General features: G+C 51.8%; 17 protein-coding genes, 5 long non-coding RNA genes, 1 other non-coding gene and 4 pseudogenes across 111 annotated transcripts in view, besides 33 other annotated features; 18 read left to right on the top strand and 9 right to left on the bottom strand.

Annotated features, from left to right (window-relative positions):
- The window catches only part of LILRA4 (leukocyte immunoglobulin like receptor A4), a 5,978-nt gene extending 4,955 nt beyond the window's left edge, over positions 1-1,023 (top strand). Inside the window, exons 7-8 of the mRNA NM_012276.5 lie at positions 243-293; positions 443-1,023. Of these exons, the coding sequence (NP_036408.4) occupies positions 243-293; positions 443-636 (245 nt within the window). The 3' untranslated portion in view covers positions 637-1,023. The remainder of the gene's footprint in view (positions 1-242; positions 294-442) is intronic.
- Positions 8,737-9,031: a silencer, noted in NCBI's record as "tiled region #7396; HepG2 Repressive non-DNase unmatched - State 13:Ctcf". NCBI's record gives its function as "represses a minimal TATA promoter and a strong SV40 promoter by Sharpr-MPRA in HepG2 cells {active_cell/tissue: HepG2}" and the evidence as "EXISTENCE:reporter gene assay evidence [ECO:0000049][PMID:27701403]".
- On the top strand, positions 13,057-13,974 carry VN1R104P (vomeronasal 1 receptor 104 pseudogene; annotated as a pseudogene).
- On the top strand, positions 21,042-27,138 carry LILRA5 (leukocyte immunoglobulin like receptor A5). 4 transcript variants are annotated; one of them, NM_021250.4, is made up of 7 exons: positions 21,042-21,191; positions 21,587-21,671; positions 21,838-21,873; positions 22,060-22,344; positions 22,492-22,794; positions 26,460-26,510; positions 26,659-27,138. In NM_021250.4, the coding sequence occupies exons 1-7, from the start codon at positions 21,189-21,191 to the stop codon at positions 26,793-26,795; spliced, it is 900 nt and encodes a 299-aa protein (NP_067073.1). In that variant the 5' UTR covers positions 21,042-21,188; the 3' UTR covers positions 26,796-27,138. The 4 variants fall into 4 exon arrangements, with proteins under 4 accessions (NP_067073.1, NP_871714.1, NP_870994.1 ...); NM_181985.4 differs by lacking the exon at positions 21,838-21,873; NM_181879.3 differs by lacking the exons at positions 26,460-26,510; positions 26,659-27,138 and having other exon boundaries at positions 22,492-23,043.
- Positions 29,457-29,657: a silencer, noted in NCBI's record as "peak3552 fragment used in MPRA reporter construct". NCBI's record gives its function as "represses an SCP1 promoter by STARR-seq MPRAs in K562 erythroleukemia cells {active_cell/tissue: K562}" and the evidence as "EXISTENCE:reporter gene assay evidence [ECO:0000049][PMID:32103011]".
- Positions 48,252-48,753: an enhancer, noted in NCBI's record as "H3K4me1 hESC enhancer chr19:54789309-54789810 (GRCh37/hg19 assembly coordinates)". NCBI's record gives its function as "activates a minimal SCP1, AML or CMV promoter by ChIP-STARR-seq in primed H9 embryonic stem cells {active_cell/tissue: H9 hESC(primed)}" and the evidence as "EXISTENCE:reporter gene assay evidence [ECO:0000049][PMID:30033119]".
- MIR4752 (microRNA 4752) lies at positions 52,028-52,099 on the bottom strand. Its single transcript, NR_039907.1, has one exon. It is a non-coding gene; the product is annotated as a microRNA 4752 (primary transcript).
- A 998-nt stretch (positions 52,100-53,097) lies between these two features.
- On the top strand, positions 53,098-60,396 carry LILRB2 (leukocyte immunoglobulin like receptor B2). 7 transcript variants are annotated; one of them, NM_001080978.4, is made up of 14 exons: positions 53,098-53,247; positions 53,664-53,745; positions 53,909-53,944; positions 54,133-54,417; positions 54,561-54,863; positions 55,100-55,396; positions 55,646-55,948; positions 56,269-56,319; positions 56,611-56,658; positions 57,279-57,401; positions 57,752-57,827; positions 57,907-57,944; positions 58,205-58,257; positions 59,379-60,396. In NM_001080978.4, the coding sequence occupies exons 2-14, from the start codon at positions 53,712-53,714 to the stop codon at positions 59,523-59,525; spliced, it is 1,794 nt and encodes a 597-aa protein (NP_001074447.2). In that variant the 5' UTR covers positions 53,098-53,247; positions 53,664-53,711; the 3' UTR covers positions 59,526-60,396. The 7 variants fall into 7 exon arrangements, 6 of the variants coding, with proteins under 6 accessions (NP_001074447.2, NP_005865.3, NP_001265333.2 ...); NM_005874.5 differs by having other exon boundaries at positions 56,608-56,658; NM_001278403.3 differs by lacking the exon at positions 53,098-53,247 and adding an exon at positions 53,325-53,404.
- Positions 53,985-55,184: an enhancer, noted in NCBI's record as "CDK7 strongly-dependent group 2 enhancer chr19:54782879-54784078 (GRCh37/hg19 assembly coordinates)". NCBI's record gives its function as "activates an origin of replication core promoter dependent on BRD2, BRD4, P300/CBP, MED14 and CDK7 cofactors, with strong dependence on CDK7, by STARR-seq in HCT116 cells {active_cell/tissue: HCT116}" and the evidence as "EXISTENCE:reporter gene assay evidence [ECO:0000049][PMID:35650434]".
- Positions 58,688-59,652: an enhancer, noted in NCBI's record as "H3K4me1 hESC enhancer chr19:54778410-54779374 (GRCh37/hg19 assembly coordinates)". NCBI's record gives its function as "activates a minimal SCP1, AML or CMV promoter by ChIP-STARR-seq in naive H9 embryonic stem cells {active_cell/tissue: H9 hESC(naive)}" and the evidence as "EXISTENCE:reporter gene assay evidence [ECO:0000049][PMID:30033119]".
- A 4,570-nt stretch (positions 60,397-64,966) lies between the features above and the next one.
- Positions 64,967-66,204, bottom strand: LOC100420187 (YME1 like 1 ATPase pseudogene; annotated as a pseudogene).
- Positions 67,799-68,093: a silencer, noted in NCBI's record as "tiled region #15373; HepG2 Repressive DNase unmatched - State 12:CtcfO, and K562 Repressive DNase unmatched - State 12:CtcfO". NCBI's record gives its function as "represses a minimal TATA promoter and a strong SV40 promoter by Sharpr-MPRA in HepG2 and K562 cells {active_cell/tissue: HepG2 | K562}" and the evidence as "EXISTENCE:reporter gene assay evidence [ECO:0000049][PMID:27701403]".
- RNU6-1307P (RNA, U6 small nuclear 1307, pseudogene) lies at positions 70,155-70,257 on the top strand (annotated as a pseudogene).
- Positions 76,935-84,787, top strand: LILRB5 (leukocyte immunoglobulin like receptor B5). 4 transcript variants are annotated; one of them, NM_006840.5, is made up of 13 exons: positions 76,935-77,048; positions 77,212-77,247; positions 77,435-77,719; positions 77,866-78,165; positions 78,626-78,922; positions 79,171-79,473; positions 79,793-79,843; positions 80,143-80,190; positions 81,221-81,337; positions 81,659-81,722; positions 81,805-81,842; positions 82,102-82,154; positions 83,276-84,787. In NM_006840.5, the coding sequence occupies exons 1-13, from the start codon at positions 77,015-77,017 to the stop codon at positions 83,420-83,422; spliced, it is 1,773 nt and encodes a 590-aa protein (NP_006831.2). In that variant the 5' UTR covers positions 76,935-77,014; the 3' UTR covers positions 83,423-84,787. The 4 variants fall into 4 exon arrangements, with proteins under 4 accessions (NP_006831.2, NP_001074911.2, NP_001291386.2 ...); NM_001081442.3 differs by having other exon boundaries at positions 80,140-80,190; NM_001304457.3 differs by having other exon boundaries at positions 77,893-78,165; positions 80,140-80,190; positions 83,039-83,740.
- Positions 82,097-82,714: an enhancer, noted in NCBI's record as "H3K4me1 hESC enhancer chr19:54755357-54755974 (GRCh37/hg19 assembly coordinates)". NCBI's record gives its function as "activates a minimal SCP1, AML or CMV promoter by ChIP-STARR-seq in naive H9 embryonic stem cells {active_cell/tissue: H9 hESC(naive)}" and the evidence as "EXISTENCE:reporter gene assay evidence [ECO:0000049][PMID:30033119]".
- Positions 84,788-86,261: 1,474 nt separating the features above from the next.
- On the top strand, positions 86,262-90,815 carry LOC107987463 (uncharacterized). Its single transcript, XR_007067341.1, has 3 exons — positions 86,262-86,990; positions 87,928-88,107; positions 90,747-90,815. It is a non-coding gene; the product is annotated as an uncharacterized LOC107987463 (long non-coding RNA).
- Positions 89,845-90,343: an enhancer, noted in NCBI's record as "H3K4me1 hESC enhancer chr19:54747703-54748204 (GRCh37/hg19 assembly coordinates)". NCBI's record gives its function as "activates a minimal SCP1, AML or CMV promoter by ChIP-STARR-seq in naive H9 embryonic stem cells {active_cell/tissue: H9 hESC(naive)}" and the evidence as "EXISTENCE:reporter gene assay evidence [ECO:0000049][PMID:30033119]".
- A 602-nt stretch (positions 90,816-91,417) lies between the features above and the next one.
- Positions 91,418-97,618, top strand: LILRA6 (leukocyte immunoglobulin like receptor A6). 2 transcript variants are annotated; one of them, NR_104098.2, is made up of 10 exons: positions 91,418-91,490; positions 91,654-91,689; positions 91,898-92,182; positions 92,330-92,546; positions 93,081-93,377; positions 93,632-93,934; positions 94,257-94,307; positions 95,119-95,386; positions 95,595-95,722; positions 97,015-97,618. NR_104098.2 is itself a non-coding variant. In NM_024318.5 (8 exons), exons 1-8 carry the CDS (start codon positions 91,457-91,459, stop codon positions 95,253-95,255), a joined length of 1,446 nt encoding a protein of 481 aa, NP_077294.3. In that variant the 5' UTR covers positions 91,418-91,456; the 3' UTR covers positions 95,256-97,618. The 2 variants fall into 2 exon arrangements, 1 of the variants encoding a protein (NP_077294.3); NM_024318.5 differs by having other exon boundaries at positions 92,330-92,632; positions 95,119-97,618.
- On the bottom strand, positions 97,588-115,313 carry LOC124904768 (uncharacterized). Its single transcript, XR_007067339.1, has 3 exons — positions 114,604-115,313; positions 102,272-102,467; positions 97,588-98,629 (listed from the first exon to the last, which is right to left on the bottom strand). It is a non-coding gene; the product is annotated as an uncharacterized LOC124904768 (long non-coding RNA).
- On the top strand, positions 100,231-107,398 carry LOC107985279 (uncharacterized). 2 transcript variants are annotated; one of them, XR_001754003.2, is made up of 4 exons: positions 100,237-100,321; positions 101,345-101,420; positions 102,865-102,977; positions 107,342-107,398. It is a non-coding gene; the product is annotated as an uncharacterized LOC107985279 (long non-coding RNA). The 2 variants fall into 2 exon arrangements; XR_001754004.2 differs by lacking the exon at positions 101,345-101,420 and having other exon boundaries at positions 100,231-100,321.
- Positions 101,369-102,122: an enhancer, noted in NCBI's record as "H3K4me1 hESC enhancer chr19:54735962-54736715 (GRCh37/hg19 assembly coordinates)". NCBI's record gives its function as "activates a minimal SCP1, AML or CMV promoter by ChIP-STARR-seq in naive H9 embryonic stem cells {active_cell/tissue: H9 hESC(naive)}" and the evidence as "EXISTENCE:reporter gene assay evidence [ECO:0000049][PMID:30033119]".
- On the bottom strand, positions 103,665-105,219 carry LOC100421130 (LSM14A, SCD6 homolog A (S. cerevisiae) pseudogene; annotated as a pseudogene).
- Positions 111,201-117,930, top strand: LILRB3 (leukocyte immunoglobulin like receptor B3). 13 transcript variants are annotated; one of them, NR_135496.2, is made up of 14 exons: positions 111,201-111,265; positions 111,426-111,461; positions 111,646-111,930; positions 112,078-112,294; positions 112,422-112,590; positions 112,829-113,125; positions 113,378-113,680; positions 114,003-114,053; positions 114,963-115,079; positions 115,370-115,445; positions 115,526-115,563; positions 115,795-115,847; positions 116,734-116,889; positions 116,969-117,930. NR_135496.2 is itself a non-coding variant. In NM_001320960.2 (14 exons), exons 1-14 carry the CDS (start codon positions 111,232-111,234, stop codon positions 117,113-117,115), a joined length of 1,947 nt encoding a protein of 648 aa, NP_001307889.1. In that variant the 5' UTR covers positions 111,201-111,231; the 3' UTR covers positions 117,116-117,930. The 13 variants fall into 13 exon arrangements, 9 of the variants coding, with proteins under 9 accessions (NP_001307889.1, XP_011524683.1, XP_011524684.1 ...); NM_001320960.2 differs by lacking the exon at positions 112,422-112,590 and adding an exon at positions 114,289-114,339 and having other exon boundaries at positions 112,078-112,380; XM_011526381.3 differs by lacking the exon at positions 112,422-112,590 and adding an exon at positions 114,289-114,339 and having other exon boundaries at positions 112,078-112,380; positions 116,731-116,889.
- Positions 115,651-116,486: an enhancer, noted in NCBI's record as "H3K4me1 hESC enhancer chr19:54721591-54722426 (GRCh37/hg19 assembly coordinates)". NCBI's record gives its function as "activates a minimal SCP1, AML or CMV promoter by ChIP-STARR-seq in naive H9 embryonic stem cells {active_cell/tissue: H9 hESC(naive)}" and the evidence as "EXISTENCE:reporter gene assay evidence [ECO:0000049][PMID:30033119]".
- Positions 116,487-117,323: an enhancer, noted in NCBI's record as "H3K4me1 hESC enhancer chr19:54720754-54721590 (GRCh37/hg19 assembly coordinates)". NCBI's record gives its function as "activates a minimal SCP1, AML or CMV promoter by ChIP-STARR-seq in primed H9 embryonic stem cells {active_cell/tissue: H9 hESC(primed)}" and the evidence as "EXISTENCE:reporter gene assay evidence [ECO:0000049][PMID:30033119]".
- Positions 125,427-125,687: a transcriptional cis regulatory region, noted in NCBI's record as "silencer region targeted for CRISPR/Cas9 deletion". NCBI's record gives its function as "negatively regulates PRPF31 gene expression in K562 erythroleukemia cells {active_cell/tissue: K562}" and the evidence as "EXISTENCE:knockout evidence [ECO:0001091][PMID:32094911]".
- Positions 125,451-125,626: a silencer, noted in NCBI's record as "fragment chr19:54712450-54712625 (GRCh37/hg19 assembly coordinates)". NCBI's record gives its function as "represses an EF-1alpha promoter that drives an FKBP-Casp9 reporter gene in an ReSE screen in K562 erythroleukemia cells {active_cell/tissue: K562}" and the evidence as "EXISTENCE:reporter gene assay evidence [ECO:0000049][PMID:32094911]".
- Positions 126,073-126,256: a silencer, noted in NCBI's record as "fragment chr19:54711820-54712003 (GRCh37/hg19 assembly coordinates)". NCBI's record gives its function as "represses an EF-1alpha promoter that drives an FKBP-Casp9 reporter gene in an ReSE screen in HepG2 liver carcinoma cells {active_cell/tissue: HepG2}" and the evidence as "EXISTENCE:reporter gene assay evidence [ECO:0000049][PMID:32094911]".
- Positions 126,352-126,858: an enhancer, noted in NCBI's record as "H3K4me1 hESC enhancer chr19:54711218-54711724 (GRCh37/hg19 assembly coordinates)". NCBI's record gives its function as "activates a minimal SCP1, AML or CMV promoter by ChIP-STARR-seq in naive H9 embryonic stem cells {active_cell/tissue: H9 hESC(naive)}" and the evidence as "EXISTENCE:reporter gene assay evidence [ECO:0000049][PMID:30033119]".
- Positions 126,561-133,350, bottom strand: RPS9 (ribosomal protein S9). Of its 9 annotated transcripts, none has more exons than NR_135762.2 (6): positions 133,315-133,350; positions 132,927-133,048; positions 132,599-132,721; positions 127,746-127,932; positions 127,484-127,655; positions 126,561-126,810 (listed from the first exon to the last, which is right to left on the bottom strand). NR_135762.2 is itself a non-coding variant. In NM_001321702.2 (5 exons), exons 2-5 carry the CDS (start codon positions 133,021-133,023, stop codon positions 126,633-126,635), a joined length of 585 nt encoding a protein of 194 aa, NP_001308631.1. In that variant the 5' UTR covers positions 133,024-133,048; positions 133,247-133,350; the 3' UTR covers positions 126,561-126,632. The 9 variants fall into 9 exon arrangements, 7 of the variants coding, with proteins under 7 accessions (NP_001308631.1, NP_001308630.1, NP_001004.2 ...); NR_135763.2 differs by having other exon boundaries at positions 133,320-133,350; NM_001321702.2 differs by lacking the exon at positions 127,484-127,655 and having other exon boundaries at positions 133,247-133,350.
- Positions 126,859-127,366: an enhancer, noted in NCBI's record as "H3K4me1 hESC enhancer chr19:54710710-54711217 (GRCh37/hg19 assembly coordinates)". NCBI's record gives its function as "activates a minimal SCP1, AML or CMV promoter by ChIP-STARR-seq in naive H9 embryonic stem cells {active_cell/tissue: H9 hESC(naive)}" and the evidence as "EXISTENCE:reporter gene assay evidence [ECO:0000049][PMID:30033119]".
- Positions 127,874-128,382: an enhancer, noted in NCBI's record as "H3K4me1 hESC enhancer chr19:54709694-54710202 (GRCh37/hg19 assembly coordinates)". NCBI's record gives its function as "activates a minimal SCP1, AML or CMV promoter by ChIP-STARR-seq in primed H9 embryonic stem cells {active_cell/tissue: H9 hESC(primed)}" and the evidence as "EXISTENCE:reporter gene assay evidence [ECO:0000049][PMID:30033119]".
- Positions 133,037-133,530: a silencer, noted in NCBI's record as "fragment chr19:54704546-54705039 (GRCh37/hg19 assembly coordinates)". NCBI's record gives its function as "represses an EF-1alpha promoter that drives an FKBP-Casp9 reporter gene in an ReSE screen in phorbol 12-myristate 13-acetate-treated (for megakaryocytic differentiation) K562 erythroleukemia cells {active_cell/tissue: K562(+PMA)}" and the evidence as "EXISTENCE:reporter gene assay evidence [ECO:0000049][PMID:32094911]".
- Positions 133,037-133,962: a biological region, named in NCBI's record as "NANOG-H3K27ac-H3K4me1 hESC enhancer GRCh37_chr19:54704113-54704783".
- Positions 133,293-133,962: an enhancer, noted in NCBI's record as "NANOG-H3K27ac-H3K4me1 hESC enhancer chr19:54704113-54704783 (GRCh37/hg19 assembly coordinates)". NCBI's record gives its function as "activates a minimal SCP1, AML or CMV promoter by ChIP-STARR-seq in primed H9 embryonic stem cells {active_cell/tissue: H9 hESC(primed)}" and the evidence as "EXISTENCE:reporter gene assay evidence [ECO:0000049][PMID:30033119]".
- TSEN34 (tRNA splicing endonuclease subunit 34) lies at positions 139,676-144,767 on the bottom strand. Of its 7 annotated transcripts, NM_001282333.2 has the most exons (6): positions 143,837-143,864; positions 142,601-142,847; positions 142,244-142,487; positions 141,835-142,092; positions 140,890-141,033; positions 139,676-140,586 (listed from the first exon to the last, which is right to left on the bottom strand). In NM_001282333.2, the coding sequence occupies exons 2-6, from the start codon at positions 142,841-142,843 to the stop codon at positions 140,537-140,539; spliced, it is 939 nt and encodes a 312-aa protein (NP_001269262.2). In that variant the 5' UTR covers positions 142,844-142,847; positions 143,837-143,864; the 3' UTR covers positions 139,676-140,536. The 7 variants fall into 7 exon arrangements, with proteins under 7 accessions (NP_001269262.2, XP_047295347.1, XP_011525596.1 ...); XM_047439391.1 differs by lacking the exon at positions 143,837-143,864 and adding an exon at positions 144,612-144,767 and having other exon boundaries at positions 139,676-141,033; XM_011527294.4 differs by lacking the exon at positions 143,837-143,864 and adding an exon at positions 144,046-144,107 and having other exon boundaries at positions 139,676-141,033.
- Positions 141,448-141,964: an enhancer, noted in NCBI's record as "H3K4me1 hESC enhancer chr19:54696095-54696610 (GRCh37/hg19 assembly coordinates)". NCBI's record gives its function as "activates a minimal SCP1, AML or CMV promoter by ChIP-STARR-seq in primed H9 embryonic stem cells {active_cell/tissue: H9 hESC(primed)}" and the evidence as "EXISTENCE:reporter gene assay evidence [ECO:0000049][PMID:30033119]".
- Positions 142,809-143,010: a silencer, noted in NCBI's record as "fragment chr19:54695049-54695250 (GRCh37/hg19 assembly coordinates)". NCBI's record gives its function as "represses an EF-1alpha promoter that drives an FKBP-Casp9 reporter gene in an ReSE screen in K562 erythroleukemia cells {active_cell/tissue: K562}" and the evidence as "EXISTENCE:reporter gene assay evidence [ECO:0000049][PMID:32094911]".
- Positions 143,933-144,614: an enhancer, noted in NCBI's record as "H3K27ac hESC enhancer chr19:54693445-54694126 (GRCh37/hg19 assembly coordinates)". NCBI's record gives its function as "activates a minimal SCP1, AML or CMV promoter by ChIP-STARR-seq in naive H9 embryonic stem cells {active_cell/tissue: H9 hESC(naive)}" and the evidence as "EXISTENCE:reporter gene assay evidence [ECO:0000049][PMID:30033119]".
- Positions 144,615-145,300: an enhancer, noted in NCBI's record as "H3K27ac hESC enhancer chr19:54692762-54693444 (GRCh37/hg19 assembly coordinates)". NCBI's record gives its function as "activates a minimal SCP1, AML or CMV promoter by ChIP-STARR-seq in naive H9 embryonic stem cells {active_cell/tissue: H9 hESC(naive)}" and the evidence as "EXISTENCE:reporter gene assay evidence [ECO:0000049][PMID:30033119]".
- Positions 144,628-160,793, top strand: MBOAT7 (membrane bound acylglycerophosphatidylinositol O-acyltransferase MBOAT7). Of its 6 annotated transcripts, none has more exons than NM_024298.5 (8): positions 144,628-144,870; positions 145,697-145,775; positions 145,862-145,991; positions 146,921-147,047; positions 150,528-150,687; positions 153,075-153,435; positions 155,267-155,443; positions 159,777-160,793. In NM_024298.5, the coding sequence occupies exons 2-8, from the start codon at positions 145,700-145,702 to the stop codon at positions 160,162-160,164; spliced, it is 1,419 nt and encodes a 472-aa protein (NP_077274.3). In that variant the 5' UTR covers positions 144,628-144,870; positions 145,697-145,699; the 3' UTR covers positions 160,165-160,793. The 6 variants fall into 6 exon arrangements, with proteins under 6 accessions (NP_077274.3, XP_011525601.1, XP_011525602.1 ...); XM_011527299.4 differs by having other exon boundaries at positions 144,628-144,906; XM_011527300.3 differs by having other exon boundaries at positions 144,628-145,017.
- Positions 150,083-150,582: an enhancer, noted in NCBI's record as "H3K4me1 hESC enhancer chr19:54687509-54688008 (GRCh37/hg19 assembly coordinates)". NCBI's record gives its function as "activates a minimal SCP1, AML or CMV promoter by ChIP-STARR-seq in naive H9 embryonic stem cells {active_cell/tissue: H9 hESC(naive)}" and the evidence as "EXISTENCE:reporter gene assay evidence [ECO:0000049][PMID:30033119]".
- Positions 152,696-153,210: an enhancer, noted in NCBI's record as "H3K27ac-H3K4me1 hESC enhancer chr19:54684715-54685229 (GRCh37/hg19 assembly coordinates)". NCBI's record gives its function as "activates a minimal SCP1, AML or CMV promoter by ChIP-STARR-seq in naive H9 embryonic stem cells {active_cell/tissue: H9 hESC(naive)}" and the evidence as "EXISTENCE:reporter gene assay evidence [ECO:0000049][PMID:30033119]".
- Positions 153,211-153,726: an enhancer, noted in NCBI's record as "H3K27ac-H3K4me1 hESC enhancer chr19:54684199-54684714 (GRCh37/hg19 assembly coordinates)". NCBI's record gives its function as "activates a minimal SCP1, AML or CMV promoter by ChIP-STARR-seq in naive H9 embryonic stem cells {active_cell/tissue: H9 hESC(naive)}" and the evidence as "EXISTENCE:reporter gene assay evidence [ECO:0000049][PMID:30033119]".
- Positions 153,727-154,242: an enhancer, noted in NCBI's record as "H3K4me1 hESC enhancer chr19:54683683-54684198 (GRCh37/hg19 assembly coordinates)". NCBI's record gives its function as "activates a minimal SCP1, AML or CMV promoter by ChIP-STARR-seq in primed H9 embryonic stem cells {active_cell/tissue: H9 hESC(primed)}" and the evidence as "EXISTENCE:reporter gene assay evidence [ECO:0000049][PMID:30033119]".
- Positions 159,293-160,108: an enhancer, noted in NCBI's record as "H3K27ac-H3K4me1 hESC enhancer chr19:54677794-54678609 (GRCh37/hg19 assembly coordinates)". NCBI's record gives its function as "activates a minimal SCP1, AML or CMV promoter by ChIP-STARR-seq in primed H9 embryonic stem cells {active_cell/tissue: H9 hESC(primed)}" and the evidence as "EXISTENCE:reporter gene assay evidence [ECO:0000049][PMID:30033119]".
- Positions 160,109-160,925: an enhancer, noted in NCBI's record as "H3K27ac-H3K4me1 hESC enhancer chr19:54676977-54677793 (GRCh37/hg19 assembly coordinates)". NCBI's record gives its function as "activates a minimal SCP1, AML or CMV promoter by ChIP-STARR-seq in primed H9 embryonic stem cells {active_cell/tissue: H9 hESC(primed)}" and the evidence as "EXISTENCE:reporter gene assay evidence [ECO:0000049][PMID:30033119]".
- TMC4 (transmembrane channel like 4) lies at positions 161,048-174,100 on the top strand. 4 transcript variants are annotated; one of them, XR_935741.3, is made up of 15 exons: positions 161,048-161,169; positions 162,107-162,338; positions 164,548-164,696; positions 165,528-165,760; positions 165,916-166,037; positions 168,642-168,789; positions 169,607-169,774; positions 170,321-170,484; positions 171,049-171,175; positions 171,438-171,535; positions 171,923-172,106; positions 172,948-173,078; positions 173,175-173,330; positions 173,598-173,741; positions 173,834-174,100. XR_935741.3 is itself a non-coding variant. In NM_144686.4 (15 exons), the coding sequence occupies exons 1-15, from the start codon at positions 161,091-161,093 to the stop codon at positions 173,900-173,902; spliced, it is 2,121 nt and encodes a 706-aa protein (NP_653287.2). In that variant the 5' UTR covers positions 161,048-161,090; the 3' UTR covers positions 173,903-174,100. The 4 variants fall into 4 exon arrangements, 3 of the variants coding, with proteins under 3 accessions (NP_653287.2, NP_001138775.2, XP_011524788.1); NM_144686.4 differs by having other exon boundaries at positions 162,125-162,338; positions 173,663-173,741; NM_001145303.3 differs by having other exon boundaries at positions 173,663-173,741.
- Positions 174,485-175,154: an enhancer, noted in NCBI's record as "H3K27ac hESC enhancer chr19:54662792-54663461 (GRCh37/hg19 assembly coordinates)". NCBI's record gives its function as "activates a minimal SCP1, AML or CMV promoter by ChIP-STARR-seq in primed H9 embryonic stem cells {active_cell/tissue: H9 hESC(primed)}" and the evidence as "EXISTENCE:reporter gene assay evidence [ECO:0000049][PMID:30033119]".
- Positions 174,487-179,047, top strand: LENG1 (leukocyte receptor cluster member 1). Its single transcript, NM_024316.3, has 4 exons — positions 174,487-174,644; positions 175,747-175,926; positions 177,183-177,445; positions 178,268-179,047. Exons 1-4 carry the CDS (start codon positions 174,513-174,515, stop codon positions 178,485-178,487), a joined length of 795 nt encoding a protein of 264 aa, NP_077292.2. The 5' UTR covers positions 174,487-174,512; the 3' UTR covers positions 178,488-179,047.
- On the bottom strand, positions 178,527-196,446 carry CNOT3 (CCR4-NOT transcription complex subunit 3). 30 transcript variants are annotated; one of them, NM_001440662.1, is made up of 19 exons: positions 196,215-196,446; positions 194,695-194,932; positions 191,205-191,279; positions 191,022-191,089; positions 190,692-190,766; positions 190,459-190,548; positions 190,074-190,202; positions 189,876-189,971; positions 188,391-188,613; positions 188,165-188,298; positions 187,551-187,607; positions 185,673-186,060; positions 185,465-185,588; positions 184,450-184,648; positions 181,883-181,982; positions 181,582-181,780; positions 181,209-181,341; positions 180,368-180,493; positions 178,527-178,899 (listed from the first exon to the last, which is right to left on the bottom strand). In NM_001440662.1, the coding sequence occupies exons 3-19, from the start codon at positions 191,227-191,229 to the stop codon at positions 178,801-178,803; spliced, it is 2,265 nt and encodes a 754-aa protein (NP_001427591.1). In that variant the 5' UTR covers positions 191,230-191,279; positions 194,695-194,932; positions 196,215-196,446; the 3' UTR covers positions 178,527-178,800. The 30 variants fall into 30 exon arrangements, 28 of the variants coding, with proteins under 28 accessions (NP_001427591.1, XP_047294833.1, XP_047294834.1 ...); NR_199730.1 differs by lacking the exon at positions 194,695-194,932 and having other exon boundaries at positions 181,126-181,341; positions 188,391-188,666; NR_199731.1 differs by lacking the exon at positions 194,695-194,932 and having other exon boundaries at positions 180,368-180,711; positions 188,391-188,610.
- On the top strand, positions 181,981-187,629 carry LOC102724273 (uncharacterized). 2 transcript variants are annotated; one of them, XR_001754001.3, is made up of 4 exons: positions 181,981-182,494; positions 183,530-184,251; positions 185,034-185,180; positions 187,457-187,629. It is a non-coding gene; the product is annotated as an uncharacterized LOC102724273 (long non-coding RNA). The 2 variants fall into 2 exon arrangements; XR_001754002.2 differs by lacking the exon at positions 187,457-187,629 and having other exon boundaries at positions 184,090-184,251; positions 185,034-185,447.
- PRPF31 (pre-mRNA processing factor 31) lies at positions 202,495-218,454 on the bottom strand. 3 transcript variants are annotated; one of them, XM_006723137.5, is made up of 14 exons: positions 218,411-218,454; positions 215,753-215,967; positions 215,575-215,635; positions 212,265-212,348; positions 211,614-211,711; positions 210,648-210,754; positions 210,290-210,459; positions 209,552-209,709; positions 207,591-207,680; positions 206,008-206,135; positions 205,831-205,903; positions 205,023-205,151; positions 204,838-204,936; positions 202,495-202,901 (listed from the first exon to the last, which is right to left on the bottom strand). In XM_006723137.5, the coding sequence occupies exons 2-14, from the start codon at positions 215,927-215,929 to the stop codon at positions 202,776-202,778; spliced, it is 1,500 nt and encodes a 499-aa protein (XP_006723200.1). In that variant the 5' UTR covers positions 215,930-215,967; positions 218,411-218,454; the 3' UTR covers positions 202,495-202,775. The 3 variants fall into 3 exon arrangements, with proteins under 3 accessions (XP_006723200.1, NP_056444.3, XP_047294543.1); NM_015629.4 differs by having other exon boundaries at positions 215,753-215,937; XM_047438587.1 differs by lacking the exons at positions 202,495-202,901; positions 204,838-204,936; positions 205,023-205,151; positions 205,831-205,903 and having other exon boundaries at positions 206,013-206,135; positions 207,591-207,708; positions 215,753-215,937.
- Positions 211,566-214,698, top strand: PRPF31-AS1 (PRPF31 antisense RNA 1). The gene is made up of 4 exons (NR_186329.1): positions 211,566-211,716; positions 211,802-212,145; positions 212,293-212,372; positions 213,816-214,698. It is a non-coding gene; the product is annotated as a PRPF31 antisense RNA 1 (long non-coding RNA).
- On the top strand, positions 218,551-227,188 carry TFPT (TCF3 fusion partner). 3 transcript variants are annotated; one of them, NM_013342.4, is made up of 6 exons: positions 218,551-218,961; positions 219,508-219,766; positions 224,087-224,157; positions 225,813-225,882; positions 225,964-226,182; positions 227,039-227,188. In NM_013342.4, the coding sequence occupies exons 1-6, from the start codon at positions 218,939-218,941 to the stop codon at positions 227,156-227,158; spliced, it is 762 nt and encodes a 253-aa protein (NP_037474.1). In that variant the 5' UTR covers positions 218,551-218,938; the 3' UTR covers positions 227,159-227,188. The 3 variants fall into 3 exon arrangements, with proteins under 3 accessions (NP_037474.1, NP_001308721.1, XP_005278318.1); NM_001321792.2 differs by lacking the exon at positions 218,551-218,961 and adding an exon at positions 219,134-219,168; XM_005278261.2 differs by lacking the exon at positions 218,551-218,961 and having other exon boundaries at positions 219,628-219,770.
- Positions 219,392-220,265: an enhancer, noted in NCBI's record as "H3K4me1 hESC enhancer chr19:54617323-54618196 (GRCh37/hg19 assembly coordinates)". NCBI's record gives its function as "activates a minimal SCP1, AML or CMV promoter by ChIP-STARR-seq in naive H9 embryonic stem cells {active_cell/tissue: H9 hESC(naive)}" and the evidence as "EXISTENCE:reporter gene assay evidence [ECO:0000049][PMID:30033119]".
- On the bottom strand, positions 226,640-231,353 carry NDUFA3 (NADH:ubiquinone oxidoreductase subunit A3). Its single transcript, NM_004542.4, has 4 exons — positions 231,320-231,353; positions 231,020-231,094; positions 228,197-228,274; positions 226,640-227,397 (listed from the first exon to the last, which is right to left on the bottom strand). The coding sequence occupies exons 1-4, from the start codon at positions 231,327-231,329 to the stop codon at positions 227,306-227,308; spliced, it is 255 nt and encodes an 84-aa protein (NP_004533.1). The 5' UTR covers positions 231,330-231,353; the 3' UTR covers positions 226,640-227,305.
- Positions 230,588-231,564: an enhancer, noted in NCBI's record as "H3K27ac-H3K4me1 hESC enhancer chr19:54605952-54606928 (GRCh37/hg19 assembly coordinates)". NCBI's record gives its function as "activates a minimal SCP1, AML or CMV promoter by ChIP-STARR-seq in primed H9 embryonic stem cells {active_cell/tissue: H9 hESC(primed)}" and the evidence as "EXISTENCE:reporter gene assay evidence [ECO:0000049][PMID:30033119]".
- OSCAR (osteoclast associated Ig-like receptor) lies at positions 233,405-239,540 on the top strand. 6 transcript variants are annotated; one of them, NM_130771.6, is made up of 6 exons: positions 233,405-233,452; positions 234,428-234,460; positions 234,607-234,618; positions 237,044-237,346; positions 238,055-238,336; positions 238,851-239,540. In NM_130771.6, exons 1-6 carry the CDS (start codon positions 233,416-233,418, stop codon positions 238,985-238,987), a joined length of 804 nt encoding a protein of 267 aa, NP_570127.3. In that variant the 5' UTR covers positions 233,405-233,415; the 3' UTR covers positions 238,988-239,540. The 6 variants fall into 6 exon arrangements, with proteins under 6 accessions (NP_570127.3, NP_573399.2, NP_996554.2 ...); NM_133169.6 differs by lacking the exon at positions 234,607-234,618; NM_206818.4 differs by having other exon boundaries at positions 238,055-239,540.
- A 13,302-nt stretch (positions 239,541-252,842) lies between these two features.
- On the top strand, positions 252,843-264,313 carry TARM1 (T cell-interacting, activating receptor on myeloid cells 1). Of its 2 annotated transcripts, none has more exons than NM_001135686.3 (5): positions 252,843-252,901; positions 258,290-258,325; positions 259,094-259,384; positions 259,992-260,288; positions 264,048-264,313. In NM_001135686.3, the coding sequence occupies exons 1-5, from the start codon at positions 252,868-252,870 to the stop codon at positions 264,203-264,205; spliced, it is 816 nt and encodes a 271-aa protein (NP_001129158.2). In that variant the 5' UTR covers positions 252,843-252,867; the 3' UTR covers positions 264,206-264,313. The 2 variants fall into 2 exon arrangements, with proteins under 2 accessions (NP_001129158.2, NP_001317579.1); NM_001330650.1 differs by lacking the exon at positions 252,843-252,901 and adding an exon at positions 257,663-257,990.
- The last annotated feature ends 501 nt before the right edge of the window (positions 264,314-264,814 follow it).

Below are 264,814 nucleotides of genomic sequence, written 5' to 3'. Positions count from 1 at the left end.
TGAGCTCCTGGGCTCAAGTAAACTTTGTTTCAAAGTGACTCAGGCACAAGATCTGAATTCCCAGAGCACAGAGAGGTTGAAAAACCCAATGACGTACCAGGGGAGGCCTGTGAGAGCAGAGAATGTGTTCACTAAGGATCTACATAAAGTCACACCATGAGAGGTGGAGGAATATAAGAATGCATTGCCCAGGGGAGAGGCTCTTCAGCTTCTCACCAACATCCTTATTCTTTGATTCTTAGGAGCAACTGAGACCCTCAATCCAGCACAAAAGAAGTCAGATTCCAAGACTGGTGAGTGAGGAGATTCTCCCAGTTATGGGGCTGGGCACAGAGGGTCAGGTCCTGTCAAGGGGAGGTGGGTACCCTGGGTGGACATCCAGGGGTCTTTGGTAATTGTGATCTGCCCTGACCTCTGTGACCTCTTTGTCCACCATCCCTAGCCCCACACCTCCAGGATTACACAGTGGAGAATCTCATCCGCATGGGTGTGGCTGGCTTGGTCCTGCTGTTCCTCGGGATTCTGTTATTTGAGGCTCAGCACAGCCAGAGAAGCCCCCCAAGGTGCAGCCAGGAGGCAAACAGCAGAAAGGACAATGCACCCTTCAGAGTGGTGGAGCCTTGGGAACAGATCTGATGATCTGAGGAGGTTCTGGAAGACTGGGGCAGCAGTTGGGGAAGTGTCTGCTGAGAATATCAAGGGGAAGAAGCATGGGTCAGGTGCAGGAAGATGTCTGGGTGTCTGTAGAAGATGCTTCCTCCATTAAACTGTGGTGCTTTCCTCCTCATTGTCGACTCTCCTTGACTGCCCCTTCCTTCGTTTTTCTTCCCTATGATGTAAGGCTTCACCCCTATGGTGGGTTTGGGTCCGCCCCTCTGTGACCTCATGCTCTGCTCCACTTTCAGGTAATACACCTTTCTTTATTTCTAACTACTGCATTTTCTAATGTGTATTACTGGGACTATCTCTTCAGCTCATAACATGGAATTTGCTTTTGATAATTAAATCCATGGGCAAAAATCAGATTCGTGTTTGGAAAATTTAAGTTCAAAGTGATGCTGTACCACCTGTCACTCTTCATCTGTAGTTTCTCCAGAGATACAGTCACTAGGAATCAAAAGAGAAGTGTTTGATGGAAAAGCCTGCTGTTGTGCGCATAGACTGGCTTCCTGAACAACAACAAAAAAGTTTTCTAAAAAGCATTTATTTGTGGAATTTGTTGATGACTGTGGTATAAACACTCCCTTCATGGGCACCTTCAAGATTCTCACATGACTGCACCTCCCCCTACCTGCTATCACACCGCAGTCGGAGCTGGTGGTCTTGGGTGAAAGGCCCTGACCCTGTCCTCTCTAAGTTCAAAGACTCAGCTCAGGCCCTGCCCCCAGGAGAGCTCTGGGCAGAGATGGAGTGAAGGGGGCTCTGAGGGAGACTCAGCCACAGAGGAATTCACCCCTCAGAGGAGAAGAAGCCAACAGGAGTTCTCCCTCTTCTCCTTCACCTGGAGTCCAGAAGGTGCTAGGTGGGAAGAGGGAGGGTCTTGGAGAGGCCACTGGGCAGATGGAGAGGAGAGCTTTGAGTGGAGGTGGGGACTCCAGGATAGCTCCAATTCCTCACTCCCTTTCTGTGCTCCTTCCCAGGACCCTCCAGGGGCCCCAGCCCTCCACCCATAGGCTCCTTCTCCATACCTGGTGAGTCATTGAGGCCTCTGGGCTCAGAGGGAGGGTGGCCTCCCCCAGGGCAGTCCTGAGTCTCCCAGATGATCCCATTCCCCTCAAGGACTCAAGCACGAGCTTCCCTCCAGGGAGCTGAGGCAGAGCCAGAGGAGGGGCCACAGGCTCCCCGGGGCTCTGAGGCTGGGCTGGTGAGGGGCGGGGGTCGAGGCAGAGGGAGATGTTGGGGCCCAGCCTGGGGGAGGAGCAGCCGGGCTGACGTGGGGAGCAGGGCAGCCCCAGCCCTCACCTCCCCATCCTGACCCAGCAGGCCCTAAGGACCAGCCCCTCACCCCCACAACGTCAGGCCCCCACAGTGCTAAGTGAGGGGCTTTGAGTGGGAGGTGGGCGGGGTCCAGGGGAGGCAGGGGTGGGTTCTGTCATCGGTTTGAGGCTCCTCTGGAGGTGGTGATGTGGACAGGCCCCTCCTCTGCCTGGGCCTCAGTTTCTCCAAGTGTAAAGGAGAGAGGCCTGCGGGTGGGAAAGTTCCTTTCAGCTCTGACTCCCAGCTGTGACCTCCTGGGAGAGGAGGCCTCCCAGGGAAACTCCCAGACCCGATTCCACAGGGGCCTGTCCTGTCCCACCTGCAGCAGAGACGGTGACCTGGGGCAGGGGAGGGGAGCAGAGGCTCATGTGTCCAGAGAGTCTGGGGTCCTCCTGAGCTCCCCCACCCAGGGAAAACCAGAGCCAGGCCCAGGGAAAAGCAGTTTCCCTTCCTGTGGGTCCACAGCTGTGGGTACCTGGACGGGCAGCAGCAGGCTCTGAGTGACCACATCCGTGTGTCTGTCTGTCCTGGAGGGCCCTGTGGTCTCCTCTCCCACAGCTGGAGCCCCCAGAGCAGGCATCACGGTGTTCGTGCTTCTCTGCCTCAGTCAGTGATGGAGGGAGAAGGGGCTACCAGGTTCTCCACGAGCCTCCCTCTTACTCCAGCCCCTGGGCTCTCAGGTTGGGGGGCACAGTTGTTCTGGGCTGAGGGTGATAAAACAGAGAGGGGTTTTGGACTAAACTAGAGAACCAGGAGTGAAAGAGATCTTGGGACCCAGCCTCTGGTTCCATTTCAGGGCCCTTCCCCAAACCCTCCCCATGGGCTGAGACAGGCTCTGTGATCACCTGGGAGAGGCCTGTGACCCTCTGGTGTCAGGGGAACCTGGAGGCCCAGGAGTACCGATTGGATAAAGAGGGAAGCCCAGGGCCGGTCGCGGTGGCTCATGCCTGTAATCCCAGCACTTTGAGAGGCCAAGGCAGGCAGATCATGAGGTCAAGAGATCGAGACCATCCTGGCCAACATGGTGAAACCCCGTCTCTACTAAAAATACAAAAATTAGCTGGGCGTGGTGGTGTGCACCTGTAGTCCCAGCTACTTGGGAGGCTGAGGTGGGAGAATCACTTGAACCCGGGAGGCGGAGCTTGCAGTGAGCTGAGACTGTGCCACTACACTCCAGCCTGGTGACAGAGCAAGACTCCAACTAAAAAAAAAAGAGGGGGCTGGGCGTGGTGGCTCATGCCTGTAATCCCAGCACTTTGGGAGGCTGAGACGGGCAGATCATGAGGTCAGGAGATCGAGACCATCCTGGCTAACATGGTGAAACCCTGTCTCTACTAAAAATACAAAAAATTAGGTGGGTGTGGTGGTGGGCGCCTGTAGTCCCAGCTACTCGGGAGGCTGTGGCAGGAGAATGGCGTGAACCCAGGAGGCGGAGCTTGCAGTGAGCCCAGATCACGCCGCTGCACTGCAGCCTGGGTGACAGAGCAAGACTCCGTCTCAAAAAAAAAAAGAAAAAAAAAAAAAAAAGAGGGAAGCTCAGTGTCCTGGGACAGACAGAGCCCACTGCAGCCTGGAGACAAGGCCGAGTTCCCCCATCATATCCATGACAAATGAATATGTAGGATGATATTACTGTCACTATTTCAGCCCCAGAGCTCACTGACTCCCTGGAGCTGGTGGTGATAGGTGGGAGGACACCTTGGGGTCCCAGCCCCAGGCTCTGCCCTCAGGAAAGGGGTCTGCTCTCAGGGGTGTCTCTCCCTCACAGCCCAGCCCTAAGGGATAAGGTGGGAGGCTTGAGCCTCAAGGATCACACTACCTCCTTCTCTCCTAGGATTCTACAGAAAATCTACCTTCTCAGCCCCCCTGAGCCTGTTGCAACTTTAGGAGAGGACTCTCCAGCGTGGCTCATGGCTGCAACTGGACAGATTCATTCTGACCGAGGAAGGAGAACTCAGTCTCTCCTGCACCCTAGACTCTCAGCAACACCCTAGTGGACAGTCCCAAGCTCTGTTTCCTGTGGGCCCCAAGACCCTCAGCCACAGATGGATGTTCAGATGTCATGGCAATAACAGGAACACCCTTCAGGTGTGGTCGGAACTCAGCGACTCCCTGAAGCTCCTGTTCTCAGGTGAGGAAGTCAGAACACCCTTCAGGTGTGGTCGGACCTCAGCAACTCCCTGAAGCTCCTGTTCTCAGGTGAGGAAGTCCCATCTTTACCCCAAACATTCTTTGAAGCATCAGACAGGTTGCTGTGGATCTTGCTCCCAGGCAAGTCCCAAGCGTGAGGGTGGAATGAGGGGAACGAGGGCTTCTGGGGCCAGAGACACAGAGTATAAGTGATGGTGAGATCTGCAGAGCCAGGAGGACAAGGGATGTATTTGAGGGGAGTCAGCCCCCAAAGTCCTGACTTGTCTTTCCCTCTAGGTGTGTCTAGGACTCCCTGCACGGGACCAAACAGGGGCCCCTCCTAATCTCTGGAGAGAGTCTGACCTTCCAGTGTTGCTCTGATGTTGGCCACCAAGGACTTTTCCTGTCTGAGGAGAGGCGACATGACCACCCTGGCACCATGGCTGGCAGCCCCAGGCTGGGCTCCGTCAGGCTGACGTTTCCTTGGAGTGGCTCCCATGGGAGCCAGGACAGATGCTGTGCTAAACGCAACGTCTTTTCTTTTCTTTTCTTGTTTTGTTTTGTTTTTGTTTTTTTGAGATGGAGTTTCGCTCTTGTTGCCCAGGCTGGAGTGCGTGGTACGATCTCAGCTCACTGCAACCTTCACCTCCTGGGTTCAAGTAATTCTCCTGCCTCAGCCTCTCAAGTACCTGGGATTACAGGCATACACTACCATGCCTGGCTAAATTTTTTTTTTTTTTTTTGTATTTTTAGTAGAGACTGGGTTTTGCCATGTTGGCCAGCCTGGTGTTGAACTCTTGACCTCAGGTGATCCACCCACCTCGGCCTCCCAAAGTGCTGGGATTACAGGCGTGAGTCACCGCACCGAGCCCACAATGTCTTTTCTGATTGTTTGGTCCCCTGAATCCCCTGGATATGCTATTGCAGGTGAGGGGTCCAGCAGGTTCACTCAGGGACCCAGATTCTGCACAGGGCCTGCTGGGGATCTGCAGGCGGTGATGACCAGCATGATGAGTGTATTAGTCTGTTTTCTTGCTGCTGATAAAGACATCCCCAAGACTGGGTGATTTATAAAGAAAAAGAGGTTTAATGGACTCACAGTTCCATGTGGCTGGGGAGACCTCATAAGCATGGTGGAAGGTGAAAGGCACATGGTGGCAGACAAGAAAGAAATGAGAGCCAAGTGAAAGGGGTTTCCCCTTATAAAACCATCAGATCTCGTGAGACTTACTACCAGGAGAACAGTATGGGGGAAACCACCCACCGCCTCCACGATTCAATTATCTCCCACCAGGTTCCTCCCACAACACGTGGGAATTATGGGAGCTACAATTCAAGATGAGATTTGGGTGGGGACACAATCAAACCATGTCAATGGATAAGGTTCTTTAGAGAGGGAAAGAGACAGAGGGGCAAGGTGGATGGGAGGGAGAGGAAGAGACTCAGAGGAAACAGTGAATGACAGAGAGACTGAGGGTCCTAGAGAGAAGCCCTGGGAAGGTCTCTGCTCAGAACAAGGTGGGGGCAGCCCCTCACCCATCCTGCCTCTCTCTAGGACAGCTGCCTGAGGGATATTCCCTGTTGGTGCAGCCGGGCTCCATGGTGGCCTCAGGAAAGAACATGGTCCTGCTACATCAGTGACACTTTTCTTATTTCCAAGAAGGGAGCAGCAGATCCCTACCTTTGTGTCTAATATCAAAGTACCAAGCTCAGCAGTACAGGCTGAATTCTCCATGAATGCTGGGAGGACCTACAGGTGCTATGTCTTATAGAGTACCTCCCCCTACCTGTTTTCACACCCCAGGGACCCCCAGGGTTTGTGGTCTCAGGTAAGGAGATCCTACCCCATGAGCACTGAGGCTGGAATGAGACATGTGTGAACATATGAGAAAATGTGTTTAGAACTTCATGTTCATAACACAGCTTTGGATCACAAGGTCAGGAGATCGAGACCATCCTGGCCAACATGGTGAAACCCCATCTCTACTAAAATACAAAAAATTAGCCGGGCGTGGTGGTGCACGCCTGTAGTCCCAGCTACTCGGGAGGCTGAGGCAGGGGAATCGCTTGAACCCAGGAGGCGGAGATTGCAGTGAGCCGAGATCGCACCAGTGCACTCCAGCTTGGTGACAGAGTGAGACTCCATCAAAAAAAAAAAGAAAAAAGAAAAATTCCTAAATTGTATATACTTATTGTGTAAAGTATGTAGTTTTGAAATATATATACTTGTCTGTTGGGCAAATCAATCTAATTAACATATACATTACTTTCCATATTTCTAATTTTTGTGTGGTAAGAACCCTTAAAATCTACTTTTATAGTGATTTTTAAGGATATAATACACTGTTATGTCTTCCGAGATGGTGAAAATACCAAAATGGTGTGTAGAGATTCATTCTGCATTCTTGTATCCAAGAAAGAACATGGGAGGTGATATGGTTTGGCTGTGTCCCCACCCAAATCTCATCTTGAATTGTAGCTCCCATAATTCCCACGTGCTGTGGGAGCCGGTGGGAGATAACTGAATCATGGAGGCAGTTTCTCCCATTCTGTTCTTGTGGTCGTGAATAAGTCTCAGAAGAGCTGATGATTTTATAAGGGGTTTCCCCTTTTGCTTGGCTCTCATTTCCTCTGTACCTGCCACCACGTGAGATGTTGCTTTCACCTTCCACCATGATTGTGAGGCCTCTGCAGCCATGTGGAACTGTGAGTCAATTAAATCTCTTTTTCTTATAAATTACCTGGTCTCGGGTATGTCTTTATCAGCAGCCTGAAAATGGACTAATACAGGAGTTGAATATGAAAGTGAAGGAAATCTCAGATACTGCTAAAAAGAAGGCAGGCAGCAGCTCATGCAGCAAGACCTGGCAGAAAACCATGAGTGAACTTCCAGTGCCTGAGAGGGAAGTTATGAGACCACATGATACCCATTCTCAGTGGGGAGCCAGGCAATCCAGGCCACTGGGGAGCTCTTTGACCGACCTAAGCCCTGGATCTGACTTAGGGAACAGCGGGAGGACTGTGAAAAGGAAGGGCCCAGGGAAGTGCTCCATGTGTGCTCCCAGACCTGGATGCTGATAGAAAGAGGCCATTCCTGATCCTAACCCTTAGTGGGCAGTGCAAGAACTTGACATCGGCCCGGCGCGGTGGCTCACGCCTGTAATCCCAGCACTTTGGGAGGCCGAGGCAGGCGGATCACGAGGTCAGGAGATCGAGACCATCCTGACTAACACGGTGAAACCCCGTCTCTACTAAAAATACAAAAAATTAGCTGGGCGTGGTGGCTCATGCTTGTAATCCCAGCACTTTGGGAGGCCGAGGCAGGCGGATCACGAGGTCAGGAGTTCAAGACCATCCTGGCTAACACGGTGAAACCCCGTCTCTACTAAAAATACAAAAAATTAGCCGGGCACGGTGGTGGGTGCCTGTAGTCCCAGCTACTCGGGAGGCTGAGGCAGGAGAATGGCACGAACCTGGGAGGCGAAGCTTGCAGTGAGCTGAGATCACGCCACTGCACTCCAGCCTGGGCGACAGAGCGAGACTCCGTCTCAAAAAAAAAAAAAAGAACTTGACATCAAACATGGGTGAGGGTCACTACTTCGGAGAGTCTTGGGCCAGAGATTGACAATCTGGGCTCAAGTAGAAGACAGGTCCCCATGGACAGAACTGAGAGGCAATTGTGGCATGGGCTCCAGACACCAAGCACTGGCGTTGGACACCTCTCTTTGACAGAACCGAGGGGGAAAAGTTGTAGCCTGAGAGGCATGGATTTTACCCAGGAGGCAAGATCTGTGGCCTGGGGTAGTTGAGTGGTCTGACATCAAACCGCATGTGATTTGACGGTCTGAAATTGCTTCCAGCATTGGGCCACAGGGAGGAGCTCTGCTGGGTTGGGAGCATTAGATTAAAGTGAGTCCCACTGTCATTTTCTAGGCTTGGAACCCAACGTGCCCCTCTGGGGAACTCTGCTGTAACTTTGGCATAATAGTCATTGCCCTACTCAGTGCTTGAGTGTCTCTCCAGGGACCTGAGAACCACACATGTAGCCTCTGTGGGGACGGAGCCTGTGCCTAGCATTGGGCCTGAGTACAGGCTTGCCTGGACCAGCCACACTTACCTTCATTTCCCTGCGTTGGAGGCAGAGTACTGATCAAGACCACTGAGTTTTCCACAACCCAACCCATCACTTAGGATACCTGAATGCTTCTGGTTAACAAAGGTCAAGCATAAAGCCCACTGCCAGCGCTACAACTGGCTCTCACCAGCAATTGCCACCTACTGGCCTGGAGGTCAAACCATACAGCACATTACAACGTCTCCTGAAACAAGTGACAGTGATTGGGGAAGAGACAAGTTTCACACAAACTCTGCCACCACCATTGCCCACGCCACCCCAGCTACACCTCTCCTTTGCAGAACCGCTTGAGGAAAGGCTAAACCTTTCTGCAAAGGAGAGGTGTCTAATTCCAGTGCTCGGGGTCTGGAGCCCATGCCACACTTGCCCCTCAGTTCTGTCTGTGGGGACCTGTCCCCTACTTGAGACCAGATTGCCAAGGAGGAGGCCTTAAGTTAACTTGCCTGCTCTGTCACCTACCTGAGCCTGGGAAGGTTGAGGCTGCAGTGATCCAAGATCGTGCCACTGCACTCCACCCTGGGTGACAAAGTGAGACCCTGTCTCAAAAAACAAAAACAAAAAAACTGCTCTGACCTTTTCAAAAGTATCAAGGTCAAGAACAAAGATAAACAAAGGCACCACGCAGTGGAGTAAGAGCCTGTCTATTGCCTATTGCTCTCAAGCGCCATCTACTGGATTACAGCCACACTACAACACCAAAAATCACTTTACTAAATTCTACCGCCTGGAAAACCAAGAGCAAGAATTCAGCAAAGACCCTGTACAGAGCCTTAGTCCCCTGAAAACTTCCAGAAATAAAGCCAACAGACTATACTCAATTTATACCCTTGCAATGAAAGGAATAGCAACCCTCCCAGATGAGAAAAAAAATCAGGGAAATAACTCCTATTATCTCCAAACCAGTCCACGAGCTCCCCAGAAATTGTTCTTAATCAGTATGAATTGTCTGAAATGACAAACGTAGAATTTGGAATCTGGATGGCAAGGAAGGTCATTCAAATCAAGAGCAAAGTTGAAATTCAATCCAAGGAAGCCAAGCAATCCAGTAAAATGATTAATGACATGAACGATTAAATTTTAAGAAACACCCAAACTGAACTTCTCGAGCTGAAAAATTCATGACACGAATTTCATAATACGATGAGAAGCATTAACAGCAGAATAGACCAAGCTGAGGAAAAGAATTTCAAAGCTTGAAGACTTGTTTGAATCAAATCAGTCAAATATAAGGAAAAAATATTTTTAAAAGTGAACAAAATCTCTGAGAAATATGATATTATCTAAAGACACCAAATGTATGACTTGTCAGCATTCCTGAAAGGGGAAGAGAGAATAAGCAACTTGGAAAATATATTTGAGGATATAGTCCATGAATATTTTCCTAAACTCGCTAGAGAGTTTGACACACAAATCCAAGAAACATAGAGACGCCCAGCCAGATAACGGTCTAGATTTGAGGGTATGGTGAAAAAGATGCTTAGAAAATGTCAGAAGTGAGACACAATGGCTCATTTGCTTGTGTCTTGCATTCTCCACCTTGCAATTCTGTACTGATGGCTGTACTATCAGCAGGATCCACTCGTTATTATATTCACTATCAACCTTCAGCCTAAGGGTTTTGGCAGCCATTGATGTTTATTGCTTGTATACTCAACGCACAGGTTATCCAAGCTTTGCAGGGTTAACTATTATTATGCAAAAACTCTACAGCTATTCTTAGGCAAAAACATTACTATAGCTATTACTATACTTATTATTATGTAGAAACATTCTACAGAAAAGAATGTTTCCTGTGTAACACTTCAGATAAACAAAAGAGATCTTGCTTCTTGCCTTCATTTCCACGTTTTTGATGTGGAGATTTTGTTCTTTTCCCATTCCTCATATTTGAGGGGTTTTTTGTTTTTTAATTTTGTTTTTAACAGTAGTAAACTGATAGGCTTTGAACATATTCATTAGTTTTAATACACTACCTATATTATTTGATTCTATAAATATTCCACATTTTGCCATTGGGAACTTTTCATGATAGACTTTATGTTCAGGTAACATGAATCTGATGGTATGTGGTGATGTCTTTGCTTTCTTGCATGATAAGAAGTTCTGACTTCATCTCCTGTATTTTCTCTCCGAATGTGGAGTCAGCTATTTCTCTAGGATGAAATTTAGAATTTTTGACCATACATATTTTAAGAATTAAACATTTTTGAGGGTGTATTCACTTATGTTTTACTATATATAGTCAAAATTATATAATAATATTAACTATATGTCACTACATAATATATAATTTGATTTAAAAGTATACATTTATTATATAATATGATAAATAATATATGCATTATAAAATATATGGTCAAGTAATTTTGCTTACATTCTAGTACAAATAATTCTTCCTTGTTTAGTAATGCCCTAATTTGATAGGAACTCAATTCTATTTCCTTTTTTAAGGTATTATCTTTAGATTTATAAGTTATATTTAAAAATATTTTATAGTATAGACATTCAGGAATATGTTTATATATGTATATATATATATTTTTAAACGGAGTCTTGCTCGTCGCCCAGGCTAGAATGCTGTGGGTGGCAAGCCACCCAGGTGCCGAGGCAAGAGACAGAGGACACGAGCTGTTCCAGTATAATAAAATATAAAACAAGAATAGTTATACCAGATATAGATCTTAGTTATGATTATATATGAATATCATTAATCATTTGTTTGTAGCAGTTACCCTTTATCCCAATATTATAATAATCCTCCCTCTGTAATCATAACCTAGGAAAAGCCAGGCCATACAGAGATAGGAGCTGAGGGGACACAGTGAGAAGTGACCAGAAGACAAGAGTGCGAGCCCTCTGTCATGCCCGGACAGGGCCACCAGAGGGCTCCTTGGTCTAGCGGTGACGCCAGCGTCTGGGAAGACGTCCGTTGCCAAGCGGACCGTGGTCTAGCGGTAGCGTAAGTGGCAAGGAACAACACCCGCTACTTAGCAGACTGGGGAAGGGAGTCTCCCTTTCCCCGGGGGAGTTTAGAGAAGACTCTGCTCCTCCACCTCTTGTGGAGGGCCTGACATCAGTCAGGCTCGCCCGCAGTTATCCGGAGGCCTAACCGTCTCCCTGTGATGCTGTGCTTCGGTGGTCACGCTCCTAGTCCGCCTTCATGTTCCATCCTGTACACCTGGCTCTGCCTTCTAGATAGCAGTAGTAAATTAGTGAAAGTACTAATAGTCCCTGATATGCAGAAATAATGGCGTAAGCTGTCTTTCTCTCTGTCTCCTCTCCCTCTCTGCCTCGGCTGCCAGGCAGGGAAGGGCCCCCTGTCCAGTGGACACGTGACCCACGTGACCTTACCTATCATTGGAGGTGACTCACACTCTTTACCCTGCCCCTTCTGCCTTGTATCCAATAAATAACAGCGCAGCCCAACATTCGGGGCCACTACCGGTCTCCGCGCATTGGTGGTAGTGGTCCCCCGGGCGCAGCTGCCTTTTCTTTTATCTCTTTGTCTTGTGTCTTTATTTCTACACTCTATCGTCACCACACACAGGGAGAGACCCACCGACCCTGTGGGGCTGGTCCCTACAAATGCAGTGGCACAGTCTCAGCTCACTGCAATCTCCACCTCCCAGGTTCAAGCAATTCTCCTGTCAGAGCCTCCCGAGTAGCTGGGATGACAGGAGTGTGCCACCATGCCCAGCTAATCTTTTTATTTTCAGTAGAGGTGGGGTTTCACCATGTTGGCCAGGCTGGTCTTGAACTCCTGATCTTGCGATTCGCCCACCTCAGCCTCCCAAAGGTATGTTTATATTTCTATACCAAAACAAGAAACAAGACACAATGATGTCAGTCTAGCTTTATTCTGTCTCCTCTGCACTGTTTTCTCTCTCTCTCTCAACTACCCACTTTTAAAGGTATTGATTAATCTTTCATTTTAAAAAATAGATTACAAAATACACACACAATGACATAACACTATACCATTTTTCTCTGGTTCTGAGTAAAATAAAGTTAACTGTTGATAACGTCCTGAATCTTTCTTTTTCTTTTCTCCCTGCCACCCCAACTACACAACTACACGTCTTGGAAGGTCAGCCTTCAAGATAACTCATTCATCTCACCCACAGCTGCCCAGGACTCCACTGTGGGGAGGCCCAGGAATTTATTGAGTCTTTCTTTGATTGAAATTAAGTGGGTTCAAGTCATTGTAGTTTTACAAATCATAATTTTGGAATAAATAGCTTTGTAATTGTACAAGTTTGTTCTTAATGTTTGTATTCACCTGGAATAATGAGTTTCGTGAGAAAAAGGCATTTTCTGGGTGTCAGGCCTCTGAGCCCAAGCTAAGCCATCATATCCCCTGTGACCTGCACATACACATCCAGATGGCTGGTTCCTGCCTTAACTGATGACATTCCACCACAAAAGAAGTGAAAATGGCTTGTTCCTGCCTTAACTGATGACATTATCTTGTGAAATTCCTTCTCCTGGCTCATCCTGGCTCAAAAGCTCCTCTACGGAGCACCTTGTGACCCCCACACCTGCCCACCAGAGAACAACCCCTCTTTTTCCTTTACCTACCCAAATCCTATAAAATGGCCCCACCCCTATCTCCCTTCGATGACTCTCTTTTTGGACTCAGCCCACCTGCACCCAGGTGATTAAAAGCTTTACTGCTCACACAAAGCCTGTTTAGTGGTCTCTTCACACGGAAGCGCATGAAACCGGGTACAGTGAAAACACTCAATTGTATTTTTCAGTCTACAGATTCCTCTGATGAAAATAGAATCAAACTCCAACATCTCCTCTAAATGGAGATGGTTTCTGTTAACTTAAATTGGAGTATTACCTTTCTCATTCAGACCGCTGCTGGAATCCTTGGAAATTCTCTACTCCTTTACTTTTATAGCTTTACTTTTGTCCCCACACAAATAGTGAGACCCAGAGACCTGATTCTCAGCCAGCTGGTCTTAGCCAACAACCCGGTTCTTTTCTCTAAAGGGATCCCTCAGACAGTGGCGGCTTTTGGATTGAAACCTTTCCTGGATGAGGCTGGATGTAAACTTGTCTTCTACCTACACAGAGTGGCCAGAGGGGTTTCCCTCAGCACCACCTGCCTCTTCAGTGGCTTCCAGGCCATGAAGCTTCACCCCAGTATCTCTGGGAAGATGGAACTCTGAATTAGATCCCCAAAGTTTATAGTTTTCTGCTGTTTCCTCTGTTGGATCTTGAATCTTGTTGTAAATATTTATACTGCAAAGTAAATAACTGACCCAATAAAGAGCAAAAACATGAGTATGGAAAAAATGTATAGATACTGCTCCTCACCCTATCCAGGAAGATCGCTGTATGTAATAGTTGCAGTCATTTACTGCTGCACAGATGGTATATGTGTCTCCCGTATATGTGTCTCCCTCATGATCTGCACCAGCAGCTCCATGGTCCTCGTCCTGCATAGATACAAGCAGAGAGTCCAACATGTTCGCAGCCGCAACCTCTCCCGCAGAACATCTCATGAAACCACAACCACACACACCATCCTCATCCTGGTGAGCATGTTTGTCTCCTCTCATGCTCTAGCTGATATTTTGTCATTGTGCGTAACCCAGATTCAGAATCCAAGCCAATGGCTGAGAAGTACCTCTTTCCTGGCGTCTGCAGGATTCCCGACATTCAGCCCCTTTGTGTTCATTGTCAGTGACGCCCGAGTGTCACGGTTCTACTTTGTGTGCTAGATAAGGAAGAGAAATGCCCCAGGTATGGTCTCTGGGCTATAAATTGCCTCCAGACCATTGCATCCTCTATTTAATCACTTCCTCCACCCCGGTGTTTGAAGGCTCACACATCAGGCCTGTGAAGGTACACCCACACGCTGCCCTGGCCATTCAGAATCCCCAAACCTCCCACTCTGGGGTATGCAAGTGCACAGCAAAGACTCCACTTGGGAGCAATTATGCAACAGCTTGTATTCAAGTAATCTCACATGAAATAACATTAAAATGAAATTAAGTATAATAAAACCCAACATCTGGACAGAGTTTATTTTTGGAAGAAGTTTAATCAAAGGCAGCCATAAGCATGTAAATAAATTCCAACTCATTTACTCATTGTAAATTATTTTTATTTGTAACATTTATTTGTAAAAATTATTTGTAAACTCATTGTAAATTAAAATATTAAATTTACAATGGACATGCAAAAAAAGACTTGTAAATAAATGCATTATGTAGTAATACTAATTTCTTTATTGGGTCTCAAAGGAAACTTTTAACTTAAGACACTTTTATTTTACCAACAAATAACAATATTTCTCTCAGAATTATTCTTTGTAACACCACAACGGCTGTAACCCATCCAACTTCACTCAAAGAAAGTGAAGTAAGTGCTCTAAAGAAAAAAATATCCTGGCCGGGCACGGTGGCTCACACCTGTAATCCCAGCACTTTGGGAGGCCAAAGCAGGTGGATCACCTGAGGTGAGGAATTCGAGACCAGCCTGACCAACAGGGTGAAATCCTGTCTCTACTAAAAATACAAAAATTAACTGGGCGTGGTGGCTCATGCCTGTCATCCAGCTACTTGGGAGACTGAGACAGGAGAATCACTTGAACATGGGTAGCAGAGGTTGCAGTGAGCTGAGGTCAGGCTGTTGCACTCCAGCCTGGGTGACAGAGCGAGACTCCATCTCAAAGTAAAAGAAAAGAAAAAGATGAGAGAAGCTCATACCTTCAGAACTGAAACATAGGGAAAGAGGAAGCAGAAATTAAAGCAAATCGAAATTTCATTGCGTCATACGGTCAGGAAGGCAACGAAACAAAAGTTTGCAGAAGGGCTAAAAGTCACTGTCAGGAACTGCATTAACGTCATTACATTTAGGGTTTTTTGTGGGTTTTCTTTTTAGATTTTAGCAAAAAATTCATGAAGCAACTCTAAAATACTTATACTTCAATATGGTAAATTAAATTTATATTAGGACTTCAAATATAATCTTTTCCTCTCTGTTCTGAGTGTCATGCTTGTGACATTGATAGAAGGTGGACTCTAGGCAATAAAAGAAAAAATTCAATTTTTTACTGATAAATTCAGGTACAATAACCGCCTGTTATTTTATTGTGGACCATTTTTTCTCTTTTTTTTTTTTTTGAGACGAAGCTTCTCTCTGTCGCCTAGGCTGGAATGCAGTGGCACCATCTCGGCTCACTGCAACCTTCACCTCCTGGGTTCAAGTGATTCTCCTGCCTCAGACTCCCCAGTAGCTGGGATTACAGGTGCCCACCATCATGCCCGGCTAATTTTTAATTTTTAATAGAGATGGGGTTTCACCATGTTGGCCAGGCTTGTCTCGAACTCCTGACCGCAGGTGATCTGTCCGCCTTGGCCTCACAAAGTGCTAGGATTACAGGCGTGAGTCACCGCACCTGGCCCATTTTCTCTTCATGATAATTCATGAGTAGCTGGGATTACAGGCACCCACCACCATGCCCAGCTAAGTTTTTGTATTTTCAGTAGAGACGGTGTTTCACCATGTTGGCCAGGCTGGTCTCAAACTCCTGACCTCAGGTGATCCACCCGCTTCGGCCTCCCAAAGTTCTGAGATTACAGGCGTGAGCCACCTCACACGGCTTTATTGTTGTTGTTGTTTTTAATGTTACTCTATTTTTTTAGATTCAGGCGCTACACGCGCAGGTTCCTTACATGGATGCATTGCGTTCTGGTGGGGTTTAGGTGTCTAGTGCTCGCATTACCCATACGGCTCACCAGATATTACGGGGGAGGCAGAGGGGACACTCCCCCATCCCCAAAAGCCTAAATAACATCAAAAATCTTCCACATGGGGCCCAGGTGAAGGTCTCTGCAGGATCCCCCAGCTTGGGTGGGCTCAGCTGTCACCCAGGGGTCCGGTGCGGGGACTGGTAACCCATGGGCCTGTCGGTTGGAGCGGGGGTCTCACCTGCTTGCCCATCGCTGAGCTCCACCACTATCCAAGGAAAGATGAAGGCGCCAAAAGCAAAGCCTTTGGTTAGTGTGACAGCTCTGCAGTATTAGCAGCTGTTTACTGTTACAGCCTGTGTGACCGCTCTTGGAGCCCTGATCACAGACTGCCCCGCCCCGCTGTCTCTCCGACTGTCTCAGCAACCTCTCGCTGTCTAGCCCAGTGCCACCTCTCCGTGTCTTTCACCCATTGCCACCCCTCCGCTGATCACTGTCACCATCTCTGCTGTCTAGCCATCTCGCCTCTCTCCTAATTGTCCCTGCCTCTGCGGAAAGTCTCTCTGCCTCTCACTCGCTGTCTCCGTCATCCCTTCCTGGTAACTAGATGATGCGGGGAAGGGGAGCTCCCAAATCGGGGCATAGCCCAGAAGAGTTCTTGGCTTTGCCTAAGAAAGAATTTAGGCCGGTCGCGGTGGTCCACACCTGTCATCCCAGCACCTTGGAAGGCTGAGGCGGGCAGATCATTTGAGGTCAGGAGTCTGAGACCAACCTGGCCAACACGGTGAAACCCCGTCTCTACTAAAGACTACAAAAATTAGCAGGGTGTGGTGGCTGGTGCCTGTAATTCCAGCTACTTCGGAACCGAGGCAGGAGAATCGCTTGAACTCCGGAGGCAGAGATTGCAGCGAGCCGAGATGGCGCCATTGCACTTCAACCTGGGTGACAGAGTAAAACTCTATCTCAAAAACAAAAAAAAAAGGAATTTAAGGGTGAGCTGGTGTTACACAACCCCTTAAGGGTTACGGCAACCTCTAGTCAAGTGGCCGAGCACAGCAGCAGCAGAGGTACTGCTCCTAGGGTGGCAGGGCTGCCCCACAGGCGGTGTGCCCAGAATAGCAGCTCAGAAACACACCTGCAGCCACTCTTGTACCTGCTTTTAATTATATGCAAATTAAAGGTCAGGTATGCAGAAATTCCTAGAAAAAGGGCGGTAACTTCCGGTCAGTGGGTCTTTGCCGTGGAAAAGGGCGGTACCTTCCGGGGGTTGCCATGGCAACGGTAAACCGGGATGCCACACTGGTGGGCGTGTCTTAAGAAGAGCTGCTTCCACCCTCTGCCCTGTTTTAGCTAGTTCTCAATCTGGTGTGGTGTCTGAGTCCCCGCCTCCAAAGTCCCACATCCTACCTCAGAACTTCTGAGAAAGCCTTTTCCCCTTCCGCCCTGGCCTTTCCCATCCGAATAAGAAGGAGCTGCCTGGAAGTGACCCCCAAAGCCCTTTCATTTCTGACCTTCTGGGGCATCTGGGTTGCGGCTCATCCTAGACCTGCTGCCGTCCCCCAGCCCTCCCTTGGCCTGGTCAGCTCCTACCAATAACTGTGTGTTGCAAGGGTTAGAAAGCCAGGAGAGGCAGCTGCAGGTACATGTAATTGTAATTGTATCCATCAATGTTGGGGTCTGAGATTCGTGAGATGAAGCCACAGTATTAGGAGAAAGCAAAGATTTGTAAAAACCCCACTGTTTAGAATCTCCCCTCTCTCACACATCACACACTGTTTCAGATTTTCTACTAAAAGCAACACCCAGCACAGCTGTGCATGACTCCCAGGCCCCTACCCTGTCCTGCAGGATATGTGATGAGCAGAGGAAGGAGAGCAGGCTGGATCAGGAGGATTTGGGGTCCAGCCAGACTCAGACATGGGGAAGACGCTGGGGCTGATGGAGGAGGAAGAGAGGCAAGCAAGTTGGAGAGAGGACAGATGGACGCTCCCTTGGGAGCTCTTATTTCTCATTTCCAAGAGCCCCTGAGGATGAAGCCCCTCACCCACACATGCGGGGTCCCTGGGTCCTCTTATGACAGGACAGGAGGCTGCTCGGGCCTCGGTGGGATCTGACTGGGATGAGGCTGGGGTCCGCCCCAGACCTGCTCCTTTAGAGAGAAGCACCCCACTTGTGGGTGCACCTCACACCGCCCCTCCTGTGCTCACCTGAAGGCCTCTGTGCTCAGGGAACCCCTGAGAGTAAGGAGGGGCCACGCACCTGCTCCCTGGATGAGTTAGGGAGTTATTCACAGCGCGGCTTGTGTGTCATTCATTTCTACCCTGCCTTTTCTGTGCACACTTGTCTATTGTTACTCTCTGTTCTTCTGAAACATTTAAAGCAATACATGAATATATAAACTTATCATTTTAATTTGGGACATGATTTCATTTATATATTTGCTTTAGAAAATAGTTTCTTATTTATGTTAAGTTTTCCTATCCTAAACTTTTAAAATTGAGGTTTATTGATGAACTTAAGAAGTGTCTTGAAATTTTATTTATAAGAATTTTATATATTTATTTCAATTTAAACAATTATTCAATCACTTGAATAATCTGTAAATGAGGTCTTTGATTCCTTATAAATAAAAGCTAGGTATACATGATACAGTAATTGGTTTGAGTTCATTTACTTTATTTTATACCAACTTACTACAGAATTTCTTAATTCCAATTATTTTCAATTGATCCCCTCTAATTTACTAATAAAATGTACATAACTCACACAAAAGTTGAAATTTCACTTTATTTCTAAATTGCATTCCAATTGCTGTCTCCCAGGCTGGAGTGCAGTGGCGTGATCTCGGCTCACTGCAAGCTCCACCTCCCGGGTTCACGCCATTCTCCTGCCTCAGCCTCCCGAGTAGCTGGGACTACAGGTGCCCGCCACCACGCCTGGCTAATTTTTTGTGTTTTCAGTAGAGACAGGGTTTCACCATGTTAGCCAGGATGGTCTCGATCTCCTGACCTTGTGATCCACCCGCCTCAGCCTCCCAAAGTGCTGGAATTACAGGCGTGAGCCACCGCGCCGGGCGGATTATTCTCTAGTTCTTTTAGTTGTGATGTTAGGTTGTTAATTTGAGATCACCCATCACCACACCTGGCTAATTCTTTTGTATTTTTAGCAGAGACGGGGTTTCACCATGTTGGCCAAGCTGGTCTTGAACTCCTGACCTCGTAATCCACCTGCCTCAGCCTCCCAAAGTGCTGGGATTAGAGGCGTGAGCCACTGCAACTGGCCTATATGTCTATTTTTATACCAGTGTCATGCTCTTTTGGTTACTATAGCCTTGTAAACTTTGAGTCAGTTAATGTGATGTCTCTAGCTTTGCTCTTTTTGCTTAGGATTGCTATGGCTGTTTGGGCTCTTTTTTTGGCTCAATATAACTTTTAAGGTTTCTTTTTCTAAGTCTGTGAAAAATGAAGGTATTTTTGTAAGGACTGCATTAAATCTGTAGATTGCTTTGGGCAATGTGGTCATTTTAATCATAGTAATTATTCTGATTTATGAGAATGGGATGTTTTTCCATCTGTTTGTGTCTTCTACAATTTCTTTCATCACTGGTTTGAAGTTTTCCTTGTAGAAATCTTTCACCTCCTTGGTTAAATATATTCCCAGGTGTTTTATTTTTGTGCACCCACTGTCCATGGGATTGCCTCCTTGACTTGGTTCTCAGCTTCGTCATTATTGGAGTACAGAAATGCTACTGATTTCTGTACTTTGATTCTATATCCTGAAACTTTACTGCATTTCTTTATCAAATCTAAGAGTGTTTTGGCTGAGTCTTTAGGGTTTTTGAGGTATAAGATAATATCATCAGCGAACAGAAATAATTTCACTTTTTTTTTTTCCAATTTAGATGTGTTTTATTTCTTTGTCTTGCCTGATTGCTCTGGCAAGGACCTCCAGTACTACGTTGAAGAGTGGTGACAGTGCACATCTTTGTCATGCTCCAGTTCTTAGGGGGAATGCTTTCTATTTTTCCCTGTTTGCGATATTGGCTGGGATTTCGTCACCTATCGCCTTTAGTATTTTGAGGTATGTCCCTCTGTACCTTGTTTGTTGGGAATTTTTATCATGAAGGGATGCAGGATTTTATCAAATGCTTTTTCTGCACCTCTGTGACATAATCATAGAGACTGAAACCAGAATCCTCTCATGTCCCAACCCCTCATGTCTTAATCTAGTCTAGACATTAACCGTGATTGAGCCTCTCCCATGACCCAAGCACGGCTGACCCCCACATCCGCTGTGATGAGTGAGGTTCATGACAACAGGCTCCACACAGGGAAACTGAGGCTCAGAGATGAGACAGTACTGCCCAAGATCACACAAGCCGTAGATAATAATCGGGAATTACATAGAAATCAACTCCCCACCAGCCGGGCGCAGTGGCTCACGCCTGTAATCCCAGCACTTTGGGAGGCCGAGGTAGGCGGATCATGAGGTCAGGAGATCGAGACCATCCTGGCTAACATGGTGAAACCCTGTCTCTAATAAAAATACAAAAAAATTAGCCGGGCGTGGTGGCGGACGCCTGTAGTCCCAGCTACTCGGGAGGCTGAGGCAGGAGAATGGTATGAACCCGGGAGGTGGAGCTTGCAGTGAGCCGAGATAGCGCCATTGCACTCCAGCCTGGGCGACAGAGCGAGACTCGGTCTCAAAAAAAAAAAAAAGGAAAGAAAGAAAGAAAGAAAGAAATCAACTCCCCACTCAGCAAACCAGAGCCCAAACCTAAGTAATGTACCCACAAAAATTAAAAAATAAATAGATACATAAGAATGAAAATTTTAAAACAAAGCCTAAGTAATTACTCCGAAAATGTTGAACATGGATTGAGGTATAGAGGGAAGCCCAAAGAAACAGAAGGCACAGTGGAGGCAGAAAAGATTCAGAGGTTTGTTACTGGAGGTGGGGTGGAGGTGGACGCTGTTGCAAAAAAAAAAAAAAAAAAAAAAAATTAAGGGAAGTACAAGAAAGAGAGTACTATTGGTTAGAAAGAAAACACTCCAGGGCCACTAAAGGGTCATGATTTCCTCCCCTATTTCCCTGCATTTCTCCTCTGTGCTCATTGCCACATGCAGCTCAGCCTGGGCTACACAGCCAGGTGTCAGATGTGTCTCTGCTGATCTGAGTCTGCCTGTGGCATGGACCTGCATCTTCCCTGAAGCATCTCCAGGGCTGAAAAATCACTGACCATGGTAAGGACCCCGCAACGCTGAGCTCATGGACGGGCTGAAGGAGGGAGGGAGACCCCATGGGGAGGCTCTGAGAGGGAGGAGGTCACCCTCGCCTGAAAGGGGCTGACTCAGGAAGGCACCGGGTCTATTTGCTGCTGTGTCCCGGCTCTCAGTGAGATAAAGATAAATCAGGCAGACAGTGGCCCGGGGAAGGGAGACCCCACTTCTGTCTGAAATGTCTGCAGAGAGCCTGGTGCCTGTAGTCTCAACTACTTCACTTCAGCCCTGGGGAAATGAGAGCCAGGCTCCTGGGGAGAGCAGTTCCCCTTTCTGTGGGCTGAGAATGAGAAAATCCTATGACAAGAAGGACCCAGCCTCCGAGCTGCCACACCCTGTGTGTCTCTCTGTCCTGCCAGGCACCATGGTCTCATCCATCTGCACAGCTGCAGCCAGTGGGAGGAGACGCCGTGAGCCCTGCCCTCATGGTTCTGCTCTGCCTCGGTGAGATTGGAAGCCTCAGGGAAGGGGCACCCTAGTCTGGGAGGGACCCCACCCCATAACGAGGCCCTTGTCTATCAGGAAACTCCAGGGTTTTAGGAGGTTCCCAGGCAGGGGAGGACCTGCTCAGGCTTCAGAGGCAAATCTCTCACAGGGAACTCTCTTCCAGGGCTGAGTCTGGGCCCCAGGACCCACGTGCAGGCAGGTGAGTCTGTCCCCAGCTGTCCCAGGTCCCTCCTCCTCAATGGGGACAAAGGGCCACCCATGGGCAGCTGGGGGTGAAGACCGCAGTTCTGGGTGATTGATGGGGACGTCTGGAGGGTCCTGGGGCTGAGAGCTGGGATCTGAGGGGTGGGGAGGTCTTGGAGCCCAGACTCTGATTTCCTTCCAGGGAACCTCTCCAAAGCCACCCTCTGGGCTGAGCCAGGCTCTGTGATCAGCCGGGGGAACTCTGTGACCATCCGGTGTCAGGGGACCCTGGAGGCCCAGGAATACCGTCTGGTTAAAGAGGGAAGCCCAGAACCCTGGGACACACAGAACCCACTGGAGCCCAAGAACAAGGCCAGATTCTCCATCCCATCCATGACAGAGCACCATGCAGGGAGATACCGCTGTTACTACTACAGCCCTGCAGGCTGGTCAGAGCCCAGCGACCCCCTGGAGCTGGTGGTGACAGGTGAGAGGACACTCTGGGGTCCCAGCTCCAGGCTCTGCCCTCAGGAAGGGGGTCGGCTCTCAGGGGTGTCTCCCTTTCACAGCCCAGCCCTGGGGATGATGTGGGAGGTGGGAGCCCCATTTAACACGGTGCCTCCTTCTCTCCTAGGATTCTACAACAAACCCACCCTCTCAGCCCTGCCCAGTCCTGTGGTGACCTCAGGAGAGAACGTGACCCTCCAGTGTGGCTCACGGCTGAGATTCGACAGGTTCATTCTGACTGAGGAAGGAGACCACAAGCTCTCCTGGACCTTGGACTCACAGCTGACCCCCAGTGGGCAGTTCCAGGCCCTGTTCCCTGTGGGCCCTGTGACCCCCAGCCACAGGTGGATGCTCAGATGCTATGGCTCTCGCAGGCATATCCTGCAGGTATGGTCAGAACCCAGTGACCTCCTGGAGATTCCGGTCTCAGGTGAGGAAGCCACAGTCTTCTCTAGTACAATTCAGGGAAGCCAGACAGGTTGTGGAGAGCTTTACAGGCAGGGCAGCCCCTGCTAAGAAAGACAAAAAGGGGAAGGAGAACACAGAAATCCTAGGGACACAAATTCAGGGTGAGGAAAACAAAGCAAGGGCTGGGCACAGTGGCTCACACGTGTAATCTCAGCACTTTGGGAGGCCGAGGCAGGTGGATCACCTGATGTCAGGAGTTCAAGACCAGCCTGGCCAACATGGTGAAACCCCATTTCTACTAAAAATACAAAAATTAGCTGGGCGTGGCGGCACACACCTGTAATCCCAGCTACTTGGGAGGCTGAGGCAGGAGAATCGCTCGAACCCGGGAGGCGGAGGTTGCAGTGAGCCGAGACTGTGTCATTGCACTCCAGCCTGGGTGACAGAGCGAGACTCTGTCTCAAAAAAAAAAAAAAAGAAAAAGAAAAACAGAGCAAGGGAGACTCCAGAAGGAGGTTTATAGGAGGAACCAGCCCCTGCAGTCCCGGCTCCTTTATCCTTCCAGGTGTGTCTAGAAAGCCCTCCCTCCTGACCCCGCAGGGCCCTGTTGTGGTCCCTGGAGAGAACCTGACCCTCCAGTATCACTCTGATGTTGGCTATGACAGGTTTGCTCTCTACAAGGAGGACAGACGTGACCTCCTCCACTGGCCGGCAGCCCCAGGCTGGGCTCTCCCAGGCTGACTTCCCCCTGAGCTTGGAAGTGACCCCCAAAGCCCCCTCATTTCTGACCTTGTGGGGCATCTGAGATGTGGCTCATCCTAGACCTAGAAAAGCAGCTCCCATCACTCACCCTAAGACCTGGTCTGCTCTTGCCAATAGCTATGCCTCGCAAGGGTTAGAAAGCCAAGAGGGGCAGCTGCAGGTACATGTAATCATATCCATCAGTGCTGGGGTCTGAGGTTCGTGAGACGAAGCCACAATATTATGAGAAAGCAAAGATGTGTAAAAACCCCACTGTTTAGAATCTCCTCTCTCTCACATGTCACACGAAGCGTTTCAGATTTTCTACTAAAAACCATGCAGCTTTACAAGACTCCCAGGCCCCTACCCTATCCTGCGGGATGAGTGATGAGTAGAGGAAGGAGAACAGACCTGGTCAGCAGGATTTGGGGTCCAGGCCTGACTTGGAACATGGGGAAGATGCTGGGGCTGATGGAGGAGGAAGAGAGGCAGGCGAGTTGGAGAGAGGACAGACGGACGCTCCCTTGGCAGCTCTCACTTCTCATTTCCAAGAGCCCCTGAGGATGGAGCCCCTCACCCACACCTGCGGGGTCCCTGAGCCCACTCAGGACAGGGGAGGAGGCTGCTCAGGCCTCGGTGGGATCTGACGGTGATGAGGCTGGAGTCCACGCCAGACCTGCTCCTTTAGAGAGAAGCGCCCCAGCTGTGGGTACCACTCACACCGCCCCTCCTGTGCTCACCTGGAGGCCTCTGTGCTCAGGGCACCCCTGAGACAAAGGAGGGGCCGCGCACCTGCTCCCTGGAGGAAGTTAGGAACTTATTCACAGCACGTCTTGTCTGCTGTTCATTGCTGCTCTGCATTTTCTGGGCATACTTGTTTATTTTTTCTCTCTTCTTCTGAATCTTTTAAAACAATATTTGAATATTTAAATTTGTCTCTTTAAGATATATGGATTTATGATTTAAAAACAAGTAATTCCACTCCCATTGTCCTGGGGGCATAATTCAATATTTACATTTGCTGTATAAAATTAGTTGTTAATAGCAAGTATTTCTATTATTAATATATAAAATTGAAGTTTATTAATGAAGTTAATAAGTGTTTTCAAGTTCCGTTCATAAGAATGTGTACATTTAGTCTAATTTAAAAAATTCTTCAACTACTTTATTCTTAAGTGAAGTATTTGATTCATGTATATTTCTTTTGTTTGTTTGTTTGTTTTTGTTTTTGAGATGGAGTCTTGCTCTGTCGCCCAGCCTGGAGTGCAGTGGCGCGATCTCGGCTCACTGCAAGCTCCGCCTCCTGGGTTCACGCCATTGTCCTGCCTCAGCCTCCCGAGTAGCTGGGACTACAGGCACCCACCACCATGCCGGGCTAATTTTTTTGTATTTTTAGTAGAGATGGGGTTTCACTGTGTTAGCCAGGATGGTCTCGATCTCCTGACCTCGTGATCCACCCACCTAGGCCTCCCAAAGTGCTGGGATTACAGGCGTGAGCCACCATGCCCAGCCTGATTCATTTATATTTCTAAGTAAGATATACACATGAGAAAGCTTTTAGTTTGAGTATATTCATTTAATTTCATTTTAGCTTGCTATAACATTTTTCCCTTTCAATTATCTTTCAACTGATCTCCCCAAATTTACTGATAAAATTTATATTAACTATAAGAAAATTGAAATTTTATTTTTTATTTCTAAACCGCATATCAATTTTTGTCACTTCAAGTATTAATATGCATGTAACTGCATCTTAAATAAATATCTAAAGTTTTACATATATACATATTTATGTATGGTTATATAAGTTACATCTGAATATAAGTGTAGGTATATCTGCATATATTTTTTATACGTATATCTACATGCTTAATGTATTTGACATGGAGGGCTTTTACATGTTTGTTATTGGTCTTCTCACCTAGACTCACACTTTATAAAAGCAGAAATTTTTGTTTGTTTGTTTGAGATGGAGTCTCTTGCCCTGTTGCCCAAGCTGGAGTGCAATGGCATGACCTGGGCTCACTGCAACCTCTGCCTCCCAGGTTCAAGTGATTCTCCTGTCTCAGCCTCCCAAGTAGCTGGGATTACAGGCAGGTGCCACCATGCCCGGCTCATTTTTTTATTTTTAGTAGAGACGGGGTTTCACCATGTTGGCCAGGCTGGTCTCGAACTCCTAACCTCGTGATCTGCCCGCCTTGGCCTCCCAAAGTGCTGGGATTACAGGCATGAGCCACCACGCCTGGCCCTAAAAGCAGAAATTGTTTTATGAGCCTCTGTAACACCATATATATATATATATATATATATATATATATATATATATATATATATATATATTTATATATACATATATATACACACACACACACACACACACATTTATATACATACGTATATATATATGACTGACTATATGAATAGTTAGCTGACTAGAGACTTATTGTATGATGAAACACCAGGTGAGGTGGTTGAGGTGGCGTCAAGGGGAGGCAGCTGTTTGTGATTCTGACTTTCAGGAGCCCCTGAGGACCAACCCGTCATCCATGGAGCCTGGGTCCTCAGCTGGTGGATCCGTGAAACTCTCATCTCTGGGGGAATTGGCTTATGTGCTCCTGTGTCCCAGGCTGCACAGAGAGCACAAAGGGCTCAGTGACTTCTGGGGGCCACTTTCCTTGCAGATCCTGAGCTTTCACGGTGCAGGAAAGCTCTTTCCCAAATGACTCAGGAGCAAAGTTTAAATTCAAAGAACAAAGGAAAGCTGAAATAATTCAGTGAGGAGACTGGAGGGAACCCTGCTCCAGCAGAGGGAGGGTTTATGGAGGAACTCCATAAAAGTCATGTTGAGAGGCACAGGGAACTAGGAGAATGCAGAGCTCAGGGGAGAGGCTGGGCTCAGATTGCTTCAAGAACTTCTCCTTCCCCTTCCCCTGTTTTGATTTTCAGGAGCAGCTGATAACCTCAGTCCGTCACAAAACAAGTCTGACTCTGGGACTGGTGAGTGAGGAGATGCTCTCAGTTATGGAACTGGCACAGAGGGTCAGGTCCTGTCAAGATGATATGGGTGCCCTGGGGAGACATCCAGGGGTCCTGGGTGATACTGATCTGCCCTGACCTCTGTGACCTCTTTGTCCACCATCCCCAGCCTCACACCTTCAGGATTACGCAGTAGAGAATCTCATCCGCATGGGCATGGCCGGCTTGATCCTGGTGGTCCTTGGGATTCTGATATTTCAGGATTGGCACAGCCAGAGAAGCCCCCAAGCTGCAGCTGGAAGGTGAACAGAAGAGAGAACAATGCACCATTGAATGCTGGAGCCTTGGAAGCGAATCTGATGGTCCTAGGAGGTTCGGGAAGACCATCTGAGGCCTATGCCATCTGGACTGTCTGCTGGCAATTTCTTTTTTTCTTTCTTTTCTTTTCTTTCTTTTTTTTTTTTTTTTTTTTTTTTGAGATGGAGTCTTGCTCTGTCACCAGGCTGGAATGCAGTGGCGCAATCTGGGCTCACTGCAACCTCCGCCTCTCGGGTTCAAGTGATTCTCCTGCCTCAGCCTCTGGCAATTTCTAGAGGGAGGAATGGGTGTTTGAGTGCAGAGACACTGGTCTGGGGTGATCCATGGAGGACCATTAAAATGTGACACCTTTCCTTTCTATTAATGTTGACTTCCCTTGGTTGGATTCCCTTCTCTTCCCAGCCCGAGACATGAGGCTACATCCCACATGGCAGGCAGCGTTGGGTCCACATCTCTGCACACCTGCATGCTCTGGTCCTTGGCGTGTCACACAGTCCACTTCAATTCTCATTATCACACTCCCTGTGTGCTTTACTGAGCCTCCATCTCTTCAGTTCAGAGTTCCACACCTGAACCAGTAACTAAATCCATGGGAGAAGATCAGATGCCCTCCAGGAAAAGATAAATCCAAAATGGCGTCCTAACCTCTTGTCTGTAGCCTTCAAGCCCCATTCGCTCTTTTTTTTTTTTTGAGACGGAGTCTCGCTTTGTCACCCAGGCTGGAGTGTAGTGGCACTATGTCGGCTCACTGCAACCTCCACCTCCCGAGTTCAAGCAATTCTTCTTCCTCAGCCTCCCAAGTAGCTGGGACTACAGGCGCATGCCACCATGCCAAGCTAATTTTTGTATTTTTAGTAGTGACAGGGTTTCACCATGTTGGCCAGGATAGTCTCGATCTCCTGACCTCGTGATCTGCCCGCCACAGCCTCCCAAAGTGCTGGGATTAAAGGTGTGAGCCACCGCACCTGGCCTGTAGTGACTGGGTTTCACCATGTTGGCCAGGATAGTCTCGATCTCCTGACCTCGTGATCTGCCCACCTCGGCCTCCCAAAGTGCTGGGATTACAGGGGTGAGCCACTGCGCCTGGCCTAGCCCCCTGTCTTGATTATATGCTCAGGGTCCTGGGACCAGGGTCATCCCTGGGTTGAGGGTCCAGGGAGAGGGTCCTAGAGTAGAGGATGCGATGAGGCAGTGGTCCAAGGAGAGCAACTTAGAAAAGGAGAGTGAGAGGCCTGGAGATTACAAAGACCCACACCAAGAGTCTAACAGGAGCTGAGAGAGAGGAGGCCAGTCCCTCAGTTCGGGGTCCAGGACATGTGGGAAGGGGCTGCTTTGTACACACTGCAACCTTCATATTTCCTAGAAATGTACAAGAAACCCTCCATTTGTCTGAGCCAGGGCCCTTAGTGTCCTCGGGAGAGAACTTGACCTTGCAGTGCTACTCAGAGATCTGGTTGGGTACCTTCTGTCTGTCCAAGGACCGGTCACTTGTGCCTCCCCAAAACCATCGATTGAAAGACATGGCCTTACTCTCTCAGGCCAAGTTTACTCCAAGCCCTCTGACTTCAGCCCACAGGGGGACCTACTAGTGCTGTGGTCCACATAGTTCCTCCTTACCCCTATTGTCACACCCCAGTGACCCCTAAAGATTTTGGTCTCAGTACAGGAGCTCCAAGCACCACATCCGTTAAGATTCTAAACCTTAGCATGCATCCCTGTGCTAGGAGAGCCCCGGCCTGGGATAGAAGGAAGGAAAAACAGCAGGGACCAGTCATAGGGCAATCCCATCTCAGAAAGGGATGAAGAAATTCATGAAAGTGGGGGTCATTCTCACTCTCCATGCCTTACCCTACTCGGGGGTCACAGAAGGTGCTGGGTGAGTGGAATGAGAAGATTTGAAAAGGTAGGGGGCCAACCTTTGAGCAAAAGAGATGAAGCTGAGGAACAGAGCAAGAGGCACCACAACCCCACCTACTCCTTCTGTCCCTGCCCCAAACAGTCTGTGGGATCTGCAGCTCCTCACCCTCATGGACTCACTTCATGTTGGCTGAGCAACAAGGTCCTCACAGACTACAGGAGTCACAGTCTCCGGCAGCTCTGGGCTGAGTTTCTCAGCTTATTCTTCTGCCCTTGAAGTCTTTACAGAAGAGGTTGTTTCCAGAGAGCCTGGGAAGAAAGGTAGAGATGAAGGGAGGGAGCCTTATTTTCCAAGCAGCATTGAGGTATTTTGTTCCTGCTGGGTGGTCAGTATGAGGTGAAATGTGTAAAGAAAAAGATGAGCATAAGGATAGGAAAAATAGACACTGTGGATTACTAGAGGGTGGAAGAGGGTTAAAAACTACTTATTGGGTATTATGCTCACTAGTTGGGGGATGTGATCCGTACTCCAAACCTCAGCATCAAGCAATATTCCCATGTAAGAAATTTGTACTTGTACTCCCTGTGTCTGAAATAAAAGTTGGAAGGAAGGAAGAGAAAGAAAGAAAGAAAGAAAGAAAGAAGGGAAGAAGGAGAGAAAGAAAGAGAAAGAAAGAAAGAAAGAAAAGAAGAGGAGAGAGAGAAAAGAAAGAAAAAGAGAGAAAGAGAGAAAAGAAAGAAAGAAAGAAAGAAAGAAAGAAAGAAAGAAAGAAAGAAAGAAAGAAAGAAAGAAAGAAAGAAAACGAACAAGAGGTCCAGCTGAAGTGGAGAGAGGAGTGGACCCTATTCCTTGCCCCTGTCCATGGTGCTGATTCCTAGGGATTGCAAAGATGCCCCAGGCACCTGTGGAATCAGGTCCGCAATCAGAAGAGCAGACTAAAAGGTCCCTCTTATTCTGTAGGACAAGTGGGTGGGTAAGCTCTTATTGTGAAGGACAAGTGGGTGGGTAATTCACAGAAAGTCATAGCTTGAAGTGGAGATGGCTCAGCCACTCTAAGATAGACGCCTTTAGCAAACTCTATCTAAATCTGGGATAGTACTCTTCCATCCATCAAAGGCAGAATGCCATCCTTGTTTCCAAAAGGTATCTCAGTTCTAAACTTCTGTACCAGTAACTTCCTGGGAAAGAACGTATCAGAATTCACTTTTTCTGTGACTCCTGTCTACTCTGGACATATTTTGTCTCTACCATTAACTGTTTTCATCCTGTGGAGGTAGGAATAAAAGCAAGATAGCAGTTTTCTGATTAGATTTCCATAATCATCAGGTTGTCACCCTGGCAGGAGAAACCACAACACTGAGTACTTGAAAGATAACCTCTCCTGGGTTTGAAACTTCCTGTACAGTGGCGTGATCTCTGCTCACTGCAACCTCCGCCTCCCAGGCTCAAGCGATTCTCCTGCCTCAGCCTCTTGAGTAGCTGGGATTACAGGCATGCACCACCATTTCCGGCTAATTTTGTATTTTTAGTAGAGACGGGGTTTCACCATGTTGGTCAGGCTGGTCTTGAACTCCTGACCTCAAGTGATCCACCCACCTCGACCTCCCAAAGTGCTGGGATTACAGGTGTGAGCCACTGCACCCGGCCACATATCTCCTTATTCTAGTTATTCTCAGAGAGTATTCTGTATATGTATATTTCTCTCCATCCAATGATTTGAGATTGATGGTTTTATTGTAGATAGGTTTTTTTCTCATTTTATGTCTTTATTGATTTTTACTTAATTTATTGCACATCTGTGAATACAGATCTATGTTACTTCACAGCACTTATTAAATTTCCTCATAATCAAATAAGTCTTGTCCACACTAGGAAACTTTCTGCATATTTGTTGAATACTTCAATCAGCTGATCCTATATTGAATAATATTATTTTTCTGGATCTTCATATAATGACCACTTTGTCATTTTTTCATTTTTCCAAACCTGTCACATCCTCAAAGACATTTTCCATGACAAAGTGGGTTAAGTGATTCTTGCCCACCTGTATTCTCTAATAGTCCTTGTATTAGGTTGACACACATTCGAGATCTCTAGGTAGCTTAATTTTTTTGTCCATGTATCCATCTGCACATGTTGTTTTCTAATTTATCTCCTTAAAATTTTTTGCTTTTTTCTCATGAGTTTCTACATTGAATTAACAATGGGAGATTTTTTTCACTGTAGTATTTCTTGCTCCTGGAAAAGAGGCTTGGATGCGGCCCGGCATGGTGGCTCACACCTGTAATCCTAGCACTTTGGGAGGCCGAGGTGGGTGGATCACCTGAGGTCAAGAGTTCGAGACCAGCCTGACCAACATAGAGAAACACTGTCTCTACTAAAAATACAGTATTAGCCAGGTGTAGTTGTGCATGCCTGTAATCCCAGCTACTCAGGAGGCTGAGGGAGGAGAATCGCTTGAATCGGAGGCAGAGGTTGCGGTGAGCCGAGATTGCACCATTGCACTCCAGCCTGGACAACAAGAGCAAAACTCTGTCTCAAAAAAAAAAAAAAGGCTTGGATTCTAAAATCATTCTCTCATTCATCGCAAAACAGGACAGATGAGTGGACCCAATCATTAAAAGTGAGGCAGTGATTATTACTTTTAATAGTAGTAGTATTAAGCTACACTGGACCACAGAGATAATTAGATGAGGCAGAACAATAGAAAAGGCAGTGACAGCCTTTAGCTCTGTTGTACCCTGGACTCTGGTACAATCTAGAGTCCCACATACGCATCTCTGAATTCTGTATTGACAGATGAAGAGTTACTAGAGGTATTTACCTTAAGGGGTTAAGCACGGGTTTACCTAATATGGGAACAAATTGAAGATGAGAAAGGAGCACAGTTAAGTATTCCTGTATCTTTGAATTCCTTTTTTCTGTCACTGAGTTGTGGTTGCAAAACTAAACTCTTAATATCCCCCAAACCGAGAGGTTGGTGGTGACCTCAATGAGGCCCAAGAACTTGAACAAATTTGAGGAAGGAAATCATACAGTGCTCCATCTGAGGTGGGAGTTGAGGTTAGCAAGGATGGTTACACAATTCTCCCATGAGAAGGGAAGAGAGGTCCAGGCGCGGTGGCCCCAGCACTTTGGGAGTCCAAGGCAGGTGGATCATCTGAGGTCAGGAGTTCGAGACCAGCTTGACCAACAAGGTGAAACACTGTCTCTACTAAAAATACAAAAATTAGCCAGGCATGGTGGCAGGCCCCTGTAGTCCCAACTACTCTGGAGGCTGAGACAGAAGAATTGCTTGAACCTGGGAGGCAGATGTTGCAGTGAGCTGAGATTGCACCACTGCACTCCAGCCTGGGCAATGGAGCAAGACTCCATCTCAAAAAAAAAAAAAAAAAAAAAAAAAAAAGAGGGAAGAGAGTTGTTATGAAGGAGCCAAGACAGGGGAGCAGGAGTAGAATGGCCCCAGCTGCTCTAATCCTCCCATGCTCTTATTCGTAGGAGTCCTTGATCCTCTCAACCAGCATCCACCAAGTATAGTTTCAAAGTCAGGAGTAACTACGACTTCTCTTTCAGGAGTGTGAATGTGTAAACACCCATCCAGGCTCCCAATGTGGGTGCAGCCTGTCTAGCCCCCAGTGAATGCCCTGTTCTGTCTACTGACCATGCCCCTTCAGACTATGCAATGGAGAATCTCATTCCAATGACCATGCTGGCTTGATCCTGGCGGTCTCTAGGGGATGATCTTTCAGGCTCAGCACAGCCAGAGAAGGCCCCCAAAGGCCGCCAACATGGAAAGTCAAGATGATTTTGGATTGACTCTTCAGTTTGGAGAACTTTGAAAAATCTGCATCAGAAAAGCTGTGCTGGCCCTAGAAGAATCTGGGAGAGCTGGAGGCACGTGCTGTGTGAACGCTGTGCTGAAGGATTGAAGATGACTACTATTTCTTTTAGGTGAAGGATATGCAAGAAGAAGTTAACCTAACAGTGATGAGGATGCTAACTTTAGAAGGACTTGTTTGTGAGCTTGATTCTTGGTTGGCATCTAGGAACTTGCTTCTAGCATGTCCCCTGTGTTACTAAGAGACAACGTGAGGTTGTGTGCCTGCGGCACTGAATTCTGCTGTTATGTCTTCACTAGGCTGTTTCTGTAAACAGTGTAATTCATGGCGAACACCCGGTTTCCTCTGGTTTCTCTGTAGCTGCTCATTATGCCTATGTGGTCCCCACCTAATAACAATCTTGAACATTGAGTCTCAAGCAGATTTGCCTGGGGCCAACACTGCACATGTGTTGCTGCATTTTATGCTGGTGGAATGAACAAGTTAAGACACAGGTTTGCACAACTTATAACCAACATCATTTTTCTTTTATTTTCTTTCTTATTTCCATAGGTTTTTGGGGAACGTGGTGTTTGGTTACTTGCAGAAGTTCTTTAGTGATGATTTCTGAGATTTTTGTGCACCCATCACCCTAGTAGTATACATTAAACCCGATTTATAGTCTTTTATCCCTCACCTCCTCCCTCCCTTTCCCCCGAGTCCCCAAAGTCCATTGTAGCATTCTTATGCCTTTGCATCCTCATAGCTTAGCTCCCACTTAGGAATGAGAACATAAAATATTTGGTTTTTCATTCCTGAATTTCTTCACTTAGAATAATAGTCTCCAATTTCATCCAGGTCACTATGAATGCCATTATTTTGTTCCCTCTTATGGCTGAGTAGTATTCCACAGTGTATATATATTTGTGTGTGTGCGTGTATACATATATATATGTATATATGTGTGTGTATATATGTATATATGCGTATATATGTGTGTATATGTATATATATGTGTATATGTATAGATGTATATATGTGTGTGTGTATGTGTGTATATATATATGACAATTGCTTTATCCGCTTGTATAATCAACATTATTTTTCTCAAATGTATTTTGGCAAATAAAATATTTTCCAAAAAGTGAAAAAAAAGTTACTCTTATATAACGATGGCCTAAGATACCACCTACTGATGAAAGTGAGGTGGCAATTTTGGATTAACGGGCATCACAGGCAACTACATAGATCCTCTCAGCAAACATACATGAGGAAAACCAAAACCAACCAGACAGCCAGAACCGGAATTAAAAACTAGTCCTTCGACTGGGCGTGGTTGCTCACGCCTGTAATCCTAGCACTTTGGGAGGGCGAGGCGGGCGGATTGCCTGAGCTCAGGAGTTCAAGACCAACCTGGGCAACATGGAGAAACCCCATCTCTACTAAAATACAAAAGAAATTAGCCAGGTGCGGTGGCATGCCCCTGTAGTCCCAGCTACTCAGGAAGCTGAGGCAGGAGAATCACTTGAACCCAGGAGATGGTGGTTGCAGTGAGCCAAGATTGTGCCACTGCACTCCAGCCTGGGCAACAGAGTGAGACTCTGTCAAAAAAAAAAAAAAAAGGAAAGAAGAAAGAAAGAAAGAAAGAAAGAAAGGGGGGGGGAGTGAGGGAGGGAGGGAGGGAGGGAGGAAGGAAGGAAGGAAGGAAGGAAGGAAGGAAGGAAGGAAGGAAGGAAGAAGGAAGGAAGGAAGGAAGGAAGGAAGGAAGGAAGGAAGGAAGGAAGAAGGAAGGAAGGATTTCTACTCATGACTGTGATAATCTGTGTATTTAAGCAATATTATATGTACAATTTCTTAGTGCTCAGGGTAGATGAGGATTCTTGGGTGGGAGCGTCAATTGTCCAACACCCTGATTTTCTCAAATTTACAACCCTATGTCTTACTCTGTCCTGGGAATTAACCATCATTGAGCTCCTTCGAAGTCCCAGTCACCGCCGACCCCCACGACCCCTCTGATGAGTGGGGTGTGTAACAACTTGCTCCACACAAGGAAACTGAGGCTCAGAGAAGGGGTTGTGAAGGCTCAAGGTCACATGGGCAGCAGATAATGAGCAATCATTAAGTAAAAATCAGCTCCCCATCCCAACAGGTGAGTTCCCCTCAGGGAAACAAAGGACACTGAAGACTCAGGAGTGGATCACAAGTCTGTTTCCAAGGAGACGAAGGTGGATACTGCTGCTAAGAGAAAGGGAAAGTCCATGGAGGGCACGGGTTGATAGAGCAAACTGGCAGTGTTGGATACAGGTCGTGTTCTCTACCCATATTTCCTGTGTTTCTCCATTGCGCTCATTGCCACAGTGCAGCTCAACTTGAACTACACAGCCTGATGTCAGATGCGTCTCTGCTGACCTGAGTCTGCCCTGCACCATGGACCTGCATTTTCCCTGAAGCATCTCCACGACGGATGAGATGACTGGCCATGGTAAGGACCCCACAACCCCGTGCTGATAGACAGGATGAAGGAGTAAAGGAGACCCCATGTGGAGGCTCTGAGAGGGGAAGAGAAGCCCTCAGTTACCCTCACCTGGAAGAGGCTCACTCAGGGAGGCCCTGGGCCCATTTTTCTACTACATCCTAGCCCTCAATAAGATGAGGAAAGATCCTGCAGCCAGTAGCCAAGGATCAGGGGGAGCCCATTTCTGTCTGAAATGTCTTCAGGAAACCTGGTGCTCACTCCCACCTCAGCCCTGGGGAAATGAGAGCCAGGCTTCTGCAGTTCCCCTTCCTGTGGGGCTGCTGATGGGACAACCCCATGACAGGGAGAACCCAGCCTTTGAGTGTGTCTGTCTGTCCTCCTGGACACCATGGTTTCATCCATCTGTACAGCTGGGGCCAGTGGGAGGAGATGCCGTGACTCCCACCCTCACAACCCTACTCTGACTTGGTGAGATTTCAAGAGGAGAAGGGGCACCCTAGTCTTGAAGGGACTTCACTCCACAGCCAAGCCCTGGTCTATCAGGAAATCTCAGGGGTCAGGATGCTCCCAGGCAGGGGAGGACCTGCTCAGGCTTCAGGGGCAAATCTCTCACAGGGAACTCTCTTCCAGGGCTGAGTCTGAGCTTCAGGACCCATGTGCAGGCAGGTGAGTCTGTCCCCAGCAGTCCCAGGTCGCTCCTGCTCACTGGGGACAACGGGCCACCCCCAGCCACCTGGGGATGGAGAACAGCATCTCTGAGCTGACTGATGGGGACATCTGGGCGGGTCTTGGGACTGACAGCTGGGATTTGAGGAATGCATTAGTATCTTGGGACCCAACCTGTGATTTCATTTCAAGGCTCCTCACTAAACCCACCACCTGGACTGAGCCAGACTGTGTGATCCCTGGGAGGAGGCCTGTGACCACCTGGTGTCAGGGTACCCTGGAGCCCCAAGAGCACCAGCTGGATAAAGAGGGAAGCTCAGTGTCACAGAACATTAAGGAAACCACTGGGGCCTGGGAACAAGACCAGGACCCATATCTCACACAAGCCAGAGCACAATGCAGAGAACTGTCACTGTTATTATCAAAGTGCCACAGGCCGGTCAGGGCACAGTGACCCCCCTGGTGCTGGTGGTGACAGGTGAGAGGACACTCAAGGCGCCCAGCCGCAGGCTCTGTCCTCAGGAAGGGGGTCACTTGCGCCCTGACTTTACTGTCTTTTAGGGATGTCCCATAAAGGGGCAGAAGTGCTGAAGCTCTCAACCTCTGGGTGGCGTCTGCATATCGTGCAGAACCATCTGCAAACCAGGCTTGAGTCTTCACTTTCTCTGTCAACGGAGCATAGAGAAATCCCCATGAGATTATAGGTGCAGGCTGGAAGGCAGAAGGTTGTGTAGCAGGGACAGGAACCATGGGCATTTGGCCCCCTGCTTTGTGTAAATTGCTCACACTTTCAGGGCCTGAGTGGACATGATCTTATTATACAGCTTGCATCGGCTAACACACACTTCACATTTCATGGTACCTTGGTGACCTGTGCCCAAGCATCCAGTCTCTCCTAAGGCTCAATAATGGAAAAAAATATAATATTTTCCTTTTTTTTTTTTTTTTGAGATGGAGTCTCACCCTTCTTGCACAGGCTAGAGTGCAGTGGCATGATCTCGGCTCACTGCAATCTCCGCCTCCTGGGTTCAAGCGACTCTCCTGCCTCAGCCTCCCAAGTAGCTGGGATTACAGGCAGGTGCCACCATGCCCGGCTAATTTTTTTATTTTTAGTGGAGACAGGGTTTCACCATGTTGGCCGGGCTGGTCTCGAACTCCTGACCTCAGGTGATCTGCCCACCTTGGTCTCCCAAAGTGCTGGGATTACAGGCATGAGCCACTGTGCCCGGCAAAAAAAAATATATGTTTTTCAAAAGGAGACTAGCTATCTGTGAATGATGATAGGATTTTGCTCCACAATCCTAAGTGTCTAAGCCCCAATTCACCTATAGGAAGGAGCTTGTCAAAACCTCCAAACAGCATCTCGATCTGCCACTGACACTTCAAGCACCATCTGTTCCACTGGATCATATGGCCCAGGTGGCAGAAGAGCTTGTGCAGGACCTGGATCTGTTGCAGAGCCTTCCCCTATTCCACACCCCACTCAAAACTTTTTTTTTTTTTTTGAGATGGAGTCTCACAGTGTTGTCCAGGCTGGAATGCAATGGGACAATCTCGGTTCACTGCAACCTCCATCTCCACTGTTTTAGAATCTGCTGTCTTTCTTTTTTTTTGTTTTTTTTTTGAGACGGAGTCTCGCTCTGTCTCCCAGGCTGGAGTGCAGTGGCGCGATCTCGGCTCACTGCAACCTCCATCTCCCGGGTTCACGCCATTCTCCTGCCTCAGCCTCCCGAGTAGCTGGGACTACAGGCGCCCGCCACCACGCCCGGCTAATTTTTTATATTTTTAGTAGAGACAGGGTTTCACTGTGTTAACCATGATGGTCTCGATCTCCTGACCTTGTGATGTGCCCGCCTCAGCCTCCCAAAGTGCTGAGATTATAGGCGTGAGCCACCGCGCCCGGCTGTGTTTGGATGTTTTAAAGCACAGTGGCCCGAGGGAAACTGACTGGGCGGCTCCCTGTGGCATGGGAAACCCGGGGGAGGTCAGCGGGGGCTACAGTGCAGCCCAGCTCTGGGCCTGGGGGGTTCATGTCCAATGTTGTCCAATCACTGGATAATTCTGACATCTAACTAAACCTCTTTTATAGGAAAAAGAGATGCTTTAAAATTGTTAATTTAAATTTAAATCAGAAGAGGGCAATTTGGTAATAAGTTAATATGAAATACAATGAATATACCCAAACCAGTAGCTTTCTCATGGGTACTTACCTCTTGTTTAAAAAATATAAAGGAATCAAATACTTCACTTATAAGTTGTCAAAGGTGTTGAATAATTTGTCATATGAGTTACCTCTGAATATGTCTCTTCTCCTCTGTTTTGATTCTCAGGAGCAGCTGAGACCCTCAGCCCACCACAAAACAAGTCCGACTCCAAGGCTGGTGAGTGAGGAGATGCTTGCCGTGATGACGCTGGGCACAGAGGGTCAGGTCCTGTCAAGAGGAGCTGGGTGTCCTGGGTGGACATTTGAAGAATTATATTCATTCCAACTTGAAGAATTATTCAACACCTTTAACAATGTATATGTGAAGTACTTTATTCTTTCATATTTTAAAAATAAAAGATAATTATCCATGAGAAAGCTACTCGTTTGAGTATATTCATTGTATTTCATGCTAACTCACTACCAAATTACCCCATTCTAATTGCTTTTCTATGGATCTCCTCTAATTTCCTGATGAAATGTATACAAACCATGAGACAATGGAGATTTTACTTATTTCTATATTGCTTGCCAATATTTCTCACTTCAAATATCAATATGTATGTAACTACATCTTAAATATCTAAAGTTTTACATCTATACATATTTATGTGTGGTTATATAAGTTACATTTGAATATGTGTGTAAGTATTTCCAAGTTCACTTGATAAATATATCCATATTCTTAATATATTTGATGGCCAGGCGCAGTGACTCATGCCTGTAATCCCAGCACTTTGGGAGGCCAAGGCGGGCAGATCACCTGAGGTCAGGAGTTTGATACCAGCCTGGCCAACATGGTAAAAGCCCATCTCTACTAAAAATACAAAAAAAAATTAGCCAGGCATGGTGGTGCGGCCCTGTAGTCCCAGATACTAGGGAGGCTGAAGCACAAGAATCACTTGAACCCGGGCGGCAGAGGTTGCAATGAACCGAGATAGTGCCACTGCACTCCAACCTGTGCGACAGAGTGAGACTCCATCTCAATAAAAATAAAAATAGGCCGGGCACAGTGGCTCATGCCTACAATCTCAGCACTTTGGGAGGCCGAGGTGGGAGGATCATGAGGTCAGGAGTTCGACACCAGCCTGGCCAACATGGTGAAACCGCCATCTCTACTAAAGATACAAAAAAAGTAGCTGGGCGTGGCGGCGTGCACCTGTAATCCCAGCTACTCGGGATGCTGGGGCAGGAGAATTGCTTGAACCCAGGAGACGGAGCTTGCAGTGAGCCGAGATCACACCACTGCACTCCAGCCTGAGCAACAGAGCAAGACTCTGCCTCAATAAATAAATAAATAAATAATAAAAATAATAAATAAATAAATAAGACATTTGATGTGGTAGGAGTTTACATGTTTGTTACTGGTCTAGATTCACCTAGATTCACACTTTGTAAAAGCAGAAATACTGATTTATGAACCTCTAATAGCACCACTATTTAGCAGACAGATATTTTTGGATGGGGGCCGGGGGGAAGGTATCACATCATTCTAGGTTTTCCTGATTATATGAAGAATTAGTTAATTAGATTAATTGGACAATGAAAACCCAGGTGAAGGGGAGGCAGCCCCAGACTTTCACCGCTTTGTGCTTCTGACATTCGGGAGCCCCTGAGGACCAACCCCTCATCCAGGGAGCCTGGGTCCTCAGCTGGTGGATCCGTGAAACTCTCATCTCCGGGGGAATTGGCTCATGTGCTCCCGTGTCCCAGGCTGCACAGACAGCACACAGGGCTCAGTGACCTCTGTACTGGGGACCACTTTCCTTGCAGATCCTGAGCCCTCAGGGTGAAGGAAAACTCTCCCCCAAATGACTCAAGAGCAACATTTGGATTTGTAGAAAGCAGGAAAGCTGAAATAATTCATTAAGAAGAACGGAACGAACACTGCTACAGAGGAAGAGTTTACTAAGGAACTCCTTAGAACTCATGTCAGGAGACAGGGGAAGATAAGAATGCCGAGCCCATGGGAGAGGCTGGCTCAGGGTACTTCTCCTTTGCTTTGATTCTCAGGAGCAGCTGATACCCTCAGCCCATCACAAAACAATTCAGACCCCAAGACTGGTGCGTGAGGAGATGCTTTCAGTTATGGGGCTGGCACAGAGGGTCAGGTCCTGTGAAGGGGAGGTGGGTGCCCTGGGTGGACATCCAGAGGTCCTGGGTGATGTTGATCTGCCCTGACCTCTGTGGTCTCTTTGCCCACCATCCCCAACCTCACACCCCCAGGATTACACAGTGGAGAATCTCATCCACATGGGCAAGGCTGGCTTGATCCTGGTGGTCCTCAGGATTCTGTTATTTGAGGCTCAGCACAGCCAGAGAAGCCCCTAAGATGCAGCTAGGAGGTGAACAGCAGAGAGGACAATGCATCTCTCAGAGTGGTGAAACCTTGGGAATAGATATGGTGATCCCAGGAGGTTCCGGGAGACAATTTAGGGCCAATGCTATCTGGACTGTCTGCTGATAATTTCTAGAAGGAGGAATCAGTGTTGGATTGCAGAGATATTTTGCAGGGTGATCCATGGAGGACCATTAACATGTGATACCTTTCCTCTCTATTAATGTTGACTTCCCTTGGTTGGATCCCCTTCTTTTCCCACCCCTAGACATGAGGCTACATCCCACATGGCAGGGCTGGATCCACACCTCTGCACATCTGTGTGCTCTGGTCCATGGTGTGTAACACAGTCTTCTTTATTCCTCATTGCCATACTCCCTGGTGTGCTTTATTGAGCCTCCATCTCTTCAGTTCAGAGTTCCAAACGTGCTTCAGTAACTAAATCAATGGGAGAGTATCAGATTTCAACCAGGAAAAGATAAATCCACCCTGATGCCCTGACACCCTCTCCAAACCCTACAAGCCCTTCCCTCCTTCTCAGATGCTACCTGTGTATCTTCTCCTCAGATCACTGTGTAACCATCACTGCCATCCTGTTCCACACATTGTCATCATCCTACACCCATTCAGCAGCCACTCCCCATTCCCTCTTCCCTCCAGCACCTGCTAACCACAAGTGTGCTTTCTGTCTCTACGGATTTGCCTATTCTGTCTGAAAACATTTCAATCTCCTTTGACCTGTGAGCTCCTCACTTCGAGACTTCCTGCCTTTCCAGGCAGAACCAAAGTACACCACGTCAAAAGCAATGATAGGCATTTGCAGTGTGTTGGTGATCCACGAAAGGAAAATCACGGAAGTAGGATAGAAATCCAGCTGCAGACAAGACCTCAGGTCGATGAATCTTGTCAAGCAGTTGAGCTGTTTCTTTCTACTCACCTATGACAGTCAGACAGAAGTATGCAAAATGACTGGGGCTGATTCTTTTCTGAATTGTCCCAAACAGCAAGAGGACTTGAGTCCTAGCATTAAAGAGTTCAACATATCTAGGTCCAAGACGACTGTTGTGTTTGAAGGATGTAAAGCTTTGCTGTATAGGATAGAATGTTTGGAGGGAGGATCCTGAGAAAACATGAAGGACCAAATATTCACAATCTACTCTCTAGAATAAAGAAATCTTATCATTCACCATCTACCCTCTAGAGTAAACAAATCTTATCATTTGCCGTCTACCCTCTAGAGTAAAGAAATCTTATCGTTCGCCAGTTACCCTCTAGAATAAAGACATCTTATCATTCACCATCTACCCTCTAGAATAGAGAAATGTTATCATTCACCATCTACCCTCTAGAATAAAGAAATCATATCATTCACCATCTAACCTCTAGAATAAAGAAATCTTATCGTTTGCCATCTACCCTCTAGAATAAAGAAATGTTATCATTTGCCATCTACCTTCCAGGATAAAGAAATCTTATTAAGGACATTTTCAAAGCCTTAACAGAATATGAATGATTACAATATTATGTTTTACCTATACAGCGTCTTCCAAGTTCTAGTTTGGTTGTGCCAGGCCAAACATTTGAGCCAGATTTCGGCAAGATCAAGCAGGAGACTCTGGCATCTGTCGCTGATTACCTTCCCACCATACCCGGCCACCAGCCTTTCCCATGGACCCCCACATGTGTCTCCAGACTCTCGGGTACGAATCCTGTGAACACACTGACCTCCGCCTTCTGCATGACTGATCAGCAATATGAAATTTGCATAAACACAAATAGAAAATATACTGTCCCCACATTCCCTAAAATAAAACTGGGTCCTCGCCCATGGGCTTTTGCTGGATTATACTAACAAAAGGCAGGTCTTATAACACACATTCCATAGACTCACATCTCAGAGAATGTTGGTTCCACAGGCTCAGGATCCTGAACACACTGCTCCACTCTCAGGGCTCAGAGACATTCTGCATGTGGGTCTTCACCCCATTCGGGAGCCCTAATTCCTTCTTCCTCGGTTTTTCATACAGTGATTTTTCCCAGTCATCTTTAATACCTTCTTTTTTTAAAAAAATAAATAAAGATGAGTCTCACTATTTGCCCTGGCTGGTCTTGAACTCCTGGGCTCAAGTGATCCTCCCCGCTCAGCCTGCAAATCCCTTCATGCCCAGCCCTTACAACTTCATTAAAACACAAAATTTTAGTTTTTATTTCTAAAACTTTTTGGATTATGTTACATTTTGTTGAATATTAATATTTCCAATAGATATTTTACTAGTATACCTTTCTTCACTTACTGATTGTAAATTATCATTTCATTTTAGATGGTACTATTGTGTTTCATGCCTAGGTGTGATTGGGGTACTGGGCTATTTAACTTATCCTTCAGTGGATGAATTACTCTTTTACATACAGGATTAAAAAAAAAGAAAAATTTGGAATAACTTCACCTATTTAGTTAAGTATTCACTCAATTATATATTTTCGAATGAGGATTCATTTATCCTTGCCTTTAGAGAAGACACGTTCTAATTCCACTGTAGCTGAACTCTGAGTACTCACATGTGTACATGCACACTGACTCATACATGTGTGCCCGTGTGTGGTTGCATTCATGTGGGCATGTCTGTGTGTGATTTTCAAATACTTGCCTGTTTCTCACTTACATCACTGTGGCATCTCATATTCTACATTTTGGATTCATTGATTCTTTTTTTTTTTTTTTTTTGAGACGGAGTCTTGCTCTGTCGCCCAGGCTGGAGTGCAGTGGCACAATCTGCGCTCACTGCAAGCTCCGCCTCCCAGGTTCACACCATTCTCCTGCCTCAGCCTCCCGAGTAGCTGGGACTATAGGCGCCCACCACCACGCCCAGCTAATTTTTTTGTATTTTTAGTAGAGACGGGGGTTTCACCGTGTTAGCCAGGATGGTCTCGATCTCCTGACCTCGTGATCCGCCCTCCTCGGCCTCCCAAAGTGCTGGGATTACAGGCGTGAGCCACCGCGCCCGGCCGGATTCATTGATCTTCCAACTGGATGATATCATTTAAAATTGCCTTCACTGAGCATGAAAACAGTAATATCTAGTAACTTGCAGCTCAGAAAATGCCTTCTTTTTCCTCCCACTCTCTCTATCAAAATAGATGAAAACATTTCTGTATTAGTTAAAGGGTAAGTATAACACCTGGAAGAGAAAGCACATCTGATGATTTGAGAGATCCACCCTCCAATCCCTCCTCAGCCCTCACGAAGGGGAAGCCCAACCAGACAGCTTCACAGGTCCGTCTTGCCCTGAGCCTTCTTCTGTTTAGGAATTGGTCCCCTGCTGACCCCTTTACCTTTCAGGTATTAACCTGAGTAAGTATAGAATTCCTCACTTGCAGTTAGTCCCCTGAGAGTACTCTCTTAGCATCTCCTTCCCTTATCTTTTTACTATCGGGAAGTCCAGTCCCACTGAGAAGCAATGCTATTGACATGTTGAGTTGAAAATCACAAAACACAAAAATGCATTTTAAATTACATAATTCAGTCTAGCATATGTATTTTTTAATTTACTCCTATTTTTCAGTTTATCATGAGAGGTCAAGATTTGCATTTTGGCCAGGCGCGGTGGCCCACCCCTGTAATCCCAGCACTTTGGGAGGCGGAGGCAGGCGGATCAGGTGAGGGCAGGAGTTTGAGACCAGCCTGGCCAACGTGGTGAAGCCCCATCTTTACTAAAAATACAAAAATTAGCCGGGTGTGGTGGTGCGTGCTTGTAGTGCCAGCTACTCGGGAGGCTGAGACAGGAGAATCGTTTGAACGCGGGAGGTGGAGGTTGCGGTGAGCTGAGATTGTGCCACTGCACTCCAGCCTGGGCGACAGAGTGAGACTCTGTCTCGAAAAAAAAAAAAAAAAGATTTGCATTTCATGCTTAAATGTATGCACACTAGTGACTTAATTACTTCCTCCCTGAAGACCCCAATGGCACCAGACACAAATGCTCTGTCAGTTTTAATTTTCTCTTTAATGCAGGCGCTTCTCCTTCTGACAAGCTTTCATTTCTCATTTTCTGGACATGACTGTGATAACGGGGGTGTTGATGAAATATTATGAGAAGCATCTCTCAAGGGCAGGAACAAAGGGGCTCTCCTTAGTGGAAACATCAATCTCAGGCCTTGATGGTGGGCGCCAGCATCCCTTCATGCCCCCACCCCTCCTGTCTTCACCTGCTCTGGAAATTACCCATGGCTGAGCCCCCTGCAGTCCCCAGGCTCCAATGACCCAGCTCCCCTGTGATAAATGGGGTTCATCACAGGCTCCAAATGAGGAAACCGAGGCTCAGAAATGGGAGGTTACTGCCCAAGGTCACACAGGCAGGGGGTGACACATGAATATTTAAATAAAGACAAGATTTCCCCTCAAAGCAGAGTGCTAACCCCACGTATTGTCCCAGAACCTTGAACTCAGGAGCACAGGATGGGAACAGGAGTGTTTGAAAGAAGACAGGGGCACCAAGAAGGCAGAGTCAGGTCAATGTTGTTTCCAGGGAGACGGGGGCAGATGCTGTTGCGATGAGTGAATGAGAAGTTCGTGAAGGGAACGTTTTTGCATAAAGAAAACCCACACTCCAGTTCTGGGGAAAGAGTCATGATTCCTTCCCTTGTCTCCATGTATTTCCCTTTTCTGTTCATCGCCACAATAAAGCTCAACTGGAACTGCACAGCAAGATGCGAGATGAGTCTCTGCTGATGTGAGTCTGCCCCGCAGCCTGAATTTGCATCTTCCCTGAAGCTTCCCCAGGACTGGTGAGAAGACTGGCCATGGTAGGTTCCCCACAAGGGTGTGTTTATGGGTGAGCTGAAGGAGAGAGGGAAACCCCACGAGGAGTCTCTGAGAGGAAGGAAGAACCCTCCGTTGCCTTCACCTGGAAGGGACCAACTCAGGAAGGCACCACGTCCATTTGCAGCTACGTCCCGGCCCTCAATGAGACGAGGACATGTCAGGCAGACAGTGAAAGGAGATCAGGAGAGATGCCATGCGTGTCTGAAATATCAGCAGAAAGCCTGGTGCCTGTCTCAAAGGATGGTTCAATATATGCAAGTCAATAAAGGTGACTCACGACATAAACTAAGAACAAAAAGCATGTGATAATCTCAAGCGATGCAGATAAAGCATTCGAGAAAGGCCAAGTCCTGGGAAAACATGAGCCAGCGGGGTCCGGGACAGCTCACCACCCATGGAGATGCTGGTGGGAAAATCCTGTAAGTGGGAGTAAGGAAGGAGACCACTACTACTCCTGCTGCCCTCCTCCCCCCACCTTGCCTAGTTCACAAAACAGGAAGAGAGAAAAAGCCAAAAGTTGGAAAAATACAAAAGTAAGATAAATAGCCAGACAACCTTGGCACCACCACCCGGCCGTAGGAGTTAAAAAAAGTAATAATAATAACATCAACCCCTGACCTAAACTACTGGTGTTATCTGTAAATTCCAGACACTGCATGAAAAAAGCACTGTAAAACTTTTTGTTCTGTTAGCTGATGCATATAGCCCCCCACAGTCATGTTTCCCACGCTTGCTTGATGTATCACGACCCTTTCACGTGGACCCCTTAAAGTTATAAGCCTTTAAAAAGGCCAAGAATTTCTTTTTCGGGGAGTTCGGCTCTTAAGACGCGAGTCTGCCCACGCTCCCAGCTGAATAAAAACCTCTTCCTTCTTTAATCCGGTGTCTGAGGAGTTTTGTCTGCGGCTCGTCCTGCTACAGGAGAGCCCTGCCTCTCTGTGCCATGACTGTCACTCCCATGGCCATGGTCCACTTCACTGAGATTTGACGAGGGGAAAGGGAGATTCTAGCATGAGAGGGACCCTGCCCCACAGATAGGCCCTGGTCCAGTAGGAGACCCCAGGGGCTAGGGAGGATCCCATTCTCATTTTCCTGGGAAAATGTTTTCACTTCTCCCCATTCAATTTGATGTTGGCTGTGGGTTTGTCACGCAGGGGGTGTTGGTATTTTGCGGTATGTTTCTTTCATGCCTAGCCTGTTGAGGGATTTTATCACGAAGCGATGTTGGACTTTCTTGAAAGCTTTATCTGCATCTATAGAGATGATCATATGCTTTTTGTTCTTAGTTCATGTCATGAGTCACTTTTATTGACTTGCATATATTGAACCATCCTTTCTTCCCTGGAATCAAGCCAACTTGATCATGATGAATTATGTTTTTGATACACTGTTAGATTCCGTTTGCTAGTATTTTCTTGAGGATTTTTGCATCTGTGTTCCTCAGATTTCTTGGCCTGTAGTTTTATTTTTCTGTTGGATCCTTGTCTGATTTTGCTATCAGGATGATACTGATTTTGTAAAATGAGCTGGCAAAGAATCCCACTTCCTTGATTTTTGGAATACTTTCAGTATGATTGGTACCAGCCCTCCTTCGTACATACAGCTAAGTTCAACTGCGAATCCATCTGTTCCTGGACTTTTTTGCTGGAAGATTTTTAGTACTGATCCTTTTTCATTGGTTGTTATCGGTCTGTTTAGAGTTTCTATTTTTTGCCTGTGCAATCTTGGGAAGTTGTGTGTGTCTAGGAATTCATCTATTTTCTCCAGGTTTTCTAGTTTATGTGCATAAAGGTGTTCATAGTAGTCTCTGATGATCTTTTGTATCTCTGTGGTGTTGGTTGTAATGTCAACTTTATCATTTCTGATTGTGCTTATTTAAATCTCCTTTTTTTGGTTAGTGTAGTCAGCCATCTCTCAATTTTATTTATACTTTCAAAAAACCAACGTTTTCTTTCATTGATTCTTTGTAATGTTTTTGTGTCAGTCTCATTCTTTATCTGTCCTTTCAGAGTTTCCATTGTTTTCAGCATCCATCACTAGCGAGCCAGTGCGATCCTTTGGTGGTGCCACAATATTCAGATTTTTCACGGCGTCAGAATCCTTACACTGATTCCTTCTCATCTGGAGAGGCCTCCACTTACTCTCTTCGAATTTATTTTCGTTTGGATGGGATTTCTTTTGCACATTTTCCCCCAGCCCCGCAGGGAGGGTGACTGTAGAGCATGTTGGGAAGGGTCTTTTGGCTTTTCCCATGGCTTTGGGAGCTTCTGCAGCAGGGTTTGCATTGGGCTGTGCAGCTCAGATTGCAGGCCAGGAGCTGGTGCTTAAGGGTAAGAGCCACGCTCGGCACAAGCAGGTGGATGTGGACCTGGTGTGTTTCCTGTGAGGTGCTGACTCTTGTTTCAGGGGAAGGGCTGGACCGTGGAGTGTCAGGTGCCCTGAGCTTCCTGTTCCACAGGGGCGAGGGAACACCCCTGGGCAGAGCTGGAACCCCCGGCTTGCCCACAGATATCCCAGTGATGAGTGCAGGCACTAGTCCTGATGGACATGGCTGGAGCAGCTCCTAGTGAAATGCCCTGAGGTCTCTGCGGGGAGTGAAGGAGCTACACCGTTTCCAGTCCCATAGGGAGGAACGTTGTCTGTCTCCCTATCACACCCGTGCTCCAGGGCTCATGAGTCTCAGTTCAGACACACACTCTTGTCTCTCCCCAGGCCACAGTGTGGCTGAGGGCAGTGGGAAACACCTGCCTTGCCACTCTCTGCAGGCGTGGTTCCAAGGCAGAGCCTCCTCCCTCAGCCCAGTGCAGACCCTGAGCGGCTGTCTGTTGTCTGACGCGGTAGCTGCTTCATGTAGGTGGGATGTGGGGCTTCTGCCTCTCTGGATGGGAGAGTGGACGTCAGTTGTGGTGGTGTTGCTGGCTGGGTGGGCCCGACCTCAGGCCCTGGGGTGAGTGGTCAGGTGCCAGCAGGTAGGAAAGGGCAGGTAGTTCCCGGATCACAGGCCCCTAGGTGGCCGGCTGGACAGCGTGTGTGAGTCCTGAAGGGGCTGGACTGGGTTTCGGCTGCTCCGGGGTTCAGATGCTGGCTGTGATGGGGAGGGATGGGCTGGTCCCCAGGTCACCGGCAGAACCTTCAGGCGGGGCAGGCAGAAGGCTCAGGTGGTAGAGCCTGCGGCAGATCACAGGCCTGTGGGGACTGGGCTCTCAGAAGGGCTGGGGGCTGCAGCTGAAATGTCCAGGTGGGGGCAGGGTGGCTGTGCTGTGGGCCTGTCACTAGGGAGGGCAGCGCCCCTCGGCTGGGGCACTGGAGACTGGCAGCTGTGAGGCACAGGGCCCGCTCACACTTCCCTCCTGAAGAAGTGTCACTCGGTTTTGCTCTGGGGACACGTGAAAGTGCCAGGCCTCCCCACACCCTCCCTGGGCCTGGGGCAGCAGGGGCAGAGGCAGAGGTGGCAGTGACTGCAAAGGGCTTGTCAGGGGCCTCTGAGCATTGGGCTTTCAGAGGGCACCGAGCCAGGGCCACGGTGTTCGGGTGGGGGCAGGACGGGTGACTGGGGCCCTGCAGCTGGCAAGCCCCATTAGCAGGAAGGAAGCCCCATTTCGCAGGAAGCAACAGAGGTGGGCAGCTGTGTGGTGCTCAGCTTGGCTGCTCCTGTGCCCCAGCTGTCATACTTATTCTGGGGCCCACAGAGGTGCCTGGCCTCCTCCCTCCCTGCTAAGGCAGTGGCAGCTGGACCCAGGCTGCTCAGGGATCAGAAGCCTGTGGGATTCCACGTGGGCTCCAGTGGGGCCTTGGTACAGTCTCCAGGAGCAAACTGTGGGCCTCTGGAGGCCCAGAGGGGACAGGCGCTCTCCTGTGGGCAGGATCCTAAGGGCCCACAGCAGAGGTGTAGATGCCAGGGACCCCTCACTCACTCACCCCTTCCCTGTGTTAGGGAGGCTCTCACTCATTCACCCCTTCCCCGTGTTAGGGATCCTCTCACTCACTCACACCTTCCCCGTGTTAGGGATCCTCTCACTCACTCACCCCTTCCCCGTGTTGGGGAATCTCTCACTCACTCACCCCTTCCCCGTGTTGGTGAATCTCTCACTCACTCACCCCTTCCCCGTGTTAGGAGCCTCTCCTGGCTCCCACCTTTTCTCTTCTCTTCTCTCCATGTCCTCATGTTTCTCAGGTGAACCCCAGCATCCTCTTGGAAGATCCACTTGACCTGTTGGTATTTACTCGCTATTTTGGGTCCTCTTAGTGAGTAGGCAGACTCCAGCCCTTTCCATTCAGCCAACTTGAACCTCAGCCCCCAGTCATTTTCTTGCACTTTTTACTCTTGGGAAATCCAGTCCCAATGTGCTTGTCTTTCATTGGACAATAATTTTCATTTTCTCCAGTAGTTTTAAAATTACTTTGTATCTATTCTAGGTATCTTTTACTCTATCATAGTTAAGACATTGATGTTATTTATGAATTTGTTCACGTTAAACTCATGTTCTTTCTTCATTTCTATAAAAATGTCAACCATTTTCTTTGCAAGTATTTACTGAATAACATACTCCTTATTTCCTTCATTCTGAAAGTGTGATCCAAAGAGAGATATCTGTTTCCTCTTTTCATTCCATTTCTTGTGTGCATTAATTATCTTTTCTATTTTTTTCATTTCTAGTTTTTCTCTGATGACTAATGAAAAATTTTAGTAAATATTCTACACCAATACAATGTTTATCATTTCAGCTGTGTCTTGTTCTGGATGAAATTATTTCTAAATGTGTTAATATAATTTACTATTTTCACATCACAATAGCTTCCTAATTCATTTCTACAATTGCCTGTTTTTTCTCTAACGGACTCTTTGATTTTTATTCCTCTGGGGTGGGTTTTTCTCCCACACACCTGATCTTCCATATAGGGTTTCTCCCCAGGCTGACTCAGGAAGGAAAGCTGATGAGGGCATTGCTGTAGCCGCTCCTGCCCTGCGGTGTCCATGCTCCCAAGCTTAGAATCACCTCTGTGTTATGCCCGGCATGGCGGGGTCCATGTGAGCCTCACACTCCAGGGTCAGAGATGCCCGGTCCAACAATGATAAAGCGCATCTGTGTCATGCACACCCGGGAAGGTGGCTCAGTGCTGAGTGTAGCCCGGGTCACTGAGTCATCCCAGGGTCTGTCCACAAACACAGAAGAGGGGGAGTCACAGTCTCTAAGGTCCCACAGTTTCCTCCACTTTTTTCCTTGTTCTGAGAGTGAGACAAAGGGCCATGACTGTTCTGTGGGTTGGACAGATGCATGTTTCCACCTGCAGGCTGGAACCCAAGCTGAGGTCTTGAGCATCCCCAAGTACTGATAAAGCACTTTAGGTTGTTTCTAGAAAACACTGAAAAATTAACCCTTTTGCTAAAAGTGTAGAAACAAGCCCTCCCCTGAACCAAATTCCTGAAACTCTCAGGTTAAACTTCGTAACCCCATCCCTTCACTGCAGACTCCCAATAGAAAAGTTACAGGTGCAAGGATGAGATGACTTTGGTCAAACTCAGACCCCACAGGGCCAGGAAGGCCTGAAGGAGAGGAGGCCCATGCTTCCACGTCTCAGATAAGAACTGTTTCTAAGGACTTTTAAAAAACCCATAAGAAACTCTTCCATGTCCTTCAGCCCCTTCTGCTTTGACAAGGTTTATCACTAGATGTTCTTTAGGACGTCAGGAATTCAGATAAGATGCTCTCAAGAGAACCATTGACCAGCAACAGCATCTCCTCCAATGGACTGACAGCAACTCTGGCTTTGAACCTGTGGAACCAGGGAACTCTGTTTCCAGGCAGCTCTGTCAGGCTCTCCCTTGTTGCTGATAAGAACTTCCTTTACCTCTCTATGTACAGAGAGCTCTCTCTACGGTGCTTTTCCTCTACTCTCACGTCACAGGAATCATCAACACAGAAAAAGACTTCTAGGACCAGATGTATGGGGTTTTTTTCCCCAGACGCAGTAGCGAACAGCAGCTGGGTGTCCTCTAAGTCAGCTCTGGTGCTGTCTACCCAGAGACAGTCCCGGATCCCACAGATTGAAGGCCCATTCCCCAAAACTGCCCCCAACACCATTCCCAAGTCCAGACCTCCAGAACTTCTGACTGACTGGCTTCAAGTTGGGGATCCCATGCCCCACTCTTTGGGTTTGATTAATTTGCTGTAGCAGCTCACAGAACTCAGGAAACACTGACATTTCCTGGTTGAATACAAAGCACACTGCAGAGGACACAGATGAAGAAACTCATAGGAGGAGGCATGGGGGAAGAGGCCCGGGGCTTCCATACCCTCCCTGGGCGTCGCCCTCCAGGAGCCTTAGCATGCTCAGCCACCCAGAAACTCATGAAACCCAGTCCTCTGGGGCTTTTATGAAAGCTTCATGACATCAGCATTTCCTCCCACAAGGAACAGGGTGAGACTGTCTTCTGGGAGGGTCTTAAGATCCACTATCAGAAAGGCAGGGAACATTCGAGTCTTACTTTGGGTTAGGTGAAGGAAGGGCAGGAGGAGGTCAGAGGCCTCCCCTGAGGCCCAGCACAGCCAATGTTATAACAAAAGACTATAACAAGGGCTATGGGAGTTACAAGCCAGGAACTGCGGGTGAAAACCAGCATATATCACAACATCACACTTCCCTCTCTGGACACACTGTGGCTTGCCATGCCATGCACTCCATATTGTAATCCTTGCTTCTCACTCCCAAATAAACTCAAAATCCAGGCAACCCTGGAGCAATGCAGCCTTGAATTCCAGGGGTCTCTTATATGCACACTTTTTCCAAACAAACGGGGATCAAAACTATAGCATTTGTGAGAAACAAGACTTGCGTATATGAACGGCAGACTTTTCCTATATGCAGACCCAGCAGAGACAACGTCAGGGCTGGAGTACGAGCAAGTGTTGGTACATGTAGGGGGTACTGAAACGAATTGCCTGTGTATCCCAAGAAACAACTGTACTGAGAGATCATATTTTCTAGGGGTTTATTTTTGGTTTTGTTTTTATTTTAGGTTAAAGCTTTGGATAGAATACCCAGTGTCTCCTTGTCCATCTGAAGAACATGCTGCTATGTGGAAGCACATCCTTGAGATCCACAAGGAGACACTGGGCAAGAAGACAAGGATGCCCCACTGTGCAGAGGTCCCCCTAATAAATGCTCTATGAACACCCTGGTGTTTAGTGCTTCTTTCCTTGGAATTCCAGCAGGTCTGGACAGTTTGGTGCACTCCCTTGAGGGAATTCCCCTGGGCTGCTTGGGGTCCACTCCAGCCTCAGGTGTAGCTAGAGGACGCAGCCTCCCACCTTGGTCTGGAGCCCTGAGCCCCTCACTGTCATTGCAGATCCCGGGGTTCCTCTCCCGGCTCCACTCAGTGGTGGAAACCTCCACCCTAATGAGCCCTTGATGGTCCCGGGACCCTGTGGCATCTCACCTCTGGCCTCTGTTCTTTCTTGTGAGTCCGTCTACACTTGGGGTTTCCACATGTCTTTTTCTGCTCATGACCTTGATACTCTGGGTATTTCAGAAATGCTACACATACGTTTCTCCATTACGGTCAGATGTGACATCTTGAGTGGACTCATCAATCACCTACAGAATGTGGAGTCCAACAGCAAGATCCTCTCACGTCCCAAAGCCTCAGGTCTTACCCTGGTCTGGAAATCAAGCACAAATGAGCCCCTCCCAATGTCCCAGGCACCACTGACCCCACAACCACTGTGACGAGTGGGATTCATGACAACAATCTGCAAAGGAAGAAACTGAGGCTCAGTGATGGGACATTACAAACCAAGGTCACGTAGGCAGCGGATGATAACCAGTCATCAAATAAATATCAACTCCCTCCCCCACTCCCCAAATCAAAGCTCAAACATAAGTCATTGTTCCCAAAATGTTGACCAGGAATTGAGGTGCAGAGGGACGGCTAAGGACGCAATGGGCACCGAGGAGGCAGGAAAGACTCAGAGGTTTCTTCCCGGGGGGGAGGGAGTGGACGCTGGAGCAAAAACATTTAAAAAGGGGAAGTTAAGAGGGGACTATTTGGTTGAAAGAAAACCCACAATCCAGTGTCAAGAAAGAAGTCAACTTTTCTTCCCCTACTTCCCTGCATTTCTCCTCTGTGCTCACTGCCACACACAGCTCAACCTGGACAGCACAGCCAGAGGCGAGATGCTTCTCTGCTGATCTGAGTCTGCCTGCAGCATGGACCTGGGTCTTCCCTGAAGCATCTCCAGGGCTGGAGGGACGACTGCCATGGTAAGGACCCCACAACGCTGTGCTGATGGATGGGCTGAAGGAGGGAGGGTGACCATGTGGGAAGCTGTGAGAAGGAAGGGGAAGCCACTGCTACCCTCATCAGGAAGGGCAGACACAAGAAGCACCAGTTCTATTTGCTGCTACATCCCGGCTCTCGGTGAGACGAGGAGAAACCAGACAGACAGTGGCTGGGGGTCAGGAAAGACCCCATTACAGTCTGAAATGTCTGCAGAGGGCCCAGTGCCTGCCCCCACCTCAGCTCTAAAAGAATGAGAGTCAGGCTCCTGGGAGGGCAGTTCCGCTTCTTGTGTGGCTGCAGATGACAACACCCCATGAGAAGGACCCAGCCTCTGAGTGTCCACACAGGGTGGGAAGGAGGGGAGGCTATTTCTCTCTGTGTGTCTCTGTCCCGCCAGCACCGAGGGCTCATCCATCCGCAGAGCAGGGCAGTGGGAGGAGACGCCATGACCCCCATCGTCACAGTCCTGATCTGTCTCGGTGAGATTTGAAGAGAGAGGGGAGCTTCTAACCTAGGAGGGACCTCACCCCACAGCCAAACTCTGGTCCCTAAGGAGACCCCAGGGGCTCACAAAGATCCCAGGGAGGGGAGGACCTGCTCAGGCTTCAGGGGGCAAATCCCTCACAGGGAACTCTCTTCCAGGGCTGAGTCTGGGCCCCAGGACCCGCGTGCAGACAGGTGAGTCTGTCCCCAGCTCTCCCAGGTCCCTCCTCCTCACTGGGGACAAGGGGCCACCTCCGTGCAGCTGGGGATGGGGATTAGAAGTTCTGGACTGACTGATGGGGGCATCTGGAGGGTCCTGGGCTGAGAGCTGAGATCTGTTGGGTGGGAAATGACTTCGAATCTGACCTTTGATTTCCTTCCAGGGACCATCCCCAAGCCCACCCTGTGGGCTGAGCCAGACTCTGTGATCACCCAGGGGAGTCCCGTCACCCTCAGTTGTCAGGGGAGCCTTGAAGCCCAGGAGTACCGTCTATATAGGGAGAAAAAATCAGCATCTTGGATTACACGGATACGACCAGAGCTTGTGAAGAACGGCCAGTTCCACATCCCATCCATCACCTGGGAACACACAGGGCGATATGGCTGTCAGTATTACAGCCGCGCTCGGTGGTCTGAGCTCAGTGACCCCCTGGTGCTGGTGATGACAGGTGAGAGGACACTCAGGGATCCCAGCCCCAGGCTCTGCCCTCAGGAAGGAGGCTCTCAGGGGTGTCTCCCTCTCACAGCCCAGCCCTGGGGATGATGTGGGAGGTGGGAGCCCCATTTAACACGATGCCTCCTTCTCTCCTAGGAGCCTACCCAAAACCCACCCTCTCAGCCCAGCCCAGCCCTGTGGTGACCTCAGGAGGAAGGGTGACCCTCCAGTGTGAGTCACAGGTGGCATTTGGCGGCTTCATTCTGTGTAAGGAAGGAGAAGATGAACACCCACAATGCCTGAACTCCCAGCCCCATGCCCGTGGGTCGTCCCGCGCCATCTTCTCCGTGGGCCCCGTGAGCCCGAATCGCAGGTGGTCGCACAGGTGCTATGGTTATGACTTGAACTCTCCCTATGTGTGGTCTTCACCCAGTGATCTCCTGGAGCTCCTGGTCCCAGGTGAGAAATTCACAGCATTGTCTGGAGTTCCCTGAGTCTCCCTGAGTCTCCAGGCAGGTGGGGAGCAGCCGTGTCTCAGGGCAGTTCCAGGTGGGATGATGTTGGGGCGAGAGGGCTCAGGGGTCCTGGGGCCAGAGACACAGGAAGATCAGCAGTGGTGAGGCACCGGGGGAGAGGGAGGGTTTGTGGGGAAGCCTGAGGGTCGGCTCCTGGAAACCATGAGCACCTTTTCCCAGGTGTTTCTAAGAAGCCATCACTCTCAGTGCAGCCGGGTCCTGTCATGGCCCCTGGGGAAAGCCTGACCCTCCAGTGTGTCTCTGATGTCGGCTATGACAGATTTGTTCTGTACAAGGAGGGGGAACGTGACCTTCGCCAGCTCCCTGGCCGGCAGCCCCAGGCTGGGCTCTCCCAGGCCAACTTCACCCTGGGCCCTGTGAGCCGCTCCTACGGGGGCCAGTACAGATGCTACGGTGCACACAACCTCTCCTCTGAGTGCTCGGCCCCCAGCGACCCCCTGGACATCCTGATCACAGGTGAGGAGCCCAGCGGGTTCAGTCAGGGACCCAGACTCTGCACAGGCCCTGCCGGGGGAATCCAATTAGTGATGGCCAGGATGAGGCGGGGGGTGGTCCCAAGGGAGGGAGAGACAGAGAGAGAGACAGGGGATGGGTGGGGAGGGGAAGACTCAGAGAAAACAGAGACAGAGGCTCCTAGAGAGGCCTGGGGAGGTCTCAGCTCAGAGCAAGGTGGGGCAGCCCCTCACCCATCCTTCTTCTCTCCAGGACAGATCCGTGGCACACCCTTCATCTCAGTGCAGCCAGGCCCCACAGTGGCCTCAGGAGAGAACGTGACCCTGCTGTGTCAGTCATGGCGGCAGTTCCACACTTTCCTTCTGACCAAGGCGGGAGCAGCTGATGCCCCACTCCGTCTAAGATCAATACACGAATATCCTAAGTACCAGGCTGAATTCCCCATGAGTCCTGTGACCTCAGCCCACGCGGGGACCTACAGGTGCTACGGCTCACTCAACTCCGACCCCTACCTGCTGTCTCACCCCAGTGAGCCCCTGGAGCTCGTGGTCTCAGGTGGGGGCCTTGACCCTGTCCTCTCTGAGCTCAAAGGCTCAGCTCAGGCCCTGCCCCCCAGGAGAGCTCTGGGCTGGGATGGAGTGAGCGGGGGTCTGAGCGGGGCTCAGCCAGTGGGAGACTCACCCTCAGAGGGAAGGAGGACAACAGGCCCTCCCAGGCCTGCGCACACTCAGCGGCATCGCCAGCATCATGGACAGGAGAGGCGGGTGGAGGGAGGGGCCTGGGGAGGCCACAGGGCCCATGTAGAGAAATTTGGTTTGAGGTGGAGACTTCAGGAAAGCCCCAGCTCCTCACCCTCCTCTCATTCTTTCACCCAGGACCCTCCATGGGTTCCAGCCCCCCACCCACCGGTCCCATCTCCACACCTGGTGAGTCCCTGAGGCCTCTGGCTCGAAGGGAGCGCAGCGACCCCCAGGGCAGCTTTGAGTGTCCAGGAGGATCCCATTCCCTTCAGGGACTCAATCAAGGGCTTCTGTCCAGGGAGCTGGGCAGAGCCAGAGGAGGGGCCACAGGGTCCCCAGGGCTCTGAGGCTGGGCTGGTGAGGGGTGGGGGGTCAAGGCAGAGAGAAATGTTGGGGCCCAGCCTGGGGGAGGAGCAGCCGGGCTGATGTGGGGAGCAGGGCAGCCCCAGCCCTCACCTCCCCGTCCTGACCCAGCAGGCCCTGAGGACCAGCCCCTCACCCCCACTGGGTCGGATCCCCAAAGTGGTGAGTGAGGGGCTCTGAGTGGGAGGTGGGCGGGGTCCCGGGGAGGCAGGGGTGGGTTCTGTCCTAGGTTCAGGCTCCTCTGGAGGTGGTGATGTAGACAGGCTCCTCCCCTGCCTGGGCCTCAGTTTCTCCAAGTGTAAAGGAGAGAGGCCTGCAGGTGGGAAAGTTCCTTTCAGCTCTCACTCCCAGCTGTGACCTCCTGGGAGAGGAGGCCCCTCAGGGAAGACTCCAAGACTCGATTCCGCGGGGGCCTGTCCCGTCCCACCTGCAGCAGAGACGGTGACCTGGGGCAGGGGAGGGGAGCAGAGTCGTGGTTCAGGACGGTAAGGCTCTTTCCCTGCAGCTCCGGGGCTCGGCTCTGGTGCAGGAACAAGGGCTGCAGGTCAGACTCCCAGGCTCCCTTCCCAGCTCTGCCGCTTCCTGGCTGGGGGCCCGGGGCAGGCGATTCCCCTCTCTGAGCGTCAGTTTTTCATCTGTAGAGTGGGTGGGGTGGATGTTTGTGTGCTGCACGACTGTTGTGGGGGTTGGAGGTGGTGAACAGAAGGTCCAGCAGTCACCTGCACACAGTAGGCGCTCATTTCAATGACATCACCCCCATCCCTGACATCATCGTGCTCAAGGTCTGGGAAGGCACCTGGGGGTTGTGATCGGCATCTTGGTGGCCGTCGTCCTACTGCTCCTCCTCCTCCTCCTCCTCTTCCTCATCCTCCGACATCGACGTCAGGGCAAACACTGGACATCGAGTGAGTAGGGAAGGGGAAACCCTGTGGGCCGACCGAGGGTGGGCTCAGGGCACAGCCAAAGAGAATCCAAACCACTGGGCAAATGCAGCTTTGAGAAACTGTTCCAGCATTTCTCACCAGGTGAATGGAGAAAGCACTTAACGTCAGTCCCATCTACAAATATAAAGTGTCCTCCGGGCTCAGTCCCATCTACAAATGTAAAGTGTCCTTCGGACTCTGTCCATCTCATGAGGCATTTGGAACATGGAGGCAGGAGTGTTTTTAGGTTTCCTTCCTTACCTTCGAGCTGTGTGTGCAGGGCAGGGGGCTCCAATGTTCCCAGGGCTGAGGCTCTGTCCTTCTTCCCCCAGCCCAGAGAAAGGCTGATTTCCAACATCCTGCAGGGGCTGTGGGGCCAGAGCCCACAGACAGAGGCCTGCAGTGGAGGTAATTCTGCCCGAAGACCCCAGACTCCCACCTGCTCGTGGCCCATACACTGCCCCTAAAGCTCCCATTCCTCCCCCAGGTCCAGCCCAGCTGCCGACGCCCAGGAAGAAAACCTCTGTGAGTGAGAGGAAGAGGTGACCAGCCAGGAGGGAGATAGGGGCCCCGAAGTTTCCGTAGCAATGGGGAAAGGGGCACCGGCTGGAAAGGGTCTGGGGCTCAGGGTGAGATCATCTCACCCCACACTGTGGGACCTCAGGGACATTGCAGCCCCTCCCTGCATCTCAGTAGCCCCATCTGGGAGCAGGGCAGGGGCTGGCAGGACTCAGAGGTCCCAGGGAACCTTCCCAAGAGACGAACCCCTTGCTCTGCCCCAGCAGATGCTGCCGTGAAGGACACACAGCCTGAAGATGGGGTGGAGATGGACACTCGGGTGAGACCCCGCCCCTGTCCCAGGCACCAAAGGCCTCCTGGTGCCAGATCTAATCCAGCAGGACTTCTCTGTCCTCCTTCCCCCGGCTCTCAGCATCGTCACGGTGGACCCCTCCTTGTCCAGCACGCTGCCTCCCGCCTGCTGTGACCTCACTCTCTCCTGCTGTCCTGGGACCTCGTGGGCCTCCTCCCGGGTCCCCTTCCTGCTCCTCATCCTCTGTTTGGCCGTCTGGTTGTTAGAGCGCTCCCCAGGCCTCTGGAGGATGAGGAATAAATGAACCACCCCGGTCCCCTGGGCTCCCCTTCATTCATTCAACCAGTGAGTGTTCCCAGGGAGCTCACTGTGGATCAGGCTCCCCATGGGAGCTGCAGACACAGCAGGGAGCAAAGCCGCCCCCGCCTCCTGAGCTCACCTCATGGTGGGAGACAAAATGCAAATAAATGCGCCATGTCCAGGAGTGCAACGTGCTTAAAGGAACATACACCAGGGAAAGGGCAGAGAGTGTGGGGCAGTGGGGCCAGTCTGAATGGAAGGGGAGGGCTGTCTGCTCAGCTGTCATCTGAGAAGCCTGGACAGAGTGGGGCACACGATCCTCTAATGGACGAGCCCCTGCAGGCAGAGGAAACAGCCGTGCAAAGGCCCCGAGGCAGCAGCGAGCTCTTGCGGGAAGGCCCATGAGGCTGCAGCCAAATGGGCAAGGTCAAAGTGAGGAGCAGAGGCCAGAACCACAGGAAGGGAGCGGCCAGACCCTCCACGGCCTTAGGGCGTCCCTGAGATTCCATCGGGAAAGGGATGTAATCGGATCACCCCGGGAACAGTGAGGAAAATTGACTCCAGGAGGTCAGGGGGACTCAAGGACACCCCCCACCACTGTCTCTCTCCAGCAGAGCCCACATGATGAAGACCCCCAGGCAGTGACATATGCCCCGGTGAAACACTCCAGACCTAGGAGAGAAATGGCCTCTCCTCCCTCCCCACTGTCCGGGGAATTCCTGGACACAAAGGACAGACAGGCAGAAGAGGACAGACAGATGGACACTGAGAGAGTCCTTTCCTCTCCAGGCCCCCAGGCCTCCCCCACCCCCACCACGTTCCTTACCTCTCACTCTCCCCCGCTGCAGGCTGCTGCATCTGAAGCCCCCCAGGATGTGACCTACGCCCAGCTGCACAGCTTGACCCTCAGACGGAAGGCAACTGAGCCTCCTCCATCCCAGGAAAGGGAACCTCCAGCTGAGCCCAGCATCTACGCCACCCTGGCCATCCACTAGCCCGGAGGGTACGCAGACTCCACACTCAGTAGAAGGAGACTCAGGACTGCTGAAGGCACGGGAGCTGCCCCCAGTGGACACCAATGAACCCCAGTCAGCCTGGACCCCTAACAAAGACCATGAGGAGATGCTGGGAACTTTGGGACTCACTTGATTCTGCAGTCGAAATAACTAATATCCCTACATTTTTTAATTAAAGCAACAGACTTCTCAATAATCAATGAGTTAACCGAGAAAACTAAAATCAGAAGTAAGAATGTGCTTTAAACTGAATCACAATATAAATATTACACATCACACAATGAAATTGAAAAAGTACAAACCACAAATGAAAAAAGTAGAAACGAAAAAAAAAAACTAGGAAATGAATGACGTTGGCTTTCGTATAAGGAATTTAGAAAAAGAATAACCAATTATTCCAAATGAAGGTGTAAGAAAGGGAATAAGAAGAAGAAGAGTTGCTCATGAGGAAAAACCAAAACTTGAAAATTCAACAAAGCCAATGAAGCTCATTCTTGAAAATATTAATTACAGTCATAAATCCTAACTACATTGAGCAAGAGAAAGAAAGAGCAGGCACGCATTTCCATATGGGAGTGAGCCAGCAGACAGCCCAGCAGATCCTACACACATTTTCACAAACTAACCCCAGAACAGGCTGCAAACCTATACCAATATACTAGAAAATGCAGATTAAATGGATGAAATATTCAAAACTGGAGTTTACATAATGAACGTAAGAGTAATCAGAGAATCTGACTCATTTTAAATGTGTGTGTATGTGTGTGTATATATATGTGTGTGTGTGTGTGTGTGTGTGTGTGTGAAAAACATTGACTGTAATAAAAATGTTCCCATCGTATCAACTCCAGTTCAGGAAGTTTCACTGGTGATTTCTTACAAATATTGACGCACTAATGAAACACACAAACACACCCAGAGCATCACAAATGTTTCTTGAGAATAGAAAAAGAGGCAATGTGCCCGGGTGCGGTGGCTCACGCCTGTAATCTCAACACCTAGGGAGGCAGAGGCCACAGATTACTTGAGGCCGGGAGTTCAAGACCAGCATGGCCAACAAGGCAAAACCCCATCTCTACTAAAAATACAAAAATTAGCTGGACATGGTGGCGCACGCTGCAATCCCAGCTACTTGGGAGGCAGAGGCAGGAGGATCACTTGAATGAACCCGGGAGGTGGAGGTTGAAGTGAGCAAAAACAAACCCCCTACAATTCAGCCTAGGATATGTTTATTAAATTTACATTTGTCTTTTTGCTTAAGATTGCTTTGGTATTCATCCTCTTTTTGGTTCCATATGAATTTTAGGATTTTTTTCTAATTCTGTGAAAAAAATGATGTTGATATTTTGATGGGAATTGCATTGAACCTAAATATTGCTTTGGGAAGTGTGATCATTTTCACAATATTGATTCTGCCAATCCATGAGCATGGGATATATTTCTATTTTGCTGTGTCATCTACGATTTCTTTCTGCAGCATTTTGTTGTTCTTCTTGTAGAGATCTTTCACCTCCTCAGTTAGGTATATTCTTAGATATTTTTAATTTTTTGCAACTGATGTACAAGGGATTGAGTTTTGCAGCAACCTGGATGAGCTGGAGGCCATTATTCATGACACCACATCCAGCTAATTTTTGTATTTCTTGTAGAGATGAGGTTTTGCCATGTTGCCCAGGCTGGTCTTGAACTCCTGGGCCCAAGTGACCCGCCCGCCTTGACCTCCCAAAGTGCTGGGACTGCAGGCATGAGCCACGGTGCCTGGCCCATCATAGCACTTTTGATCATTAGGATAATTCCTTCTCCTTGTCATTTTTGGACACATGCTTCCCACATGCCTCATCTTCCAGAGAGGGTTTCCACCAGGGCTGTGCTGGGAGTTAAGGCTGGAAAAGGGGAGATGGTTCCACCTGCCAGTGCCACATGAGTCTACTCAGGGCTGTAACCAGCAGGGAGGGTCCAGTGTGAGCCTCAGACTCGCATGTGGGACAGACGCCCATGTGTGACAACGCTGCAGTGAATCTGTTTCACACACATGGAGGAGGCGGCTCAGGGCTGACCATGGACCTGAGTCAATGAGCAGAGATATCCCAGTGCCATCCACAAACACAGGGGAGAAGGAGCCACAACTTCCCACTTTCATCCAAAACCCCGACCCCTCCCTGTCTGTGAGGGCCCTGGGGTTCTCCTCTGTCTCATACAGAGGCAGAAACCTCCCCCTTAGTGACCCCCAGCTTTGCAAGTCACCAGCAGCCCCTCGGCGCTGGCATCTTCTGCTTCTTAAGGTTTCCTGCCTATGACAGGAAGTCTCATTTCTCATTTTCTTCATTGGACCATGGCTACATATTTCAGACACATTATAAGTAGGTTTTCCCAGTGTTAGGAGCAGATGTGGGCTGTTGAGCACATAAGTCACTCACCGTGACTGTGCAGTCCAACACCAGGATCCACTCATGTTTCAACCCCCAAGACTTAACCCGGTCTGGAAATGTACCATGACTGAGGCCCTCCCATGACCCAGGCACCACTGGCCCCCAAAACCACTCAGGAGGGGGGTTCATGACAACAGGCTCCAAATGAGGAAACCGAGGCTCAGAGATGGGACTTACTGCCCAAGGTCATGCACGCAGGGATGAAGGTGAGCAATTCAGAAAAAATTAACTCCCTATCCCACCCCCAAATCAGAGCTCAAGACAAGTACTTGTTCCCAAAACCTTGAAGGCAGACTGAGATGCAGGGGAATGCCCAAGGAAGCGGGGCTGGGGGTGGGAGGGACGCCAAGGAGGCAGGAATGACTCAGAGGTTACTTTTAAGGGAGGGGGACCTGAACACTATTAAAAAAAATAGGAAGAAAAAAAAGAAGGGAAGTCTAAGAAGGAAACTGGAAGAAATAAAACCCATACTCCAAAGACAAAAGAAGAGTCAGCATTTCTTTATTTCTCCTTTTTTCTTCTCATTGCCAATTGCAGCTCAACTTGAATTTCACAGCCCGATGTGAGATGCGTCTCTGCTGATCTGAGCCTGTCCTGCAGCATGGACCTGCAACTTTCCTGAAGCATCTCCAGGGCTGGATGCCATGGTAAGGATCCCGCAATGCTGTGTTGATGGACAGGCTGAAGGAGGGAAGAGGACCCCACAGGGAGGCTCTGAGAAGAAGAACAAGCCCCCACTCACCCTCACTTGGACAGGACAGACTCAGAAAGGTGCTGGGTCTATCGGCTCCTACGTCCTGACCCTTGATGAGATGAGGACAGATGAGGCAAATCGCAGAAAAGGGTCAGGGAGATACCATTTCTGTATGAAGTATCTGAAGACAGCCTGGTGCCTGCCCCAGTCCCAGCCTTGGGGAAATGAAAGTCAAGCTCCCGGAGAGGGCAGTTCCCCTTCTTTTGGGGCTGATGACGGGACAACCTCGTGATGGAGAACCCAGGTTCCCAGTAGATTTACTCCATCCAGGAACGGTGGCCTCATCCATCTGCACAGCTGGGGGCTGTGGAGGAGACGCCATGACTCCCTCCCACAAACCTCTGATCTGTCTTGATAAAATTGAAAGAGGGAGAGGGGAGACTGTAGCCTGGAAGGAATCCCACCTCACAACTTGGTCCTGATTGAATAGAAGACCCCAGAGGTTCACAGAGATCCCAAGGTGGGGAGGATCTGCCCAGGGTTCAGGAGGCGAATCTCTCTCAGGAAGCTCCGTGACCCCCTCTCTAGTGTCACTCCTGTGCCTCAGTGGGATTTGGAGAGGATGCCTTAGATTAGAGGGTATTGTTCAGTGGGATTTGGAGAGGATGCCTTAGATTAGAGGGTATTGTGTCTTTCAGCAACAAAACCGTACAAAAAAACACCTGGACATTTCACATCAGTGGATAAAGCATATCTTGTGCCAAATCAGGACCAAACTGCGGTGAAATTTCGGGTTCACACTACAGTTAATCGCCTTTGAGGAAAGCATTCCAGGTTGGTGCCTATCTCTGCGATAAACGTCTCCCTTCCTGGCTACAGGTAATGGATTAAAGCGACACTGGCCGAACAGACACTGTCTTCACCCGATGATTATACTGAAAAATGGCCATAAAATTGTTCCCTCCAAATCCAATTCCCTTTGTGACAACTCTCAAAAGAAGATATACGAACGGTCCACAAACATATGAAAAACATGTATGTGTATGTGTGTATATACACACACACAGCACGGAATACTACTCAGCCACAAAAAGGGACAAAATAATGGCATTCGCAGCAACCTAGATGCAGTTGGAGACCATTATTCCAAGTGAAGTAATTCAGAAATGGAAAACCAAACATCATATGGTCTCATAAGTGGGAGCTAAACTATGAGGATGCAAAGGCATAAGAAGGATATAATGGAATCTGGGGACTCACAGGGAACAATGGGAGGGGGATGAGCGATAAAAGACTACACATTGGGTGCAGTGTACACTGCTCGGGTGATGAATGCACCAAAATCTCAAAAATCACCACTAAAGAGCTTATCCACGTAACCAAACACCACCTGTTCCCCAAAAGCTATTGAATTTTTTTTAAAAAAATAATAAATTAAAATAAATGTACTACATTAAAAACAACAACAAAATGGCAAAAATCCAATTGCACATAGCAAAATGTTTTCGTGGTCTCTGCACGCTAGAGCATGTAATTGGTCTTTGTTCCTTTCTACTGTTGAAGAATATTCCATTCTATGCCTATATCACATTTGGTTTATGCATTCACCAATTGATGGACATTTGGGTTGTTTTCACTATTTAGCTATCATGAATAATGACAAAAAAAGGACATATATTTGTTTGGGTTTTTTTATTTTTAAAAGGTTACAATTATTTATTTATTTATTTATTTACTGAGACAAAGTTTCACTCTGTCGCCCAGGCTAGAGTGGAGTTGTGAGATCTTGGCTCACTGCAACCAGTTCAAGCAAATTTTTGTGCCTCAGCCTTCTGAGTAGCTGGGATTACAGTTGTGCACCACCACAGGAGGCTATTTTTTTTAATTTTAGTAGAGACAGGGTTTCGCCGTGTAGGCCAGGCTGGTCTCGAACTCCTAGACTCAAGCCTTCCACTCGCCTCAGCCTCCCAAAGTGCTGGGATTAGAGGCGTGAGCCATCACACCATGCCAAAAGGTTATAATCATTTAAATTCGGGTTGCAACTGTATGCTTACAATTCTCTACATTTAGATTTAAAAACATTTTATTGATGGTCAATCTGGAACATAATTAATGCATCTTAATTAAGTTTCCACTGATGTATATAGAAGGCTAAAGGCTGAAGTTTTATTCACCTCTAGTAGAGTAACCAACCATAAAATCATTAGTTACTTTCAACTTCATAACTAATTGACATTTCCCAAATGAGCTGTCTTTAATCCTGATAGTTCTTTAGTTTTAAAAATATATTTGCCATGGGATGCTGATTTGCAATGGGTGTCATAATGAGAATAACCAAAATTGGGTAAACGTGACAAAATATTGACAAAATGTTTCACACCCTTAAATTACACAACGTCAATAATGAGGAGAAAGCATTGCAAAAGGAGACTACTGCAATGCTACTTATATTCTTGCAATAAAACCAGCAAAGCATCCACATCAAGAGAGTTCTCATCTCACTTCCAACTTTTTCCCCTGAAGAACAATTTGAATCTCTTTGGCACCTAAAGTCTCATAGGTCAATAAAGCTTCTGCTAGATTCTTATGCTCCTCTGCATGACTTTTCAAGATAAGTTTTGCTCATTTTTTTTAAGGTTTGCATCATTCTTCTTTATTTTTGACTTGATTTTCCATTCAACATCACCAACAAGTTTTTAGCGAAATGTAATAATTATATAATTAAACATCTTTCATGGATCACCCTATCCATCTCTACTATATAAATTTAAGATGCTAAATGTTTTAAAAATACTTCTTGATTATGGTTATTAATTGTTCACAAGTCCACTGGTAAATATTACTTATTCCTAGACTGAAACAGAGCTAAACGTCAATACTATATCTAGTTTTCATTTGTATAGATACAGGACTGAGAAAATTTGTTCATCTAAATAAATACTATGGATGGGGTAGGAAGGTGTTTTGTTATAACCATGTCATACAATTATTTGAATTTTGAATAAGTTTTGCTCATTTATATGAGTCCCTTAGAATGGTTCTTATTTCATGTTCAATAGCAGATTGAGTTTCTGGACTTAGTTTCCCTGTGTCACTGTAGGTCATAACTCCAAGCTTTTCGCTAATTCCAAATTTGATAACCATCTGCTTTGCCATTTTAGTGGCATTAGCAAAATCACTGGAAGCACCTGTTGTAATATGGTCAATTCCAAATATAAGCTCCTCTGCCACTCTTGCTCCCATACTAATGTCCATTTGTGCAAGCAGCTGGGCTCTGGTTTCATTCCATCTGTCATCACCAGGTAATGGGGACACAGGTCCAAATGTTGGCCCCTGTGGCATGATTGTAGCTTTGTTGATAGACATTTCATCTTTTGTGTAATATGCAATAATGGCATGACCAGATTCATGATAAGTTGTGATGGATTTGTTTTTGTTATCAATTTCTGTACTTCTTCTGTCAGGCCACATTATAATTTTGTCTTTGGAAAACTTCAGTTCCTTCATGGTAACCACTTCTTTTCCATCAACAGCTACAAAAGGACGTGTATTTGGTGTGATTTTATGCACATGAAATATCCAGAATAGACAAAGCCATAGAAACTGAGAGTAGACTAGTGATTTCTTAAGGCTGAGGGAAGGGAAGAACTAGGACTGACTACTTGGGGGTTCTTTCTGAGGTGATGGAAATGCTGTGGGATGAGGTAGGGATGGTGATTGCACAGCATAGTGAAGACACTAAAATCCATTTATTTGTACACTAAAAAATGGTGCATTTCATATGGTGTGAGTTATGTCACATAACTCAGTAAGTAAATAAATAATTCATATCCCGGCTTCTGCCCAGGGTTTGGGGAGCTGGAAAGAGTTTCACTAGCTGGGTGCGGTGGCTCACACCTGTAATCCCAGCATTTTGGGAGGCTGAGGTGGGTGGATTGCCTGAGGTCAGGAGTTTGAGACGAGCCTGGAAAACATAGTGAAACCCTCTCTCTACTAAAAATACAAAAAAAAAGCTGGGCATGGTGGCACATGCCCGTAATCCCAGCTACTGGGGAGGCTGAGGCAGGAGAATCACTTGAACCCAGGAGGCAGAGGTTGTAGTGAGCCAAGAACACGCCATTGCACTCCAGCCTGGGCAACAAAAGCGAAACTCCATCCCTCCCCCTCCCTCCCCCACTCCAAAAAAAGAGCTTCTCTGCAATCCTAACCATGAGTAAAACTCAGATCAACTCCATAATGTAGATTTCACCTGAGACCATCAGAAATCCGAGCTCTGGGAGCAACTGAGTAACCTGAATTCCAAGGAGGAGTAGGATGCCATGACAGGCTCTACAAAGGCAGAACACATGAGGGTGGGAGACTGCCATACAAGCTGGGAAGGAGGAATCAGATGATATTGTCATGAATTCCTCAAGAGTTAGTGTTTGCTGGCCTCCAAGAGGCAAGGATCTCTGGGAACTTAAGACAGAGAAGCACTTCACACTCACCCATGAGCTCTTTTCCGTGGGTCTCAACTGGGCATTCACAACATAGATTGGAAGTAAGGTGGAGACCCAAAATTTGTGATCAGACATGATTACCTTCCACAGTGTGTGGCCTGAAATCTCACCCCCTGCCCAGATACTTCTCCCATGTGTAGAAAAAGACTGAAGTCATTGAGAGAGGTTCAGAAAAACCAGCCAATCTCAGGCCCCAGGTAAAAACCCATTGTGGATATAAGAAGGTAGATTTAAAAGTCCCTCTATCCCTAGGAGTACTGCAGAAAATTCCTGAAACCATAATCCCAGATATACAAATGTCAGGGAAGGGACAGGAAATTCCTGCCCAAGTCAACCAAAGCTACCAAGTACAATCCAGCTGCCAAGGGGAAGAAGGACACAAACACTGAGCAAGCTCCACCCTCAAGGCCCACTCATATAGAAATTGTCCAAGACTGAGGCTGGGTGAGGACAGGAGAAATTTATACTCCCTACCATGAGCCTATCCCTGAGAAGCAAGCAAGAGCAGTCCACAGCTGGGGGAGGCACCAGGTGGAGTACAGAATTGATGCAGTGGAATCCATCCAGCTGTGGGGTCAGCAGGCCCAATGCAAGCAGGAGGGGCCCGTGAATGGGATAGCCATGGAGCAAGAAAGGAGGACATGCATGAACCCAACACCAGTGACTCCCTCTCACCAAGGACCACGTAGCCACCACTGTAGCTGAAAGTCTCACCTGTGACCAGCAGAGAGGTCTGGATGTGATGCCTGGTAGTAACTTGATGCCATGGAACACATTCCACCCACGAGGGGGCAGCAAACCTTCCTTAGTCTGAAGGATGCTTGTGCTGAAAATGGGTTTGACGGAGCTCCTCGCAGGGGTCTGTGAGCACTCAGAATGTCTGACTTGTTTAAACGAAATAACCCATGACTTATTCTCAGAATGGGAATCCAGATGCCCACAAAATCCGTGGAGGGAATGAGAACATGGCCACGTGATATTCTGGGAATGACCTGAGATATGTACTATGCAGTGGTTTGGTTTTACTGGGACTGAAAGAACATTGAAATGGCCTCTTGAAATTGGATGTATTGAACAGTTTGTGAATGAGACTCTGCAGTTTGGGGGTTCTGTTACAGTAGCTGTAAATAAGCATACAGAAAGCTGTAGATGATATACATACAGATATAGCTATAAAGACAATAAATGGACCAGGTGCGGTGGCTCACGCCTGTAATCCCAGCATTTTGGGAGGCCAGGGCAGGTGGATCACCTGAGTTCAGGAGTTCGAGACCAGCCCGATCAACATGGTGAAACGCCATCTCTATTAAAAATACAAAAATTAGCCAGGCGTGGTGCTGCTCGCCTGTAATCCCAGCTACTTGGGAGGCTGAGGCAGGAGAATCGCCTGAACCCGGGAGGCGGAGGTTGCAGTGAGCCAAGATTGCACCATTGCACTCCAGCCTGGGCAACAAGGGCAAAACTCCGTCAAAAAAATAAAAAATAATAAAAAATAAATAAAACAATAAATCATGGTATGTCTTTTGACAGGTAGAATGCATGGGCTTGGGAGTAAAGTGAGAGTTTAATGAACAGCATCTATCACTAACTTTACAGATGACACACTTGGGAGATGTGCACATCCTGTGACTGCACTTTTAGGTGACCCTGGGTTAGAAGATCTGCCTGGTAAGAAACCACTACCAGGGAACAACACAAAAATTACTCTGTACCTAAAATGATGATGTAGCTGGTTTTCCTTGGGTTTCCTCATTACAGTACATCAGCAGGTAAGGAGAAAGATATCATACTGGCCTGGGTAATTTTCTTTAACGATGAGGAGGAGGATTTGGTGAAGAGAGGGTGGTTGGGCAGCTTAGATAATTCACTGTGGCAGTGATGAATTCTCCATAGCTGGAGGTAACCATGACTGGGGTTGGGGTTTGCACTGTGTCTCCAAAAAGGTATGTTGACATCCTAACCTCCCGTAGCTGTGAATATGAACTTATTTGGAAATAGGATCTTTGCAGGTATAATTAGTTAAGATGTGGTCATGCTGGCTTCGGGCAGGATCTAAATCCAATATTGCTCACATCTTTATAAGACATGAAGAAGACACACAGAGAAGAATAGGATGCCATGTGAAGATGGAGGCAGAGATTAGAATGAGAAGTCTGTAAACCAAGGAATGCCAAGAAATGCCAGCAAGGACCAAAGTCTAAGAAAAAGGCACAAAAGTGGCCGGGCGTGGTGGCTCATGCCTGTAATCCCAGCACTTTGGGAGGCCGAGGCGGGCAGATCATGAGGTCAGGAGATCGAGACCATCCTGGCTAACATGGTGAAACCCCGTCTCTACTAAAAATACAAAAAAATTATCCGGGTGTGGTGGCGGGCACCTGTAGTCCCAGCTACTGGGGAGGCTGAGGCAGGAGAATGGCATGAACCCGGGAGGCGGAGCTTGCAGTGAGCCGAGATCGCGCTACTGCAGTCCAGCCTGGGAGACAGAGCGAGATTCCATCTAAAAAAAAAAAAAAGAAAGAAAGAAAGAAGGAAAAAGCACAGAAGTTTCTTCTTCAGAGCCTCTAGAAAGAAGAAATTATATGAACATTTTGATTTTTTATTTCTGGCCTGCAGAACTCTGAGAGAATAAGTTTATCTTCTTTTTATTCAATACTTTGTGATAATTTGTTATATCAGCCTCCAAGAAACTAACACAATGGGCAACTCCCACAAGAAAGCCTGAAACAGGCACAATAATCAGGTGCTCAGATGCCTCAAGGTTGAAATTTATGTTTATTTCATTGGGCCGATAGTTGAGACAAGTAGAGTTTCTCATGCGAACTCTGGCAGAAGGTAAGCAGAACCTAGAGAGGGTGATAGACAGCAAAGCTGGTAAATATAAAGGATGACCTCGGGGTCAATTACAACAGAGAACACTGTACTTCTCCCCATTCACACCCATATGCTTTGTTTGCCTCATTTGTAGATAAATGTGTCCAGTGTGTTGTTGCTTTGGCAGCACATATACCAAAATCGGAATGATACAGAGAAGATCAGCATGGCAGCTGCACAAGGATATTAACAAATTTCATGAAGCATTTTATATATATATATATTTTTTTAATGTGTCCAGCAAAGACCTGGAAGAAGTTATAGTGTGAAAAGACATGAACATGAAGTTCATGGGGCTATGAGCAGGGCAAAGTGTGGACTGCAACAGACAGGACAGACCCTGGTGATGCCCCATCGATGTTGCCTGGATCATGTCTTTTTTTTTTTTTTTTTTTTTTTTGAGACAGGCAGAGTTTTGCTCTTGTTGCCCAGGCTAGAGTCCAATTTTTGAGATGGAGTCTCACTCCGTCACCAGGCTGGAGTGCAGTGGCGCAATCTCGGCTCACTGCAACCTCCGTCTGCCGGGTTCAACTGATTCTCCTGCCTCAGCCTCCTGAGTAGCTGGGACTACAGGCGTGCACCACCACACTGGGCTAATTTTTGTATAATAGTGTGAGTTAATACTTAATAAACACTCGTATATATATATATATACACACACACATATATATATGGTGTATATACATATATATGTATGTGTATATATACACACATATATATACACACACATATATATACACACATGCATATATATACACACATATATGATTTTATATATATATATGTATACACACACACACACACCAGGCTAATTTTTGTATAATAGTGTGTTAATACTTAATAAACACCCATATAGATATGGTGTATATACATATATATGTATGGTATATATATGTAGGGTATATATATACACACATATACACACACATATATACACACAAACATATATGTACACACATATATATACACACACATATATATACACACATATATGTACACACACATATATTTTTTGATATGTGTACATATATATACACCAGATACGATTATATATATATACACACAAACATATATATACACACATATATATACACAGAAACATATATATACACACATATATACACACAAACATATATATACACACACATATATATACACACACATATATACACACACATATATACATACACATATATACATACACATATATATACACACAAACATATATACACACACATATATATACACACATATATACACACACATATATACATACACATATATATACACACATATATACATATATATTTTTTGATATGTGTATATATACACACATATATATACCCCAGATATGATTTTATATATATACACACATATATATACACACATATATATAAACAAACATATATATACACACACATATATATACACACAAACATATATACACACACATATATACACACACATATACACACACATATATATACACACAAACATATATGCACACACATATATACACACACATATACACACACATATACACACACATATATACACACACATATATACACACACATATACATATATATTTTTGACATGTGTATATATACACACATATATATACACCAGATACGATTTTACACACACACACACACACATATATACGCCATTAGTTGTGTCCCTCTAGAGAACCCTAATACACAGCGTGTCACACTAGCGCAGGCACAGGCCATCACTCTTGTGAACACCCAAGGCACCGTTTCCACTTCAGCTCGGTCCCTGAGGGTCAGGATGCATCTGCCACTGGGAAAGGTGGATCGAGTGGCTCTAGGCAGCTTGGCACGACAGGGTAGTGTAGAGCAACAGCTCAGCCTGGGGATGGCAGGCCACCAGGCAAGGCTGGCTCAGCAGTGACAATCCCTCAGCAGTGAAAGGATGCTGCGGCTACGTGTCCCCCAGAGATCCAGAAGTAGATCCCATTCCACAATGGCATAGTGCCAGAGCCGTGATGGCCGTGGACAGTGGGGCACAGTGTCAGTCTTTTCTCCTGGGTGAGTGCAGCTGTGTGGAATCTGGGTAGCTCCGTCAGCTGTGCTTAGTGTCTGTGAAAGGGAATCTCCAATGGTGAGATCTACAGGTGTCCAAAGTGTTGATGGAAGCTGCTAGGTCTTTTTCTCAGCTTTTTCCAGCAAGGAGAAGTCCCTCTTTATTCCAAGCTGATCCTGACTGAAGGATGGGGTGATAGAGGTGCAGTGCTACTTTCATTTATTACGTGGCCATCCTGTGATTTTTAATGAAATGGCTAAAATGGCAGACATAGAATTCAGAATCTGGATGCCAAACTAAGATCACTGAGGTTCAGAAGAAAGTTGAAACCCAATCCAAGGGATATAAGGAACCCAGTAAAATGACACCAGAGGTGGAAGATGAAATAGACATTTTAAGAAAGAAAGAAACTGATTTTATAGAGCTGAAAAACTCATTACAAAAATTGCATAATATAATAAAAAGTAGTAACGGCAAAATAGACCAAGGTGAGAAGAAAATCTCAGAGCTCAAAGACTGCTTCTATGGCCAGGCGTGGTGACTCACGCCTGTAATCCCAGCACTTCGGGAAGCTGAGGCGGGCGGATCAACTGAGGTCAGGAGTTCGAGACCAACCTGACCAACATGGTGAAACCCCATCTCTACTAAAAATACAAAATTTGCCGGACGTGGTGGTGCATGCCTGTAATCCCAGTTACTAGGGAGGCTGAGGCAGGAGAATTGCTTGAACCCATGAGGTGGAGGTTGCAGTGAGTCAAGATTGTGCCATTGCACTCCAGCCTGGGCAACAAGAGCGAAACTCCATCTCAGAAAACAAAAATAAAAACAAAATTAAAAAAGACTGCTTCTGTGAATCAACGCAGTCAGACAAAAATAAAAAAAATAGAATTTAAAAGAATGAACAAAACCTCTGAGAATTATGGGATTATGGAAAGAGACAAAACCTATGACCCATTGGCATCCCTGAGTAAGAAAGGAAGCAAGCAACTTGAGAAACATATTTGAGAATATTATCAATAAAAATTTCCCCAACCGCACTAGAGAGCCAACATTCACATTTAGGAAACTCAGAACACCCCAGTGAGATACTATACAACAAAACCATCCACAAACAACATACTCATCAACTTCTCCAAGATCAACGTGAAAGAAAATTATTCATGGCAGCTAGAGAGAATAGGCCAGTCATCCAAAAGACGTACCTCATCAGGCTAACAGTGAACCTTTCAGCATAACCCTAAAAGTCAGAAGATATTAAAGATATTAGGGTATATTTTCAGCATTCTTTTTTTTTTTTTTTTGAGACAGAGTCTCGCTCTGTCACCCAGGCTGGAGTCACCCAAGCAGCGACTGTGTGCTTGGGGAAGGGAGAAGGCAGGACTGAACTCAATGCTGCCCTGTCACACTGGAAAGCCACACTGGGCTGATTGCAACTGATGCCCGTTCATGGAGAAAGCATTTGATGAGCTCTACCCAAAGGGGAACTGCCCAGAAAATCAGTTGGAACTTGAGATTCAGCAAGTCCCACCTGAGACCTCAGGCTAAAGTGCTCTGGGTTTGTTTTTTTGTTTTGTTTTGGTTTTAGATGGAGTCTCGCTCTGTCATCCCAGGCTGGAGTGCAGTGGTGCAATCTCGGCTCACTGCAACCCCTGCCTCCCAGATTCAAGCGATTCTACTGCCTCAGCCTCCCAAGTAGCTGGGACTACAGGCACGTGCCACCATGCCCAGTTAATTTTTGTATTTTTAGTAGAGATGGGATTTGGCCATATTGGCCAGGCTGGTCTCAAACTCCTGACCTCATGATCTGCCCGCCTCAGCCTCCCAAAGTGCTGAGATTACAGGTGTGAGTGACTGCGCCTGGTCTGGGGTCTTAAACAAGCTTGAAAGAGTCTAGGCCACAAGTACTGTGATTCCTGGGAAAATCCTAGTGCTGTGCTGAGTTTGGAGCCAGTGAATTTAGAGAAATCAGCAAACGTAGCTAAGGGTGTACTTGTTTCATCCTTCCCACTACCCAAGGCAGCACAACTTGTAGCAACAAAAGTGATTCCTTCCTTCTGATTGAAGAGAGGAGAGGGAAGAATAAAGAGGACTTTGTCTTTTATCTTGGATACCCACTCAGCCACAGTAAGATAGGGCAACAGGCAGAGTCCTGAGGTCCCCATCCCAGATGCTAGCTCCTGGACAACATTTTTCCACATACCCTAGGCCAGAAGGGAAATTGCTGCCTTGTGGGGAAGGATTTAGTCCTGGCAGAATTCATCACTTGCTAACTGAAGAGCTCTCAGGCCCTGAATAACCAGCAGCAATATACAGGTACTATGTCGTGGGCCTTAGGTGAGACTCTGAGACTTGCTGGCTTCAAGTGAGACTCAGCACCTTCCCAGCCATGTTGACTGTGGGGTGAGAAAAGTGGAAGAAAAAGTAAAAGGGACTTTGTATTGCACCTTAGGTACCAGCTCAACAACAGGGGATAGAGTGCCAAGTAGGCTCTCAGGTCCTCAATTCAAGGACTTTGCTCTTAGAGATCATTTCTGGACCTGCCCTGGGCCTGGGCAGAGCCCAGTGTCATGACGGATGAATAGCAGGCCAGGAAGCCTTCACCACAAGCTGACTGAAGATCCCTTAGGGCTTAAGAGAACACTGGCAGTTCTCCCTGTAAGCCTGTTGTGGCAGTGGTCATGGCATGAGGCTCCTTTGCCTTAAGAAAGGGGAGGGATGAGTAGGAAGGACAGTATCTTGTGGCTTGAGTGCCAGGTCAGCTGCAGTGCAATAGAACGCCGGGTGGACTTCAAGGATTTTATTTATTTATTTATTTATTATTATTATTATTATTATTTTGAGATGGAGTTTCACTCTTGTCACCCAGGCTGGAGTGCAATGGCTTGATCTCGTCTCACCACAACCTCCGCCTCCCGGGTTCAAGCAATTCTCCTGCCTCAGCCTCCTAAGTAGCTGGGATTACAGGCATGCACCACCACGCCCAGCTAATTTTTTTGTATTTTTAGTAGAAACGGGGTTTCTCCATGTTGGTCAGGCTGGTCTCAAACTCCCGACCTCAGGTGATCCGCCCGCCTCAGCCTCCCAAAGTGCTGGGATTACAGGCGTGAGGCACCACGCACGGCGGCGGAATCTGTTAAACACAAAAACGGGAGAGGTGGCCCCATGCTGATCATGGACTTCAGTCAGTGGGCAGAGATATCCCAGCTCCTGTCCACAAGCACGAGCAAGGGTGAACCACAGCTTTTCTTTTCCTTTTTTTTTTTTCTTTTTTTGAGACGGAGTCTCACTCTGTCCCCCAGGCTAGAGTGCAGTGGCGCGATCTCAGCTCACTGCAAGCTCTGCCTCCCAGGTTCACACCATTTTCCTGCCTCAGCCTCCCAAGTAGCCGGGACTACAGGCGCCCGCCACCACGCCCGCTTAATTTTTTCTATTTTTTTTTTTTTAAGTAGAGACGGGTTTTCACCGTGTTAGCCAGGATGGTCTCGATCTCCTGACCTCGTGATCTGCCCATCTCAGCCTCCCAAAGTGCTGGGATTATAGGCGTGAGCCACCGCGCCGGGCCGGGCCACAGCTTTTCATCTTCATCTGGAGCCCCTACCCCCTCCCTTTCCATGAGGACCTGGGGTTCCTCTTCTGTCCCACACAGAAGTGGAAATTTCCTCCCTAATGACCCTGGGACAGTCTTAGACACAAGCAGGCTGTCAGCTTTCAAGTTTGTTCTTTGATGTGCAACCTTCTCAAATTAAAGAACTTTTCATTTCTTTTTCTGCACAAAACTTTCATAATCTACATATTTCGGATGTATAATCTACATATTTCAGATGTGTGTATGTGTGTGTGTGTGTATATATATATATATATATATATATATATATGTATGTTTTGAGACAGGGTCGTGCTCTCTCACCCAGGCTGGAGTGCAGTGCTATGATCATACCTCACTACAGCCTGGACCACCCAGGCTCAAGCAATCTTCCCACCTCAGTGTCCCAAATAGTTGGGACTGCAGTCGTGCACAAACATACCTGATTATTTCTTCTTTGTTATATGCAGAGACGGGGTCTCACTATGTTCCCCAAGCTGGTCTTGAACTTCTGAGCTCAAGGGATCCTCCATCCTCAGCCTCCCTAGGTGCTCAGATTACAGGGGTGGGCCACCGTGCCGGGAACTTCAAACATAAGGAGCATTTCTTGGTATTTGGAGCAGATGTGGGCTCTTGAGTTGGGGCATCAATCATCCTCCTCTACTACGGAGCTCAATGCCAGGATCCTCTCACACCCCAACCACTCCTGTCTTAATCTGGTCTGGAAATTCACCATGGCCAAGCCCCCTCCCATGTCCCAGGCACCACTGAGCCCCACATCCACTCTGAGAAGCTGAGGTCATGACCACAAGTTCCAAAAGAGAAAGGCTCAAGCAAGCCACTTTGCTGTCCAAGGTCACATAATCGGTGGAATTAGGAAGAAAATTCAGCTCCCCACTCCACCCCATGAATCAGATGACAAACCTGAGTAATTGTTCTGAAAACCTTGAACATGGTTGGAGGCACAGAGGGACGGCCAAGGACAAAGGGGCACTGAGGAGGCAGGAACGACTTAGAGGTTCATTCCCAGCGGAGGGGTTTTGTTGCTCTGCCCTAGCCCTTGGTGAGCTGAGTATAGGTCAGGCCGACAGCGGCTAGGGCTCAGGGAGACCCCATTTCTGTCTGAAATGTCTGCAGAGAGCCTGGAGCTCACCCCAGCCCCATCCCTGGGGAAATGAGAGCCAGGCTCTTGGGGAGGGCAGTTCCCCTTCCTGTGGGGCTTCCGATGGGACAGTCTTGTGACAGGGAGAACCCAGCCTCCAGTCCACACTCTGCGTGTTTTTGTGTCCTGCCAGGCACCGTGGTCTCATCCGCCTGCACAGCTGAGTCCAGTGGGAGCTGACGCCATGACCCTCACCCTCTCAGTCCTGATTTGCCTCGGTGAGGTTTGAAGAGGGGGAAGGAAGGTCCCCGTCTTGGAGGGAGCTCACTCTAAAGCGAGGCTCTGGTCTATCAGAGAATCTGGTCTATCAGAGGCTCCGAGGGAGGAGAGGAACTGCTGGGGCTTCCAGGGGCAAATCCCTCACAGGGAACTCTCTTCCAGGGCTGAGTGTGGGCCCCAGGACCTGCGTGCAGGCAGGTGAGTCTGTCCCCAGCTGTCCCAGGTCCCTTCTTCTCACTGGGGACAAGGGCCCAACCCCGGGCAGCTGGGGGTGGAGATAGCTGTTCTGGGCTGACTGATGGGGACGTCTGGAGGGTCCTGGGGCTGAGAGCTGGAATCTGAGGGATGGGGATGTCTTGGGATCCAGCCTCTGATTCCATTCTAGGCACCCTCCCCAAACCCACCCTCTGGGCTGAGCCAGCCTCTGTGATAGCTCGGGGGAAGCCCGTGACCCTCTGGTGTCAGGGGCCCCTGGAGACTGAGGAGTACCGTCTGGATAAGGAGGGACTCCCATGGGCCCGGAAGAGACAGAACCCACTGGAGCCTGGAGCCAAGGCCAAGTTCCACATTCCATCCACGGTGTATGACAGTGCAGGGCGATACCGCTGCTACTATGAGACCCCTGCAGGCTGGTCAGAGCCCAGTGACCCCCTGGAGCTGGTGGCGACAGGTGAGAGGACACTCAGGGGTCCCAGCCCCAGGCTCTGCCCTCAGGAAGAGGGTCGGCTCTTAGGGACGTCTACCTCTCACAGCCCAGCCCTGGGGATGATGTGGGAGGTCGGAGCCCCACTTAAGACGTGCCTCCTTCTCTGCTAGGATTCTATGCAGAACCCACTCTTTTAGCCCTGCCGAGTCCTGTGGTGGCCTCAGGAGGAAATGTGACCCTCCAGTGTGATACACTGGACGGACTTCTCACGTTTGTTCTTGTTGAGGAAGAACAGAAGCTCCCCAGGACCCTGTACTCACAGAAGCTCCCCAAAGGGCCATCCCAGGCCCTGTTCCCTGTGGGTCCCGTGACCCCCAGCTGCAGGTGGAGGTTCAGATGCTATTACTATTACAGGAAAAACCCTCAGGTGTGGTCGAACCCCAGTGACCTCCTGGAGATTCTGGTCCCAGGTGAAAAAGCCACCACACTTCTTTATATAATTTTGGGGAACCAGATAGGTTGTTGGGAGTTTGGTTGATGACTGATCATGGCAAGGACCCCAGAAGGATGTGTTGATGGATGGGCTGAAGGCGTGAGGAAGACCCCACGGGGAGGCTCAGATGGGGAAACAGGAGCCTGAGTCACCCTCACCTGGAAGGGGTCGACTCAGGAAGGCAATGGGTGTATTTGCTGCAATTTCCTGTCCCTCAATGAGGAGAGGACAGACCAGACAGACAGTGGCCAGGAGTCAGAGAGACACTATCGGTCTGGAACTACTCCAAGACAGACCCAGGTGAGAAGGAGGCCCCGGGATCCGAGACACAGAGCGTGAGAGACAGTGAGACCTGCAGGGCCAGGACGCCAGGACGGGAGAAGGAAGGGGCGGGGGAGGAACCAGCCTTCCAAGTCCCAATTCCTCTTTCCCTCCAGGCGTGTCTAGGAAGCCCTCCCTCCTGATCCCGCAGGGCTCTGTCGTGGCCCGCGGAGGCAGCCTGACCCTGCAGTGTCGCTCTGATGTCGGCTATGACATATTCGTTCTGTACAAGGAGGGGGAACATGACCTCGTCCAGGGCTCTGGCCAGCAGCCCCAGGCTGGGCTCTCCCAGGCCAACTTCACCCTGGGCCCTGTGAGCCGCTCCCACGGGGGCCAGTACAGATGCTACGGTGCACACAACCTCTCCCCTAGGTGGTCGGCCCCCAGCGACCCCCTGGACATCCTGATCGCAGGTGAGGAGCCCAGCGGGTTCAGTCAGGGACCCAGGCTCTGCACAGGTCCTGCCGGGGGAATCCAATTAGTGATGGCCGGGATGAGGCGGGGGGGTGGTCCCAAGGGAGGGAGAGACAGACAGAGACAGGGGATGGGTGGGGAGGGGAAGACTCAGAGAAAACAGAGACAGAGGCTCCTAGAGAGGCCTGGGGAGGTCTCAGCTCAGAGCAAGGTGGGGCAGCCCCTCACCCATCCTTCTTCTCTCCAGGACTGATCCCTGACATACCCGCCCTCTCGGTGCAGCCGGGCCCCAAGGTGGCCTCAGGAGAGAACGTGACCCTGCTGTGTCAGTCATGGCATCAGATAGACACTTTCTTTTTGACCAAGGAGGGGGCAGCCCATCCCCCGCTGTGTCTAAAGTCAAAGTACCAGTCTTATAGACACCAGGCTGAATTCTCCATGAGTCCTGTGACCTCAGCCCAGGGTGGAACCTACCGATGCTACAGCGCAATCAGGTCCTACCCCTACCTGCTGTCCAGCCCTAGTTACCCCCAGGAGCTCGTGGTCTCAGGTGAGGGCCCTGACCCTGTCCTGTCCAAGCTCAAAGGCTCAGCTCAGGCCCTGCCCCCAGGAGAGCTCTGGGCTGGGATGGAGTCGCGGTGCGGGGGGGAGGGTTTGAGGGGGGCTCAGCCAGAGGGAGACTCACCCCTCAGAGGGGAGGAGGACAACGGGGGCTCCCCAGGCATGCCCACACTTGGCCCCATCTCCTGGGATGCAAATGGTGAAAGGTGAGCAGAAGAAAGTTTCCAGAGAAGCCACGGGCAGGTGGAGGGACGGGTTTCCTCACTCAGCACCAAAGCGCCTCGCTCCCTTTCTGTGCTTATTCCCAGGACCCTCTGGGGATCCCAGCCTCTCACCTACAGGCTCCACCCCCACACCTGGTGAGTCACTGAGGCCTCTGGGCTCGGAGGGAGCGTGGTCTCCCCCCAGGCAGCCCTGAGTCTCCCCGAGGATCCTATTCCCCTCAAAGACTCAAGCGGGAGCTTCCCTCCAGGGAGCTGGGCAGAGCCAGAGGAGGGGCCACAGGCTCCCCGGGGCTCTGAGGCTGGGCCGGTGAGGGGGCGGGCGTCGAGGCAGAGAGAGATGTTGGGTGTTGGGGCCCAGCCTGGGGGAGGAGCAGCCGGGCTGATGTGGGGAGCAGGGCAGCCCCAGCCCTCACCTCCCCGTCCTGACCCAGCAGGCCCTGAGGACCAGCCCCTCACCCCCACGGGGTTGGATCCCCAGAGTGGTGAGTGAGGGGCTCTGAGTGGGAGGTGGGCGGAGACCAGGGGAGGCAGGGGTGGGTTCTGTCGTAGGTTCAGGCTCCTCTGGAGATGGTGAAGTGCACAAGCCCTTCCCCTGCCTGGGCCTCAGTTTCTCCAAGTGTAAAGGAGAGAGGCCTGCATTGATGGGATTCTTCAGGGGACTGTCCTGTCCCACCGGCAGCAGTGACGGTGACCTGGGGCAGGGGAGGGGAGCAGGGCCGTGGTTTGGGGCATTCAGGCTCTTTCCCTGCAGCTCCGGGGCTCCGCTCAGGTGCAGAGAACAAGGGCTGCGGGTCAGACTCCTGGGTTCACTTCCCAGCTCTGCCGCATCCCACCGTGGGCCCAGGCAGGTCAACTTTCTACTCTGACTCAGTTTCAGCAGCTGTAAACTGGCTCAGTCCCATCCAGCTCACAGAACTGCTGCGAGGCGTAAGCAAAATCATGGGACCTGGCCCTGTACACAGCTCGGCAGGGGCACCGTCCTCCTGCTACCCTCAGCCCTTCCCAGATACACACAGAGCCCCTATCCAGACAGGTTCTGCATGGGAGTATGGGAACTTGGCAGAGTGGGAAACGGACCTGGCTGAGCTGGGAGTGAGAGCAATGCAGGGTCCGTCCTGCACAACCCACTCCCTCTCCCAGGCCCTGCTGTGCTGGGGAAGGGAGGATCCTAAGAAGGACACCAGCCCCAGATGGAGACACTAGGACAGGCCCCTCCTGTCAAATAGGAAACAGGTGTGCACCTGGTGGGGCAGCAGGAGGACAGCTGGGGAAAACACAAAGTCCCTGGTTCCCTTCCCAGACCTGCTTCTTCCAGGCTGAGGAGCCTGGGGCAGGCGATTCCCCTCTCTGAGCCTCAGTTTGCTCCTCTGTGAATTGGGGGGTTGGCAATCCCATGTTGCACAACTGCTGTGAGGGTTGGAGCTCATGAAGGAAAGACCTAGCTCGCGCCTGCACACAGAAGGTGCTCACATCAATGACGTCATCCCCATTCCCAACGTCATCACGCTCAAGGTCTGGGAAGGCACCTGGGGGTTGTGACTGGGGTCTCAGTGGCCTTCGTCCTGCTGCTGTTCCTCCTCCTCTTCCTCCTCCTCCGACATCGGCATCAGAGCAAACACAGGACATCGGGTGAGTAGGGAATGGGGGAACCCGTGGGCCGACCGAGGGTGGGCTCGGGGCACCAGCCAGAGGGAAACCAAACACAAAGGAAAGTCAGCTTAGAAAAACTGCTCCAGAAATTCCCAGGTGAAAAATCGATCGAGAAAGAAGAGAATAAATGTGAGCATGTGTGGAAGTGCTTGATTCTTCTGATTTTACTTTAAACTTACGACGTATTTAAAGCCTCAGTGCCAGTGGGCCTCCAGGTTTCCTTCTTTCCGCTCGAGTTGTGTGTGCAGGGCAGCTGGTTCGAATTCTCCCAGGCCTGACCCTCTGTCCATCTCTGTCCAGCCCATTTCTACCGTCCTGCAGGGGCTGCGGGGCCAGAGCCCAAGGACCAGGGCCTGCAGAAGAGGTAATTCTGCATGAAGACCCAAGACTCCCATCCACCCGCACAGCCCCCTCACTGCCCCTCACACTCCCGTGTCCTCCCCCAGGGCCAGCCCAGTTGCTGACATCCAGGAGGAAATTCTCAGTGAGTGACTAGAAGCGGAGGGCACCTGGGGTGGGCAAGGGAGCACCAAAGTTTCTGTAGCAATGGGGGCAGGAGCACAGGCTGGGGGGGGTCTGGGGCCAAGGGGGAGGCGGTCTGAACCCACACTGTGGGACCTCAGGGACATCACAGTCCCTCCCTGGATCTCAGCCACCCTAGTGGGAACAGGGCAAGGGCTGGCAGGACGGAGAAGTCTCAGAGAACCTTCCCAGGAGATGAACCCCTTGCTCTGGCCCAGCAGATGCTGCCGTGAAGGACACACAGCCCAAGGACGGGGTGGAGATGGATGCTCCGGTGAGGCCCCGCCCCTGTCCCGGGCACCAAAGGCCTCCTGGTGCCAGATCTAATCCAGCAGGACTTCTCTGTCCTCCTTCCCCCGGCTCTCAGCATCGTCACGGTGGACCCCTCCTTGTCCAGCACGCTGCCTCCCGCCTGCTGCGACCTCACTCTCTTCTGCTGTCCTGGGACCTCGTGGGCCTCCTCCCGGGTCCCCTTCCTGCTCCTCATCCTCTGTTTGGCCGTCTGGTTGTTAGAGCTCTCCCCAGGCCTCAGGAGGATGAGGAATAAATGAACCGACCCGGTCCCCCAGGCTCCCCTTCATTCATTCAACCAGCGAGTGTTCCCAGGGAGCTCACTGTGGATGGGGCTCCCCATGGGAGCTGCAGACACAGCAGGGAGCAAAGCCGCCCCCGCCTCCTGAGCTCACCTCATGGTGGGAGACAAAATGCAAATAAATGCATCGTGTCCAGGAGTGCAACGTGCTGTAAGGAACATAAACCAGGGAAAGGGCAGAGAGTGTGGGGCAGTGGGGCCAGTCTGAATGGAAGGGGAGGGCTGTCTGCTCAGCTGTCATCTGAGAAGCCTGGACAGAGTGGGGCACACGATCCTCTGATGGACGAGCCCCTGCAGGCAGAGGAAACAGCCGTGCAAAGGCCCCGAGGCAGCAGCGAGCTCTTGCGGGAAGGCCCGTGAGGCTGCAGCCAAATGGGCAAGGTCAGAGTGAGGAGCAGAGGCCAGAACCACAGGGAGGGAGCGGCCAGACCCTCCACGGCCTTAGGGCGTCCCTGAGATTCCATCAGGAAAGGGATGTAATCGGATCACCCCGGGAACAGTGAGGAAAATTGACTCCAGGAGGTCAGGGGGACTCAAGGACACCCCCCACCACTGTCTCTCTCCAGCAGAGCCCACACGATGAAGACCCCCAGGCAGTGACGTATGCCCCGGTGAAACACTCCAGACCTAGGAGAGAAATGGCCTCTCCTCCTTCCCCACTGTCTGGGGAATTCCTGGACACAAAGGACAGACAGGCAGAAGAGGACAGACAGATGGACACTGAGAGAGTCCTTTCCTCTCCAGGCCCCCAGGCCTCCCCCACCCCCACCACGTTCCTTCCCTCTCACTCTCCCCCGCTGCAGGCTGCTGCATCTGAAGCCCCCCAGGATGTGACCTACGCCCAGCTGCACAGCTTGACCCTCAGACGGGAGGCAACTGAGCCTCCTCCATCCCAGGAAAGGGAACCTCCAGCTGAACCCAGCATCTACGCCCCCCTGGCCATCCACTAGCCCACGGGGGACCCAGATCTCATACTCAACAGAAGGAGACTCAGAGACTCCAGAAGGCACAGGAGCTGCCCCCAGTGGACACCAATGAACCCCAGCCAGCCTGGACCCCTAACAAAGACCACCAGGACATCCTGGGAACTCTGGGACTCACTAGATTCTGCAGTCAAAGATGACTAATATCCTTGCATTTTTGAAATGAAGCCACAGACTTCTCAATAAATCAATGAGCTGAGAAAACTGAAACAGAAATTAGAGCATGGTATAAATTTGGAATGATAATGTAAATATTACACATTAAATGATGAAATCGGAAAACTACAAATGAGCGAATGAATTAGAAAAGAATAAAACCTACGTAATTAATGACCTTGGCAATGACAGAAAGAATTTAGAAAAAGAACAACAAATTATTCCAAATGAAGGTGTGAGGAAGGGGACAAAAATAACAAGAGGAGTTACTAATGAGGGCTACGTGAAAACTCGATGAAGCCAAAAAAGCTCATTCTTGAGAATGTGAATTACATTCACAAATCCTAGCCACAATAAGCAAGGAAAAAAGCGGGGTTCAGGCACACATTTCCATATGGGGGTGAAACAGCAGACACCACCACAAATCTGACACATATTGCCTTTATTTTTTTCACTTTTAAGTTCAGGGATACATGTGCAGGTTTGTTAGACAGATAAACTTGTGTCAAGGGGATTTGTCTTGGTTTTTGTGTGAGGGTTTTTGTTTTGTTTTGTTTTGTTTTTTGAGACGGAGTCTCGCTCTATCACCAGGCTGGAGTACAGTGGAGTGATCTCGGCTCACTGCAACCTCTGCCTCCCGGGTTCAAGCGATTCTCCTGCCTCAGTCTCCCGAGTAACTGGGACTACAGGCACCTGCCACCACGCCCGGCTAATTTTTGTATTTTTAGTAGAGACAGGGTTTCTCCATGTTGGTCAGGCTGGTCTCAAACTCCCGACCTCAGGTGATCCGCCCGCCTCAGCCTCCCAAAGTGCTGGGCTTACAGGCGTGAGCCACCACGTCCAGCCCATACATTTCAATTTTAAAGGGATGCGCCCTAGTCCTTAGTTAGTCTCTCCTCATCTCTATAAAATGTTCAGCTACTCACCTCTTGGGCTATTGCTAGACATCGTTTTCTCTTCCTTCTTTCTGACGCCTACAATAGATAGGACATTCCCCCTCCTCATTCTATTCTCCCAAGTACTTTAAATTGCAATTTATAAAGTTTCTATGCTACACTCTAAAAAAAATTCTGTTTTGTTTTCTAATTTCATAATTGGTGCTTCACTGTGTCTTGTCCTCGAAGGAATGAGTATTTTGATTGTGTTCATTAAATCTGATTTTTCTATGTCTTCTAATTATTTTATATAATATTCATTCTGCTGTAGAAAAAAAAATCATATAATCCTGCCTCAGAAATTCAATGTCCTCTGTATTTCTCAAATATTTAAACATGTTTAACCTAAGATGGGTCTCACACATTCCTAGTACTCCTTTTGACCATGATAATCCTCATTAGTGAGTGTGGATTGTCAACCATAGCACTTTGTGTTTGATTTTTTGGTTTGTTTTTTGTTTTTATTTATTTATTTATTTATTTTTTGAGACGGAGTCTCACTCTGTCACCCAGGCTAGAGTGCAGTGGCGTGATCTCAGCTCACTGCAACCTCTGTCTCCTGAGTTCAAGCAACTCTCCTACCTTAGCCTCCCGAGTAGCTGGGACTACAGGTGCCCGCCACCACAACCAGCTAATCTTTTTTTTTTTTTTTTTTTGTATTTTTAGTAGAGATGGGGTTTCACCGTGTGGCCAGGATGGTCTCGATCTCTTGACCTCATGATCTGCCTGCCTCGGCCTCCCAAAGTGCTGGGATTACAGGCGTGAGCCACCACGCCCAGCCTGTGTTTGTTTTTGAGACAGGTTCTTGCTCTGTCACCCAGGCTAAAGTGCAGTGGCGCACCACCCCAGTTCACTGCAACCTCCGCCTGCCAGACTCAAGCGATCTTCGACCTCAGGCTCCTAAGTAGCTGGAACTACAGGTGTGCACCACCACACCCAGTTCATTTTTGTCTTTTTAGTAGAGATGGGGTTTCACCATGTTGCCCAGGCTGGTCTCGAACTCCTGGGCTCCAGCGATCTGCCCACCTCGGCCTCCCAGAGCGCTGGGAAAATAGGCGTGAGCCATCGCAGGCAGCCAGTCATAGCACTTTTTATCATTAGGATGATTCCTCTTTCTTCTCATTCTTGGACACTCATCTCCCAGTGCCTCATCTGCCAGAGAGGGTTTCTACCAGGGCTGCACTGGGCGTTAGGCTTGAAAAGAGGAGGACGGCACCACCTGCCCGGGTCTTGTGAGTCTGCTCAGGCCTGTAACCAGCAGGGGAGGGTCCAGTGTGAACCTCATGTCTGACAACTCTACAATGAATCTATTTCACACACACAGAGGGGGAGGCTCAGGGCTGACCATAAACCTGAGTCAATGAGCAGAGATACCCCAGTGCCATCCACAAACACAGGGGACGAGGAGCCACAACTTCCCACTTTCACCCAAAACCCCAACCCCTCCCTGACTGTGAGGGCCCTGGGGTTCTCCTCTGTCTCATATAGAGGCGGAAACCTCCCTTTTAGTGATTCCCTGACATTGCAAGTCACCAGAAGCCAACTCAGCTCTGACCTCGCTGCTTCCTGAGGTTTCCTGCCTGTGTCAGGAAGTTTCATTTCTCATTTCCTTCTATGGCTGCGTATTTCAGAAACATGTATTAGTCAGGGTTCTCTAGAGGGGCAGAACTAACAGGATAGATGTATATATAAAGGGGAGTTTATTAAGGAGTATTGATCCACACGATCACAAGGTGAGGTCCCACAATAGACTGTCTGTAAGCTGAGGAGCAAGGAAGCTAGTCCGAGTACCAAAACCTCAGAAGCCGAGAAGCCGACAGTGCAGCCCTTCAGTCTGTGGTCAAAGGCTCTGCATGGGAAGGTCAGGGATTGGCAGAGTAGGAGATGGACCTGGCTGGGCTGGGGGTGAGAGCAATGCAGGGTCCGTCCTGTACAGCCCACTCCCTCCCCCAGGCCCTGCTGTGCTGGGGAAGGGAGGGTTGTAAGGAGGACACAGCCCCAGATGGAGACACTAAGACAGGCCCCTGCTGTCAGATGAGAAGACCCAGAGCAGGAAGCAGGTGTCCACCTGGTGGGGCAGCAGGAGGACAGCTGGGGAAAACACAAGGTCCCAGGTTCCCCTCCCAGACCTGCTTCTTCCAGGCTGGGGGGCCTGGGGCAGGCGATTCCCCCCTCTGAGCCTCAGTTTGTGCATCTGTGAAATGGGTTGGGGGGTTGGCAATCCCACGTTGCACGACTGCTGTGAGGGTTAGAGCTCATGAAGACCCAGCACGCGCCTGCACACAGTAGGTGCTCACATCAGCGATGTCATCCTCATTCCCGACGTCATCACGCGCAAGGTCTGGGAAGATACCTGGGGGTTGTAACCGGGGTCTCAGTGGCCTTTGTCCTGCCGCTCGTCCTCCTCCTCCAATGTCGGCGTCAGAGCAAACACAGGACATTGGGTGAGCAGGGACTGGGGGAACCTGTGGGCCCACCGAGGGTGGGATCAGGGCACCAACCAAAGGGGAACCAAACACACAAGAAAGTCAGCTTAGAAAAACAGCTCCAGAAAGTCCCAGCTGAAAAATCTAGAAAGAAGAGAATAAATATGAGTGTATGTGCAAGTAATTTATTCTTTGAGCTTTTTATTTTATTTTATTTGAGACGTGATCTGGCTCTGTCACCCAGGCTGGAGTGCAGTGGTGTGATCTCGGCTCGCTGCAACCTCCACCTCCCAAGATCCTCAATGATCCTCCTACCTCAGCCTCCTGAGTAGCTGGGACTACAGGCCCCTATCACCACGCCAGGCTAATTATTTTTTTGCGGGGGAGAGATGGGGGGTCTCACTATGTTGCCGAGGCTGGTCTCAAACTCCTGAGTTCAAGCAATCCACCCGCCTCAGCCTTCCAAAGTGCTGGGATTATAGGCATGAGCCATTCGGCCCAACGTCTTCGGGCCTTTTTAAGTGTATCCAGTATTTAAAACAACTATGCCTGTAATCGCAGTACTTTGGAAGGCTGAGGCAGGTGGATGGCTTGAGCCCAGGAGTTTCAGAGGACTCTGGGCAATGTGGTGAGACCCCATCTCTACAAAAAAAATTAAAAATGCAAATAAGCCAGGTTTGGTGGTGTGCACCCGTGGTCCCAGCTACTCAAGACGCTGAGGCAGGAGGATCACTTGACCCTATGAGGTCAAGGCTGCAGTGAGCTGGGATCGCACCACTGTGCTCCAGCCTGGGCGACAGAGCGAGACCTTGTCTCAAAAAAAAAAAAAAATATATATATATATATATATATATATGGGTGTGTTTTCAAGTTTCATTTTTTCCCCTAAAGTCGCATGTACTGGGTGGGTGGTTCTAAGGTTCCCAGGGCTGAGACTTTGTCCTTCTTCACCTAGCCCAGAGAGAGGCTGATTTCCAACACCCTGCAGGGGCCGTGGGACCAGAGCCCAAGAACAGGGGTCTGCTGAGGAGGTAATTCTGCCCAAAGACCCCAGACTCCCACACTCCACCACACCACACTCTCGTGTCCTCCCCCAGGTCCAGCCCAGCTGCTGACATCCAAGAAGAAAACCTCAGTGAGTAAGAGGAAGAGGGGGTGCACCTGGGGTGCAGATGGGGACCCTGCAGTTTCACTAGTAACAGGAAGGGGCTGGGAAGGGTCTGGGGCTCAGGGGAACATGGTTCACTTCATACTGTGGAACCTCAGGGACATCACACCCGCTCCCTAGATCTCAGCAGTCCCACTGGGAGCAGGACAGGGGGAGGTGGTACTGAGAGGTCCCAGGGAAACTTACCAGGAGACGAACCCCTTGCTTTGCCCCAGCAGACCCTGCTGCGAATTTTTTTTTTTTTTTTTTTTTGAGATGGAGTCTCGCTCTGTCACCCAGGCTGGAGTGCAGTGGCGCGATCTCGGCTCACTGCAAGCTCCGCCTCCCGGGTTCATGCCATTCTCCTGCCTCAGCCTCCCGAGCAGCTGGGACTACAGGTGCCCGCCACCACGCCCGGCTAATTTTTTGTATTTTTAGTAGAGACGGTTTTCACCGTGTTAGCCAGGCTGGTCTCGATCTCCTGACCTCGTGATCCGCCCGCCTTGACTCCCAAAGTGCTGGGATTACAGGCGTGAGCCACCATGTCCCGCCTGAAAGTGAGACTTTTAACAGGGTCTTGCAAAATTGGATGTCTGCTAGGTAGGCATAGCCGGGGCAGTCACAGCAGGTAATTTATCTCTTGGCACTCAACTATCCCTTCCCCAGTTCCTCACTGGTCGAGTACTATGAGGTTACAATCTTCCCAGACTTCGCCTGAGTTTCATTATCCCCCTTATAAGGTTGTACCCCGTCCCCTTCCCCGCTTAAGTTGCGATTTCCCAATAACAAAATTTTTTTCCCTTTTATGGGCTGACCGCCTCCTCCCCCACAACCCCCCGCCATTCTGTTCACTTATTGTGATTTGCTAGGAGCATGAGCCGTGCGGTTTGTTACATCCGCAGACTGGCTGCCAATACTTGGATATCATGCCTTGAAAATGGACCCTTTAAAATGTGTTCTCACAAATTCCCTCCTCTTTTTTATTTACTTCCTTTGGTCTCATTTTCATTTGAACCCTTCTGGTGCTTGAATCGCTTTAGAAGTTGTTTACTTTCTTTTTTTCTTTTTCTTTTTCTTTTTTTTTTGAGACAGAGTCTTGCTGTGTGGCCCAGGCTGGAGTGCAGTGGTGCCATCTCAGCTCACTGCAATGTCCGCCTCCTGGGTTCCAGAGATTCTCCTGCCTCAGCCTCCCGAGTAGCTGGGATTACAGGCGTGCACCACCATACCCAGCTAATTGTTTTTGTATTTTTAGGAGAGATAGGGTTTCACCATATTGGCCACGCTGGTCTCAAACTCCTGACCTCAGGTCATCCGCCCACCTCGGCCTCCCAAAGTGCTGGGATTACAGGCATGAGCTACCACGCCCGGTCAAATTTTTCACTTTATGGCTACATAGTAGGTGTATATATTTATTAAATTACTTTTCGATGGTATTAATTCAATTTACTATTTTTCACCTTCACGACGTCTGTCTAATGCATTTCAACAACTGTCTGTGTTTTCCTCACGTATCTTGGTTGTCATTCCTGTGGGACAGCTCCTCCCACGCACCTGGCCTTTCATAAAGGGTTTCTCCCACGGCTGTCCAGGCATCAGCCTGATGAAGGGGATTGTTGCCGCTGCTCCTGCCCCACTCCCCCAAACTCAGTGTCAGCTCAAGATTGTGCCCAGCAGGGATGGGACCAACGCCAGCCTCACACTCACCTGTGGGGCAGACGCCCATGTCTGACCACCGTGGATCGAATCTGTTTCTCACACACAGGGGAGGGGCTGAGCGCTGACCGTGGCCTCCAGTGAGTGAGCAGAGACCCCCCAGCGCCTGTCCACACACACAGGGGAGGGGGAGCCACCGCTTCCAGCCTCACCCAGAGCCCTGACCCCTCCCTGCCTGGGAGGACGTGGGGTTCCTCTTCTGTCCCACATGGAGGTGGGAGCCTCCTCCTCCCTAATGACGCTCGGTGGTCCCAGACACCTGTGGCCACTCAGCATTGAACTCTGCTCATGGAAGGGGATGCGTCTCAATGTGAGGAACTGTTCTTCCTCTTTCTCGGCCTGTGGCTGTGATGATCTGCATATTTCAGACGTATCACAAGAATTTCATGGTATTTGGAGCCAATGTGGGCTCTTGAATGGGGGCGTCAATCATCCTCCTCAACTGTGGAGCCCAGCACCAGGATCCTCTCCCGTCCCCACCCTCCTGTCTGAACTGGTCTGGAAATTCACCATGGCTGAGCCTCCCATGTCCTGGGCACCACTGACCCCCACAGCCACTGTGATGAGTGGGGTTCACGACAGCAGGCTCAGAGGTGACATTCATGTCCAAAGTCTCATAAACCCTAGATGATAATCAGGAATTAAATACAAATCAGCTCACCTTCCCCAGAATCAGATTATAGATTACAATGAAACATATATATATATATATATATATTTCTCTTTATCCCCTCTATTTCTCCTTTTCAGACAGGATCCTGCGCTGTCGCCCAGGCTGGAAGGCCAAGGGGTGATCATATCTCCCTGCAGCCTCCGCCTCCCGGGCCCAGGTGGTCCTCCCACCTCAGCCTCCTGAGTAGCTGGGACCACAGGCATGAGCCTCCATGCCCAGCTCACTTTTTTCTTTTCTGTAGAAACAGGGTCACAGTCTGTTTCCCAGGACTGTCTGAAGCTCCTGGCCTCAAGCCATCACCCGCCACAGCCTCCTGAAGTGCTGGGATTCCAGGCATGAGCCACCACGGTAGACGCTGCATTTCTCCTCTGTGCTCACTGCTACACGCAGCTCAGCCTGGACTACACAGCCAGGTGTCAGGTGCGTCTCTGCTGATCTGAGTCTGCCTGCAGCATGGACCTGGGTCTTCCCTGAAGCATCTCCAGGGCTGGAGAGACGACTGCCATGGTAAGGACCCCGTAACGCTGAGCTGATGGACGGGCTGAAGGAGGGAGGGAGACCCCATGGGGAGGCTCTGAGAGGGAGGATGAGCCCACAGTCACCCTCGCCTCAAAGGGGCTGACTCCAGAAGGCACTGGTTCTATTTGCTGCTGTGTCCTAGCTCTCAGTGAGATAAAGATAAATCAGGCAGACAGTGGCCCGGGGGCAGGGAGACCCCATTTCTCTCTGAAATGCCTGCAGAGAGCCTGGTGCCTGCCCCCACTTCAGCCCTGGGGAAATCAGAGCCAGGTTCCTGGGGTGGCAGTTCCTCTTCCTGTGGGCTGAGGATGAGACAACCCCATGACAAGAAGGACCCAGCCTCCGAGCGGCCACACCCTGTGTGTCTCTCTGTCCTGCCAGCACTGAGGGCTCATCCCTCTGCAGAGCCCGGGGTCACCAGGAGGAGACGCCATGACCCCCACCCTCGCAGCCCTGCTCTGCCTAGGTGAGATTTCAAGATGGGGAGGGGGAGATCTGAGTCTTGGAGGAACCCCACCCCACACACAAGCCCTGGTCCATCAGGAGACCTCAAAAGCTCAGGAGGCACCAGGGCGGGGAGGACCTGCTCAGGCTTCAGGGCAAATGCCTCACAGGGAATTCTCTTCCAGGGCTGAGTCTGGGCCCCAGGACCCACGTGCAGGCAGGTGAGTCTGTCCCCAGCTGTCCCAGGTCCCTCATCCTTACTAGGGACAAGGGCCACACATGGGCAGCTGGGGGAGGAGACAGCAGTTCTGGGTGGGGAGGAGACAGTAGTTCTGGGTGACTGATGGGGATGATGAGGAAGTCCTGGGGCTGGGAGCTGGGATCTGAGCGTGGGGATGTCTTGGGATCCAGCCTCTGATTTCCATCTAGGGCCCTTCCCCAAACCCACCCTCTGGGCTGAGCCAGGCTCTGTGATCAGCTGGGGGAGCCCCGTGACCATCTGGTGTCAGGGGAGCCTGGAGGCCCAGGAGTACCGACTGGATAAAGAGGGAAGCCCAGAGCCCTGGGACAGAAATAACCCACTGGAACCCAAGAACAAGGCCAGATTCTCCATCCCATCCATAACAGAGCACCATGCGGGGAGATACCGCTGCCACTATTACAGCTCTGCAGGCTGGTCAGAGCCCAGCGACCCCCTGGAGCTGGTGATGACAGGTGAGAGGACACTCTGGGGTCCCAGCCCCAGGCTCTGCCCTCAGGAAGGGGGTCGGCTCTCAGGGGTGTCTCCCTCTCACAGCCCAGCCCTGGGGATGATGTGGGAGGTGGGAGCCCCATTTAACATGGTGCCTCTTTCTCTCCTAGGAGCCTATAGCAAACCCACCCTCTCAGCCCTGCCCAGCCCTGTGGTGGCCTCAGGGGGGAATATGACCCTCCAATGTGGCTCACAGAAGGGATATCACCATTTTGTTCTGATGAAGGAAGGAGAACACCAGCTCCCCCGGACCCTGGACTCACAGCAGCTCCACAGTGGGGGGTTCCAGGCCCTGTTCCCTGTGGGCCCCGTGAACCCCAGCCACAGGTGGAGGTTCACATGCTATTACTATTATATGAACACCCCCCGGGTGTGGTCCCACCCCAGTGACCCCCTGGAGATTCTGCCCTCAGGTGAGGGAGCCACGGCCTTGTCTAACACACTTTCGGGGCAGCTGACAGGTTGTGGGGAGTTTGGCTGGTGACTGAATCTGGAAAGGACCCAGAGTGATGTGTTGAAGGACGGGCTGAAGGCATGAGGGAGACCCCATGGGGAGGCTCTGACATGGGAGGAGGAGCCCTCAGCCACGCTCACCTGAACGGGGAGGACTCAGGAAGGCATCGGTGTGTTTGCTGTGAGGTCCCAGCTCTCAGGGAGAGGAGGAAAGATCAGGCACAGTGGCCAGGGCTAGGGAGACCCCACTCCTCTGAAATGACTCCAAGACAGCCCCGGGTGAGAAGGAGGCCCTGGGGTCAGAGACTCAGAGCATGAGAGACAGTGAGACCTGCAGGGCCAGGACGGGAGAAGGAAGGGGCGTGGGAGGAACCAGCCCTCTCAGTCCTGGCTCCTCTTTCCCTCCAGGCGTGTCTAGGAAGCCCTCCCTCCTGACCCTGCAGGGCCCTGTCCTGGCCCCTGGGCAGAGCCTGACCCTCCAGTGTGGCTCTGATGTCGGCTACGACAGATTTGTTCTGTATAAGGAGGGGGAACGTGACTTCCTCCAGCGCCCTGGCCAGCAGCCCCAGGCTGGGCTCTCCCAGGCCAACTTCACCCTGGGCCCTGTGAGCCCCTCCCACGGGGGCCAGTACAGGTGCTATGGTGCACACAACCTCTCCTCCGAGTGGTCGGCCCCCAGCGACCCCCTGAACATCCTGATGGCAGGTGAGGAGCCCAGCGGGTTCAGTCAGGGACCCAGGCTCTGCACAGGCCCTGCCGGGGGAGCCCAGGTGGTGATGGCCGGGATGAGGGGTGGGGGTCCCAAGGGAGGGAGAGACAGACAGAGACAGGGGATGGGCGGGGAGGCGAGACTCAGAGAAAACAGAGACAGAGACACTGAGGGTCCCAGGGAGAGGCCTGGGGAGGTGTCAGCTCAGAGCAAGGTGGGGCAGCCCCTCACCCATCCTTCTTCTCTCCAGGACAGATCTATGACACCGTCTCCCTGTCAGCACAGCCGGGCCCCACAGTGGCCTCAGGAGAGAACGTGACCCTGCTGTGTCAGTCATGGTGGCAGTTTGACACTTTCCTTCTGACCAAAGAAGGGGCAGCCCATCCCCCACTGCGTCTGAGATCAATGTACGGAGCTCATAAGTACCAGGCTGAATTCCCCATGAGTCCTGTGACCTCAGCCCACGCGGGGACCTACAGGTGCTACGGCTCATACAGCTCCAACCCCCACCTGCTGTCTTTCCCCAGTGAGCCCCTGGAACTCATGGTCTCAGGTGAGGGCGCTGACCCCGTCCTCTCTGAGCTCAAAGGCTCAGCTCAGGCCCAGGCCCCCAGGAGAGCTCTCGGCTGGGATGGACCGAGGGAGGCTGTGAGGGAGGCTTAGCCAGAGGGCACCCAGCCCTCAGAGGGGAGGAGGCCAACAGGGGTTCTCCTAGGCGTGGCCACCCGTTCTCCCCTGCCTGGCATGCAGAAGGCACCAGGTGGGCAGAGAGATGGTTCCAGGGAATCCACTGGGCGGAAGCAGGAGAGTGGGAGTGGAAGGGTGCACTCCATGGACGGCCCCCGCCCCTCACCCGCCTCCCGTGCTCCTTCCAGGACACTCTGGAGGCTCCAGCCTCCCACCCACAGGGCCGCCCTCCACACCTGGTGAGTCACTGAGGCCTCGTGGGGAGCGCCGCCTCCCCCAGGGCAGTCTGAGTCTCCCAAAGGATCCCACTCCCCTCCCCTCAAGGACGGGCTTGTGTCCCAGGGGCTCTGAGGCTGGGCTGGTGAAGAGTGGGGGGTTCAAGGCAGAGAGAGATGTTGGGGCCCAGCCAGGAGGAGGAGCCGGGCTGATGTGGGGAGCAAGGTAGCCCCAGGCTTCACCTCCCTGTCCTGACCCAGGAGGTCCTGAGGACCAGCCCCTCAACCCCCCAGGGTCAGGCCAGTGACTCCCTGGAGCTCGTGGTCTCAGGTGAGGGCCCTGACCCTGTCCTCTCTGAGCTCAAATGCTCAGCTCAGGCTCTGCACCCAGGAGAGCTCTGGGACACTAGGAAAGAAGGGAGTGAAGGTGGAGAATCCAGCCCATGGGAGGGAGGAAATGGCTCAGGAGCAGCGTTGAAATTCATAGAACACAGGAAAACTGAAATAGTTTCATGAGGAGACTGGAGGGAGCCCTGCTGCAGGAGAGGGAGGGTTTATTGAGGAACTCCGTAAAAGCCACGTCATGAGGCCTGGAAGAATAAGAACGCAGAGCCCAGGGGAGAGGCTGGCTCAGGGCTCTCCCCTTCTGTTTTGATTCTCAGGAGGAGCTGAGACCCTCACCCCATCACAAAACAAGTCAGACAGTTATGGGGCGGGCACAGAGGGTCAGGTTCTGTCAATGGCGGATGGGGGGTGCCCTGGGTTGGGCATCCAGGGGTCCTGGGTGAAGTTGATCTGCCCGGACCTCTGTGACCTCTTTGCCCACCATCCCCAGCCTCACACGCCAAGGATTACACAGTGGAGAATCTCATCCGCATGGGCATGGCAGGCTTGGTCCTGGTGTTCCTCGGGATTCTGTTATTTGAGGCTCAGCACAGCCAGAGAAACCCCCAAGATGCAGCCGGGAGGTGAACAGCGGAGAGGACAATGCACCCTTCAGCGTGGTGGAGCCTCAGGGACAGATCTGATGATCCCAGAAGGCTCTGGAGGACAATCTAGGACCTCCAGAGGGGGGTGAGATTTCAGGCCACACACTGTGGAAGGTAATCATGTCTGATCACAAATTTTGGGTCTCCACCTTACTTCCAATCTATGTTGTGAATGCCCAGTTGAGACCCACGGAAAAGAGCTCATGGGTGAGTGTGAAGTGCTTCTCTGTCTTAAGTTCCCAGAGATCCTTGCCTCTTGGAGGCCAGCAAACACTAACTCTTGAGGAATTCATGACAATATCATCTGATTCCTCCTTCCCAGCTTGTATGGCAGTCTCCCACCCTCATGTGTTCAATCTGATGATCCCAGGAGGTTCTGGAACAAAATCTACAGCCTATGCTTTCTGGACTATCTGTCGATCATTCCTGAAGAGAGGGATCAATGTTGAGGTATTCATTTCACATGATGAAAATGACAATATCAAATGTCAGAGGTAGTAGGGCTCACGTAGAAATCCAATACATCCATGGTAGGACTGCAAATTACTTGAATCAATTTGGGGAAAATATCAGAAGTACCCAGTGAAAAAGAAGAAACATGGCCGGGCGCGGTGGCTCATGCCTGTAATCCCAGCACTTTGGGAGGCTGAGGCGGGCGGACACGAGTTCAGGAATTCGAGTCCAGCTTGGCCAACATAGTGAAACCCCGTCTCTACTAAAAATACAAAACATTAGCTGGGCGTGGTGGCAGGTGCCTGTAATTTCAGCTACTCAGGAGGCTGAGGCAGGAGAATTGCTTGAACCTGGGAGACGGAAGCAAGTTGGCGCCAGTTGGTGCAGTGAGCCAAGGTGGCGCCATTGCACTCCGGCCCAGGTGACAGTACGAGACTTCATCTAAAAAAAAAAGAAAAAAAAAAAGAAGAGACACACAGCTATGAACACAAAGCACAGAACCTAGAGGAAAATGTGTTCATATGGTGAGGTTTCATTCACAACAACATGGACAGGACTGCTGCTCATATTACACAACAGCCATAAAACCCAAAAATACATCTAAAACAAAGGAAACATATGTGGTTCAATTCCACCAAGGGATACTACGAGGCCGTGCAGAGGCACAGACAAAATCTACAAAGAGCAATGCAAACCAACCTTCCATCATGATGTTGAGTAAAGAAACAAGAGTATAAAAAGAAGGTGTGCACATGAAGCTCAAAAAGAGGCAGCATTTATTTTCTAGGGAGGCAAACTCAAAATAGACCCCATAAATAAAGGAAATAGATTATGTAATCCAAAATAGTGCTTGCACATCAGGAAATACTGGAGGGTTCTGTTCAACATGGAAACTCCAAGGACCACTGGACGCGGGCACTGGAACGCTGACTTTCATTTGGTGACCCTCAATCCACTTCGAGTTATTGGTAAATCACATAATTTTAATTTGATACGGAATAATCATACATGTTTCTTGGGAGCATGTGGTAATCTGATTCATCCATGCAATGTGTAACGATCCAATAAAGGTTCCCAGGACATTCATCACCCTGAACATTTGTTATTATGGTTATTATTTTGAGACAGAGTCTTGCACTGTCGCCCAGCTGGCGTGCAGTGGCAGGATCTTGGCTCACTGCAAACTCTGCCTCCCGGGTTCAAGCAGTTTTCCTGTCTCAGCCTCCTGAGTAGCTAGGATTACAGGCATGCACCATCACACCTCGCTAATTTTTGTATTTTTATTACAGACGGGGTTTCACCATGTTGCTCTGGCTGGTCTCGAACTCCTGACCTAAGGTGATCCACCAGCGTCGGCTTTCCATAGTGCTGGGATTACAGGTGTGAGCCACTATGCCTGGCCAACTTTTATAATTTCTGTGCTGGGAACATTCCAAATCTTCATTTCTCACTCATGTGGAAAATACAATAATCTGTTGCTAACTATGGTCACCCTACTGAGCTCTCAGGCCCTGGAACTTACTCCTTCTCTCCACCTGTATTTCTGCACCCGTCCACCAACCTCTCTCCATCCCTGTCCTCCACACTCCCTTGCCAGCCTCTGTTGACAACCATTCTACTCTCTGCCATCACAAGGCCCACTTTTGTAGCTTCCGCGTGAGTGAGAACATGCTCCTCTTTCTGGGCCTGGCTTATTTCACTGAACATAATGTCTTCCAGATTCATCTGTGTTGCTGAACATGGTACAATTTCCTTCTTTTTATGCCTGAATATTATTTCATTGTGTATATAGACCACATGTTCCTTATCCATTCATCCATTGATGGACATAGGTTGATTCCATATCTTGGCTATTGTGAATACTGCTGCAATAAACATGGCAATGCAGACACCTCTTTGATATACTGATTTTCTTTCTTTTGGAAATATACCCATCTGTGCGATTACTGGATGGTGTGGTTGTTCTACTTTCAGTTTCTTGAGGAACCTCCATGCTGTTTTCCATATTGGCTGCACCAACTTGCGTTCCCACCAAGGTAGAAGGGTTTCTTTTCTCCATATCCTTGACAGCATCTGTTAATTTTTGTCTTAGAGATAACAGCCATTTTAACCAGGGAATAGCATATCTCTGTTTTTGTACCTATCTATCTTTATTTGTCATGCCATTTAGGGAGCTGAGATTGAAGTGTGGTGGTGAATGCCACAGGCTGCACTGGCCACTAAATGGCAAACCAGGTGGTTCTTGACCTGTCAGAGCAATGATCTCACAGGTTGACTTTGTGTTTCATTCACAACATGACACCCACCTGCCTGATCAACCTCACCTGAGTCCACGCAGACAATGAGCCACTTACCCAGGTAAGAATGGGCCTCAGAAAGGGAAACACCTTGTCCAGTACTTCATGACATGCACTTGACATTTTTAAGTGGCCATATAACTTTCTGATTTCATTATGTTGAAACCACCAGAACTGGGATGAAGGACACCAACATGGCCTTGGGGTTATTTCAGACATGAGGTTCAACCCAATCAGGTGGTGGTTTAGGATGATCACACAGGGCTTGGTTATTCCAGAGATGAGGTTCCATCCAATCAGGCGGTGGTTTAGGGATCACACAGGGCTTGGTTATTCCAGAAATGAGGTTCCACCCAATCAGGTGGTGGTTTAGGGATCACACAGGGCTTGGTTATTTCAGAGATGAGGCTCAACCCAATCAGGTGGTGTTTTAGGGATCACACTGGGATTGGTACCAAATGTGACAATGCTCCATGTGCCTGATCACCTCCTGGACCCCTCTGAGGTGGAAATCAGAGAAAGGCATTTGTGTGCAGCTGCTGTTCATTCCGGATTCCTTTCCTACATGGGAACTTACATGATGCTTGACCCTGAAGAACAGAACTGGCTGAAAAAGAATTCAGGAATGAAATCCCATTTATAATAGCCACAAACAATAAAAGACCTGCTAATAAATTTAACTGACAAGGTAAAAACCTCTACAAATAAAATTATAAAGCTCTAAGAAAAATTAAAGAGGACACGAAAAAACTGGAAAGATACCTCATGTTCACACGTTGAAACAATAAATGTTTACAAAAAGGACCATAGGACCCAAAGCTATCTACAGATTCATTGTAATTCCTATCAACATACAAGTGTCTTTCTTCACTGAAATATAAAAAATTCTAAAATTAATATAGAGCCATAAAATACCCAAAATAGCCAACGCAATGTAGAGAAAAAAAAACAAAGCTGGAGACATCACACTACCTGACTTCAAAATACACTACAAAGCTATAGTAACCAAAACAGTAAGGCACTGGCTTAAAAACAAACACATAGACAAATGGAACAGAACAAAGAACCTAGAAATAAATCCACAAATTGACAGCCAACTGATTATCAACAAACATGCCAAGAACATATATTGGGTAAAGGACAGTTTCTTCAATAAATGCTGCTAGCAAAACTGCATATCCATATGCAAAAAAACAAAACTCAACCTCTGTCTCTCACGATATACAAAAATCTACTCAAGACAGAATAAGACCCAAAGTAAGACCTGAAACTATGAAACTATAGAAGAAAACACAGAGGAAACGCTTCAAGACATTGGTCTAAGCAAACATTCTATCAGTAAGACCTCAAAAGCATAGGAAACGAATTCAAAAATAGACAAATGGGTGTATCAAACTAAAAAGCTTCTGCAGAGCTCAGGAAACAACCAACGGTGTTATGACCTACAGAGGCAGGGAGAAACATTTGTTACCTATTCCTCTAACAAGGGTTTGATCATCAGAATATATGAGGAACTCAAACAGCTCAGAGCCTTTGATGGAGAAATGAAGAGGTGCTGCTACGTAGAGAAATAAAGAAGTCAGAGGGAGGAAGTTTGGGAGGAACAAACCATGCTTTCCAGGTATTGGGAGGCTCTGTTTCTCTCTCTGACTTAGTTAACTGTTTTTAATACATCTCCTTCAGTCTGCTTCCCACATGGGGTCATTGCTCCTGTGATGGCCCTATTGGTTCCTCTTGTCAACCAAGTCAGAGAATGGAAGAGCTTTCATTCCCTGAGCATCTTCTTCTTCACACACAATGAACAAATCCACACCATTCTACCACAGAGTCCTTTTTATCAATGTCTCCTGTCCAACGCTACAGTCCAAGCTCAGCTGGTTTCCTCAGCTCAGCACTTCATGGATTATGACAGCATAACTCCAATCCCTGCCTCTATCTCTGGGCTGGTTTCCCATTATTACTGCAGAAGCCCCCATTCTGTGTGAACAGACACAGTGACACACCAGACACCCCCTCCAGCCTGGCCCCTGGAGGATCTGAATGGAGATTGGGACTCCGCAGGGTTGCCCAGGAACATGGTTTCACACATTCTCCTGTAGGAAATCCATAACCACTATCACCACGTGGTCATTTCCAGCATCTTGGGATGTAGAGGATGCCGGCTGGTCCCTGCAGTGGCAGATCCTGTGGCAACTCTGGAAATCCTGTGAAGAACTTACGGAGGCCCTGTGAAGATCCTATGGAGATCCAGTCGAGGTCCTATGAAGATCCACGGAGAACCTATGGATGTCCTGCAAAGGTCCTATGGAGAATCTATTGAGATTCTATGGAGGTCCTGTGGGGGTTCTATTGAGATCCTATGGAGGTCCTGTGGGGGTTCTATTGAGATCCTATGGAGGTCCTGTGAGGGTTCTATTGAGATCCTATGGAGGTCCTGTGGGGGTTCTATTGAGATCCTATGGAGGTCCTGTGGGGGTTCTATTGAGATCCTATGGAGGTCCTGTGGGGGTTCTATTGAGATTCTATGGAGGTCCTGTGGATGTCCTATTGAGATCCTATGGAGGTCCTGTGGGGGTTCTATTGAGATCCTATGGAGGTCCTGTGGGGGTTCTATTGAGATCCTATGGAGGTCCTGTGGGGGTTCTACTGAGATCCTATGGAGGTCCTGTGAGGGTTCTATTGAGATCCTATGGAGGTCCTGTGGGGGTTCTACTGAGATCCTATGGAGGTCCTGTGAGGGTTCTATTGAGATCCTATGGAGGTCCTGTGGGGGTTCTATTGAGATCCTATGGAGGTCCTGTGGGGGTTCTACTGAGATCCTATGGAGGTCCTGTGAGGGTTCTATTGAGATCCTATAGAGGTCTTGTGGGGGTTCTATTGAGATCCTATGGAGGTCCTGTGGAGGTTCTATGGACAACCTATGGAGAACCTGTGGAGAACCTATTGAGATCTTATGGAGGTCCTGTGGAGGGCCCATGGAGATTCTATAGAGATCTTGCTGATCCTATGGAGATTCGAGCACTTTTCCATGCATGAGGTTGGGAAATAGACGTGGGGTTTCAGGATAGGAAGTCTAAGGCCAGCACTATGTTTTCGTAGGAAACTCAAAGTAAATAGTTTCATGTTCCAGAAGAAGCCCAAATTGAGATATATCTGGGGACCTAAGACAGAGGGGTGCTGTGCACTCACCCAAAGGCTCTTTTTCTTGGGTCTCAACCGTGCATTCACAAAACTGATTTGGAGCAAGATGGAGACCCCACATTAGTGATCAGACAGAAAGAGCTTCCACTGTGCATGGCCTGAAATCTCATTTCCCACCCAGGTGTTTCTCTCACATGGAGGAAAAGACATAAGCCATTGGAAGAGGCTCAGATAATTCTGCCCACCTCAGATCCCAGGTAATGACTCATTGTGGCCGGAAGAAGGTGGATCATAAAATCCCTCTACCCTAGGAGGAGTGCAGAGAACAATCCTGGACTGTGATCCTAGACAAATACCATTAGAGATATGCAAATTTGGAATAGGGACAGAAAACCCGTCCCCATCAAACAAACCTACTCAATACAATGCAGCTGCCATGAGGAGCGGGGACAGAAACACGGAGACAAACCCACCCTCAAGGCCCAGGCACACAGAAACTGCCGGAGACTGAGGCTGGAGGAGGACAGGAGAAACGTCTGCTCTCGACCAGGAGCTTCTCCTGAGAAGCTAGCAGGAGCGCCCACAGCTGGGGTTAGGAGATCTAAGGATCCGCTGATGACTGGGTTAATGCCGTGAGCTTCAGCCAGCTCTGTGTCAGCAGCCCCAGTGCGTGCTGGAGGGGCCCGTGAGTGTCGTGGCCATGGAGCAAGAAAAAAAGGACATGCTGCCAGGCGCAGTGACTCACGCCTGTATTCCCAGCACTTTGGGAGGCCGAGTTGGGCAGATTATCTGACGTCAGGAGTTCAAGACCAGCCTGGCCAATATGGCGAAACCCCGTCCCTACTGCAAATACAAAAACTAGCCAGGTGTGGTGGAAGGTGCCTGTAATCCCAGCTACTCGGGAGGCTGAGGCAGGAGAATCAGGGGACAGAGGTTGCAGTGAGCCGAGATCGCGCCACTGCACTCCAGCCTGGGCGACAGAGTGAGACTCCGTCTCTAAATAAAATAAAATAAAAGAATCAAAGAAAAAAGGACATGCATGGAACCAACACCAGCGACTCCCTCTTACCAAGGACCAAGCAGCCACCACTGTCGCTGAGAGTCTCACCTGTGACCAGCAGAGCGCTCTGGATGTGATGCCTTTGAGTGGACCAGCGAGCGAGTCATCTGGTGGCCGCTTGACGACATGGCGCGCATTCCACCAGGAGGGGGCAGCAAATCCTCCTGACCGGGCTGGATGCTGGCGCTCAGATGGGTTCTGCTGGGCTCACTGTGGCTCTCCGCCAGGAATCAGAGGCTCCCGCCTGTTTAAATGGAGCATCTCATGACTTAATCTCAGATCGAGGGACCTGCACGCCCATGAAATCAGTGGGGCAATGAGAACAGGGCCACGTGATATCCTGGGGATGATCTGAGATAGGATGCGTGCCATGTAGTGGTTGGGTGCTGCTGGGGCTGACAGAGCATCGGAATGGCCTCTTACAGTAGATGCAAGAAACAGTTTGTGGATGAGACTCTGCACTTTAGGTGCTCTCTGATGGTGTAACAGACATAGATATAAAACAGAGATATAGATAGCTGTAGACAATATACATATTCATATGAATGAACACTAAATGATGCTATGTCTTTTCCTTCTAATATTTTTGTTCTTATTTTTCTATAATGGGCTCTGCAAATGAAAATGCTATGTCTTTTCAGAGGTAGAACACACGGGCTGGGAAAGGAAAGGAGCGTGTCATCAACAGCCCCCATCACCACCCCTCCAGGTGACTCACTGGGCAGATAAGCACGTCCTGGGCCTGCACTTTTAGGTGATTTGGGGTTAGACGATCTGCCTGGTGGGAAATTACTACCAGGGAAGAAACTAAGGGTTACCCTACGCCAAAAATGATCACTTTGCCCTTTTCTCTTTTTTTTGGCTAACTTTAGGATATCTATTTTGTAAAAAATTAGTTGCTTTTTATACAACTTTACAAAGTTTTTAATGTTTCTTTGGCATTGGAATATAATGGAATTTTACAACTGTATAAAAAAGTTCGTTTGCCTAAGAAACAGTATTTACCGTGTGTACCTAGTTGACTGACAAAATTCTCTACCATCCAGCACCCTAATTAATTGATGAAATAGACTATTTAATATTACAAGATTCCCCAAAAGAAAGGAGGAGAAAGATACACACACACACACACACACACACACACACACACACCCTCCCTTCTTGGCTCAGAACACAGTATCACGGCCCTATCTGCAGGCAACCTGGAATTACCAAATACAATTCAGTGATTAAAAAAAAAAAAAAAAAACCTTTCAGTGATGACACAATACTTATAAGTCCCACTGAAGTACTGCTTTAGTTTAACTATACATAAGAAATTATTTAACCTTCTGCTATTCCAAATATATTTAATCCTCATGTCTTAAGATAAGGCTTCCTCCCCCGAAAACTAACTGCATTTTATCTCTGAAATTAAACAGAAAAACAAACAAAAAACAAAAACCCAGTGCTGATGGCAAACATACAGCCAATTCACTTCTTCGTTCTTCGCAAAGACTGAAATCAGTTTCCAGTACCATGAAGAGCTAGAAATTCACCTGTTTTCAAAGACTTGTTTGTAGACTATGCAGCAGCTTTGTTGTCTTTCTTTCAGAGAGCAGTACTATCAATTCAGACTATTTAGGGGCCAAAGGCTGTGCTTTTCCTATATTCAAAATCTGCAAACTCCCGACCCCTGGAACCTCCTCTGAATCCGCCGCGAAATCCTCAAGGGGTGGTCAAGGTACCACTTCTGCCACCACGCCCTCTGCCACCATGGAAACCAAGACCTCCCTCTGCCTCTGTATCCCCCATGGCCACGGTTTGGACAAAGTGGGATTCCAAATGTTTCAGCATTTAATCTTCTTCCTTCAGCCCAGGTTGGCCTCCGTTCTCTATTGTCATCACCAGAAATATTATCAAAGGAGGATTTAGTTTGGTCATAAAAGCAATTAGGTCCAAGTGCATCTTCTTCATCAGCATGTCCTTCACTGTTTTGGGTATCAACTCCTGAGTCTCCTTTATCTTCACCATTTACAGGCTTCTCCTCTTTCTCAAGTTTATCTTCTTTTAATTTAAGTTTATTATGAAACTCTCTGCCCATCTCTTCCTTGTTGAATTGGGCATTTGCACTTTCAAAGTCAAACTCTTTCTCTCACGCCTGTAATCCCAGCAATTTGGGAGGCCGAGGCGGGCGGATCACGAGGTCAGGAGATCGAGATCACGGTGAAACCCCGTCTCTACTGAAAATACAAAAAAATTAGCCTGACGTGGTGGCGGGCGCCTGTAGTCCCAGCTACTGGGGAGGCTGAGGCAGGAGAATGGCGTGAACCCGGGAGGCGGAGCTTGCAGTGAGCCGAGATCGGGCCACTGCACCCCAGCCTGAGCGACCGAGCGAGAGTCCGTCTCCAAAAAAAAAAAAAAAAATTCTCAAATTTCATTGGCCCATCTCGCCGAATACCAAATCTTCCCCTGCCACCCCATGACCCCCACGCCCTCTCCTTGGCGCTGAAGGAGCACCTGGAGCTGCTTGTCTCTTGTTTCATTTCTGAGTTGCTCATTTTCTGGCCTTGGAACGTTGTGCGCTTCAGCTCACCTCTGCTCCTGATTCTCTATTGCTTTTTGGCTGGTAGATGGCAAAGGCCTGGTTGATACAGGACTCCTTCTCCCAACAGGTGCTGGAGCAGGTCCGTGGGCCCAGGCGGTCTGCACTCCTTGTTCCATGGTTGGGCTTCTTCTCAAAGGGTCGAACTGAGCGCTTGAAGGACCTTGAGATAATTGTGTTTTTAGGGATCTTGTATCCTGTGTAAAGGCAGAATCAACCACTCTACTTTGGGGCAAGCTACCACTGTTTGATATTTCTGTTCCAAAGGAGGTCAAAGAGCTTCCAGCAACACCAACAGCACCAAACTGCTGCCCCACTAAGGAACTTGGACTGAACTGGCTGGATGTGTCCATAAGAACCCATGGACTGGAATGAAGAAGTCGATGAGCCTAGTGAGAACTGAATGATAGCTAGAGTTTCCATGTCATTCTTACTTTCTCAAATATTTGGTAGAAATCAACAGTGTACCCATTTAGGCCAGATTTCCCTATGGAAAGATTTCTGAGTGTAGGTTGAATTTCTTTTCTTTTTTTTTTTTTTTTTTCAGAGTCTCCCTCTGTCGCCTAGGCTGGAATGCAGTGGTGTGATCTCACCTCACTGCAACCTCCGCCTCCTGGGTTCAAACAGATCTCTTGCCTCACCCTCCTGAGTAGCTGGGATTACAGGCATGCGCCACCTCACTTGGCTAATTTTTGTATTGTTAGTAGAGGTGGGATTTCACCATGTCGGCCAGACAGGTCTTGAATTCCTGACCTCAGGTAATCTGCCCGCCTCAGCCTCCCAAGGTGCTGGAATTAAAGGTGTGAGCCACCAATCCCAGCCAGTTGAATTTCTTTAATAAAAATAGGAAATGTTACACTATATATTTGTTCTTGAGTAAATTTTGGTAGTTTGTATACTTCAAGATATTTTCTATTAAATGTGAGTTGTAAAACATCTTAGCATAGATTCCTAGTTTTGCTTCACTAGTCCTTTTATGTCTGTAGGATGGGTAGTGGTGCCTCTTTCCATCTTGATTTGGTAATTGTTGTGCTCCCTCTCTCTCTCTCACTCTCTTACTTTACATCCTACAAACGTTCATATGTTATAATTTCATTGACATTTTTCGTTAATGTTCTATCAATTTAATGTTGTGTGATTCTATAACCCATGAATATTTGTTTTTGCTTTTGCGATGGAGTCTTACTCTCTCACCCAGGCTGGAGTGCAGTGGCACAATCTCGGCTCACTGCAACTTCCACCTCCTGGGTTCAAGTGAATCTCCCGTCTCAGCCTCCCGAGTCATTGAAAATACAGGTGCATGCCACCACACCCAGCTAATTTTTGCATTCTCAGTAGAGACAGCATTTCACCATGTTGGCCAGGCTGGTCTCAAAGTCCTGACCTCAAGTGATCCACCTGCCTCAGCCTCCCAAAGTGCTGGGATTACAGGCATGAGCCACCACATCCAGCCTATAACCCATGAATATTTAGAATGTTATTTGTTTCCAAAGTATTGCTTTTTCTCTAAATGTCTTCTTATTGTTGGCTGCTAATTTAATTGAACTTCTAATCAGGAAACGTTACCTGTAGTAACAGTTTGGATGCTTACTTTGCTGTGTAAAAATGATAGAGACGGCTGGGCACAGTGGCTCTCACCTGTAATCCCACCACTTTGGGAAGCTAAGGCGGGTAGATCAAGAAGTCAGGAGACCGAGACCATCTGGGCCAATATGGTGAAATCCCGTCTCTACTAAAAATACAAAAAAATTAGCTGGGTGTGGCGGCGCACGCCTGTAATTCTAGCTACTCACAAGCCTGAGGCAGGAGAATCGCTTGAACCCGGAAGGTGGAGATTGCCGTGAGCCGAGTTCGTGCCACTGCACTCCAGCCTGGCGACAGAGCTACACTTCGTTTCAAAAAAAAAAAAAAGATAGATATTTCTGATCAATATGTTTTCATAAATAAGTATTCCTGGCCTCGCACAGTGGCTCACACCAGTAATCCCAACACTTTGGAAGGCCAAGGTGGGCAGATCCCGTGAGCCCAGGAGTTTGACACCAGCCTGGGCAACATAGCGAAACCTCGTCTCTACAAAAAAATACATATTAAAAAAATTTAGCCAGGCAAGGTGGCATGATCCTGTAGTCCCAGCTACTCAGGAAATGGTTGTGGCAGAATCACCTAGGCCTCAGGAGGTCGAGGCTGCAGTGAGCTGGGATAGTGCCATTGTACTTCAGATGGAGCAACAGAGAGAGACCTTGTTTCAAAAAAATATATATAAAGAAATATGCATTCCCACTTTGTTGCTATATGTATATTCCAGAAACGTTTCTATACAAATTTACATAATATATAAACAATCGAAACATCATATTTGCGCATGAGATTGAACATTTGTGCCATGCAACCCTCACGAATATTTTGTTCACTTAATCTATCAAAGTCTGATCAATATTTCTTCAAATCCTCCACTGTGTCTCAATTGATGCTTTGTAAATTTTAAGGACATGTGGTTGGTTGAGTGAAAGTGTATAACTTTCTCTTCTTCACAGATTGCTGATTTAAAAGTATGAAATATCCGGGCGTGGTGGCTCACGCCTGTAATCGCAGCACTTTGGGAGGCCGAGGCAGGCGGATCACGAGGTCAGGAGATCGAGACCACGGTGAAACCCCGTCTCTACTAAAAATAGTAAAAAATTAGCCGGGCGTGGTGGCGGACGCCTGTAGTCCCAGCTACTCGGGAGGCTGAGCCAGGAGAATGGTGTGAACCCGGCAGGCGGAGCTTGCAGTGAGCCGAGATCGCGCCACTGCACTCCAGCCTGGGTGACAGAGCGAGGCTCCGTCTCAAAATAAAATAAAATAAATAAATAAATAAATAAAAGTGTGAAATATCATCTATTTTTCTTTTCAAAGGCTGTTTGTGTTAGTATTGGTTTGCTATTGCTGCCATAACAAATTACACGTATTGAGCAGCTTCAGCAACACAAACTCATTATCTCACAGTCTTTTAGGACAAAATCAAGGCCATAACGTGGCTGCATTCCTTTCTGGAGGCTCCAGAGACGCGAATCCATTTCCTTGCTCTTTCAGATTCTTAGTAGAAATGCATATACTTGTATATACACAGATTACAGATAGATCTATGCTTATTCGTTTTTTGTATGTACTGTTGACTTATTCACAGTAGCATCTCATCTTCTCCATTTGGGGTTCATTATTCCACTCCCTGATTTACATTGTTTAGTATTGCTTTCAGAAAGAGCCCAGATGCAAACATGTCTGCAGCCTTGCAGCTCAAGCGATGCCTGCTTCTCTGTCTCTGTCTCTCTCCGTGTGTGTGTGTGTGTGTCTCCCTCTCCCTCTCTCTCTCTGTCTCAATCTCTCTCTGTCTCTCCGTCTCTCTCTGTCTGTCTCAATCTCTCTCTTTCTCTGTTGTTATCATAGTACCTGATAAAAGGACACTGAAAACGCCCTCCTTATTCCTCATAAGGCCACCGCCTGACCTGACGGGTCACGAGTGCCCCGAGTCTCCTTATGTTCTAGGATTTATCCACAGCTGACACTGCAACTCGGTCCTTTAATAATAACTAGGCCAGGTTGCGGTGAGCCGAGATCGCGCCATTGCACTCCAGCCTGGGCAACAAGAGCGAAATTGCATCTCAAAAGATAATAATAATAATAATAATAAATAATTATAATAGTAATAATTAGGCCCAGCACAGGAACTCTCTCCTCACAGTTAAACGCTTGTGGTTGTTTCTCCTGTATCTTCTGGGGCTGCTGTTTGCTCTTTGGAACTCCAGTCCCGATGAACTTGTCATTCATTCAAGGGTAATTTACATTTTCTCTGGTAGTTTTATGATTATTTTAAATTAATGCCTCATGGTTTTCACTTTACCATGATCGAGATATTCAATTTAGTTATAAACTGATGTTTTCTCTTCAGTTCTGTAAAAATTTCAACCATTAGCTCTTCATGCATATCATGAACTAACATCCTTCTTCCTTCTTTCATTCTGAAACCGTGACAGACACGTTCTTTCTTCTCATTCAACTTCGTGTATATATCAATATTTTCTATTGTTCAATTTCTGTTCTTTCCATGATACAGTCTGGAAAATTTCATGAATATTTTATCCCAATGTATATATTTATTATTTCAGCTGTCTTGCCCTGGATTAAATTATGCTTTGATTTTGTTATGTTTGCATAGTAGGTATATATGGTTAGTAAATTGCTTTTTTTTTTGAGACACAGTTTCGCTCCTGTTGTCCCAGCTGAAGTACAGGGGCGCAATCTCAGCACACAGCAGCCTCCATCTTCCAGGTTCAAGAGATTCTCCTGCCTCAGCCTCCCGAGTAGCTGGGATTACAGGCACTCACCACCACGCCCAGATAATTTTTTGTATTTTTAGTAGAGATGGGGTTTCACCATGTCACCCAGGCTGGTCTCGAACTCCTAGCCTCAAGTGATCTGCCCGCCTCCACCTCCCAAAGTGCTGGGATTACAGGCATGAACTACCATGCCCAGACATAAATTCCTTTTTAATGGCGTTAATTTAATATAGTTTTTCACCTTCACGATGTCTGTCTAATGCATTTCAACAACTGTCTATTTTGTCCTCATACGGTTGTCATTCCTGTGGGGCGGCTCCTCCCACGCACCTGGCCTTTCATAAAGGGTTTCTCCCACGGCTGTCCAGGCATCAGCCTGATGAAGGGGATTGTTGCCGCTGCTCCTGCCCCACTCCCCCAAACTCAGTGTCAGCTCAAGATTGTGCCCAGCAGCGATGGGACCAACGCCAGCCTCACACTCACCTGTGGGGCAGACGCCCATGTCTGACCACCGTGGATCGAATCTGTTTCTCACACACAGGGGAGGGGCTGAGCGCTGACCGTGGCCTCCAGTGAGTGAGCAGAGACCCCCCAGCGCCTGTCCACACACACAGGGGAGGGGGAGCCACCGCTTCCAGCCTCACCCAGAGCCCTGACCCCTCCCTGCCTGGGAGGACGTGGGGTTCCTCTTCTGTCCCACATGGAGGTGGGAGCCTCCTCCTCCCTAATGACGCTCGGTGGTCCCAGACACCTGTGGCCACTCAGCATTGAACTCTGCTCATGGAAGGGGATGCGTCTCAATGTGAGGAACTGTTTTTCCTCTTTCTCTGCCTGTGGCTGTGATGATCTGCATATTTCAGACGTATCACAAGGAGAATTTCATGGTATTTGGAGCCGATGTGGGCTCTTGAGTGGGGGCGTCAATCATCCTCCTCGACTGTGGAGCCCAGCACCAGGATCCTCTCCCGTCCCCACCCTCCTGTCTGAACTGGTCTGGAAATTCACCATGGCTGAGCCTCCCATGTCCTGGGCACCACTGACCCCCACAGCCACTGTGATGAGTGGGGTTCATGACAGCAGGCTCAGAGGTGACATTCATGTCCAAAGTCACATAAACCCTAGATGATAATCAGGAATTAAATACAAATCAGCTCACCTTCCCCAGAATCAGATTATAGATTACAATGAAACATATATATATATATTTCTCTTTATCCCCTCTATTTCTCCTTTTTAGACAGGATCTTGCTCTGTCGCCCAGGCTGGAAGGCCAAGGGGTGATCATAGCTCCCTGAAGCCTCCGCCTCCCGGGCCCAAGTGATCCTCCCACCTCAGCCTCCTGAGTAGCTGGGACCACAGGCATGAGCCTCCATGCCCAGCTCACTTTTTTCTTTTCTGTAGAAACAGGGTCACAGTCTGTTTCCCAGGACTGTCTGAAGCTCCTGGCCTCAAGCCATCACCCGCCACAGCCTCCTGAAGTACTGGGATTCCAGGCATGAGCCACCACGGTAGACCCTGCATTTCTCTGTGCTCACTGCCACACGCAGCTCAGCCTGGACTACACAGCCAGGTGTCAGGTGCGTCTCTGCTGATCTGAGTCTGCCTGCAGCATGGACCTGGGTCTTCCCTGAAGCATCTCCAGGGCTGGAGAGACGACTGCCATGGTAAGGACCCCGTAACGCTGAACTGATGGACGAGCTGAAGGAGGGAGGGAGACCCCATGGGGAGGCTCTGAGAGGGAGGAGGAGCCCACGGTCACCCTCGCCTGAAAGGGGCTGACTCAGGAAGGCACCAGGTCTATTTGCGGCTGTGTCCCCGTCCTCAGTGAGATAAAGATAAATCAGGCAGACAGTGGCCCGGGGGCAGGGAGACCCCATTTCTCTCTGAAATGCCTGCAGAGAGCCTGGTGCCTGCCCCCACTTCAGCCCTGGGGAAATCAGAGCCAGGTTCTTGGGGTGGCAGTTCCTCTTCCTGTGGGCTGAGGATGAGACAACCCCATGACAAGAAGGACCCAGCCTCCGAGCGGCCACACCCTGTGTGTCTCTCTGTCCTGCCAGCACTGAGGGCTCATCCCTCTGCAGAGCGCGGGGTCACCGGGAGGAGACGCCATGACGCCCGCCCTCACAGCCCTGCTCTGCCTTGGTGAGATTTCAAGATGGGGAGGGGGAGATCCGAGTCTTGGAGGAACCCCACCCCACACACAAGCCCTGGTCCATCAGGAGACCTCAAAAGCTCAGGAGGCACCCGGGCGGGGACCTGCTCAGGCTTCAGGGCAAATGCCTCACAGGGAACTCTCTTCCAGGGCTGAGTCTGGGCCCCAGGACCCGCATGCAGGCAGGTGAGTCTGTCCCCAGCTGTCCCAGGTCCCTACTCCTCACTGGGACAGGGGGCCACCCATGGGCAGCTGGGGGAGGAGACAGTAGTTCTGGGTGACTGATGGGGATGATGGGGAAGTCCTGGGGCTGGGAGCTGGGATCTGAGCGTGGGGATGTCTTGGGATCCAGCCTCTGATTTCCATCTAGGGCCCTTCCCCAAACCCACCCTCTGGGCTGAGCCAGGCTCTGTGATCAGCTGGGGGAGCCCCGTGACCATCTGGTGTCAGGGGAGCCTGGAGGCCCAGGAGTACCAACTGGATAAAGAGGGAAGCCCAGAGCCCTGGGACAGAAATAACCCACTGGAACCCAAGAACAAGGCCAGATTCTCCATCCCATCCATGACACAGCACCATGCAGGGAGATACCGCTGCCACTATTACAGCTCTGCAGGCTGGTCAGAGCCCAGCGACCCCCTGGAGCTGGTGATGACAGGTGAGAGGACACTCTGGGGTCCCAGCCCCAGGCTCTGCCCTCAGGAAGGGGGTCGGCTCTCAGGGGCGTCTCCCTCTCACAGCCCAGCCCTGGGGATGATGTGGGAGGTGGGAGCCCCATTTAACACGGTGCCTCTTTCTCTCCTAGGATTCTACAACAAACCCACCCTCTCAGCCCTGCCCAGCCCTGTGGTGGCCTCAGGGGGGAATATGACCCTCCGATGTGGCTCACAGAAGGGATATCACCATTTTGTTCTGATGAAGGAAGGAGAACACCAGCTCCCCCGGACCCTGGACTCACAGCAGCTCCACAGTGGGGGGTTCCAGGCCCTGTTCCCTGTGGGCCCCGTGACCCCCAGCCACAGGTGGAGGTTCACATGCTATTACTATTATACAAACACCCCCTGGGTGTGGTCCCACCCCAGTGACCCCCTGGAGATTCTGCCCTCAGGTGAGGGAGCCACGGCCTTGTCTAACACACTTTCGGGGCAGCTGACAGGTTGTGGGGAGTTTGGCTGGTGACTGAATCTGGAAAGGACCCAGAGTGATGTGTTGAAGGACGGGCTGAAGGCATGAGGGAGACCCCATGGGGAGGCTCTGACATGGGAGGAGGAGCCCTTGACCACGTTCACCTGGAAGGGGAGGACTCAGGAAGGCATCGGTGTGTTTGCTGTGAGGTCCCAGCTCTCAGGGAGAGGAGGAAAGATCAGGCACAGTGGCCAGGGCTAGGGAGACCCCACTCCTCTGAAATGACTCCAAGACAGCCCCGGGTGAGAAGGAGGCCCTGGGGTCAGAGACTCAGAGCGTGAGAGACAGTGAGACCTGCAGGGCCAGGACGGGAGAAGGAAGGGGCGTGGGAGGAACCAGCCCTCTCAGTCCTGGCTCCTCTTTCCCTCCAGGCGTGTCTAGGAAGCCCTCCCTCCTGACCCTGCAGGGCCCTGTCCTGGCCCCTGGGCAGAGCCTGACCCTCCAGTGTGGCTCTGATGTCGGCTACGACAGATTTGTTCTGTATAAGGAGGGGGAACGTGACTTCCTCCAGCGCCCTGGCCAGCAGCCCCAGGCTGGGCTCTCCCAGGCCAACTTCACCCTGGGCCCTGTGAGCCGCTCCTACGGGGGCCAGTACAGGTGCTATGGTGCACACAACCTCTCCTCCGAGTGGTCGGCCCCCAGTGACCCCCTGGACATCCTGATCACAGGTGAGGAGCCCAGCGGGTTCAGTCAGGGACCCAGGCTCTGCACAGGCCCTGCCGGGGGAGCCCAGGTGGTGATGGCCGGGATGAGGGGTGGGGGTCCCAAGGGAGGGAGAGACAGACAGAGACAGGGGATGGGGGGAGGGGAGACTCAGAGAAAACAGGGACAGAGACACTGAGGGTCCCAGGGAGAGGCCTGGGGAGGTGTCAGCTCAGAGCAAGGTGGGGCAGCCCCTCACCCATCCTTCTTCTCTCCAGGACAGATCTATGACACCGTCTCCCTGTCAGCACAGCCGGGCCCCACAGTGGCCTCAGGAGAGAACATGACCCTGCTGTGTCAGTCACGGGGGTATTTTGACACTTTCCTTCTGACCAAAGAAGGGGCAGCCCATCCCCCACTGCGTCTGAGATCAATGTACGGAGCTCATAAGTACCAGGCTGAATTCCCCATGAGTCCTGTGACCTCAGCCCACGCGGGGACCTACAGGTGCTACGGCTCACGCAGCTCCAACCCCCACCTGCTGTCTTTCCCCAGTGAGCCCCTGGAACTCATGGTCTCAGGTGAGGGCGCTGACCCCGTCCTCTCTGAGCTCAAAGGCTCAGCTCCGGCCCAGGCCCCCAGGAGAGCTCTCGGCTGGGATGGACCGAGGGAGGCTGTGAGGGAGGCTTAGCCAGAGGGCACCCAGCCCTCAGAGGGGAGGAGGCCAACAGGGGTTCTCCTAGGCGTGGCCACCCGTTCTCCCCTGCCTGGCATGCAGAAGGCACCAGGTGGGCAGAGAGATGGTTCCAGGGAATCCACTGGGCGGAAGCAGGAGAGTGGGAGTGGAAGGGTGCACTCCATGGACGGCCCCCGCCCCTCACCCGCCTCCCGTGCTCCTTCCAGGACACTCTGGAGGCTCCAGCCTCCCACCCACAGGGCCGCCCTCCACACCTGGTGAGTCACTGAGGCCTCTTGGGGAGCGCCGCCTCCCCCAGGGCAGTCTGAGTCTCCCAAAGGATCCCACTCCCCTCCCCTCAAGGACGGGCTTGTGTCCCAGGGGCTCTGAGGCTGGGCTGGTGAGGGGCGGGGGTCGAGGCAGAGGGAGATGTTGGGGCCCAGCCAGGAGGAGGAGCCGGGCTGATGTGGGGGGCAAGACAGCCCCAGCCTTCACCTCCCTGTCCTGACCCAGGAGGTCCTGAGGACCAGCCCCTTAACCCCCCAGGGTCAGGCCCTCAGAATGGTGAGTGAGGGGCTCTGAGTGGGAGATGGGCGGGGTCCAGGGGAGGCAGGGGTGGGTTCTGTCCTAGGTTCAGGCTCCTCTGGAGGTGGTGATGTGGACAGGCCCCTCCCCTGCCTGGGCCTCAGTTTCTCCAAGTGTAAAGGAGAGAGGCCTGTGGGTGGGAAAGTTCCTTTCAGCTCTGACCCCCAGCTGTGACCTCCTGGGAGAGGAGGCCTCCCAGGGAACCTCCCAGACCCGATTCCACAGGGGCCTGTCCCGTCCCACCTGCAGCAGTGACGGTGACCTGGGGCAGGGGAGGGGAGCAGGGCCGTGGTTCAGGACGGTCAGGCTCTTTCCCTGCAGCTCCGGGTCTCGGCTCTGGTGCAGGAACAAGGGCTGCAGGTCAGACTCCCGGGCTCCCTTCCCAGCTCTGCCGCTTCCTCGCTGGAGGCCTGGGGCAGGCGACTCCCTGCTCTGAGCCTCAGTTTGTGCATCTGTGAAATGGGTTGTACGGGTGGCAATTCCATGTTGCACGACTGCTTGTGAGGGTTGGAGGTCACGAAGGAAAGACCTGGCTCGCGCCTGCACACAGTAGGTGCTCACATCAATGACATCATTCCCACTCCTGACGTCCTCATGTCAAGGTCTGGGAAGATACCTGGAGGTTTTGATTGGGGTCTCGGTGGCCTTCGTCCTGCTGCTCTTCCTCCTCCTCTTCCTCCTCCTCCTCCGTCAGCGTCACAGCAAACACAGGACATCTGGTGAGTAGGGAAGCGGGGGACCCATGGGTCGACCGAGGGTGGGCTCAGGGCACCAGCCAGAGGGAACCCAAACACACAGGGGTGTCAGTTTAGAAAACCGGTTCCAGGGGCACGTAATTTCAATACGCATTTACAAACTTCAGTATTCATGGGAGTTTTTTTCTATCTCATAAAATATTTGGAACATCCATGCAGGAATATTTTTAGTTTTCCTTCTTTCCCTCAAGTTGCATGTGTAGAATGGGAGTTCTAATGTTCCCAGGGCTGAGACTCTGTCCATCTTCACCCAGACCAGAGAAAGACTGATTTCCAGCGTCCTGCAGGGGCTGCGGAGACAGAGCCCAAGGACAGGGGCCTGCTGAGGAGGTAATTCTGCCCCAAAGACCACAGACTCCCACCCACCACAGCCCATACACTGCCCCTCACACTCCCATGTCCTCCTCCAGGTCCAGCCCAGCTGCTGACGTCCAGGAAGAAAACCTCTGTAAGAGGAAGAGAGGGGACAAATGGGGGTGCTGGAGAGACAGGAGTCCCAAAATTTCAGTAGCAACAGGGAGGGGCTGGGAAGGGTCTGGGGCTCCGTGGAAGATGGTCTTGCCCCACACTGTGGGACCTCCCTGCATTCGGTGGCCCCATCTGGGAGCAGGGCAGGGGGCCAGCAGGACTGAGAGGTCTCAGAGAACCAGGAGACGAACCCCTTGCTCTGCCCCAGCAGATGCTGCTGTGAAGGACACACAGTCTGAGGACAGGGTGGAGCTGGACAGTCAGGTGAGATCCCGCCCCGTCCCAGGCACCAAAGGCCTCCTGGTGCCAGATCTAATCCTGCAGGACTTCTCTGTCCTCCTTCCCCCGGCTCTCAGCATCGTCACGGTGGACCCCTCCTTGTCCAGCATGCTGCCTCCCGCCTGCTGTGACCTCACTCTCTTCTGCTGTCCTGGGACCTCGTGGGCCTCCTCCCGGGTCCCCTTCCTGCTCCTCATCCTCTGTTTGGCCGTCTGGTTGTTAGAGCTCTCCCCAGGCCTCAGGAGGATGACGAATAAATGAACCACCTCCGTCCCCTGGGCTCCTCTTCATTCATTCATCCAGCGAGTGTTCCCAGGGAGCTCACTGTGGATGGGGCTCCCCATGGGAGCTGCAGACACAGCAGGGAGCAAAGCCGCCCCCGCCTCCTGAGCTCACCTCACGGTGGGAGACAAAATGCAAATAAATGCATCGTGTCCAGGAGTGCAACGTGCTGTAAGGAACATACACCAGGGAAAGGGCAGAGAGTGTGGGGCAGTGGGGCCAGTCTGAATGGAAGGGGAGGGCTGTCTGCTCAGCTGTCATCTGAGAAGCCTGGACAGAGTGGGGCACATGATCCTCTGATGGACGAGCCCCTGCAGGCAGAGGAAACAGCCGTGCAAAGGCCCCCAGGCAGCAGCGAGCTCTTGCAGGAAGGCCTGTGAGGCTGCAGCCAAATGGGCAAGGTCAGAGTGAGGAGCAGAGGCCAGAACCACAGGGAGGGAGCGGCCAGACCCTCCACGGCCTTAGGGCGTCCCTGAGATTCCATCAGGAAAGGGATGTAATCGGATCACCCCGGGAACAGTGAGGAAAATTGACTCCAGGAGGTCAGGGGGACTCAAGGACACCCCCCACCACTGTCTCTCTCCAGCAGAGCCCACACGATGAAGACCCCCAGGCAGTGACGTATGCCCCGGTGAAACACTCCAGTCCTAGGAGAGAAATGGCCTCTCCTCCCTCCTCACTGTCTGGGGAATTCCTGGACACAAAGGACAGACAGGTGGAAGAGGACAGGCAGATGGACACTGAGGTGAGTCCTTTCCTCTCCAGGCCCCCAGGCCTCCCCCACCCCCACCACGTTCCTTACCTCTCACTCTCCCCCGCTGCAGGCTGCTGCATCTGAAGCCTCCCAGGATGTGACCTACGCCCAGCTGCACAGCTTGACCCTTAGACGGAAGGCAACTGAGCCTCCTCCATCCCAGGAAGGGGAACCTCCAGCTGAGCCCAGCATCTACGCCACTCTGGCCATCCACTAGCCCGGGGGGTACGCAGACCCCACACTCAGCAGAAGGAGACTCAGGACTGCTGAAGGCACGGGAGCTGCCCCCAGTGGACACCAGTGAACCCCAGTCAGCCTGGACCCCTAACACAGACCATGAGGAGACGCTGGGAACTTGTGGGACTCACCTGACTCAAAGATGACTAATATCGTCCCATTTTGGAAATAAAGCAACAGACTTCTCAACAATCAATGAGTTAATAACAAAAAAACAAAAAACAAAAACAGACGTAAAGGCCGGGTGTGGTACTCAGGAGGCTGAGTGGGGAGGATTCCTTGAACACAAGAAGTTAAGGCTGCTGAGGCTGCAGTGAGCTATGACTGTGCCACTGCACTCCAGCCTGTGTGACAGAGCGAGACCTTGTCTCTAAAAAAAAAAACAGTGAATGTTTTAAACTGAATGATAATGTAAATATTATACATCGAACTTATGACATGGGAAAATTAAGAAGCATAAATAGGCCGGGCGCGGTGGCTCACGCCTATAATCTCAGCACTTTGGGAGGCTGATGCGGGCGGATCATGAGGTCAGGAGATCGAGACCATCCTGGCTAACACGGTGAAACCCCGTCTCTACTAAAAATACAAAAAAATTAGCCGGGCGTGGTGGCGAGTGCCTATAGTCCCAGCTACTCAGGAGGCTGAGGCAGGAGAATGGCATGAGCCCGGGAGGCAGAGCTTGCAGTGAGCTGAGATCGCACCACTGCACTCCAGCCTGGGCGACAGAGTGAGATTCCGTCTCGAAAAAAAAAAAAAAAGAAAGAAAAAAAATAAAAAAGAAGCATAACCAGGTGCAGTGGCTCACACCTGTAATCCCAATACTTTGGGAGGGCAAGTGGGGAGGATAGCTTGAGCTCAGGAGTTCGAGTCAGTCAGATCAGCATTGTGAGGCCCCATCTCTACAAAAAATAAAACCAGTCCGGCGTGGTGGCACACACCTGTAGTCCCAGCTACTTGAGAGGCTGAGGTGGGAGGATCACTTGGGTACAGGAGGTCGAGGCTGCAATGAGCCGAGATCGCACCACAGCACTTCAGCCTGGACGAGACCCTGTCTCAAAAAAACAAAACAACTAACAAGCCGGTGAAATTATCTGTTGATTAGTGTTTGCATAATACATTTTTCATCCTTCTGCTTTTTTAATGTGATAAAATATAAACAACAGGCCAGGCACGGGGGTTCATGCCTGTAATCCCAGCACTTTGGGAGGCCAAGGCGGGTGGATCACAAGGTCAGGAGTTCAAGACTAGCCTGGCCAAGATGGTGAAACCCCATCTCTACTAAAAATACAAAAACTGGCCAGGTGTGGTGGCAGGCACCTGTAATCCCAGCTACTAGGGAGGCTGAGGCAGAGAACTGCTTGAACCCAGGAGGCAGTGGTTGCAGTGAACCGAGATCACACCACTGCACTACAGCCTGGGCAACAGAGCAAGACTCTGTCTCAAAAAAAAAAAATTCCAATCTTGTAATCTCTTTTTGATCACTTATATTTAATGTAATCACTGATGACATTACAACCGTATGTCACTTAATGACAGGGATATGTTCTGAGAAAGCCATCATTAAAAAATTTTGGCCAGGCGTGGTGGCTCACGCCTGTAATCCCAGAACTTTGGGAGGCCAAGATGGGTGGATCACCAGAGGTCGGGAATTCGAGACCAGCCTGCTCAACATGGTGAAACCCTGTCTCTACTAAAAATACAAAAATTAGCCGGGCATCGTGGTGCATGCCTGTAATCCCAGCTACTTGGGAAGCTGAGGCAGGAGAATCGCTTGAACCTGGGAGGCGGAGGTTGCAGTGAGCCAAAATCGTGCCATTTCACTCCAGCCTGGGAGACAGAATGAGACTCCATCTCAAAAAAAAGAAAAAAAAAAATTCACCGTCGTGTGAACATCATAGAGTCTACTTACACAAACCTACGTGGTATAACCTACTACATACATAGGCTATACCATCACATATGAAATGTGTAGTGGAGCGAAACATCGTTATGCGGTGCATGACTGTGTTCAGGTGTGCCTTTTTGTTTGTCTCCTCTGCTGTGTGTTGTTTCCCCTTTCCTGCCTACTCTAGGTTTTTAGAAATATTTTGATTTGTTAAAAACTTATGATTCCCCCCTCGCCCGGCCAGCCGCCCCGTCCGGGAGGGAGGTGGGGGGGTCAGCCCCCCGCCAGGCCAGCCGCCCCATCCGGGAGGTGAGGGGCGCCTCTGCCCGGCCGCCCCTACTGGGAAGTGAGGAGCCCCTCTGCCCGGCCGCCACCCCGTCTGGGAGGTGTACCCAACAGCTCATTGAGAACGGGCCATGATGACAATGGCGGTTTTGTGGAATAGAAAGGGGGGAAAGGTGGGGAAAAGATTGAGAAATCGGATGGTTGCGGTGTCTGTGTAGAAAGAGGTAGACATGGGAGACTTTTCATTTTGTTCTGTACTAAGAAAAATTCTTCTGCCTTGGGATCCTGTTGATCTGTGACCTTACCCCCAACCCTGTGCTCTCTGAAACATGTGCTGTGTCCACTCAGGGTTAAATGGATTAAGGGCGGTGCAAGATGTGCTTTGTTGAACAGATGCTTGAAGGCAGCATGCTCGTTAAGAGTCATCACCACTCCCTAATCTCAAGTACCCAGTGACACAAACACTGCGGAAGGCTGCAGGGTCCTCTGCCTAGGAAAACCAGAGACCTTTGTTCACTTGTTTATCTGCTGACCTTCCCTCCACCGTTGTCCTATGACCCTGCCAAATCCCCCTCTGCGAGAAACACCCAAGAATGATCAATAAAAAAAAAAAAAAAAAACTTATGATTCCTTAACTTTTCTATTTAATATTTTTGGACCATGGTTGACCACCAGGTAACTGAAAACACAGAAAGAAAATTACAGATAAAGGGGGACTACTGTATTAGAGTTTTTTAAAAATATATTTTAAATTTTTTTGTAGCAATGGGATCTCACGATGTTGCCCAAACTGGCCTCAAACTTGTGGGCTCAAGAGCCTCCCATCTCCGCCTCCCAAAGTGTTGGGATTACAGGCATGAGCCACTGTGCCCAGCTTAAGAGTTTTTAATTGAAAAATAATAATTGTACATATTTATGGAATACAGAATATTTGATTTTATCTACGTGTGTGTGTGTGGTTTTTTTTTTTTTCGAGATGGAGTTTCACTCTTTTTGCCCAGGCAGGAGTGCAATGGTGCAGTCTCGGCTCACTGCAACCTCCGCTTCCCAGGTTCAAGTGGTTCTCCTGCCTCAGCCTCCCAAGTAGCTGGGACTACATGTGTGCACCACTATGCCCAACATATATATATTTACATATATATATATATTTTTTTGAGACGGAGTCTCGCTCCATTCTACCTCAGCCTCCCGAGTAGCTGGGATTACAGACACATGCCACCACGCCTGGCTAAGTTTTATATTTTTAGTAGAGACAGGGTTTTGCCAGGCTGGTCTTGAACTCCTGACCTCTTGATCTGCCTGCCTCCCAAAGTGCTGGGATTATAGGCGTGAGCCACCGCACCCGGCCCAACAAATATATTTTTATTGAGATACAACTCTATTTTGTGGCATTTAGTAAATTCACAATATGGTGTAAGCATCACCTCTATCTCATTCCGAAACATTTTTATCATACCGAGAAGGAAACCGAGTTTACATCAAGCAATCACTCCCACCTAATCCCATGCAACAATTAACCTACTTTCTGCCTCTATCGATTGGCCTTCTTTGAATACCTTTTTTTTTTTTTTTTGAGACAGGGACTCACTCTGTCACCCAGGTTGGAGTGCAGTGGTGTGATCTCGGCTCACTGTAACCTCTGCCTCCCAGGCTCAAGCGATCCTGCCACCTGAGCCTCCCAAGTAGCTGGGATCACAGGCACATGCCACCATGCCGGGTGAATTTTTTGTATTTTTGGTAGAGATGGTATTTCACCATGTTGCCCAGGCTGGTCTCAAACTCCTAAACTCAGGCAATCCACCTGCCTTGGCCTCCCAAAGTGCTGGATTACAGGCAATGAGCCACCACACCCAGGCTGGATACTTCTTATAAATGAAATAACGTCATATGTGACCTTTTTTTCCTGACTGCTTTTATCTAGTATATTATCAAGGTTCACACATGTAGCATGTATGAGTACTTCATTCCTTTCTACGGTTGAATAATATTTTGTTGTAAGGATATACCACACTTTCTCTATTCACCAGCTGATAGACATCGCTACAAAAATAAGTAGTGGCTGTGGAGGTGCACGTCTGTAGTCCCAGCCACTCGGGAGCCTGAGGTGGGAGGATCACCTGAGCCACGATGTCAAGGCTGCAGTGAGCTATGATAGTGCCACTGCACTCCAGCCTGGGCAACAGGCCTCATCTTTTAAGCAAAGAAAAAAGAGGCCGAGCATGGTGGCTCATGCCCGTAATCCCAACACTTTGGGAGGCTGAAGCGGGCGGATCACCTGAGGTCAGGAGTTCAAGACCAGCCTGGCCAACATGGTAAAACTCTGTCTTTACTAAAAAATACAAAATTTAGCTGGATATGGTGGCGCGCATCTGTAATCCCAGCTAACTGGGAGATTGAGGCAGGAGAATCGCTGGCACCTGGGAGGTGGAGGCTGCAGTGAGCTGAGATCACGCCACTGCACTCCAGCCTGGGTGACAGAGCAAGACTCTGTCTCAAAAACAAAAAAAAAAAAAAAGAAAAAGAAAAAAGAGGCCGAGCATGATGGCTCATGCCTGTAATCCTAACACTTTGGGGGGCCAAGGCAAGAGGATGATTTAAGGTCAGGAGTTCGAGAATAGCCTGGCCAACATGGTGAAACTCTGTCTCTACTAAAAATACAAAAATTAGCCAGGCGTGGTTGCACGTGCCTGTAATCCAGCTACTTGGGAGGCTGAAGCAGGACAATCACCTGAACCCAGGAGGTGGAGGTTGTAGTGAGCTGAGGTCACGCCACTGCACTCCAGCCTGGGAAACAGAGCAAGACCATGTCTAAAAAAAAAAAAAAAGGGGGAAAGAAAAGAAAGAAAAAAAGAGTGCTACTCATTAACAGGAAAGTTGGCTGGGCGCGATGGCTCACGCCTGTAATCCCAGCACTTTGGGAGGCCGAGGCGGGTGGATCACGAGGTCAGGAGATCGAGACCATCCTGGCTAGCACGGTGAAACCCCGTCTCTACTAAAAATACAAAAGATTAGCCGGGCGTGGTGGCGGGCGCCTGTAGCCCCAGCTACTCGGGAGGCTGAGGCAGGAGAATGGCGTGAACCCGGGAGGCGGAGCTTGCAGTGAGCCGAGATCGCGCCACTGCACTCCAGCCTGGGCGACAGAGCGAGACTCCGTCTCAAAAAAGAAAGTCAGTGAAGGGACCTGTTTGGGAAAACAAAGCCCAGGCTCGAAGGAAGCTTGTGCTTCCCTCTGTGAGCAAGTTAAGTCTTAGAAACATCTCCCCGAGCCTCCTTCTCCCACGCGGGTCGTCTGTCCTGCGGCAGCCCCACTGGTTCCTCCCATCAACCAAGGCAGAGAGTGGAAAAGCTCCTCACACTCTTCTGCTTCACACACAGTGAACAAATCCAAACCTCTCTGCCCACATCCCTCCTCACCCGGCTCCACCCGTGTCCGCTGGTCCATCCCCACAGTCTAAGCTCAGCTGGGGACCGAGGACGCCCTGTCTGTGCACTGCACCAACCTCCCTCCTGGCCCCCTACTGGCTCCCATCCCTACTCCAGTCCATCCCTCTCATCACTTCCGAGGCCTCTTCTGACCATCTTACCTGGCTGTGACCCTCCACTGCTCAAATTCCCCCAACGGGGCTCCATCTTCCAAAAATAAGATGCACGTTCCTGTACTTCATGTTCAAGCCTGTTGATGACCAAACCTGATACACTTTCCAGCTTCACAGGCTATGGCTCCCCCTCTGCCACACCAAACTCATCACAGTTACCCACCCCCTGCCACACACACACAACCTCAGTTATTAAACACGTGTAAGTCTTCTGACGGCCGCTCCCTGAGCCAATCCGGATGTAGCTGACACCTCTGCAGAGCTGGTAGACTATGACAAAGAGAAGCCCTCCTGCCTCGTTCCACTCCACTGTAAACGTATGTGTGTCATAGGTCATGAGGAGTCCACATAAACCACTTAGAATCCTTATCAGCACATTGCCTAGTGGCTGGGCTCACGCTGGAGTGTGGTTATGGTTAACCATTAGTGAAACCCTCCCATATTGCATTCTGTGCAGTGATGGGCTTGTAAAAACAGACATCTGTTTCCACTGTGCTTTCTAAAGATTCCCCGGTTTTTTTTTTTTTTTTTTGAGATGGAGTCTCACTCTGTCACCTAGGCTGGAGTGCTGTGGCGCGATCTCGGCTCACTGCAACCTCCACCTCCCGGGTTCAAGTGATTCTCCTGCCTCAGCCTCCCGAGTAGCTGGGATTACAGGCGTCCACCACCACACCTGGCTGATTTTTTGTGTCTTTAGTAGAGACGGGGTTTCACCATGTTGGCCAGGCTGGTCTCGAACTCCTGACCTCATAATCCACCCACCTCCGCCTCCCAAAGTGCTGGGATTACAGGTGCAAACCACCGTGCCGGGCCGGATTTTCCATTTTCTTAAACATAGCATCCAATAAATCTTCACGGTGCACAAGTCCCCTGAATGACAAGGTCCCAGCTTCCTTTGGCTCACTCTCAGGTCTGAGAACAGCCCACACTGTTTCTGGTGGAGGACACTCTGCGTGCCACACTCACTGTTCACGTCTTGGTCTCTCCATCCCCCAGAAGGACCCCTCACTCCCATGACAGGTGTACGCTGCTCACCTGCTATGAGCATGTTTTCCTCCTTTCCTACAACTTGTCGAAACCGGAGCAGAATTACCTCCTATCTAAACATGGGTAATGTGTCATTAACCCAGGCTCTGTGAGTCCAGCAGGAATCCTATCAGCTTCACCCACGACTCCCCTCCTCCTGGCAGCATGCCTGGATGTGGTAACCACTGAATAAACATCGCCTGATCGCAAGGCTCATGAAAGAAAAGATGCATTACAGAGCTCAGGACATGGAAGGGGCTTGCCTCTAGAATTAGAACAGTGACTGGGCTGTGTCCTAAGGCCCTGCCCTCTCTGGCCTCAGCCTCATGTGCTAGAACAAGGGTCACCCCTGGATGAGAGTTGGGTGAGGTGGAAGCAGGCAGAGTATGGGGAAGTCAAATTTTGACTCAAATGTGGTCTGAAAGGCCCCCAGAGCCTGCTGTCCCCTCAGCCCCATCCTTCAGGGGGAGCAGAGCGAGGCCCTGGGGAAGGGGCTGTTCCCCTCCTGCAAGGCCACTGGTGAGAACACATGACCTGTAACACAGAGCCCGGGGCTCCTTATACCAGCACACCCATCTGCCCTCCAGGCTCTGTGGCTCAATGGTCTAATTCATCTGCACTGCTGGGGACCGTGACAGGCAGGGCCACAACCCCCACCCTCATTGCCCATCTCCCTGCTGTGTGTCCAGGGAAGCCTTAGGTGGACACGGGGTGGTCAGTGACCCCGACCTCTTGGGCCAGAAGCACAAGGCAGAAGGCATGGAGTTGAGACCGGTGAGAGCTCTCCCTGCAGGCCCCAGCGGGCCCCAGAGAGTACGCATCCCCTAAATACCAGTCGCCTCATCTCAGGGGCGTCCAGGCAGCCCTCAGCCCTCCCTCTCAGCACAGCCGGGATCGCCGGTGCTCTCTGGAGACAGCCTGACCCCTCAGCATCACTCAGAGGCCGGTTTTGACAGCTCTGCATTGACCAGGACAAGGGGCTCCCAGCCCGCCAGCGCCTAGATGGGCAGCACCTCCTGGACGTCCCCCTGGGCCATGCGAGCCACCCCCCTGGGGGCCAGCACAGATGCTGCGGTGGACACAATGCCTCCTGCCCAAGGTCGGTCCCCCGTCGCCCCCACCCAACATCCTGGTTGCAAGTGAGGGGCCCCTACCCAGACCCCATCCCGTTCTCTGCTCTGGACCCTGGGCTCAGGGTCGAGAGAGAGAATGATACAGGGATGTGGTCCAAGGAGATCACCAAGAAAGGGAGAGCAAGAGGCCCGGAGATTAAACAGACCCACGCAGGCCAGGCACTGTGGCTCACACCTGTCATCCTAGCGCTTTGGGAGGCGAGTGGATTGCTTGAGGCCAAGGGTTTTAGATCAGCCGGGGCAACACATTGAGACTCCATCTCTACAAATTCTTGAGATGGAGTCTCCCTCTGTTGCCCCGCTCGCTGCCTCTGTAGACAGAGCCCTGAAGACCCTTTTCCTTTCCAAGCCCGTAGGCTTCTCCCCAGAACCGCATACCTCAACTCCCACTCTCCCCTCCCTCCAGGCTGCCGTGGAGCTCCGCAATTGTGAGCTACACCCAGGTGAGCCACCACCTCTCAGACCAGAGACAACTGCAGTCTCTTCCTCCCAGGGGAGCTCCCAGGAGCCCAGTGAGTACGCTGCCCCGGCCATCCACTAGCCCAGACCCCACGCTCCAAGGAAGGAGACCACAGTGAGCCCAGATGGTGCAGCAGCTGGCCCCATGGACACAAGACCACCGTCATTTCCCAAGTAGCAACGCTGAGGGAAGGAAGGGCCAACCACCTAGCTTGAGTAAGCCGCAATGGACTTCTCCACGTGGTTTACAGTAACTTAGCTGTGTTCCAGAACTGTCCCTGCCCTGACCTCAAACCCTGAAGGCCTCCAGATAAGGACCCAATCAACTACAGCCTGCAGCCTGAGGGGGTTGCACAATTTCAGGTTTCTCACTTCCTCAGAAACCAAACCCCTTCCCAACACAGATGATCAACAAGGCTGAGAAAAGGGAAGCCTGCCAACCTCTTGACCGTGAGTCCACAGAAGCACTGAACGCGGAGAGGAGGAACAGACTTCCCTCAACGCCCCTTCTCCTACGCTAACCCACTTCCCCTACATGTGAAGACAAAACTGGGAACTTGCCCAACATCAACTGCATCACAAGCTTTGAAACTAGCAAGCAAATTCTGTGAAGTGTTCCCCAACAATCACCAACAGTTCACCTTCCCCAGCAACCCGTCAGCCTCTGGTCAGCTCCCGTCCCACCTGTCTCTTGCCTGGCGGGGTCAGGGTCCCAGGGCCAGCAGGCAGGGAAGGCCCCCACCTCCACTCGGCGCCTGCCCTGCCTAGCAATGACCGGCTCCCTCCCACCCCTATATGCAAACACCGGCTTACTTGGAATTTCCTTCTGGTTTTGACACAGTTTTTCCAAAAATACCACTCGTCTCTCCCCTGATGACAGAAGTTTCTGGTAAAGATGTGTGTTCACTACTGTAGAATAGTACTGAGAGGCCAGGGACCACTAGCTGGTAGGCACTCCCAAGTGAGTGAGCCTCCCAGGGAAGGCTGCATGTTTAGAGCAGGGGAAAGAGTCAAGGATGAGAGACCCCCACACACCAATTGTAAAGCGCTGATCCTGTTTATTTGGCAGGAAAACGAGACAATCCAGCAGCCCAGGAGGGACAGGTGGACTTAATCCTCCTCCTCGTCGTCTCCAGCCCCAGCCCCACCCTGGCCCTTCTTGGCATTCTTCCTCTTCACGCGGCCCGGGCGGCCACCCCCGTAGGGAGAGCGCAGAGAGAAGTCGATGTGCTTCTGGGAATCCAGGCGGACAATGAAGGACGGGATGTTCACCACCTGCTTGCGGACCCTGGAAGCAGCGACAAGGTGAGGTGGACTGGAGGAGAAACGGACGCTAACCCCAGCTACCGCACCACTCTTTCCTCTCCACCCACCCCGTGAGGCCGCCACGGCTGCAGACACCAAGGCGCTGCAGGAAGGGTGCACCTGATCCTACGTGCGCCCTCCGGGGTTTTAGGGTATCACCTTAATCCCCAAAAATGCTTCAGATGACTTTCTCAACCCCATTTTATAGGAGAAATCCGAAAGTATCCCACCTAAGACCACAAAGCAAATGAGATGGCCATGTGAGAGCCCCCAAGTTCCGAGTCTGAAATATCGTGAACCCCACACCTGACACTGAGCTGTATTACCACGTGCAGCAGCAATGCCCACAATAACACAGCAACCCGAGGCTACGTCTCCGACGAAAGCATTGACACACAAGGCTCTGCCTACGGCTCACAGGGTTAGTGAAGGGCTGGGGCGAAGATTCTAAACGCAAACATCTTGCCCTCTTTCTGTACAGCTCCTCCCCCTCAATGGTGCCACATTACAGAAAGGGCACACTGAGTACCCAGAACGCAGTCATGGATCGGGGTCTGGAATCAACTTCACAAGCGGGCCAGGAGACAGCTGAACCCACCACCCAAGCGAGGTGAGGCTGGTTCTCTCCCTCCACTGGGGACACCAAGAGCTGTTACCTGTCCAGCTGCCCACATGCCTGGCAGAGGCCTTCACAAGGTGTACGGCTAGAGCCGCAGTGACCCTTGCGCTGGGCTATTGGGGCAAGAGGCTGCCCCAGCTCCCTGGTGAGCTGTGTGCAAGGGTGAATCTGTACCCTCTGGGTGAGTTCACACCCATCACCTCCGAGGGCTGCATAGGAGATAGGGACAGCAGGCTTAGTGAGGGCAACCATCAGAGGGGCAGGTGGAGGAAGATTCAGGTGCCCATCCGAGGTGGTACCTGATATGGCGCTGGCGGATCAGCACGCGAGCGTGGTGGATGGACTTGGCCAAGCCCAGCTTGAAGACCTGGGTCTGCAGGCGTCTCTCTAAGAAATCCTCTATCTTCAGGCCCAGGATGTAATCCAGCTTCATCTTGCCCTCATCCAGCACCCCAATGCGGACCAGCCGCCGCAGCAGGGCGTTGCCTGGGAAGAGTGGGAGGAAACACTGATTCCGCCTTCTGACCTCAGGCTTCTTGGGTTCAAATCCTGGCTCCGCCTCTTGGTAGCTCCATGCCGCGGCGGTGAGGCACAAGTAGTACAGCGCCATCACCGTGACCCATGTCACTGTCAAAACCACCCTACGGGCTGGGAGTGGTGGCTCACACCTGTAATCCCAGCACTTTGGGAGTCCGAGACGGATCACTTGAGGTCAGGAGTTTGAGAGACCAGCCCGGCCAACATGGCGAAAGCCCGTCTCCACTAAGATTACGAAAAATTAGCCAGGCCGTTGGCGCACTGCCTGTAATCCCAGCTATTCAGGAGGCTGAGGAAGGAAAACTGCTTGAACCCAGGAGGCGGAGGTTGCAGTGACCTGAGATGGGGCCACTGCACTCCAGCCTGGGCGACAGAGTGAGGCCCTGTCACAAAACAAAACAATACAAAAAACCAAACTACCCTATGGTTGTCAGGTCATCATTCATAGTAAACTGCAGATGACAGGAGGGCAAAATACACCTGCCTCCTCATCTGAGAGCATACATCCCTCGCTCCACATTCTTAGCAAGAGTAAAGGAAATCACCTCCTTACAAGGACTCAGTCTGCAAAAGACCAAATGCAGCTGCTATTAAGCTACTACCACCGTAACAAAGCACAGTGCTGAAGAGTTCATATCCTCAGCCCAGACAGCTCTTCTGATTAAGCAGATGTGAGATTGAATCACATTCCGTGCCATAAATAGCAGTATCTACATCTTTTAAGGAGAGAAAAGTAATTTCTAACACTAGAATTTTTCCAGCTAGGTACATGTCATTCATTTTACTATTCTGTACAAAATTTTCCACCAAAAATATATCTAGTATGTATATAACCTAACAATGCACTGCATAAAATATCCAACAGATGCCCTACTACACCTTTCTTCCAACCCCAGGCTCAGGACGGCTTGCTCCTTACCCTGTCCAAAGCCATGGCTTCTAGCTAATACTCTGGACTGCCCTTGCCCACAGCCCCAGGGCCCTGGGGGCAAACGCCATCCCCTAGGCTCCCGCTCACTGCTATAATCCCACACGCCTTCAGCAAATCAACTGCCCCTTGACTGGGGTAAACACCTCAACCTTTTTTCCTTATGTGCACTTTTATAAAAAGTGGCTCTTACTAGTTACAGCAAACCATTCAAGCAAGCTTTCATAAATAGATCTACATGCATCAGGCACTTCTGATATTCCTGGCACTGTTACCCTCCAAGCAAAGTTTGAAAGAAAGCTAGCTCACTTTGTGAGGACCCAAAGTTTTCCCAGTAGGGAGCAGTTACAGGTAGGGAGAATCAAAATGGAAACACCAGCTGTGTGCATTTCCAGCATCCTATGTCATACTATGGCTTCAATTTTTGTTCTTTTTTAACTCAACATCAGAGGATATTTAAACACCTGAATATCAAAATACAAAAACATGTCCAAAAGGCAATGAAAATGAGTTTGGGACCATTTACCTCTTTGGACACTTCACGCCTTTTTGTCTTTACATTAGAAAATGGAAACTTAAGCCACGCACAGTCCCTTATGCCTGGCCTATAAACCCAATATTTTGGGAGGCTGAGGCAGGAGGATCAGTTGAGTCCAGAAGTTTGAAACTAGCCTCGGCAACACAGTGAGACCGCATTTGTACCAAAACAAACAAAAAAGTAAAACTAAATTAGCCGGGCATGGTGGTACATGGTGGATTGTGGTCCCAGCTACTAGAGCTGAGGAGGATCACTTAAGCACAGGAGGTCCAGGCTGCAGTGAGCCACGACCATGCCACTGTGCTCCAGCCCGGGAGACAAAGTGAGATCGTCACCATTAGGCAAAACAAAGGCATGATTTTAAAAAAATGTTTCACATTTATTATCATTTTTGAGACAGAGTTTCGCTCTCGTTGCCCAGGCTGGAGTGCAATGGCGTGATCTCGGCTCACTGCAAACTCCGCCTCCTGGGATTCTCCTGCCTCAGCCTGGGATTAAAGGCATGCGCCACCACGCCCCGCTAATTTTGTATTTTTTCAGTAGAGACTAAGGGGTTTCTCCACTTTGGTCAGGCTAGTCTCAAACTCCCGACCTCGGGTGATCCGCCTGCCTCTGCCTCCCAAAGTGCTGGGATTACAGGCATGAGCCACTGCACTCAGGCCCACATTTATTGAACCATCTATCTCCTGAAAAAGAACAGGAGAGTCAGCCACAGGCAAAACCTTTAAGTATGAAGACAATAGTTTTCAACAGCACAATAAACCTTACACCTTCAACAAAAGCATGTCCTACTGCTGAGGCTCCACTGGGCCAATGCACCAAGAGAATTTAAAATGCTTTAAAAATGCAAACCAGGGAGGACCTCAGTGGGAAACAGGTCCTTGTCATCATACAAGGCAGTTAGGTATTACAATGCCTTCATTTCTGATCTGAAAAATGGACATGACTCCTACATTTCTTCACAGTTGTGCTGGGGGGTGGGGGGGGAGTTCGTGTTGTTTTGTGTCTCGCTGTCACCCAGTGCAGTGCCGCGGATCTCGGCTCACTGCAGTCTCTGTCTCCCAGGTTCAATCAATTCTCCTGCCTCAGCCTCCCGAGTAGCTGGGATTATAGGCACACCACCATGCTCGGCTAATTTTTGTATTTTTCGTAGAGATGGAATTTCACCACGTTGGCCAGGCTGGTCTCTGACTTGAGGTCTCCTGACCTCAAGTGATCCGACCACCTCGGTCTCCCAAAGTGCTGGGATTACAGGCATGAGCCACCACGCCTGGCCTCTATCTGTTGATTATTAACTGCCAGCCAAATGTTGGCGGCTGTTCAGTCTTAACAGACGAGACTCAGAATCTCGCTAGTCACACATCTTAGTGGGAAAGGCAGGATCTGAATCAAGGCAGGATTACACCAAAGAGCAAACATCCAAGCTCCTCCTTCCTGTCCCTGACTAGGCTAGATGGCTTCATTTACTAGAAAGTGTACTCACCTGAACAACTGTGTACCCCTTGGGAATTTTCACTTCTGCCTTGGAAAACCACAAATAACCCTCAGACACCTGCACCGCTTTCTCACATGACTGTAAGTTTCATTGCAATTAGGATCTATGTCCAGAAAGTCCTCCCTAAAACCAGAACCAGCTATAGCCCACTCCCCACAGAACCCTGGGATGAATTCCCACCCAGCATCAGTATCTATGGGGGAGGGATCTCCAGCACTTTCATGAGATTATCAACGGGGTCTACAAATTGACGAAAAGAATGAAAGGGTCAGGTGCGGTGGCTTACACCTGTAACCCCAGCACTTTGGAAAGCTGAGGTGGATGGATCACTTGAGGTTAGGAGTTGGAAACCATCCTGGTCAACACTGCAAGATCCTGTGCCTATTTAAAGAAAAAGCTTCTAACATCTGCAAGCCTGGGACAAACTGTGATAATCTGTAGCTAAACATGCGCCAGGACTTTCTCAACGCCTAACATGGATGACCACTCTCATGCCTAACAGTCAGGGCTCAGGTGTAGAGACTGCTTTTCACCATAAATCATGACTACCCAAACTCAGGCAAAAGCAGCGTCTCAGGATATACAAATGCCAATCTTGGTCATGCCAATCTGCTGTAGAAAGCACTCCAATAACACCGCATCTCAGAGTAGATTTTAAAACAAGATGGTTAAGATGGTACATTTTCAATTTAATGTGTATTTCACCACAATTAGTAAAGTAAGCCTAAGTCTATGTGATCTGCATGCCCTCCTAAAGTCATCACCTGAAATGCTGTTCCCTGAGACATTTTACAGGTTCTCTCCTGTTCAGGCCTTTGCTAAATACCACCTAAATGTCCTTGACCAGCTTAAAAAAACAAGCACCAGCCTGGACAACATGGTGAAAACCCATCTCCACTAATAATAGAAAATTAGCCAGGCTTGGTGGCCCATGCCTGTGATTCCAGCTACTTAGGAGGCTAAGACAGGAGAATCGCTTGAACTCTGGAGGCGGAGTTTGCAGTGAGCCAAGATTGCGACAACTACACTCCAGCATGGGCAATGGAGCGAGACTCCGTCTCAAAAGTAAAATTAGCCAGGTGTGGTGGCGTGCGCCTGTCTGTAGTCCCAGCTACTTGGGAGGCTAAGATAGGAGAATTGTTTGAACCCAGGAGGCGGGGGTTGCAGTAAGCCGAAATGGCGCCACGGCACTCCAGCCTGGGCAACAGAGCAAGACTCCGTCTCAAAAGACTAAATAAAACGAGAAAACTTAATTAAAAAAACAATAAACCAAGCAAATGTGCAAACCCTGTTATCACCATCACTTAGCCCAGAAATTCCACTTCATAGTCTACTCTCATCCACTAGCAAACAGGCCACATAAACAGAATATAAAGATATAGACGGGTGCCCAGGTGTGCCAGGCCTATCTTTAGCTCTGGTCATTACTAAACTGAAGGTCCAATAACTGGGCAAAAAAGCCACACACCTAAGAAACAGGGCAAAGACTGATCCAGATACACTTTTCCTACTCCACAAGTGCCACTAAAAGTTAGAAGGCTGGTTCCATTTATCCAATGACACAACTCTCATCACTGGAACAGAGGCAACAGAAGGGAGAATGAACCTCACAAGCCCTGCACCCCATCCCTCTGCTGTGGACTCCCATACGCACCTTCGAACAGACGCCGTGGGTCCTTCTCATCAAGCGTCAGCAGTTCCCGGGCGGCCTTGCGGATCTTGGCCAGGGTAAATTTGACCCTCCAGACCTCACGTTTGTTCCGGAGCCCATACTCGCCTGGTGGGGAGAAGGGGGTGGACAAGTGTAGTCCCACGTACTGGCACAACAACTAGACTGGCAGCTTTGGAATCACAAAACCTTCCTAAACCACGAATAGTACCAAATTTAGGGGACGGACTAGATAGAGTACATGGGCACCTTCATCCACGTGCTAACCGCCTCCCGGAAGCCGAACCACTTCCCGGAAGCCTTGGCCACTCACCGATCAGCTTCAGCTCTTGGTCGAGACGAGATTTCTCGAAGGGTCTCCGCGGGGTCACATAAGTTTTGCGACAAACCCAGCTCCGGGCCACTGGCATGTTGGCTCCGCTTCCCCGTCTGCGCCTGCGCGGGAGAGAAGTGTGAGCGTAAGGGATCCAAACGGCGCCTGCGCAGTCCCACAACTACGCCAAAACCTCGCGGAGCCCAGATCCGATCTCGCGAGAATAACCTCCAACGCTCTCATAGTCAGTATCTGCCCCCACAACCGTGCTGCACTCCCGTTCAACCACCCTGCTCTGTTTCCTAACGTCTTTAGCTTACTCATGGAAACTCGGAAGGCCCGGGCCACCATCCAACCCAAACCCTAGAGAAAAAGCACACCACCGCACCTCACCTAAGCAAACCACCCGGTCACTGAGAAAGAGGCGCGGAAGCGCCACGGCTGCGCTCTTATAGTAACGCCGGCGTCTCGTGACGTTTTCACGCACCACGCACGTCAGAGCCAATCAGAAGAGGCGTTGGCTGGCTGAGAAGCAGTGGAGACGTGAGGCTGGGCTAGAGCGGCGTGCTAACCTGGGAGGACTAGGTTTTTTCCGGCCAGGGAGTGGAAACCTGAGAAGTAGGGAGAACCTTCCTTCTCCGCCCCTGGACGGTGGTTTTTCTTTTTCTTTCTGAGACAGGGTCTCGCTCCGTCGCCCAGGCTGGAGTGCAGTGGCGTGATTTCGGCTCACTGAGGCCCCGACCAACCTCTCGGGCTCGAGCGATCCTCCCACCTCCTCCCCAGTAGCTGGGATTACAGGCACACGCCACGACGCCCGGGTAGCATTTTTTTTTTTTAACAGTCGGCGTCTTGCCATGTTGCCCAGGCTGGTCTTGAACTCCCGGCCTCGAGAGAGCCTCCCGCCGTGGCCCCCCCAAAGTGCTGGGATTACAGGCGTGAGCCACCGCGCCCAGCCGAGATTATTTCTGTCACTAACAATAATGTGGCATTCTGGAACGCTATGTGCCACATACTGTTCTAAGAATTTTAAATGTATTTACTCAATCTTCAATACATACTTACAGAGCACTCTCAGAGAAGTTGCCCCCCCACCCATGGTACTATTATTATCAATAGCCACTTAAGGGGTATTAGTACTATTATCAGTAATTTATTTTATTTTTGAGACGGAGTTTTTCGCTCTCGTCACCCAGGCTGGAGTGCAGTGGTGCGATCTCGGCTCACTGCAACCTCCGCTTCCCGGGTTCAATCGATTCTCGTGCCTCAGCCTCCCGAGAAGCTGGGACTACAGGCGCCCACCACCATGCCCGGCTAATTTTTAAATTTTTAGTAGAGACGGGGTTTTGAACTCCTGGTCTCCAACGCCTGACCTCAAGTGATCCACCCGCCTCAGCCTCCCAAAGTGCTAAGATTACAGGTGTGAGCCACCGCGCCTGACCTAGAGTTCTCTTTTTATATATAGTCTGGTTATTGTCTGTCTGTACACCCATCTCTCCACTCCGAATGCGATGGTCTGTCTCCACAGCTCGTGTTCTTCAGTTGTCTTCCCTACGCTGCTGCCTCGGCAGTCACTATCTCCTCAGGAAGCAGTCCCACCCGCCCCTTTCTCTTCCACGGCATCCACACCATCCGGATGCCTGGATTCAAATGCCACGTCACCACTTGCCAGCTGCAGTGCCTTCGACAAGTTTCTCAATCACTCTGTGCCTCAGCGTCCTCCTCTGTAAAACGGCGAATGATGGTAGCGCCTACCTCATAAGCTTGTGAGGATTAAGTGAGAGTCTATCCAGTGTTGAGGAGAGTGGCATAAATAAAGCGCCTAGTGGTAGCTACCATCGTCATTATTGTCATCTGCATTGTACTTCCATATCTTACAAACTACCTTGTTCAGTTTTATGGGTTTTTTGTTTGTTTGTTTTGTTGTTTTGAGACGGGGTTTTGCCATATTGCCCAGGCTGGTCTTGAACTCCTGGGCTCAAGTGATCCACTCGCCTCAGCCTCCCCAAGTGCTGGGATTACAGGTGTAAGCCACCATGCCTGGCCAAATTTTATGCATTTTTGTATCTTGAACACGCGTATATTATTCATCTGGAAGGGGGAAACGTGGAAGGAAAAAACTTCCATAAGTTTTCACTCCCTTCAGGATGAAGTCCAAGCTCCACAAATTCCGGGTGCCTCGTGATTACAGAGATGGTTTTATAATGGTGGTTGAACCTGTAGGTTCTCAAGTCTTAAAAAAGATCTGCGTTTGAACCTCAGCAGTCACTGACGAGCTCTTGATCTTAGGCAAATTAGCCTCTTCAAGAGTGCTAAATGGGAGAAAGTAACAGGACTTTCCTCATAGGGTTTGATGATTTAGAGTAAAAAAAAAAAAAAAAGAAAAGAAAACCAGCACAGAGTCTTGTGTACTGAAGGTGCTTAATATCTTAACACAGCTGACTCTGTACAGTCTGGGGGCGAGGGGCACTGACCCCCAGCTCAGCCGAAAACCTCCATATAGGCTGGGCGCGGTGCCTCACGCCTGTAATCCCAGCACTATGTGGAAGGCCAAGGCCGGCGGATCAACTGAGGTCAGGAGTTCGAGACCAGCCTGGCCAACATGACAAAACCTGGTCTCTACTAAAAATACAAAAATTAGGCAGGCGTGGTGGCAGGTGCCTGTAATCCCAGCTACTTAGGAGGTTGAGGCAAGAGCATCACTTGAACCCAGGACGTGGAGATTGCAGTGAGCCGAGATCGCACCACTGCACTCCATCCTGGGCGACAGAGCAAGACTGCCTCAAAAAAAAAAAAAAAAATCAAGAAAGAAAATCTGCATATAACTTTTGACTTCCCCAAAACTTAACTACTAGGCCAGGCACCGTGGCTCACACCTGTAACCCCAGGTGGGATTTGGGAAGCTGAGGTGGGCAGAGCACTTGAGCCCAGGAGTTCAAGACCAGCCTGGGCAACACGGCAAAACCCAGACTCTACAGAAAACAGAAAAATTAACTGGGTGTGGTGGTGTGTGCCCGTAGTTCCAGCTACTTGGGAGGCTGTGGTGGGAGGACTGCTTGAGTCAAGGAGGTTGAGGCAGCAGCGAACTAAGATCATGCCCCTGCACCCCAGCCCAGCTGGCAGAGCAAGACACTGTCTCAGGATTTAAAAAAAACATTACTCGTAGTTGACTGGAAGCCTTACCAATAACATAGTCAATTAACACATATTTTATATGCTATATGTATTATATTCTGTATTCCTATGATGAATTAAGCTAGAGAAAAGAAAATATTGGCCGGGCGTGATGGCTCATGCCTGTTACCCCAGCACTTTGGGAGGCTAAGGCGGGCGGATCACCAGGTCAGGAGATCGAGACCATCCTGGCTAACACGGTGAAACCCCATCTCTACTAAAAATACAAAAAATTAGCCGGGCGTGGTGGCAGGCACCTGTAGTCCCAGCTACCGGGGAGGCTGAGGCAGGAGAATGGCGTGAACCCGGGAGGCGGAGCTTGCAGTGAGCTAAGATCGCGCCACTGCACTCCAGCTTGGGTGACAGAGCGAGACTTCGTCTCAAAAAAAAAAAAAAAGAAAATATTAAGAAAATTCTAAAAAAGAGAAAATATATTTACTATTCATTAAGTGGAAGTGGATCATCATAAAGGTCTTCATCCTTGTCTTCATTCTGAGTAGGCAGAGGTGCAGAAAGAAGAGGAGGGTTTGGTCTTGCTGTCTCAGGGTGCCAGAGGTGGAGGAGGTAAAAGGCAAAGCAGGAGAGGCAGGCATGCTCTGTGTAACCTTTACTTTTTTCAATCTGCATAAAAGTGGACCCGAGCAGTTCAGACCCATGTTGCTCAAGGGTCAACTGATGAGATCTGGCCTCACCCTGATCCTCTTCAGAAGCATGGTCCAGTCATATGGCACCAGGCCCTCTTCCACAAACCCCTCATGCTTCCTCCTCTCTCTCTCTCACTCAGGCTGGAGCCCTCTAGCCCTTCCTCTCTGAAAGGAGCACGGGTAATATAAGAGGAACCCTTGGTTTCCATCATGGGTTGCCAAGGACCAGCTGGGCATGCTTGGGGAGCTGAATTCCTTTCCTTTTGTACAAGTGTAATAAAATCTAATTATGCCCCATCCATAGGACGCAAAACCATGTAGCTGTTGGCAAAAATGAGACAAGCCTGGGCATATCCAATAAGCAAGATGCAGAAGTGTGCATAGTATGCTACAATTTTCATTAATAAAAATGACCTTAACGTATGTATATTTATTTAAAATATGCTTAGAAAGTCATGTAGGAGAAATTATAATTTCCAAATTGTCTCAGCCCTGATTTAAAAATTATAGTTTAAGCCACTCATTTATTTAGCAACAATGTATTGACTGCTGTGTGCCAGGAACTGTTCTTGGACCTGGGGATACTGCATGAACAAGGGTAAATAAAAGAAAAACCAAAACCAAAACCTTGTCCTTAACTAGAAACAAATGCCAATCACCTGATGAATGGATAAATAAAATGGGGTTATGTCCATACAATGGAATATCCAGCAGTAAAGAGGAACAAAGCTGGCCGGGCACGGTGGCTCATGTCTATAATCCTAGCACTTTGGGAGGCTGAGGTGGGCGGATTGCCTGAGCTCAGGAGTTCGAGCCTGGGCAATTATGGTGAAACCCTGTCTCTACTAAAATACAAAAAATTAGCCTGACGTGGTGGCAGGCGCCTGTAATCCCAGGTACTTGGGAGGCTGAGGTGGGAGAATCGCTTGAACCCACTTGAACCCAGGAGGCAGAGGCTGCAGTGGGCCGAGATTGTGCCACTGCACTCCAGCCTGGGCAACAGAGCAAGACTCTGTCTCAAAAATAAAAAAAATAAATAATAATAATAATAATAAGCAAGGAAGAGAATGCACATGGCCAGTTCATGAGGAAGCTGCAAAGTAGGACCTTTGAGTTTTACTCTGAGATGGAAAACTCCAGGAAAGTTTTAGACAGAGCTGTGACATGGTCTGACTTATCTTTTAATATGATGATTCTGGCCGGGCGCGGTGGCTCACGCCTGTAACCCCAGCACTTTGGGAGGCCGAGGCGGGTGGATCACAAGGTCAGGAGATCGAGACCATCCTGGCTAACATGGTGAAACCCCGTCTCTACTAAAAATACAAAAAATTAGCCAGGTGAGGTGGCGGGCGCCTGTAGTCCCGGCTACTAGGGAGGCTGAGGCAGGAGAATGGCGTGAACCTGGGAGGCGGAGCTTGCAGTGAGCAGAGATCGCGCCACTGCACTCCAGCCTGGGCGACAGCGAGACTCCGCCTCAAAAAAAAAAAAAAACAAAAAAACAAAAAAAAAACGATGATTCTGGCTGCTCTGTTGAAAACAGACAACAGAGGGGCAAGAATGGAAGGCAGGGGATGAGTTAGGAAGCTATCAATATCAAATGAGCCATGGTTTGGTTTTTCTAAGATACTGGCAGTGAAGGTGGAGGGTGGGGCCTAACTGTGGATCCACAGTGCTTTGAACATGGCACCTATAGAATTTGTTGACTGACAACATGGGGGGACACCAGTCACAAAAGTTTTTTTTTGTTTGTTTGTTTTAAATAGAGATGAGATGAGGTCTCACTATGTTCAGCCAAGGCTGGTCTCAAACTCCTGAGCTCAGCGGCTCAACTGATCTTCCCACCTTGGCCTCCCAAAGTGCTAGGATTACAGGTCTGAGCCACCACATCTGGCCACAGGAGTTTTAAATGAGGAACTTTTCAGAGGAGAGACTCATGACAGAGGGAATGAGACTTCTAAGTACTTTGTTGTAGAGAGGAGAAAGGGTGGAGAATAGACTTACAAAGCCAATTATGAAGCAGGCACAAAGAGAGTATTGGCCAGACAGGGGTTAGCGTCATTTTTTTTCTTTTCATTTTTTTGAGATGGAGTTTAGCTCTTGTTGCCCAGGCTGGAGTGTAGTAGTGCGATCTTGGCTCACTGCAACCTCTGCCTCCCGGATTCAAGTGATTCTCCTGCCTTAGGCTCCTGAGTAGCTAGGAGTACAGGCGCATGCCACCACGCCCGGCTAATTTTTTTTTTTGTATTTTTAGTAGAGATGGGGTTTCACCATATTGGCCAGGCTGATCTCAAACTCATCTGCCCACCTCAGCCTCCCAAAGTGCTGGGATTACAGGTGTGAGCCACCACACCTGGCCCAGTGTCATATTTTAAATTAATCTAAACTTACAGGAAATTGAGATTCTATGAAGTCTGTTTACTGGGAATGGCAAGAAAGAGGGGAGATGGGAGTCTCTCTAAACCTATTCTGGTTCCAGAGGCTGCTCAATTCACACAAAAAAGAGAAAGAATGAAACATGGGGGGAAGAAATGGAAGAACTAGAGGTGGAGACTTTCAGCCCCAGAATTTTACCATGTGGAAGTTTTTGTTTGTTTTTGTTTTTTTGAGACAGTGTCTAGCTCTGTCGCCCAGACTGGAGTGCAGTGGCGTGACCTTGGCTCACTGCAACCTCCACCTCCCAGATTCAAGTGATTCTCCTGCCTCAGCCTCCGGAGTAGCTAGGATTACAGGCGCCCGCCACCACGCCCGGCTAATTTTTGTATTTTTCATAGAGGCGGGCCATGTTGGCCAGGATGCTCTGGAACTCCTGACCTCATGATCCGCCCGCCTTGGTCTCCCAAAGTGCTGGGATTACAAGCATAAGCCACCACGCCCAGACTCACCATGTGAATGTATTACACTGACAAAATAAACGTGACAAAATAAAACTGCACATTGATAAGATAAAGGTGTAATTATTGGAATAGTGGTAGTGTTCTAGTACTTTCTTAAGCAAAAACATGGGTAAATGATTTCATAAGTGCAAATTTTTTACAAATACATGTGTTTTAGCTTTTATAAAAATTGCAGAATATAACACATCCAAAAAAGAGTCTAAAATATAAATATACAGTATCAAAAAAATTCACCACTACCCAGGCCATGAAAAAGCAGAACGCCTTCCAGAGTCCTTCCTTTCTCCCCAGGCTCTGAACTCCTAAAATTACAATACTCATTTCCTTTCATAATATATATATATATACACACACATATATATACATACATGTGTGTATATTTACATATATACACACACACATATATATATTTTTTGAGACAGGTTCTTGCTCTGTCTCCCAGGCTGGAGGGCAGTGGTGCAATCACAGCTCACAGCAGCCTCAACTTCCCAGGCTCAAGGGATCCCTGGCTAATTTTTTTTTAAATTATTTTTTGTAGAGACTGGGTATTACAATGTTGCCAGAGCTGGTCTCAAACTCCTGGGCTCAAGCGATCCCCCTGCCTTGGCCTCCAAAAGTTCTGTGGGATTACAGGTGTGGGTCATCGTGCCCAGCCTATATTTTTATTTATAACGTTTGTATGCATCTGGGAAATTTCATAGAAATCTTTTCAAAAGGAAGTTTAGTGAGGTAGAAAGAGTGCAGATTTAGGAGTCAGAAAAACCAATTTTGAAAGGCCAGGCCTGCTATTTACTAAGTGTGTGACTTTGGGCAAGTCAGTCCCCCTCCTCCAGGCCTTTTTCTCACCTGTACATGCAGATGAGACCATCCACGGGTTCCAGGACTGTCGCAAACATTCAAATCATGAACATTTATATACCAAGTTTATTGAGACCTCCTGAGACTTAAACCCTGTAGAAAACAGATGAATCAAACCCAGGCCCCATTCTCGGGAAGCTCACAGTGTGAAAATAGGTAACTACAAAAACACAGCCAATAAGTGCTTTGAAACAAGGAAGAACATAAAAAAGATGTAGTGTTCGAAAACCTGGAATCAAAAACTAACCGCGGAGAAAGGTAGGAGGATGTTCTAGACTCCCAGAGAAGAGCTGGGGAACATCCAGAAAGGCTCTTGCTGCCGACACAGCCACATCCCCTAGGTCTCTGGAGTTCACTGCAGGCTGGCCCATTGCAGGGAGGTGTAGACCACCTTACCATCAGGCTGCGGAGAACAGAGGAGCAGGGTCTTTCTGACGCTGGTTCCAAGGCGCCCAGCAGCAACCAGGTCTTGGAGTGGGATGGTGTCCTCAGGGGCCCAGCACTGAGCGATATAATGGGCGTGGAAGCGGAGGGGGTCACCTGGGGGAAGGAGAGAGGCACTGAAGCAGTGACCAATGGCAGACGGCTGGACGCCACGGGAACGACCACTGGGAGGAGATCTGAGATCATTTCAGCCATCACTATAGATACTCTAAAACAGATGCTCTTGGACACAACTATTCCACTTCTAGGCTTTTTTTTTTTTTTTGAGACAAAGTCTCGCTCTTGTCCCCCAGGCTGGAGTGCAATGGCACGATCTTGGCTCACTACAACCTCTGCCCCCTGGGTTCACATGATTCTCCTGCTTCAGCCTCCCGAGTAGCTGGAAATACAGGCACCCACCACCACGCCCAGTTAGTTTTAGTATTTTTAGTAGAGATGGGGTTTCACCATGTTGGCCAGACTGGTATCAAACTCCTGACCTCAGGTGATCCACCTGTCTTGGCCTCCCAAAGTGTTGGGATTACAGGCGTGAGCCATTGCGCCCAGCCTGATGTCTAACTACTTCTAAGTGAATCTTCTGGATCACAGTAATCATTTAATAAAAGTCGTTAAACTGCTTGCCCAATGAGTTCGGGAGCTCCCAAATGTTTCCTGTCTGTCTATGAATTTCAGAGGCTAAGAGAAAGTGAGACAAAAAAGAAAAATGCAGCTGGGCCTATAATTCCAGCACTTTGGGGGGCCGAGGTGGAAGGATTGCTTGAGCCCAGGAATAGGGACCAGCCTAAGCAACAAGAGACCCCACCTCTATTAAGACAAAAAAAAAAAAAAAGAAAAACGCAGAATACATTGGGATCGTATGGAAAGGCACAGCAACCAGAGGCCCCAACCCATACTCACCAGGATAGACCAGGAAGTCACCTCCGAACTTGCCAGCCGCACTGAGGAAGAAGCCTCGCTCCCACAGGTCTCTGTAGATACTGTAGCGCAGCTCGTGGGCAGGGCGGCCGGCGTGGGGCCAGTCTTTAGACTGGACACGCCAGTCCAGGGGCCTGGCCTTGACCGGTCGAGGCCTGGCAGTGGCCAGCTGGACAAGGAGAGCAGATCTGGGCAAGGGGGCTACCCCATTTGAGGGTCCTGCTTGGGAAGACGAGGGGCCTGGTGGGGAGTACAGAGAAGAGTTTGGTAAATTCAAGGGGTAAAGTCTTCTCACCCTCAGGGAGACCCAGGCACTGGATTCCCAGCTAAAATTCCTAAAAGATCTCTCCTCTCCTTCCCGTGGTCCCTGGACTCCACCTCCCATGCTCACCAGCTTCCTCCTGCTCTCCCGAAGCCTGGCCATCACTGGTCTCATCCTCTTTGGCAGCCTGGCTCGAGCCGGCCTCCTGGCTTGAGCTGGCCCCTGAAGCCTGTTCTAGTTTCTGCTTCTTAGCAGCCTGGCCCTCCGTAATCTTCTCCAGGAGCTCCTGACGACGGGTCTCCCGGGCCTCAGCTGCCAAGGCGCTCTGCTCCTGGAAGCTCTCCTCTTGCTGGCGCTTGAAGGATGTCAGGGCCTGAGAAGCACACTTCGCTGGAACCTCCAAGCTTATGGTCCCTTCAGAAGCCAGGAAACTTGACTCCCAGGTCCCGCTCCCACCGAACCCGAGTTCGAGCCCCGCCCCCTTACCAGGCTGTGGTGCCGAGAGTCTGGACGCGGGGCGCTGACCAGAGTCACGGCGCCGATCTCGGCCAAGAGCCGCGCCTCTTCGGGCATCAGCAGCAGCGGGAGGCCCAGGCGCGAGTTCTGGCGGGGCCCGCGGGGCAGGGCGCCTACCGTGCGGCCCCCCACACCCAGGCGCTCCCGGAGGGCCTGCACCGCCTCGGCTCCCCACACCAGGGAGCGGCCGTTCGCCACCTCCACCACCAGCATCCTCCTGCGGGAGCCGGGAGGCAAAGCAGTTACCGAAACAGCTGCGCGCCGCGGACCGCTGCAGCGCACCCAAAGCCTCCGGGGTCTCGGCGAAGCCCCGCCCCTAGGCCTCAGGGGGCGGGGCCTCGCTCAGCCGCCGTTCACCACCTGCTGGGCCCGAGCGCCAGGCCCCGCCCCCGGGCGATCCCACCAGGCCTCGCGGCCGCCGGAGACGAGACGCCGGAGACAAGCCCCCGACCCTCTCCCCTCGCCAAGCCCCCAGGGTCCCGCTCTACCCTTGTGACCCTGCGGTCGGCACCCGCTCTGTGCCCGCACTGCCGTACCTACCATTGCGCCTTGGAGCGTGAAAAACAAACCTCCGCAAGCGCGGCGACACGCCCCCTTACAAAGGTCCATTTTGGCACCACCCTCTTGCAAAGTGGGCGTCCCCCTTCGGGTGTTCCCGTCAGCGGTCAGAAGCTCTGGAGGCTAAGGCACCGCCGAGGCCACACCCTCTTCCGGACGCTCGAGCCTTCGCTCCTCCTCTTTCCGAACGACTGTGATTCGGCTTTCGGACCTCCTCGCTCTCAGACTCCCACAGTACAAAACCCTGCCCCCTCCCGAGCACAGGAAGTTCGGCGTTCGGGCGTCCTCGGCTCCACCGAATCCGCAGCCCCGCCCCCTTCTCGAACGCCAGCAATTTGACGTTCGGGTGTTCTCGGCTCGGCCGAATCCGTAGCCCCGCCTCCTCCCGGACGCAATAGGTTCGGCGTTCGGGCGTCATCGGCTCCCGGCAGCCTCGCGGCCTGTGGCCCCGCCCCCTCCGAGCGCCAGCGCACCCCAGTTGGGGAGTTCCCGCCCTACGACCGAACCCCACAGCCGAAAGCCCCGCCCCCTGGACACCCGCCGTCCACTCTCCGCTCGGGCGGGCTCACCCCAATTGGGAGCGCTCAGTCCGCCTCCTTGCCTCCCTTCAGAATGTCCCACTGTCCACCGATAGAACCAGCGAGTCACCTCATAAACAGTAATTCGCAGTCGAGGTGGAGCCACCCACTGCGCACCGCGCCACGCGCTCCTTGCTCCACCCCCTCATGCCGACACCCTCGTCAACTTCGTCATCCCGCCCCATCAGCGCCGCGGGAAGTCAGGTCCCGCCCCTCGCAGGACCGAAGCCCCGCCCTCCTCCCGCGGGGGCCACCTTGGCTCCGCCCCACTGAGCGCACCTCCCTCTGCCGCTTCCTCTCCTCTACTTGGGAACTTGAGGATCGTCATCCTGGCCCGGTCCCGTAGGCGCACGCCGGCCCTCGGGGTTCCGCCCCTTTGAGGGCAAGTCGCTTTCGCCCCGCCCCCTTGTAAATACTCATGGGTGTCTGGCGAACCTGTTGACTCCGCCTATCATCCTAGCGTCACTTGTACCCAACTATCTACGAAGTAAACCGAAGCTTGTGGCCCCACCCACATCCGGCCGAGTCTGTGGCCCCGCCCACATCGGAACAGTGACCCTAAGGACTCGACTACCTCCGAAGAAAGCCGAAACATGTGGCTCCGCCCACAGTGGCCTCAGCTCTCCGTTCTCGACTATTGCCGAAGTGAGCCGAAGTTTGTGGCCCCGCTTCCGGAGAACTCAAGCTCCCGATTGTGCCCGAAGGAACCCGAAGGGAGACCCCGCCTCATTCCTCACGCCGAGCTCCAGACCCCGCCTCCTTTCCAGAGCCCGTCTGTTCCCCTTCGGGTCCAAAGCTTTTGGCTCCTCCTTGTTCCGAGCCCGAAGGCCCGCCCCTTCACGTACTCGGAGCTCGGATCCCAGTGTGGACCTGGACTCGAATCCCGTTGCCGACTCGCGCTCTCGGCTTCTGCTCCGGGGCTTCTTCCCTGCCCGCCCGGGGCCCTGACCGTGGCTTCTTCCCCGGCCTGATCTGCGCAGCCCGGCGGGCGCCCAGAAGGAGCAGGCGGCGCGGGGGCGCGCTGGGCGGGGGAGGCGTGGCCGGAGCTGCGGCGGCAAGCGGGCTGGGACTGCTCGGCCGCCTCCTGCCCGGCGAGCAGCTCAGGTGGGCCAGGGTGGCGGCGCCCAGTGGCGAGGCGAGGTTACACGGCGGCAGGGTCTCTGCGGGCTGGCGGGTGCGGGGCGGCCCCGGAGGCGCGTTGGAACTCGGGGCTGGCGCAACCGCCTGTGGCTCTGCCGGGGATGCGCTGGGGTGCGCGGGACGGGTTGGGGCTGGGCCTGGGCCTGGGCCTGGGGAGGGGAGGGTGTTCGATCCCCGGGTTCTCAGTAGGAGAGGGGTGTGGAGCTCCGAAGGAGGTGCAGGTTGGAGACCCGGGCTCCTCTGGGTGGTCTCGAAGGAGAAGGGCTGGGGGGTCCGGATATCTGGTTTCACAAGGGCCGGGGGATGGGGGATCCAAAGAGGGGGTCTGGGTTCCTGGATCCTCGCTGGAAGAGGGGGCTCGGAGGTCTAGATTCCTGGGCTGTCGAAGAGGAAGGGTCCGGGAGGGGTGCCGTTTCTGGGTTTTTAAAAGAGGGGCGTCTTCAAATCTGGGTCCCCAGTATGGGTGCGGGGAGTAGCTTTGATTTCTGCGTTCGCAAAGGAGGGGCTTGGGTGCTGGGAGATCCCCACACTTTCCTGGGTTCTCCAAGGACAGGAGAGCTGGAGGCCTGTGCGCTCAAAGGAGGGGCTGGGGGTGGATTCCTGTCTCCTCCAAGGAGGAAGGGGCTGGAGTCTGGGTTGCTAGGTTCTCAAAGGAGAGGAGCTGAGGCTCATACTCCATCATCCTCAAAAACTGGGGTCTAGAAGGCTGGGTTCCTGGATCCTCGAAGAGGGAGGAGGCAGGGGGCCTGGATTCCTGGGTTCTCACTGTGAATCTCTGCCCCTCCCCCAGACCATGTCGCCTGAAGAATGGACGTATCTAGTGGTTCTTCTTATCTCCATCCCCATCGGCTTCCTCTTTAAGAAAGCCGGTGAGTCAGGCTCCCTCCCCAGTGGAAAATAAAGGGGGGGGACCCTCTGGAAGGTTCCAGGCTTATGCTGTCCCTTCCCCCTGCAGGTCCTGGGCTGAAGAGATGGGGAGCAGCCGCTGTGGGCCTGGGGCTCACCCTGTTCACCTGTGGCCCCCACACTTTGCATTCTCTGGTCACCATCCTCGGGACCTGGGCCCTCATTCAGGCCCAGCCCTGGTGAGAATTTGGTGGAGGGAGGAGAGGGAGAGGAGGGGAGAGGGGGAAGCAACCTGTTTCCTCTTTGAGTCTTTTTCAGCTTCTGCCTCATGTCTAGCTGTCTCTTGTTGATCAGCTCATTTCTCTGTTTCATGTTTGTTTGTTTGTCTTTCTTTCTTTCTTTCTTTCTTTCTTTCTTTCTTTCTTTCTTTCTTTCTTTCTGAGATGGAGTTTCGCTCCTGTTGCCCAGGCTGCAGTTCAGTGGCACGATCTTGGCTCACTGCAACCTCCACCTCCCGGGTTCAAGCGATTCTCTTGCCTCAGCCTCCCAAGTAGCTGGGATTACAGGCATGCTCCACCATGCCTGGCTAATCTTGAATTTTTAATAGAGCTGGGGTTTCTCCATGTTGGTCAGGCTGATCTCGAACTCCTGACCTTGTGATCTGCCCACCTCAGCCTTCCAAAGTGCTGGGATTACAGGCGTGAGCCACCGCATCCGGCCTTCATCTGCTTTTCTTTCTCCCCTGCCTTCTGCGTCTGGTCCCTGTGTGTTTGTCCCAGTCCGCTACATCCATGTCATGGAGAGAGGTGGACAGTGTGTCTGCTGGCCTGGCCACCGTTCATATTCATTCATATCCACCTCTCTCTTCTTGAGCCCTGGACCTCGGAAATAAAGAAAAAGTGGAGGATTGCAGGGTCTTCACCCGAAGCTTCTCTTAACCTCATTCTCTGTTGGTGTGTGTTTCTATGTGGCTGAGCCTCTTCTCCCACTGTTTCAATCATACTCATTCGGTCCCTACATCCACCCTCCTGTCCTCTCTGCCCTTCTGTGTTTCTGTCTCTAAACGAATGGGGAGAGCTGGGGGAGGATTGGTGGCTGGACTCGTGGAGTGAGTGGCCAAGGCCGAGACTTCTGTGCCCAACACAGTGCGCCTCCTGCTTTTGCCCAGCTCCTGCCACGCCCTGGCTCTGGCCTGGACTTTCTCCTATCTCCTGTTCTTCCGAGCCCTCAGCCTCCTGGGCCTGCCCACTCCCACGCCCTTCACCAATGCCGTCCAGCTGCTGCTGACGCTGAAGGTCAGACTCGGGGCTTGCCACTCCCCTCCAGCCTCCCTGTGGGCCCCTTCACCTCCCACTTTACCTCCCCCTTCAGTGGCTCCCCGGGATTTTACCTCCAACACACCCTGGGGGTGGGACGTCACCTCACTTGCTGCCCTGGGCACAGCATTCCCCATTCACATGCCCTTGGGCAGGTCTTCACCTCCCAGCTCCTCCTGGGGTGAGGAAATAACCCACATAGGGTAACAGTAGGTGCCATTGGGTGCTTGCGGTGTGCCAGAGGCCCAGCTGGGTGGTTTACCAACATGCTGTCCTTGAATCTCTGTAGCCAGCTATTTTGCAAAGGAGAAAAACCAGCTCTGGGGAGAAGGTACTTGGTGAAGGGAACAAAACTAGGGCATCCAGGTCTGGCTCCTAATCACCTGGGAAGAGGGGTAAAAACAGAATCCTAGGGCCCACCCCAGACCCACAGAGTCATGGTTTCCTACTGGCGGCTTATCCGTGAACACAGCAGTCATGCTAGGTAGGGAGTGGCCTTCCCAGCATTCAGTGTGCCCTGTGGGAGCTCAGTGGTGGCAGGAGTAGGTTGGATGAGAGAGGGGTTCGTGGAGGAGCATTTCAGGCCGCAGGATGTGTGGAGGGGAGCAGGCTGGGTTCCACAGGCTACACCAGCCACATCCACTTTCTGGGACGAGCAAAAGGGAACAGGCAGCAGGGCTGACACCGTGCTAGGCCTGGCTGGAGACCGTGAGGACATTGGACTTCTTCCCGTGGAGGATTGAGATCTGCTGGAAGAGGGGATTTTTGGTTTGCTGCCAGAAGAGGCAATGTGACCAGTTTTAAATGTTTAAAAATACTCGTTCTGGCTGGGCACAGTAGCTCACGCCTGTAATGCCAGCACTTTGGGAGGCTGAGGCAGGCGGATCACCTGAGGTCGGGAGTTCAAGACCAGCCTGACCAAAATGGAGAAACCCTGTCTCTACTAAAAATACAAAAGATTAGCTGGGCGTGGTGGCACATACCTGTAATCCCAGCTACTCGGGAGGCTGAGGCAGGAGAATTGCTTGAACCCAGGAGGCGGAGGTTGTGGTGAGCTGAGATCGTACCATTGCACTCCAGCCTGGGCAACAAGAGCAAAACTCCATCTCAAAAATAAATAAACAAATAGAAATACTCATTCTAGGCCAGCTGCGGGTGGCTCACGCCTGTAATCCCAGCACTTTGGGAGGCTGACGCGGGTAGATCACCTGAGGTTAGGAGTTTGAGACCATCCTGGCCAACATGGTAAAACTCCGTCTCTACTAAAAATACAAAAATGAGCCGGGTGTGGTGGCTCACACCTGTAATCCCAGCTACTCAGGAGGCTGAGGCAGGATAATTGCTTGAACCTGGAAGGTGGAGGTTGCAGTGAGCCAAGATCCCGCCATTGCACTCCAGCCTGGGCCTTCCCGGGCAAGATTCCATCTCAAAAAAAAAAGAAAAGAAAAGAAAGAAAACTCGTTCTGGATGCTGAAGGAGAATTGAAGTGGAACAGGGCAAGATGGGATGGACTCAGATAAAGGGATCCTCCTTTGTCCGAGTCCAGGTGACAAACTGTGGTGGCTTGATACAGGCCGTTGGCTGGCTGTGGGTAGGTCTGAGTTGCAGCAGGAAACGCGCATTTAGGATGACTGAAGGAGTGGCCACCAATTGGGCAGGATGTAGAAGAGCAAGAAGGGATGGTGCCTGAACCCCAGCCCGGCAGAAGGAGCCGTTCCCAACCCTAGGCCCAGGGGAAATGGGTCAGGTTGTGGTACCTGGATGGAAAAAGGGTTGTGTAGGCCTGGTGCAGTGGCTCATACTTGTATAATCCCAGCGCTTTGGGAGGTCATAGTGGGAGGACTGCTGGAGGCCAGGAGTTTAAGACCAGCCTGGGCAATATAGTGAGACCCTGTCTCTACAAAAAATTAATTTTTTAAATGTTATTTATTTTTAAAGATGGAGTCTCGCTCTGTTGCCCAGGCTGGAGTGCAGTGGTGTGATCTCACTGCAACCTCTGCCTCTCGGGTTCGAGCGATTCTCCTGCCTCAGCCTCTCGAGTAGCTGGGACTACAGGCGCCCACCACCACGCCTTGCTAATTTTTATATTTTTAGTAGAGATGGGGTTTCACCATGTTGGCCGGGCTGGTCTCAAACCCCTGACATCAAGTGATCTGCCTGCCTAGGCCAACCAAAGTGCTAGTGTTATAGGTGTGAGCCGTCACACCTGGCCCTAAATTTTTTTTTTTTTTTTTTGAGACGGAGTTTCACTCCTGTTGCCCAGGCTGGAGTGCAATGGTACGATCTTGGCTTACCGCAACCTCCGCCTCCCAGGTTCAAGCGATTCTCCTGCCTCAGCCTCCTGAGTAGCTGGAATTACAGGCACTCACCACCATGCCCGGCTAATTTTTTGTATTTTTAGTAGAGACAGGGTTTTTCCATGTTGGTCAGGCTGATCTCGAACTCCCGACCTCAGGTGATCCGCCTGCCTCGGCCTCCCAAAGTGCTGGGATTACAGGCGTGAGCCACCGCGCCCGGCCAAAATTATTTTTTTTAAAGGGTGTGTAGAGCCACCCACCTTGAAATGATCTATCAAGGGTGACAGCCAGCCCAAGGCCATCTTACAAGGGAATAAAAGCCCTACCCTCCCTCTCCTGACTTTGTCTCCAGCCAGGGATTTCTACTGACAACCCAGCCACAAGCTGGAAGAAGGAGATCTATTGATATAGGGTGGACCTTGGGACTGGTGGGAAAGGGTGGAGAGTACAACATATTCAGCTCAGTAGTGGAGATGGAAAGAGGCAACAGACTCAAACTTAAGGGATTTCAAGGCGGGCAGATCACTTGAGGCCAGGAGTTCGAGACCAGCCTGGCCAGCTGAGGCATGAGAATTGCTTGCGCCCCCAGGAGGTGGGGGTTGCAGTGAGCCGAGATCACACCAGTATACTCCAGCCTGGTGACAGAGCAAAACTTGTCTCAAAAAAAAAAAAAAAAAAAAAGAGAGAGAGATTAAAGGATCGGATTTGGGGAGTGAGGGAGATTTTTGGCTTGAACAATTTGGTGGCCTGTTGTTTGAGGGGTGACACTAGAAGAGGGTCTACCTTGTGGGGTGGGTAACATCATGTTCCGTTTCCAGTGCGTTTGGGGTGCCTGGAGACATCCGAGTATAAATGCCAATAAGCCACTTGATTGGATAGGTCTGGGGCTGGGGTAGCGTTTGGGCGTCCTCAGCGTGTGGATAGTATCGAAACCTCCGTGATTGCGTGAGAGCAGGTAAGCACAGAACAGGGAAAGGGGAGGAGGGCCTGGGACTGAGCCCTGGGGAACACCGCCCAGCTAGAGGCGTTACACACAACCTAGATGGGCAGAGCTGCGGGCACCCAGCACCCCTTGGCTGCCGAGGGCAGCCGCGCAAGGGAGATGGGTGTGGGGAAGGGCCCAGAGTCTGACCTGGCCCCTTGCCCACCCCCTTCTGCCCAGCTGGTGAGCCTGGCCAGTGAAGTCCAGGACCTGCATCTGGCCCAGAGGAAGGAAATGGCCTCAGGCTTCAGCAAGGGGCCCACCCTGGGGCTGCTGCCCGACGTGCCCTCCCTGATGGAGACACTCAGCTACAGCTACTGCTACGTGGGAATCATGACAGGTGAGTGGGGCTGCCCTAACAACTCTGCCGCTCTGTCTCCTGTGTCCCCTTCCGCCCTGAGTGCCTGTTCTGTGTTCCCGCCCTGCCCAGGGCAACCTCCATCCTAGCATCTGCTGCTGTGAGGGTGGGCATGTGTCTGGGTCTACGTCTCACACCTCCGCTGGACCAGAGCTGCTTTGGGGTAGAAGCTGGCTGTCTCAACCTAAGCAATTCCTTGCTCTTCTCCTTGTAGCGTATTGGGAGCAAAGAGAAGAGATAAAGGAGGTAAAGATCTATGTCAACCTGATGTTTTTGCTTCCCAGACAACAAATATTCACGGCTTAGGGTCCACTTTCAGCTTAAGGAAATATTTTTCATCTGGGCGTGGGGGCTTATGCCTATAATCCTAGCACTTTCGGAGGCTGAGGCGAGAGGATTGCTTGAGGCCAAAAGTTCAAGATCAACTTGGCCAACATAGCAAGATCCCGTCCCTTTATTTTAAACCTTTATTTTTAAAAAATAAATAAATATAAAATTAAAGGGCCGGGCGCAGTGGCTCACGCCTGTAATCCCAGCACTTTGGGAGGCTGAGACAGGCAGATCACCTGAGGTCAGGAGTTTGAGACCAGCCTGGCCAACATGGTGAAACCCCGTCTCTACTGAAAATACAAAAATTAGCCGGGCATGGTGGTGTGTGCCTGTAATCCCAGCTACTTGGGAGGCTGAAACTGGAGAATCGCTTGAACCCACGAGACGGAGTTTGCAGTGAGCCAAGATCACACCACTGCACTCCATCCTGGGCAACAGAGCAAGACTCCATCTCAAAAAATACATATGTATGTGTGTGTGCATGTGTGTATATATATGTATGTGTGTATGTGTATATATATGTGAAATTTTAAAAAGAAAATATTTTTCATTAATGTTTACCTCATCAAAGGTTTTTTTTCCAATAACAGCTTTAGGGAACTCTAATTCACATACTCATCCACTTAAAACATACAACTCTTGGCTTCTTTAATTTCCTGAAAAAAAACAAAACACAAAACATACAACTCCCTGATTTTTAGTATATTCACCGAGTTGTGCAGACATGACCACTGTGTAGTTATATTCAGAACAGTTTCATACCCTGCAAAGAAACCCCATGTCCATCATCCCACAAACCTCCATCCATCCCTGGTAACCAGTAATTGACTTTCTATCTGTAAAGATTTGCCTGTTCTGGACATTGCGCTTACAAATGGAATCATACAACATGTGGTCTTATTTATTTATTTTAATTTGTTTTTTTTTTCCTTTTATCTTCCCATGCTACATTGACCTAAACATACGGCCTTTGTGAACATATAAAAATTTTAACCCCGGTCCCTTCTGTGAATCACACTGCTTCCTCCCTAGGCCAGACCACCATCATATTGTAGCTAAAGTGCCACAGCTATCTCCTAGTTTCTTTCCTTCCTCCTTCCCTCCGTCCTTCCCTTTTCCCTTCTTCCTTCCTTCCCTCCTTCCTTCCCTCCCTCCTTCCTTCCCTCCTTCCCTCCCTCCCTCCTTCCTTCCCTCCCTCCTTCCTTCCCTCCTTCCCTCCCTCCTTCCTTCCCTCCTTCCCTCCCTCCCTCCCTCCTTCCCTCCTTCCCTCCCTCCCTCCTTCCTTCCCTCCTTCCCTCCCTCCCTCCTTCCTTCCCTCCTTCCCTCCCTCCCTCCTTCCTTCCCTCCTTCCCTCCCTCCTTCCTTCCCTCCTTCCCTCCCTCCCTCCTTCCTTCCCTCCTTCCCTCCCTCCTTCCTTCCCTCCTTCCCTCCCTCCCTCCTTCCTTCCCTCCTTCCCTCCCTTCTTCCTTCCCTCCTTCCCTCCCTCCTTCCTTCCCTCCTTCCCTCCCTTCTTTCTTCCCTTCTTCACTCCTTCCCTCCCTCCCTCCCTCCCTCCCTGGCTGGAATGCAGTAGCTCAGTCACTGCTCACTGCAGCCTGGGCTCAAACGATCCTCCCGCCTCAGCCTCCCCAGTAGCTGGGAATTCAGGTGCCCTCCACACCTGGCTGATTTTTATTTTTTGTAGTGATGGGGTCTTGCCGTTTTGCCCAGGCTGCTGTCCAACTGTTGGGCTCAAGCAGTCCTCCCAGCTAGGCCTCCCAAAGTGCTGGGATTCCAGGTGTGAGCCACCGCACCGGCCCCTCTGTCTGTTTTTCTGTTACTGTCTCTGTCTCTCTGAGTTTCTTGTCCCCCCTGTCTCTCGTTCCTTATCCCCATCTCTCAGGGTCTCAGTCCCTACCCTTGGGGTCTCCCCGGCGCCCAGTCTCTGCCCCTCTCACTCCCTCTTCCCACCTTCCTTCCAAGCTCCCTGTCCTCCTCCTGCAGACTTGAGCTCTGCCCACCTGCCTGTCTGACCGCGGCCCTCCCTCCCCGCCCCACAGGCCCGTTCTTCCGCTACCGCACCTACCTGGACTGGCTGGAGCAGCCCTTCCCCGGGGCAGTGCCCAGCCTGCGGCCCCTGCTGCGCCGCGCCTGGCCGGCCCCGCTCTTCGGCCTGCTGTTCCTGCTCTCCTCTCACCTCTTCCCGCTGGAGGCCGTGCGCGAGGACGCCTTCTACGCCCGCCCGCTGCCCGCCCGCCTCTTCTACATGATCCCCGTCTTCTTCGCCTTCCGCATGCGCTTCTACGTGGCCTGGATTGCCGCCGAGTGCGGCTGCATTGCCGCCGGCTTTGGGGCCTACCCCGTGGCCGCCAAAGCCCGGGCCGGAGGCGGCCCCACCCTCCAATGCCCACCCCCCAGCAGGTCAGGCGGCGCGAGGGAGGCTTCCCAAGACCCAGCAGCCCCCACCTCCAAGGGCTGGCTCTGCCCCTAGCCGGGAGGAGAGCGGGGAGCAAGGGGCCAGGGCCACCACCTTTTTGAGCAGAGTGTCGCCCCCTCGGCAACCATGGCCTGCCAGCCCCTGTCGGTAGGGAAAAGATCCCTGGTACTGACAGATGCCCCTTGTTGCTAGCGCTTGTCACCCCGCAGTGTGGTGAACTGCCCCCTGTCGCTAGGAAAAGGTGGTAACTTAGCAACCCTGTGCCACCCCTCTGTTGCCACAGAAGTGTCACCCCCCAGAACCAGATTGTTCCTGCTTGCTGGGGATGCCATCCTTTGCTAGTGGTGGGTCACCCTCTGTTGCTAGGGAAACGGTTCCCTAGCAACAGAACGCCACTATTTGCTAGGGAAGCAGGATCCCTAGCAACAGTAGCTCACCTCCTTTTTACCAGAAGTTTTGCTCTGTTGCTGCAGATACGGCACTCCCTGCACTGCCCCTTTGTTGCTAGGAGCTAGCACTGCTCCACCCCGTGGGATGTCCTCACATAGCAGCCCTCAGCAGCCCTCTGCAAGGAAATAGCAATTTCCAATCCCTGACCAGTGCTGTTCCCCAGCAGAGGGCACGCCATTCCTACCAACTACAGTTACACTGTTGCTAAGGAAGCCAAACCTCCCCCTGGAAACTATGGGTTGACCCTTGTTGCCAGAGAGGCTCCACCCCCCGGCACCTGCATTGCTAGGCAAGTCGCACGGCCATAGCTGTGGACTCTCTTGTGGCTGAGGAAGTATTGCCCCCGTGTTGCTAGGGAGATGGCACCCCCGGCAACCAGGAGTAGACTGCCCTTGTGTTCCTGACAGCTGCAGTCAGCCTTCCCCCAGGGGCTTGGACTGCGGCTGGGGGAACAGCCTGTTGATGTAAATGATGAACTACTACTCCCTGCTAGGGTTGTCCCCTAGTCGTCACAAACTGCCATTCTGTTGTGGGGGTAGTGACACCCCCACGGGAATTTGTTACCACTGCCCTAATAACCGTGCCCTGACCTCCAGCTGCTAGAGAGAGGATGTCCCCCTAGTAAAGCCAAGCAGGAATTGAAGGTTTTTCTAAATCTGCTCGGTCCTCACTCCTAAAGGATGGCTCCCCTCCTGTCATCAGAGGCCACCAAGGCTTCATATGGGCCAGTGTTTCCCACTGCTGGGGCTGTCGACATGAGTGATGAGGGAGCCACTGTATTGCTAGAGGTGACACTTCTCCAATAATCACTGCGACCAGGAAAAAAGCCCCTTCCTAAAAGCCTTTCTAAACATCCTAGGCATTGTTGCTAAGGAATGCCTTTTCCTTAGCAACAAAGATCATGGGGACCCCACTGGCGCCTGGAACATCTCCCTAGCAACCGTGAAGCACCTTGTTATTAGGGATGATAACCACAACTTCCCTGGCAACTGCAGTGTCCGACAATTTAGAAGGGACCATCCTTGGCGGCTTCTCTGAATATACTGAGCTTGGTTGCTAAAGGACTCATAGCTTAGCAACCATAGCCCTTCAAGGCTTTTCATGGCTGTGGCGGGCCCCATTAGGTACCAAAAGAAGAAGAACCCCATTGTCAGTGGACTGTACCACCCAGCCCACCCACCTTCCTACCCTACAGGCACCCTCTGGGCCACCCTCCCTTGCTGCCCTAGCAAGTCTGACAGCCAGAGGGCCATTGCCTGGCCAGGATCCCTTCCTTAGCATCCGGGGCTGGGACACTAGCAGGCGTCGGGAGGGGGCCTGGCTGAGCTGCATGTCTGTCCCCCACCCTCATCCTCCACCCCCCAGTCCGGAGAAGGCGGCTTCCTTGGAGTATGACTATGAGACCATCCGCAACATCGACTGCTACAGCACAGATTTCTGCGTGCGGGTGCGCGATGGCATGCGGTACTGGAACATGACGGTGCAGTGGTGGCTGGCGCAGTATATCTACAAGAGCGCACCTGCCCGTTCCTATGTCCTGCGGTGAGTGAGCCCGCCCAGTCTCAGGTGACACTGCAGAACTACATCTCCCAGCAGGCCCCAGGGTAGCCTGCAGCGTCCCTGGCTGGGCCCCTGCCCCCGGAGGCTCATGGGAATTGTAGTTTGTTTAGCCTGGTTTTGCCCTGCCTCTAATTATAGTGGCAGCATGCCGGTGTAAAATCGTTCCCCCTCTCGGGGCCTCAGTTGCTACTTCTGTAAAGTCAGCCTCACTCAGCAGAAGCAATGTACTGAGTCCTGTGGACTCAATAGCCAGCCTTCCTGGAATCTTGGCCGTCCAGGTTATGGAGAAACCTTGAGGAGTTAGTTGACCTCTTAGTTGCCTCAAGTGTTGAATGGAGTGAATGCTATTTATTACTGGTTTCATAGGTAGATAGAAGGACTAAATGTGATAAAATGTGAAATGTATTTAATGTGAGGCCTGACAGGTAAGTGCGTGCTGTGTATTCATTTTTATTGTTTTTCATTCTTCCAATATTTCTCGAGTGGAGACTCTGTGCTTGACACTGTTATCTGTGCAGCCTTTAGAAGCAGAAACTCAGCCGGGTGCGGCAGCTCACGCCTGGAATCCCAGCACTTTGGGAGGCCCAAGCAGGTGGATCATGAGGTCAGGAGTTCGAGACCAGCCTGACCAACATGGTGACATGCTGTCTCTACTAAAAATACAAAAAATTACCCTGGTGTGGTGGTGGGCGCCTGTAGTCCCAGCTACTCGGGAGGCTGAGGCAGGAGAATGGCTTGAACCCGGGAGGCAGAGGTTGCAGGGAGCTGGGATCTCGCCACTGCACTCCAGCCTGGGCGACAGCGAGACTCCGTCTCAAAAAAAAAAAAAAAAAAAAAAAAAAAAAACAGAAGTAGAACTCATAGCCAGGCATGGTGGCTCACACTTGTAATCCCAGCAGTTTGGGAGGCCCAGGCAGGTGGATCATCTTGAGGTCAGGGCAATATGGTGAAGACCAGCCTGGGCAATATGGAGAAACCCCTTCTCTACTAAAAATACAAAAAATTAGCTAGGCATGGTGGCGGGCGCCTATAATCCCAGCTACTAGGGAGGCTGAGGCAAGAGAATCACTTGAACCCGGGAGGCGGAGGTTGCGGTGAGCCAAGGTCACCTGGGCAACAGAGAGAGACTTTGTCTCAAAATAAAATAAAATAGGCCGGGCACGGTGGCTCATGCCTATAATCCCAGCAATTTGGGAGGCCAAGGTGGGTGGGTCACAAGGTCAGGAGATCAAGACCATCCTGGCTAACACGGTGAAACCCTGTCTCTACTAAAAATACAAAAAATTAGCCGGGTGTGGCGGCGGGTGCATGTAGTCCCAGCTACTGGGGAGGCTGAGGCAGGAGAATGGTGTGAACCCGGGAGACGGAGCTTGCAGTGAGCCGAGATCGCGCCACTGCACTCCAGCCTGGGCAACAGAGCGAGACTCTGTCTCAAAAACAAACAAACAAAAAAACACAAAAAACAAACAAAAATAATTATTAATTTAATTTAATTTAATTAGATAAATGTGGAAGGGGAAGACCCAGGAAGAGTAAGTTTTGGGAGTAAGAAGGATATTATTATTAGTATTAGTATTAGTATTAGTATTAGTATTTTGATGCTCTGTCACCCAGGATGGAGTGCAGTGTTGTGATCTCAGCTCACTGCAACCTCCATCTCCTGGGTTCAAGTGATTCTCGTGCCAAGAGTAGACGCAGGGTTTCACCATGTTGGCCAGGCTGGTCTCGAACTCTTGGCCTCAAGTGATCCGCGTGCCTCGGCCTCCCAACGTGCTGGGATTACAGGCGTGAGTCACCATGCCCGGCCAAAATTTTTTAAGTATTATTATTATTTTTTTTTTACTTTTTAAAAAATGTATAGAGATGAGGTCTCACTGTGTTGACCAGGCTGGTCTCAAACTCCTGGCCCCAAGCAGTCCTCCCATCTCAGCCTCCCAAAGTGCTGAGATTACAAGCATGAGCCACTGCATCTGGCCAGGTATAGATGACGCTTAAAGCTCTGGGGCTGAGGCCAGGTCAAAGCACCCCAGTGTTTAGACAAGTGCTTCTCAACTGGGGGCAACTGTGCTGCTGCTGCACCCCCAGGAGACACATGGCAATCCCTGGAGACATGTTGTTGTAACTGGAAGGTGCTAGTCGGATGTCGTGGGTGGGGGCCAGGGATGCTCCTAAACACCTTAAAATGCACAGGATCCATCGTTTTTGTTTATTTTACAGCTCAAGTGCAGTGGCGTGATCTCGGCTCACTGCAACCTCTCCCTCCCAGGTTCAAGCAATCCTCCTGTCTCAGCCCCCCTAGTAGCTGGGATTATAGGCACGTGCTACCATGACAGACTAATCTTTGTATTTTTAGCCTCCCAAAGTGCTGGGATTACAGGTGCCAGCCATTGCACCCAGCCTCCGCACTCTTGAAGAACCAGAAAGCCAATGGTCCTCCCTTCTCAAGAAAACAAGAGTTGGCCAGGTGCAATGGCTGACATCTGTAATTCCAGTATTTTGGGAGGCCAAGGTGAGAGGATCACTTAAGCTCAGGAGTTCGAGACCAGCCAGGTCAACATAGCAAGACTCCATCTTTACAAAGAAAAAAAAAGAGGCTGGGCGCGGTGGCTCAGACCTGTAATCCCAGCACTTTGGGAGGCCAAGGTGGGTGGATCACAAGGTCAGGAGATCGAGACCATCCTGGCCAACGTGGTGAAACCCCATCTCTACTAAAAATACAAAAATGGCTGGGTGCAGTGGCTCACGCCTGTAATCCCAGCACTTTGGTAGGCCACGGCGGGTGGATCACAAGGTCAAGAGATTGAGAGCATCCTGGCCAACATGGTGAAACCCCGTCTTTACCAGAAATACAAAAATTAGCCTGGCATGGTGGTGGGCACCTGTAGTCCCAGCTGCTCGGGAGGCTGAGGCAGGAGAATCACTTGAACCCAGGAGGCAGAGGTTGCAGTGAGCCGAGATTGCACCACTGCACTCCAGCATGGGCGGCAGAGCGAGACTCCGTCTGAACAACAACAACAAAAAATACAGAAATTAGCTGAGTTTGGTGGCGCTTGCCTGTAATCCCAGCTACTTGGGAGGCTGAGGCATAAGAATCGCTTGAATCCAAGAGGCAGAGGCTGCAGTGAGCCTTGTCGTGTGGCAACAGAGCGAGACTCTGTCTCCAAAAAAATAAAAAGAGTGAGGAAAGATGGTGCTGGGCCTTGGAGGAAGAGGAACATATCTCCTGGGCCCAGAATAAGGAAGGACCACAGGCCAGGGACTTCTGGATCTTCATGAGCCAGGCAGGAGTTGTCAAATGTTAACAGGCATCAGAGTCACTGGAGGACTTGTTAACTTGGAAGACTTCTCCTGGGCCCCACCCCCAGGGCTTCTGGTGCAAAAGGGGTGGGGACAAGGATTTGTATGTCTCACAAGTTCTCAGGTGATGCTGATGCCAGACCTGGGACCCCAGGTTAAGAACCACCGGGCTGCCCGGGTGTGGTGTCTGACACCTGTGATCCCAGCACTTTGGGAGGCCAAGGCGGGCAGATCACGAGGTCAGGAGATCGAGACCATCCTGGCTAACACGGTGAAACCCCGTCTCTACTAAAAATAGAAAAGAAAATTAGCCGGGCGTGGTGGCAGGCGCCTGTAGTCCCAGCTACTCGGGAGGCTGAGGCAGGAGAATGGCGTGAACCTGGGAGGCGGAGCTTGCAGTGAGCCAAGATCGCGCCACTGCACTCTAGCCTGGGCGACAGAGCGAGACTCTGTCTCAAAAAAAAAAAAAAAAAACCACTGGGCTGAAGAATTAAGACTTGTTGGTCCTGGGAGAGGAAGGGCAGTGGAATATAAAATGTTAAATCTTTAAAGAAGAAGAGGGTCTTGATAGGACTGAGTGTGTATGGAAGGCTGCGAGCTCCTGGATCCCTGAAGGAGACAGAGGCCTGTAGCCTCCTCCGCCTTCCGGAGCTAGGGTCATGGGTCTGAGTGGGGAGGGCCTGGGGCCTGGTCTCCTGGATCTGAGGGAGGAGGGAGGTGGGGTCTGGTCTCCTGGATCTGAGGGAGGAGGGAAGTGGGGTCTGGACTCCTGGATCTGAGGGAGGAGGGAGGTGGGGTCTGGTCTCCTGGGTCTGAGGGAGGAGGGACTGGGGCCTGATCTCCTGGGTCTGAGGGAGGAAGGGGTGGGGTCTGGACTCCTGGGTCTGAGGGAGGAGGGGCTGGGCCTGCACTTCTCGGTCTGAGGGAGGAGGGGCTGGGGTCCTGGACTCCTGGATCTGGGGGCAGTGGGCACTGGGGACCTGGACTCGTAGGTCCTGACTCCCAGCCTCCTCCTCAGGAGCGCCTGGACCATGCTGCTGAGCGCCTACTGGCACGGCCTCCACCCGGGCTACTACCTGAGCTTCCTGACCATCCCGCTGTGCCTGGCTGCCGAGGGCCGGCTGGAGTCAGCCCTGCGGGGGCGGCTGAGCCCAGGGGGCCAGAAGGCCTGGGACTGGGTGCACTGGTTCCTGAAGATGCGCGCCTATGACTACATGTGCATGGGCTTCGTGCTGCTCTCCTTGGCCGACACCCTTCGGTACTGGGCCTCCATCTACTTCTGTATCCACTTCCTGGCCCTGGCAGCCCTGGGGCTGGGGCTGGCTTTAGGTGGGGGCAGCCCCAGCCGGCGGAAGGCAGCATCCCAGCCCACCAGCCTTGCCCCGGAGAAGCTCCGGGAGGAGTAAGCTGTCACGACGCTCCCTCTGCCAGCTGGTCCCGGGAATTCTGTGAACCAGGCTGCTGTCTCCTCCCCAGAAAGAGTCCTTACCTTGGAGAGGGTCCTGGAGAGAATTTCCTCTTCCCCAGCTAAATACCCTGCCTGCAACTGAAGCAGACCCGGGGGTGTCCTCCCTGCCCTCTGCCCAGAGGCCACCTCCACTCCTACAAAATCAAAGTATTGTCCAGACAAGAGTCACTGGCCCCTGCTCCAGCTTCTGGGTATCCAGAGAGCACTGCACTTCCCCAAAACGGAAGGGGCCCCTGGGCAGTGGGTTTTGGGCAAATTCCCTTTCTTTGCATCCACAATGTGGGGTCGGAGCTTGGGGGCAGGTCCTGGGAGTGGGAAGCCTCTTCCTTGTGTCTTTCGCTCCACTTTTAGCTCATCGCACCAATATTGCAGACTTGGAAGGAAGCATAAGCTTCCCATTTCACAAAGGGGAAACTGAGGTGCGGGTGCGCGGGCCTGGGGACGGCCGTCCCATGGCTTCCATCTGAGCCACCTCGGGACCCCAGCACTCCTGGCGCCCTCTTCTCATCGCTTGGCCTATGACAGGTCACCGTGTGTAAATCTTTCCCAATAAAGTGTTGCACAAAGGCATCGTGTCCGTGCAGGTATCTGGGTGATAAACGGTGGGAAGGACTTAGTCCACCAAGTCCCAGGGTGAGGTACAGCCCCCCCGCCCAGCCCAGGAACCAAACTGTGAGGCCCGGGGCACCACGGGGACTTCAGCTCCCAGGAGACCTTTCGCATCAGCGGCCCTGAGAAACCACAGGAAGTGTACCTTACTCCCTCCGGGCCACCTGCTGGCCAGGTACACACCTGCCCCTGGCCCCTCCCTTACCTGGGGCAGTGTCTGCCTGGTGGCCACTAGAGACAGCCCAGCCTGGGGCCATGGAAGAAAACCCGACCTTGGAATCAGAAGCCTGGGGCTCCTCTAGGGAGTGGCTGGCCCCCCGGGAGGCCAGAGGAGGTAGGGAATGCCAGGAGAAGCTCAGATCCATCCGACCTTCAGGCTAGGTGGGAGTCCTGCTGGAGGAGGAAAGGGGAGGCCTGGCCTCCTGAGTCTGAGGGCTAAAGAGAGAAGGTTCCACTTCCTGATATTATGGGGGAGAAGGGAACTGGAGGCTGGAACTCCAGGGTCTGAGGAGGAGGAGCCTGGAGAACCAGGCTAGTCTGGGAGGAGGGGAGGGCTAAGGGCTGGGAGTTTGGGTGTCTTGGGAATAGGAGAGGCTGGGTTCCCACACTCCTGAGCTAGAGGGAAAAGGAAGTTAAAGCCTGGACTCCACTGCCCTGGAGTAGGAGGGTTCCACGCTTGGGGATGGAGTTGAGGGCTGTGGACCCCTGGGTCCAGGGGAAGTAGAGGCTGGCACCCGGACTCCTGGGCCTGAGGGAGGAGGGGCTGGGAACCTGGTTTCCTGGTCTGAGGGAGGAGGGGCTGGGTGCCTGGATTCCTATGTCTGAGGGAGGAGGAGCCGGGGGCCTGGACTCCTGGGTCTGAGGGAGGAGGGGCCGGGGGCCTGTTCTCCTGGGTCTGAGGGAGGAGGAGCCGGGGGCCTGGACTCCTGGGTCTGAGGGAGGAGGCGCCGGGGGCCTGTTCTCCTGGGTCTGAGGGAGGAGGAGCCGGGGGCCTGGACTCCTGGGTCTGAGGGAGGAGGAGCCGGGGGCCTGGACTCCTGGGTCTGAGGGAGGAGGAGCCGGGGGCCTGGACTCCTGGGTCTGAGGGAGGAGGAGCCGGGGGCCTGGACTCCTGGGTCTGAGGGAGGAGGAGCCGGGGGCCTGGACTCCTGGGTCTGAGGGAGGAGGAGCCGGGGGCCTGGACTCCTGGGTCTGAGGGAGGAGGGGCCGGGGACCTGGTTTCCTGGTCTGAGGGAGGAGGAATTAGGGCCCAGACTCCCGGGTCTTCCCAGCCCCCTGCTCCTCCCCAGGCCCATCGCTGTCTTCTGTGCTGAACGAGCTGCCCAGTGCTGCCACCCTTCGGTACCGAGACCCTGGGGTGCTGCCTTGGGGGGCGCTGGAGGAGGAGGAGGAGGATGGAGGAAGGAGCAGAAAGGCCTTCACAGAAGTCACCCAGACAGAGCTGCAGGACCCTCACCCTTCCCGGGAACTGCCCTGGCCCATGCAGGCCAGACGGGCACACAGGTGAGGCCCCACCTCCAGCTGGGACCCGCACAGCCCGGACCGGGCCCTTCTCCCATACCCTGGACTCGGTCTCCTCCCTCTGTCCTCTGCCGCTCCTGGCTTCTGGGGCCTCTCTCTGCCCCGCTCAGAGCTGCCTCTCTTGGTTTCTTTCTTCCCCTCATCTTTGTCTCTACTTCGGACTCCAGGTGAGTGCTGCCTTTCGATGGCTCTGGGGTCTCTTCTCTCTGGGATTTGCCGTCTCCCTGGTCTCCACCAATCCTGTCTCTGCCTCAGTTTCTCTCTGTGTGTGTGTCCAAAATCTGTTAATATTTATTTCTCTCTGCTTTATACCTTCCTTCATCTTTGCCTCCTCTTCCAAGCCTCCCTCTCTTTAACTTCTTTCTTTTCCCATTCTCACTGCATAATTTGCAGGGCCTGGTGAACAATGAAAATGCAGGTGCCCTCCTTCAAAAATGATTATGGGCCCATTGCAGTGGCTCACACCTGTAATCCCAGCACTTTGGGAGGCCCAGGCGAGTGGATCACCTGTGGTCAGGAGTTCGAGACCAGCCTGGCCAACATGGCAAAACCCCAACTCTACTAAAAATACAAACATTAGCTGGGTGTGGTGGCGGGTGCCTGTAATCCCAGCTACTCGGGAGGCTGAAGCAGGAGAATCGCTTGAACCAGGGAGATAGAGGTTGCAGTGAGCCAAGATCGTGCCATTGGACTCCGGCCTGGGTGATAGAGCGGGACTCCATCTCAAATATATATGCGTATATATATGCATATGTGTGTATATATATACACATATATATGTATATATATGTGTATATATATGGAAAAAACAATAAAAAATAACAATGTATCAACACTCCCACACCGATCAGTAGTGGGATCATGCCTGTGAATATAGCCACTATACTGCGGCCTGAGTAACATAGCGAGACCCCCATCTCTATTTTTTAAAAGTAATAATCAAAGTAACAATATGACAAAAAATAATACAAGTTAAAAGAACAGCTATCTATATAACATTTACCTTGTACCGGGTGTTATAAGTAATCTAGAGGTGATTTAAAGTGCATTGGAGGGCTGGGTGTCGTGGCCCATACCTGTAGCCCCAGCGCTTTGGGAGGCTGAGGCGGGAGAATTGCTTGAGCCTGGAAGTTTGAGGCTGCATTGAGCTATGATTGCACCACCGCACTCCAGCCTGGACAACAAAACGAGACATTTGTCTGTAAAAATCAGATAAAAATTAAAATAAAATAAAATAAAACAAACACAGGAGGATGTGTGTAGCCTGTATGCAAATACTATACCGTTTTATATAAGGAATTTGGGCATCTACAGATTTCAGTATTCTTGGGGAGTCCTTGAACCAACCCCCATGGATACTGAGGGATGGCTGTATTCATAAAGTGAGAGCCCAGATAAACTCCAGCTAGGGCAAGTGACACGGCATGACAGCACCCTGTGCGTCCCTCCCCTGACACCCCCTTTTTCCTCACAAATACAAGGTAACCTCTTCTCCCTAACCTTTTTTTTTTTTTTTTTGACAGAGTCTTGCTCTGATGCCCAGGCTGGAGTGCAGTGGTGCAGTCTCAGCTCACTGCAGCCTCCGACACCTGGGCTCAAGCGATCCTCCCACTCCAGCCTCCTGCTTTTCTGTAGAGCTTTGCAAGCTGTGCTCTGCAACGTTGTGCAAATAGAATCATACAGTCTTCAGTCTTTTGTGCTGGCTTCTTCTGCCTAGCATTAGGTTTCTTTCTTTTCTTTCTTTCTTTCCTTTCTTGGAATCTCACTCCGTCACCCAGGCTGGAATGCAATGGCGCCATCTCAGCTCACTGCAACCTCCACCTCCCAGGTTCAAGCAATTTTCCTGCCTCAGCCTCTCGTGTAGCTGGGATTACAGGCACCCGCCACCAGGCCCAGCTAATTTTTTTTTTTTTTTGGTATTTTTAGTAGAGACAGGATTTCACCATGTTGGTCAGGCTGGTCTCGAACTCCTGACCTCAGGTGATTCACCCACCTCGGCCTCCCAAAGTGCTGGGATTACAGGCCTGAGCCACTGTACCCAGCTGGTTTCTTTTTTATTGCTACAGAGTATTCTATCTTATGTATAGGCCACAATTTACTTCTCCATTCTACTGTTGGATTGTGTCTACATTCAGATGGTTCCCAGTCTGGGGCTGCGAAACCCCTCATTTTCTGCCTGTTTCCCTCCCAGGCAAAGAAATGCCAGCAGGGACCAGGTGGTCTATGGCTCTGGAACTAAGACGGACCGATGGGCGCGGCTACTTCGGAGGTCCAAGGAGAAAACAAAGGAAGGCTTGCGAAGCCTGCAGCCCTGGGCGTGGACACTGAAGAGGATCGGGGGTGCGGTGGGGTTTGGGTGGTGTCCTGGGGGCAGGGCCTGGACTCCTGGGTCTGAGGGAGGAGGGGCTGGGGACGGACTCCTGGGTTTGAGGGAGGAGGGGCTTGGGCCTGGATTTTTGGGTCTGAGGGAGGAGGGGCTGGGGGTCTGGACTCTTGGGTCTGAGAAAGGCACGGCTGGGCCTGGCGCGGTGGCTCACGCCTGTAATCCCAACAGTTTGGGAGGCCGAGGTGGGTGGATCACCTGAGGTCAAGAATTCGAGACCAGCCTGACCAACATGGTGAAACCCCCGTCTCTACCAAAAATACAAAAACTAGCTGAGCATGGTGGCGCACGCCTGTAATCCCAGCTACTCGTGAGGCTGAGACAGGAGAATTGCTTGAACCCAGGAGGCGGAGGTTGCAGTGAGCCGAGATCGCGCCACTGCACTCCATGCTGGGCGGCAGAGCGAAACTCCGTCTCAAAAAAAAAAAAGAAAAGAAAAGAAAAGAAAAAAAAAAAAATATATATATATATATAGAGAGAGAGAGAGAGAGAGAGAAAGAAGAAGGAAGGAAGGAAGGAAGGAAGGAAGGAAGGAAGGAAGGAAGGAAGGAAGGAAAGAAAGAAGAAAGAAAGGAAAGAAAGAAAAGAAAAGAAAAGAAAAGAAAAGAAAAGAAAAGAAAAGAAAAGAAAAGAAAAGAAAAGAAAAGAAAAGAAAAGAAAAGAAAAGAAAAGAAAGAAAAGAAAAGAAAGAAAGAAAGGAAGGCGCGGCTGGACCCCAGTCCAGGGGTAGGAGGGGCTGGTCCTGCTCCCGGGAAGGAACCTGAGCCTCTCTCTGCTGCCCCCTGCAGGCCAGTTTGGCGCCGGCACGGAGTCCTACTTCTCCCTGCTGCGCTTCCTGCTCCTTCTTAACGTGCTGGCCTCTGTGCTCATGGCCTGCATGACGCTGCTGCCCACCTGGTTGGGAGGCGCTCCCCCAGGCCCTCCCGGCCCCGACATCTCCTCGCCCTGCGGCTCCTATAACCCCCACTCCCAGGGCCTGGTCACCTTTGCCACCCAGCTCTTCAACTTGCTCTCGGGTGAGGTAGGTGCCTGGGTCCCTGGGGGATTCCCCGCCCACCTGTGACCCCAGTGCCTTCAATGACACGAACCTCAAACCCTGACCCCAGACCCTGACTGTGCAGCTCCAGGAGCCCCGCCTCCTCCCACAGTGGCCCCTGCGCCGCCTTCCCCCCACAGGGTTACCTGGAATGGTCCCCTCTCTTCTATGGCTTCTACCCGCCCCGCCCACGCCTGGCGGTCACCTACCTGTGCTGGGCCTTTGCCGTTGGCCTCATCTGCCTCCTGCTCATCCTGCATCGGTCAGTGGCACCTGCACCCCTGACCCCTGACGGGACGGGTTGGGGTGGGGAAGCAAGTGGTGGTGGCAGAAACCCCCTCCCCAAGAATCCTCAGTCTTTTTTTTTTTGAGACGGAGTTTTGCTCTTATTGCCCAGGCTAGAGTGTAGTGGCGCAATCTCGGCTCACTGCAACCTCCGCCTTCCGGTTTCAAGCGATTCTCCTGCCTCAGCCTCCCAAGTTGCTGGGATTACAGGCGCCCGCCACCACGCCCAGCTAACTTTTTTGTATTTTTAGTAGAGATGGGGTTTCACCATGTTGGTCAGGCTGGTCTTGAACTGCTGACCTCGTGATCCACCCGCCTCGGCCTCCCACAGTGCTGGGATTACAGGCGTGAGCCACCGCGCCCGGCCCCAGAATCCTCGGTCTTGCTGTGTAACCCTTTATTCTGTGTGAGTTAAAATCAAGGTTTTGGGCCAGGAGCGGTGGCCCAGGAGGTGGAGCTTGCAGTGAGCCGAGTTTGCGCCACTGCACTCCAGCCTGGGCGACAGAGAGAAACTCCATCTAAAAAAAAAAAAAAGATCAAGGTTTTGGGATTTGTTTTTGTTTTTCATTTGTTTTGTTTGTTTGTTTTTGAGACAGAGTCTTACTCTGTCGCCCAGGCTGGAGTGCAATGGCACGATCTTGGCTCACTGCAACCTCCACCTCCCGGGTTCAAGCGATTCTACTGCCTCACCCTCCCAAGTAGCTGGGTTTACAGGCTCCGGCCACCACGCCCAGCTAATTTTTTGTATTTTTAGTAGAGACGGGGTATCGCCATGTTGGCCAGGCTGGTCTCGAACTCCTGATCTCAGGTGATCCACCTGCCTCGGCCTCCCAAAGTGCTGGGATTACAGGTGTGAGCCACCGCACCCAGTCTGTTTTGTTTTTTGAGACAGGGTCTCACTCTGTCACCCGGCTAGCGTGCAGTGGTGCAATCATAGCTCACCGGAAGCCTGGGCCTCCGGAACTCAACTGATCCGCCTACCTCAGCCTCGGGAGCAGCTGGGACCACAGGGGTGCACCACCATGTCTTGCTAAAAATTTTTTTTTAATGTTATAGAGACAGGGTCTTGCTATGTTGCCCAGGCTGCGCTCAAACTCCTAGGCTCAAGAGATCTGCTCACCTCAGCCTCCCAAGGTGCTGGAATTACAGGCATGAGCCAATGTGCCTGGCCAAAAGTCAACTTTTTTTTTTTTTTGAGACGGAGTCTCGCTCTGTCACCCAGGCTAGAGTGCAGTAGTGCGATCTCAGCTCACTGCAACCTCCGCCGCCCGGGTTCAAGCAATTTTCCTGCCTCAACCTCCCAAGTAGCTGGGATTACAGGCATGTGCCACCATGCCCGGCTAATTTTGTATTTTTAGTAGAAATGGGGTTTCACCATGTTTGTCAGGCTGGTCTCGAACTCCTGACCTCAGGTGATGCACCCGCCTCGGTCTCCCAAAGTGCTGGGATTACAGGCGTGAGCCACCACGCCCGGCAAAGAGCCTCGATTTTAAGAGAAGGGAAAAGCCCTGGAATAGGTCTTAAACAGGGGAATACGGTCTGAGTTGCATCAAAAGAAGGTCCCACTGGCTCAAGAACTGAGAATGGATTATATGCGGGCACAAGTGGAAGCAAGGAGACCATGTGAGGGCCCTCTGTGGTTGTTCACATGAGAGATGATGGGGGCCGGGGCCAGGGCAGTGAAGGTGCACATGGTCTCTTTGTCCAGTTCTGTTTCTGCCCCTGCTGGGGTTCTCTATCTCCTTCCTGGGTCTTTGCCCCCCTCTCTTGAGTCTCTTTACCTGCCCGTCTTCTCTGGGTCTTTTTTTTTTTTTTTTTTTTTTTGGAGGCGACCTCCACCTCCTGGGTTCAAGTGATCCTCCCACCTCAGCCTCCCAAGTAGTTGGGATTACAGGCATGCACCACCACGCCTGGCTAATTTTTGTATTTTTAGTAGAGACGGGGTTTCACCACATTGGCCAGGCTGGTCTCAAACTCCTGACCTCAGGTGATCCTCCCCCCTCGGCCTCCCAAAGTGCTGGGATTACAGGCGTGAGCCATGGCGCCTGGCCTGCCCCCTCTCTTGAGTCTTTACCTGCCATCTTCTCTGGGTCTCTGTCTTCTTCTCGGCTCTTCCCGCCGCAGCTCCCTTCTCTGTGTGCCTGTACTTCTTATGGGTCTTTGACCCCCATCTTTTGTAGATGTAGTTTCCCCTTTCTCACTGTCTTTTTCTCCCTTTCTCCGAATCTCCCTCTGGGGCCTCTGTCCCTCCTCCACATCTCTGTCTTCCTCAGGGCCTCTGTTTCTCTCACTCTGGGTTTCTGCCCCCTTCGCTCCGAGGCTCTGTCCCTGTCTCCTAGGTTTCTGCCTCTCTTTGGGGTGCCTGCACCCCAGAACTGTCTCTGAATCTCCCTTGGACTTTGCCTTCAATGACTGTGTCTCCGCCTCTTTGACTCTTTCCCCATCTGGTCTGGTGGGAACTCGCCTAGTACCCAAGGCCTTAGGGTTCATCTTCCCCATTTGTCCCAATATGAGGGGTCTCCCCATAACCCCCGTTCCTGGCTGTCCTTTCACTTCCCGTCTCCCGGGTCTCCCCTCTCAGCTCGGTGTCTGGGCTGAAGCAGACACTGCTGGCGGAGTCCGAGGCTCTGACCAGCTACAGCCACCGGGTGTTCTCGGCCTGGGACTTCGGTCTCTGCGGGGACGTCCACGTGCGGCTGCGCCAGCGCATCATCTTGTACGAATTAAAGGTGCGATTAGGGAGCGGGGTCTGCAACTGGGTAGGGACCAGACAGGACCGGGCTGAGATAACGCACAGGGCCTAACTCGGTGATGGGGCCTCCGGAGAGATGCTAAGCAGCTCCTTCTCCAAGAAAGGCAGGTCCTGGGGAATGAGAAGGTTGAGAGGAGGCCGAGATAGGGCTGCCCGAGCTCCAAGCGTGTAGGAAAAGGATGCGCCAGGGCTGGGATCGGTGGCTAATGCTTGTAACCCCAGCACTTTGGGAGACCGAGACAGGTGGATCGCTTCAGTCTAGGAGTTCGAGACCAGCCTGGGCAACATAGGGAGGCTCCCTCTCTACCAAAAAAAAAAAAAAAAAGTTTGTTTTTTTTTAAGTAAGCACAAGAAGCGGGCGGGGCCTAAGGCAATTTGGTTCAAAGTTAAGTGATGGGAGCGGCCAGCAGGGCGTCTTGATACAGCTGAACTGGAACTTCAGGCCAGGAATAAAGCGCAGGGCCACCTGGGGGCGGAGCCTCTGATGGGCAGGGCTGACCAGGGGCGGGTCTTGGGATGCTGGGCGGAGCCTCAGGGGCGGGGCCTGGGGTGCTGAGATTGACCGCGGAGGGATGGGGGCTTGGGTTGCTGGATCCGGCCGCGAAGGGGCGGGGCTGTAAAGGGCCGCTGGTTTCCTGGAGCAGGTGGAACCAGGACTGCAGAGGTTGTTAGCGGGTGGGGAGACGGCTGCATCAGTTCACGTTAAGGAGGATCTCTGGAGAGCCAGACCTGGGGAACCGGGAGGCCCGCGCCTTGGGAAATGGAGTCCAAGCGGGCATCTCTCCTGCCTTCAGGTGGAGCTGGAGGAGACAGTGGTGCGGCGCCAGGCTGCGGTGCGGACGCTGGGCCAGCAAGCCAGGGTTTGGTTGGTGCGGGTGCTGCTCAACCTGCTGGTGGTCGCGCTCCTGGGGGCAGCCTTCTATGGCGTCTACTGGGCTACGGGGTGCACCGTGGAGCTGCAGGTGCGGACGGTCTTGGAAGAGGAAGCCAGGGGGTCCTGGAACCTACATTTCCAACGGTGGAGGGAGGGGACGGAAGTTTGGGATGCCAGAGATCTTAGAGAGGAAGTATGGGAGAGGGTATGTTCGGACCCTGGACTTAGGGATTTTAAAGGAAAAAGAGAGGCTGGGCGCGGTGGCTTACACCTGTAATCCCAGCACTTTGGGAGGCTGAGGCGGGCGGATCACGATGTCAGGAGTTCCAGACCAGCCTGACCAACATGGTGAAAAACAGTCTCTACTAAAAATACAAAAATTAGACGGGCGTGGTGGTGGGCGCCTGTAATCCCAGCTACTCAGGAGGCTGAGGCAGGAGAATCACTTGAACCCGGGAGGCAGAGGTTGCAGCGAGCCGAGATCGCACCGCTGCATTCTAGGCTGGGTAACAGAGCGAGACTCTGTCTCAAAAAAAAAAAAAAAGAAGAAGAAGAAGAAGAGGCCGGGGGGAGGACCTTAAGCTTGGCTCCTCCAGGACCCCAAGCCTCTACTCATGGTCCATCCCGCTCCCAGGAGATGCCCCTTGTCCAGGAGTTGCCACTGCTGAAGCTTGGGGTGAATTACCTTCCGTCCATCTTCATCGCTGGGGTCAATTTTGTGCTGCCGCCCGTGTTCAAGCTCATTGCTCCACTGGAGGGCTACACTCGGAGTCGCCAGATCGTTTTTATCCTGCTCAGGTTCCAGCCTCACGGGGATGGCTGGGAATGATGAAGGGTGGGGGCGGTCAGAGGGATGTTGGCGCTGACAGGTAAGACACGGAAATCCTGCTGATACCGAATCCAGGGATTCAAATCCTGACTCTGTTGGCCAGGTGCAGTGGCTCACACCTGTAATCCCAGCACTTTGGGAGGCCGAGGCTGAGGTCAGGAGTTCGAGACCAGCCTGACAAACATGATGAAACCCCGTCTGTAGTAAAAATACGAATATTAGCCCGGCGGTAGTGGCTTCTGTAGTCCCAGCTACTCGGGAGGCTGAGGCAGGAGAATGGCTCGAGCCTGGGAGGTGGAGGTTGCAGTGAGCTGAGATCGCGCCACTGCACTCCAGTCCGGGTGACAGAGTGAGACCCTGTCTCAAAAAAAAAAAAAAAAAAAAGAAAGAAAGAAAGAAAGAAATCCTGATTCTGTCACTGGGCCTCAGCTTCATCTGTGAGATGGGTTGAATGCGGGCGCGTTCCACTGAGAAGGGAACTGCCACATGGTGGGTACCGGGTCAGGGCCCATTCTCTGCCTTCCCCCCTTCAGGACCGTGTTTCTTCGCCTCGCCTCCCTGGTGGTCCTGCTCTTCTCTCTCTGGAATCAGATCACTTGTGGGGGCGACTCCGAGGCTGAGGACTGCAAAACCTGTGGCTACAATTACAAACAACTTCCGGTGAGAACGGCATGGGTGTGCGTGGGACTCTTGGGTCCCTGAAGGAAAGATGGAGCTGGGTGGGTCCAGACTCTTGGTTTGGGCGGAGAGGGGAGCTTGGGGTGCTGGAACACTCTCCCAAGGGTATGAAAGTTTGAAAAACGAGGACCCCCAGAGAAAGTATTGACAGGGTCTCATAGGCTTGCGATGTGGAGACTCGGACGCGTGGGCCTCCAGGTGCCCGGGTCCCGAGTTCTTTCTGATATATTTCTTCCTTCTTCAGTGCTGGGAGACTGTCCTGGGCCAGGAAATGTACAAACTTCTGCTCTTTGATCTGCTGACTGTCTTGGCAGTCGCGCTGCTCATCCAGTTTCCTAGAAAGTGAGAGCCCCGCCCCTTGCTGTGGCCCCGCCCCTCTAGGACGAGGCCGTGCCCCATCGCGCTGTTCTTTTCACCGCGCACCTTTTTACCATTCCCGCCTCTGCCTGCTCCCTTTGCTTGCCCTAGGTCCGCAGATCTCCCCGCTCCCCGCCCTTGTTTTAGTGGGTTACTTCCCTCTGGCCCCGACGGCGGCGACATCTGGGTCCCTTCTAGTCCTCAGGACCCGCCCTCTGGACACACCCCCTCCACGTGGAGTCCTGAAAGTCCCGCCCCCCCCCCCCCCACCACCAATACGCATGCTTCCTATTGGCGGGCGGGGCGGTGGAGGCGTGGAAACTCCAGGCCGCCACTCCCCTGACTCCGGCCCGGCCCCGCCCCGTCCTTCAGGCTCCTCTGTGGCCTCTGTCCTGGGGCGCTGGGTCGTCTGGCGGGGACCCAAGAGTTCCAGGTGCCCGACGAGGTGCTGGGGCTCATCTACGCGCAGACGGTGGTCTGGGTGGGGAGTTTTTTCTGCCCTTTACTGCCCCTGCTTAACACGGTCAAGTTCCTGCTGCTTTTCTACCTGAAGAAGGTAAGGGGTAGGGGGGACCCTTGGGTCTGAGGCAGGAGGTATTGGGGCCCGCACTCCTGGGTCAAGGGCAAGGAAGATCCTGGGGGCCTGGATTACTCGGTCCTGAGAGAGGAGGGGGTTGGAGGACAGACTACTGCATCTGAGAGGAGGGGTCTAGGGCATTCTGACTTATATGTCTGAGGATCTGGGGACTCAGACTCCGGGGTCCTAGATGAGGAAGGGGCTCAGACTCCTGGTTCGGAAAAAAGGAGAGGCAGGTAGGCCGGGTGCAGTGGCTCACGCCTGTAATCCCAGCACTTCGGGAGACTAAGGCGGGTGGATCACCTGAGGTCAGGAGTTTGAGACCAGCCTGGCTAACATGGCAAAACCCCGTCTCTACTAAAAATACAAAAAAAATTAGCCGGGCTTAGTGGCAGGCGCCTGTAATCCCAGCTACTCAGGAGGCTGAGGCAGGGGAATTGCTTGAACCAGGGAGGTGAAGGTCGAAGTGAGCCAAGATCGTGCCACTGCACTCCAGCCTGGGCGACAGAGCGAGACTCCGTCTCAAAAAGAGAAAACAAACAAACAACAACAACAGCAAAACAAATTAGCCGGGAGTGGTGGTGCACACCTGTAATCCCAGCTACTCGGGAGGCTGAGACACGAGAATAGCTTGAACCCGGGAGGGGAGGCTGCAGTGAGAGCCACTGCACTCCAGCCTGGGCGACAGAGCGAGACTCTGTCTCAAAAAAAAAAGCCTGGGCGACAGAGCGAGACTCTGTCTCAAAAAAAAAAAAAAAAAAAAATGGAGGCACAGACTCTTGTGTTTCAGAGCCCTTTTCTCCGTGCCTTCCCCCACCAGCTTACCCTCTTCTCCACCTGCTCCCCGGCTGCCCGCACCTTCCGGGCCTCCGCGGCGAATTTCTTTTTCCCCTTGGTCCTTCTCCTGGGTCTGGCCATCTCCAGCGTTCCCCTGCTTTACAGCATCTTCCTGTAAGTGCGAGAGGCTCCCGCCTCTCTCCCTCCCTCTCTCCCCATTCAGTGTTCAGACTCCTGGCACTATGTGAGCCCAGCCTGTCTTGACTTCAGGATCCCGCCTTCTAAGCTGTGTGGTCCATTCCGGGGGCAGTCGTCCATCTGGGCCCAGATCCCTGAGTCTATTTCCAGCCTCCCTGAGACCACCCAGAATTTCCTCTTCTTCCTGGGGACCCAGGCTTTTGCTGTGCCCCTTCTGCTGATCTCCAGGTGAGACGGCCCAGACTTCTGGGTCTGGGTTTGAATGCGTGTGATCTGGGGGCCACCACCTGCGTCCAAGAGAGGAGAGGCTTGGGCGTGGGAGCAGGCAACGTACTGAGTCTGAGGGAGGAGGCCTAGGCTCCTGGACTGCTGGGTCCGAAGGAGGAGGTGGGCGGGACGTAGGACTCCTGGATCTGAAGGCGGAGGGGCTGGGAGACTGAACTCCTTGAGCCCAGACGAGGAGGGGCTTAGGCGTCCACATCCCTGGCTTCGAAGGAGCCAGACGTTTGGATATAATGGAAGAGCGTGTCAGGAGTGGCTTCCGTTCCTGTCTCCTTCAGCATCCTGATGGCGTACACTGTGGCTCTGGCTAACTCCTACGGACGCCTCATCTCTGAGCTCAAACGTCAGAGAGAGACGGTGAGCCAGGCGGGTCCCTGAGAGGGCCCCTGGGGAACATGGAAAGGGGTTGGGGAAGAGGATTGTCTCACCTCCACCTCTCTTTGCCCCAGGAGGCGCAGAATAAAGTCTTCCTGGCACGGCGCGCTGTGGCGCTGACCTCCACCAAACCGGCTCTTTGACCCCCGCAGCCCACGTCCCGCTTTCAGACCCCAGGCCCATTGTAAGCCTAGGTCACAACATCTGTAAACTAGGAGAACTGGAGAAGACTCCACGCCCTTCCAGCTTTGGTATCTGGAGATTTCCAGGGCCCCTCGCCGCCACGTCCCTGACTCTCGGGTGATCTTCCTTGTATCAATAAATACAGCCGAGGTTGCTGAGCGCGCTTTGAAATCTGCGTCCTGAAGGTGGGGGCAGGGCTACAGCGGGGCAGGAGCCAATCAAATGTACGGGCATGTTTGTCGGTGCAGAGCGCTCTTCCGCAAGGAGACTTGTCGGTCATGTCGGCCAATCGACGGCCGCATCTGGTAGCATCAGGGGCGGGCCAACTTATGATTGGTTCAGATCTGTGACAAGAGGCGGTTGCTAGGGGATACCACGAGCCGAACGCCTAGCATTCGCTGTGATAAAGGGCGTCTCAGCCAATCACCTGTCGCTACAGGCCAGGGGGCCGTACCAACTAATTCGGAACCAATCCGCGGTCGAAGTAGGGACAAGAAAAAGGGGGGCATCCTCTCGCCAATCGGAAGTGCAAAGAGGCGGGCGTGCCAGTCCCTGGACAGCTACGACGCCATGAATATCTTGCCCAAGAAGAGCTGGCACGTCCGGAACAAGGACAATGTCGCCCGCGTGCGGCGTGACGAGGCCCAGGCCCGGGAGGAGGAGAAGGAGCGTGAGCGGAGGGTGCTGCTGGCTCAGCAAGAGGTAAGCTCGGAAGCCGGCAGGGCGGCGCTCCGGGGCCCAGCGCGCAGGCGCCGCGGTTGGGGGCCGGAAGCGGAGGCGTTGCGCAGGCTCAATGTGCCCCGTGTGAAATTCGGGACCAGGCGCCGATCCCACTTTCGAGGACGTTGCCCCGCAAACCTTGTGCCCACTTCCACGAAACCTTCCTTGATCTCGCCCTCGTCTTAGTTTTTCCCCCACTGATGTATTTCACATGGCTGGAACAGTGTCTAGCACAAAAGAGAAGCTTAACATTTAATGAATCCGTGAACCCTTGGACAGTTCAAGGAAATTCGGATCACTTTTTAGTTTGCCTGCACAGCCTATTTATTGAGCATCTACTGTATGCTAACTACATGCCGTGCACCTGACTTGCGGAATCCCCAATAAGCACTGTTCGTTCTTAGAGGGGCACTGTCATCTCTGTTGCACGAAGTGAGATGGCTTCAGTGAGGGGAAGGCACATTTTAAGGAGAGGCGGACAGCCAGGCTCCACGCCATCGGGCGAGCCCTTTCGTGCACCGCCCCCTAGACACATACACACAAACACGGGCTTTCCGTATGGCTCTTTAAATCTGTTTGGTGTACACCCAACTTTCATTTCCTTAGCTAGTCTGATCCTCCGCCGTGGGTGGGAGGTAGTCTAGGTTTTTAGAATCTCAGTAGGCTGCTGAGCGCTGTTTGAAATCCGCGTCCTGAAGGCAGGGGACAGGGCTTCAGCAGACTTGGGGTAGTCACTTGGAGCCATGGCTAGAATTCAGATCGTCTGGCCTAATGCATACCTTTATGGCTGTTTTAATTGTCTCACTTGAGGTTAGGAACCCCTTTGGTTTAGGCCAGGGACCTCCTCCCATACATCCTTGATGACCCGTGGTTTACTATTTGAAAGGGAGTTTACAAAACCCAGGCGTTGCCTCATCTGCCTACCCTCACCCCCAGCTAGGACAGGTGCCTCTTTTAGGCGCCTAGTGCTCCCTTTCTCATAACCCCAGCACCCTGGACTGCCATTTTCTGTGGTGGGCACCAGACTCACAGTTCTTGAATTACCTCTAGGTTCTGAATGTCCTGCCTATAACTTTCTCCCCAGGCCCGTACAGAATTCCTACGGAAGAAAGCCAGACATCAGAACTCACTGCCTGAGCTTGAAGCAGCAGAGGCGGGAGCCCCAGGTTCTGGCCCTGTGGACCTGTTTCGGGAGCTGCTGGAGGAAGGGAAAGGAGTGATCAGAGGCAATAAAGAGTACAAGGAAGAAAAGCGACAGGAGAAAGTAAGCTGGCCTCACCCACTTCATCAGAGGGGCCATGAATCGAGTTGGAGGGAGGGGGCACTTTAGCCATTGGTTGTGACCAAGGTCAAACAAGAGTGAACACACAGAATTTAGGACCATACCAAGGCATGACACTCAAAAAGCGTTGGCTATTGCCGTCTGGGCGCCCACAGGGGTTGGAGGTAGATGCTAGAGGTCCCCAGCTGCTGGGCAAACCGCTCAGTTCTCCAAACTGGAGGAGTCTCAAACCTGATGGGCTTTTAAAAATTTAAATCAGCCGGCTGTGGCTCACGCCTGTAATCCCACCACCTTGGGAGGCTGAGGCGGGTGGATCACCTGAGGTCAGGAGTTCAAGACCAGCCTGGTCAACATGGTATCTCTAAAAATACAAAAAAAATTAGCCGGGCATGGTGGTGCGCGCCTGTAATCCCAGGGAGGCTGAAGCAGGAGAATCGCTTGACCCAGGAGGTGGAAGCTGCAGTAAGCCGAGATTGCGCCACTGCACTCCAGCCTGGGTGACAGAGCGAGACCCCATCTCAAAACAATCAAACAAAAAGTGAATCAATCGCCTCTTGCTTTTTGGCTAAGATCAAGTGTAAAAGGTACATCAGTGGCTGTGCATGGTGGCTCACGCCTGTAATCCCAGCACTTTGGGAGGCCAACGTGGGTGGATCACCTGAGGTCAGAAGTTCAAGACCAGCCTGGCCAAACATGGCAAAACCCCGTCTCTACTAAAAATACAAAAATTAGCTGGGCATGGTGGTGTGTGCCTGTAATCCCAGCTACTCGGGGGGCTGAGGTAGGAGGATTGCTTGAACCTGGGAAGCAGAGGTTGCAGTGAGCCGAGATCGTGCCACTGCACTCGAGTCTGGGCAACAGAGCGAGACTCCATCTCAAAAAAAAGAGGTACATCAGCTCTTGTCATTTATCTGCTGTCTCTGGACTTGCTGACCCCACCCATCGCTCCTCTGCTTTGCTTGATCCCTTCAGGCTTCTCTTCAAGTCTCTCTGCAAAGATGCCTGCCTCTGAACACTCAAGTGGCTCCACTTGTCCCCTCCTTCCCCTGCTGTTACTGTACCTGCTACTGTCCCCCCAGGGGGAGCTTTGCCTCTGTTTGTCTTCCATCCCCAGCACCTGGTCCAACTGGTTCATAACAAGCCTTAGATACCTGTTCGCTTAGATACCTGTGTCAGGGAGACACACCTGACACCTTGAAAGATTATATCACATCTCTTGTATTTCCTGGCCCCCTCAGGAGAGGCAAGAGAAAGCTCTGGGCATCCTGACATACCTGGGCCAGAGTGCAGCGGAGGCACAGACTCAACCCCCTTGGTACCAGCTACCCCCAGGGCGAGGGGGCCCCCCGCCCGGCCCAGCCCCAGATGAGAAGATCAAGAGCCGTCTGGACCCTCTGCGGGAGATGCAGAAGCATCTGGGGAAGAAGAGACAGCACGGCGGTGATGAAGGCAGTCGCAGCAGAAAGGAAAAGGAGGGGTCTGAGAAGCAGCGACCCAAGGAGTAAGAAGACCCCACCTCGGCAGACCAGGGCCCAGACCTTCAGGGCTTGGCAGCAGCCCAGCATGGGCACTGCAGCGTCTCTGGTCAGGACAGCCAGGGACTCCGTGAAGGGCTGGCTAGGTGGAGAAGTGGTTCTCAGCATGTGGTCCAGGGAGCCCTAGGGGTCCTGACACCCTTTCCCGGGGTGCTGTGGTGTCAAGCCTATTTTCCTGACACTGGTGGACTTTTCCACTCGTGTTCTCAGGCATGTAGTGCAGGTTTCCAGAGGCTGTGTGATGGGGAGACACCCTCACTCTGATGGCCAATGGCAGATGCTTGTGTCCAAACTTTCTTAGTTTTCACTAATGATTTGCAGCATATTAAGAGAACCCATTTAAACAAAAGCTCTTGGGGTCCTTGGTTTTTAAGAGTATAAAGGGGTCCTGAGACCAAAGAGTTTGAGAGCTGCTGGGTTAGAGAGTAAAAGCAGGCTTCTGTCTCCAGGATGCTGCACCCCTGGTCTAGAGGGGGTACACTGCCTGTAGTCTTCTTTCCTCTAGAAAGGGAAACTGAGGGCCAGGGGGCTGCTAAGTGTGCTTTCTTGACCTGGAGAAGCATCAGATTTTAAAGACTGGGGAGGACCAAAGCCCACAGAAGGGAAGGCCAGAGACGTGCCCATGGCGTCCCAGCACCAAGTGGCTGCTTCCAGCAGGCCTAAGGAGCTGAGGCTGGGGTGTGCTGGATGCAGCGGGGCTTCCAGGCGGCAGCTCCCTCTATGGGAGAGGTTGGGGGAATGGCCTCCTAGGGGCTACCAGCTTTCTGACCTCACTCCTCTCCCCACAGGCCTCCATCCCTGGACCAGCTTCGAGCTGAACGTCTGCGGAGGGAAGCAGCTGAGAGGTCTCGGGCAGAGGCCCTGCTGGCCCGGGTCCAAGGCCGGGCACTACAGGAGGGTCAGCCGGAAGAAGACGAGACGGATGACCGGCGGCGGCGGTACAACTCCCAATTCAACCCCCAGCTGGCCCGGCGCCCCCGCCAGCAGGACCCTCACCTTACTCACTGACTCCTGAGGGGGTACAGGAGAGGCCGCTGCTGCCAGCCGTCATATAAAACTATTTATTCATAAATATTTTCCAAAATGAAAATAGGTTTACCAAAAAATGTCCCTCACTGGGGAGGGGAGGAGGGGGCAGCCCTCGCCCCCGGGCCCCCAGGGTGGGGCTGAGAGGAAAACCTCCCGGCCCCCTCCCTGCTTCCTGGGAGAGGGGGATGCCCCGTGGCTTGGGGCCTCCCTCCAGTCTTCCAGGGCAGGGCCCTCACCTGGGCAGGGGGATCAGCATGCGGGGGAAGGGGGTGGGTAGAGGGAGGGGCCGGTGTCACTGGAGGTCCCGGTCCTCCAGGTAGCGGTACTCAAAGGTGAAGCCTTCCTTCTTCCGCTGGCCCCACTTCTCGTAGTCAAAGTAGATGTAGGTGCCCTGGCCGGGGGAGAAGGCGGTCAGTGAGTGGACGAGGAGGTGGTCTGGGATCTGGGCCGGACCAACAGACAAAGGGGACAATTCTTAGGGCTGTGGATGTGTCAGGCACCGGGCCAGCTGCCCTGCACGCACACACTCTCATCCATCCTCACAAGGTTCTTCTTGGGTAGGAAATGTTATCATGCCACTTCAGCGAGGAGGAAACGGAGGGGGCCGCAGAGGTTCCACCGAAGCCAGCTGCCAGAACGGGGCCCCAGCCCCAGGTGTGAGTGCACAGCCTTCGTTTCCTCGAGGGCTGTGGCTTTTGAGCACCTCTCACGTGAGTACAGGATGCACAGCCTAGCATTTAATCTTCACAAAGACCTCGAGGCAGTGGGTACTGTCACCCTTGTTCTAGAGAATGGAACAGTCTCAGAGTCTAAATCCAAGCACTCTGCAGGGACATTTTATTGGTGACGAAGTGGTGTGGGAATTTCTGAATGACTGGATGCCCTGAAATGTACTAACTTGGAGGATGGTTTTGGGCCAAACCAGGAAAGGACAGGAAGTCTGTGGTTAACATCTGAGGACACAATGGGAGAGGACCTAGGTTCTAAATGAATGTCTTAAGTGCTTCAAAGATGGCAACCTGGGAGAACCAGGAGAGGGGACTGAGTTCTCTGAGGACAAGGACCTTGTACTACTTCATCCCCATGAAGGGGCTCGGCATCAGGGAAGTATTTGGTGGAAAAAAACATCACTGTAGAACACACCAACTGAAAGTAATTTGAAAAAAAAAATCCATGACACTGACTATGTAGCAGTCACCATTAAGTACTTACATGTTATTAACTCATTTAATCTTCATAACAACTGCATTAGGTAGGTGGTCTTCCCCCCATTTTTACAGATAAGTTAATTGAGACACAGAGGTTCGAGTGACTTGCCTAGAGTCGCCCAGCTGGACTGGGCTGAAACCCAGGTAGGTTGGTTCCAGAGTGTTTGCAAGCAGCAGGAATTTCCCAGTATTAGAACTTGAGAAGCCCATTCAAAAAAAATAGTTTCCGCACTGAGCCCCTGCCCTGCTGAGTGCTGGGACCTGGAGGTGAAGTGGGGGCCATCAAGGTCCCTCGGCAGCAGAGCCCACAGCCTGGTGCAGGGACACATACTGGGAAAATCCCACACCCCAGGCGAGTGTGCCCAGCACTGCAAAGGGGAGGCACTGGGCTGGGTGGCTCCAGGAAGGTTTCTTTGAGGAAGGGACATTTGGGCTGAGACCTACAGGAGGCCTAGGAGCTGGCCAAGTGGAGGATGAGAGGGCGGTGTTCCAGGCTGAGCAGACAGCCAGAGGGAGGAGTACTTGGTCAGGCTGAGGGACTGCGCCAGCTGAAAGGTGGAGGCAAGGGAGCAGAGGCCAGCAGGGGCTGCCTGGAGCCTGGGGACTCTACCCCAACCCTAGCAGCGGGAAGAGAGGGGGCGGGGCCCTCACCTGCTCAAACTCGTCAGTGATGGTCTTGGGCTCCTCGTGCCTCTGGAACCACATCATGTACTTGGTGTGGAATCGCCATGACTGCTTCTTTAGGGCCTTGGCTGCCAGATACTGTGCCTTAGTGCCCTGGGGGAGGAACAGTGGAGAGGGGGATCAGGGGGCCCCCAAACTGGGTGGGGAGCCAGGGGAATGGGGCAGGACATCAGGGCTGAACCCCGGCCCCCGCCACAGACCACAGTTGGGCTGGACAATCCTCTTGGAGATGGGGCTGGGGGCACAGAACATACCAATGCTGATCAGGAGAAGGAAAATGAGACAGGAGGTGAAAATTGCTTTCAGAGAAGCTTTGAGAAGGAAGAAAAACTAATGTGTGATGAGAGCTGAGAGAGGAGGCAATTTAGAAAATTTCCCAAGTGGGGATGAGGGTGGAGGTCACTCATGACTCACTGGGGTTGGGAGGGGGCTGGACAGCTCCCCAGTGGTCTCCAGGGAGGCCTGAGAATGTGCCAATGAGCAGAGTGGGGTCGGCCTAGACTGGGGCTGCTGGAGCAGGGCTGGGGAGGGGCCGCGGGTGAGCCAGTGGGCAACTGGAAGCGGGGCTGAGGTGTGCCTCAGTGGACCAGCCTCGCTGTCAACCCAAGCAGTTCTAACATCTCTGGGCTGGAAGGCGGGGACGGGGACAGGTGGATTTGGGGCAGGGGCCCAGGAGTGGGAATAGGGAGGGGGTGCGGTCCCAGTGGCCGCAGTGGGGCACCCACCTCACCCCTCCAGCCCGAGGGGGGACGGCGGCGGTGGCGGCGAAGCCGGGGGGCCCGAGGCTGCCCCGGGGGCCCTGCTGTACCTCCAGATAGTAGAAGATGAAGAAGAGTGTCTCGGTCGACAGGCGCTGGTAGAATTCCACAGTGTCCGAGTGTGGGGGTGGCATCTGGTGGTGGTAGGGGGGCGTCGGACAGGGGTTCCGGGGGAGGTACTGCCTGTGAGAGCAACAGGAAGGTCAGTGCCAGCTGCCTACTAGTCCTGTCGTGATCAAAAGGGTGCTCAGACATGCATCCCTGCGGGGGGAGGTGGTACAGAAAGACCCAGGGCGGTGCTGACCTTCAGTGGAGAGCCCAAGTCAGGGGCCTGGTGCTCTACCCACAGCCTCACAGGTTCAGCCACTGCCTCCTCCGTAAGACTCAAGTCCCAGACCATCCCCCTTCCCTGTGGCCCCTCACCGAATACGCTCAGAGTCAGAGGGGTGAGGCATGTGGTGCCAGGCGGCCTCTTCCATGGCCTGCTGATAGAGCTGCTCCTTGGTGAGGGGCACAGGGCCCAGTGGACAGACACCCAGCGACAGCGGTATGTTCACCTCTGACAGCTGCAGGGGCGGCTGGGCTGAGGCCGGAGGTGCTGATGTACTGCTCAGGATGATGTCTGTGGGGAGGGTGGGGGTCCGGCCCCCTCAGTGGTGAGGATGGGTCAGGGGCAGCCCCTCCTCTTTGGCCCGCTGCTTCCCCACCATCCTGGGTCCCTCACCTCGCTCGGTCAGGTGCAGCGTTGGCACAGGGTCCTCAATGCCAGAGCTGATGGCTGCCCGTTCCGCCATGGACTTCAAGGAGCTCAGAGGCTCAGGGGCCTGGGGAGGAAACAAGAGGCCTGGCCTGAGCACTTGGGCTGCAGGAGCAAGTGCAGCCTGACACAGGCCCCAGATGCTCTCACCTGCCCTGTTTGGGGGCCGTGGAGGGCCAACGACCCACTCCCCACAATCTACCCATGACAGGTAAAAGCATCAAACTGTAGGGAAACAATCGGAGACCACGACGCATTCATCAGCAGAGGAACGTCTCGTGAGTGGGACTCTGCAGCATGGAATACTACGCCGAGATTTTCAAAATACAAGTTCGTGACATACTACAGAAGTAAACGCCAACCTGCAGAATATGTACAGTGCGCTACCATTTTTGTCAAAGGATGTGCCAATAGTACACGCTCCTTCACTAGGGACACCTACACGCTGGGAGAGCTCCCGCCTGTCTTGAAGGAGGCAGGAGGTCTACATGCTCAGCTGTCTGCCTGTGACTGGCATGGGGTGACTGGAATCGGGGTGGGCCCAGCCCGGCTAGGCTTCAGTCTCCTTGCTGGAAACAGGTAGGTTGGGTCTCCAGCCCCGCAGCCACAGCCTCGTTTCCTATTACAAAGGTTACAGCAGGCTTCTGTTCCCCAAAGTCAGGGCTGGTTCCTCCCATCTCCTCCAGCCACGTGCAGCTGTCCCAAACCCCAGCCCTGTGCTGGACTCTCCACAACGAGTCAGTCGCCAAGGCTTATCCATCCTGTCTCGCTATATCGCCCAGGCAGGTCTCAAACTCCTGGGCTCAAGCTATCCTCCCGCCTCTGCCTCCCTAAGAGCTGGGATTACAGGTGTGAGCCACCACGCCCAGCTATCCGTCCTGCTTCTAAACCCCACTGGATGGCTCCCTTCCCTGTCGTGCCACCATGTCCCACACAGCCCAGGCCTGTCCTCTCCTGCCCAGACCACCCTCCCTCTATCCTGTCCTCACCAGCCCCAGGGGACCTTTCCAATGAAGTCATGTTGTTCCTTCTCTACTCCAAACCTTGCCATGGTTCCCGACCACCCACCCCAGCGATTCATTTTTGTTGTTGGTGGTGTTAAAAGATATGGACCCCTTCTGAAAATCTCAAAGCTGCTGTTTCCCTTTTTCCAGAAAAATGCACGCACTATAAATATCCTGTCCACCTACTTCTAAAATTTGGGCCGGGCACGGTGGCTCACACCTGTAATCCCAGCACTTTGGGAGGTCAAGGTGGGTGGATCACCTGAGGTTCGGAGTTCAAGACCTGCCTGACCAACATGGCAAAACCCCATCTCTATTAAAAATATAAAAATTAGCCTGGCGTGGTGGCAGGCGCCTGTAATCCCAGCTACTCAGTAGGCTGCGGCAGGAGAATCGCTTGAACCCAGGAGGCGGATGTTGCATTCAGCTGAGATTGCACCACTGCACTCCAGCCTGGGTGACAGAGCAAGACTCTGTCTCAAAAAAGAAAAAAAAAAAAAATTAATGCTTCTGTTGGGCCAGAAACTGTTCCAAGAGCTTTATGAGGATGATTTAGTCTTCCAAATAACCCTACATAGTAGGTATAATCGTGACTATTGCCGTTTCCCAGATGAAGGCACAGAAAGGACAATGCCAAGACTTGGACCTGGACAGCCTGGGCGCGCACACTGCCTCCTGGACAGCCTGGGCGCGCACACTGCCTCCTGGACAGCCTGGGCATACACACTGGTCCCCCCATGGAAGCTGCGCTACAGTATACTGGCTCACAAGCCAAGCCCCAGCTCCTGACCCTCGATGATCAGGACCCCACCGTCCTATCCTGCTACACCCACTATCTCAGCCCTGCAGCTGGTGGCACTGTCTCCTGCAGAGTGGACACCTCTCTCCTCTCTGCTGCATCCTGCCCAGCTTCCTAAGCACACAGGCAGATGCATGCTCCTCCTAAAGCACCTCCTGAAGCCCTTCCTGCAGCTGTTAGCCCCCCTGCCTGGTCCAGGTCTCAGCTTAAACATCACCCCCTCTCAGACCTTCCTGGGCCTGTCTCCCAGGTCAGGTCAGATGCCCCTCGGTGGGCCCACCGCAACCTTCCCTGCAGCTGCCCCAGCAGGGAAGCTTCCTAAAGGGTGGAACCAGGCTGCATTCACCCAACCAGTCTTTCTACTTGTGCAGAAAGTACACCAGTCTATGCCTTGTGAGGACAAACGGGGACAGAAACTGAGGGCCTGCGGGGGGGATGAAGATGGAGACCCAGAGAGAGCAAGCAACAAGTGCAACCAAGAGAAAGGAAAAGAGACCCAGAGAAACAGAGCTTTGGAGGGAACAAGAGAGGAGGTATGAGAGCCCCCAGAGATCAAGGTCACGGGGAGGGTGGTACAGAAAGACCTGGAGAAAGAGCAAGTGTGAGAAGGGGACAGAAAGCCAGAGAGAGATCCAGAAAGAGGGTGGGGGCAAGGGGTGCAGCTAGAGACCTGGAGGAAAGAAACAACAGAGTCAGGACACAGAGGCTCGGGGGATGTCCGAGGAGCCCACCTTGATTTCTGGGGCGGTGCTGAACTGTGGAGGCCCATTGAGCAGGGCACCGGCTGCCTTGGCATCACTGAAGCTGGGCGTTGGGGAGCTGGGAGGATTCACAGGCAGTGGCACCAGGAGGCTGGGTCCCCCTGAGTTGTTCCCTGAGCCTGGGGCCACGCCCCCAGCCCCCGTTGGGGCTGCCGCACTGGGTTCCTTCCTGGAGAGAGAGCATGGAAGAGGGGGTTGAGAGGAGGGTCCCTGAGGGTGGGATGGGCAGAGAGGCCTGGCTGGAGAGAGGGGAGACTGCACAGATCAGATGGGATCTGAGAGGGGCAGGTGAGGGCAGACAGATGGGAGAAAGAAGTGGTTCTCTGGGCAAACAAAGGCAGAGCCCAATCTTTGGAATGGTTTCTCATCAGCAGAGCAGAGCTGTGGGGGTGGGGGTGAGGATTCTCGGGTGCTCCACCAGGCCACAGGCTGATCAAAACCACTTGCCCTGGGCAGGTGTTCACAGGGCCCACTCCCCCTTGGGCAGGCCAGCTGGAGCTGGGGTGAGGGGGCAGGAAGCAGGCCTTTCCTTTGTGCACACTGATCTTTCTTAGGGCATTCTTCGGGAAACAGGCAGACCCAGTGGAATGGTCTGAGCTAAGATTTGAAGGAGTGGCTGCAGAGGAATAAGGACTTCGGGACAATTCACTTTGAAAAGTGAAACAGTGACCCTCCGGTGGCAGTCAATTGGCCTCAGGCAGGTAACAGAAATGGGGAGGAAAGGGTATGGGGCTCTTGAGAAAACTTCCACTTAGATGAGAACGTATTTTAGAATGTTCTGAAGGGCAAAGCAGGGAGGCTGATGTAGTTTCCTTGCTGGAAAGAAGTGGGGGTGTAACACCCGAGGGAGATGGAGGATAGCGCTTGGCCATTCCCAGCAGCAAGGGCGGGGGGTTCAGAACCCACCGATGCGGGGGTGAGGCGCCTGCGCCTCTCTGTTTCAAAAGGCTGCCATCCCAACCCTGCCGATGGCCGAGACACTCACGAGGTGCTGGGAGGTGGGTTGTGGGGGCCGGAAGGGGGGCCCAAGGCCTGGCTGCTGGCATTGTTGCCCCCACTGCTGCTCAAAGCCACCTCTGCCGGGCTGTCTGCCACAACTGAGCTGTAACCTGGGAACAAAGAGTAAATGGAAAGGGCTGCTGCCTGCTGCCCAGCCCCGCCCACGCCCCCCACCCCGCTGCCTCCTCACTCACTGGTGGCGCCATTCTGCTTGCCAGCCCCTCCACCGGCACTGCTGTTACTACTGCTGCTGCTCCCTCCGCCTCCGCTGCCGCCGCCTCCGCCTCCGCTAGGCTGGACGCTGGGGGGCCGGGGCTGGGTCGTGCTGGGCCCACTGGGAGCTGGTGGGGCCACAGCCTGGGCATAGGGAGCAGGGGTGCCCGAGTTGTGGCTGGGAGCTGGACTGGCCTTGGGGCCCAGGGCACTTGGGGGTGCTGCGGGGGCGGGGACCCCATTGTTGCCAGGAGTGGTGCTCAAGGCAGAGGCAGCAGGCGGGGGGCCGGAGGGGTAGGTGGGCGGCACAGCTGGGGACTGAGGGTGCTGGTTGCTGTGGACAGGCTTGGAGCCGTTTTTGGCTGGAGACTGCGGGTGGGAGAGAGCAGAGGGTCAGGACCCAGTGGGCCAGCTGGTCTCCCTCACCACCCCCACCTCAGGCTCCATCTTTGTCCCAGCAGCCTCCTCTCTGGCCTCGCTGCCCCCACCTGCTCCTGCCCTCTTGGGGACCTGGGTGACCTTACTCACCCTCATGGCTTCAATCACCTTCATGCTTAAAACACTCACACTGATTTCCAGCCTGCCCAGCTTCCCAAGTCCTGCCTGGACACCGCCCCATGGACACCCCCACAGGGATCTGACACACAACTTAGGTTGTCAGCCAGAGAAGATCCATCTGTTGGAAGCCAGAGGACTAGTGGGAAACACTTAAGTGTTCTCAATATGAGATTAGCTGGAGCCGCCTAATGTCCAAGAGTAGAAGGAAAAACAGCTGGAAATTGGATAGTAATTCTGAATGTCACCTGAAGGGTCACAGAAGCTACTCACAGGGCTGGAAGTTACCAGCACTCCAGAAAGTGGTGGGAGGGTAAATGTGCTCATGGTATCCCTACCGCAGGCAATCTGCGGACAGCACTCGGGCTGCTGAGCCTAACCACCTCCTGGGCTTCTTTCCAGCCACCCCACAGGCACCTTGCGCTTACCAAGCGCCCAACAGGACTGACTACCCACTTCTCTCCTGGGCATCGCTGCTTGGCAGTGGGGGCCTGGGAAGGTGGCAGAGCCCAGCCTGGCCCCTGGAGTACCTGCCTCAGTGTCTCTCCTCATCACCTCCTGGCCCTGTTGCCCGCCCTCACTACTACCTGCGGGTCCCCTTAGTCTCCACACCAGCCTCCTCAATGCCCACTCAGGGTGTCCCCTTGGAACCATCCATCCCGTTAGCCCACAGAGGGGCCTCAGGCCCATGCTGCTCCTGCCTAACATTGTTCTGTAGCAGCGTTTCCGAAAGCGTGCTCCTGTCCTGGGAGATGTCAAAGGAGTTGAAGAAGCACTGCCCGCCACCGTCTCCTCTCAGAAATTTGCAGTGTGTATTATCAGCACAGCAAAGGCCCCATCGCTTCCTAGGCTTATTGGACTCTGGAGGCCACTCAGGTCCACAAAGCCTGAGCCCCTCAGCCTGACAGTCCCAGTCCCTGTGCTCACAGTTGGGCCCCTGGCCCTGCAGACCTGGCCAGACTCATCTCTCCTCACTTCCAAACTTTCTGTCACAACTTGCCCATGTTACTGGCTGCCACCTCTCCCTGCCAGGCAAACTCACCTGACTGTGAAGCCCAGGGCACTCCACAGCAGCATCTCCTGACTGCCTGGCCAGGCCAAGGGTGACCTGTGTGCTACCCCCTTGACCACAGCACCAGTCACCTGTCCACTTGCCCTGCCCACCTGCCCTCAGGGCAGCACTGATTTCTGAGCCACCTGTGTCCACCAGCCCAGCACAGTGGCCGGCGCTCAGGCCTCAAGATGCCTTTGGGAAGCAACAGAGGAGTGAATGGCGTGCCCACCCGGTCCAGGCTCACACCCACCTGGCTGACTTCACTGTCTGTGGAACGTCCCCTCTTCTTATCATCTTCAGAGTTTTCCTGAGGTAGGGGAGGCAGAATAGAAACCTGTGTGACCTCTGGGGCTCTGATGGAGAACCGCCAATCTCTGAATGCCCCGGGGACCTGGGCCCAATTGACTGCCATTGCGGCCCCAGAGCTGGTCAAATGGCTGTCCTTAATCTGCCTGGAGAAACCATCTCAATTCAGGCTCTCCAGTCTTCTTGTTTTCTGGGAGCCAGCACTGACCCACCAGCCTCTTAAGGATCTGGGAACCTGCTCTCCACAGGGAAGCCAACCCTTGGATCCCTGCCCAAGGTGGCCAGCTACCCAGCCTCCTCAGGCAGCCCAGGCACCGGCCCCTCCCACTTCCCAGATCCAGGACCTAAACTGGCGCGGGATGCACCCTATTGCTCTTTATGTCCTTTAGGGACCCAGATATAGGACCTTAGCGTGTGCTCCAAGAGCCTAGACCCTGGATACCTAGATCTGTGTTTCCTCAATTACGCTCCCATAGCCACTTTGGAGTGACCCAGATTTGTCTCCTCGAGTCCTGCCCTGCTGGAAACACAAGGTACTAGTGTCCCGTGGGGCCTCACCGTGGTACAGTTGGCTGGGCTGGGCGGGATGGGAGAGCTGGAGGTGGTTGAGGTGGGCGTGCTGCTGGACTGGTTGAAGATCTCATCCTCCATGTGGCTGTGGCTGGGGGGGGAGGTGGCGACCAGCGCCTGTGCTGTGGGGGCAGAAGAAGGGCATGCTTAGCTGGCTCACACAGCCCATTCTGGGCCCTCACTTCCTGTGCCACGATCAGCCCCAGGGCCTCACGAATGTCCTCGAGGTCCAGGTCATCGTAGAGAAACTCGTTCTCCTCGAAGTCGGGGTCCTGGGATGAGTCAACATAGTACTCAACGTCGTCCTTGATCTTGCGGATGGCGTCAACGAGGATGGAGTCATTGTCCAGCATGCGCAGGATGGTCTCTAGCATGCGCACGTGGTAGCGGTGCTTCTCGATGTGCCGCTTCAAGCCCTCAATCCGGTCCTGCTTCTGCTGGCGAGCCCAGGGCCAGGCTCAGGGGCTGCAGAGCACCTGCTTGGCCCCTCCTGCCCCCACAGAACCTGTCCTCAGTCCCTGACCCCTGTGGAGACCCAAAGCCTCCACGCCATCCCCTTCGGGGTGGGGCAGTATGGGGTCCACCCACCCTCTGAGCCCTGTGGGGACCAATCTTAGCCTTGACATCTTGGGATCCCACTGCTCCCTCCTCTCCCCACACCTTTCTGGCTCCAGGAGTCCTTGGAAACCTCTAAAAGACCCAGAGGTCCTTGTGCCATCCCACGACTTGGCCTCCATCTGCACCTCACCTGACAGCCCAGATTTCTCAACTGAGCCCGCCCACCACTGTGACTGCCTCTGGCATACAGATACCCTCCGACCTGCTCCAGCAGTAACAATGATAACCCCCATTTGTGAGGAGCTTGCTGTTTAGAATTGTGATATCTGTCATCACTAGGCCCCCAACCCTACCCATTTATCCCTGAGAGAGCCCAGATTCCTAAGCCTCGCTCCTGCCCTCCCCTCAAGGCCCCTTTAGGATTTAACATCTTAGCCTTGGTTCCAAATCTCTGCTCTGTTCAAGGACCCATCATCTCCCCGAAAGCCCCTGGTTCCCAAACCCCTCAGAGTCTGACACCCAACCCTGTCATCTTCCACTTCCTGACCCTCTCCCACCCACAGCTTCCCTGAGGACCCGGCTCTCCCCTCCCTGTCTTTCTGGTTTCAGCAAGTCTGTACAGTTTGTATCCCTTTGAACTCATACCCCACAATCCCGGATTTTAGAACCTGGGACCCCAACATCCAGCTTTGTCCCAGACTCCTGTCTTCCTTCAGGCCTGGTTCTCTGCCTTCTCCATGTTCTGCCTTGTCTCTACCCACTGTGCTCTCCCTAGGACCAGGGCCCTCTGGGTGCCAGGAGGCCTCTTGCCATGGGTGTCCTTCAGGTCTCACTTTTACTCTGTGGCCCAAGCTCAACCTGCACTCACCTTCCCCCAAGTCGCTCCTCTTCACAAAGGCCCCACGGTCTACCCAGACACCCAGGGGACCCTGAGATTCTGTCTGACCTCCTTCCTGCCCCACGCGTGCAGCTGCTAAGCCCTCCCAATCCTGTCTCTCAAATCCCTAATCCCGGCTGTTGGCCCTGTCCGCCTGAGGAATCCAGGCCCCAACTCCCAGGAGCATAAATGACTGGCCTCCTGCTGGCCAGCCCATTCCCATGCCCATCCCCATCCCAAAGGTGTCGGGTCTCCCTCACTCACATCCTTGTCGCCCTTCTTCTTGCGTGTCTGCACTGACAGTGACTCCACTTCACTCTCAAACTGGTCCACCTGCATGTTGAGCGTGTCGATGGTATTCTAGGGGAGGGAGAGGAAGAGGAAGCCCATCAGCTAGGGTTCCGCCTACACCCAGGGCTCAGGATCCTCAGAGTTCACCTCCTCTTCTCTACCCCAACTCACCGTGAGCCACTGGCCAACCTCTTCCTTCTCCTTCTGGGCAGGATCTACCTTCTGGGCCAGGCCCAGGCCCTCTTTGCTGTAAGCTTTGGTTTTGGTCTCTCGTTCCACAACTTTGAACCGTTCCATTTGCTGTAGAGAGTGCAGTTGGCAGGGGGGCTCTCAAAGGTGGGAAAGGAGCTGACTAAGGGCCAGCAGACACTCCGACCTGAGCCTCGTGACCCTACTTTCTGAGCTCTGAGTCCGCTGCCTCTTCACTTCCCTTAGGTGCAGAAACCTTACTTCTCTTGAGGACCTCTGGGGTCTGGCCGCTCTGCCTCCGCCCCTTGGGATCTCAAGAATCTGGTGACCTTCCCACCTCTCTGGGACTCAGGCTCTGGGCTCCTACCGTCTCAATGAGCTTGCGGTTGTCTATAAGCTGCCTCTTGTCCTTGATCTCGTTGGACGCTACCCATGTCTTGATTTGGTCCCTCAGCCGCTGCAGATGGGAAAAGCAAGAAAGTCAGACCTCAGGACCCAGGAACTGGGGCCCACAGCTCCTTCTCCCTGGGACCCAGCAGTCCACTCTCCCAGTTCCCTCTACCCTCAGGACAAAGGCGTCCAGGCCCCCAGCCCCCTCACTTGTAGCTTCTTAATCTCCTTCTTTAGGTCAGCCTCATACTTTTCTTTCTGGTTCGCGTTGGCTGCATTGTGGAGCTGAGGGATGGAGAGAATTGAGAAGTCAGTGTGGGAGGGGATGTCCCAGTACCCACTCCAGTGATTCTTCCTTATGCTAGGGACTCGAGGACCCCCCCCAACCCCTACCCCCAATCCATCTTAGAGCTGATTCTCTTAGGTCCTCAGCATCTGCATATGTAGCCCCTCCCGCTGGTCAACACCCAGAGGTCCTGAGCCGCCTTCCTGTGCCCTCCTCTCTGAAGACCCAGATTATTAGGGTCTCAGCCCCTGTACCTTCTGCCAAATATCTTCAAACTGCTCCACGCCCTCGGACACCTTCTTGAGGCAGCGATCAATCTCACCTGGCCAGGGAGGAACAAGGCTGTGAGAATCCTGCCCAGGTGGCAGGTATCTAAAGAGCAGTCCTCAGAAGAGGGAGCATGTGGCTACAGGTGCAGCAGGAAGTCAGTCTAGTACCTTGGAGTTTGCGCTTGTCCGCCATCTTCCCTGCCCTACAGACGCACTCTCTTCATACTCTCTTGGAGACGGACGCTGCTAGGAGAGATTGGAGAGGAATTAACACGTATTCCCTGGCTGGTAAAAACCCAGAGACATGGACCTAGTCAGCATAGTGAGGTAGGTGGGACTGGTAAAGAGAAGAAGCATTTGCTATCTGACAAGAGACCAGCCCCAGTTCTCCTGATGCTCGCTTGACTGCCCAGCATAGTGTCTGGCCAACAGGGGACCCCATAAGTTTGTTGAAACAAGAAAAGTTACATACTTTTTTGTGTGCCTCTGACTCAGGAAGTGGAAAATTCCTAGAGCATGGAGTACCTTCTCCCCAGAATACACTCAAAAAGGTTTTTCAGAGCAGGACAGTCATGCTGCACACAGCTGATGACTGGGATGGAGGCATTAGCCCTGGAGATCACACTTCCTACTCAGAGGGGCTGGGCAGAGGTGGCTAGGAGAGGTCATCCCTCAGACAAGTCAGGAGACAAATGAAACTGGCAGCTCACAGAGAAGGGCGTGTGTGTGTGTGTGTGTAAGCTGTAGGTAGGAGAAGAAAGATTGGGGGTGGGGGAAAACGACGGCGAGCAGAGATGCCGAAAGCTGTGAAGAGCTGAACCCGCTCATGCAGACAGGGCTGAATGCCAAGTAGAAGGGACTCAAACCACCAAGACATTTATTCCAGAGCAGGATCCTTAAACCAAAAGGAAATAACACTCCTAACCCAAAGAAGCTAATACCAAGAAGGCTTAGAGATTTGGGGGCAGAAGGCAGTACCCAAGAGAGACCTGGGAGAAGACAGAAATCTTACTAAGATAAGAGGGTGCAAAGGTACCGCAGCTGTGAGGGAGCCGATCTGCACTCACGGAGGAATCCCATAGCAAGTGGATTGGTAATTTAGAGTCAGGGAGACATAGACCATCAGGGCAGGAACCCAAAACTTCAAGAGAGGAGCGTCTTTATTTTAAAGGAAGTTACCTGGAACCCAGAGAAGACTGAGGTCAAAAGGGAGTTCCAAGGAGCTTTAGTCCAAGGGAAGACATACCTTAGGGCCTGACAGCGAGACCAGGGGAGCCCTGGGAAGAGAGGCTTATGCCTCAGAAGAAGACTTCTGAGATACCAGCGGAGATTGCCCTCTTCCCCTCCAGGGAGGGGGCCTACAATGAAAAGCACAGTTCCCTGGGATCCACGGGCCGCTCCCACTCTACGTGTGCAGGGCAGGGAACCCTGGAGTAGTCACTTACTGTAAAGACAGAAACAGCCCCATACTGAGGAACAAGAGCCTCAATACAGAGGGAAGTCACACCAAAAGAGTCCTCACCCACAAAGAAGGGAACATCTGGCAAACAGTGCTATCCAACAGAACTTTGCAATGCTGGAAACACTCTATTTGCGCATATCTGTTGGCCACTGAACATCTGAAATGTGGCAAGTGTAATGGAGGAACTGAATTTTTCATTTTTAACTAGTTACTAATCACCACATGTGACTAGCAGCAACCATATGGGACGGATATGCTTTAGAACAAGAAGCCCACAAAGGACAGGGCTGGTACCTTACCCCCAGGGAGAATTTTCCCAACACCGCAGGGACCCATTCTGGGTGATAATAGGTAGGGGTGCTACCTTACACTTGAGGGAATTTAAATCTCCTCAGTAAAAGGCCCAACCTAAAGAAAGCCGCAGCAGCCCCCGCCCAGGTCAGCTATCACGCCCTACCTGGGGAATCTCTAAGAAGGCAAAGCAACCAACAAAAGGACCCAGGAGAAGGTGCCACAGTGGGGATTCAGGCTGAGGAGGGGAAAGCCTCTTTGACCCAGGGAGCTCACACAAGGCAAGGGCCTGGACACCAGAGCTCAGGTGTGCAGGGATCCTCACCAAAGTCCAACACCCCAACACAGAAAAGCCTCTTACTGCATAGGGGGAACAAGAATGTGAAACGAGAGTTTACACTCCCTCTTTCCATCCCAAGAACCCAACAGAGGGTCATGGGCAGGTGCTCCAGCCCAGAGAGAGAAGAGGTCTCATGGTCTACACCCCTAAACAAGGCAATCAACACCTTAGGCAGGTGACGCCCTCCCTGTGTCTCCACACGGAAAGGACTGGTATCCTAGTGCAGAGGAAGAATACCCACAGACAGGAGACCACACTGTGGCAGCAAGAGAAGGAAGTCCTGGAGGGGTCACAAGCCAGGAGGAGGGGAACAAGAGCGCTAACCCAGGGAGGTGATGTTTCAGACAGAACAGTGTGACATCGAAGTCGGCTACAGCTGAGACCCAGTGAGGAGGCAGCTCCTCCACAGAGAAGGGGCAAGTGCCAGAGGCCCAGGGTACTTGTCCCCTAGAGAGGCTGGAGCCTTAGCCACAGTAGAGACAACACCTTCCCCGCTAAGAAAATCCCTATATCATGAGGGTATCTGTACCTCTGGTCCCCCCAGCAAAGGACCAGAGAGAAGGGAAGCTGGAGCCTGAGTCTCGAAGCAGAGACGCCGCCAGAGAAGAAAGAGCCCCATTTGCTGTAGTCAGGGGGGCATCCACCAAGATCCTCCAAGGAAGGTGGTGATCGCAGGTCCACTCTCAGGCGTGAAGAACCTGTGCTCCAGCAGCAAAGGCTCTCCAAGAGCACTGAGGAATCTGGGAACCTCGGCCCAGGAGGAGACTTACCCAAGAGGAACACACATCCCCACAGGGAAGGGACCCACAAGGCGGGTGGCGGGGTGGGGGGAGGTGAGCAGGACACCAGCCTCACAGGAGCCAACACGCTAAAATCAGAGCCAAAACCAGTAAAGAAGAGCCCCCCAGACTTCATCTCAGGGAAGATGATACCACCACACAAAGACTCGAGGAGGGAGGGGCAGGAGGTCAGCCCTGGGAAACTAACACCGGGTGGTCCTTAACCTTGGGGGCCGTCATGTGCCCACAGAGTGGTCTTTGTCATGAGGCACCTTTGATCTGGGAGAGCTTCCGCCTCTGCAGCAAGGAGCTCTGAGAAGTGATGTTGAAGGGTGATCCTTAACCCAGGTGGCTGCTGACGTGGCCACACAGAGGCTCTGAGACTCCAGAAGAAGGATGCGTTAGGGCCTGGGGTAGAGGTAGTCATCTCCACTGAGATGCCCCATGCCAAGGGTGGGGGGCTGGAATCTCCCACCTTGGAAAGTCTACACCAGAGAAGTCTCTGGTCCCAGGGACAGGGTCTACAGTGGAGTCTCCCGCTTGAGACTCAGGTATCTTACATCCACACAGCCAGGAAACTATGCCTTACCCCATACAGTGACAAATCAAGAGGGGGTTTTGGAAGCATTAGCCGGGGGCACCTGCATCCGAGAGGGGTCCTCAGCCTTACGGTGGGGACACATGCAGAGGCGTGGACACCTCAAATCCAGAAAAGCAGCCATACCAATACCAAGGATGGCAAGAACCTTATCCCTGGGGGAGGTGACACCAAGAAAGGGTCCTTACCCTGGAGAGAAGGCACAGCCCCAGAGGGAAGAGCCCCCACCTCGCAGTACAGGAACCCGGGTCTAGGAAGCTTCCTACTCTCATGGGGTACCAGCAGCGGGGCCAGAAGGCGAAACCCTTGTTCTCCAACTGCTGACACCCAGCGTAAGGGTAGATGGGAAGTCAACAAACCCACAGTGTGGGATCTGATGCAAATATCAAGGGCAGTGGGCTTCTTGGTCCTTGGAGAGCTGACACCCTAAAGGAGGAGACTGGTGTGAAGATGGAAGAAGCCTCATACTCAGGCAGGGGTGAAGGGAGGGAGGGGAGACATCAAAACCCCTCACCAAAAGGACAGGAGAGCTCACCCCGGGGTGGGTGGCCGCCCTGCACTGAGAGGCAGGGACTGCTCAGAAAGAGGGGCTGGTGCTGCCCGCAGTGGGAGCTCACTAACATGGACAGCGTGGCGGCTTAGTGTCTTTCACCAGGCACCTGAGCGCCAGGGGATCCCAGCAGCCCCCAGCAACAAGACCACAGTGGTCCTGATATCACTGGGAGACGCCCACACCCAGAAGGTCGGAGAGTCACGATGCAGGGGAGTTCAAGGCTGCAAAGCCAGGGGCAGACGCCAGGATCAAAGAAGTGTGAGAGCTGAGACCAGACGTGGGCCACACTGAGGACGGTCCTGTACCCCAGGTGGGGGAAAGCCAAACTCCCCCAAAAAGGCAGGCGCCCAGTGCAGCGGGATGGCGAGGCTGGAGCCACCCAGGGCGCTACTCGCTATGAGAGGGAAGAGCTGCAGACTACAGAGGTGGAAACTTCGGCAAAGGCTCCAACTAACGGGGAGTTTCTCCTCCACTCCTCTCCCAAGAGGCTCCCATCCGATACAGACGGGCAGCTGGAACCTGAGATCCAGGGGAGGCTGCGCTCCCGGGAGCAGTGAGGAGGGATGCGGAGGGCGGCCTCGGTCCTGGGAAGGGTGACTCCCCCACCCAGCTGGGGTCCTCGTCCCGACCACCACCCCCCCTCCCCGCCACCGTCGAGGGAGAAGCCCCGGCGCGGAGGCTGCCCCACAACGCGAAGGACCGAGGCCGAGGGGGGCAGGCACCTGAGCCCCGAGAGGGCGGGCACCTGGGACCAGGGGCGCCTCCATCCTTCCAGCCAGGAGCCAATACCGACGCGGAGAGGGGCGGGCACCTCGCGCCCGGGAGGCTTCGCACCCTCACACCCCTACCGGGGGGCCCGACGCGATGCCACGCGGGGAGGCGGCGGCGGGCGGGGCCCGGGGTCCGGGTCGCGGAAGGACCCCCGGGAGGCGCTGAGGAACGTGAAAGAGGCGCAGGAACGGGAGGGCGAGAGGGAGGGAGCCGCCCCCCGCCGGGAGCCCCGCGCTGCAGAGGCGGCGGCAGGGGGCAGGCGAGGGGAGGCCATGTCGCGACAGACGGCGGTGTCGCCAGGGCGGGAGGCGGCGGGGAGGGCGGCCGATGGCGCCGGGGGGAGGAAGGGAAGGGGTCCGGCCCAGTCGAGCCTGACGCTCTCACCACAGGAGCTGGCGCCGCCGCTGAGGAGCGTATCGCGACAGGCGGGGGAGGCGAGCGCCCGCCGCCTTTTTCTCGCGCCCCGGGCCCGGGCGCTATCGCGATAGCGGCGCGAAGCGGAAGTGGGGTTGGGGGAGTGGGCCCGGGGTTGTTCTGACGACGGGGGTCGGGGCTCAAGGGAGGCCGCGGCGTCTGCCGATGGCTCCGCGGAAGCTGACCGGGCCCGGTCCAAGATGGCGGCGGCGGAGGAGGCCTCCCCTCCTCTCTTCTCGTCTCTGGCGCCGACCCGCCCCCGAGTCCCGAATATAGGCCAGTCATTGCTCCCGCTGAACGTCGCTCCTGACCCTTGGAGGCTTTCTATTGGTTCCTGGCAGGGATGCGCCCTGCCCCCTTTCGCGGATTGGGTGATCGCTCCAAGGCGCGGCGTTCGATTGGCCTCCCGCGCAGGCTGCTAGGATTGGCTCAGGTTTTCCTCCCCGCTCCTCCTCCTCCTCCCGCCTCAGGGCACAACACGCCAGCGCGAGGACCCGAACGTCAATCAAGAGACCTGTGTCGTGCTGATTGGATGTATCCGCCCCCCTCTCTTAAAACAATTGGTCTGGGGGAGGAGCTACGACAGTCCAGGGGCGGGAAGTCGTCCGTCAAGTTTAGAGCTCTTTTTAATTGGTTGCGGGGGCATATTCTGCCTTGAAGTCATTGGTTGGTCCTGGAAGTGGGTGGGGAAAGCGGAGGAAGGCATGGAGTGTGGGCGTTAGGGGCCGCGTACCTAATGGGAGACAGACAGGTGCCTTTAAAGCGGGGGCCGAGCCGAAGTCATCTGCCAATCAAAACAGCCACAGGGCCAAGTGGGAGGAGCTGGGCAAGAAAGTCCACCCCTTTTTCTTCGTTGGCCCTAAAAGTTATCATTCATGCTAGTTGGACCAATAGCGTGGCGAGTGGGCGGTAGCTGCTCGTAGAGCGTGTGAAAGAGGGTGTATGTAGCTGGCAGAAGTGGGACTTGGTCGCAACCGTTGCGTCCCGGCCAGGTAAGCAGCTTCCCTCTCAGCTGCCTCGTCTTTCTCCAAGTGCCTCTATGTTGGCACATCTCTGAAATTCATTATTTGCTGAGTGAAAGAAGAAAGGGACCAGAGACACTGCTTTAAGTCTCTGGCACCGTGCATAGCAGAATTGGTTGGGAAGCGTGAGGCATGGAGTTTTTGTCCTGCCCCTGCCTGGTTAGGCGACCAGATGGTGGGACAGTCATTCTCCTCTGCGTCTCCGCTTCCTTAGTGTGTTGAGGACGCTGCAGAAGGTACAGAGGAGACGGGTGGCTCCCTAATGCCTGCTCGTTTCAGGTCTCAGCTCTGTTGTCTTCTTGGAGAGAAAACTTCCCTGACCTCCCTCCCGGGCGGAGCGCTCCTGCGCGCCTTGTTCGTTAGGATTTATTTTTGTACGTCTACCGTCATTTTCGTAATTATTCGGTTTCCCTGTCTGGATTTTGCATCTCCAGCACTTAGCACGCAGGAAGTAGTCAGTAACCATTTGTCAAAGGAATAGATGAATGAATGTGAGGAATGACTTGTGATTGAAAACTTAACTAGACACTGAGACTTCCACGAACTGGGAGGCATTTGCCCAGGGTCACACAACCGAGATGGGAAGCCAGATTCGCCCCTTCCTGTCTAGGTGGTGGAAAGTAAGATAAATCCCAGGGAGAGGTGAACGTGAAGGAGGATGGAGCCGTTCAGCACCACCCGCATCAGAATGGTCTGAGGCAAGGGGGAGGAGGAATGCTTGCGAAAATGCATATTCGTAGGCCCACACACAGACAACGGGAATGAAGCCTAGAGTTATTGTTCTAGAGCTTTGCTATTCAAACTGTGGCCCCTGGACAAAGTATCGCTTCTCAGACATCTCCGGAATCACCTAGGAATGTGTTAAAATGCAAATTCTGCTTTTCTAACAAGTGCCGCAGTCCACGGTCCGCAGTTCACTTTGCACACCGCGGATCTAGCGATGACTTTCCAACTTGGCTGCACATCAGAGTCACCTGAGGAACTTGTTGTTATTGTTGTTGTTGTTGAGACGAAGACTTGCTCTTGTCCCCCAGGCTGGAGAGCAGTGGCACAATCTAGGCTCACTGCAGCCTCTGCCTCCCGGGGTTCAAGTGATTCTCCCGCCTCAGCCTCCCGAGTAGCTGGGATTACAGGCGCCCGCCACCACGCCCGACTAATTTTTGTATTTTTAGTAGAGACGGGGTTTCACCATGTTGGCCAGGCTGGTGTCGAACTCCTGACCTCAGGTGATCCGCTCGCCTCAGTCTCCCAAAGTGCTGGGATTACAGGCGTGAGCCACTGCGCCTGGCCTACCTGAGGAACTTTAAAAAAAAAAAATTTTTTTTAAATTAGAGGCCAGGCCGGGCCGGGAGAATCACTTGAACCCGGGAGGCAGAGGCTGCAGTGAGCCTAGATTGCGCCATTGCACCTGTAATCCCAGCACTCTCAGAGGCCGAGGTGGGCGGATCACCTGAGGTAGGGAGTTCAAAACCAGCCTGGCCAACATGGTGAAACCCCGTCTCTACTAAAAATACAAAAATTAGCTGGGCATGGTGGCATGTGCCTGTAATCCCAGCTACTCGGGAGGCTGAGGCGGGAGAATCACTTGAACCTGGGAGGCAGAGGTTGCAGTGACCCGAGATTGCGCCATTGCACTCCAGCCTGGGTGACAGAGCAAGACGCCGTCTCAAAAAATAAAAATAAAAAATAAAAAAGTCCAGATACCCAGGCTTACACTGGACCAACTAAAACGATCTTGAGGTGGGAGCCAGTGTCTCTCTCACCCAGGCTGGAGTGCAGGGGCGCCATCTCGGCTCACTGCAACCTCTGCCTCCCAGGTTCAAGCCATTCTCCCACCTCAGCCTCCCAAGTAGCTGGGATTACAGGCGTGAGCCACCGCGCCCAGCGTAAGAGCCGCTTACAGAGTCTTCTTTTCTAGAGCAGTGCTTCTGAAATGTGGCCTTGGGTCAGGCACGTACCCATCACCTGGGAACTTGTTTGAAAGGCACATTTTTGAGCCCCACCCTAGACTGAATCAGAAACTCTGGGCCCAGCAACTATGTTTTAACAAGTCCTCAGTGTAATTCTGAAGCGCATTAAATTCTGAGAACCTCTGTTCTGAAAGTACGAGGGCTGCAGGCCCAGGCGACTCAAGATTCCTTTCCTGAGATTGACACCCTCATGCCACAGCCCCATTGGTAGATGCCGGATATTTTGGCCAAGGGAGATGGGGGATTCTGAACAGGGTTGTGGACCACGGGTCCTTCCCTGGCAGACCAGTATGTAGAGATCAGCAAAGGTTGTCATTTTCAAACAGGGTTGACCCAGAGGGTCAGGGATAACATTGAGAAAACAGACTTGAGTTATACAACCTGGGGTAGTTCAGCCACTCAAGGGAACCTCCTGAGTGTGTCGACTTTTTGACTTGAGGAAGGAGAGAGATTTAGAGATTGCCACTGAGGTCCAGAGACAGAGCTCTGGGTTGAAGGACAGGGATCCAGAGATACACAGAGTGGTGACGGGGAGGCCCAGAGAGGGGAACAGAAAGAGCAAAATCTCAGACAGGACCTAGAAAGTCAGAGGGAGACCCAGATAGCATGAGCTGGAGAGAGGGAGGGAGAGAGAGAGAGGGAAGGTGGAGAGAGGGAGGGAGAGAGGGAAGGTGGAGAGAGGGAGGGAGGGAGGGAGAGAGGGGAGGTGGAGAGAGGGAGGGAGAGGGGAGGAGAGAGGGAAGGTGGAGAGGGAGGGAGAGGGAAGGTGGAGGGAGGGAGAGGGAAGGTGGAGGGAGGGAGAGGGAAGGTGGAGAGAGGGAGGGAGGGAGGGAGAGAGGGAGGGGAGGTGGAGAGAGGGAGGGGAGGTGGAGGGAGGGAGAGGGGAGGAGAGAGAGGGAGGGAGAGGGGAGGTGGAGAGAGGGAGGGAGGGGGAGAGGGGAGGTGGAGAGAGGGAAGGTGGAGAGAGGGAGGGAGGGGGAGAGGGGAGGAGAGAGGGAAGGTGGAGAGAGGGAGGGAGGGAGAGAGGGGAAGGTGGAGAGAGGGAGGGGAGGTGGAGAGAGGGAAGGTGGAGTGAGGGGAGGTGGAGAGAGGGGAGGTGGAGAGGGAGGGAGAGAGAGAGGGGAGGTGGAGAGAGGGAGGGAGAGAGAGAGGGGAGGTGGAGAGGGAGGAAGAGAGAGAGGGGAGGTGGAGAGAGGGAGGGAGAGAGAGGGGAGGTGGAGAGAAGGAGGGAGAGAGAGAGGAGGTAGAGACCTGGAGGCATCATCTTCCCACCAGGCTGCTGCTTGTCCTGGTAACATCTCTTAGGTAACTAACAGAAGCCCGACCTTGTAGGTCAGGTGACTAGCGCTGCCTCCTTAGTACCACCGTGTAGCCCAGCTCCGGAGCACATAGTAAATGGAACCCCTGGAGTTGCTCTTCCTTAACCTCTCCAGGGAGACGGTTTCATGCCACCCGCTAGGACAGCCCCTGCTGTCCCCTGGAAACTCTCCTGACTGTCTGCAGGCCACATTCCCCTCAGTCCAAGTAAAGGCGCTCCTGGCCGAGCCCCGGTTCCCGAGACTCAGTGACTGGAGGTCAGGGGAGGGGAAGTGTGCTCCTTCTGCTCACCTGGCAGGACTTTTATAGCAACCAGGTCCTACCAGGGCAGGAAGCCTGCCTGCTTCGCCTGTGCCCGGCTCCACACAGTCCCTCAACACTGGTTATAAATAAGAGGCTGGGCCAGGCACAGGGTAATCCCAGCACTTTGGGAGACGAGGCAGGCGGATTAGTTGAGGTCAGGAGTTCGAGACCAGCCTGGCCAACATGGTAAAACCCCATCTCGGCCGGGCGCGGTGGGTCACACCCGTAATCCCAGCACTTTGGGAGGCCGAGGCGGGCAGATCACAAGGTCAGCAATTCAAGACCAGCCTGGCCCAAATGGTGAAACCCCGTCTCTGCTAAAAATACAAAATTAGCCAGGCGTGGTGGCGGGCGCCTGTAATCCCAGCTATTCGGGAGGCTGAGGCAGGAGAATCACTTCAACCTGGGAGGCGGAGTTTGCAGTGAGCCAAGACCATGTCATTGCACTCCAGCCTGGGTGACAGAGCAAGACTCCGTCTGAAAAACAAACAAACAAACAAACAAACAAACAAACAAAACCCATGGGCGCCTGTAATCCCAGCTACTCAGGAGACTGAGGCAGGAGAATCACCTGGACCCGGGAGGTGGAGGTTGCCATGAGCCAGGATCATCCCACTGCACTCCAGCCTGGGCAACAGAGTGAGATTCTGTCTCAAAAAAAAAAATAATAATAATAATAAGAGGCCAGACACAGCGGCTCAAGCCTGTAATCTCAACACTTAGGGAGGCTGAGGTGGAAAGCTCACTTGAGCACAGGAGTTCAAGCCCAGCCTGGGTAATAGAGCACGACCCTGTCTATAAACAATTTAAAAATGGGGCTGGGGTGGTGGCTCACACCTGTAATCCTGGCACTTTGGGAGGCTGAGGTGGGCATATCATGAGGTCAGGAGTTCGAGAACAGCCTGACCAACATGGCGAAACCCTGTCTCTACTAAAAACTATAAAAATTAGCGGGACATGGTGGCACATGCCTGTAATCCCAGCTACTCAGGAGGCTGAGGCAGGAGAATTGCTTGAACCCGGGAGGTAGAGGTTGCAGTGAGCCAAGATTGCACCACTGTACTCTAGCCTGGGCAACAGAGCGAGACTCCACCTCAGAAAAAAAAAAAAAATTTAAATTAACCAGGAGGCCAGCTGTGCTGGTTCATGCCTGTAATCCCAGCCCAGGAGTTTGAGGCTTTAGTGAGCTTCATCGCATCACTGTACTCCAACCTGGGCAACAGAGACCCCGTCTCTAAAAAACCCAATCATAACAGGACCTGGTTATAGGGCGCTGATGGCAAGTCCCATGCTAAGTGCTTTCTGTGCATTCTTTCCAGTCCTGGGCACCTGGGCGTAGGTGTGGAGGCTTGGAAAGGTGAGGAGGCTGGCCTGAGGTGGACAGCAATCCCGGTCGGCCTGCGCTGAGATCTGCGGCTGTTGGCAGCCACATCATTTGCTATCAAAGTGACTGCGGCTCTCCAGGGGGTTGGAGAGGGCTTTTTCCTTCTGGGATCCCATGACGAGAAAGTAACGGGGAAGGGAGTGGGCCTAGACACCGCTTGGACCCGAGGGCCAAGCTCTTTTCTCAAAGCTCCACAGCTCTGATTCTTCTAGTTGCCCCGGCTGTTTGAAAAATGATCACTCCCCAAGGACAGATCTTGACAATGTCCTTTTAATTGTACTCTTTTCAAAAAATCTCCTTTCTCAGTTAAAAAAGACAAGGCATGATGAAGACCTGCTCTAGCCCATACTGGGCGGTGATCTCGGTCCTGGGGGAGGCCAGGCCGGACTCTTCCAAGGCCTCCTCCCTGGGCAGTCCCAGCAATGGGGCCAGTGGCAGGGCAGGTTCTCCCTGCCAGAACCCGATCCTAGCCCTTCAGAAGGACTGGACCTCTGTGTCCCTTCAGTGGGAAGCCACCTTGGACACACGCAGTCATTCAGGTGGACATAAGGCCACTCTTCTCGCCCTTGACCTTGAGGAACTCAGCCATGCTGGAGAAATACTTCTGGTTGGCCTCAGCCACCTTCTTCTCTGCCGCCTGTGGGTTCACAATCTCCAGGCCCTGGGCAGGTGAGGGAGAGAGGATGATGGGTTAGGTGAGGAGAAGGCCCCAACTGTGACCCATCAGAGCCCCCCAGGCCCTTCCCCATGGCACTCAGGCCTTGGTGGGCATGAGACAGTTTGCCTGTCCCTGGAGTTGCCCTGTCTTGGGAGATTCTGACTCAGTGGGTCTAGAGGGAGAGGGTGGGGAGGAACCAGGGCGCCTGGATTTGTACGAAGTTCCTCAGGGGTGCTAAAAACAACCAATGCTTGAGGACAGCCAATCCTGCCCAGTTTCTGCATAAGGAAACTGAGTCCCTGGGGGACATGGCTGGCCCGAGGTCCTAGCACAAATCACACCAACACCACTGACGATCATAGTGGCAGCAATGGGAGCCAACACCTGGCTGGCACTTCCTAAATATTTTCAAGGCAACAGAGCGAGCCCCCGTCTCTAAAAATAATAACAGGACCCAGTCATTGGGCTCTAATGGTGAGCCCAGTGCCAAGTGCTTCCTGTGCGTTCTTTTCAGTCCTGAGCACCTCATGATGGAGGAGGGGAGGCTTGGAAAGGCACAGCCACTGGCCTCATCTTCTCAAAGAGGCCCTCCCTGGCTGCTCCGAAACGAGAGCCTCCCCTGTCCCACCTCCTACCTTCCACCTCCTCCCCTCCCTGGCATTTCTGCCTTCTTTTTTTTTTTTTTGAGACAGAGTCTGGCTCTGTCGCCCAGGCTGAAGTGCAGTGGCGCGATCTCGGCTCACTGCAAGCTCCGCCTCCCGGGTTCACGCCATTCTCCTGCCTCAGCCTCCCAAGTAGCTGGGACTACAGGCGCCCGCCACCACGCCCGGCTAAGTTTTTGTATTTTTAGTAGAGACGGGGTTTCACCGTGTTAGCCAGGATGGTCTCGATCTCCTGACCTCATGATCCACCTGCCTCGGCCTCCCAAAGTGCTGGGATTACAGGCGTGAGCCACCGCGCCCGGCCTGGCATTTCTGCCTTCTACTACACTGGGCATCTTACTGAGCTGTCTGCGCCCGGCCTGGCATTTCTGCCTTCTCCTACACTGGACATCTTACTGAGCTGTCTGCGCCCAGCCTGGCATTTCTGCCTTCTCCTACACTGGACATCTTACTGAGCTGTCTGCGCCCGGCCTGGCATTTCTGCCTTCTCCTACACTGGACATCTTACTGAGCTGTCTGCGCCCGGCCTGGCATTTCTGCCTTCTCCTACACTGGACATCTTACTGAGCTGTCTGCGCCCGGCCTGGCATTTCTGCCTTCTCCTACACTGGACATCTTACTGAGCTGTCTGCGCCCGGCCACCCACTGGCTCCAAGAAGGTAAGACTTGTCTCTCATTCGTTGCTTCATCCCCAGAGCCGGGAACACTGACAGAACTCAGCAGGTGCTGCGTAGACACCCGCTGACTGGGCAGATGAGCTCGCTGCTGTCTCGCCTCCGTGGTGCAGGCTCGCCCTGCTCTGTGGATGGTAAACCGAGGCTCCGACGATGCGGTGACTGCCATGCTCCACGCTGCTCACTGCTGACTGGCTGGGGCCTGGACCCACACTTGACATCCAAGCCCGCCTAGCCGGGAACTTTCTCGAGTGGGGTCCTGAGGTTACCTTAACCGTCCTGGCCGTTTTGAACTGGAGGGCCTGGAGGCTGAGCAGTGTTACCCGCTCACAGCCCGACAGAGGAACTGGGTGCCCTGAACACAGCTGTGGGCCTGGTTCTAAAGCAGTGCGTGCTCACGAGGACTGCTCAGCGCTGGGCTCTCGTCTCTGCTAACCTCTTCCTGTGTGCCAGGAGCTGTCTACGTCCTCTGCATACCTCGTCACCACACCCTCCACAACAGCCCCATGAGGAGACTCATCCTGGCCTTCTTCACAGGGGCAGAGGGCAAGGGGCCTTGCCAAGGTCTCAGGGCTGGGGACAGAGCCGGCCCAGGGGAGGTACCTGGAGTGGGGTGAAGGCCACGCTGGAGGCCGTGCCCGAGGAGCGGTCGCGGATGGTGGACTTCCCGCCATATACGACGCTCTGCTTCTGCAGGGTCCGCTGTGGGGAGGACAGGGAGGCTGCGATCTGGGCTCCCCCCACCTTGTGTCCCTCGGTCCCCAGCCCCACCTGGGTCTGGCCCATACCTGCAGCGTCTTGGAGATCCTGGCCTTGGTGGCCTCGTTTACCTGTGTCTGCCGCACACGCCCACTGCCCGACTTGCCCAGGTGGCCCAGGCTGAATCCCAGGTCCTCCTGGTAGGCGTCCTCCTCGATCTAGGGGGGAGAGGAGGCGCCCTGCAGTTCAGCGACCAGGCCCTGCCCTCCAGCCACCGAGGCACCCCCTCCACCAGCCCGAAGCCCAGCGGTCACCAGCCGGCCGGTCCCACGGGCACCTGCTCCGGTACCCACTCGGCCCGGCTGAGGCCTGGGGGCCCACACACGCGGGGGATGCTGGGGAGCCTGAGAGGGGCCCGGTCCCAGCACTGCTCTGTGAGCTCAGAGTTGGGAGGCCATTCCTTCCTTACTCGTGTGGGTCGGGGGATGTCAGGAACCAGAACAGGTTTAATAGGATGAGGTGGCCTCTGAGTTCGGTCCTGCAGGACCAAGGGGATGACGCTGGGATAACAGAGGAGACTGGCGGGGCCCAGGGACGGGGCGGCCGTGCAGCAGGGCACTAAGGAGCCTCTGGGCAGGGAGGAACCGGCCAAGGAGCCCGGGGCGATGGGAAGCCGCGGGGGCTCTAAGCAGCGGAGACACAGGCTCCAAGGGTCGCGAGGGTCGCTTTGGGGCTGAACGGATGGAAACGAGAATAGAGGCCGGGGGGGGGGAGGCTGGGGCAGCGCCCTAGACATGAGCCAGGGCCACAGGACGAGAGGAGGGGCGGTGGCAGGAGGCAGAGGGCGGTGGCGGCTGGCTGGCTGTGGGGTTGAGGAGGGCGCTCTGGGAGTCTGACCTCTCCGAAGCTCATACGGTTGGCCTGCTTCCGGATCTCCGTCAGCCCCAGCCGCTCCTTCATCTTGCGGTACCTGGGGACGGGTGGGTGGGCGGCGCCAGGGAGTCGGCTGGGAGGAGGACGCCGGCTTCTCCCCTCCATGACCCCCATGCCTACCGGACCCCCAGGGCCCCTCACCTGCGGCCGCCTCGCTTCTTCCGCTGTCCATCCAGGGGCGCAGGCAGCGGCTTCACCTGCTTCACAGGCGGCGGCTCCTGCCACTTGTCGAATTTGCGCTCGATCTCATCCTTCAGTTCGTAGCCCACCTGGGGAGGGCGAGGGGGAGGTCCTGCAGCTGCTCGCGTGGGCTGCCCACCCAGGCCTCCTCTGAGCGGGCCCCCCGAGTATCCACGTGCCTTAGTTAAATCAGCACCTAATGCTGCCTCACCGCCACCCCCTTTCTTTTTCTTCTTGGTGTTGACTTAGCACCGCTAGACGCAGGACAGAGTTCACCTGTTGACTGTCTCTTTGACCCGGCCCCAACAAGAATGTCCACGCCACGGGGCAGGGGTCCTGTCTGTGCTACTCACAGCTGCACCCCCACACCCAGACCAGGGGTGAGATGGGGAGAGGGAAAGGAGAAGGGGACACGGAACACCTGAACGCTGTGCCAGGCCGGGTGCTTGGCAAACGACAGTTCACAAGACAGAAAACGTCTCCTCTCCCGAGTACATCTACCAAGGAAGACAGAAGGTAACTGAATAATTACTTGAATAACATCCCCTGTTGCAGCGGGGACAGATCCTGGTGTGGAAGGCAAATTACGCCCCCACCAACACACACATGCCCAAAGAGGCCCATGTTCTAATTCCCAGAATCACAGGGCAAAAGGGACGTGAAGAGGTTAAGAAGGATTTTAAGGATTGTGAGCTGGGAAGACTATCCTGGACCATCTGAGTAGGCTCAGTATAGCCACAGGGGCCCTTAAAATAGAAGAGGGGAACAAAAACAGAGGCGGAGATATGAAGACAGAAGCAGAGTCAGAGAGAGGTCTGAGGGTGCTATGTGGCTGGCTCCGCAGACAGAGGGAGGGCCACGAGCTAAGGGGTGCCAGTGACCCCTAGAAGCTGGAAAAGACCAGGGAATGGATTATCCCTTGAATCCCCCAGAAGGAACGCTCCAGGATGACACCCTGACTTCAGCCCAGTGAAACTCATTTTGGACTTCTGACCTACAGGACCACAGATAATAAACCTGTACTGTTTTTTGTTTTTGTTTTTAGATGGAGTCTCGCTATGTCACCCAAGCTGGAGTGCAATGATGCAATCTCAGTTCACTGCAACCTCCGTCTCCCAGGTTCAAGCAATTCTCCTGCCTCAGCCTCCTGAGTAACTGGGATTACAGGTGCGTGCCACCACACCCGGCTAATTTTGGTAGAGATGGGGTTTCACCATGTTGGCCAGGCTGGTCTCAAACTCCTGACCTTGTGACCCGCCCACCCTGGCCTCCCAAAGTGCTGGGATTACAGGCGTGAGCTACTGCACCCGGCCACACCTGCACTGTTTTAAGCCAGTAGGTTCATGCTACCTTCCAACAGCAGACCTAGGAAACCCCACTGGGGAAGGGGGTGCCTGACCCCAGGGAGGGTGGGCAGAAGCACTGCCTCCGCCTTGGTAGGACAGTGCTCGCTGGGGTGGGCTCCCTGCTGAGGGTCTCCCTGCAGAGACACCCCAGGCCCAGAGGAAAAGACGCCCGGCCGCCCCTCACCTTTCCCTCCTCACCTTCCCTTCTGTGCTCTCGTGGAAACTGTCCACACGGGCTGCCAGTGTGCACTTGGCGGCCACCAGCCGGGCCGCTTTCCGCCGCAGATCCTGGAGCAACGGAAAACGGGGGTGGAATCTGTGTGAGACAGACAGACAGAGGTAACAGCAAAGCAACCGCGCGCGCTCCTCCTCTGGCTCTACCTGGGGTCCTGGAAGGGGGCTTTCCACCCTTGGGCTCTAGAGGTGTGTGCTCTCAGCTCCTACTTCACAGGAAGAGGGGATGAGGGCAGGGCACAGAGCCATGTCCCAGCTGATAAGTGGCCATCAGGTAAGGATGACAGTAAGGCACGCTGACAACGAGGACGGTGGTGACTGTGGAGACGCCGGGGGGAGTGCACTCGGCCTGGATGCCAGCCCCATGCTAAGCACGCCCCTCGGATCATCTCATCAAATATTCAAATATCGGGCTGGTGTGATCATTGCACCCCCTTTTCAGATGTGGAAACCAAGGCTTCAAGTCATGTGGCCAGGGAGACAGCCAGCAGGTGATGGAGCCAGGGTTCCAATCCAAACTGCAAACAGAGCCCAGCTGTCAGCCACAGTGAAGCGATGGCCAGCCCTGGCCTCCCTTACAGGCCTGTGGTGTCTACGGCCTGTGCCTGGACCGATGTGAGATGGCCAAATGAAGAGGCAGAGGCCTGGGTGACAAGACATCAGGCTCCCTGGGGCAGGTTTAACCCATATGCCCAGGGCTGTGAGGCGGTGGCGATGGCAGGGGTGCAGTGAGGCAGCTGGAGCCCCGAGCCCCAGGCCCACCCGTCCTGGGTTCTATCGCCCACTCTCTCTCCTCCCAGGATGGGGTGACCTGCCAGCCTCCCTGGGTGTGTTCCAGTAGCAGTGCCTGACCTAAAGGGTCGCAGAAAAGACCACAAAAAAAACCCCACACAGGGCTGGGGGGTGGGGCCAGGAAGTGCCTGCCCAGCCTTGGCCATCAGTGCTATTGTTCTCCCCATCCCTGGGGGAGGCCAGGCAGGGCACAGGGCCGTGAGCCTGAGGTAACTCGCCACAGTTGGACAGAGCAGGGTCTGGACCCAGGCCTGTCTGTCCCAGAACCTGTCTTGCTTGTTTTTTTTTTTTTTTGAGACAGAGTCTCACTCTGTCACCCAGGCTGGAGGGCAGTGGTATGATCTTAGCTCACTGCAACCTCCACCTCCTGGGTTCAAGCGATTCTCCTGCCTCAGCCTCCCAAGTAGCTGGGATTATAAGTGTGTGCCACTATACCCAGCTAGTTTTTTGTATTTTTGGTAGAGATGGGGTTTCACCATGTTGGCCAGGCTGGTCTCGAACACCTGACCTCAGGTGATCTGCCCGCCTCGGCCTCCCAAAGTGCTGGGATGACAGGCACGAGCCACTGCGCCCCGCCAGGCTAGCGGGCCTGTGTGTGTGCTGTCAGGCGTCGATGCTGGGATGGTGATGTGTCCCGACTGCAGGGAGAGGACCCGGGAAGCTCCGAGGTTGGTGACCTCTCCTGCCCCTCCTGTGTGTCTCTCCCCATGGCTGATGTGCAGCCCTCAGTGGATTCTGTGAGTCTTTCTAGTGAATGGTCAAACCTGAGGGTGGTCTTCGGAGCAGTTGCACGCTAACCCGACGCTGCTTGTCGTGAGCTAGGCCTGAACTGTAAGTGCTTCATGTGCACTGAGCCCTCGTCCCAACTCATGAAGCAGGCGCTGTGCTCCCATTTGATAGGGGAGGAGACTGAGGCACAGGGCGCTCATGCCTCTTGCCCACAGTCACCTGACTGGTGGGTGCTGGAGCTGGTCTGCTGCAGAGCCCTGGCTCTCACGTCCCATGCCACCCTGTTCCCAGCTCCTGAGTGCTACCGTCAGCTGGGCCAGATGGTGGGTGGCTGCTCAGGCTGTCTGGGCACAGCGGAAGGCTCCAGGGGGGCCGGGGGAGGGGCCATGACGCAGTGGGCTCACCGGTGGCAGGGACTGCACGATGTCACTGTGGTAGATGTAGCCGGTGTGGGGCAGCACTGAGGTAGACGAGAAGCCCGACAGCGTCTTGCGCTGGGCCCCGAGCAGCATGATGTTGCAGGCGGGCATCTTGGAGAGGTTGGTCAGGCCGCCGGCCACACCTGCGGTGGGAGGGAGGGAGGAAGGGGGGGCGGTCAGAAGAAAGCAGAGAGGTGGGGGTGAGTAAATCTGCCTGGGGGCTCGACGTGTGCTGGGCACCTTTACATGAAGTTCTGGTTGGATTCCTCGATGGCCCTGCCAGGCGGGCGACCTGGCCCATTCCGCAAGGGGCAGATGCAAAGGAGGCTCAGAGAGGGAGGGCAGCTGGCCTGGGGGTGCAGGGAGGAGGCCCCCAACAGGAAGCTGACCACCACGTTTGTGCTAAGCCACACTAACGCCGTTCCAGGGATGGCTGTGTTTTGGAACCATTTTCACCAAACCAGGAGCTCCCTGACAACAGGGCCTGGGTGTGGTCATCTCTGGGTTTCCGGCACAGGGGAGGGAGAAGGAGCTGTGGGTGAGTGTTTTTCCCACAGATGAGGCTTTGCTGTGTGCCAGGCTGGCTGACCTCTGTGATGTCCAGGGAGACGGGGTGCTGAGGTCCAGGTGCCAAAGCCCCCATTCTACAGAAAAGGATGTAGCTTTCCCAAGGTCACAGTGTCAGCAGACCCCCGCTCCATGGGACCCAGCCCGGGGACTCACCCATGATCTTGGCGGCCGTGGATGCCCCGATAATGATGGACAGGTTGGGTGCGATGAAGGACATCCGGGACTCCACATACTCGTAGATGCGGTGCTTGGAGGCGTTCAGCTCCAGCGCCATGTCGCAGGCCTCCTCCAGCCGCTCCAGCTCCTCCTCCGACAGCTGCTGCCTGCAGGGGCGGGTGGGCCCAGCCTCCTGGGTCTCCCGCCTGCCTGGTGTGCCCAGCCCCAGCCCTCTCGGTTCTGTGTGTGTGTGTGCATGTGTGTATGTGTGTGTGCGTGTGTACACCTGCGTGTGTAGCTCCAGCCTAATCCCCAATCCCATTAGGGCCCGGCGCCTCCCTCGAAGCGGACATACCCCTGGGTGGTGGAGGCGGTGACGCTGACGACCATGATGGTGGCATTGGTGAGGATCTGCTGCAGGTTCTCATTGTTCTTGCACTTGTCCAGGCTGTTGCCCAGCTCCTGGGGGCGAGCAGAGAAGATAGGGGAGGCTCGGGAACTCAGGAAGGCTCGAGAACCTCTCTTGCTCAGCACCTCCTCAGGTCTCTTCTTAGGGACACTGGGACAGTCAGGGTCTCTGCACTGGGGGCCTCTCCTGCCTCCACCGCCTGAAGCATCCACACCATTCCTGCCTCCACCACGTCAAGCATCCACACCATCTGCCCTGCTTTCGCTGACCTGGAAACGGAGCCCGGGCAGAGTGGCGTCTGGAAAGACTGTGGCCTCACAAGCCTCTGGCCTGCGTCAAGTCGGAGTGCAAATCCGCGGCCTCGCTTCCCTGCAGGGGCTTCCCCACCGCCATCCTAATCCTTTCCTGGACATGCGTGGGGACCTCCTCCTCTCCCCGCCCTCACGCACACCTGCCCCTCTTTTCCGAAACCCTTCCTTGGCTTTCTCCTAAGACCCAAAGGCTGGACGTGATCCGACCTCTTCCCCGTCCCCTCCTTCCCCGCCTCACTTCCTCCCCACTTGTTCCCTCTCCAGCTCTCTGCACTTAGACGTCTCTCTCCCCCAAATCTCCGTGTGCCTGCCCTGTGTCAACCTTCGGATGTCAACTCCAATGCCACCGGCTCCAACCACAGCGGGAGCAGCGTGGGTCAGGCCAGCGGGGAAGCCCTCTCGGGAGACTGGGGTTGGAGGGGAGCCCTGAGAAAGTCCTGTCCAGGCTCCGTCCCTCCCACGCTGGGCAGAGCAGACCACTGAGCCCTCGTCCACTCCTCTCCATCGTCTCCAGACCCTCAGGCCTCTGGGAGGGGGTCCGAGAGTGAGCCCCGCCTGCCCCTTCACGCCAGCAGAAGCACCCCACCTTCTCTGCGCTCACCTTGACCGTGCGGATGTAATCCAGTGCATTGGGGACCAAGGACTCCAGTTCAGGGAATCTCTTTGAGTACTTATCCCGGATGAACTTATGGATGATGTCTAGGGTAAACGGGACAGGAGGTTGTCGGGTGAGATGGAAGGTAGACTCTGCTGGTTGGCCCTAACACCCATGTCCCCTTCTTCCTTTAGTAACTGAAGCCCTGGCTTGTGGCCTGGCACACGGGCACCAGCATACAGCCTTTCTCAGCCGTCCTTACCGCTAGGTGTGACCAGGGGAATTAGTTCTGGTCTGTAAAACGTGAGCTGCAGTGACATGTTCTTAAAGAAAAGAAGCGCCTTGCTGGTGGGAATGCGGAGGTGATGGCTGGAGGTGGGGCAGTCACCTCGCACCGTGAGGCAGGTGGCCGACCAACAGGATGGAAAGAGCCGGGGCCCTACAGGCAGCCAAGCGGCCACACCATCCCCGAGTGCTCCTCAGACTCATACGCGAGAGAACGCACTTCCTTCTTATTTCAGCCACTCTGTGACAGCAGGTCAACCTCGATCTGAGCTTGGGCTTAGGGGCAGGACCCTGGGAAAGGCCAGTGGGGAAGGGAGAGGGGGCGTGAGGGACGTCACACGGGGCTGTCTCCGCCTGCCCCCCAGCACTCACTCAGCTCGTTTTCGATCTCCACGGTCAGGTTGTTGGCATCCACGATGACGCGGTATTCAGGCGCGGCCTCCACTGGTCCCATCACTGTGAGGACACGGAGGCATGGGTGTGAGTATCTAAATCCCTACCCCCTCTCGGGTCCCGCAGCTGGAGGAGGCGGAGGATGAAGTTGGGAGGGGTCAGGAAGGAGGGGCTGAAGAGTAAACCAGGGACAGGCTGATGTCTGCAGACATCCCTGAACTTGTGTTCCTGCCTTCAATCCCTCTCCCTCCACACCAGTCTAGACTTGACCCCATCTACCCCAGAACTGACCGTGTGAAACCTCCTACGGCTCCCCACAGCCCCAAGGCTAATGACCGAGTCCTCAGACTGACATTCAGGGCCTCCCCAACTCCGGAAGCTCTGCAGGGACCAGTGCTGTGCCTGCGTTGGCTGTACCCACAGCCGAGTACCCAGGACAGCACCTGGCACACAGGGAGTTCCCCCGTTCCTGTTTGCTGACTCAGCAGCTCTGCAGTCTGGCCTCCCGCCCTTCCCGCCCCATCCTCTCACCACACCTCATTTTATTCCACTCCAGCCATAAAGGAGTGATCACAGTGCCCCAGACACCCACTCCTCCTAGCCTTTTTTTTTTTTTTTTGAGACATAATTTCGCTCTGGTTGCCCAGGCTAGAGTATAGTGGCATGATCTCAGCTCACTGCAACCTCCGCCTCCTGGGTTCAAGCGATTCTCCTGCCTCAGCCTCCTGAGTAGCTGGGATTACAGGCATGTGCCACCATGCCCGGCTAATTTTTTTTGTTTGTTTGTATTTTTAGTAGAGACGGGGTTTCACCATGTTGGGCAGGCTGGTCTCGAACTCCCGACCTCAGGTGATCCATCTGCCTTGACCACCCAAAGTGCTGGGATGACAGGCGTGAGCCACCGCGCCAGACCCCTCCTGGCCTCTGCATGTGCTGCTCCCTCTCCCCAGAGCATCCCTTACCCCACGTCTGTTTCTGGAAAACGCTTCTTTGTGCTTTAGTAATAAGAGGTCAGGCACAGTGGCTCATACCTGTAATCCCAGCACTTTGGGAGGCTGAGGCAGGAGAACTGCTTGAGCCCAGGAGTTGGAGAGCAACCTGGGCGACATAGGGAGACCCCATCTCTACACATAATTAAAGAAAAAAAATTAGCCAGGCATGGTGGTGTACACCTGTGGTCCCAGCTGCCTGGGAGGCTGAGGCAGGAACGCCTGAGCCCACAAGGTCAAGGCTGCAGTGAGCTGGGATCGTGCCACTGCATTCTGGCCTGGGTGACAGAGTGAGACCCTGTCTCAAAAAACAAACAAACAAAAAGATGTTGTGTTTAAAAGTCATGCAAATACTAACTGCCTGATGTCACAGCCAGTAGAAGGCAGAGCTCAGATCTGACACCAGGCAGGGCGGCGTCAGAGTCTGCACTCCTAACCCTGATGCTCAAATGGCTCTTTAAGTCCTTAAGACTCAGGCAGCGACTCAGAATCCTTCCCTCCCTTTCTGGAAGGATCAGACGCCTCCTCTGTGTACCCGCAGCACTTGTGCACCTCCAGTAAACAGGGACTGCCACAGCTTGTGAGATGTTTCACCTCTGCCTCCTCAACCAGACACCGGGTGTGACGGGGTCTGACTCCATCCCTGAGCCTGGCCTGACATCAGGAAATGTCACTTTCTGTGTCCCATAACCCTCTGGAGGGAGAAATTCCTTGGCCTGGCATCTGGAACTCTGCAGGATTCTCTCTCCGGATATCTGAGGCCCCGGGCCTGCCGCTGTCTTTCCCTGGGCCCCCTTCTCCCTTTCTTTGCCTGGCACATGCATTCATGCTCTACAGTCCAATTCAGCTATCGATTCTTCCTGACACCTGGGGCAGGGTCAGCCAGTCCCTCCTGTGGCTCCGGTGTCCCCAGCTTGGTACCACCACTGATAGCTGTCTGGAACCTGGCCTGCCTCTTCCACTAGACCTTGAGTACTTTGAGAGCAAAGACCTGGGCGATTCAACTGGGTGCCCAGGTAAACGTTAAAGAAAGCAAGCAGTGAGTCTCCCGAAACTCTGCCCTCTCACTACACTTCTTTCCCCAGAAACCTCCTATGGCTTCCTGTCATCAACAAATTCCATTCAAGAAGAATGGGAAGGCTGGGCGTAGTGGCTCATGCCTGTAATCCCAGCACTTTGGGAGGCCGAGGTGGGCGGATTACTTGAGGTCAGGAGTTCGAGACTAGCCTGGTCAACATGGTGAAACCCCATCTCTACTAAAAAATACAAAATAGCCAGGCATGGTGTTGCATACCTGTAATCCCAGCTATACATAAGGCTGAGGGAGGAGAATCGCTTGAACCCGGGAGGTGGAGGTTGCAATGAGCCAAGAACACATCACTGCACTCCAGCCTGGGCGACAGAGGGAGACTCTATCTCAAGGAAAAAAAAAAAAGAATAGGAATGGTAACAGGACTGCCCTCTTAAGAGTGAGTCTGAGCACTCATGAGATAAGCTAGTGTTCTCTCAATTTGGGCATGAGAAAAGGTTTTAGGTTATTTTTTTTTTTTTTGAGACGGAGTCTTGCTCTGTCGCCCAGGCTGGAGTGCAGTGGCACGATCTCGGCTCACTGCAAGCTCCGCCTCCCAGGTTCACGCCATTCTCCCGCCTCAGCCTCCTGAGTAGCTGGGACTACAGGCACCCGCCACCACGCCTGGCTAATTTTTTGTATTTTTAGTAGAGACGGGGTGTCACCGTGTTAGCCAGGATGGTCTCGATCTCCTGAACTCATGATCCACCTGCCTCCGCCTCCCAAAGTGCTGGGATTACAGGCGTGAGCCACGGCGCCCGGCCTTAGGTGGTTCCTAAATAATTATATATCTATTTTTATACAGTGACTTTGTCTTTGCCAAATGATACCAGTTTTCCATTCATGGTAGCAATTTGCTTCCTTCTCAGATAAATTTAAGAAAAAAAGTCCTAGACTCAAAGAATATGTTAAGCAAATAATAGGATAAGCGGCTTATAGATGTGGCAAAAACCCTGTAACCGGTCATGTGAATCAGTGAAGTCTGGGAAACCTCAAGCTGAGTCCTATCATGATCAGTAAGCTCAGCACACAGGAAGGACTTAAGAAGCATGAGCTTTACAATGCAATATATATTTAGTGGAAAAGGGAACGGGTTGGGGTGAAACAAAAAAAAAAGAAGGCTCTGGAAAAGGCTGAGAAGGAGATATACCCAGCCACAAGCAGCCAGGGAGCCAGGGGGCCTGGCAGGAGAGACAGGAGATGGGGAGGGGCACAGAGTGGGAGGAAGCACCTTCTGAAGCTTTGGCTTGCTTGCTGATATACTCCTCAATCTTCATCATAATCTCAGCAAACTGTAGGAAAGGAGAAGACAGTCAGAATCCAGCACTCTTCAAAAAGAAGCCTGTATCACCCCCTTCTGGGAGATTCTGTCTAGAGCCCCCTGCTAGGAACACCTCTTGTCCTCTTACCATCTTACTATCCCATAGCTTGGCGATGGTCTTGACTGAATCCCCGGAAAGATCCAGCTGTGTCTCCTCCTGCACATCCTCGATCGCTGGCTCCTCTTCTTCCTCCCCATAGCTTCCTCCTTCCTCCTCTTCTGCTGCCTCTTCGAGATCAGCTAAGAGCTCATCTGCCAGAGACATCCCGAGGCCTGGGGAGGGACAGCAGCGTTCCCTAAAAACTTGCCCCGACAAAGTCCCTCCTTATTACTGAGCGATGATTCTCCCCCAGAAGACCCTGGTCCTTCTTTATCAACCCCACTAGCATGCAGGCTCCACGACAACAGGTGCTTTAGTTTGTTTTGTTCACTGGCGAGTCTCCAGCTCCGACCTGTGCAAGACGCAGCACACCCCTATGACCGCCACCTTGCTAAGACTTACTGGAACCAAGTGGTGTAGATTCCAAATGCATTTGCAAACTTTCTTATTCCTTTCTTGCCTTTAGCCTTGAAAACATACTTTGAAATTCTTTGTTTCCCTCCTTTCCCACTAGATACTGTCTTGCACTGCTGGCTTATCTATGTGCTTACTTAGAAGTTCCAGGGGCTAATCTTTATTTATTTATTTTTTAAAGATGGAGTCTGGCTCTGACACCCAGGTTGGAGTGCAGTGGCGCAGTCTTGGCTCACTTGCAACCTCCACCTCCTGGGTTCAAGCGATTCTCCTGCCTCAGCCTCCTGAGTAGCTGGGACTACAGGCACCTGCCACCATGCCCAGCTAATTTTTTTTTTTTTTTTTTGTAGAGTCAAGGTTTCACTATGTAAGCCAGGCTGGTCTTGAACTCTTGACCTCAAGTGAGCGACCCACCTTGGCCTCCCAAACTGTTGGGATTACAGGCGTAAGCCACCGCGCCTCGCCGCAGGGGCTAATCTTGAAACAAACTAGGTATGGAAACCCAGCTGCAAAACTCCAGAGATCACCTCAAGGCGATCAATCTACAACGTGGCCATTGTTGACTTGACACCAGCCCATGCTCCAGGTGGCCCGTGACTCAAGACAGCCTTCGGAGCAAGACACACATACCTTGTACCCAGCACCACTCCTGTATGCCTCCCATTCAAAGTTCCCCTTTTTAAGCCCCTCTCCCCAGCCTAAAGCTTGAAATGGTCTTCTAAAGACATTAGCTTGGCCATTTCTCATCTGCGAGCATTTGATCAGTAAAGCTGCTTTACTTTCACCACCCCCCACTTCCTCTGCCTCTGAGTAGCAGAAACTTGAGTTGGTTACATTATCGGTCTCTTCCCGCCTCCAGGTCTTTGTACAGGAGTCCCTTGTAACTAAAGTGGCCCTTTCCTTCACTTTGTTTTTTCTTTTCTTTTCTTTTTTTTGAGACCATGTCTTGCTCTGTCACCTAGGCTGCAGTGCAGTGGCGCCATCATAGCTCACGGCAGCCTCGATCACCTGGGCTCAAGCGATTCTCCCGCCTCAGCCTCCCGATAGCTGAGATGACAGGCACGCACCAGCACGCCCGGCTAATTTTTAAATTTTTCTGTAGAGACAGGGTCTCACTGTGTTGCTCAGGCTGGTCTCAAACTCCTGGGCTCAAGCGATCCTTTCGCCTGGGCCACCCAAAGTGCTGGGATTACAGGAGTGAGCCATGGCGTCTGGCTCTCCTCACTTCTTAGTAGCCCAGCATCTCCTCAGCCTTCAGCTCTCACGTTCCACCTCCCTGACCCACACGCCCCACTCTAGACTACAGGAGGTTGCTTTGTGATAACGTGTCCCGCACGCTCTGCGTGTCTACAGTAAGGCACTTCACACATTTGTGATTAATGAAGTAATTATTTGATAAAGCCTGTCTGCCAGGCATCAACCAAAGCTCTAAGAGGGTAGCGAACAATTTTTGCTCCTTCCACATCCCCAGGGCCACACCATGGTAGGCGCATATTAAGACTTTTGGGTAAACAGGCTGTAAAAGGCCGGGAGCGGTGGCTCATGCCTGTAATCCCAGCACTTTGGGAGGCCCAGGCGGGTGGATCATCTGAGGTCAGGAGTTGGAGACCAGCCTGGCCAACATAGTGAAACCCCGTCTCTACTAAAAATACAAAAAACTAGCCGGGCGTGGTGGTGCGCGCCTGTAATCCCAGCTACTCGGGAGGCTGAGGCAGGAGAATCGCTTGAATCCGGGAGGCGGAGGTTGCAGTGAACCGAGATCGCGCCACTGCACTCCAGCCTGGGCAACAAGAGCGAAACTCCGTCTCAGACAAAACAAACAAACAACTGGCCAGGCGCGGTGGATCATGCCTGTAATCACAGCACTTTGGGAGGCCGAGGCGGGCGGATCACGAGATCAGGAGTTCGAGACCAGCCTGACCAACATGGGGAAACCCCGTCTCTACTAAAAATACAAAAATTAGTCAGGGGTGGTGGCGGGCGCCTGTAATCCCAGCTACTCTGGAGGCTGAGGCAGAAGAATCGTTTGAACCCGGGAGACGGAGGTTGCAATGAGCCGAGATCGCGCCACTGCTCTCCAACCTGGGCAACAGAACGAGACTCCGTCTCAAAACAAACAAACAACAAAAAAACAAAAACCAAGCTGTAAAGACCCGCCTTTTTCCTCACACACTTCTTCTCCCAGACCCAGGAGCCCAGCCTCCCGCTCCCCGTGGTCCCCATCACACTCACCTCTCCTCTCCGCGCACCACTGTTTCTAGCGTTAGTCGCTCACCGATGACGTCTCACTCTCGCGCCGTTATAGAGGCAAAGCTACTCTCTGATTGGTCCCCGCTCGCGATGTTCCTGGCCGCATTTGAAACAACAACTTTATTAGCACCTGGCACTAGGCGGAGAGAGGCGGTAAGCCGCGAGGAGGAAAGGGACTCACGTCCCGCTGTGGACCGATCCTGCTAAGCAGAGAATCGCTGTGGCCGGACGACGGGGCGTCGAGACAAGAAGAAAGACGTTGGCAACTCAGAGGACTGGTTGCGGCGTTAGACAAGAAAGCAAGGCCTTTAAGCAGGGATTCGGGGTGGACGTGGGGGTGGGCCGAAGCGAAGCCGGAAACAGGAAACTACAACTCCCACAAGGCCTAGGGCCACGTCCCGCCGTCCTCGGCTGCTGAGCCTGATGGGACAAGTAGTTTTGCGAACGGCTTAACCTACAGATTGAAGAGGTCGGAAGCTCTGAGGCCCGGGGCTTCCGGAGGTCGCGGAGATGGAATTGGAGCAGAGAGAAGGGTATGTGGCTGAGCCCTTGTGAAAAAGTGCGAATCCCAGAAAACAGTGCAGCTGCATTGTGTGCAACCATATGAGCTTTTACGCTGAGGTCTGATGGGGGTTGTAGTTCATGCAACTGCTTTACCTTAGAACCCTTTTATGGACTGGGGTCATCCTGAGGGAGGAGAAGGTTAGGGGTTTGGACTGCTGGATCTGACAGACTAGGAGGTTGGAAGCCAGGACTCTTGCGTCTGGTTGAGGGTTGGGGCTTGGACTCCCTGGGTCCTTGGAGAGAAAAAGTCTGGAGGTCTGGACTCTTGCATCCTGGGAGGAGGGGGTCAGGGCTTGAACCCTGTGGGTGCTGCGAAGGGTGGGTTGCGGACTTGGACTTCTGGGTCTGAGGGAGGAGGGCTGGGAGCTGGATTCTACGGTCTGAGGGAGGAGGGGCTGGGGGCCTGGATTCTAGGATCTCAGGGAGGAGGGGTTGGGGTCTGGGCTCCTGGTTCAGTGGGAGAAGGGGCTGGGGGTCCAGGATCCAGGGCCCCTGAGCCTTTCCCTGCCTCTCAGGACCATGGCAGCCGTGGGCTTTGAGGAGTTCTCAGCGCCGCCAGGCTCAGAGTTGGCGTTGCCTCCCCTATTTGGTGGCCACATCCTGGAGAGCGAGCTGGAGACGGAAGTGGAGTTTGTGTCAGGTGGTCTGGGCGGCTCAGGGCTCCGGGAGCGAGATGAAGAGGAAGAGGCAGCCCGGGGTCGGCGGCGGCGCCAGCGGGAATTAAATCGCAGAAAGTACCAGGCACTAGGTCGGCGCTGCCGGGAGATCGAGCAGGTAGGTGAGTGCGGATCCCCCGGTTTTGGGGTCCCCTGGCCTAAACTACCGCCCCCCGCAATCTCTGCCTTTCCACATGCCCAGCCTTTCTTGGCTTGCTGATATATTCAGTCATTTAGCTTATATATTCAGTCATTTAGCATGCATTATGTGTCTGGCCCTGTGCCGGGCCCCTGGAAGGGCCATCTCCCGTGGAGCTTCCCTGACAACGCAGATGGGTTCTCTGATGTCTCCCGGGGGCCTCTCAATGCGTGGCACCGCTCACAGGTGAAAGCCCAAGCTCTTCACATCTCCCATACCCCTGCCAGGATTCACTCCTCTCGACTCATTCATTCCGCCTCTTGAGTGTCTCTGGACCCTTCTCCTCTCCTCCATCCCTATGGCTGCCATTGCAAACTCCAGCTGTCTGGGCTGAATGACTGCAATAGCCTCCTTGCTGAGAATAAGGATGGGCTGGGCATGGTGGCTCACGCTTGTAATCCTAGCACTGGGAGGCTGAGGCAGGCGGATCACCTGAGGTTAGGAGTTCGAGACCAGCCTGGCCAACATGGTGAAACCCCATCTCTACTAAAATACAAAAAAATTAGCCAGGTGTGGTGGTGCGCACCTGTAGTCGCAGCTACTAGGGAGGCTGAGGCATGAGAATTGCTTGAACCCGGAAGGCGGAGGTTGCAGTGAGCCAAGATCATGCTGCTGTACTCCAGCCTGGGTGACAGAGTGAGACTCCGTCTCAAAATCAATCAATCAATCAATGAGGATTAAACAGCAGGCAGGGCTCAGATCTTGGCAGGCCAGGAACACCAGGACAAGAAGTCTGGATATTTTTTTTTCCTTGAGAGTGAAGGAGCCACTGAAGGGTTTCAAATGGGGGAGGAACAGCATCAGGTCTGGATGCCTGAAACTCTGAAGACAGTTGTATTAGTCTGCTTGGACTCCCAGAACTTATCACAAATAGGGTCCCTCAAGCACAGAAATTCCTGTCTGACAGTTCTGGAGGCTAGACATCCAAGGCAAGGTGTCGACAGGGTTGTGAGAATCTTCCAGGCCTCTCCCCTGGCTTCTGGAGGTTTCTGGCAGTCATTGGCACGTACAAACATCACCCTGATCTCCGCCTTCATCTTCACATTGCTGCTCCCTGTGTGTGTGTCTGTGTCCCAATTTACCCTTTTTATAAGGACTCCAGTCATACTGGATTAGGGCCCACCCACTGGCTTCATTTGAACTTGATTACTTTTGTAACGACACTGTCTCCATATAAGGTGATCCTGAGGTACTGGGGGTTAAAGCCTCAACACCCTCTTTTGGGGGAAATAATTCAACTTTTTTTTTTTTTTTTTTTTTTTTTTTTGAGGTGGAGTCTCGCTCTTGTCTCCCAGGCTGGAGTGCAATGGCACCATCTCAGCTCACTGTAACCTCCACCTCCTGGGTTCAAGTGATTCTCCTGACTCAGCCTCCCTAGTAGCTGGGATTACAGGCGCCCGCCACCACACCCAGCTAATTTTTCTATTTTTAGTAGAGACAGGGTTTCACCATGTTGGTCAGGCTGGTCTCAAACTCCTGACCTCAGGTGATCTGCCCACCTCAGCCTCCCAAGGTGCTGGGATTACAGGCTTGAGCCACCACGCCTGGCCTTCAACTCTTTTTCTCTTTCTTGAGACAGGTTCTCACTTTGTCACCAAAGCTGGAGTGCAGTGGCGCAATCTCAGCTCATTGCAGCCTCAGTCTCCCAGGTTCAAGCAGTCCTCCTGCCTCAGCCCCCAAAATAGCTGGGACTACAGGCACACACCACCACACCTGGCTAATTTTTGTACTTTTTGTAGAGATGGGGTTTTGCCATGTTGCCCAGGCTGGTCTTGAACTCCTGACCTCAAGTGATCCACTCGCCTTGACCTCCCAAAATGCTAGGATTACAGGCATGAGCCACCACATCTGGCCTCAATTCTTAATGACAGTATTGGGGAGTTCTGTAAGGAGGAAGGCTAGAGGCCAGGGGCATATTCCAAACCCTGTTTAACAGACAGACACCAAGGCCCAAACGGACTCAACTGGAGCCTCTGCCATTAATCCACCCCCAGGAATAGATTACTACTATTTTACAAGTATAGAAAATCAAGGCTCAGAGAGGTTAAGTAATGCACCCAAGCTCAGAGCTCAGCAGTGGCAGATCTGAGATTTTTTTTTTTTTTTTGAGACAGGGTCTTTCTCTGTTGCCCAGGCTGGAGTGCAGTGGCATGACTGTGGCTCACTGCAGCCCCAACATCCTGGACTCTAGCAATCTCAGCCTCCGAAGGAGCTGGGACTACAGCCACCAAGCCCAGCTAATTTTTTTGGTTAGTTTTTGAGTGTTGGGGTCTCACTCTGTTGCCCAGGCTGGTGTCGAACTCCTGGCCTCTCAAAGTGCTGGGATTATAGGCATGAGCCACTGTGCCAAGCCAGAGCCAAAACTTGAACTCTTTTTTTTTAGATGGATTTTCGCTCTTGTTGTCCAGGCTGGAGTGCAATGCTGCAATCTCAGCTCACTGCAACCTCCGCCTCCTGGGTTCAAGCGATTCTCCTGCCTCAGCCTCCCGAGTAGCTGGGATTACAGGCATGCGCCACTACACCTGGCTAATTTTGTATTTTTAGTAGAGACAGGGTTTCACCACGTTAGGCTGGTCTCAAACTCCTGACCTCAGGTGATCCGCTCGCCTTGGCCTCTGAAAGTGCTGGGATTACAAGCGTGAGCCACCGTGCCTGGCACTTTTTTTTTTTTTTTTTCTTTTGAGACAGAGTCTTACTCTGTCACCCAGGCTGGAGGGCAGTGGTGTGATCTCGGCTCACTGCAACCTCCAGCTCCTGGGTTCAAGCGATTCTCCTGCCTCAGCCTCCTGAGAAACTGGGATTACAGGCATGCGCCACCATACCCAGCTAATTTTTGTATTTTTCTTTTTTTTTTTTTTTTTTTAGTAGAGATGAGGTCTCATCATGTTGGCCGGGCTGGTCTGCAACTCCCGACCTCAAACTCTTGAGTAGCTGAGATTACAGGCATGTGCCACAACATCCGGCCAATTTTTGTATCTTTAGTAGAGACGGGGTTTCACCATGTTGGCCAGGCTGGTCTTGAACTCCTGACCTCAAGTGATCTGCCCGCCCCGGCCTCCCAAAGTGCTGGGATTACAGGCGTGAGCCACTGTGCCCCGCCCGGAACTCAGGTCTTTCTGACCCAGGAGCAGCACCTGCTTCAGCCACTGTCTTTGGGTCCCTGTTTGGCTGAGTCACATCTCTCCCTCCATGTCTAGGCTGGAGTCCTCAGAAGCTGCGTGCAGGGCTGTCCCCTCAGCCTGGCATACTTTCCTCCTGTCACCCCTTTGTCTCCTCCTTATTCAAGTCTGGGCCCACGGGCCTTCTCTGCAGGTCGTAACTAAAGTCGCACCTCCTGCCCTAACCTCCAGCATGTCTGACTCTTTGGTATTCACCAAGCACTTCTCACTTTGCAAAGTCATTGATTCTGCAAATGTTCATCGAGGATGTACTACGTGCCAGGCTCTGGTTAAGGCACGGGATGTAGAAACAAGTTGCTGTCGTTTTTCAGCTCATGCTCTGGCTGGAGAGGCGGTCAGTCAGCAGAATAAGCAAAGAGGCGGAGAGGCTGCGTCCTGCCTCCTCAGATGAGCACTAGGAGGAAATAAAGCCAGGAGTGAATGGCCGGGTGGGGTTCTGGCATGGGAAGGGGGGTCGGGTGTGTTGCAATTTTTTTTTTTGAAACAGAACCTCGCTCTGTTGCCCAGGCTGGAGTGCAGTGGGGTGATCTCAACTCACTTCACCCCTCCACCTCCCAGGTTCGTGCGACTATCCTGCAGGCACCTGCCACCACGCCCAGCTAATTTTTTGTATTTTTAGTAGAGATGGGGTTTCATCATGTTGGCCAGGCTGGTCTCGAACTCCTGACCTCAGGGGATCTACTCGCCTCGGCCTCCCAAAGTGCTGGGATTACAGGCGTGAGCCACCGCACCTGGCCTGGTGTGTTTCGACTTAATGGGAGGTTCAGGCTCTCTGAGCAGGTAACAGTTGACCTAAGACTTGGAGTGGGGAGTAAGTTGTGCGGATGACTGGGGAGAGGGTCCAGGTAGAGGAACAGCACGCGGAAGGCCCCCACTGGAGGGCACTCAGGACTGTGGCATGGTGAGAGGGGAGCCGGAGGGATGGGAAGGTGGAAGGACCTCAGGCCACGGGATGGTCTTTGGCCAGTCTCCAGAGTTTAGTGCGTGCCCCATTAAACATCCGTTAAACAAATGAACGGGAGCCGTGGGATCCAGCTGATGGGCGTTTCCCACCCCATAGGTGAACGAGCGGGTCCTGAACAGGCTCCATCAGGTGCAGAGGATAACTCGGAGGCTGCAGCAGGAACGGAGGTAACCCCTTCTCTGTCCCCTCTGGGCCTGTGAGCCTCAGCTCCCAAATGCTCCCAGCCCCTCTGTCTCTCCCACTTCCACATCCACCCAACCCTCACAAGCCACAAGGAGAAGCCGGAGATGAGGGCCGGGGGCTGAGGCAAACAAGGAGGAAGAGTGGGATTCGGTGTTGGAGGAGAGGGCTGAGCACTGGGACTGAGGGAGGGCCGGGTGGAGAGGGCTGAGCACTGGGACTGAGGGAGGGCCGGGTGGAGGGCATCCTCCCCCTGAAGGGAGGGAACAGCAGGATGGAAGGCACACGAGCACAGACCTGACTGCAAGTATTTTCTTTTTTTTTTGCTGTGTGACTCTAAGCAAGCAGTGTCCCTTCTCTGAGCTGTTTCCTATCAACTAAGGGCAGCACCAATATCATGAGGCTGCGGCAGGGTTGTCGGAGCTTGCAGGTGGTGAGCTGAGCTCAGAGCTTCCCACTGTGTGTCTCCACAGAACCTGCCCAGGTGGCTGCTGCCCCTGCCACTCGCAGTGTCCCTGTACCAGCAAAACTGGAGCAAGTTTTGTAGGAATGGCTCCACGTTGCTGAGTCAACCACAGTTCTCATCTCAGTCCTTGGCTCAGGCTCGGCACAGTGGCCCAGGGCTATGTGCTCTTCCCTGGAGCCCATTCTTGCCATCCTGGGCACCCAGCAACCTGGGGTCTCCTGCCTTTCCGGCTGTTCCTTCTTGGCTGCCTCTGCTAGTTCATCCTCCCTCCCCAAAGCTGAAACCTGCGGCTCCCAGGGTTCCTCTGTCCGTACCTGTGCTGTCCAGCACGGTAGCCGCTGGCCACAGGTGAGATTTTCACTTAAGTTGAAATAGGCCGGGCGCAGTGGCTCATCATGCCTGTAATCCCAGCACTTTGGGAGGCCGAGGCAGGCGGATCACGAGGTCAGGAGATCGGGACCATCCTGGCTAACACGGTGAAACTCCGTCTCTACTAAAAATACAAAAAAATTAGCCGGGTGTAGTGGCAGGCGCCTGTAGTCCCAGCTACTCGGGAGGCTGAGGCAGGAGAATCGCTGGTACCAGGGAGGTGGAGGTTGTGGTGAGCCAAATTCACGCCACTGCACTCCAGCCTGGGTGACAGAGTGAGATTCCGTCGCAAAACAACAACAACAAACCTGCCCAGGTGCTGGTGCAGAGGAGGCATTCCATCAATTGAACCTTAAGGAACTCTGGAGGCAGGGGCTGGGGAAAAAAGAGAAGGGGGTGTTTATAAGAGGTGAGGTCATTAGGAGGAGCGTTCTGTACTCCCCTCTCTTCAGTTATCAATAAAAATTATAACTCACATATGAATGTTTACTAAGTGCTGACATCACATTAAGTACAGAAATCGTCTGGTGTCACTACTTCAGTGTCACCGCTGCAACATCCAGCCGAGGGTGTCATGTCGTTTGCAGAGCAGGAAACTCAGCCTCAGAATGGTTGCCTTGTCTTGCTCGAGGTCTCAAGGCTGGTCAAGGGCATGGCTCCCAGGCCTCCAGTGCCAGAGCTCAGGACCGTCTGGCTCCAGGACAGCTTTGGCGTTGAGTGGAGTGGGAGCTGAGCTCTATCCTGTGGCCCTTTTCCCCAGCCGCTAGGAGATAAGTTATTCCGTTGGTGGCTTCTCCCCCTGAGCAGGTTCCTCATGAGAGTGCTGGACTCCTACGGGGATGACTACCGGGCCAGCCAGTTCACCATTGTGCTGGAGGTGAGTGTTGGGCCTCCAGGAGGGTCAGGAACTGGGAGCTCAGGACCCACCCATCACCTACCTCCCCCTCCTGCCTGCCAGGATGAGGGCAGCCAGGGCACGGATGCCCCCACCCCAGGCAATGCGGAGAATGAGCCTCCAGAGAAAGAGACACTGTCCCCGCCCAGAAGGACTCCTGCACCCCCAGAACCCGGCAGCCCAGCCCCCGGTGAGGGGCCCAGTGGGCGGAAGAGGCGGCGAGTGCCACGGGATGGACGCCGAGCAGGAAATGCGCTGACTCCAGAGCTGGCCCCGGTGCAGGTGAGGAAGGCGGGAACTCAAGGGGAGGGACTGGGGCTCCAGAGCCGGCGCCAGTGCAGGTAAGGAGGGGGGACTCAAGGGGAGGGGCCAGGGCTGGGGCTGAGTTAGGTTCAGGGCTCTTGGGTTTTGGTTCTGCACCCCGAGGGGCCCAGGGCTGGGGAAAGTTGGAGAAGGGAGGTGAACCAGGACATGTTGGAGGCCTAGGATCAGGCAGGGAAGTAGTTGGAAAAAGTGGGGTAAAGGCTTGGGTAAAAAGGAGGCAAAGTTGGAAAGGGAAAGAGGAAGACCTGGAGAAGGAAAAATAGCTAGAGAAGGCTGGGAGTAGAGGAGAAGGAAGGATCAGAGAAGACGGAGTGGAAGGGAAGGCCCAGTGTGGGGAGGAAAGCTGGAAGAACATCTGGACCCAGGAACACTGGGATTGCCTCTGAGGTGTAAGGAGGAAGGTGACTGGCCTGGGCAGACAAGAACTGTGAGGCTGGCCAGGTGCAGTGGCTCATGCCTGTAATCCCGGCACTTTGGGAGGCCTAGGTGGGAGGATCACTTGAGGCCAGGAGTCTGAGACCTGCCTGAGCAACATACTGAGACCCCATCTCTACCAAAAAGAAAAAACATGTTAGGCTTGGTTGGCAAGTGCCTGTAGTCCCAGCTACTTGGGAAGCTGAGGTGGGAGGATCACTTGAGCCTGGGAGGCAGAGGCTGCAGTGAACTATGATGGCACCACTGCACTCCAGCCTGGGCAACAGAGTGAGACCCTGTCTCTTTAAAAAGCAAAACAAAATGAAAACAAAAATGGTGAAGCTGATGGGATTTTCTAGATTCCCAGGCCTGTTAACACCTTGTTCCTTATCTCCTGCAGATTAAGGTTGAGGAAGACTTTGGCTTTGAAGCAGATGAGGCCCTGGATTCCAGTTGGGTTTCTCGGGGTCCAGACAAACTGCTGCCCTACCCGACCCTGGCCAGCCCAGCCTCTGACTGACGCATGCCCAATAAACTGACCCCACACTCACCCCGGCCACCGTCTACTTGTTCCCACCTCTGATCACACACATGCTCACGTTCGGGGGTTGGTTTTCACATTTTTATTGGGAGCCGTGGGAGGGGCCGCCTCTGTCAGTGGAGGTGCTCACAGTTTCTTCAGCCACTCCAGGCTGGGGCCCTGAGGGTCCTGGGGGTGGCTGGGCACGTCGGGCATGTTCCCATCATCACGGACGGGCACTGTGGGGCAGGAGGTGGGCCACTGAGACCAGCACGTCTCCAGGGCCCTGGAGAGAAGAGCTGGTCTGTCGCTTTATGTTCAGAGAGGGAAGGGGGACCCCAGGGGTGAGAGGGGAAGGGTCAGAGAATCAGTGATGCAGAAAGAGGCGGGAAATACAGAGACTGAGAGACACGGAAAACCAGAGAGATAGCGAGGGAGAGATCCCGCGCACTAGAGAGCTAGGGTCAAAAGAGATGGGGAAACAGGACAGAAACCTGAGAAGATGGAGACCAAGAAACCACCACAGATGGGAACCCAGAGAGAGACAGAAATCTGGAAAGGTAATAGAAACTCGAAGCACAGGCCAGGCGCGGTGGCTCACACCTGTAATCCCAGCACTTTGGGAGGCCGAGGTGAGTGGATCACAAGGTCAGGAGATCGAGACAATCCTGGCTAACACGGTGAAACCCCGCCTCTACTAAAAAAATACGAAAAAGTTTGCGTGTCGTGGTGGCGGGCACCTGTAGTCCCAGCTACTCGGGAGGCTGAGCTTGCAGTGAGCTGAGATCGCGCCACTGCACTCCAGCCTTGGCGACAGAGCGAGACTCTGTCTCAAAAAAACCCCAAAAAACAAAAACGAAGCACAAACACAGAATAGTATACGAATTATATCTCAATTCTTAAAAAATGGAACGGGGGGTCCGGGCACCACTGCAGAATCTCTGATAACTGCTTAGGAAAGACCTGCCCATAACTGCCCTTACGCCAGCACAGGGAGGCTGGGCCTATTCCGGGGATCCCTGCCTGGCCCCCACTCACCTGGGTAGTTGTAGGGCGTGGCCTTGTTGATCATGACGGAGTACTTGAAGTAGGGGCTCAATGGGGGCAGAATTACAGCTGTGGAGAGACACAGGGGTGAGGCCCAGGGGAAGGTGGCTCTGAAGAGAGGGGAAGAGAAGGTGAGCCTTGGCAAAGGGAAGATAAAGTGCGCAGGGGGAGGGCAGCAGGGAGGGCCAGCACGTCCAGGAGGATCCTTGGTACCTTGGGATCCCTACTTATAGACAGGAGGGTTTAAAACTCTTTTTTGGGGGGTTAAGTGGAGGTAGGGGTTGGAGCCTAACACTCACAGATACGTGGGGCCTGGAGGAGGCAGCAGTGGGGTTGGTCATGGAATGAGCACGTTTGAGTGTAGGGTCATCATGGAGCATCCTGGGGGTAGTGTCATGGGACTGTTCTGGAGAAATCAAGACTGTTACAAATTTGGCCGGGCACAGTGGCTCAAGCCTGTAATCCCAGCACTTTGGGCGGCCAATGTGGGCGGATCACCTGAGGTCAGGAGTTCGCGACCAGCCTGGACAACATGATGAAACCCCATCTCTACTAAAGATACGAAAATTAGCCGGGCGTGGTGGCAGGAGCCTGTAATCCCAGCTACTCAGGAGGCTGAGGCAGAAGAATCCCTTGAGCCTGGGAGGCAGAGGTTGCAGTGAGCCCAGATTGTGCCATTGCACTCCAGCCTGGGCAACAGAGAGAGACTCCATCACCAAAAAAAAAAAAAAAAAAAAAGCCTTACAAACTGGAGGAGAAAGGGTTGCACAAACAACAGTCACTGACCACAGTCCATTTAGGGTGGGAGCCAGGAGTCCTGGGGGATGGGGTACAGTTCATAAAAGGAATGTTCTAGGCCAGTGCTGTCTGACAGATGGTAAGAGCCAGGTATATAATTTTATATCTTCTAGTAGCTACAGTAAAAATAAGAGATACAGATGAAACAAATTTTAAGAAACATACTTGGATGGGCGAGGTGGCTCATGCCTATAATCCCAGGACTTTAGGAGGCTGAGACGGGTGGATCACCTGAGGTCAGGAGTTCGAGACCAGCCTGACCAATATGATGAAACCCCGTCTCTACTGAAAATACAAAAACAGCCAGGTGTAGTGGCATGCGCCTGTAATCCCAGCTACTAAGGAGGCTGAGACAGGAGAATCGCTTGAACCCGGGAGGCGGAGGTTGCAGTGAGCCGAGATCAGGCCATTGCACTCTAGCCTGGACAAAAGCGAAACTCCGTCTCAAAAAAACAAAAACAAACAAACAAAAAAAACCATAGTACATCCAAAACATCACTTCGCCATGTAATCAACAAAAGATTATTGGTAGTTTACACACTCTGTTATACTAAGTTTTTGAAATCCAGTGTCTTATACCACCTCAATTCATACCAGCACCACTTCAAATGCTCAGTGGCCAGTTGTGGCTGGTGGCTGCCATACTGAATAAGTGTTCAGAACCTTAACCTAGTGCCTGGCTGGTGGACCAGCAGTACTGACAAGACCTGGGAACTCTTCAAAAATGCAGAATCCCATGCCCCACCCCAGACCTACAGAATCAGAACCTACAGTTTGGCCGGGCGCAGTGGCTCACCCCTGTAATCCCAGCACTTTGGGAAGGCAGATCACTTGCGGTCAGGAGTTCAAGACCAGCCTGGCCAACATGGTGAAACCTTGTCTCTACTAAAAATACAAAAATTAGCCGGGCGTGGTGGTGCTCGCCTGTAATCCCAGCTACTTGGGAGGCGGAGGCAGGAGAATCACTTGAACCCTAGAGGCGGAGGTTGCAGTGAGCCATGATCAAACCATTGCACTGTAGCCTGGAAGACAGAGCGAGACGCCATCTCAAAAAAAAAAAAAAAAAAAAGCTGGCCGGGCGCGGTGGCTCACGCCTGTAATCCCAGCACTTTGGGAGACCGAGTTGGGAGGATCACGAGGTTAGGAGATCGAGACCATCCTGGCTAACACGGTGAAACCCCGTCTCTATTGAACATACAAAAAATTAGCCGGGCATGGGGGCGGGCGCCTGTAGTCCCAGCTACTCGGGAGGCTGAGGCAGGAGAATGGCGTGAACCCGGAAGGCGGGGCTTGCACTGAACCGAGATCGCGCCACTGCACTCCAGCCTGGGCGACAGAGCGAGACTCAGTCTCAAAAACAAAAACAAAAAATTAGCTGGGCGCCTGTAATCCCAGCTACTCGGGAGGCTGAGGCAGGAGAATCCCTTGAACCCAGGAGGCCGAGGTTGCAGTGAGCCGGGATCGCGCCACTGCACTTCAGCCTGGGTGAGAGTGAGACTCCATCGCAAAAAAAAAAGCTACATTTTAACAATCCCCCGCCCCCATCCCTGCAGGAACTCCGGTGCTAATTAAAGTGTGAGTAGGGCAGTTCCAGGGCAGAGGGCAGAGATTTTCAATCAGCAAGGCACATTGGGATCATACGGGGATTTTCACAAGACACAGATTCCCCAGTCCCACCTCCACCCAAGCCAACTCAATTCAGAATGGGGGAGAGGAAAGATGAAAAGGAGGAGGAGGATCTGGACTTTTTTTTGGTGCTCAGGTGTTAAGGCATAAGCAGGGTTGAGAACGTCTCATTTAGAGGGGTTAAGAGCGTATTGGGTAGGTGGAGAGGAACGCGGGGGGCGATGGTGGAGAGGTTATAATGGGTATGGGGATAGATAAGGGGATGCCGTGGGGGTGCAGACACACTAGAGGGGACCCGAGGGCGGCGATAGGGCTTTAGGGGTACAAGATGGAGGGATGTAGGGGGACGGGGGTGGACGATGCAAGTTTGCGCCTGGAGCACTCACGCACCGAGGCCCCCGACGACGAAGGACACGACCAGCACTGGCTCCTTGTCCCAGGCATTCTTGAGGAAGGCGCCGACTCCTGAAGGGGTGGCAAGAAGCGTCACCCCTGCAAGTAGCTGCCCCCGGTGACCTCTAACCCTCTCGTGCCACCCCTGCCCTGGAGGAGCCCCCTCGTGACTTCTGCGTTCCCCTCCAGCACGGACCCCATCGCTTCCACCCCTGCCCTGCCGCACCTCAGTCCCAGGACCGCCCAGAGGTTCCCAGAACTACCCGAGCCCCGTGCGCCACCGGCACCTGCACTTACTCGCAGCCATCTTTGTCTCCGCGGCGGCGACAGCGGCGAGGACGCGGAGCACCCTGGGAGTTGTGGTCCCTATGCGCGAGAACCCGCTCCCAGGGCTGCGCGTGCGCCCTGGAGCACAAGTAGAGGCGAAAGCAAGGACGCGGAGCACTCTGGGAGTTGTGGTCCCTCTGTGCGACGGCCCGCTTTCGGAGCCTGCGCGTGCGCACTCGCGCAGAACAAAGATGGAGCCGTGGAGGTAAAGGAAGTGGTGTCAGGAGCAAGCGCAAGCCTGACTTTGCGGACCTGCGTGGAATCTCCTTAGTCTCAGCCTAGAAGTCGCTCCGGAGTGACTAGTCCTCCTGCTGCGACCCACCTAAGGCGGAACAAAATAGTCCCCATTTTATAGTTTATGTATGAAAGCCCATTTTACAGACGAAGAAACTGAGCCCGGGAGAAGGTGAATGACTAACCTGTCCTTCGAGGTCTCAGCTCAACATCGGCTCGTCCTGGAAGCGCTAGGTCTCATCCCAGATGGGTTAGGAGCTTTCTGCGGGCTCTCACAGTGCTCTGTTACCGCCATTATAGCTCAGATCACTTAAGAAACTGACCTGGTCTGGGCCAGGCGCGGTGGCTCACGCCTGTAATCCCAGCACTTTGGGAGGCCGAGGCGGGCGGATCACGAGGTCAGGAGATCTAGACCATCCTGGCTAACATGGTGAAACCCTGTCTCTACTTAAAAATACAACACAAATTAGCCGGGCGTGGTGGTGGGCGCCCGTAGTCCCAGCTACTGGGGAGGCTAAGGCAGGAGAATGGCGTGAACCCGGGAGGCGGAGCTTGCAGTGAGCCGAGATCACACCACTGCACTCCAGCCTGGGCGACAGAGCGAGACTCCGTCTCAAAAAAAAAGAAACTGACCTGGTCTTGGTCTTTCAGTCGGACTGGTAGCTGCTGCTTGAGAGCAGTAACGGAGTCTGAGTTCCCTCTGTGCCTGCCAACATGGCACAGCGAGGGTCTGGCACGTAATAGGTTCTAATTTTTTTTTTTTTCTTCTGAGATTGAGTCTAGCTCTGTCGCCCAGGCTGGAGTGCAATGGCGCGATCTCGGCTCACAGCAACCTCCGACTCCCGAGTTCAAGCGATTCTCCTGCCTCAGCCTCCTGAATAGCTGGGATTACAGGCGCGCGCCTCCACAGCCGGCTAATTTTTCTTTTTTAGGAGAGACGGGGGTTTCTCCATGTTGGTCAGGCTGGTCTCGAACTTCCCGACCTCAGGTGATCCACCCGCCTTGGCCTCCCAAAGTGCTGGGATTACAGGCGTGAACAACCGCGCCCGGCCTAGAGGGGCTAATTTTTATCTATCTATCTATCTAACACAGTATCACACCAAGAGCCTGGCACATAATAGGTGCTAATTTTTCTCTGTCAACCAATCTATCAATCGATCAATTAATCACAGCAAGGGCCTGGCACATAATTGGTGTTAATTTTTATCTATCCATCAATCAATCACAGCAAGGGCCTGGCACTTAACAGGTGCTAATTTTTATCTATCTATCTATCTATCTATCTATCTATCTATCCATCCATCCATCTATCTATCTTTCAATCACAGCAAGGGCCTGGCACATAATAGGTGCAAATTTTTATCTATCTGTCAATCAATGACAGCAAGAGTCTGGCACATAATAGGTTCTTATTTTTAAAACAGACAGATATCTTTCTATCTGTCTATCTATATTTAAAGACATGGTCTCACTCTATCACCCAGGCTGGAGTGCAGTGGCACAATTTATTTATTTATTTTTTAGACAGGGTCTCGCTCTGTTGCCCAGGCTGCTCTTGAACTCTTGGGCTCAAGCGATCCTCCTGCCTCCACCTCCTGACTAGTATTTGTTTCTAGAGTTAAATAAATGAACACCACAGGTTATGACTGAACCCCCTGCTAATTTTTCCACAGTGCCATAGGGCTATGACACAGTCACCCACAGGCCCCCACCTCGATACTCTCTTCCGTAAATGAGGATCTGGGTCTGGTTTTCTGATGTTGCCTCATTTCCTGGGAGGGGAGAGGGTGCGACCAAGCCCTGGCTCCAGCTCTAGCGGGTATCTGCCCACCATGGCCCTGGTGCTGATCCTCCAGCTGCTGACCCTCTGTGAGTCACCCCTTTCTTCTCCCTGGGTTCCTGGCTGGGGTTGGGGGCAGAGAGAGAGGCAATGGAGACCCAGACACCCTGCAGGGGGACCAGGCAGCAGGTTTGGGATTCTAGGTTCAAATAAAGAACAGGGCTGGGGCCCAGACCCCTGGGTCCTAAAGCAAGAGAACACAGATTCCCGAAAGAGGAAGGAGGTGGGGACAGGTATCTCTGGTTCTTGAGGCAGGAAGAGGTCAGGAGACAGGGAGGACTCCCAGATTCTTATATGGGAGGGGGATGGAAGCCAGGACTCCTGATTCCCTGGGAAAAGGGGGCTGGGAACAGGGCTCTTAGCTCCTGAGAGAAGAGGGAAATGGGGACCCAGATTCCTGAACTCGTGAGAGGAGAAACTCTACGATCATTGTTCCCTGGAAAGGTGGAGTTCAAGGGCCTGAACTCTTGGTTGCCCAGGCCAGAGGGGTCTGCGTTCAGACTTCTTCGGTAGGTGGGCAATGGATGTCCAAATTTCTGCCTACTGAGACAGGAGGAGGGAGGGATAAGATTCTCATTTCCCAGAGGAGATAGGAGCTGGGAACTCAGATTCCTGGGTTACCAATGAGATGGGGCTGGCCACAAAGGGTTTTGAAAAGAACTCGCTGTTGGGCGCAGCGGCTCATGCCTGTGGGAGCCGAGGCCCAGCACTTTGGGAGGCCGAGGCGGGTGGATCACCTGAGGACAGGAGTTCAAGACCAGCCTGACCAACATGGCGAAACCCCTCTCTACTAAAAATACAAAGATTAGCCTGGTGTGGTGGCGGGCACTTGTAGTCCCAGCTACTACGGAGGCTGAGGCAGGAGAATCACTTGAACCTGGGAGGCAGAGGTTGCAGTGAGCTGAGATCACACCACTACACTCCAGCCTGGGCGACAGAGTGAGACTCTGCCTCAGACAAAAAAAAAAAAAGGAAAAAGAAACTAGTCCCTCAACCTCCTACAGGGCCTCTGTGTCACACAGACATCACTCCGTCTGGTGAGTAGCCACCCCATCCACTCTCCTTTTGTTGCTGACACCCCTTTTCCAATTACTCAGATTTTATTTTGGTGCCCAATCCCATCCCAGATATCCTTATTTTCCTCCCTCCCTCCATTCCTTCCTTCTTTTCTCATTCCCCTTAGTGGCCATTATAGGTGAGTACTGAAGACCAGGAACTTCTGAGGCAGAGGCCTAAGCTAGGACCTCAGTTTCACCATCGTATTCATTTATATGTGACCATATGACCTAGAACAAGTCACAGCTTGCTAAGACTCCATTTCCTTCTCTGTAAAATGGGCCGCTGTGAGATCTCATCAAATCACATGTGCAAAACCCTGAGCCTGGCACAGTACAGGGCTTAAGAAATAGGATCTTGGGCTGGGCGCAATGGCCAACGTCTGTAATCCCAGCACTTTGGGAGGCAGAGGCGGGCGGATCACAAGGTCAGATCGAGATCATCCTGGCTAATGTGGTGAAACCCCGTCTCTACTAAAAAAAAAAAAAAAAAAAAAAAATTAGCCGGGTGTGGTGGGACGCACCTGTAATCCCAGCTACTCAGGAGGCTGAGGCAAGAGAATCGCTTGAACCCAGGAGGCAGAGGTTGCAGTAAGCTGAGATCGCGCCACTGCACTCCAGCCTGGGTGACAGTGCAAGACTCCACTTCAAAAACAAACAAACAAACAAAAAAAACTCTTTTGGAGATATTTCAGTGTCGCTATAGCTATCTCTACCTATTTATTTTATTTATTTATTTATTTATTTTGAGACCAGTTTCTCTCTGTCGCCCAGGCCGGAGTGCAGTGGTGCAATCTCGGCTCACTGCAACCACCTCCTGGGTTCAAGGGATTCTCCTGCCTCAGCCTCCTGAGTAGCTGGGACTACAGGCACACACCACAATGCCCGGATAATTTTTGTATTTTTAGTAGAGACAGGGTTTCCCCATGTTGGTCAGGCTGGTCTGGAACTCCTGACCTCAGGTGATCCCTCTGCCTCAGCCTCCCAAAGTGTTGGGATTACAAACATGAGCCCCCTCACCCGACCCTTATTTTTATTCATTTTTAGAGATGGGGTCTCATTGTGTCACCCGGGCTGGAGTACGGTGGCTCTATCATAGCTCACTGCAGCTTTGAATTCCTGGGCTCAGACAATCCTCCAGCCTCAGCCTCCCAAAGTGCATGCCACCATGGAGTTCTCACTCTGTTGCCCAGGCTGGAGTGCAGTGGCATGATCTCAGCTAACTGCAGCCTCCGACTCTAGGGTTCAAGTAATTCTCCTACTCAGCATCCCAAACAGCTGGAACTACAAGCTAGCACTACCACGCCTGGCTAATTTTTCTGTTTTTAGTAGAGATGGGATTTTACCATGTTGGTCAGGCTGGTCTTGAACTCCTGACCTCAGGTGATGCACCCACCTTGGCCTCCCAAAGTGCTGGGATTACAGCTGTGAGCCACCGGACCCAACAGCCTTCCTGTACTCTTAATTTGTGTGATTTGTGAATAAGTGATATCTGCCAGTACTATCATTTGTCCTCTAGTTTTGTCTTTTAGCATACACAACTTAAGAAATTTGAAGTGGTCAAATTAATTAATCTTCCATACAACTTTTTATTTTATATTTTAAGAAGCCTTCCTTACCCCAAGACAAATATATTTTCCTATAGTTTTTTGAATACTTTTATAGTTTAAAAAAAAAGAAACACAGGGTCTTTAATTAATCTGGAAGTTGTTTTGGGAAATGGTATGAGGTAGGGATCCAACATTTTTCTTTTCCAAATAGCAAGTTTTGGCAACTCTTGAAATACTATATTGCAAATATTCTGGAAAGCTATTTAAAATTAGAGTTCTGGCTGGGCGTGGTGGCTCACACCTGTAATCCCAGCACTTTGGGAGGCCGAGGTGGGAGGATTGCTTGAGCCCAAGAGTTCAAGAGTAGCCTGGGCAATATAGCGAATGCTCGTCTCTACTAAAAATTAAAAAAAAAAAAATTAGCCTGGTGTAGTGGCATGTGCCTGTGGTCCCAGGTACTCAGGAGGCTGAGGTGGAGGACTGTTTGAGCCCAAGAGATTGAGGCTGCAGTGAGTTGAGAACATGCCACTGCACTCCTGCCTGAGCAACAGAGCAAGACCCTGCCTCAAAAAAAAAAAAAAAAAAAAAAAAAAAAGTCTGGGTGTGGTGGCACAAGCTTGTAAACTTAGCACTTTGGGAGGCCGAGGTGGGAGGATTGCTTGAGGCCAGTAGTTTAAGACCAACCTGCTCAACATAGGGAGACCGCCCCCTCCCATCTCATTACTTAAAAATAATAATAATAATAAAATTACAGAGTTCTGGGACCTGACCTTTTGAAACTGTGTTTACAAACTGTGGAGTAAAGCTCAGAAGTTTCTGTCCTGCCCCTCTGATTTGCACCTGGTTTTAACAAGGCTTGATTGTAGTCCAGTCTCTCCCTGATTTTACAAACAGGAAACTGAGGCTAAGAAAGGGGCAGTAATTGTCCAAGGTGATTTTCCTCCTTCCCCAACTTCCCTTTCATCTTCTGGGGCTCCCAGGAGGCCCGAGGACCCAGGCAGCCCCGTTTATTCAGTCCCCCCAGCTTCATACCACCCTAAGCCATGGCTGGGAGCTCAGCCGGCTACAGTTGTGACCCCTGGGGTCAACGTGACCTTGAGATGCCGGGCACCCCAACCCGCTTGGAGATTTGGACTTTTCAAGCCTGGAGAGATCGCTCCCCTTCTCTTCCGGGATGTGTCCTCCGAGCTGGCAGAATTCTTTCTGGAGGAGGTGACTCCAGCCCAAGGGGGAAGTTACCGCTGCTGCTACCGAAGGCCAGACTGGGGGCCGGGTGTCTGGTCCCAGCCCAGCGATGTCCTGGAGCTGCTGGTGACAGGTGAGGTCCTGGGGTCGGGGAGGAGAAGTGGGTGGAACAAGGGAGTTGGGGGAGGGACAGAGAGATATAGGGAAAGAGAGACAGAGCGAGGCGGGCAAACAGATTCACAGACACAAGAAAAGACAGATACAGAGACACTAGGGGGAGAGAGAGAGACAGGGGAGCAGAGAGAGAGAGAGGTACAGTGCGGGGGGAGAGAGAGAGAAAGAGGCAGAAGGAGAAAGGGAGGCAGAGAGAGAGGGAGGCAGAGAGAGAGGGAGGCAGAGAGAGAGGGAGGCAGAGAGAGAGGCAGGCAGAGAGAGAGGGAGGCAGAGAGAGAGGGAGGCAGAGAGAGAGGGAGGCAGAGAGAGAGGGAGGCAGAGAGAGAGGGAGGCAGAGAGAGGGAGGCAGAGAGAGAGGCAGGCAGAGAGAGAGGCAGGCAGAGAGAGAGGGAGGCAGAGAGAGAGGGAGGCAGAGAGAGAGGGAGGCAGAGAGAGAGGGAGGCAGAGAGAGAGGGAGGCAGAGAGAGAGGGAGGCAGAGAGAGGGAGGCAGAGAGAGAGGGAGGCAGAGAGAGAGGCAGACAGAGAGAGAGACAGGCAGAGAGAAAGAGAGGCAGAAAGAGAGAGAGAGGCACAGAGAAAGCGAGAGACAGAGGAGAAGGAGAAACAGAGCGAGCGAGCGAGCGGAAGACGCTCACGCGGCCCCGGACTCTCACCCCGTCTCTGCAGAGGAGCTGCCGCGGCCGTCGCTGGTGGCGCTGCCCGGGCCGGTGGTGGGTCCTGGCGCCAACGTGAGCCTGCGCTGCGCGGGCCGCCTGCGGAACATGAGCTTCGTGCTGTACCGCGAGGGCGTGGCGGCCCCGCTGCAGTACCGCCACTCCGCGCAGCCCTGGGCCGACTTCACGCTGCTGGGCGCCCGCGCCCCCGGCACCTACAGCTGCTACTATCACACGCCCTCCGCGCCCTACGTGCTGTCGCAGCGCAGCGAGGTGCTGGTCATCAGCTGGGAAGGTGAGGGCCCTGAGGCCCGGCCCGCCTCCTCCGCCCCAGGAATGCAGGCCCCAGGACCTCCGCCCTCAGACCCAGGAGCCCAGGCCCCCAGCCTCTCCTCCTTCAGACCCAGGGGTCTAGTCCTGCAGCCCCTCCTCCCTCAGACCCAGGATTCCTGGGACCCAGCCCCTCCTCCCTCAGATCCAGGAGTCTAGTCCTCCAGCTCCTCCTCCCTCAGACCCAGGATTCCCGGGCCCCAGTACCTCCTCCCTCAGACCCAGGACTCCAGGCCCCCAGCCCCTCCTTCCTGGACCCAGGACTCCAGGCCCCCAGCCCCTCCTTCCTGATCCAGCAGTCCAGGCCCCAGCCCCTTCTTCCTGGACCCAGGAGTTGAAGCCTCCATCGACTCCCCCTCAACTTTGAGACTGTAGAGTCAGGTCCCTAAGTCCACCCCAGGGGCTGGAAACCTGGAGTTCAGGGCCCAGACTTTGGGGTCCGGGAGCTGATGGCCCCTCTCTCCCGGCTCCGCCCGCAGACTCTGGCTCCTCCGACTACACCCGGGGGAACCTAGTCCGCCTGGGGCTGGCCGGGCTGGTCCTCATCTCCCTGGGCGCGCTGGTCACTTTTGACTGGCGCAGTCAGAACCGCGCTCCTGCTGGTATCCGCCCCTGAGCCCCAGGAGCACTGCAGCCCGAGACTTCCAACCTGAGTGGCGGAGAAGCTGGGACCCTGGGCTGGACTGTCCTTTCCTGCAGCCCCACAGTCCTGCTGGCTGAGCTCCGCGGAACGGTCCTTAGACCCCGCTGTGCCCTGTGCTGTAGCTTCTTTCCAGGCCTTTCCCAAGGAGTAGCTGAAAGGAAGACGCGATTAGTGGTTAAGACTTCCAAGCCAGAAGACAGAGGGTTCGAATCCCAGCACTGCCGTCTACTCACTGTAGTAGTAGCAGCTACAGAAAGGTAGTAGTGAGACGTGAAGCCAGCTGGACTTCCTGGGTTGAATGGGGACCTGGAGAACTTTTCTGTCTTACAAGAGGATTGTAAAATGGACCAATCAGCACTCTGTAAGATGGACCAATCAGCGCTCTGTAAAATGGACCAATCAGCAGGACACGGGCGGGGACAATAAGGGAATAAAAGCTGGCGAGCGCGGCACCCCACCAGAGTCTGCTTCCACGTTGTGGGAGCTTTGTTCTCTTGCTCTACACAATAAATCTTGCTGCTGCTAACTCTTTAGGTCCGTGCCATCTTTAAGCGCTGTAACACTCACCACGAAGGTCCCTGGCTCCATTCTTAAAGTCAGCGAGACCACAAACCCACAGGAAGGAACCAACTCTGGACACGGTAGCAGCATTCAGAAAGCGCCCTTCCCCAACTCTCTCTTGCCTTGACGGTAAAATGGATGCACTGATAAAACCCACTTCATAGGATTGTTGTAGGAGTCAGTGGGTAATACACATAAAACATTTAAAGCAGTAACTGGCCCGTAGTAAGTGTTCAATAAATGTTAGCTACCCTGTAACACCGATTTCTACCAGACTCAGTGCCGAAAGGAAGGTCTCACCTTTTTGCCATCAAGCATAATCAAGCACGACTTTTTCTTTCTTTCTTTCTTTCTTTTTTTTGAGAGAAGATCTCACTCCACCCAGGCTGGAGTGCAGTGGCGTGATCTCGGTTCACTGCAACATCCGCCTCCCGGGTTCAAGTGATTCTCGTGCCTCAGTCTCCTGAGTAGCTGGGATTACAGGTGTGCGCCATCACGCCCAGCTAATTTTTGTATTTTTAGTAGAGATGGAGTTTTGCCAAATTGGCCAGGGTGGTCTCGAACTCCTGACCTCAAGTGATCCACCTGCCTCGGCCTCCCGAATAGCTGGGATTACAGGTGCGTACCACCATGTCCGGCTAATGTTTGTATTTTTAGTAGAGACGGGGTTTCACCATGTTGACCAGACTGGTCTTGAACTCCTGACCTCAAGTGATCCGCCCGCCTCAAGAACTGAATTTTGAAGTCTAATTAGCCACCTGGGGGCGCTAACGTGTTGAAAAGACGGGAGGAGAGACTGAGCGGGTCTTCCGGGGTTTGATCTCAGTGCCAGAGGGGCCTTGGTAGAACATATGTGGGACAACCTCCCCGGCATATGTGGCTGTGGGAAATAATAACAATTTTAAAAAAGGAATAAGCCGGGGGTGCTGGCTCACACCTGTGATCCTAGCACTTTGGGAGGCTGAGGCAGGTGGATCACGAAGTCAGAAGTTCGAGACCAGCCTGGACAACATGGTAAAACCCCGTCTCTACTAAAAATACAAAAATTAGCCGGGCATGGTGGCGGGCGCCTGTAATCCCAGCTACTCGGGAGGCTGAGGCAGGAGAATTGCTTGAACCCAGGAGGCGGAGGTTGTAGTGAGCCGAGATTGCATCACTGCACACTCCAGCCTGGGTGACAGAGCAAAACTCCGTCTCAAAAAAAAAAAAAAAAAAAAAAGAATAAAGAAGAGACGCAGGTTATAAGGAAGGCACCAGACCTGGATGAGGCTGTGATGTCATCAAATCCAGTCTTCCCACTTTATAAATGGGAAAATGGTGGAAAGAGAGGTGATATTAAGTTTACCTAAACATGTACAGGAAGTCAGTGGCACATCAGGGAGTCTTTTTTTTTCCTTTTTCCCTCTTTTTTTATTTTATTTTATTTTATTTTATTTTTTTTGAGGTGGACTTTCGCTCTTGTTGCCCAGGCTGGAGTGCAATGGCGCCATCTCGGCTCACCACAACCTCCGCCTCCCAGGTTCAAGTGATTCTCCTGCCTCAGCCTCCCGAGTAGCTGGGATTACAGGTGTGAGCCACCACACCTGGCTAATTTTGTATTTTGAGTAGAAACAGGGTTTCTCTGTGTAGGTCAGGCTGGCCTCGAACTCCCAAACTCAGGTGATCCGCCCGCCTCAGCCTCCCAAAGTGCTGGGATTACAGGCATGAGCCACCGTGCCCGGCCCTCTTTTTTTTAAAATGTATTTCCACCCAAAGCAGAGAAAAAGAAGTCTTGGCCGAGTTTGTACTTCAACTTAACTCCATGTATTCATCCATTCAATCACTCCTTCATTCACCATTCACTCATTCATGTCTAGCATTGATTCTCATCCTTATTCATTTCTATTGAGCATCTCTTTTTCCTTTGCTTTCATTTGTACATTTGTCTATTTCATTTGTCCTTATCCATCATGCATTCATTCATATTTCCATCCATTTACCCATCCATTTCTTCATTAACCAGTTTTTAATCCACTGAACTATTTATTCATTCAATATCCATCTATCTACCTGTGCATTTATCTATCCAATAAGCTTGAGATTTTTTTTCTTTTTGAGATGGAGTCTTGCTCTGTTTCCCAGGTTGGAGTGCAGTGTTGTGATCTCAGCTCACTACAATCTCCACCTCCCGGGTTCAAACGATTCTCCTGCCTCAGCCTCCCAAGTAGCTGGGATTACAGGCACCTGCCACCATGCCCGGCTAATTTTGTGTTTTTAGTAGAGATGGGGTTTCACCATGTTGGCCAGGCTGTTCTCGAACGCTTGACCTAAAGTGATCCATCTGCCCACCTTGGTCTCCCTTTAAAGTGCTGGGATTACAAGCGTGAGCCACTGCACCCAGCTGAGATTTCTTCATAGCAGTTTACCAGTGACCAGTGTTCAATGAATGCTTATTGAGTGAGTTGTAGTCACAATGCTTATTTCATTTTCTACCACTGAACATCTTTTCATACTGGTCATTTTGCTGGGTGATCCACATAGGTTATTTCTGATCTTTATCAACAGCCCCCAAGTCACACAGAAGTGCTTAACTTGGGACTTGTCTGTGTGGTTAGACTGCTGGGTCTTTTCCCCCTGTTCCTGCCTCTTAAAGCAATGACAACACTGCCATCACCACGCCTGGCCAATTTATTATTACTATTATTATTATTATTTTTTTTTGAGATGGAGTCTCGCTCTGTTGCCAGGCTGTAGTGCAATGACGCGATCTCGGCTCACTGCAACCTCCGCCTCCTGGGTTCAAGCGATTCTCCTGCCTCGGCCTCCCGAGTAGCTGGGATTACAGGCGTGTGCCACCACCACGCCCAGCTAACTTTTGTATTTTTAGTAGAGATGGGGTTTCACCATGTTGGCCAGGATGGTCTCGATCTATTGACCTCGTGATCCACCCGCCTCGGCCTCCCAAAGTGCTGGAATTACAGGCGTGAGCCACCGCGCCCGGCTAATTGTTTACTTTTTATAGCTATGGGGTCTCACCATGTTGTCCAGGCTGGTCTTGAATGCCTGGCCTCAAGCCATCCTCCTTCCTTGGCCTCCCAAAGTGCTGGGATTCCAGGAGTGAGTCACTGCGCCAGGCCTAGGGCTTCCACTGATTTCCCCTAGTCTCATTCATCCTCGTATCACTCATGTATTCAATGTCTACCGTGCATGGCATTGTGCTAGAGTCCGGCGGTCCAGTGGGGAGCAATAGCAGACGTAAACCCTGCACTCATGGAACTCACAAAGTATTAACCAAATCACTGCATAGTGTATTGGTTACAGAGCACTTTAAGCTGTTGTAAAAAAGAATCTCCCGGCCAGGTGCAGTGGCGCACACCTGTAATCCTAGCACTTTGGGAGGCCAAGGCAGGTGGATCACCTGAGGTCAGGAGTTCGAGAGCAGCCTGATTAACATGGTGAAACCCTGTCTCTACTAAATACAAAAAATTAGCCTGGTGTGGTGGTGCATGCCTGTAATCCCAGCTACTCGGGAGGCTGAGGCAGGAGAATCACTTGAACCCGGGAGGCGGAGGTTTCACTGAGCCGAGGTCGTGCCATTGCACTCCAGCCTGGGCAACAAGAGCCAAGCTCCATCTCATAAAAAAGAGAGAGAGAGAGAAAAAAAGAATCTCCTTCACCACCGGAAAAAAACTAGATATAAATGTACCTCTCTCTCACTTAACAGTAAATCACTGGGCAATCTCAACGATTTACTTGTTAAGGTGGGATGGTTTTGCTTTTATCAACATGTAGCTTTAATTTCTGGTTCTGAGCCCCAAGAAAGTGGAGAGGACAGAGAGAAAAGGGCTCACACAATTATTATTATTTTTTTTTTCCGAGTTGGAGTCTTGCTCTGTCGCCCAGGCTGGAGTGCAGTGGCGCGATCTCGGCTCACTGCAAGCTCCGCCTCCCGGGTTCACGCCATTCTCCTGCCTCAGCCTCCCGAGTAGCTGGGACTACAGGCGTCCACCACCACACCCGGCTAATTTTTTTTGTATTTTTAGTAGAGACGGGGTTTCACCGTGTTATCCAGGATGGTCTCGATTTCCTGACCTCGTGATCCGCCTGCCTCAGCCTCCCAAAGTACTGGAATTACAGGCGTGAGCCACTGCGCCCGGCCCACACAATTATTTTTTAAGAGCAGGACCTAGAATTTGAGCATATATCTTCCTATCGCATCCCATTGGCTAGAACTTAGTCTCATGGCCAGGTCTAGCCGCAAAAGTGACTGATGGAAATATGGTCTCTAGCCTGTGCCCTTCTAAAAATGAGGGTGGGAGGGGGTGGGATAGGTGCAGTGGCTCACTCGTAATCCCAGCATTTTGGGAAGCTGAGGCAGGAGGATGGCTTGAGGCCAAGAGTTTGAGACTCCCTTCTCTATTCAAAAAAAAAAAAAATACAGTAGGCCAGGTGCGGTGGTTCACGCCTGTAATCCCAGCACTTTGGGAGGCCAAGGCAGGCAGATCACCTGAGGTCAGGAGTTGGAGACCACCCTGGCCAATATAGTGAAACCCCGACTCTACTAAAAATACAAAGCTGTAATCCCAGCTACTCGGGAGGCTGAGGCAGGAGAATCACTTGAACCCTGGAGGCAGAGGTTGCAGTGAGCTGATACACGCCATTGCACTCCAGCCTGGGCCACAGAGCGAGACTCCGTCCCAAAAAAAAGAAAAACAACGAATAAAACAAAAAAACAAAAAACAAACAAAAAAAAGTTTAATGATTTTTCTTCTCTCTAGGAGAAAATATGGAAGTAAAACAGGACCCATCTGAAGATCGTGTGTCCTCTGCTGATTTTAAATAGCCATGGAAAGTTAATGCCACCGCAAGGGGCAGCCCCGCCCTGGCACTCTGGAAACCTGGTACTTATCCACGCAATCAGAGGCTTGAACCACAGCTAAGCTGAGTCTCGGCGGGACCTCTTCTGATCCTCCGGGCACACAAGAGGATTGGGGGCTGGGGAGGAGCTGCTTCAAGGACACCTCCGTTTTACCTCCCGTGATACCGTGATATAGTAAGAAATATGTACTTGGTCTTCAGCTTTGGTTCCAAAGACACCCTTCTCACCCCATCACTCTGGAATTTCCAAAAACCCTTGGTGAGAAGGGTGTCTTTTGTTGTTTATAAGGAGCCTCTTTTCTCTTTCTCTCTTTCTTGCTTCCTTCCTTCCTTGCCTCCCTCCCTCCCTCCTTCCTTTTCTCTTTTCTTTTTTCTTCTTTCTTTCTTTTTCTTTCTTTCTTTTTCTTTTCTTTCTTTCTTTCTTTCTCTCTTTTCTTCTTTCTTTCTCTCTTCCCTTTCTCTCCCTTTCCTTTCCTTTCTCTCCCTTCCCCTCCCCTCCCCTCTCCTCTCCTCTCTTTTCCTTTCTTTTCCTTCCTTTCCTTCTTTCCTCTAATCCCAGCACTTTGGGAGGCCAAGGCGGGCGGATCACTTGAGGTCAGGAGTTTCAGACCAGCCTGGCCAACATGGTGAAACCCCGTCTCTACTAAAAATACAAAAATTAGTCGGGCATGGTGGCAGGCACCTGTAATTCCAGCTACTCTGGAGGCTGAGGCAGGAGAATCCCTTGAACTAGGATGCAGAGGTTGCGGTGAACCGAGATCTCACCACTGCACTCCAGCCCGGGCTACAGAGCGAGACTCCGTCTCAAGGAAATATAAAAGAAAATAAAATAAATGTCTCCCAAAGAGACAAGTCAGATTAGCCTAAACCCAGGAATAACTACAGGCAGTTTGAGGGCCAAAGGCAAGGTAGGGGCTGGCCAGATCCGATCTCCTTCACTGCCATCCTTTGCTCACTCTCGTAATTTTTGCAAAGGAGGTTTCAATTGCATGGTTGTCAGCGAACATCCTATTCATCCATTTCTTGCTTTCTACCAGTAAAATTGAACTTTATAGGCCTGCTTTGTGCTTTTAAGGCTAACTAGCAAAATTCCAGAGTTTAGCCTTAAAAAATATTTATAATTGGCCGGGCACAGTGGCTTACACCTGTAATCCCAGCACTTTGGGAGGCTGAGGCGGGCGGATCACAAGGTCAGGAGATCGAGACCATCTTGGCTAACATGGTGAAACTCCATCTCTACTAAACACACACACACACAAAAAAAAAAGTAGCCGGGTGTAGTGGCACACGCCTGTAGTCCCAGCACTTTGGAAGGCTGAGGTGGGCGGATCATGAGGTCAGGAGATCAAGACCATCCTGGCTAACATGGTGAAACCCCGTCTCTACTAAAAATACAAAAAAAAAAAAAAAAAAAGTAGCTGGGCATAGTGGCACATGCCTGTAGTCCCAGCTACTTGGGAGGCTGAGGCAGGAGAATCACTTGAACCCGGGAGGCAGAGGTTGCAGTGAGCTGAGATTGTGCCATTGTACTCCATCCTGGGTGACAGAGTGAGACTCCATCTAAAAAAAAAATTCTTTATAATTGATCAAAAGAAGTTTAAGAAATGGATTAAGAAGATCTCTTCTTTGCAGCTGTAGGGGAGGAGAGGGAGCTAGAGAGAGAGAGGGCATTGAGAGAGGAGAAAAAGATATTCTGTGCCATAAAACTAATTCAAGAATGTAGTTTAGGCGAGGCATGGTGGTTCACACCTGTAATCCCAGAACTTTGGGAGGTCGAGGCAGGCGGATCACTTGGGCCCAGAAGTTCGAGACCAGCCCTGGCCAACATGGCAAAACACTGTCTCTACTAAAAGTACAAAAATTAGCCCAGCGTGGTGGCACAACCCTGTAATTCCTTGTACTTGGGAGGGCTGGGGCAAGAGAATCACTTGAACCCGAGAGGCAGAGGTTGCAGTGAGTCGAGATCACACCACTGCACTCCAACCTGGGTGACACAGTGAGACCCTGTCTTAAAAAAAAAAAAACAAAAAAAAAAACAGAGTGGGGTGGGGGGCTGGGGGAGGGATAGCATTAGGAGAAATACCTAATGTAAATGATAACTTGATGGGTGGAGCAAACCAACATGGCACATGTATCAAACCTGTACATTATGCACATGTACCCTAGAACTTAAAGTAAAAAAACAAAACAAAACAAACAAACAAAAAAACGGAATGTGGATTGATAAGTTAATAAACTGAGAATATTAAAAAGGCTCTAAATGTGTTTTATAGTCTTATGTAGTATGGAGATCTATGGATATTTATTACAGCAGCCAGTGTTCCATTCTGTGGTTCCATAAATCTGTGCTTTGAAGTGTAATTTGCACAAAATAATCTTGTAGGAGTCCAAAGACATTAGAAATTATTGCCAGTATTGCAATCATTATTTTGAAGGAGAAACCTTGGTGCCATTTGGTGGTCTTACTTAATATTTTGTTGCCCTGGTAACAATCTTATGATTGACATCTGAATTTCCAAGCAGAATAAATGCTTGTAAAAACAATTCTGTTAAATCAGAAGCTATGCATTGGTGTCTGTGTCTTAGTCTGTATTCTGTTGCTTAGAACAGAACACTTGAAACCAGATAACTTATAAAGAAAAGGAATTTATTTCCTGTAGTTAATGGAGGTTGGAAAGTCCAAGGTGGAGGGGCTGCATCTGGTGAGGACCTTCTTGCTGTTGGGGACTCTCTGGAGGGTTCCGAGGTGGCACAGGGCATCACAGGGCAAAAGAGCTGAGCGTGCTACTTAAGTCTCTCTTCCTCTTCTGATAAAGCCACCAGTCTCACTCCCAGGGTAACCCATTAATCCATTAACTCACTAATCCATTAATCATTAATCCATGAATGGATTAGTTCATTCATGAGAAAAGAGTCCTCATGACCCAATCACCTCTTAAATGCCCGACCTATCAATACGGCCACATTAGGGATTCAGTTTCACCATAAGTTTATTTATTATTTATTTATGTATTTTTTGAGACAATGTCTTGCTATGTCACCCAGGCTGGACAGCAGTGGCATGATCTCAGCTCATTATAACCTCCACCTCCCAGGTTCAAGTGATTCTCCTGCCTCAGCCTCCTGAGTAGCTGGTATTACAGGCACGTGCCACCATGCCCGGGTAATTTTTGTATTTTTAGTAGAGACAGGGTTTCATCATGTTGGCCAGCTAGTCTCAAACTCCTGACCTCATGTGATCTGCCCACCTTGGCTTCCTAAAGTGCTGAGATTACAGGTGTGAGCCACCACACTCAGCTTATTTACCTATTTATTTTTTGAGACAGGGTCTCACTGTGTTGCACAGGCTGGAGTGCAGTGGTGCAATCACGGTTCACTGCATCCTCAGCTTTCTGGGCTCAGGTGATCCTCCCACTTCAGCCTCCTGAGTAGCTGGGATCACAGGCATGTGCCACCTCACCTGGCTAATTTTTAAATTATTTGTAGAGACAGGGTCTCCCTATGTTGCCCAGGCTGGTTCAACATGAGTTTTCAAGGGAACAAATATTCAAACCTTAGCAGCAGGTTAAATGATCTTTCTCCCACATTTATGATCGGAAAAAAAAAATTAAAGCCTGAGACTCTGCTAGACTTCTTACTTTAACAAGAGTCTGAGAGTCTTGTTTCATTTCCATTACAGCATCTATTAATAGTTCTGACTGAGAGAAGAGCTATCCTTTACTTTGACGATTATGAAGAATAGGGGAAAAGACATTAAAAAGACACAATTACACCATTGATGATTTTGTCACAGCTGAGATAAGTGCTGTTAAAGAACTTGCAGGGAAGTCTTTGCTAAAGAAAAGATTCTGAAGCTGGTTTCTGAGGGAAGAGTCAAAGTTAGCCAAGCAAAAATGGGGGAAAAACTCCAGATACAGGAGTTTTCAGGATGTTTCAGGGTCTGAGATGGGAAGGAGGTTATGTGTTCCAACCCAGTGGTTCTCAAACTTGACTGCACATTAGAATTTCCCAGGAACATTTAAAACACAGAATGAGACACCCAGGCCTCATCCTATACCCATTATAAAAATTAAAATCTCGACTGGGCACGGTGGCTCACACCTGTAATCCCAGCACTTTGGGAGGCCAAGGTGGGCAGATCACCTGAGGTCAAGAGTTCAAGACCAGCCTGACCAACATGGAGAAATCCCATCTCTACTAAAAAATACAAAATTAACTGGGTGTGGTGGCACTTGCCTGTAATCCGAGCTACTTGGGAGGCTGAGGCAGGAGAATCGCTTGAACCCGGGAGGCAGAGGTTGCAGTGAGCTGAGATCATGCCATTGCACTTCAGCCTGGGCAACAAGAGCAAAATTCCATCTTAAAAAAACAAAAATAAAAAAATAATTAAAATCTCTCGGTGGGACTCAGGCACTCAGTAAATATATATATATCTATTTCCATTGACCATAACACATGACAGACTAAAGATGGCCTCCAATTCTTTGTCACTGTCCCTATAGAGAGGTAGAGTTTATTTTCCCTCCCCTTGAATCTGGCCTTTCCTTAAGACTGTAGAAGAAGAGAAACTGTGTCAGTTCCAGGCTTAGTCTTTAAAGGGACAAACAACTTTTGCCTTCTTTATTTTATTTATTTATTTATTTATTTGAGACAGAGTCTCATTCTGTTGCCCAGGCTGGAGTGCAGTGGTGTGATCTCGGCTCACTGCAACTTCCGCCTCCCAGGTTCAAGCAATTCTCCTGCCTCGGCCTCCTGAGTAGCTGGGATTACAGGTGTGCACAAACACACCCGGCTAATTTTTTTTAATTTTGTTTTTAGTAGAGACGGGGTTTTACCATGTTGGCCAGGCTGATGTTGAACTCCTGACCTCAGGTGATCCACCCACCTCGGCCTCCCAAAGTGCTGGGATTACAGACGTGAGCCACCATGCCCAGCCGCCTTCTCTATTTTAGAAAGCTCTCTTGTGACATCCCCTCTTGAAACCCAGATGCTATCCTCCAAGAAGTCTGAATCAAATGGAGAGGCCATGTGCAGGTACATCATTCAACAGTCCTAGCCGAGCTTTCAACCAACATCCAGCATCAACAGCCAGCCATTTGCAAGTGCCATCTTGGAGATTCCAGCTCAGTTGAGCCACCCTGATGACTGAAGCCCAGGAAGACATCACATTGAACCGAAGAACCGCTCAACTGAGCCCAGTCATCTCACCAGATCAGGAATGATTAAAAAAAAAAAAAAACAAGATTGTTACTCTAAGTTACTCAGTTTTGGGGTGGTTTGTTAACACAGTAATTGATAACCTAAACCCAAAAGAGAACTAAATAATGATGACTTAAAACTAATACCAATTGATTTCTCCCTTATGTAGAATAAATCTGAAGGGAGCAGTCCAAGGCTGGCACAGTGACTCCAAAAAGCATTATGGACCTAAGTTACTTCTGGCTCACCCTCCACCATCTTGAACCTCATCTCATCTTCATGGTTCAAGATGACGCTAGAATACCAGTCATCACATCCACATTTTAGGCAGTTAAGTGAAGGAAGGAAAGTGTACTTCATTAAAGAACCTTTTGGAAGCTGTCTACAATATTTATGCTTATTTATCATTGTCCTAGATGAAGACTTACGGCTACATCTACCTGTAAGTGACACTGAAGAATGTAGTTTTTTACCTGGGTGCCAATGGGCCCAGCTAAAAATCAGAATTCTCAACAGCAAAAGGATGGCTTTGAGATAATCATGTAGATTATGTGCAGATAACTACAGATAAGTCCCCTCCCCCAAGTCTATTTTAAATTTTCTCCTGGAGTATTTTAAAGTAAACCTCAGATATAATATGATTTCATCTATAAGACTTTTTATTTTGGTAACATATTCTTAAGGTTAGGTGTGATAAACACCTAACAAAGTGAATGATTATTTATTTATTTATTTTATTATTATTTTTTGAGATGGAGTTTCACTCTTGTTGCCCAGGCTGGGGTACAATGGTGCGATCTCAGCTCACTGCCACCTCCCCCTCCCAGGTTCAAGTGATTCTCCCACCTCAGCCTCCTGAGAAGCTGGGATTACAGGTATATACCACCAAGCCTGGCTAATTTTTGTATTTTTTGTAGAGATGGGATTAGGCCATGTTGCCCAGGCTGGTGTTGAACTCCTGGGATCAAGCCTTCCACCTACCTCACCTCCCAAAATCTTAGGATTACAGGTGTGATCCACCTTGCCTGGCCCTAAGCTATTCTTTATTCTTTCTTTTTTCGTTTTTTGAATCAGGGTCTCCTTTCTTCATTTCCAAGTGGAATGGAACTTTACCAGGCCTTTCCTGTTGACTGATAAAATTCCAGAGCCTAGTTTTAAAATATGCATATTCCTTGTTAGCAACAGAGATGTTAAGAAGAAATATAGGAGATGTCCTCTTTTCCCTGATACTGCATAAGGAGAAAGATTTTTTCTGAGTCACAACACTAATTTAAGGAATCTGATTTGATAAAGAGTTGAATTGAGAAGATTCACAAGAATATCAGTCTTGTTTTCTGGTACAATATGGAGAACTAAATGAATATTCACAAACATTACTAAATTGTTCTCTGTTGAAATAAATTCATACACAAAACTGTTATTTGAACAAAAGGGTCTTGTAAGAGTCCCAAGCCTTTAAAAATCATTGCCACATCTTGTGAAAATAACTTTCAAAGAAACACCTGTAATTATAGTTGGTTTTACTCCTTATAATTTGTTGCCTTGTTGACTTTTCTATGTTCCAAAACAGTAAGAAGAGTAGGTGCTATCAAGACAAAAAATCCGAAAACAAAAACGAGACTTCGGGGCATTTTGCTCTTCTTCCAAATGCAAGATGAAAAAAAACATGGTTAAAAACTAACTTGCTTGATTTCTTATTTTAACAAAAAAATAAAAAATTTTGTCTGATTCAAATTAACATTTTTTTTTTTTTTTGAGACTGAGTCTCACTCTGTTGCCCAGGCTGGAGTGCAATGGTGCGATCTCAGCTCACTGCAACCTTTGCCTCCCAGGTTCAAGCAGTTCTCCTGCCTCAGCCTCCTGAGTAGCTGGGATTACAGGCGTGCACCACCACGCCCAGCTAATTTTTGTATTTTTAGTAGAGATGAGGTTTCACCATGGTTGGCCAGGCTGGTCTCGAACTCCTGACCTCAGGTTATCTACCTGCCCCGGTCTCCCAAAGTGTTGGGATTACAGGCATGAGCCACTGCGCCAGGCTAAATTAACATAATTATCAAATGCAATCTGTAGACTTTTATTGGATCCTGATTTATTCTTTAAAAACCTGATAGAAATGACATTTTTGAGACAATCAGGGAAATTTGAGTACTGAATGGGTATTAGCTGGTATCAAGGAGGTACTCTTAACTTTCTTGATGTGACAGTGCTGTGGTGCTTATATTATTTTTAAAATGGTTCTTATTTGATAAAGATAGATATGTACTGAAATATTCTGAACTTAAAAAATGAGCTCATGACTGGCTGGGCACAGTGGCTCATGCCTGTAATCCCAGCACTTTGGGAGGCTGAGGTGGGTGGATCACTTGAGATCAGGAGTTTGAGACCAGCCTGGCCAACATGGTGAAACCTCATCTCTACTAAAAAATACAAAAATTAACTGGGCGTGTTGAAGGGCTCCTGTAATCCCAGCTACTTGGGAGGCTGAGGCAGGAGAACCGCTTGAACCTGGGGGTTGGAGGTTGCAATGAGATGAGATTTTGCCACTTCACTCCAGCCTGGGCGAAAGAGTGGAACTCTGTCTCAAAAGAAAAAAAAAATGGTGATGAAGGCCTGGCACAGTGGCTCATGCCTGTAATCCCAGCAGTTTGGGAGGCCGAGGCAGGTGGATCACTTGAGGCGAGGAGTTCAAGACTAGCCCAGCTAACTTGTGAAACCTCATCTTAACTAAAAATACAAACATTAGCCGGGCATGGTGGCATGCGCCTATAATCCCAGCTACTTGGGAGGCTGAGGCCGGAGAATTGCTTGAACCCAGGAGGCTGAAGTTGCAATGACCTGAGATCGTGCCACTGGACTCCAGCCCAGGTAACAGAACCAGACACCATCTCAAAAAAAAAAAAAAGAGTGAAGTGCTTTCATCTCTTCAATACGAACCCTTCAGGGCCAAGTCTGAAGCATTTTCGGGGTTACCTGTTTGATGCCTGAAATCTGCCTGAGACAGAGGAGCATTTCCTGTGAGTCAAGTGCTCGAACACTGGTGTGTGTAAGGAGCATGTTGCAATCAGCAACATCAACATGTTTCCTGAATGTGGATATGGGAGGGGAAACTGAAAGGCTAGGAAAGGCTGTTACTGCCCACACTCTGGGGTGGGAGAGAGGCAGCGACGACTCCAGCTCTTCTCCCATCTGTGGACTGCAGAACCCAAGACGGACTCTGGGAGGGCTAAGGAGCCATCATGATCCCTAAGCTGCTTTCCCTCCTCTGTTTCAGTAAGTCTCACAGGGCTATCCACTGGGACTGCAGAAAATCATGGAACTGGTGGGATAGTTGGGCTGGGGATGGAAATAATAACATCAACTTTGGCTTACTGAGCACACGGGAGGAGTGAGACGTCCTGCTGAGTGCACTGCAGACATTCCCTGGAAACGAGTGCTCTGCAAACTTCAACTCCTGTAGTTTCAACTTCGTGAGTTTTGCTGAATGCCTCCACCACCTGGCTTCATTGGCTTACCCCTTTTCTCAGGATCAACTCTGACTTTTTGTGTGTAAGTAAAAGTATTCAGAATAGAAACCTTATTTTATTTTATTTTATTTTATTTTTTTGAGACAGGGTTTTGCTCTTGTTGCCCAGGCTGTAGTGCAATGGCGTGATCTCGGCTCACCACAACCTCTGCCTCCCGGGTTCAAGCGATTCTCCTGCTTCAGCCTCCTGAGTAACTGGATTACAGGGGTGCGCCACCATGCCTGGTTAATTTTTGTATTTTTAGTAGAGACGGTGTTTCACCATGTTGGCCAGGCTGGTCTCGAACTCCCGACCTCAGGTGATCTGCCCACCTCAGTCTCTCAAAGTGCTGGGATTACAGATGTGAGCCACTGTGCCTGGCCCAGAAACCTTAATACCATAAATAAAAATTTAGTGTCAAATAGATAACTATAAAGTAAATTGAGGCCGCTGTGTAACCATCACCACTATCTACACTAAAACCTCTTTCTTTCTTCCTTCCTTCCTTCCTTTCTTTCTTTTTCTCCTTCCCTTCCTTCCTTCCTTCCTTCCTTCCTTCCTTCCTTCCTTCCTTCCTCCCTTCCTTCCTCTCTCTCTCTTTCTTTTTTTTTTTTTTGAGATGGAGTCTCGCTCTGTCGCCCAGGCTGGAGTGCAGTGGTGCGATCTCTGCTCACTGCAAGCTCCGCCTCCCGGGTTCACGCCATTCTCCTGCCTCAGCCTCCCGAGTAGCTGGGACTACAGGCGCCCGCCACCATGCCCGGCTTTTTTCGTAGGTTTCACTGTGTTAGCCAGGATGGTCTCCATCTCCTGACTTCTTGATCTGCCCGCCTCGGCCTCCCAAAGTGCTGGGATTACAGGCGTGAGCCCCCGCTTGCTTGCCTGCTTGCTTGCTTGCTTGCTTGCTTGCTTGCTTGCTTGCTTGCTTGCTTGCTTTCTTCCTTCCTTCCTTCCTTCCTTCCTTCCTTCCTTCCTTCCTTCCTTTCTTTCTCTTTCTCCTTCATTCCTTCCTTCCTCTCTCTCTTTCCCTTCCTTCCTTCCTTCCTTCCTTCCTTCCCTCCTTTTCCTTTTTTTGAGACAAAGTCTCACTCTGTACCCAGGCTGGAGTGCAGTGGTATGACCACAGCTCACTGCAGCCTCCACCTCCTGGGCTCAAGCAATTCTCCTGCCTCAGCCTCCTGGGTAGCTGAGATTACAGGTGCCCACCACACACCCGGCTGATTTTTTGTACTTTTTAGTAGAGACGGGGTTTCATCATGTTGGCCAGGCTGGTCTTGAGCTCCCTCAGGTGATCACCTCAGGTGATCTGCCCGCCTCAGCCTCAGCCTCCCAAAGTGCTGGGATTACAGGCGTGAGCCACAGTGCCCCGTGTAATTTTTAAATTTTTTGTAGAGACGGGATCTCACTATGTTACTCAGGCTGGTCTCAAACTCCTGGCCTCAAGCAGCCCTTCTGCCTTGGCCTCCCAAAGTGCTGGGATTACAGGCGTGAGCCACTGTGGTGGCTCTGCCACCTTTTTCTCCCATCCTGGCCCTCAGCAGAATACCCACCTCCATTAGGAAGGCCAACCTGCCCGACTCAGCATTAGATTCAAATGCTGATCTTTCTAAAAACACCCTCACAGACACGCCCAGAAATAATGTTTAACCAGATATCCCAGCATCCTGTGGCCTGGTCTAGCTGATAAATCAAATTAACAATCACAATTCCCAATATGAACGCTACACCCTCTAACCAATAACTCTGTATTTGCCGCGGTCCTCCCAGCCCCTGGTAACCTCCATTCTAATTTCTTTTTTTTTTTTTTTTTTCGGAGATGGAGTCTTGCTTCGTCACCCAGGCTGGAGTACAGTGGCCTAATCTCAGCTCACTGCAACCTCCGCCTCCTGGGTTCAAGCGATTCTCCTGCCTCTCCCTCCCGAGTAGCTGGGATCACTGGCGCTCACCACCATGCCTGGCTAAGTTTTTTTTTTTTTTTTTTTTTAGTAGAGACAAGGTTTCACCATGTTGACCAGGCTGGTCTCGATCTCCTGACTTTGTGATCTGCCTGTCTCGGCCTCCCAAAGTGCTGGGATTACAGGCGTGAGCCACCGTGTCCAGCCCATTCTAATTTTTATCTCTATGAATTTGCTTATTCTAGGATGTATGAGTGGAATCATAACACTTGTTCTTTTTTGCCTGACTTAGTTTACTCAGCATAATATCCTCGAGCTACATCTATATTGTAGGATATGTCAGATTTCCTTTCCTTTTTATGGCTAAAATCCCACTGTAGGCCGAGCACAGTGTCTCACACCTGTAATCCCAGCACTTTGAGAGTCTGAGGCAGGCAGATCGCTTGAGCCCAGGAGTTCGAGACTAGCCTGGGCAACATGGTGAAACCCTGTCTCTACAAAAAATACAAAAATGAGGCTGGGCATGGTGGCTCACGCCTGTAATCCCAGCACTTTTTTTGCAATGACCTGACGTAAGGAGTTCGAGAACAGCCTGGCCAATAGGGTGAAACCCCATTTCTACTAAAAATATAAAAATTAGCCATGCGTGGTGGCGGGCGCCTGTAATCCCAGCTACTTGGGAGGCTGAGGCAAGAGAATCGCTTGAACCCAGGAGTCAGAGGTTGCAGTGAGCCGAGATCATGCCATTGCACTCCAGTCTGGGCAACAAGAGCGAAACTCCATCTCAAAATAAATAAATAAATATTAAAAACAACAACAACAACAAAAATGAGCTGGGCATGGTGGTGTGCAGCTGTAGTCCCAGCTACTCGGGAGGCAGAGGTGGGAGGATCACCTGAGCCCAGGGAGTTGATGCTGGAATGAACTAGGATCACATCATTGCACTCCAGCCTGGGCAGCAGAGCGAGACCCTGCCTCAAAAAAAAAAAAAAAAAAAAAAAAAGAAAGAAAGAAAAGAAAAAGAAAAAAGCATTTTGGAGGCTAAGATGGGCGGATCACCTGAGGTGGGGAGTTCAAGACCAGCCTGACCAACATGGTGAAACCCTGTCTCTACTAAAAAATACAAAATTAGCTGGGCATGGTGGTGCATGCCTGTAATCCCAGCTACTTGGGAGGCTGAGGCAGGAGAATCACTTGAACCCACAAGGCGGAGGTTGCAGTGAGCTGTAATCCCAGCTACTTGGGAGGCTGAGGCAGGAGAATCACTTGAACCTGCAAGGCGGAGGTTGCAGTGAGCTGTAATCCCAGCTACTTGGGAGGCTGAGGCAGGAGAATCACTTGAACCCGCGAGGCGGAGGTTGCAGTGAGCCGAGATCGCGCCATTGCACTCCAGCCTGGGCAACAAGAATGAAACTATGTCTCAAAAAAAAAAAAAAAAAAAACGAAGAAAAAGAAGAAAAATCCCATTGAATATATAGAGCACACTGTGTTTATCCATTCTTCCATGGATGGACACTTACGTTGTTTGAACATTTTGGGTGTTCACAATTTCCTTTTGCAAAACTTGAAGTGTCAGTTTATGGATTGGCTCATGGATGTAATAGTAGCACAAACGCCTGGTAACTTCTCCTTTTTCCTGCTGAGACCTAAAACTGTTCACACAGGGGAAAAAGAGGAAATCTCTCAGAGACACAGGCCTAACTAACTTTCTTTGAGTTAGATCAATCTCATTATTATGATAATGTTCATAAACAGGCTTGATATTATGTTTTTTCTTTTCTTTCTCTTTTTTTTTTCTTTCCTGAAACTGAGTCTCGCGCTGTGGCCAGGCTGGAGTGCAGTGGTGCGATCTCAGCTCATTGCAAACTCTGCCTCCTGGGTTCAAGCGATTCTCTGCCTCAGCCTCCTGAGTAGCTGGGATCACAGGCGCCCATCACCACACCTGGCTAATTTTTGTATTTTTAGTAGAGACGGGGTTTCACCATGTTGGCCAGGCTGGTCTTCAACTCCTGACCTCGTGATCCACCTGCCTCGGCCTCCCAAAGTGCTGGGATTACAGGCGGGAGCCACCGCGCCCGGCATGGTCAAGAGTTCTTAACCAGCCCAGCCCTGTCTCTATCAAAAAAAATTAAAAAGGAGGAAGAGCAAATGCAGCCATGTGTGAAACAGGGAGGAACGTATGCTTTCCCCTTTCTGGAATGACCATTTGGATGTTTTGAGGCTTGTTACAGGACACCAAACAATAAATTTTGTCCTGTTTGGAGTCATGAAGGGATTAAAAGAGATCATGAGCCTGGGCAACATAGGGAGACTCTGTCTCTGGGAAAGACTAAAAAATTAGCCGGGTGTGGTGGTGCACACCTGTGATCCCAGCTACTCGGGAGGCTGAGGTGGGAGGATCACTTGAGCCTGGGAGGCTACAGTGAGCCATGATGGAGCCACTGCACTCCAACCTGGGCAACAGAGAGAGACCCTGTCTCAAAACACAATAATAAAATGAAAAATTAAAAAATAAAAAGAAGCTGGGCACAAAGCTCATGCCTGTAATCCCGGCACTTTGGGAGGCCGAGGTGGGTGGATCACCTGAGGTCAGGAGTTCGAGACCAGCCTGGCCAATATGGTGAAACCCTGTCTCTACTAATAATACAAAACTCAGCCGGGCGTCCTGGCGCATGCCTGTGATCCCAGCTATTTGGGAGGCTGAGGCAGGAGAATCACTTGAACCCGGGAGGCGGAGGTTGCAGTGAGCCGAGATTGCGTCACTCTACTCCAGCCTGGGCGACAGAGCGCAACTCTGTCTCTGGAATGAATGAAAGAAAGAAAGAATGAATGAAAGAAAGAAAGAAAGAAAGAAAAAGAAAGAAAGAGCGAGACTCTGTCTCTGGAATGAATGAAAGAAAGAATGAATGAAAGAAAGAAAAAAGAAAGAAAGAAAGGAAAGAAAAAGAAAGAAAGAAAGAAATGGTAAGAATGAGTGCTGTTTTCAAACAGAAGATGAGAATGGAAGGATTTGTGGGAAAGGCCTGGAGCAGGGGGAGGTGACAGCCACACAGGATGGTCAAGGAGAATCTCTGGGAAAGGATGGAGGAGCTGGAAGTCGAGCAGAAGCCACAGTCCAGTGTGGGGAGAATGAGAACTCCTGAGCGTATGACCTCTAAGGGTCTGTTCTCAGCAGGAGACTCTGGGACGATCTCCAGGGGTCAGGGCAGGGGGTGACGTGGCTCCAGGTAGGGGCTTCTGGCTCACGGAGGATTGTCTTGCAGGACTGTGCGTGGGCCAAGGAGACACAAGGGGAGATGGTGAGTGTTTCTTCAACTACACCCTCCTTGGCCTGTCATCCCAAATCCCCTGCTGTTCTCTTCCCCTTCCCCCTCTTTTTCTCTTTTTTTTTTGACGGAGTCTCACTCTTTCGCCAGGCTGGAGTGCGGTGGTGCAATCTCGGCTTACAGCAACCTCCGCCTCCTGGGCTCAAGTGATTCTCCTGTCTCAGCCTCCCAAGTAGCTGGGACTACGGGTGCTTGCCACCACGCCCAGCTAATTTTTGTATTTTTAGTAGAGACGGAGTTTCACCATGTTGGCCAGGATGGTCTCGATCTCATGACCTCGTGATCTGCCTGCCTTGGCCTCCCAAGGTGCTGGGATTACAGGCGTGAGCCACCGCACCCAGCCCGCTTCCCTTCTTAAAATGGGATTCCTGATTGGGCTCAGGGGTTCACGCCTGTAATCCCAGCACTTTGGGAGGCCAAGGTGGGTGGATCACCTGAGGTCAGGAGTTCGAGACCAGCCTGGCCAACATGGTGAAACCTTGTCTCTACTAAAATACAAAATTAGCTGGGTGTGGTGGTGCGTGCCTGTAATCCCACCTACTTGGGAGGCTGAGGCAGGAGAATTGCTTTAACCCAGGAGACGGAGGTTGCAGTGAACTGAGATTGCACCACTGCACTCTAGCCTGGGCAACAGAGGGAGACTCCATCTCAAAATAATAATAATAATAATAAATTTTAAAAAGGGCTTCCTGAGAGCAGGGGAGGGCATCGGGTCCAGCATCAGGCTCTGCTTCCTTCCAGGGTCACTGCCCAAGCCGTCCCTCAGTGCCTGGCCCAGCTCGGTGGTCCCTGCCAACAGCAATGTGACGCTGCGATGTTGGACTCCTGCCAGAGGTGTGAGCTTTGTTCTCAGGAAGGGAGGAATTATTCTGGAGTCCCCGAAGCCCCTTGATTCTACAGAGGGCGCGGCCGAATTTCACCTCAATAATCTAAAAGTCAGAAATGCTGGAGAGTACACCTGTGAATACTACAGAAAAGCATCCCCCCACATCCTTTCACAGCACAGTGACGTCCTTCTACTGTTGGTGACAGGTACAGACAGGGTGCCTGCCAATGACATACGGGGGACAGGGGATGAGGGAGGAAGTGGAGGAACAGAGGGAGAAAAGGGGTCCCACCTTCAGAGTAGTTGGGGGTGGTGGGAGAGGGAGAGAGACAGGAACGAAATTGCATATGTTGGTTTTATACTTTGTCGCCCAGGCCAGAGTGCAGTGGTGCCATCTCGGCTCACTGCAACTTCCGCCTCCTGGGCTCAAGTGATTCTCCTGCTCCAGCCTCCTGAGCAGCTGGGATTACAGGTGCCTGCCACCATGCCCGGCTAATTTTTGTATTTTTAGTAGAGACAGGGTTTCGCCATGTTGGGCAGGCTGGTCTCGAACTCCTGACCTCAGGTGATCCACCCGCCTTGGCCTCCCAAAGTGCTGGGATTACAGGTGTGAGCCACCATGCCAGGCCTTACACAGGTCTTGTAGGAGGGAGAATCTCTGTCCTGGGGTCGGAGTAGGAAGTGGAGGAAGGTAGAAGAGATCAGGAATCTCTCATTTCCCACACTCCACGAGAGCCTCCGGCCAGGAGAACAGGGGTGAGTGGGGGATTCCAGACTTCTCCCCAGGACCTCAGAACCTGACTTCTCTTACAGGACATTTATCTAAACCTTTCCTCCGAACCTACCAAAGGGGTACAGTGACCGCAGGTGGAAGGGTGACTCTGCAGTGCCAGAAGCGAGACCAATTGTTTGTGCCTATCATGTTCGCTCTACTGAAGGCAGGGACGCCATCACCCATCCAGCTGCAGAGTCCAGCGGGGAAGGAGATAGACTTCTCTCTGGTGGACGTGACAGCCGGCGATGCTGGGAACTACAGCTGCATGTACTACCAGACAAAGTCTCCCTTCTGGGCCTCAGAACCCAGTGATCAGCTTGAGATATTGGTGACAGGTAAGGGCGTGTATGGTTTTGAGGAACTGTGTGTGTTGTTTTTAATCAGAGATTGTTTTGTTCTTCTGTGAATCTCATTTCTTCATTACTTACAATATCATCGCTCTTAACAAAATCTTCCCTTTCTGGCCTGGCGTGGTGGCTCATGCCTGTCATCCCAGCACTTTGGGAGGCCGAGGTGGATGGATCATCTGAGGTCAAGGATTTGAGACCAGCCTGGCCAACATAGTGAAACCCCGTCTCTACTAAAAATAAAAAATTAGCCAGGTATGATGGCATGCACCTGTAGACCCAGCTACTTGGGAGGCTGAGGCAGGAGAATTGCTTGAACATGGGAGGCGGAGGTTGCAGTGAGCCAAGATCTTGCCACTGCACTCCAGCCTGGGCAATAGAGTGAGACTCTGTCTCAAAAACAAAAAACAAAAAACAAAAACAAAAACAACAAAACAACAAAAAAACCTCCCTTTCACAATTTCCACTCCTTTGCCTTTTTTTTTTTTTTTTTTTTTTTTGAAATGGAGTCTCACTCTGTTGCCAGGATGGAGTGCAATGGCGCGATCTTCGCTCACTGCAACCTCCACCTTCCAGGTTCAAGTGATTCTCCTGCCTCAGCCTCCCAGGTAGCTAGGATTACAGGCCTGCACCACCCATCCGGCTAATTTTTCTATTTTTAGTAGCGATGAAGGTTTCACCGTGTTGACCAGGCTGGTCTTGAACTCCTGACCTCAGGTGATCTGCCTGCCTCGGCCTCCCAAAGTGCTGGGATTACAGGTGTGAGCCACCGTGCCCGGCCCTCCTTTGCCTTTTTGTTATACTACATCCTTGGAAAATTTCTAGGCTGTTTTTGAAAATTATGAATCTACCAGCACCAGATTCCTTCTACCAGTCTTTGCATCTCTTAGCGTTTTGGTTTTTTGTTTTGTTTTGTTTCATTTTGTTTTTGAGACAGAGTCTCGCTCTGTTGCCCAGGGTGGAGTGCAGTGGTGCGATCTCAGCTCACTGCAACCTCTGCCTCCCGAGTTTAAGCAATTCTCCTGCCTCAGCCACTTGAGTAGCTGGGATTACATGTGCCCGCCACCACGCCTGGCTAATTTTTGTATTTTTAGTAGAGATGGGGTTCTGACCATGTTGACCAGGCTGGTCTTGAACCCCTGGCCTCAGGTGATCCGCTCACCTCGGCCTCCCAAAGGGCTGGGATTGCAGGTGTGAACCACTGTGCATGGCGTGTTTTGTTTTTTCTTGGTGTTAGTGATTTCACTCTCAATAATTCTTTCTCAGTCATGTGTGGTGGCTCAGGCCTGTAATCCCAGCACTTTGGGAGGCTGAGGCTGGAGAATTGCTTGAGCCCAGGAGTTTGAGACCAGCCTGGGCAACATAGTGAGACCCAGTTTCAAATTTAAAAAAAAAATTATCTCATCCTCAGAACATGGTGTTTGCACAGCCTCCTGCTTCTATGCCGTGGATGCGAAGTCTACCCATGTCTTTTATTGACTGCTAGAATTCTTCTGAAAGTATCTTGTTTCCTGCCTTACTGGGTGCTAGCACTCTGCTTCCTCAGCTCTGTAAATTATTTTTCATCTGTTGTAACTGCTGTAATGAGTTACATTACAGCTCTTGCCGGGTGCCTGGATGAAGCCCATTCATCAAGACAGAGGAATTGCAAAAAAGAGTTTAATACACATTGAGCCAGGTAAGTGGGAGACCAGAGTTTTTTTGTTTGTTTGTTTGTTTGAGACGGAGTCTTGCTCTGTTGCCCAGGCTGGAGTGCAGTGGCGCGATCTCGGCTCAATGAAACCTCTGCCTCCCAGGTTCAAACGATTCTTCTGCCTCAGCCTCCCGAGTAGCTGGGACTATATGTGTGCCACCCTGCCTGGCTAATTTTTGTATTTTTAGTAGAGATGGGGTTTTACCATATTGGCCAGGCTGGTCTCGAACTCCTGACCTCGTGATCTGCCCGCTTGGGCCTCCCAAAGTGCTGGGATTACAGGCATGAGCCACTGCACCTGGCCAATCAGAGTTTTATTATTACTCAAATCAGCCTCCCTGAAAATCTGGAGGCTAGGGTTTTGTTTGTTTGTTTGTTTTCTTTGAGATGGAGTCTCACTCTGTCGCCCAAGCTGGAGTGTAGTGGCACAATCTGAGCTCACTGCAGCCTCCACCCCCCAACCCCAGGCCCAGGTCAAGTAATTCTCCTGCCTCAGCCTCCTGAGTAGCTGGGATTACAGGCACCCGCCACCACACCCGGCTAATTTTTTTGTATTTTTAGTAGACATGGGGTTTCGCCATGTTGCCCAGGCTGCTCTCGAACTCCTGGCCTCAAGCAATCCTCCCACTTTAGCCTCCCACAGTGCTGGGATTACAGGCGTGAGCTACTGTGCCCGGCCTCAACTCAAACTTTCTCAGGTGCACTGCTGCACAGCAGTGTGTGCTGCGAGGATGCTGATCCAGCCACGGAATTCGGGGCTCTGTAGAGCTCCTTCCGTCTCATGTGCTGCCCCAAGACTATTCCTTAACATAAGGATGCGGGAGGAGAAAAGGCAATGTGGGAAGGTGGAAATGGGATAAAGAGCAAATAAACGAAGGAAGAGAGCTAAGGTGGAGTGAATATCAAGGAAGGAAGATAAAGGAACTCCCATTACAACTCATTAGGATTGCATATCTTGGCCGGGCGCGGTGGCTCAGGCCTGTAATCCCAGCACCTTGGGAGGCCGAGGCAGGCGAATCACTTGAGGCCAGGAGTTCGAAACCAGTTTGGCCAACATGGCGAAAACCCATCTCTATTAAAAATACAAAAATTAGCCGGGTGTGGTGGTAGGTGCCTGTAATCCTAGCTATTCGGGAGGCTGAGGCAGGAGAATCGCTTGAACCCAGGAGGTGGAGGTTGCAGTGAACCGAGACTGCGTCGCTGCACTCCAGCCTGAGCAACAGAGTGAGACGTCGTCTCAAAAACAACAACAAAGATTCCATCTTTTGTTTTCAGGGATTAAAACTTTAAAGAGCTCAATTATGGCCAGGCATGGTGGTTTATGCCTATAATCCCAACACTTTGGGAGGCCAAGGCGGGTGGATCACCTGAGGTCAGGAGTTCGAGACCAGCCTGACCAACATGGAGAAACCCCGTCTCTACTAAAAATACAAAATTAGCCGGGTGTGGTGGCACATGCTCATAATCTCAGCTGCTTGGGAGGCTGAGACAGGAGAATCACTTGAACCCGGGAGGCAGAGGTTGTAGTGAGCTGAGATTGTGCCATTACACTCCAGTCTGGGCAACAAGAGCAAAACTTGATCTCAAGAAAAAAAAAAAGTTCAATTAAAACTTTAAAGTACAGTGGACTACTGGCTAGAAAACATTAAGTGGGTGGCCGGGCGCGGTGGCTCACACCTGTAATCCCAGCACTTTGGGAGGCTGAGGTGGGCGGGTCACCTGAGGTCGGGAGTTCAAGACCAGCCTGGCCAACATGGCGAAACCCCGTCTCTACTAAAAATATAAAATTAGCCGGGCATGGTGGCACATGCCTGTAATCCCAGCTACTTGGGAGGCTGAGGCAGGGAGGCTTGAACCTGGGAGGCAGAGGTTGTGGTGAGCTGAGATTACACCACTGCACTCCAGCCTGGTCAACAAGAGTAAAACTCCGTCTCAAAAAAAAAAACCAAAAAACCGAAAACATTAAGTGGGTGATGATAGTCAGATTTGGTGGGGCCATTTGAGAAGGAGGGATACCCTCTGAGGGTCAGTGCTGAGCCCCTTCTCTCTTTCAGTTCCCCCAGGTACCACATCGAGCAACTACTCCCTGGGTAACTTCGTACGACTGGGTCTGGCTGCCGTAATTGTGGTTATCATGGGAGCTTTCCTGGTGGAGGCCTGGTACAGCCGGAATGTGTCTCCAGGTGAATCAGAGGCCTTCAAACCAGAGTGACTCCATCTTGAACCGGGGCTGGGTAAACTGAGGCTGCAACCTGCTGGACTGCATTCCCAGGGGGTTGAGGCTTTCTAAGTCACAGGATGAGACAGGTCACAACATACAGGTCACAAAGACCCAAAGACACAAAGATGCAACAAAGAAGCCAGCCAAAACCTGCCAAATCCAAGATGGCAACAAAAGTGACTTCTGGTCGTCCTCACTGCACATTATTTGCTAATTATAATGCATTTGCATGCTAAAAGACACTCCCACCGCCACCAAGACAGCTTACAGATGCCATGGCAACTTCCAGAAGCTAAACGAGGGAGGGACTCTCAGTTCCAGGGAAATCCCCTCCCCTTTCCTGGAAAACTCATGAACAGTCCACCCCTTGTTTAGCATACGATCAAGAAATAACCACAAAAATAGCCGACTGACAGCCCTCTGGACTGCTCTGCCTATGGAGCAGCCATATTCCTTGACTTTCTTAATAAACTTGCCTTCACTTTACTCTGTGTACTCACCCTGAGTTCTTACTTGTGTGAGATCCGAGAACCCTCTCTTGGGGTCTGGACTGGGACCCCTTTCCAGTAACAGATCCAAGTTAAAACACGGATCCCCTCT

Source organism: Homo sapiens, chromosome 19 (assembly GCF_000001405.40).
Source record: "Homo sapiens chromosome 19, GRCh38.p14 Primary Assembly".
Taxonomy (NCBI): domain Eukaryota; kingdom Metazoa; phylum Chordata; class Mammalia; order Primates; family Hominidae; genus Homo; species Homo sapiens.
The sequence above is the reverse complement of the archived record's forward strand: the minus strand, read 5'-3'. Positions and strand labels throughout refer to the sequence as shown.

Excerpts from the sequence above, each read along its gene's own strand:
- TSEN34 (NM_001282333.2), bottom strand. The coding sequence starts at position 142,843 with ATGCTGGTGGTGGAGGTGGCGAACGGCCGCTCCCTGGTGTGGGGAGCC. Across the intron at positions 142,093-142,243 it reads GGGAGAGCAGGAGGAAGCTG|GCCCCTCGTCTTCCCAAGCA; the intron begins GTGAGCATGGGA and ends ACTCCCCACCAG. Across the intron at positions 140,587-140,889 it reads CTGTTCTCCGCAGCCTGATG|GGTTTAAGTCTCAGGAGGTC; the intron begins GTAAGGTGGTCT and ends TGTTTTCTACAG.
- PRPF31 (XM_006723137.5), bottom strand. The coding sequence starts at position 215,929 with ATGTCTCTGGCAGATGAGCTCTTAGCTGATCTCGAAGAGGCAGCAGAA. Across the intron at positions 211,712-212,264 it reads GGAGATCGAAAACGAGCTGA|ACATCATCCATAAGTTCATC; the intron begins GTGAGTGCTGGG and ends CGTTTACCCTAG. Across the intron at positions 206,136-207,590 it reads ACGAGAGCACAGAAGGGAAG|GTGGGCTACGAACTGAAGGA; the intron begins GTGAGGAGGGAA and ends CGCCCTCCCCAG.
- LILRA6 (NM_024318.5), top strand. The coding sequence starts at position 91,457 with ATGACCCCCACCCTCGCAGCCCTGCTCTGCCTAG. Across the intron at positions 91,690-91,897 it reads CAGGACCCACGTGCAGGCAG|GGCCCTTCCCCAAACCCACC; the intron begins GTGAGTCTGTCC and ends ATTTCCATCTAG. Across the intron at positions 93,378-93,631 it reads CCTGAACATCCTGATGGCAG|GACAGATCTATGACACCGTC; the intron begins GTGAGGAGCCCA and ends TCTTCTCTCCAG.
- LILRB5 (NM_001304457.3), top strand. The coding sequence starts at position 77,015 with ATGACCCTCACCCTCTCAGTCCTGATTTGCCTCG. Across the intron at positions 77,049-77,211 it reads CTCAGTCCTGATTTGCCTCG|GGCTGAGTGTGGGCCCCAGG; the intron begins GTGAGGTTTGAA and ends ACTCTCTTCCAG. Across the intron at positions 77,720-77,892 it reads CCTGGAGCTGGTGGCGACAG|CCCTGCCGAGTCCTGTGGTG; the intron begins GTGAGAGGACAC and ends CCACTCTTTTAG.
- NDUFA3 (NM_004542.4), bottom strand. Across the intron at positions 228,275-231,019 it reads CTTCGTCGTCGGGGGCCTCG|CTGTAATTCTGCCCCCATTG; the intron begins GTGCGTGAGTGC and ends GTCTCTCCACAG. Across the intron at positions 227,398-228,196 it reads CACGCCCTACAACTACCCAG|TGCCCGTCCGTGATGATGGG; the intron begins GTGAGTGGGGGC and ends CCTGCCCCACAG.
- OSCAR (NM_206818.4), top strand. The coding sequence starts at position 233,416 with ATGGCCCTGGTGCTGATCCTCCAGCTGCTGACCCTCT. Across the intron at positions 233,453-234,427 it reads CCTCCAGCTGCTGACCCTCT|GGCCTCTGTGTCACACAGAC; the intron begins GTGAGTCACCCC and ends AACCTCCTACAG. Across the intron at positions 237,347-238,054 it reads CCTGGAGCTGCTGGTGACAG|AGGAGCTGCCGCGGCCGTCG; the intron begins GTGAGGTCCTGG and ends CCGTCTCTGCAG.
- CNOT3 (XM_047438866.1), bottom strand. The coding sequence starts at position 191,229 with ATGGCGGACAAGCGCAAACTCCAAG. Across the intron at positions 181,342-181,581 it reads TCTGACTCTGAGCGTATTCG|GCAGTACCTCCCCCGGAACC; the intron begins GTGAGGGGCCAC and ends TTGCTCTCACAG. Across the intron at positions 178,951-180,367 it reads TCACTGACGAGTTTGAGCAG|ATCCCAGACCACCTCCTCGT; the intron begins GTGAGGGCCCCG and ends GGTCCGGCCCAG.
- LILRB3 (XM_047438108.1), top strand. The coding sequence starts at position 111,232 with ATGACGCCCGCCCTCACAGCCCTGCTCTGCCTTG. Across the intron at positions 111,266-111,425 it reads CACAGCCCTGCTCTGCCTTG|GGCTGAGTCTGGGCCCCAGG; the intron begins GTGAGATTTCAA and ends ACTCTCTTCCAG. Across the intron at positions 112,381-112,828 it reads CCTGGAGATTCTGCCCTCAG|GCGTGTCTAGGAAGCCCTCC; the intron begins GTGAGGGAGCCA and ends CTTTCCCTCCAG.
- TFPT (NM_013342.4), top strand. The coding sequence starts at position 218,939 with ATGGAATTGGAGCAGAGAGAAGG. Across the intron at positions 225,883-225,963 it reads AGTTCACCATTGTGCTGGAG|GATGAGGGCAGCCAGGGCAC; the intron begins GTGAGTGTTGGG and ends CCTGCCTGCCAG. Across the intron at positions 226,183-227,038 it reads CAGAGCTGGCCCCGGTGCAG|ATTAAGGTTGAGGAAGACTT; the intron begins GTGAGGAAGGCG and ends TATCTCCTGCAG.
- RPS9 (NM_001321702.2), bottom strand. The coding sequence starts at position 133,023 with ATGCCAGTGGCCCGGAGCTGGGTTTGTCGCAAAACTTATGTGACCCCG. Across the intron at positions 132,722-132,926 it reads CCAAGAGCTGAAGCTGATCG|GCGAGTATGGGCTCCGGAAC; the intron begins GTGAGTGGCCAA and ends TCTCCCCACCAG. Across the intron at positions 126,811-127,745 it reads ATCCGCCAGCGCCATATCAG|GGTCCGCAAGCAGGTGGTGA; the intron begins GTACCACCTCGG and ends CGCTGCTTCCAG.
- TMC4 (NM_001145303.3), top strand. The coding sequence starts at position 161,091 with ATGGAAGAAAACCCGACCTTGGAATCAGAAGCCTGGGGCTCCTCTAGG. Across the intron at positions 172,107-172,947 it reads TGCTTTTCTACCTGAAGAAG|CTTACCCTCTTCTCCACCTG; the intron begins GTAAGGGGTAGG and ends TTCCCCCACCAG. Across the intron at positions 173,079-173,174 it reads CTGCTTTACAGCATCTTCCT|GATCCCGCCTTCTAAGCTGT; the intron begins GTAAGTGCGAGA and ends TCTTGACTTCAG.
- LILRA5 (NM_021250.4), top strand. Across the intron at positions 21,672-21,837 it reads CATGGTTCTGCTCTGCCTCG|GGCTGAGTCTGGGCCCCAGG; the intron begins GTGAGATTGGAA and ends ACTCTCTTCCAG. Across the intron at positions 26,511-26,658 it reads CAAGTCTGACTCTGGGACTG|CCTCACACCTTCAGGATTAC; the intron begins GTGAGTGAGGAG and ends CACCATCCCCAG.
- LENG1 (NM_024316.3), top strand. The coding sequence starts at position 174,513 with ATGAATATCTTGCCCAAGAAGAGCTGGCACGTCCGGAACAAGGACAAT. Across the intron at positions 175,927-177,182 it reads AAGAAAAGCGACAGGAGAAA|GAGAGGCAAGAGAAAGCTCT; the intron begins GTAAGCTGGCCT and ends TGGCCCCCTCAG. Across the intron at positions 177,446-178,267 it reads GAGAAGCAGCGACCCAAGGA|GCCTCCATCCCTGGACCAGC; the intron begins GTAAGAAGACCC and ends CTCTCCCCACAG.
- MBOAT7 (NM_024298.5), top strand. The coding sequence starts at position 145,700 with ATGTCGCCTGAAGAATGGACGTATCTAGTGGTTCTTCTTATCTCCATC. Across the intron at positions 145,992-146,920 it reads CTCATTCAGGCCCAGCCCTG|CTCCTGCCACGCCCTGGCTC; the intron begins GTGAGAATTTGG and ends GCTTTTGCCCAG. Across the intron at positions 155,444-159,776 it reads GCCCGTTCCTATGTCCTGCG|GAGCGCCTGGACCATGCTGC; the intron begins GTGAGTGAGCCC and ends CCTCCTCCTCAG.
- TARM1 (NM_001330650.1), top strand. The coding sequence starts at position 257,933 with ATGAAAGAAAGAAAAAAGAAAGAAAGAAAGGAAAGAAAAAGAAAGAAA. Across the intron at positions 258,326-259,093 it reads AGGAGACACAAGGGGAGATG|GGTCACTGCCCAAGCCGTCC; the intron begins GTGAGTGTTTCT and ends GCTTCCTTCCAG. Across the intron at positions 259,385-259,991 it reads CCTTCTACTGTTGGTGACAG|GACATTTATCTAAACCTTTC; the intron begins GTACAGACAGGG and ends CTTCTCTTACAG.
- LILRB2 (NM_005874.5), top strand. The coding sequence starts at position 53,712 with ATGACCCCCATCGTCACAGTCCTGATCTGTCTCG. Across the intron at positions 57,828-57,906 it reads GACAGAGGCCTGCAGTGGAG|GTCCAGCCCAGCTGCCGACG; the intron begins GTAATTCTGCCC and ends TTCCTCCCCCAG. Across the intron at positions 58,258-59,378 it reads GGGTGGAGATGGACACTCGG|GCTGCTGCATCTGAAGCCCC; the intron begins GTGAGACCCCGC and ends CCCCCGCTGCAG.